Genomic DNA, 288,358 nt, shown 5'->3' with positions numbered 1-288,358 from the left:
AGACCAAAGAAACTTCAAGAGATAAAACTCTTTTCAAGAGAAAAGACACATGGGAGGGTGATCTCCTTTTTCTTCAATGAGTATCTTTTGCACACCTACCACAAGGAGGCAAAACAGACGAGATCCATTTCTAGTGGAATCTAGTGAGATACAGATTTTCAGTCCTACCCCTTAACATTTGTAGTACTCAGGGCAAGAGTACATATGCAAGCATACATACTGTATGCCTAAATAATTAAAAATCATAATTCAAGCAAGTTATAACAATTGACAAATTGTTAGATGAAATATTTTCTATGCTCCTACCTTGATAAATATTCCTTCATAACAACTTAGCTGTCTATATTCAAATTTAGAATTTTTTGATTCCTCAGTTTGTAGGAATCCAGCCCTTAGCTCATATCCCCTGTCTCTTCTATCCCCAACTCTGACCATGTTACGGGGGACCTTGAGCACACATGTTTGGACTCCCTAGATAGTATGTGAAGTTTTATGCACATTTGCTGCTCACACACCTTGGCTGGCCATACCTCAGGCCTTAAATGTATACACAGGCAATACAGTTCATTCTTAGGAAAAGGTGTCCAGGAATAAGATCTATGCAGGTCTCAAAATCTGACACAAAGCAGTTTACACGGAGAATTCTAGAGTGCCAGTTACCCCTAGTATGGTCTTATAACTGGGGAAAAGGTGGTATAGACTCCAAGAGAACATGTATTTTTGTCTTCATGGATCTCTGGGTATATGGGATGGGGTACAGCTCTAGGAGGGCCAGAGTGGGATCCTTATAGCAAAGAGCTCAAGACAAGGGCACCTCCTGCCCAGATTTAAAGCATTACTGCTAACAATAAACATAGAACAACCACTAAAGGTCAAAATCTCCAATAGTGCTAAGTGTTATGCAAAAATTGAAAACAGAGTGGTAGAAAAACCAGTGACTGGGTGGCTTTTTTGATAAAATAGTCAGGAAAGGCTTCTCTAAGGAAGGGACAGTTATGTAAGCCGATATCTGAATTAAAAAAAAAAGAAAAGAAAAGAAAGAAAGCTGGACATTTAAGTCAGAGGGAAGAACATTCCGAACAGAAGACTAATAGCTAAGACACATTCCCTAAGGCAGAAACAAGCTTGGTATGTTTCAGGAACTGAAAAGAGTCCCAAGCACAGCAGGGAAGGAGGAGAGTGGCAGATGAGTTCAGCAAGGTCAGTACAAGCCAGATCATGTAAAGTTTTGTAAGCAAAAATAAGGTGTTTGGATATTATTCTCCGTGGGAAAGGAAGTTATTAGAAAATTTTGAGCAGAGAACAATTCAATTTATATATTTTAAAGGTGACTCTCGCTGCTGGGTGACATGGGGGAAAGGCAAAAATGAAGAAAGACCAGTTAAGAGGCCACAGTGGTAGCCCCGGTGTGAGGTGATTATGACTTGGATAGAACAGTAGTGGTAAATGAAGTAGTAAAGGAAATGGACAGATTTGGGATATGTTTTTTATTTTTTTATTTTATTTTTTTATTATATTATGTTAGTCACCATACAGTACATCCCTGGTTTCTGATATAAAGTTCGATGATTCATTAGTTGCGTATAACACCCAATACACCATGCAATACGTGCCCTCCTTACTACCCATCACCAGCCTATCCCATTCCCCCACCCCCCTCCCCTCCGAAGCCCTCAGTTTGTTTCTCAGAGTCCATAGTCTCTCATGCTTCATTCCCTCTTCTGATTACCCCCCCTTTCTTTATCTCTTTCTTCCCCTACCGATCTTCCTAGTTCTTATGTTCCATAGATGAGAGAAATTATATAACTGTCTTTCTCTGCTTGACTTATTTCACTTAGCATTATCTCCTCCAGTACCGTCCATGTTGCAGCAAATGTTGAGAAATTGTTCTTTCTGATAGCTAAGTAATATTCCATTGTATATATGGACCACAACTTTTTTTTTTTTTAAAGATTTTATTTATTTATTCGACAGAGATAGAGACAGCCCCTGAGAGAGGGAACACAAGCAGGGGGAGCGGGAGAGGAAGAAGCAGGCTCATAGCGGAGGAGCCTGATGTGGGGCTCGATCCCATAACGCCGGGATCACGCCCTGAGCCGAAGGCAGACGCTTAACCGCTGTGCCACCCAGGCGCCCCCTGGACCACAACTTCTTAATCTAGACATCTGTTGAAGGGCATCTCGGTTCCTTCACGATTTAGCTATTGTGGACAATGCTGCTATGAACATTGGGGTGAATATGGCCCTTCTCTTCACTACGTCTGTATCTTTGGGGTAAATACCCAGTAGTGCAATGGCTAGGTCATAGGGTAGCTCAATTTTGAACTTTTTAAGGGACCTCCATGCTGTTTTCCAGAGTGGCTGTACCAACTTGCATTCCCACCAACAATGTAGGAGGGATCCCCTTTCTCCACATCCTCTCCAGCAATTGTTGTTTCTTGCCTTGTCAATTTTTGCCATTCTAACTGGCATAAGGTGGTATCTTAGTGTGGTTTTGATTTGAATTTCCCTGATGGCTAATGATTTTGAACATTTTTTCATGTGTCTGTTAGCCATTTGTATATACTCATTGGAAAAGTGTCTGTTCATATCTTCTGCCCATTTTATGATTTGTTTATTTGTTTCTCGTGTATTGAGTTTGAAAAGTTCTTTGTAGATCTTGGATACCAGTCTTTTATCTGTAGCATCATTTGCAAATATATTCTCCCATTCCGTGGGCTGCCTCTTAGTTTTTTTGACTGTTTCCTTGGCTGTGCAGAAGCTTTTTATCTTGATGAAGTCCCACAGGTTCATTTTATCTCTTGTTTCTCTTGCCTTTGGGGATGTGTCATGAAAAAGGTTGCTGTGGCCGATGTCATAGAGGTTGCTGCCTATGTTCTCCTCTAGGATTTTGATGGATTCCTGTCTCACATTGAGATCTTTCGTCCATTTGGAGTTTATCTTTGTGTATGGTGTGAGAGAGTGGTCAAGTTTCATTCTTTTGAATGTAGCTGTCCAATTTTCCCAGCACCATTTATTGAAGAGACTTTTTTCCACCAGATGTTTTTTCCTGCTTTATCAAAGATTAGTTGCCCAAAAAGCTGAGGGTCCATTTCTGGGTTCTCTATTCTATTCCATTGGTCTATGTGTCTGTTTTTGTGTCAGTACCATGCTGTCTTTGTGATCACAGCTTTGTAGTACAGCTTGAAATCCGGCATTGTGATGCCCCCAGCTTTGTTTTTCCTTTTCAACAGTTCCTTGGCGATTCAGGGCCTTTTCTGGTTCCATACAAATTTAAGGGCTGTTTGTTCCAGTTCTTTGAAAAATGTCATCGGTATTTTGATCGGATAGCATTGAAAGTGTAGATTGCTCTGGGTAGCATGGACATTTTAACTATGTTAATTCTTCTGATCCATGAGCATAGAATATTTTTCCATCTTTTTGTGTCTTTCTCAATGTCTTTCAAGAGTGATTTATAGTTTCTAGAATACAGATCCTTTACGTCTCTGGTTAAGTTAATTCCAAGGTAACGTATGGGTTTTGGTGCTATTGTAAATGGGATGGATTCCCTAATTTCTCTTTCTTCAGTCTCATTATTTGTGTATAGAAATGCAACTGATTTCTAAGCATTGATTTTGTATCCCGCCACATTACTGAATTGCTCTATAACTTCTAATAGTTTGGGAGTGGATTCTTTTGGGATATGATTTTTAAGTGAAGTTAGTATAGACTGAGAATGAATTGGACAAGGGCAGGGGGAAGAAGATGAGAGAAAAGAGCAAAATCAAGGAAACTCCTGACCACCTGGATGGTGCTGCCATCTACTGTGATAGAGGAGCCAAGAAGGAGACCAGATTGCAGGGGAAAAGTCAAGAGTTCTGATTAGGTATAGAAATATAAGCAGGGGCGCCTGGGTGGCTCAGTCATTAAGCGTCTGCCTTCGGCTCAGGGCGTGATCCCAGGGTCCTGGGATCGAGCCCCACATCAGGCTCCTCCACTATGAGCCTGCTTCTTCCTCTCCCACTCCCCCTGCCTGTGTTCCCTCTCTCGCTGGCTGTCTCTCTCTCCATCAAATAAATAAATAAATAAAATCTTTTTTAAAAAATTAGAAATATAAGCAGATTCCTGCTTTGCTTAGGATGTAGGAAGTTGAAAAAAAAAATGTCACTCCTACTCTAAGAAGTAGAAATGGCCAGGAAATCAAAATCATAGCTTTCTTGAGTTCATCACAAGCCAAGATCACAAAGTAACCAAGTAAACAAAATGCTAAGGAGAGACAAGACCCTCCAAGGAAAGACAGTATACGTGAACTGTCTCACCACTGGCAAAGCGTAAGAGAAAGAGGTAGCCACCCCACAAGTAGGTAAGAAAAATCGGCTAAACTTTTAATGAAATGTTACAGGTGAAATGTGGGCTAGTGTGGCAGTTTGGAATAGATGGGGCCCAAGACACAATGGGAATTTGAACTTACTCCCAAACTTTTCTCCATGAACCTCTACTGGGGGCTCACAAGAATGATTAAGGGCAGGGCAAGAGATCAGAGGGAGTCCTCCTGCAGGTGTAAGAGGGTGATCTGCAGCTGCAGGGAGGTCAGAGACAAACCTCAAACAAATATGCACCTGCATCTTTACAAGTCACAGTCAACTGCTGACAACAAAAGGTAAAGAGTAAATCTTGAAGCCAGCCAGAGAAGAGAAACAACACTAATAGAGGAACCAAGACAAAAAAATACAGCAGACCTCTCATCAGAAATGATGCAAGCCAGAAGGCAATAAAGTGACAGCCTAAAAGAAAAACTGTTAACTCAGAATTCTATACCCAGAAAGAATAGTGTTTGGGGAAGAAGAAGAAAAAGAAGAAGGAGAAGAAGGAGAAGAAGGAGAAGGAGAAGAAGAAGAAAAGAAAAGAAAAGAAAAGAAGAAGAAGGAGGAGGGGGAGGGGGAGAAAACATAAAGCAAGGAAGATATTTTTGCATAAGAACACATAATGTCAGAAATTTGTTTTAAAACAAAATTTACAGAATTTTCCCTCCCAAAATTAGGGAATAACTGAAAAAAAAAAAAAAAAAAAGCAAAATGTTGCTAATTGTGGAAGCCAGAGGAGAGGTGCATGAGGATTTACTATATTGGTTCTTCTCTTCAGTATGTAAAACTGTAATAAAAAATCTTTTTTAAGCATTAAGTAGGGGAGAAAAAAGTAAGACTACATCATAGAAAATTTGGAAACCAGAGAAAATACTGTTAGCAAGTTGGAATATATCCTTTAAGATACAGATGTACCCAGTTTTTCCCCCCAAACTAATATACAGTTTGTACCAATAATCTAAAATTTTCATTTAGTAATATAAGAAGTTTATTATCTTCATTAAAAGTTCTCCAGAACATAGTTTTTAATGGCTACGTTGTATCTTATGGTTATGGTGAACTATAATTTAAATAATGCAGTTTCAGGAATTAATCAATCATCAGTATTAATGGATTAATCACCAAATAATTGCTTTTAGACATTTTTAGAATTGCATCATTTCATCAAGCAATATATACAAGGCAATACTACATGCTGTGATGTAAATCAAGAAAAATCAGTTAATAATTTACTTGCCATGCTTAAGAGAGCAAATCTTTCATGTGGTAAGAAACTGTTTTTTTTACAGCATGAAGATAGATTTGCAGATGAAAAAGAAAAAAAAAAAAACAAGCTATAATGACATACCCAGAGAGGTTTCTAATTCCTCTGGAGACAGGATCCCACAGAATAACATTATTTTGTTGAGTTCTGAGATCTTGAGGTATACCCCATACATGATCCGTGTAGACACAAAACAAAGTCTTATAAAAAGTTTTTAATTGTTTTACTTTTTTTTTTTTACTTCTCTGAATTTCTGGTAACTTCTAATGGTACACAATAGACAATGGACTGTCAATTTGCACACAAATCATTCAACTAAAAACTCTTCAAAAATTGTATTTACTGGGGCGCCTGGGTGGCTTAGTCAGTTTAGGGTCCCCCTTCAGCCTGGGTCATGATCCCAGAGTTCTGAGATCCAGCTCCCTGCTCAGCAGGGAGTCTGCTTCTCCCTCTGCCCCTCCCCCAGCTTGTGCTCGCTCTCTCTCTAAAATAAAAAAAAAATAAATTGCATTTATTGCTATAAAAAAATAGTCTACTAAAGGAACAGAAATATTTCACCAGTTTTAGCACCTACAAAGCAATATCTTATTCAGAATCCTGATTCCCCTTTTACACTAAAGAGCCTGAAGGATCTTTTCCCAGTTCAGACACACAAGCATTATTTCATAAATGCCAGGAGGTAATTGACCCAAAATAATTTTTATTGTTATCTATAAATATAATGTCAAGTATTTAGAAGTTCTAGATTCTTTGGTGGCGAATTTACCTCAACGATAAATGTGTCATTCTTTACCTGTTAAAAATCAATCAGAAGCCTTCAGAGATTTAAATTTTGGTTTCTTAATTACCTACATGCTCAGATATTAAATATTTGGTATCTAAATTGTTGGAAAGCTGCAGTACACTCAAGAACATTTCCTTTAATTCCAGTAACGAAATAAAATTTCCTTTCCTAGAGACTTTGGTTTTACAGCGTACGTTCCAGTAAACATTGTAATTATTGGAGAGAAGTGCGGTAAAGTAGTCTTTAACAAGTCCTACTACAAACTCTCTGTAGAACTTTTTAGCTGCTCATTCCACAAACCCTTATAGACATCTGGAATCATTCAAGAAGCTTAAAAAATATTTAATTATTTTCATTATCTGGAAACTATAAATGACAGTAAGATTCCTTTGTTCATTCTTCCCCAAAAGTCTCACAATTTCCATTAAGTTTTCTTTTCATCCTGAAAAGACCCTTAGACTAGACATGTAAACACCTTGATGTAAAACTAAGTTTTTATTTAGTTATAGCTATATGTAGCACGATAGAGCTCCAAATATAATCCTTGAAACAATTTAAAAGTTTAAAAATCTATAACTAGATAATGAGTTGATACAGTAACTAAAATTGCCTTTCTAGTCAATAAAATAAAAATAAAAATTTTGCAATGGGGAGAATGACAATGTTGAATTCTGTTGTTCCCTTTGATTGGGATAACCATCTTTTAGTTCAAGATGATGATTCTTTTCTTTCCCTCTCTATCTTATGACTAAGTATTCATGGCATCCCTAGCGGTTTTGTAAGACATGAGAAGAGAGGGACGGAATCTGTGTAGATTTCTTTGCACAGCACCTATTAAGGGCATTTGTAATTTCAGGCTTACTAAATATTTCTGGATGATGCTTAAAGTAACTAACACATGTGTGATCACTATCCCATTTATAATGTATATTTGGTCACTATCACTATCTCATTTAGTTTTCAAAACAGAAATTCTGATTTATGTTTCTAGTGGATTTTTTAACTTTTAAATTAGCCTCTTGCTTTAAACATAAAATGGTGGTCATTGCATTGACTTTTTTTTTTTTAAAGATTTTATTTATTTGAGACAGAGGAAGAGAGAGCACAAGTGGGGTGAAGGGCAGAGGGCAAAGCAGACTCCCTGCTGAGCAGGGAGCCCAATGCAGGACTCGATCTGAGACTCCGGGATCATGACCTGAGCCGAAGGTAGATGCTTAACTGCCTGAGCCAGGCACCCTGCATTGACATTTTTAAGAACAATACCCAAGTCTGGACAAGCTTAGTGCAGCTAAGAACCTTTGCATATTACAGCCATACCATTCTCTAGAGGGGGAAGGGATAAAATGAAGGTTGAGGGGCAAAGTAATTCATTCTCCACCTCTTTCTTATTGACAGACTGTATTATCAACACCCAGCTCTCCAGACACTCAACTCCAATTCCAAAAAAATTGAAACTCTGTGTAATGGTTGAATATCATCTGCATTTTCTCAGAATGCTTGGTGAAGGAAATTCAGATTCTGGGGCACTGGTCAAAGTTTCCTTCACACTTCCTTTACAAACTTGATCTTCATCTTCTCTTCTGGTAACCTGGTGTTCTGTGTGTTCCCTAGGGTCAGTTATCTCATTCCACAGTCTACTTATCCAGGCACGGAGCTGTCTTTGAAATCAATCAAAGGCACACTATGCTCAGACCTACTCTAAATGCTGCATGAGTTTCTGAGCCAAACTTTTGATCTGCCATTTGTTCCCTATTCCCTTGTCTCCTGGGATCCTGGCCCAGATGGCACTTTTCATTGGTGCTGTGCCCTGCTCCAGTCATAGAACAACAAAAGGTTTAATTGCCAAATATGGGAGCGATGTTTCAGAACTGATGATATTCTATGTGAGGTAATATATTTCTCAAGATGTTTCAAAGATTTGGGTATCTGTTACCACAACTGATCATTCTTCAAGTTTGTGTACGTTGACTAATCTATAAATATTTTAGCAATGGGTTCATTCATGTTTTAAAGACATTATGCACTAACAAAACACAAGGCTCCTATCCACAGAATATTTCACGTAGCTTAGGCAAGATACTCTTACATGTAGTAAGGGAATACAAAAAGGTTAACAGATGGGATATATTTGCATTAGTATCTTACTCATAGAAATGAGGAGGTGAAAACTTTTTTCTTAGAAAGTTATGTGGCAAAGAACCTAAATAGATTAGCAATTTTAACGATGAAAATCCAATAGCAGAATAGAAACCAATTCTCATTTAAGTGCCCCCATGTAGTCTCATTTACTTGGGGGAAAGGGAGGAAGGAGAAGCGGGAGGAAGGGAGACACCTAAACAAGTATGTGAAATTTATTGAAGAGGATGCCTGGTCTAAGAAAACATTTTAGTTTGCTGGTAATGAGATAGAGGCCTGATAGAAACATGTTGTGAACTTACTGTAATAAAGAACACAATATGTAACTTGAACCACATTTCCAATTAAAATTCAAACCAAAACAATTTGTATGATCAATTATTATAAGGGACTGTGCAAGGCACCAGAAGAGAAACAAATAGTCCATTTCTATAAAGGGATAACTCCTCTGCTTAAAAGAATTAAGTAACTTCCCTTGCTGGGTTCAGGGGGCCCCCATGACCAAGTCCCTGAGCATATCTCCTTATACCCCACAATTCAGTAATGCCAAACCATATTAGCATTTCTATTATTTCACTTTTGCATATCTTTACACATGAAGTATTATCCTTCAAAACTTGACTCAGTTATCTCCTCTTCCAGCTGTTATCTCCAGGTGGGTGCCACAGATGAGCCTTCAACAGACCATACTCTCTTTTGCCAACAATGATGCTCCATTTGAAACGTAGCTTCTGGCTCATTCCCAAGCCCTGGGAGAGAGAGTGCCAGACCACGGGGCATCAAGTGGCATTGCAATTTGAACTATCATGAACTGGGTGTTTATCTGATGCGCCAAATCACAGAACTGACTGTGCAGAGCAATGTTCCGTTATACATTAGAAATGGTACACTACAGAGCAGCCTCGGCGTGTTTGGAAGGCACAGCTCTCCCTCAGTCCACCTATGGTGTCACTGGGAGTTCCCTGTGATCAGGTAAGAGAGGAGAAAAATGCTTGAGCTTGGTAACAGAGAAATCTGCACAGTCTGCCTCTCAGGCCATCCCTGAACGATTATGGTTAATGTATGTCCACACCTTGGGCAGAACTTTGGGAGACACATCTGGTTGTCTGCTTTAGGACAAGGGAAAAACTGTGGAAGTCTAGATCTACACTAACTCATGGGCAGGGGCTAACATAGTTGGTTAGCTGGTCAATGACTTGAGAAGAACAAAATTGAAAAGAATAAAATTGGGAAATTGGTGACAAAGGTAAGAGGGGAGAGATACGTGGACGGACACTTAGAATATATAGGAAGTCATATGAAAAGTGTTCACCAGAAGGATCACTTTGGAGGAGGCTCGCAATAATCGGGTAGACAGAAATGACCTATTCCTTCCGTTTCTGCCAAGCAGCCTCTTTCCTTAGCTTCCTCAGTGTTTGCTCAACGGGCCCACATAAAAAGTCACCGGGTAGCAGGGATGAAGACTATGCATGGGCTACGACACCTGCTGAGTGCCCAACTTGCCAACAGGAGAGGCCAACACCAAACCCCTGATAACACACTGTGAGGTCAGGACGCTATCCTACAGGATACAGCGTATGCCTAAAATGCAGTTTCTTCCTCCAGAGGTAAAATGCATGGGTCCAGGAACCAGAAGGACTCTCTCTCCCCCTGTAATATCTAGTGAGCTTTTTCCTCTTGTCCCCACAACTCAAGGAAATTATGTGTCTTGTCAACCTGACTGTGAGCTTTTTGGACTTAGATGTCTTAGTGCCCAGGGGAAGCATGCTTCTCCCAAGAAGCACAATCACATTATGATGAATTCTGGGGCTGTCCTCTGGCCTTTTTAAAATTCTCATGCCTCTGAGTCAACAAACAGAAGGTCACTCTATTGGCTAGGATGATTGATCCCATTTACCGCGAGGAAATTGGACTGCTGCTACCTAATGGAGGCATGAAGAATAATGTTCGAAATGCAGAGATCCACTAGGGCATCTCTTGGTACTCTCTTGCCCAATAGCTCTGGCCACTAGGAAATTGCAGCAACTCAAGACAAACATCTAAGGATTTAGATCCCATAGGAATGAAAGTTTGAGCCACCTCATTAAGTAAAGTGCTTTATCCAGGTGAGATGTTAACAGGAAACATGGAATGGCTACTGAACAAAGGCAACTATGATTATCCATTAAGTCTTGTGATGAGCTACAGAAGTACAAAATGTAGCAGCTGTATTTTGCATTAAATTTTCCCCCTTCCTCCCTCATATGCTCATGACTTCAAATGAAGAACACTGGTAATTACTAATATTTTCATTTTCAGCTTGGAGTATGACCAGATTGATGACATCAATATCAGTGAGTAACTGATGGGATTGTGCTCCCTGTGTTAGGACACAAAAATTTACTGGAGGGGAGGACAGGAGTGGATATAGAGGGATAGAAGGAATGGACTGTATTGGATATCTTCTTTTCCCCTTCCAGATCTATTCTCTACTTCCTTCCACCCCATTCTCTGCTCCCAGAAGGCTGACCTCTAAGGACCTCAGCAGTAAACTCCCTTGCCACCTAACCTCTGGTTGAGAAAAATCAGGAGATCAGAGGACAGAATTAGAGCAAGTAGACTTCCTGCTTGTATACCCCCCCCCACCATCTAGATTTCAGCTCCAGCCAGTAACAGTTTCCTCCTGCCAACTTCTCTGAAGCTCTACATAACCTGCCCCTAGATCCTGAACTATCTCTTGTGAGATCCCTACACCCTGACCTGTGAATAGTCTCTTTACCCTACTGACACACCATCTGTTTGCTGCTGTGACACTGACTGCCACAAGCATCTTTCTTATGCACTAAACTAGGAGTTTCTTGGGGGCAGGTCTATGTCTTATTCATTGTCGTATTCTCCGGAGCATAACCAGTGCCTGGTTCATAACAGGTGCTTATTAAACATTTGTTGATTAAATGAATGATAAAACAAATATCAGTAATATAGTACAGACTATACATAAGAACAGGGCATCACACACAAGGAAAGACAAGTGGGGTTGAGATCCAGTCTACACAGAGCTGCCTTAGCCCAACCCAGAGGAAGGGGTACCTTTTCGTAATTAGTCCAGCCAAAGGGGTTCATTTTGGCAATATGCACAAGGAAAGGGTATATTCTAGCAGGTGATCTTACATAAGAAAAATATATTTGGGCAGTAAGAGAAAAGGTTTATATCAGACAGTAGAGAAAAATTTTAGCTAGGACATGTCTCATGATTACATATATCATGAGATAAATGCACTGTTATTCAGTTAATGGATCTTTACAATTTTTTAATATACTACAAGGATGAGACACAGCTATTTTTAGCCAAGCCTACATAACCTCAATCATAATAGGGTTTTTTTTCAACTCTGATCCAATTAATTGAAGGCTAACTTAGTAGTGGAAGTTGCTTCCAAATACTTAACACACCACTTGGCTCTATAAATAAATGGCAGTAAATGGAGTTCTGATTTGGCCACAGGTGTACAGACAAGGATTTACATAAAGCTTGGTTTCTCTCTGTAAAAAAGAAAAAAAATTCCAAAACCAATAAATATTTTTTCAGGTTGCTAAACTAGTATCTAAATAACTATGAGATAAATAATTAAATATGTAAATAGCCATGCTATGCTTCAACCCCATCTGATAACCTTAAATAGTAATAGAAATAATGTCAAAGGCTCAACAAAATTGATATCAACAAGATCAGGGATTAACTCCAGTAAAGTACTTTTATTTGGTAAATGTAGATTCGCTTCAGTTACTTGCAGGAAATACTGAATCTGATATTGCAATGATAATGTAAACAATATTTGTAACAGACTAAAATGCTCTGGTATTAGCATCTGTGAGACTCAGGTACTTAGTAGAAATTATAGGGCTTGAGGTTTAGTGAAGGGAGAATTAGTGAGCTTTCACATTCATAAAGAAGAGTTTATTTTAAGATTTCCATGGCAAAAGTGGATTACTCAATAGAGAACTCAAGTATTTTAATGGTTATACCTGACCAGTCCTTTTGGCAAATAGGCACCTTTTGTTGTTCTGATACCCTGGGTTAATTTAAACCACGCCTGTTTAGAAAGGTGTCTAGGAATTTCTGCAAAGCTTTGATCTGCATCTCCTCATGCAGAGTTATTGAGAATTATGTTTCCATATCATGTTTATGTTTCACGTTTCAGAACCCAATGAAGAGCAGAACACGTTAGCCATTTTGTAGGTCACCTCCTAGAGAAAATGTCTCCTCTTACCTTCTCTTTTTTTCCCCTTGTATAATAAAAACAACATTAAGTCAGGCTGACTGAGATTCAAATTCTATTATTTCCATTTTGTAACGGTGTGGATTCTAAGGTGTTCAGTTTCCCCATTTCTAATATTGGGCTAATAATAACTATTTTTACAGGATTGTTATCAGGTATATTAAAAAATGCAAATAAAGCATCTATTTCAGTACCAGGTATTTAATAAGTGGTAGCAGCAGAGTAGTCCTCACTTTTTGTGTTGCTATTATTCCAATTACCCCATCAGGACCTCTAAGATACCAATTCGATTTCAAGAAACTGCAGTGGTTAAGAAAATTACTCAAAATTATTCAGTAAGGCAGAGTGAGTCACTAGTAGTAAGGCAGTGTATTTTATTTAATGATATGTACCTAGTGATAGTAAGATAGGCTTTTCTAAGCCTTTCTACTATATAAAACATATATATAATGAAACAGAATTTTGTCCTGACTGGAATCAGAGAACTAACACAGGTGAAAATTTTGTTGAGGAATCCAAAATCTAAATCAGTGCCAGAGCTTTGCGGAAATTAGTTTTTCATTTGTCAATGTTGGTCCAGATTTCAGCATCCTCTGTGAGCAACTGACCACTCTGGCTATTGCCTAAAATATAAGATCTGTTAAATGATTTTTGCCATTTTTGTTGCTATAATTTTTGCAGTTGTTCATTTAGACACCATCTATATCTTTTCTGTGAGATAAATGAACAAATGTCCAAATCATTTGAAACACCTACCCACGCCTGTCTTGTCCAAACAGTAGGATAACAAAGATGGTTTAAGGGGCCTACCCAGTGAAACCGTAAATCCCAAAATTCCAGCCATATTGTAAAATCAGTGTTGAAAGAAATTTATATAAGGAATTAGAAAAACTTTCACAATGTAATTAGTACATCATATTATCCAACCTCTACTATCTTTCTTCTTCCCCTGACCCTGAGACTATATATGACAACAAATAATTTGCTCCATTCTTTCAAGATGTGAAATGTCTTTTTTATTTGAATGATTTGATCTAAGAGAAGTGGCTTGAAAAAAGCATTAGGAATGTCAGGTTTTGTAACAAACCATATGGGTGGAGGGTTTTGTTGAGTTGGGTTTTGGGGTTTTTTGTTGTGTGGGATTTTTTTGTTTTGGGGGCTTGGGGGTGGCTTTTTGTGGTGTGTTTTTTGTTTTTTTTTTTTTTTTTGGCTGACAGCAAACAAGTCTATCTGAAAACACACTAAGCTCCAGCAGGTGCCCAGAGCTAATTTGGTTTGGAACTATTTTTAAAAAGCACTAGCTATGTTTTATAACAAGTCATACCAAATGGCTATATTGTTTTTCTGTCTTCCTGCAATCCAGGGGCCAGTTTTAAAATGTGACTCTAACATAAGGCCACAAACTGGCCATGCGCTAAACACATCTATAATACTCAGATTTTTAAACCTTCTCATAGATCCCTAGAAACAAAAAAAATGGAGATTTACACTTTAGTTTCCACTTAACACACTCCTTCAAAAATTCTTTGCATTTCCTGTCAGTAGTTTTCGTTTAAATCTAGTGACTTTTAGTTCTGGCCAGCAAGGATGATGTGAAATGCTTCCCAGCAGGCAGATTCAGCCGGATTTGTCAATCCAACCACCTGCTGATGTCATGTGTTCTGGCTTGAGGATATCATGATGGCTATCTACTCTCCCTGTGGAATCTCATGGCAGTCTCGTCAACTGGCATTCTTCTAATACTCCTAGATTAAACACCCACTTAGGTATGGTGTTTGAAGAACCCTCAGCTTTGAATCGCTCTGATACATGCATTTAGCCTGGCCTTTCCTTTCCCAAATACAAAAATCCTATTTGGATTAAGATACAAAGATTAGATCTTTTGGGTTTTTTGGTTTTTTAATTTTGTTTTGTTTTGTCTCTGTATATTCCAGCACAGAAATCACTAACATACTACCTAGAGCACATCGTTCTACTATTGAGGCAGCAGGTGTCATGGGAAGAGCAAGAGTTTTGGAGGCAGCCTAACTTGGATTTGAGTTTCTGTAAGTCCACCTGGCAGTGTGTCATCTTGGGCAATTTACTTAACCTCTCTGACCGAAGTGGAGATAATACCTACCTCACAGGATTGTTGTGAAGATTAAATGTGATCATACACACATACACACACACACATACACACACACACACATACACACGTATATATATATACGTGTGTGTGTATACATAGGTATATATATATATATATATATATATATATATATATATATATATATATATATAATGCCTAACATTAAGTCGGCTTCTTAATAAATGCTCAATAAATTTTCATTTCCTTTCAATTGCCTTTAATAGTGATTACAATCCAAACCTTTGTGTTTTGTGTTCATTGTGCCCTAGTGAATAGGGAAAGAATGGGACTTTAGGTAGGGATAGAATAGGGGCCCCAACTGAGCTCTGAGGGTATTTCAGGGATGCAGACACTGAGACGGAACAAAAATAAAGATAAGGAAGACAAATCAGACTCCGCTGTCCCAACTGCTAGGGTTAAAATGTTTTTTCTAATAATTACACTGTAACCACAGAAAATAGAAAATAGCCATGAGAAATGATCAGGCCTCAAAGGAGAACTAAACTATAAAGACAGTTTATAAACTATAAAGATAGATCCAGACCACTGACCTAACCACTGGGAGGATCCTGGTAAAGTCGTAATGAGAGGCCAGAGATGAAAAGCCCTCATTGGCAACCTGGTCAGGCCCCTCTCAGTGCTGAGAGCTTTTTCTGTATCCTTGCTTAATAAAACTCTATCGCTCTGCTGACTCTCCTTCATCCGCAAGATTCATCTTCTACTCCATGTGACAAGAACCTTGCTCTCCTGCTTCACTAGGGAGTAGTCTAGCCAATGGCATTCCAAATACCCCTTCCATGGAACTCTCACAGTAGCTCTGTAACATGGCCATAGCAGGTCTCAGTAGTCTCCTTTCACAGACTGGGGAGCCAAGGTGCAAAAAGGTGTAGTAATTTTCCCAAGCCTCAAAAATGTGGGTAGAGAGCCCAGACCAGAACCTGGATCTAAATCCAGCTTTTTTCCCTCAGCTTTATCATTGCCATGTGATTTTGTTCAAAACAATCTCAATTATTTCGTGAAAACCTCTAGGTAGTCTCCGCCCTTGGCAGACGCAGGAAAGAGTCATGAGCGTACAGTGGGGAGAACCACACACTGTCAGAGACGCGTCCACTCTGGCCCATCTCTGTCCCTCTGCCAGTGTAGCCAAGGATCCTACTGGGGGAGGACATGGCTGCCTTCCATGCCATCAACTTCAAAAGGCTGGGGCTTTAGGGCCAGAAAGGACTGCAAAGGACAAGTCGTGGCCTAAAGCCAAGGTTAAGATGTGATGAGTTCAATGTTGACATTTTGAGGTTGAGGAGACAATAGGACGGCTGGCTTGTTCTCTTGCCCACTCTGCCCTCATTCAAAGGGTTTGCTCTGTAACACACAGTCTCTCAGCTGCCCTGGGAGGCACAGGGCAGAGCTATCTGGTTGGTGGTCAGACTTACACCCCAGACTCCCAAAACTTAATTCTCATCTATGTGGTCCCAAAAAAGCTGCTTTGTGTTTTAGTATAAAAAAAAATTTTTATTTTAGGGGCGCCTGGGTGGCACATCGGTTAAGCTTCTGCCTTCAGCTCAGGGCGTGATCCCGGCGTTCTGGGATCGAGTCCCACATCAGGCTCCTCCGCTATGAGCCTGCTTCTTCCTCTCCCACTCCCCCTGCTTGTGTTCCCTCTCTCACTGGCTGTCTCTATCTCTGTCAAATAAATAAATAAATTCTTTAAAAAAATTTTTTTTTAAATCATTCTTCGGATTTTCTTATTTCACTTGACCCTCATGACCACACTGGATTGTAGACAAAACGGGCATTCTTTTTTGAAGGAGTCTAAGGTTCAGACAATGTTAGCTGGTAAGAGGTGGGACCAGAAGGGGAACCCAGGCCATCAAGCTCCTCGTCCTGAATTCTTTAAACCAGCTCACCGTAGCGTAGCCATGGGAACCCAGTCTCTCTTCCTTATATTCTCCTACTACGAAGCGTACAGAGACGTCTGCAAACATTTGCTGAAAGGACGAACAACAAAGGGAAAACGAGGAGCTACATGTTCCAGTTTTCTACTCATTCTACCTCTCTCGTGCTGTGAATGAAATTCCCAGAAAATTCAGCTGAAATAATCAACTTGTGCCGGTCTGTTGTGTTGCCACAAGCCAAAGCAGTAACTGTTCAAAGTCAAAGCACCTAGAACACTCCTGAGAAGAAGTTGATCAGGGGAGATTGCATGAAACAACCCAAAAGAACAACAACAAAACAAAACAAAACAACCCCACACACCCACAAAGTTAAAAAACACAAAATTAATGCACCCCCTTGTTGCTGAGTTGGCTCTTCCAGTTTATCTCTGTTGCTGACCCATGAAAATTGTAAATGTGATTTTAGGGCATGAATGCAGTAAAACCATGTGGTCAGCTCAGAAGTCAGACTCATCAGGTCTGAAAAGTTGGAACACGAAAGCATTAAAGAAGGCGAATTAGAGGAGGCCTGAGAAAGCAAATGTGAAAGTGAAAGAGACAGAGAAAATTGATTCGGGGAAACTCCAACAATGACAAATAGTGAAACAATGTTTTCGTTAACATGTCTGCGCAAACTCAGTCAACAAAAACTCCTCAGATCAAGTAGACTCCTTCTTGACTCCTTCAACTAATTCCTTTCAATTTATCATTGTTCATAACAGATTAATTATTCAGGTGGCCAGGGTACCTGGGTAGCTCAGTCAGTTAAGCATCTGCCTTTGGCTCAGGTCACGATCTCAGGGTTCTAGGATTAAGTCCCTCATCGGGCTCCTTGCTCATCAGGGAGCCTGCTTCTCTCCCTGCCTGCTGCTCGTCCTGCTTGTGCTCTGACAAATAAATAAATAAAATCTTTAATTATTCAGGTAATCAAGGCACTCCCATGTCAAAACATTCTTGATTACTTAGAAGATTCTCGACAGGCTGGGTCTCCACAAGTGGAATGCTGGCCACTCAAGTACTAGTTATGATGCTTCCTATTCCAATGTGGCAAGACAGCCCTTCAAAACTAGACCTATCTGTTATCTGATCACATTTCTGTTGCAGAGTTAATCTCAATTCAGGAACACTGAGGGGCAAAATCTTTTATAGCGAAGGTAAGGACATCTACAAGGGGAAGAAGTATGCAGAATGTTTAGAACCTTGGTTTGAGTTCTAGGAAATGTCTCTATATTTCTGGTCTTAACTGAAGGAGATCTTAATCGTTGTATTCATCCCCATGGTGTGGTAAGTACGGTGGATCACACTATTTGACATTCTTCTCCTAAACCTCAAATCAATACACTATACATCTCTGGAAACAGAAAAGTCTTGCAATGGGGAAGCCTTAAACAAACAGGTAAGGGACAACAGAATTTACTTAAGAATGACAAGACACATACACACACACACGATGCCAAGAGAAAATATATGTTTTGGTTGGTTGATTGGTGGGAGAATGGGTAGGAATCTATGCTTATGAGAAATCTTAAAACAGTGCCTCTCAACCAATGATACCACCTCCAGGGGCCATTTTAGACATTTGTGGAGTTTATTTTATTGTCTAAATGGTTAGAAGATGGGGTTCTTGGATGGCACGGTCGATAAGCATTGGACTCTTGGTTTTGGCTCAGGTCATGATCTCAGGCTCGTGGGATCGAGCCCCATGTCAGGCTCATGTTCAGGGCAGAGTCTGCTTGGAATTCTCTCTCCCTCTCCCTCTGCCCCTCCCCCTCTGTGCAGGCTCTAAAATAAATAAATTTTATAAAAAATAAATGGTCAAAAGATGCTAAAGACATTTAGTGGACGTGGGTGAGAGATAGCAGATGTCCTGAAAGAAGCAGCTTGGTGCCACAGTGCAAAGAAATAGTCTACATTCTGTATAATTTGTATAGTGTCTTCCCCTAAATCCATGGAGGTGAAAAACCTATTTATAACTGTCTAAATCTTATGCATAGGCTTTAGATTTAATTTCTGCACTACTGTAATGCATTTGGGAGATTTGCAGGGTGGGAGCGGTGCTGCGCAGATCGCCACTATGGGGGAAATTGAGGGAACATTTTGCACTATCTTTTTCCAAACTTTACCGAGAGTTGTTCATTGTTTTCAAAAATCATGTTACTAACACAGTGCCACTGACTGAGCCACCAAGAAGCCACCTCTGCATGTGTAGCTATATCCATCACCAGGATTTCTCAAATCCGACCCCTTCAATGTGTCCTCTTGTGTAGAAATGTCAAAGCACTTACTTACTGAAATACAGATTTTCCTATAAATCACCATTCTTTCATTTGTCCCTTACAACTGAAGTTGTGTAGTTATATCATCTATAAAGCACACTGCAGAATAGTAAAGGGAGTGTTGCAGATGATTGTTCGTAAAAACCATGTTGATTTTATATCTCCATTTCTTCCATATTTATTACTTAGCATGATGGAGTTAGGAAATTGTATGGATGCTAACATTAATTAGTGGGTGAAAATTTAGTAAGAAACAGCATATTTGCATAGTCAGAGAGCGTCTTTTTACTAATTGTTCACTAATTGCAAAGAGGAAAAATAGTCCTTTATGGAGGAGAAACTTGGTAAACACCACTTTAATCAAGTGATCAAGGTTTCAAAAAAGATTCTATATAATATTTATGTGTGTGTATGTATATGTATATATATGTACACATGTATATGTACATATATATGTGTGTGTGTATATATATATATATTTGGAAAGAGAAAGCGAGAGAGGTTTAGGGAAGGAGAGAGGAAGGGAGTAAGCAAAACAAAACTGAAATGAAAGCTTGAAAAATCTGGAGTAGCAATTCTTAAATTATCTGACAGCTTCATATGTAAGTCTTTGGGAGATTTGTGTTATATACATAATTACTGTTAATTTTCCATTTCATAGGTGTAGACAGACCCGTGAACATCTATGAATAATAACAAGGGGAGGAAATGATATTGATAAAAAAAAAACAGAACAGTACAAATTGAATCGGAGTCATGATTTTTTAAAACAATGGTGATCGTGGACATATAACAAATACATCTTTATCCCGGTTTAAAAACTTTTATGAAGTCAGTGCGATGTGAGTATAAGAGAAACTGACAGACTTTTTATGTCAAACAAAACCAAACTCAACACCTCACTCTAACCCTATCCCAGTGTATGGATTCTCCCAGCACTCGCAGATGGAAGCTTCTACACAACACTCCCAAATTCCAATCCATAGTTTTCCGAGAAGCCAGGCGTCAGACCATGTTCCGTCCCCATAATCATGCTCCCAAGTACAAAATGTTAAGTAAATGATTAACCTACCAAAGAGTTTTTTAGAAAGATAGGTGGACTAAGGACTTCAGTGTTCAAAATCTCTCATGAAACCCTGAACCTGCCCACATTGTGCGAAGAGGAATATGAGACGGGGCACGTGCCCTTCCAAGAGCACAGAAACCATTGTGCAGGCAGGCTTTCCATCCCAGGAGTGCAGGGTCCCAGTGCAGCCCCGAAAGCAGGAAAGGGTTTTCTCCTTTGCAAGCAGTTGTCTTTTTCCTGGCAAACAAACCAGGTGCCAGAAACTTTACCCAGTTGGGGAGGGAAAGAGAAGCGAGGAAACAGAAGGGGGAGGAGGACGAAGGAAGAAAATAATATCATTAGAAAAAGAGAAAGATGGTGTCAAAATGATTACGATAGGAAATAATTTCAGAAAAGTTACACATTTTCTCAAACATTTAAAGCCTCCCAAGGCTCATAAAAGGCATAAACCTGCTTGGAGGTATTTTCCGGCACTGAGGTTTCTCATCCAGACATAGAAAAACAGAAAAGAGATCTCGCAGGCAGAAGTCACAAAAGTACGCACGCTTGTGTGAGCCCCCTTGCTGGGTGGGTTTAATTTCTTTGTGCTAAACAGAAACTGTTCTCACGGGTTTACGAGTTTGCGCCAACCCCAGGGACTCCTTGCCGGCGTGCTTCCCAGGGCTTCCATCATTTTGTGCTTTTGTTCCACCTGTTTCTTTCTATTGTGTGTCACACACTCCTCTCCCTTTCACCTGAACAATGGATATACCTCTCCCAAGGCCCTTAGTTAAATCGTATTTTATCTTGCAGCTACCAGGAAAAAACCAAAGTCATTTGGGGTCATCTCTTCAAGGTTGAGAAGCCTGAGCCACCCACCTGCTCCTGCTCATCAAAATTAAATCTGCCAAGTGCTGAGTCGCTTGAAACTATCCTGTTAAGTCATTTAAAGATGTAGCTCTTCCTATAGATAGCAAAGCATAACCTTCACCGGAGACGTACACCTCGCCACGATCACAGAACCTCGCCACAGAATGTTTTCCTTACTAAAAAATAAAATAAGCTCCCATCTGAAAATAGTATCCACATTTCATATTCGTCTTTCTTATTTCATGACCACACAGAACATTCTTTCATGTAATCAACCATGTAATCTTGCTCATAGTATTTCTTTTTTTAAAGGATAGCGGACAGGGGCGCCTGGGTGGCTCAGTCGTTAAGCGTCTGCCTTGGGCTCAGGGTGTGATCCCGGTGTTATGGGATCGAGCCCCACATCAGGCTCCTCCGCTATGAGCCTGCTTCTTCCTCTCCCACTCCCCCTGCTTGTGTTCCCTCTCTCGCTGGCTGTCTCTGTCTCTGTCGAATAAATAAATAAAAAATCTTCAAAAAAAAAAAAAAAAAGGATAGCGGACAACACTGTATTAGTTTCGTAAGTACGATGCAGTGATGCAATACTTGTATATATTGCAAAATGATCACCACAGTAACTCCAAATAACACCCATCATCATACATACAAGTTTTTTTTCTTGTAATGAAAACTTTCAAGATCCACTCCCCCAGCTACGTCCAAATATGCAATACAGTATTATTAACTATCGTCACCATGCTGAACATGACATCCCCTGTGACCTTCATTTTATAACTGAAAGCGAGTATCTTTTGGCCCCACCCACCCATTTTCCCCACCTCCCACCCCAGTCTCAGGCAACCACCAATCTGCTCTCTATATCCATGAGTTCAGTTTCTTATCGTACATTTGTTTAGATTCCACACATGAGATCATACAGTATCTTTTTCGTCTGACAGGTTTCACTTAGCTTAATGCCCTCCAGGTCCATCCAGGTCATCAAAAATGGCCACATTTCATTCTTTTTTACGGATGAATATTCCACTGTATATATTCAAATTCCATATTTTCTTTAACCATTCATCCGTTAATGGACACTTAGGTTATTTCCATGTCTCAGCTATTATAATTAATGCAGCAATGAACAAGGGAGTGCATATATCTTTTTGAATTATTGCTTTCATTTCCTTTGGATAAATACCCAGGAGTGGAATTGCTAAATCATAAAGTAGTTCTAGATTTACCTTTTTGAGGAACCTCCATACTCTTTTCTTCAGTGGCTGCACCTGTTTACATTCCCACCAACACTTGCACAAGGGTGCCCTTTTCTCCACATCCTCACCAATACTTGTTATTTTTTGTCTTTTTGGAAATAGTCATTCTAACAGGTGTGAGGTGATATCTAACTGTAATTTTGATTTGTATTTCCCAGATGATGAGCGAGGTTGAGAATCTTTTCATGTGCCTGTAGCCCATCTGTTAGTCTTCTCTGGAAAAATGTCTATTCAGATCCTCTGCCCATTTTTTAAATCAGATTGGGGGGTTGCCATTGAGTTATGAGTTCTTTATATATTTTATATTTGTGTTAATCCCTTACCAGATATAGTCATTTGCAAATATTTTCTCCACTTCCATAGGTTGCCTGTTTTGTTGATGGTTTCCTTTACTGTGCAGCAGTTTTTTAGTTTGAAGGGAGTCCTAGTTGTTTTTGCTTTTGTGTCAAATCCAAAAAACCATTGCTAAGGCCAATGTCAAGGAAGTTACTATCCATGTTTTCTTCTAGGAGTTTTATGGTTTCAGGCCATACATTCATGAGTCTTTCATCCATTTGGAGTTAATTTTTTGTGTATGGAGTAAGGTAGGGTCCAGTTTCATTCTCTTGCATGTGGTTATTCAGTTTTCCCAATACCATTTGTCGAAGAAACTGTTCTTTCTCCATTGTATATTCTTAGCTCCTTTGTCATTGATTGATCATAAATGCATGGGTTTATTTCCAGGCTCTCAATTCTGTTCCATTGATTTATATGTCTGTTTTTATGCCAATACCATGCTGTTTTGATTACCATAGCTTTGTAATATAGTTTGAAATTAGGGATCGCGATGCTTCCAGCCTTGTTCTTTCTCAAGATGGTTTTGGCTATTTGTGACTTTTTACATTTCCATACAAATTTTAGGTTTTTTTTTTAATTTAATTTTATTTAAACTCAATTAACATAGTGTATTATTAGTTTCAGAGGTAGAACTCGGTGATTCATCATGTTTTAGCTCTATGAAAAATGCCTTTGGAATTTTGATAGATTACATGACTCTGTAGATTGCTTTGGGCAGTATGGACATTTAAACAATATAAGTTCCTCCAATCCATGAGCATAAAATATCTTTCCATTTTTTTGTGTGTCATCTTCAATTTTTTTCATCAATGTCTTCTATTTTTCCGTTTATAGGTCTTTACGTCCTTGGTTAAGTTTGTTCCTAGGTATTTTGTTCTTCTTGATGCAGTTGTAATGAGATTATTAATTTCTCTAATTGTTTTTAGTGTATAGAAACAGGTTTTTATATGTTGATTTTGTATCCTGCATCTTTATGGAATTCATTTATTGGTTCTAACAATTTTTTGATGGAGAATTAAGATTTTTTGTATAAAATGTTATCTGCAGTTTGTGACACTTTTACTTCTTCTTTTCCTATTTGGATGCCTTTTTCTTTCTTTTTCTTGCCTAATTGTCCTGGCCAGGACTTCTAACACTATGTTGACTATAATTGACAAGAATGTGCATCCTTGTCTTATTCCTGATATTAGAGGGAAAGCTTTCAGCTTTTCACCATTGAGTATGATATTCGCTGTGGGCTTGTTGTATATGACCTTTATTATGCTGGGGTATATCTCTCTACACCCACATCATTGGATTTTCATCATAAATGGATGAGTTTCTGTCCAGTGCTTTTTCTGTAGCTATTAAGATGATTATATGAAATTTATCCATTTTGTGTTGAATCATCTTTGCATCCCTGGAATAAATCCCACTTGATCATGGTATATGATTCTTTTAATGGACTGTTGAGTTCAGTTTGCTAATATTACACTGAGGATTTTTGCATCTATGTTCATCAGAGAGACTGGCCTGTAATTTCCTCTTCTTGTGGTGTCCTGGATTTTGGTATCACAGTAATGCTAACCCCATAAAATGAGTTTAGAGATGTTCCTTTCTCTTCTGTTTTTTGGGAGAGTTTGAGAAGGATTAGTATTAATTCTTCTTTGAATGTTTGGTTGAGTTCACCAGTTTTTGTTGAAAGATTTTTGATTACTGATTCAATCTCTTTACTAGTAATCAGTCTATTAGACTTTCTACTTCTTCATAATTCACTCTAGGTACATCGTATGTTTTCAGGGATTTATCAGTTTCTTCCAGGCTGTCAGATGTGTTGATGCATAATTGTTCATAGTATAGTCTCTTACGACATTTGGTGTGGTATTGTGGCCTCGCTTTCATTTGTGATTTGAGTCCTCTCCTTTTCCTTGTGAGTCTAGCTAGAGCTTTGTCAGTTTTGTTTACCTTTTCAAAGACCCAGCTCTTAGTTTCATTAATCTTTTCTATTGTCTTTTTAGTCTCTATTTATTTCTGCTCTGACCTTTGTTATTTCCTTCCCATAGTAAAGGATATTTTAAAATTAACAGGTCACTTGCACCTACAATATAGTATGTTTCTATCTTTCCTCCCTCAGAAAGCAGCTGAGATTACCAGAATTTGCATTTTAATAGTCTCAAATCCAAGAACTAGGCTACCAATCTCCACATCATATTATTGACACAACGTTCATTTTACTCTTCCATTGAGAACAGCTGACTTGCCAGTGTCTTCTCTGGGCCTCTACATCTAGTCCACTTGCCTTAAAAATCCATACCCCTCTCTGTCAAATAATCTAGGTCATAATATTATACTGTAACCTAAATCCTGAACAAATGCCATTCTAAAGTGTGCCATACCAGACAGTGGCTGCTAAAGCTTTTATCGCATTTTTCAGAATGAATTCCAAAAAATCATTTCCTAAAATGAATTATATATATTACATAATTACATAACATTATTTAGAGAGTTTCTTAAACTTTGCAAGTTTCCTGCTCACTGTGGCCCTTTGTTATGTACACACAGAATCTCAGCTCAGTGAGGAGGGACACAGACTCCCACCATGCATCCCCTTGATTCAAACTAGATTGATCAAGACAAGATACAATTTCTTGTGGCATCAGTTTCCTCATGTGAGATTAGGGAACTCACTACATGATCCTTTAATTCCCTTGTAGAGCTAAATCCTGTGTCTCCCTGACTCCATGAGGCCATCTAGATAATGGTCAACCCAGCTCACATTCTTATAGGCTCTGCAGCTTCTAGAACCCTCTCTCATAACCTACCTCACAGAAGTTTCATAACAGCCCCACAAGGCAGGGAGCATTGGCATTTTTATTCTCACTTTGCTAATATTAACACTGAGCCTAAGTGATTTGCCCAAGGTATCACAGCCAGGAATAAGCAGGACCTTGACTGAAACCCCAACGCAGAGTTTTCAATTTCCACCTTGGTTCCTTTCTACTACACAACATTCTTCACAGGGGTGCCTGGCTGGCTTAGTCGGTGGAGCATGCATTCTTCATCTTGGGGTTGTGAGTTTGAGCACCACATTGGGTGTAGAGATTACTTAAAATATTAAAAATTAAAAATATTGCTGACAAACTTTCAATAAACCACCACTAAATCAATTGTACAGGAAAGTCTTGTTCTCTACCACATGCTTCCATGTAAATTAATCTGGATAGTATCACATGCAGGTGTCATCACTCTGAGATTTTTAATCTCAGGAAGTTAATATTATTTTCCTTAGGAAATTTGACAGTCCTACACTAACATTTTTGTGTAGACAAACACTGTGACATCCAAGACTCTGTAATGAGCCCTTTACTGTCCCAAAGATTATCCTCTCCAGGGGCCAGTCTTGATGAGACAATGGAATGCACTTAAACACGCTATATCAGAAGGTAGAAAGTTCAGGGAAGAGGTAGAGGGTCCCTGAGAACGTCTCTCTGGGAGGAGCAGAGAAAGTATATTAGTTTCCTGGAGCTAACCAATCACCACAAACCTGGTGGCTTAGAGTAGCAGGAATTTAATCTCTCACAGTTCTGGAGGCTAAGAGGCCAAAATTGGTGTCAGCAGGCCCATGTTCCTTCTGAACGCTCTAGAGAAGGATCTTCCTTGCCCATTCGAGCTCCTGGAATTCCTAGGTTTGTGGCAACGTAACTGCAACCTCCACCTCCATCTTCACATTGTCTTTTCCCTTGGGTCCCTATGTCCTGCCCTCTTTTTAGGTGGGCACTAGTTGTTGGATTTAGGGTCCACTCTACATAGAGGATGATTTCATTTCATATCCTTAACTGATGACACCTGCCAAGGGCCTACTAAGATTTTGAAATCAACAATGGAGAGGAAAGCCATCCAAAGAGGATTCAGGAGCAAAGACATGAAGCAGGCAAGTCCTGGGCACCTGGGAGGTGAGAAGCGCCCCAGGGGATCTATACGAAAGTTAGAAGGATGATGTACTGGGTCTGTTCAGGCTGCCATAACAAAAAGTCACAGACGACTGGCTGAAACACTTATTTTCTCAGAGTTCTGATGGCTAGAATTCCAAGATTAAGGTGCTATTGAGGTTGGGTTCTGGTGAGACCTCTCTTCCTAGCTTGCAGATGACCACCTTCTCACTGTGTCCTCACATGACCTTTCTTCAGTGTGTACACACAGCAAGAGAGCAAGCTCTCTGGTGTTTCTTCCTCTTCTCATAAGGACACGAATCCTATAGGTTTCAGGTCCCACCCTTAATGACCTCATTCAACTTTAGTTATCTCCCTAAAGGCTCCAAAACCATTGCATTAAACCCCTAACTGGGTTAAGGCTTTAATATATGAAACTGGGGGGACAATTCAATCCATAACAAATGGTTTGGGGCCAAATCAAGAGATGTCAAGGTTACTAACTAGGCCAAGGAGTTTGACCTCTGTTCTGTCAATGGTAGGAAGATATTAGAAATCTTGAAAGTGGTTATGAAAATGTTTTCAAGGGAAGCACCATCCTTTTCATTTTCCTGGTCTATAAAACAAGAGCTGTTTTCCAGAAGCCCTTCCAGGCTGATATGCTGTGATTACTGACTACATTTTAGAAGATTAGTCACTTTGAATTTTTTGCTCTGATATACAGCCTATGAAGCAATTATGTCACCAAAAGATAAATAATTCTTAAGGACTCTTGTTCTTTATTCTAAAAGGATTAATGATCATGGACAGCAGCTTCTACCAAGAGCACCAGGATTCTGCTAGTTCTTAGTTCCAAGAAACAGACATTAAGACAAAATAGGATGGACCTGTGAGATTTAAAAAATAATAATTCTGGTGGGGTTAGCTTGCACCACACGGAATATCTGTAACCATTTTTCCAAAGCCTTACTCATCCAGTTCCCAAAACACCAGTTTCTGGTCTTTTAAAATTCCCTGCTCAGTAAAATGTGAAACGATAAGCAGCAGTGGAACCCTGAGAAAGAGGGCTAGTAGGATATTTCTGAAATTATTCATTTCTGACTCTTTCATAACACAGATAAGGAAACTGAAGCTCAGAGATGTGCAGTGGTTGGGCTGAGATCCCACAGCTACTTAGTAGAAAATCTTGCCTGACACAGATAAGAAATAAGTTTCAGAGGTCTTGACTGGTGAAAAATTGCAACTACTTTAAAACTGAATCAACGTTACGTAGTATTTGATATGTCCCAGCCACTGTGTGAAGTCAATGTTTCTCAGACCTTACCGTGCATGGGAAGCACCTGGAAGCTTGTCAGAATGAAGATTCTAAGTCTTTACGCCTGGGGCGGGGCCTGAGAGTCTGCATTTCTAACCAGCCTTCAGGTATTGCTGATCATGCTGGTCTGAAGATTACAATTTGAGTAGCAGGGTTCTAAGTGCTTTGCAATATTAACTCTTTTATTCTCCAAAAAGTAACCCTGTTACTATTACAGATCCAGATACTGTATAAGTACGGTTACTATCACAATTTTTAGAGCGGAGGAAACTAAGGCACAATTAAAATGAATTGTCTAAGGTCACACAGTTAGAAATGGCCAGAGCCAGGATCTGCACCCAGATAGCCGAACTCTAGCCTATGCTCTTAACTATTACCTTACTCTTAGGTTTCTAAAAGCAATTCAAGATAATCTCTCTGCTTACACATGTCAGTTTTCAAGCTGAGTTATTAGGACTATATTTTAAATATTTTAAACACGTACTATCTAACATACCAGGTGCTGGAATGCTTTCATGAAGATTACATTCTAAAGGGAGAAGCAGACAATGAAAAAGAGAGAATAAATATGTATAGTACACAGTCTCTTACTGAATAAGTGTTATGGAAAAACAGTGGCATATTGCACTTTGCTTTATTGTATTTCCCAGATTTGCCTTTTTATTTTCTTACAAATTGAAGGTTTGTGGTAACCCTGTGTCAAGCAAGTCTATTGGTACCATTTTTCCAACAGCATTTGCTCACTTTGTGTCCCTGTGTCATTTTAGTAATTCTCACAATATTTCAAACTTTTTCATTATTATATTTGTTACGGTGACCTATGAAGAGCTACAAGTTACTGAAAGCTTCATCTGATGGTTACCATTTTATAAAATACTTTTTAATTAAGGTATGTACATTTGTTTTTACACTTAATGCTATTGCACACTTAACAGAATACCACGAAATATAAACAGAACTTTTACACTCATGGGAAACCAAAAAATTCATTTGACTTTCTGTATTGCAATATTCGTTTTATCGCAGTGGTCTGGAACCAAACCCTCAATTTCTCCAGGGTAAACCTGTCATAGAGCAGAGGGGTCAGGAGTGCTGGGGGCAGACAGTATGACTGCAATGGTAATTGGGGTCATCTGGAAGAAAGCAACTTAAAATGAGAGGTACACATATATCTACGGAAGAACATTCTAGGCAGATGGAGTACCAGGTGCAAAGGCCTGAAAATGGAAACACATCTGTAATGTTTCAGGGAAAGCAGGAGCCGCTGCACCTGCAGTGAAAGAGTAACAAGAGACCAAGTCAGGGAGGGGAAAGGGGCGGATCTTGCAGAGCCCTACAGGCCTTGATAAGGACTTTGGCTTTTACCCGGAGGGAAAGACGGAGTCGCTAAGGGTTGGGGCAGAGAAGTGACAGGATCTCACTGTTGTGCTGAAGAACACAGCTGACTGCTGCAGAAGACCAGGATAGAAGTCTGGAGATGGGTTAAAAGGCAATTACAAGCTTCATGCAAGGGATGTTGGTGGTTTCAACTAAAGTAGTAACAGTGAGGTGGTGAGAAGTGGTAGTGAGATTCTGGATATCATGATTTCTTGAAGGGTTAGATGTAGACTGCGAGGGAAAGAGAGGAGTCGGGGTGCTTCCTGCACTTAGAAGAATGAAGTTGTGCTTAACTGATATGCAAAAGACACCAAGGGAAGTTAACCTGAAGATACAGAGTTGGGTTTCGGACATGCAAAGGCAGAAATGCAGAGACATAGAATAGACGGTTAGCTGCAGGAGTCTGAAATCAGGGACAGATGTGGACTGGAGATGTACATATGACAGCTGTTAGCATATAAACCATGAAACCAGATGAGATTTCCAAGGGAGTAAGTCAAGAAAAACAAGAGATCTAAGATCCAGGATCTGAGCTCTGGATGTGTCCATGAAAAGAGAGGAAGCAGCAAGGATCCCAAAAGTGTCCAGTAAGGTAGGAGGAAAACCAGGAAACTGGACATCATGGAAGTCAAGAGAAGCATTTGCTAAAAGGGGGGGGGGGGCGGTTAACCGTGTCAAGTCTGCTGAAAGGTCAAGCAAGGCAAAGACAGGACGGAGCTTTGGCTTTAGGAAGGGAGAGGCCATGGGCAACCTTCACAAGCAGTTTCAGGGGAGTAAGGAGAGGAACTGTTTTATCCTCAAAAAGGACAGAAAACCTCAATGATTAAAAAAAAAAAAAAAAAAGGACAGGAAAGGAGCACAGTGCCTGGCACTAAAGCTTTAGGGAGGGGAGGAGAAAGAAGTGACAGTGCCTTGGCATTTAAGGGACAGACTTGTGTGTAAGCCAAGAAGAGATGTTCTGTGTGTGTATAAACCTTCATTTTCTCATGACTCAATAGATTAGGCTGCTAATTTACTGACTCTTTGTTCTCTCTTCAATTCTGTCCTGAATAAGCTTAATCTTTTAAGTGGAAGAAAAAAAATAAATAAAGGTCACCTACCAGCAATTAAGCCATCACTCATATGAAACCTGGACTTACTTCATTACATAAAAGGGATGCGTGCAACATTCTTCTTCGACTGGAGATGCACTGCTCCAACAATAGATTTTTGCTTTTGATATTGTTGCCACACCTCTGGAACAACAATATTGGGAAACGCATGCCGTTCTCTCTCAGTATTCCATCCAAAGAGGCCAGACTTCTACGTTCAAGGCCAAGCTTGCTCTTTCCATCATCACACACCCCGTCTCCCGTAAAATCATCTCCTGTCACCAGTATTCCTGCCAAGTTACCCATTTAGAACTGTCTCTTTCTTTTTCACACAAAGCCATATGTGGAATGCAGAAGAGATGATATACTTAAACCCATCAGAATTTCTTTACTTCAAATATGGAAGATCTGCCTCAAAAATTCCTGAACAGTACCTTCTACCTCATTAGCAATTTACCAACTGCTTATTTCCCCAGTTATACCAGAAGATAAATATATTCCTAAGAAGTCCCTAAGACATTACACTGCTTACCTTCTGCTTGGTCTCACTCGATGGAAAGAGCTATCATTAACTTCTATGGCTAAAAAAGGGGGAAATTTCAGTAAAAATCTCATTATTTTAGATCCCACTATGAAAATAACAGTAATTCAACCTTGACTGAAGATTCCTTTTGTAGCATGACTGAAAAGAGGGCACTGCAAAGAAAATTAACTAACACATCAATAGTGTTCACAAAAGATATTTAACCCACTTAAAACACTAAGTGTTTCAAATATTATGCATTTTTTAAAACAAGGTTATCTGTATACTATTCGTACAGAAAGGCAGTACATATGTTTACGTATGATGGACAGACAGTCAAGAATTCACTAGGTCATTCCCACTGCTTTTGTTGTAATTACTGATCTACACACACACACACACACACACACGCACACACTCACTCACCAACATTCATGCAAGTATTATACAACTTACCAACCCACACGTTTTATTGCCAGCGCCCACACCCCACCAGCAAGTAGGTTTCCCAGATTAAAAAAAATAAAATCACTGGGCCTTTTTGTCCATAATAACAACACTCTCTATACTTGAGTCGTAAGTGGACTACTCCCCAAACTGCATTTTCATAATTATATAATTACAATTTTAGCAGTGTAAGATTAAAAGAAAAAATGTTGTTATTCCTTGTTTGACTAAGAAGTAACCTATAAAAGATTTGCCTCTTCTCCATGCCTGTAGAACTCATCACAGAGTAAAAATAATCAGAATCTGTGCTTAATAATTATACCAAGACTCATTTACTAAACTCAAAATAAATAATATGCTTTCTTAAAATACTTTTAGATGGGTGGTATAAGTAACCTGCAGAAGATGAAAACTGAAGGCAGCTCCTCACAAGATGTAAGTTTGAGAGGCATATATTAAGAATCTTCCCAGCCCAAGACCAGCAGATGATGAAATCTGACAGATTGGCTGGCATTATCTCCCCCATTCTGGGTGCTTGTCTCATGCAATCTGCTCCCACGGGGCTGAGCCATTGCCTTGTTCTAAAAACATCAACCACACATACACCACCTCCGATCCTGGAAACTGAAGAACTCTACACTGCAGTAAACATTTGTTCTCTGAAGTTTTCTTAACTAAACTTTTAGGATTCAGATCTACCACATGTTAAGAATGTACCAAACATACAGCATTCAGAAAATTTCCTCCATTGATATCCACAATAGTTCAAAAATATTTGTTCAACAATCATCTATTAAGCACCTGCTATGTGCCAGGCACTTTAGCAGCTATTAAAAACGTAAAGCTAAGTCTGAGACTGGTTCTCTCTTAAAGGGGATGGATGTGTATGTGGGAAAAAAAAAAAAGTCTCAAATACTACAGTAACAGTGCAACAGGGAAAAAAGGCAGCATGATTCATTATGCCTGGGAGATTGAGGAAAGCCACACTGACGAGATCATATTTGAGCTTGGTTCATAAGGATGAGCGCGAGTTCACTGAGGGAGGACTGAAGGAGAGTTCCAGAGAGTTCCAGACACAGCAAAGCTCTAAGACCTATTTGGGAACGGGAAAACCTAGAATGACAAGGGGAAAGGCACAGAGGAGATAAAGCTGGTATGACAGGTTGGACAGGATGGGTTTTGAATGTCATGCTTTTATTTTATTCTGAAATACTAAGGAAACATGAATGCATTTTAACCAAGGAAGAACAATTCACTCAAATTATGTGAAGATTATTGTTGCAGTTTGAAGGATGAACTGAAGCAGGATGAGGAAATAGGGACTAGAAGAGGAATTACGCCAGAGCAAAGGAAGAGAAGGAGGCAAGAACTCTTCCAGAGGTGAGATGAACAGGACTCAGGGATCCGTAGATTCAGGTAAAGCAGCAGGAACATAGGGTGGACCCAGTGGTCCTAATGACAATGACAGAGGATACAGACTGTCATGATCCAAAAGCAGAAATGCAGGAGGAGCAAGTCTGGGCGAAGAAACGAGTTCAGCACTGGCTATTAGGTAGATTGTCTAAAAGTGCAGGAGGAGAGGGGTGGGGGCCAAGCAACTCTGAGGCCAAGAGTCATTCATGCTGAAGTTAAAGTCAGCCAGTATGAAAACAAGAGACAAAAGCAGGAGAGAAATGGATTCCCCAAAGTGAACGGATCTGATGGAATGACCTGGATGTTGAGAGGTCATGGCAACACGTACGGAAGAGCACAACGAACGGCATGGAGTGGATACCATGAGTGCGTGTTTTCAGCTGCTGAACTCAGAAGCCATTCCCAAACCTCTCCTTCTTAAAGCTAGACACTCATTTTCCCCGATGTTTGGTTGTTTACTTAGAGGTGACAACGCTAGGATACAGGAACTGGGCTGGGAGCCAGTGGGAAACCCTCGCTTCCCTGATACAAGGAACAGACGCAGTTGGTCTGCCTTGAATGAGGAAATGATGCTTAGAGGTTCTTGGAGCTAGCTGGTCACCATAAGATGACAAAAAGCCAATACATTAATGATGGTGAGGTGAAAATTAGGGAGCCCCACAGTCCAGCTCTGGGATATAGGGAAATTTTAGGCAAAGACCAAAGAAAGGCAGTATCATCAGGGGAAAATCAGGCTTCAAATGGGTCAAAGAAGAAAGAATAGGGAGATGTATTCTAAGGAAAGGATGAGGATAGGAATTGTATCCTGTTGCTTCCCCAGCACCCAGCATTTACCACACATTTGCTGAATCAACAAATATTGGGTGGATAGCTTAGTGGAAGGGCTTGAAGGAAGGCCAGCAAAGCAAGGTGGCCTCCATGAAAGGAAAGAGATGAGCAGGCTGGGGATATGGTAGGCTGGTCAATCAGAGAAGTTTGTTCCTTGGACAGAGGTCTCTGATTACAGCGAGGAGAGAAGAAGGTACCAGCGGAAGGTGAGGAGGGGAGAGCAGGCTCATTGTGCCCTCTGTGGTTTCAGGTCCCAGATTCCAGAGAAAGAGACAGGAGTACAGCTTGGAGAGAAAGCCATCTGAGCCAAAATATTGGCCTGGGCACTTTTTTGCAGGTCCACTGGCAGGGCAGTTCTTAAAGGCCTTATGTTTGGGGGCTCTACATCCTTAAGACTGTGAAAGAACAGGCTTGTCTTCTGAAGCTCACAGCAAAACTCCATGCAGGGACTTTTTAGGGGACAAAAGTCATCTTGTAAAGCAATGTTTATTCAGTCTGACCCAGGGGAAAACCATGCACCCCCAGAATCTTTGCTCATCGGATTTTCCAGCATTGGCTATTTGACAGTACAGGAGTCTGAGTGCCTGACTATGGCTGCATTTCATCTGCAAGGACCAATTCCAAGGGTAGGAAGGTGGGCATTGGACAAGACAGAACTAGCCTCCTGCCGGCTTCCAGGTGAAGTAGTCCTGCAAGGTGATGCTGCTTCAGCGAGCTCTCTGGGTAGAGAAAGATGCTCCAGCAGCCAGAGGAAACTCGCCTTCCAAGAAGTGTTCATAGAACTTCCCACAAAACCACACAGCCGCCTAAGCTTTACTGCAGCCTCATTTCCCCTTTGACTATCCCCCTTCCGACACCACTCCTTCCTGTACTTCTACCTCCCTGTACAGATTCAATAAGGAAAATAAATCTAATGATACCTATGTGGTCTTTTTACAAATAGCAGCCAAAGGGACACCTGGGTGGCTCAGTTGGTTAAGGGGCTCACTCTTGATTTTGGCTCAGGTCATGATCTCAGGGTCATGAGATCAAGCCCTGTGCCAGGCTCTGCACTGAGTGTGGAACCTGCTTGGGATTCTCCCTCTCCCTCTTCCTCTGCCCCTCCCCCTTGCTCTCTCTCTCAAGTCTTTTTTTAAAAAATAGCAGCCAAAATGTATGTGTGCACGTGTACACACGTAGAAAATACATATACCAGAATCACATGGAGAAGGGAATAAAATTTTCATCAAGCACTGAAAGCATCTGTAGCATGTGGGCACTGCTTTGTTTCCAACATTAAGATGTATTTTCTAGCATTTAAATAATATCTAAATGTTCCACTTACGGAAGACTGACATTTCCAAATGTTAGTTTCCTACATGTAATTCCAAATTACTGGAGAAGGTAATCTAATTTTTAATAGCCCAAGTATAGACTCCAGTTACAACTGCATTTAACATTTTTGATCCCCGTTAGGCCTCCACACTCATGACCTAGTGGAGATGACACCCTAACAAAGTACAGCGCCACCTATTGGCCACATGCTGAGACTAGTCTTATGGTCCAATACAGTCTGTTCAGGCTGACAGGCTATACGGCTTTGAGTCACATAATTTATTTCATATGAACTGACCTTTACCATTTTTATGGATTTAATAAAGCAAAGTAGGGGTAAAAACTATAAAAAGCCTGCCAGGTATTCGGCCTCACTTCATTCTTTTAATGTTATTACTTACATCTCCATTACAGGACAACTTGTTGAATATTTGTATTCCCTTCACTGGTTAAGTACATAATTTATTGGGTACCTGCACGTGTCAGACCATGTATCTGGCAAGAGGATTACAGTGGTAAACAAGGCCGACCTGGCCCCTTGTCCTTTTGAAGACTGTAATATAGCAGACCTTTGAAAATCATGGGGGTCAGGGGCATGGAAACCCCCACTCCATACAGTAAAAAACCCATGTATAACTTTTGACTCCCCAAAAACTTAACTACTAACAGCCTACTGTTGACCAGAAGGTTTACTGGTAACAAATAGTCAGTTAACACATATTTCATATGTTATATGTATTATGTACCATATTTTTTAAGATAGCAAAAAGAAAACCCGAAGAGAAAATAAATTTGTACTGTATTTATCCAAAAAAAAAAAAAATTGCATGTAAGTGGACCAACTTTGTTGTGCAAGGGCCAACTATATCTCTGGAGTCTGACCACTTCTCATCACCTCCACCATGAACACCCTGTGCAAAGCCTTCTCACTGGTTCTGTCTCTAAAAGCACTTCTCAACAGAGTAGCAAGGGAACCCTTCAAAATCTAAGCCAGATGACAAGCCTGCTCTGCTCTGAACCTTCCAAAGTTTCCATCTCATCCAGAGTAGAATCCAGAGTCCTCACTGCCAGAGATGTAGCCTCCCCCTCCACGTCTATCCCCTCGCAATCCCCATCAGCTCCGCTCCTCCTCAAACCTGACAAGCCTCACGGCCTCTGTACCTGCTAGTCCCTTTGCCTGAATGCTTATCCCTCAGATACTTGCATGACTCACTCCCTTACTCTCTCCAAGTCTGTGCTCAAATAGCCCATCTTGGGGCACCTGAGTGGCTTAGTCGGTTAAGTGACTGCCTTTGGCTCAGGTCATGGTCCCAGGGTCCTGGGATCGAGCCCTGCATGAGGTTCCTTGTTCAGCAGGGAGCCTGCTTCTCCCCTGCCTGCCACTCCCCCTGCTTGTGCTAGCTCTCGCCCTCTCTCTCTGTCAAATAAATAAAATCTTAAAAAAAACAAAAACAAAAAAAACACACAAATAGCCCATCTTGACCACCTGGCATAAAATCAAAGGCCCCCACCCCTCCATGTCAGCACTCCTATCCTCCTTGCCCTGCTCTACCATTCTCCATAATACCTATCACCATCTGACCTCCTATGTGCCAGTCCCTGCCTTTTAATTTATTGTTGTCTGTCCTAAGTAGATTGTAAACTCCACAAGGACAAAAACATTTTTTTCCTGGCCTCTCCAGAACCTAAAACAGTGTTATGGCGTATATCTGTTAAATGAAACATCACTCACTTTCCCTGTGTATCTTTCTCTCATTCTCCAGGACCATGGTTCCCGAGGACAAGGAAGAAGCCCAATATGGAAAGCCCTCACATTAATCCCCTGGTCCAGGACAAAGAAGAGCTTGTCCTACATGTTTTGGGGCAGGGCCAGCTTCATGGGTGTTATCACTCATGCAGTCACAGAGCTCCATGCTCAGAGGGGCCTGACACTTGGTTTAAGGCTCTGTAGTCACCAACTGGAAATTCTTAAGAGCTTTTGAATAAGGGGACCTGTGATTTCATCTTGCACTGGACCTCACAAATTATGTAGCTGGTCCTGTTTTGAGGGTTCAGGGTAAGAGATGTGTGAATAAAATAGCTCACTGAAAACATCCACTGAAAGATGAACAGTCCTCACAGCGCCTGACCCTTTTGGTAAGTCGGAGCCACTAATTCAAGGAAGGGAGCATGGCTCCCGAGGCATATGGGATTTTCACTCTTTTTAGTCTAGGACAGCTAAACCCTTAATGAGTCATGGGAATGTTCCCGGCAATTCTCTCCCCGCACCTTTCCCACCCCCATCCCCCTCTCACCAGTCACAAGCTGGAATTCCCCACCACCAGGGTCAGTGTCGAGGAGAGGCAAGAGAGGCAACAGCATCTTAACATAGACAAAATTGTAAAATTTACTGTGGAGCTTAATTTTAAAATAAACAGGAGATTTCCAATCCAGTAAAGAGATGGTTAGTGGTTTTCACTTAGATGCTGATAGGAGGGAAGAAAGGGTACTGAGTCGGGGAAAGAGTGCTTAGGGGCGTGTGGGGCAAAGAAGGGACTAGTGCAGAAAGGTAAGGAAGGGACATAAAACATCTTTTTTTTTTTTTAAAGATTTTATTTATTTATTCGACAGAGATAGACACAGCCAGCGAGAGAGGGAACACAAGCAGGGGGAGTGGGAGAGGAAGAAGCAGGCTCATAGCGGAGGAGCCTGATGTGGGGCTCGATCCCATAACGCCGGGATCACACCCTGAGCCGAAAGCAGACGCTTAACCGCTGTGCCACCCAGGCGCCCCAACATCTTTGAAGAGTTAGCAACTGCTTTGTCTCAGCTCAGGGAACTAAAAAAAAAAAAAAGAAAGAAAAAGGCTCCTGGTGCTGTCCTAGTCTTGGCAAGAGAAGTGAACAGGACAAGCCAGAGCCGCGGGTGTTCCAACTGACCCCTGCTGGCTCTCCAAGGAAGTGTCCGAGTACGTGGGACTGGCAAGCCCTCGCAGGGTTTTTCCAGAAGGGTGGATCACACAAAACAAGCAAGATTCCTGGGAGTGAGGGAAGCAGTCAGATGTGCTAAAGAACTCTTTCACACCTGTTTCACTTAACAGAGTGAGGACTTGGTGATCCATATAGAAACATAAAGAGGAACATAAAGCCCCGATGTTTAGACAGGGGCTAGAACGAGATCATAGGCAGTTATCATCTTTTTGAGATCCTTAGGTACTGGCTAGAAGGCTGCTGTCTGCAGTCACAGAACAGTAAAACATGAAACTTTGAAGATGTTTGCTTTGCCTCTCAGTTTGCTTCTCTCCTCCCCCCCGATGAAGGCAGTCACGAGAAGCTGGCAGACAAAGGCACTTTTTACATTCAGAGTAGTTACCAGTAAAATCTCTAGTCATCCCTCAAAATATTAAATGTAGGATGAAAATTAGATTTCCTTTTCATTCAATCCAAAGAAATTTATCTGGACAGAATCTTGTAGAAAACTGCTTAACATTCCGTAATATGGAACAAGAAAATTTATAGAACCTTATGTATAACATAGGAATTCATTTTCATTTCCTTTCTACGGTTTTCTACAATGTTTTGCCTCCTTCAGGTCTAAAAAATAGTTTCATAAATATAAACGGATATTGCCTCGCTGTGAAACTTGAGGATATAAAGGCATAAAGAGTTATGCTTCTGGACCAAGACCTGCTTTTAAATATATTGGGAAGAGTAAAAAGTCTACAACTGCCAAAAATCCATTGTCCATCAATAGTATAAACATATGCTAGAAACTTTTGAACTTCCCTCCTTCGTGAGCTTTAGTGATTGTAATTAACCCAGCCTCATCCATCCCAGTTCTTCTGGGACGGTCACCTAATACCCAGTCAACCCACCTGAACATATTAGGTGCCTACCAGGTACTTAACAGAAGTATCATTGAGGCTCTTGGTCTTGCACATTTATACCACAGTGAGAACACAACTAAGAACAATATGGTACAACTACTTTGAGAATTCAAAGAAGGAAAAAGGATAAGAGTTTAGTTGATGAAGACAGACTTGAATTTGTTCTTGAAGCACAGGGTAGATTCAGACGAGTAGCAGGGAGAAGAGAAAAAGAAAAAAGAAAATTAGTGGCAGGAAGAAAAGCATTCAGAGAAAGACCTACCGAGACCAGAACAGAGGAGAGAGACGTTTGTGGCCAACTAATGCTATTAAGCACAGCTTACAACAGGGTGAAGCCAAACTATGCCTTCCTTCCAGTAAAAGAACTAACTAAAGGGAACATCTAAAGGAGCAAAGCAAGTTCTTGTGACGAGAGGCATCTTTTGTTGGACTGTTAGGAAGTCTCACTTTTCACAACCCTGTACAATAGAGAGTTGGCCGGCCAGAAGCAACCCTCCCCCGACGCCCGAGTGAAAACGTGATGGGATTCAGGCCTTTGTAGAGCAATAGTTAACCCTGGCCACCCATAAGTTTGTAAAATTCCCTATGTCTAGACCACAGCAAGATGGACGACATCAGAATCTCTGGGGTGGGACCCAGGGGATACCAACGCCGATGACACAGGAGTCCTGACCACGTTATTTGGGGCAACTTACCTCAGGCTCCTTAGGATAACTAGGTTGTGATAAAGTACAAACCCATTTCTTAATGACAGTGGTTCTAAAATTTTAGGGAGCATAACATACAGCTGGGCACTTGTCAAAACGTGGACCAGCAGGCCCCATCCCCCCAAGATGTTGATTCAGCAGATCTGACTGTGGTTTGGTCACTCGGGCATTTTAAATAATGCCCCCCCCCCAAGGTGATTCTAGGACTGTATTTTGTCCTGCCCTATGAATGGTCTCCCAAGTAAACCCATAAGCTTCAGATTTAGTTTTCTAGGATGTTGGCAGCTTTTGCCGTCCAACTTTGGAAGAATATCTGAGATGCTTCCATTTCCGTCACGATTGTCTTTCCCCTAGAAGCATTCAACGTTCACACCACAAAGGGAAAATCTGAGAGATGCTATTATACACTGAATGTTTATTTCCCCCCAAATTTCATATGTTGACATCCTAATCCCTGAGGTGATAATATTTGGAAGTGAGGCCTTTGAGAGGTAATTGGGTTTAGATGAGGTCATGCGTCTGGGAGTCACGTGACAACATTGGACCCACATGGACAATCCAGGTTAATTTCCCCTATTTTACAGTCTGACCCCTTGATTATACCTTCAAAGACCCTCTTGCCATGTAATGTAACTTACTCATCGCGTCCAATGATTGGGGTGTGAACATCTTTGGGGGAGTCATCTGCCTACCACATATGGTATGTTTTAGACTCATGCAACACACTGTCCTGGGTGCTTTACATACATCGACTGATTTAATTTTCACAAAAATCTGATGATTTGGTACCTTGAATATCATACCTTTTTTACAGGTGGGGACCAAAGCAAAGAAGGTGAAATAAGCTTCCCAAAGTTACAGTTTGTAAGTGGCACCGGTGGGCTTCAAAACCAGGGGCTCTGGCTCCCACATCTGTGCTCTTTACTGGCACACCACACTTCTTCTATAGGACTGCTTTGTAGCCAAGAGTATGTGTCATCAAAAATGTCAGAAGGCCACATGGATGGTTCAGATTGCCAAAATTATCCCAGTCTCAGTCAATATAAATGCTTAACTGTTTTTATATCTTATATTCAACAAAGCTACATCTTTCCTAAAATTCTTCCTAATAGTTAACTAAACCTACATCAACCTTACATTTGCAAATAACCAACCTGCCCAGGAAGGCATCTATTAAAAATTAAAGTCAATCATTTACTTAAATAAAAAAACAATTTCCTAAGAAATATATTTCAATGTGTTGATTTTAAAGAGATTATAAAATTTGGCATATATATATATATATATATATATATATCCCCAAAAGTTAAGGAATCTGGTTCTAGTATCCAAGACTTACCTTATATGAAAAGGAAGAGAGCCCAGAGTGCTTCTTCTCTCTCTGCCGCATGAGGACACAGCAAGGAGGCGGCCAATTGCAAGCCAAGAGGACAGCTCACACCAACAACCGAATCTGCCAGAACCTTGACCTTAGACTTCCCAGCCTCCAGAACTGTGAGAAATAAACGTCTGTTATTTCAACCAGCAGCCTGTGGTACTTTGCTATAGTGGCCCAAGCTAAGATGCCCACAGTACAACACTGAGGAGTGTGGATCTGCTCTGAGAAGTAGCCTCAAAATACATCCTCACCTTTCCTTTTTCCAGAACCATCCATCTTACGTCTGGGGAAACAGACTCGGCTGGAGCACACAGGTTCTAGTTAAAATATTAACCATCTTGGACCTCAGCCTATTTCTTCACTAGAACTAAATCTGACCATTTAAAGATTTGGTTTATAAATACAAAAGGCAGGGATCTTTGACTTGAATAGATGGAAGAGCAGACTGTAGCAGCGGCTCTAATTAACTGGACCAGCTGTGATAGGTTTGGGCTGGTCAGGCAGGCCCCCCACGTAGGATGCAATGACAAAGGATGCCTAAACTCATTGATTCAACAAATCCTTTCTGAGTGTTTGCGGCATGCTAGGCTTCTAGCACGAACAAAATGGCCATGTTCTCCCTATATTTTGTAGGGAAGGATGATAATGGACACTGAGAAATTGGGAAAGAGATTTGGAGGAAGGAAGTAGCTATTTTAGACAGCTGGTCAGGGGAAAGGCCTCTGGGGAGGCAGACATTTAAGCTAAGACCTGAATGTCAAGGAGCCACCGAGCATGTAAAGATCCAGGGGAAGAACAGTAGATGCAAACCCCTGAGACCGAAAAGAGCTTGGCAGATTTGAGGGACAAGGAAAGATTCCAGTGTAGCTGGAATCTGAACAAGAGGGAGGAGGAACTGGAAAAGTCAACAGGAGGCAGAGGAGACACTGTTGCTCTGGGGGTAGAGAACAGTTCCGCCATTAACAGTTCTGGTGACAGATGTTTGGTTTTGTGGGTGACTGCCAAGTTCTGCCTCTCACACTGATGCAATGAGTGACTTCCGTCTGCCAGGTAGAGGATTTCAAGCTTGGGAACCATCCCCTTTTCCACACCCTCTTCTCCTTGCTCAAGACGCCTGAAATCTGATCAAAAAGGCAGACTCAATGCTCTGGCCTTGAAGGCAGACAACCCAGGTGTTAGTTTCACCTTTGCCACTTTTTAGCTGGCAAGTTAAACAGCCTGAGCCTTGTTTTCCACATCTGTAAAGTGGGGAAACAAATACCTTACTCATAAGGTTGTGGGCATTCTAGGAGATACTGTATGGAAATCATTGACTACAGCAGCTGGCACATAATAGTAAGTGCATATAAATGCTATTCTTATCCAAGAAGCTTCATTTCAGTTTCTCTAATTTAAGACATTGATACAAATTGAACAGAAAATCTCCCTGGGGTAGCCACACTGTAAGTTGGTATTAGTCATTTGCACTTTAGTGTGAATGAGTCTGCAATTCTTTCTCCAAAGCCCCACAAAGTTGGATTTGAGTGGAGAGGTTTGGAGGTGTGGGGTGGTGGGAGACAACTTCTAGATTTCAGAGGAACCAAAGGAAAAGCAGAGAAGACTAGACGAGGGAGGAGTGCTATAGCCTCTGAAATCTTCATAGTGTTCAATTCTCTAAAAACTATTAATCTAGGGAAAGAAGAAAGCTGTCATTCTGCTTTTCCTGTACACACTGCATTTCAGGGTAATCAAACATTAATGGGAGAAGTTTCTTTTTATAAAAAGCATTCTAGGGGCACCTGGGTGGTGCAGTCAATTAAGCATCCAACTCTTGATTTCAGCTCAGGTCATGATCTCAGGGTGGTGAGATTGAGCCCCATGTCAGGCCCCATGCTGGGTGTGGGGCCTGCTTAAGATCTCTCTCTCTCTCCCCCCTCCCTCCCTCTCCTTCTCCTCACTCTAAAAAAAATTTTTAATTTTAAAAAGCATTCTAGCTAAGCCATAAGAAGCAATGATAGGGGGGCACCTGGGTGACTCAGTCACTTAAGCCTCTGCCTTTGGCTCAGGTCATGATCCTGGAGTTTTGGAATCAAGCCCCACATACAGCTCCCTGCTCAGCAGGGAGTCTGCTTCTCCCTGTCCCTCTGCTCCTTCCCCACTTGTGCTCTCACTCTCTTGCTCTCTCTCTCACAAATAAAATCTTTTAAAAATAAAAAAGCAATGATAGAATTAAAATATTACCATTCAGCAATATAATGAACAGATGGAGGTAATGATTGGGGGTGCTTACACCACAAAGCGAGAAAACCAAGCGTTTCACATCTCCTGACAGAAGTGTAGCACCACCACCACCTGTGTAGCATTTCAGCCTGAAACTCAAGCCTAAATCTTCGATCAAACTATCAGCTTTATGGAACTACAGAGAACAGAGGAACATGCTAAACATCACGGGGAAGCAATCAGCAAAATCCAGACTATTAGGAAATCTCTTGGATAAATCACTCTGTTTCTTCAACAAATACATTGCAAGGAAACATAAAGAGTGTGAGGGGAAGCCTATAGATTAAAAAAATATTTAAGAAGTACCCCAACTAATTGCAAAATATGAACCTATCAAAAGATTGACTCAAATCAATTACAAAATTAAAAGCTTATGATAAACAGTGAAATTTGGATATTTGATAATATTAAGGAATTACTACTTAACGTTTAGATGTGATGATTGTATTGTGGTTACTTTTTAAAGAGTCCTTAATCCTTTAGAAATATATACTGAAATACATATTTATATATATATTTATATATATATTTATATATATCTGTTTACATGTAATATATATGTATATATATATATGTATATTACATGTAAAGTATATATAATGCCTGGAATTTGCTTCAAACTAATCTAGTAGGGAGATGGAGGGTGTTTTTAATAAGAACTAAAAAAAAAATCAGAAATATCTTAAAATAACTTTATAGTTTTCCTTAAGATTAGTGCTTCTAAACACATTTCACTGGTTACCAAGGGCTCCCTGAGTTGGAGACATTGAAAGCCTTTGACATGAGACATGATAATAACAATAATGAGTAACATTTACTGATAACCTATATGTTGGACTAAAGCCAGTCCAGAAATATGGTCAGCCAAAAAGCTAGTGCAATCACACTGAAAAAGCCAGGGAAAGAGTCACTGACCGAGAGTTCCGGGCATTACTCTCTGCCCCCAGTTCACGGTGAGCTGCTGAATTCAGGGAACCAGGTTGTATTCACCTTCCTATTCCTGGTTTTAGCATGAAGCCTGGTACCCGGAAGCATCCCAGATAAGGAGTGAGGAAGGAGGGAGGGAGGGACTCTGACATCTAGAGTAGGGAGAAGGAAGTGGAGGTCAATCTGCTTGGACTTGGCTGGACGCTGTGAAAGGTACAAGCCTCCACTCAATCTTCCGGAAGCCAAAATGATAACCAACACAAGAAAACTAGAACAGTAAGAAAGTCAATAACCAGGTATGTGGTTTGTGACTTTAAACTGCTTTAGTCTCTCCTCTGCTCAGAGTCTGACACCCCAAGGTAAGTCTGAAAACTAAAGCGCCAGTGAAAGAAACCTCACCTTCACCCACAGGGGCCAGCAGAGAGCTGAAGTCCTAAGAGAAGCTAAAACCACATCCGCAAGGTGGGGCCTACATGCTTCCTGCTGAGAACTTCCACGCTTTGTATCAAGGTTTAGCTCTCTCCCTGGGCAAGAAATGTATAAGGAGCTTTTTGGAGGAAAGTTGGGAAGCAGGAAATTGGTCAGCGGTATGGGAGAAATAAAAATTACTGGAACAAAGTGATAGCAGAGAAGGTATGGTGAAAAGTTTTTCATATGAACATCCTGAAAACCTGCACTTATCTAAACCTCATTTCCAGATCTTTCTGCAAATTTCCCCCTCTCAGTGTAGGTACACAGCCGCGTAAGTACATTTCAAAGCCTGGTTGCCAGCACCTCCACAACTCAGTTAAGCAAAATCACCTGAAAGTATTTTATTTTAATTTTATTTTAGGAGTTTATTTTATAGAGTTTATTCATTCATTCGAGAGAAAGATCACGAGCAGCAGGCGAGAGACGGAGGGAGAAGCAGACTCCCCGCTGAGCAGGGAGCCTGATGCAGGACTGGATCTCAGGACCCCGGGGATCATGATCCGAGACGAAGGCAGATGTCCCACCGACCAAACCACCCAGGCATCCCCACCTGAAAGCATTTTAAGATTCAGTGTATCTCACTGCCATCCTCCTCCCTGGATTCCTTAGTAGTTTTCTCCAACCAAGGCCATGAGCAGCAAAAAGAGCTTTTGATGAGACACCAAGATCTTGGGAAGAAATCAAAGTTGATTGGGCTAAACGCAGAGGTGTTTAAGCATAGATTTTCCTGCAGCTTGCTTCTAAGCCCTGTTTAATGCACCCGGACTGACAGACAGCTGGCTCTACTACTCAGGGAAGGTCTTGCTGGCCTTCCAAAGATCTTGAACAACACCGCTAAACACCATCTGCAGAGATGTCCTTTCCCTCCCGCCCAGGTACACAGCCTCCATCCCTTCCCATCACAATGATATTCAATGGGAACTTGAGGAAGAGATTCGCCTTCCCTGATTTTTCTGTTTCCTTTTGCCTTCATTGCATATCCGCAGCCTGACAGAGGGATAAGGATCAGCTCCTCCTCTTTCCCCACGACACACACGGTTTTTAGGCTCTGTCTTTCAGAATTCACTATCTCACCACAGAAGTCTCCCATGACCCTCTCCCAAAGTTGTTACACAATCTTTACTGGAGACCAAAGTATATTGGTTTCAGAAAGCCAACAAATTATAAAGGGCATTACCTGAAGATGGACAGATGAAGGAAAAGCAGAAAAAGTCCCCAAGGAAGAGGGAAATCTCACAACCTCTAATTAAGGTGTAGAACAGTATCTTTGCCCTAGTTTTTCTTAGTTTCAGGAAATAAGGCAGGAGTCTCATGATTAGAAAGGGTGATGCCAGGACTTGGAAGGTCTGGGCATGTACATGGTAGCCAAGAGAGGACCTGCCTTTCTTGCATTTTCCAGGAGAGAGAATGTGCTGTCCCAGATTGCCCCCAAATTGCTGCCAGATGCCCCAGGAGCCAGAGAAGTGACCAGCTCTGAACTCCCATGGCCCAGTGCACGGGCCTAGGAACCAGACACCACCTGACAGAATCCCAACTCCAACACTTGGAGTTGTGTGCCACATTTCTGAGTCTTACTATCCCAATCTGCAAAATGGGAATCCTATTCTAGAAAATCTAGAATAATAGAATGGGTGGTTGTAAGGATGAAATAAGATGATATAAAGCAGCATCCAGTTCTGTGGCTGATAGCTCTCAAAAATTAGTAGCTTTCGTCCTTCCCTGCCTTGTTCCCATTCTGTTCTTCTAGCCCCACCTTTCCCAGTTATTCATTTGGCCCTACTCAACAGGAAAATCCTCAAGCTCCTCTGAGAGCTATGAGCTGACATTATAGGACGCTTTGTTTCCTGAACAGAGGAGACAGTCTTGATATTCAAATAGCAGTTTTTTCTGGATTTACATGCTGAGCTCAAGGATATAAGAAACACCCAGTAATATAGGCCTACCCTTTCAACAAGAGAAAAGTAATTATTCTTAAATGATCTTTGGTGGGATTTTTAAAAACTTGTTATTGTGTTTAAAATTGCAGATACATGGAAAGGATGGTATAAACCTGCGTGAGCCCATCTCTAGCTGCAATGGTTATCAACAATTCAGCATTCTTGTTTGTGCTGTCACCCTTCTGCTTTTGTCTGTTTCACTACTTCAAGATATATCACCAACAGATAAGGACATTTTCCAATACAACCACAAGATCAATTCCAGTTGTCTCAAAAGTGTCTTATTGTGGTTGCTTGCTGGAATCAGGAATCCTTCACATTTGGCTGCTATTCCTTAAGTCTGTTAGTCTAGAACAGTTCCTGTGGGAACCAGAAAGTCACACCACCCAGAGCCCCCTTCAAGGAGAAACTGTAGCCCAGCTGCAGGGCAGGAGGTCAATAGACAGCCTCCAACTCCAGCTCCTTGGAGATCAGAGTCAGCTGTACAAAGCCACGTCTCTTGGATCACACCATTCTCCAAGCAGCCCGCCTTCAGTGGCTAAGTAAGGCAGGGGTATATAGACCCAGCTTTGTGGTCTGACGAGCACAGACAACTCTGATGTACAAGGTTTGCTCCAGAGAGCCCCACTGCATTGGCGAAGGCTTTGCTAGGCCTGCATCTCAGTGGGTCCTTTCCCTCTGCTTCCCAGCTCCTTCCATTCACAGGTGCTGATCCTTAGTCAAGTAGTTTACACCAAATTGTGTCTCCTCGTTTGCTTCCAGATGATATAATTTACAACAGTTCTCTTCCATTTCTTATACATTTTACTAACTGAAAAACTCTAGGACTGACCTAGGTTTTAAAATACTCATTTCAGCATCCCCGATTCACTTCTCAAAAGCAGAAATTATAAGCCAAACATTCCCATTGCCACTAAAAGATTTCTGATCAACTAAAATCAAAAGAAATCAAAGAAATACAACATACCTTAACATTCCCACTTTATTTTCTAAAAAGCTGAACTGTTTCATCTACATTAACATTAAATTGCTGACATCCCCAAAATCAGCCATGAAAGAAGTCTAAATTCCTATCCAAAGACTATTGTCATCTTTAAGTTATAGGAAACTCACCAATCTCTTTCTTTCCTAATATAGCAAGGGCCAACCTAAGTAACCACACATTGTGGAAAAACTACGTGAGTTAGAACTCAAAACCTGTCCTGCAGTACTTGGTCATAGAAATGAAAGATTGGCTGGCCCAAAGCAGTCTCAACTCCAGCTCCCTGAATAAAGGAGTTGAGCAAGCCACTTTCCCTCCAGAATCTCATTTTACTCACCGATAAAGGAGAAAAGATTACACTTCCAACTTCACAGGGCTGCTGTGAGGCCCGACAAAGATAATATGGAGAAAGCAACTGCGACGCTGCTACGTGCCCACAGCTGCAAACCCACTCCTGCTCTCATGCTAAGTGCTAAGTTGCTGAGTCAGCTTGTTGGTGGGAAGCCACAGCTGCACTACAACCACTCCAGCCCCCCCTTCCCTCCTCCAGCGCCTCTGACTCCTGAGCCAGGTGTGTGTGTTTAGGTCCTTGACAAAAACTCTGGGCTCCCATAAAATGCCCACATCAAGTCAGAGACAACAAGAACCAACACAGGTTTCAACACTGTCCTGTGGGCTCTAGCTCTTGCCTATGGGGTCCAGGCTGCCCTTGCTCTCTGCAACTTTCCATCTATCTTTCATTCCTGACTGCCCCCTGGACTTCAAGCTCCAGCATCAGATGGACCCTGGGATCACAGCCTGAGGGCAACGATCATTTAACCAGTTCCCCTGACTGCATAAGGCCAAATCCCTTTGTATACATGTGCTAGTGGTTCTGCTTCTCTGGCCTTGACTGACACACCCACACACTCACGCCAAACTCACACATGCTTCCCACCTTCCTCAGAAGAGCATGGCCTCATCTCCTTCCAGCAACTCTCAGGACCTCCCTAGATCTTTGAGCTTTTCCTCTTTGATGACAACTTTGTTAAAGGCCCTAAAACTGCTTAGATTGTCCACAGGTTTGAAAAAAAAAAAAAAAAAAAGCCCCTCCATTTAGATTGGCATCATTTCATGAGGTAATTTGTCAGTGCGTACTAAAATTTTCCAAAATGAGCTTATCTGCCCCCTCAGCCTACTCTACTTTTAAGATTTGAAAGAAATGATCCTGGATATACACAAAGGATTATCAGGTCAGTTTAATTTATAATAGCAAAATATTGGGAAAATATTAGAGGGTTGATTATATTTTAGCCATGCGGAGACGATTATGTATCCATTAGAAGAGGTAAAGGAACAAACAAGGGTGCCTGGGTGGCTCAGTTAGTTAAGTGTCCAGCTCTGGGTTTTGGCTCAGGTTCACAATCTTCCTGGCGGTAGGACTGAGTGCTACGTAGGGCTCTGTGCTCAGCACTGAGTCTGCTACAGATTCTCTCTCCCTTTTCCTCCCCCTCTGCCCCTTCCCCCCACTCCTACTTGCTCACACTTTCTCTCTCAAATAAATAAATAAAATCTTTTTTAAAAAGAGTTAATGGAACAAATAAATTGCAAGGAACAGGTATTTTACAGAAGAAACATATACAGCCCATAAAAATATGAAAAATGCTAACTTCGTTAAGATTTAAGAAATGCAAACCAGGATTGCAAGATACAATTTTATACCCATTAGTTTGGCAAAATTTAGAAGTTTGACCTGTTAGAGATAACGTGAATCAATGGCTGGTAGAGTATAAACTGGTACAACCACTTTGGGAAATTGTTTACCATTTTTCTGGCAAAGTTGAACATTCACATACCTCCCAACTCAGTAATCCCATTCCTGACTGTATATCCCAAAGAAATGTCTGCATTTGACACTTGTGTATGGGAGATATATGTAAGACCACTGGCAATGTCTGCAATACCAAAAAACTAACACCTCAAGTGGCCACCAACAGGTAAATAGTTGAGTAAACTGTGGCATATCCACACAATGCAACATACGATTGTGAGAAAATTAACTTCCGCTACACGTACCATGAATAAATATTAGAAACAATGTTGAGGGACACCTGGGTGGCTCAGTCTGTTAGGTGCCTGCCTTCAGCTCAGGTCATGATCCCAAGGTCCTGGGATCGAGTCCCTCATTGGGCTTCCGCACTGGGCTCAGTGGGGAGTCTGCTTCTCCCCTCTCCCTCTGCTGTGTTCTCTCTCTTTCTCTCTGTCAAATAAATAAATAAAATCTTTAAAAAAAAAAAGAAAGAAAGAAGCAATGTTGAGGGAAAGGCAAGAGACAGAGACTACATATCATTTGTACAGTACTCAAAGAAAAAAGCAAAGCTGAACAATACAGTACTTAAGCAGACATAGATTAGAGCTAAAACCATACTTTCACTTGAAAAGGTGGGCCTGAGGGTGAGAGGTAGGAGACTGCAATAGGAAAAGGTAGATACCAGTTTTTGGTAATATTCTAGTTCTTGGATTGAGTAGTAGATACACGGTATGCATTATATTATTAAGCTTGATAACTAATAGTGATGTTACATGCAATCTTTTGTATATATCATTTTTTTATTTCTAAAAGATGTTTTAATTACAAAAGTCAAGTGAAGTCAATTTTGAGGATGGCCAGAGGAGGACTGGTTGGAGTGTCACACACTGAAGGGTTAACTCTGTTGGCAATATAAAATACTGGACTACTTTTTGTTTCCACAAAAACAGATTTCTATCTGTTTCTTCTAACCCTGTTTCTGCATACTTCATAAGCTTTGCTTCTCAAAAAAAAGTCCTTACAAGGCAATTGATGCCATGTAAGTTACTTCCTGCCAAGTCTCTGAGTAATGTTTCTGAGAGCTGAATAGCATCATAGTATAGTGGTAATGAGCTCATTTCCAGAGTTCAACTGCCTGGCTCCAAAGCTGCCATACCAATTGCTGGCTGTGTGACCTAAGGCAAGTTACTTAGTCTCTCAGTCTCACTTTTGTAATCTTTACAATGAGGATGATAATAAGAGACCTACCATATTTCACTGATGTGAGAATTAAATTATTTAATTGTGGAGTAAAATGCTTGACACTGGATAGTCAGTAACAAAATTTTCATTTCTGGCAATATGGTATACTAGGTACCCACAACAACGCTTTTCCACAAAAAAACAAAAAACAAAAAAACTCAAAAATACACCATATAAAATATTTTAAATTTTTAAAAAATGCATCCTACATTGGCAAGAAAATAAAAACTGCTTATATCCTGATCTTGGTCTCTAGTACTATTTCCCACAAAAAGAAACCAGGGATCTCTGGAGAAAGAGCTAATTCCAGAGGTAGGACAGGAAAAATACAAAGGGGAGCCTGGAACATTTTGATAGTGCTTAAAAACAAGGAAACTTTCAGAGATAATTGGATTCATGACAAAATGACCCAAGACTCAGTTGAAGGATATCTAAGTGGCCTAATAGTGATAAATAAGCATCAGAAAGAATAATGATTATAGCTGAATGATATACATTGAATATATAAAAATGCAAAATTCCACTATACTGAAAAAGATACATAGTTAGTGGAGAGGGGAAACTCATTTGTCACCATCCAAAAGAGGCTATTAAACCAAATTCTTATTTTGAAAATTGGTAAAGGGAAAGAATTAGGCATTTATCTTGTCTTTCTAGTGTAAAATGTAATTCAAGAGAACCAAATGGCTCTACTATACAGAAGAATACTAGCTAACAAATAGAGAAGGAATGATAGAATTAATTAGAACTCTTCACTTCACAGCTCTTAATGAAATTATTGGTCTGTTTTTTAACAAGTGAATGAATGGATTGTTGTTTGATGAAAGCTAAAAGCATTAGGTGAATGGTTGATGGGAACTGGACATTCATATGATACTGAAGGAGCATGTGGATTCTTCTTGGTCAGAAGTAAGGAATGTCACTGTTCGTCCAAGAGATCGGGATGCCATCCCCAGTGTCTCCTGATGATATGTATACGAGGGACACAACACTTCTCATGTGCAAGCCACAAAATGTCCACTTCACACCTTTAATTTGAAATAAATTCCAGACCAAAACCTAAAATGATAAAACTTTCAGAAAACATTGGAGAACACTTCTGGGGGAAGACAAAAGCCAAAAACTACTTTAAAAAATAATAAATTGGACTTCATGAAATTTTAAAACTTCTGCTCTTCAGAGGACATCATTAAAAGAAAGAAAAGAGGGGCGCCTGGGTGGCTCAGTCGTTAAGCGTCTGCCTTCGGCTCAGGGCGTGATCCCAGCGTTATGGGATCGAGCCCCACATCAGGCTTCTCTGCTATGAGCCTGCTTCTTCCTCTCCCACTCCCCCTGCTTGTGTTCCCTCTCTCGCTGGCTGTCTCTATCCTGTCAAATAAATAAATAAATAAAATCTTAAAAAAAAGAAAGAAAGAAAAGAAATCACATGGAGAAAATATTCACAATACACTTATATGACAAAGGACTTGGATCCAGAATAGCTAAAGAATCCGTAAAACTCAGTAACAAGAAAATAACCCAATTTTTTAAATGGGCAAAAGATATGAACAGAGACTTCATAAAAGAAGATACACGAATGATCAACAAGCACCAATGAAAAAATGCTCAATATCACTGTAAATTAAAACCACAGTGATGGGACGCCTGAGTGGCTCAGTCAGTTAAATGTCTGCCTTAGGCTCAGGTCGTGATCCCAGGGTCCTGGGATTGAGTCCCACATCGGGCTCCCTGCTCAGTGGGGAGCCTGCTTCTCCCTCTGCCTGCCGCTTCTCCCTCTGCCTGCCGCTTCTCCCTCTGCCTGCCGCTCCTGCTTGTGCGTACTCTATCTCTCTCCGACAAATAAATAAAAATCTTAAAAAAAAAAAAACCCACAATGAGGTACCACTGCATACCCACTGATGGCTAACGACTGGCAATATGCAGTGTTGGAGAGGATGCAGAGTAACTAGACCTCTCAAACACTGCAGGTTAGAATGTAAGACATAACTATTTAGAAAACATTTTGGCAGTTTTTTAGAAAGTTGGACATATACTCACCCTATGACCTAGTAACTCTACTCCTAGGTATTTACCCAAGATAAATGATTTGTTCACATAGAGATATGTACATAAATATTCATAGTAGCTTTATTTTTAGTAGCTAAAAGCTAAAACAAACCAAGTGTCTGTCCTAAGATAAGTCATGTAGGGGAGGGAAATCACTTTTGCTCTATCTTCTTTGATTCAATGCCTGGGGCCCGCAAATTAAACTGAAAAAAGGCAGATTAACAGGAGGGGGAAAAACAGTTTATTTACATGTGTATTGTAGATAAACACAGGAAAACTCAGTGATATGTAAGTCAAAGGGGTGGTTAGAATTTGAGGCTTATATACCATCTTAACAAAGGTAATAAATTGCAGAGAAGTGGCAAGACGAAGAGGGGGTTGAAATTCTAGGGGTGATAAATTATGGAAAGGTGAACATGTGGGGGGAAGAATGGAAGATAAAGATTATTTTAGTAAGATTTGTTATGCAGACCCATGTTGATTTTTTCTGTCTTCAATGATAAGACACTGAAGGGAGAGTTCTCCCCCTCTTGGTACAGAAGAGGGCAGGGGGAGCACCTTCACGAAGGGAAATTTATGCCCTGCTTTTAGGCAGATGAGGGAGAGGGGAGGCAAAAGTTCTTTTTGCACCTGCTATTTCTCTGTTGCTGTTTCTCAATTGTATTGAAATAATTCTCGTGCCACAGTGGCATAATTTGAGGTGGCATATTCTGATCCCCTTCAATGTATAAACAAATTGTACTGAATCTTTAAAATGGCATATCACTCATGTAAAAAGAAACAAACTCGATACATTCAACATGGCTGGATCTCAAAAGAGTAGATTCTACTTGACTTCATGTATATGAATCTAGAAAGGAAAACATCATTTATAATGGCAGAAAACAGACCACTGGATTCTCAGACCTAGGGATGGAGAACACTGACTGGAAGGAAAACAAGGAAACTTTTTGGGAGGTAATGGAAATGTTTTATATCTTAATTGTGGTGTCAATTATACAGATGTACATATCAGTCAAAAGTCCTCAAACTATATACTTAAAACAACTGCATTTTATGTAAACTATTTCTCATAAAGTTGGTATAAATTTTAAAAATATTAGCAAACTGAATCCAGCCTTGAAAAAAAAAAAACGAAACAAACTCATCCCCCACCAAAAAAACAAAAAAAAACCCAAATATCTCTCATAACCAAGTTAGTTTTATTCCGTGACTACAGATTAGTTAAGTATTAGATGAACAAATCTTTTTTTAGATTTTTTATTTATTTGACAGAGAGGGAGAGTACAAGCAGGGGCAGCTGCAGGGAGAGGAAGAAGCAGGCTCCCACTGAGCAGAGAGCCCAACATATTGAGCCAAAGGCAGACTCTTAACCGACTGAGCCAACCAGGTGCCCCCGTATTAGATGAACAATTAATAGCATTCACCACATTAACAAATTAGAGGAGAAAAATAAATAATCATCTATAGAAAAATCATAAGATAATATCAAGGATTCCTTACTTCGGCAATCTACGAACAAAAGGGAGCATCCTTATTCTGATAAAGTGGATCCACAAAAAAACTTGCAGGAAGTGTTTAGTTAGTATTAGCTATAAATACACTTGGAGATGCTACCATTGAATGGCTAATGTGATCTCCTTTACAATTCAAGAAACATTGCTGAACCTACTAAACTCCAGATCTGAGCTGCAAGGGGTAATAGTTTATAAATCCTGACCTTGAGGATACAAAAAATCTATTGTAGAGTTTTAAACATAGTCATTTAAGAAACAAAGTGAGATGTAAGCATATTATATTAAATGTAACCTAACATGTGATTAAAACCTAGTGGGTGATGTCTTTAATTCATTGACAAAAATTTATTGGTGCAAGTCACTATAACTGGATGTGAGATACAACAATGAACCGGAGTTGGGAGACTTTTTTTTTTTTTTTTAATGAAATCATGTCATTTTCTAGGGATTTCTTTTGTGATACAGGAGAGGTAAAATTGTCTCCTCAGTTACGTTTTATTCTCTATATTTTGTGTTCCTCATTCAAGAATTGTTTTATTGAATAGGCTTCCCAATGCACAGTCTCATGAAAAATTCAACAGTTTATTAAGGACTGGGAGTTTTCACAGCAAAACTAAGAAATGTCATATTTCTGGTTTAGGGTATAAAATAAATTATTAATAAAGACTCATAAAAATTTTTTTCAAGAGAACAGTGGCAAGGTAAAAGGAAAGATTGATTGATTTTGCAACAAGGGGGGGGGTAGATGGGGGAACTGGCTATATACAAGTCAGCATCTCATACCAGAACAGAACTTAAAACAAATTGAAGAAAGTTGCAAGCTTTGGTGTGTCGTGAGTAACCATATTATTAATCTGCTCCAGTGTCTGTCCTTTGAGTTCCCTTCTCTGTTTGGAAGAACATAATTACTGGGCTCCAATCATTTTGCATCTACCTTTCCTTCTGGCTTCTTCCCTCCTGCACTCTGTAAGGTCACCAGCACCCTAACTGCCCAGTGGCCTCTTTTCTGCCTAACCACTCAGCTAATGTCAGCTGGCATTCTTTTTGTAAACCCTGCTCCTCACTTAGCTTCTGTGCTACTTGTCTTCCCCAGTTCTCCCTCTGCCTCCTCAAAGTTCATCCCAATCTTCTCTCTCCCAGAAAGATTCTCAAGTACAACATGGCTGCAACCTCCATTGAACAATGATGGTTCCCACACCTGAACCCAAACTTTCTCCTGCACTCCAGGCTCCTGCCTCTGCTCCTGGAAAATATCACCTCAGAATGTTCAATACTGAGCACACAGTCTCTCTCTTACCAAACCTCTTCCTTCACCTGAGCCTTACCATTAATAACATCCCTGCTCACCTGAATGCAAGGCACGGACCTCAGAATCAGTGCCTCCATCACCCTCACCACCACCATATCCAAGGGTCTCTGGTTTCGCCACATCTGCTCCTGAGCGTCAACTGCATCTGGGCATTCCTCATCCCCAGCTGTTTTGGTTAAGCCTTCATCCTCTCTTATCTAGTCCACCTGCCTCCATTCTCATGCCTTCACCCCATTCTGCCTCCAGGGTGATATGTTAAAACACAATCTGCTTACGTTACTTCCCTGCCTGCTCAAATCTCTCAGTGTTTCTCCAATGCCAACAGGTTAAAGTACTATTTCTTAGGATAAGATGTAAGGCTTAAAAAACCTGGACTCTACCTATTTTTTCAACTTCATTTCATACTTTTCCCCACATGGCACCCCCACGCAAAATACATATGCACACCTGCTTCTCCCACACTCACGTTATGCTCAGCCTTACTGAACTGATACTTCTCGAAGATACCCTACTCTTTCATGCTTTCTTGCCTTTGCACACGTGAGTCTTCTGCTTGGAGTGCCCTTCCCTCACATCAAGGGTTGCCAGATTTAGCAAATAAAAACATAGGATGCCCAGATAGATTTGAATTCTCCTATACAGTCTGAAGTATATCCCGTATACCATGTTAACATTTTCACCATTCACACACGAATAAAATTCAGGCGTTGGCATTCAACTCTAAAAACATTCCTCCCTCACCAGGGCGTGGAAGAAAGTGGCCTCTCGCTTTAAATGTTGCAGAAATGCATGTCTGTCTCAGCTGTGGATGTTGTTTTAATAGCTACTGGTATTCAGTACTAAAACCAGGCTAAGGGATTCATATACATTATGCCTTCTTTATCATCTCAATTGTCCTATAAGATAGGTAATATTACTAATTTTCATATTATAGATGAGGAAACCAAAGCATGGAGAAGATAGATACAGAACTTGGCCAAAGTTATATAATAAGTGGGGAAGCACCAGAATTTAAACCCAAATAGTCTCACTGCAGAGCCCACATGATTCATCTTTGCACTTTGATAACAACTTATGTTTGCATAGTACTTTGCAATTTATGAAGCTCTTTTTTCCTTTTCCTCATGTGCTGTCTTAGAAAAAAGTACAATCCAACCAAGACTCATGTATCACCATCCACAAGAAATACAACACAAATAAAGCCAAAGCCTCCAGTAACATTCCCTTCCCCAATACACACCATTTTCAATTGGTGCTTATCCTTCTAATTCATGTATATGTAGTATACAATGTATAATATTATTTTATATTTTTTTATTTAAATTCAACTAGCCAATATACAGTACCTCATTAGTTTCAGATATAGAGTTCAACAGTTCATCAGTTGCATATAATACCTAGTGGTCATCACATCATGTGCCCTCCTTAATGCCCACCACCCAATTACCCTGTCCCCCCACCCAACTCCCCTATTGTTCTAATTCCTGTATATGTACTATCAACGTATAATATTTTATATATTTAACATACTATTACCATACTGTATGAATCTGTCAGCAGCCTGCACTTTTTTTTCCTATTGTTTTTTTAGACTTAATGTTGGTACATGTCATCCTAATCATTCATTTTCACTGCTGTATAAATTCTTCATTGAGTGACTATATCACAATTTATCCATTCATTCTCTTGTTAATGGATATTGCTGCCATTTCTGGATTGTTTTTCTTTTTTTTTTTTTAAGATTTTATTTATTTATTTGATAGAGATAGAGACAGCCAGCGAGAGAGGGAACACAAGCAGGGGGAGTGGGAGAGGAAGAAGCAGGCTCCTAGCGGAGAAGCCTGATGTGGGGCTCAATCCCAGAACGCGGGATCACGCCCTGAGTGGAAGGCAGAGGCTTAACAACTGTGCCACCCAGGCGCCCCTGGATTGTTTTTCTTGCTTTAACTTTCATTTTATCTTGGTTTTTTGCTTGGTTGATTTTTGGGTTTTTTTATTGGCTAGAAATAAGGGCTACTATAAAATTCTTGTACATGGCTCCTCAGGCACACATGCAAGAACTTCTCTTTAGTAAGTACATAAGAGAGGGATTTCTCTTATATGTACATTATTGTATTGGAGGTCCCAGACAACAGAGTAAGACAAGAAAAAAGTAAAGTCACAAGAATTAGAAAGAAACTAAATTGCCAGGACTTAGTTTTATTGACTATATAAAAAATCCAAAATTTAATAAGCCAAAAGTTTTATGAGAACTCAACAAAAGTGGCTATACACTTAATGTTCAAAAATCTGTTACATTTTTGTGCTATAACAAAATAATTAGAAAATATAAAATTTAAGAATAATTAGGAATAAATTTTACAAAAGATGTATAGGGCCTTTATGAAGAAAATGATTAAAAATTATAAAATGCGTTATATGATGTTGACCTTATGTCCTTATCTGCCATCTGTATACTTTCTGATATACATCTGCTCAAATATTTTGTCCTTTTATTGTTTGTTTTCTTATTATTGAATTGTGATCATTTTTAAAGTATATTCTGGGTACAGGTTCTTTGTCAGACGTGTGTTTTGAAAATGTTTTCTCCCAGTCTGTGTTTCTAAAATTTTCTTGACGTGTCTTTCAAACAGTAGGTTTTTTTAGATTTTGATAGAGTCCAATTTATCATTTTTTTCTTTTATGGTTTGTGCTTCATATGTCCTATACATTTTTTGCCTAACTCAAGGTCACAAAGGTTTCTTTATCTTTTCTCTTACAGGTTTTATATTTTACATTATATATTTAAGGCTATGATTCATTTCAAATAAATGTTTGCATATAGTGAAAAAAAAAATAAGATGCATTATAGACCTAAATAGATATGCTGGATTCATGAATAGAAAGACTCAATATCATAAGAATGTCAGTTTGCCTTAAAGTACTCTGTAAATTCATTGCAATTCCAATCATAATCCCTACAAGATCACCACGGACTTGGAGAAAATATGTGTAATGCATATATTGAACAAAGAATGTGTATCTTAGATATTTTAAAAAATCATACAAGCTAAGTGAAATAAGTCAGAGAAAGACAAATGCCATATGATTTCACTTATATGTGGAATTTAAGAAACAAAACAAAGGGGAAAAAATAACAGAGAGAGAGAGACAGCAAGAAACAGACTCTTAATTATAGAGAAAAATCTGATGGCTACCAGAGGGGAGGAGGATGGGTTAAATAGGTGATGGGGATTATGGACTACACTTGTTGAGATGAGCACGGCGTGATGTATGGAACTGCTGAATTACCATACTGTATACCTGCAACTAATATAACACTGTATGTTAACTAACTGGAATTAAAATAAAAAATTTTTAAAAATACAAGACAAAGTAAAAATAAACAAAATAATAGGAATATAGGTAGTATAAATGTGGTGGTTTAAAATATGTCACAAATTCTGTCCACACTCCCTTTGAAAGGTAGAGTTAATTCCCCTCTCCTTGAGAGTGAGCTGGGTTGGGTAACTCATGTCCAAAAAATAGAATAAGATGGAAATGATAGCATGTATGTGACTTTTAGACTAAGTCATAAAAGGCATCCTGACTTCGTCTTTGCTCAATCTTGGATTACTTGCTCTGGAAAACACTAACTGCCATGTCATGAGGACACTCAAGCAGTCCTATGGAATGGTCCAAATGTCAAGGAACTGAGGTCTTGTGGCAAGGAATTGAGGACTCCAGTGAATAACCATATGAGTGACTATATTGGGAGCAGATTCTCCAGCCCCAGTCAAGTCTTCAGATGACCACAATCCCAGCTGACATCTTGAGACGTTACAAAAGATCCTGATACAGAATAATACAGCTAAGCCACTCCCAAATTTTCTAACACTCAGAAATCATGAGATAATAAAATTTTGCTCTTGTAAGTTGCTAGTATAGGATTTATGTGTTATAATAGATAACTAAATAATAGATAATAAATACAGGCAGTTGTACCTTAATAGCATACTGACTGGGAGCACAAATGCTGAGCCAAACTGTCCAGATTCAAATTCTGGCTTCACTGCTGACTAATCGTGTGACATGGGAAGTGACTAACCACGTGACTACCTCAGTTTACTCATCCATGAAGTGGAGATGACATACCATATAGGAGCACTATGAGGAGTAAATGTGAGTTGATACAAGTAAAGCATGAAGGAGAATATCTGGTCCACCAGACACATTCAAGAAGTGTTAGCCACTGTTATTAATTCACAAAAGACTAAATGTGAATGGAAAATTAGATGCTTAGATGCTCAACCTCATTAGAAATCAGAGAAACAGGGTGTGGGTGGCTCAGTCAGTTAAGCGTCTGCCTTTGGCTCATCATGATCTCAGGGTCCTGGGATCAAGTCCCACATCAGGCTTCCTGCTCAGTGGGAAATCTGCTTCTCCCCCTGCCCCTACTCCTCACCTGTGTGTGCACGCTCTTGCTCTCTCTCTCACAAAAATAAATATTTTTTTTAAAAAATTAGGGCAACAAAACCACAATAAGATACCATTTGTTCTCCATAAAATTGGCAAAAAGTGTAGCTCATTTGAGTGATGGTAATGTGGGCTTGCTCACCATGTGATTCTTTACCATGATGTACATGTGTGATATGAGTACTTTTTTGTGTGTAGGTTACACTTCAATTTGAAATTTCAAAAAAAATAAATAACACAATATACACAAAAATCCAATCCTCTCCCTCATTCTACCCTTATCTCAGAAGGTGCTCTGTCAATATCAAATATTAGCAAAGATGGGGAACAGAAGAACTCATATCTTACTGGTGGGAGTACAAATTGATACAGCTATTTTGGAGAACAGCTTGGAAATATTATCAAAGTTGAAAAGGCACAAGTAACATTTTACCTGAACAATAATATATAAACTTCCACTACCCATTTTTCTGTATCTTCTTTAAACTTTCATTTCTGTTAAGATGTTGAGGTGGGAGAGAGGGAAAGCTTTCAACAACTGCCCTAAAATTCTGTGACCCTTGACACATTTAAGCTCTTAAAAAGTCTACCATAACAGAGAGAAATAATCATTCTGCTTACAGACTCAGAGACAGCATGTAAAACATGCCTGGCATGCTGAGCGCTCTCTATGTGCCTCTGAAAAGAAGAATTCCTAGATAAAACAGTAATCAGGACTTAAAAAAAAAAAAAAAGCAGAAGGACTCAAATCCTAAAAAGGAATTAGCAATGAGTTATATTAGCGGTTAGCAAAGAGAGTGGGAGAGGGGATTGCCTTACAATTAATCTGGTACTTTCTTTTGTACTTTTGTGTGTGTGTGTGTATAGATATATATAGATAGATATATCTGTATATATCTATCTATATATATCTCACATAAAATTTGCCACTTTAGCCATTTTTAAGTGTACAGCTCACTGACATTAATTACGTTCACGATGTTGTGCAACCATCACCACTATCTATTCCCAAACACTTTCATCACCCCAAACAGAAACTCTTAACTCTTAAACAATAGCTGTTAAACAATAACTCTCCCTGCCCACCTGCCCTAGCCTCTAGAAGGTAATCCATGTTCTACCTTCTGTCTCTATGAATTTGACCACTCAAGGTACCTCAAATAAGTGCAGTTATATAATATTTGTCCTTTTGTGTCTGGCTTATTTCGCTTAGCTTAATATTGTCAAAGTTCATCCATGTTGTAGCATATATCAAAATTTCATTCCTGTTGATGGTTGAAAAATATTTCATTGTATGTATATACCACATTTTGTTTCTCCACTCATCTGTGGATGAACACTTGGGTTGCTTCCATCTTTGGGCTATCACGAATAATGCTACAATACCTGGTATTTTAGTATCAGTTTGAGTCCCTGTTTTCAGTTCTCTGGGGTATATATCTCAGAATGAAATTGCTGGGTCATTTAGTAATTTATATTTAGCTTTGTGAGGAACCACCAAACTGTTTTTCCATGGTGACTACACCATTTTTCTCCACCAACAATGTACCAGCGTTTTAATGTTTATACATCCTTGCTGACACTTGTTACTTTCCTTTTCTTAAAATAGCCATTCTAGTAGGTGTTAAGTGGTATCTTATTGTGGTTTTTGATTTGCATTTCTCTAATAATCAGTGATGCTGACCATCTTCTCAAGTACTTATTGGCAATTTGTATACCTTCTTTGGAGAAATGTCTATTCAAGTCCTTTGCCCACTTTTTAATTGGATTGTCTTTTTGTTGTTTACTTTTAGAAGGTCTTTATATACTCTTGATATTAAACCCTTATCATATATATGATTTGTGAATATTTTCTCACTCTTTGTAGGTTGTCATTTCTTTCTTGATAATGTCTTTTGATCCATAGAAGTTTTTTTTAATTTTAATGAGGTCCAATTAATCTATTTTTTTATTTTGCTGTTTATGCTTTGATGTTTAAGATTCCATTGTCAAGTCCAAAGTCATAAAGACTTACCCCTATATTTTCTTCTAAGACTTTTATCATTTTAACTCTTATATTTAGGTCACTGATCCATCCATTACTTTTGATGGATAAAAATAAGATCTCCCTTAGAAAGTCACAGGGAAATCATATAGACTATCTAAAATCATTTGAAAGAAAAATTTTAAAACAGAGTGGAATAGTTGGGAATCTTCTAGTCTCCATAGTCCCCTCTCCTGACTGAATATTTGCCTTATGTCAGCAGAGGTGACCACATGCAATCTAATGAGAGACACACCCTAAGGGAAGAATCAGTGGGGAAAGTCATTTATAAAAACTATAGAAAGATTTGGGCACTGCTGGCTGATAACTGGTCCATATGTCAGCCAAAATCTTGTGGCTTTGGTACCATTTGAAAGAGCACTTAATTTAAATAGGCTCCATTTGGAATAGGTAGTTAATTTTATTTCAAGAATCCGATGACCCAGGAGTTAAGATGGCAGAGGAGTAGGGGACCCCTTTTTCAGCCGGTCCCCCGAGTCGAGCTGGATAGGTACCAGACCAGCCTGAACATCCATGGAATCAGCCTGAAACGCAGGAAGATACATCTGGATCTCTACAAATGAACATCTCCAGCGCTGAGTATTGAGGTACGAAGCAGGGAGCCGTGAAACCTCGCACAGATATCGGAAGATAAACGGAAGGGGGAGGGAGCCGCCGCGTTCGGGCGCCGGGAAGCGGTAGCCACCTGCAGGGGGAGCAGGCGGACTCACTGACGGCACCGCGAGAGAGCGGACTGAGACCGGTGAGCCGGGAGCTCGCGCCACCAGGCATCTCGCGGAACACCGGAATCCCGGTGTGCTCACTGGATCCAGACTGAGACCGGGAGCTCCCGGAGCGTGCGCGGGGCGGCTGGCGGCTGGCGGCATTAGAAACACAAAGGACAGAGACGCGCCGGCCCTGGAAGTGAGGGCTGGGACGCCGGGTGTGGGGCGCACATCCCGGGACGCTGCAGGGTTGAGCAGCACCAACAGTAACAGAGTTAAAGTGGCCAGAACATTAGTAGAGAACGGGCCGCAAGCCCTCTGTTCTGAGACAGAGGCTGAAATTCGCCACTGCTGCTCTGACTCTCAGAAGAGGCACTGCAAACCGCCAGGGAAAGCCGCCAGAGAACAAAAGCCTGGAATTACCGGCTCAGAGAGTGCCCATCCCCATCCCCCCTCGCAGGGGACGCCGAGACTCTACCCAAACAGGGTTGCCTGAGTATCGGCGCGGCAGGCCCCTGCCCCAGAAGGCAGGCTGAAAAATCAAGAAGCCCACATCCCTAAGGTCCTATAAAACAAGTGCACACTGCCTGGGTCCTGGTCAATAATTTGGGCTCTGGACAACCCCACAACCTCTCCTCATCAGAACGATGAGAAGGTAAAACCCCCCCTAGCAAAAAAAAGACAATGAGTCTGTGGCCTCTGCCACAGAACCAATGCATATGGATATAACCAAATTATCAGAAATGGAGTTCAGAGTAACAATGGCCAAGATGATATATAGACTTGAAAAAAATACTAACGAAAATATTAACGAGAATATACAATCTCTAAGGGCGGAAATGAGAGCGAATCTGGCAGAAATTAAAAATTCTATGAATCAAATGCAGTTAAAACTAGATTCTCTGATGGCCAGAGTGAATGAGGCAGAAGAACGTATTGGCGAATTGGAGGATGGGTTAGTAGAAGAGAAAGCTAAAATAGAAACTTGGCTCAAAAAAATCCAATCTCAAGAATGTAGGTTACAGGAGATTACTGACTCAATGAAATGTTCCAGTGTCAGAATCATCGTCATCCCCGAGGGGGTGGAGAAAAACAGAGGTCTAGAAGAGATATATGAACAAATTGTAGCTGAAAACTTCCCTAATCTAGCAAAGGAAATAAGCATTCGTGTCCAAGAGGCAGAGAGGACCCCTCCGAAGCTCAACCACAATAAACCTACGCCATGTCACATCATAGTGCAATTCGCAAATATTAGATCCAAGGATACAGTACTGAAAGCAGCCAGGGCAAAGAAATTTCTCACGTACCAAGGCAAACGTATCAGAATTACGTCAGACCTGTCTACACAGACCTGGAATGAGAGAAAGGGTTGGGGGGGGGCATTTTTAAGGCTCTTTCAGAGAAAAACGTGCAGCCAAGGATCCTTTATCCAGCAAAGCTGTCATTCAGAATTGATGGAGAGATAAAGACCTTCCAGAATCGCCAGTCACTGACCAATTTCGTAACCATGAAACCAGCCCTACAGGAGATATTAAGGGGGGTTGTATAAAAGTAAAAAGGCCCCAAGAGTGATACAGAACAGAAAGTCACAATCTATAGAAACAAAGACTTTAAAGGCAACATGGCATTAAAATCATATCTCTCAATAATCAGTCTCAATGTAAATGGCCTAAATGCTCCCATAAAAAGCCACAGGGTTGCAGATTGGATAAAAAGACATGACCCATCCATTTGCTGTCTACAAGAGACTCATTTTGAACATAAAGATACATCCATACTGAAAGTAAAGGGATGGAATACCATCTTTCACGCCAATAGACCTCAAAAGAAAGCTGGGGTAGCAATTCTCACATCAGACAGATTGGATTTTAAATTATAGACTATAGTTAGAGATACAGAAGGGCACTATATTATTCTTAAAGGATGTATCCAACAAGCAGATTTGACAATTATAAATATATATGCCCCCAACAGGGGAGCAGCAAGATACACAAGCAGTTGGCTGTGTATAACCAGAATAAAGAGACATATAGATAAAAATACGTTAATAGTAGGGGACCTCAACACTCCACTATCAGCAATAGATAGATCACCTAAGCAGAAAATCAACAAAGAAACAAGAGCTTTGAATGCCATACTAGACGAGTTGGACCTCATAGATATATATAGAACACTACACCCCAGAACCAAAGAATACTCATTCTATTCTAATGCCCATGGAACATTCTCAAGAATAGACCATGTTCTGGGTCACAAAACAGGTCTCAACTGATACCAAAAGACTGAAATTATTCCCTGCATATTCTCAGACCACAATGCTTTGAAATTGGAACTCAACCACAAGGAAAAATTTGGAAGAAACTCAAAAACTTGGAGACTAAGAACCATCCTGCTCAAGAATGATTTGATAAACCAGGAAATCAAAAATCAATTTAAACAATTTATGGAGACCAACAAGAATGAAAACACAATGGTCCAAAACCTATGGGACACTGCAAAAGCAGTCCTAAGGGGAAAATACATAGCCATCCAAGCCTCACTCAAAAGAACAGAAAAATCTAAAATGCAGTTTTTATATTCTCACCTCAAGAAGTTGGAACAGCAACAGAGGAACAGGCCTAATCCACGCATGAGAAAGCAGTTGATCAAGATTAGAGCAGAGATCAATGAATTAGAAACCAGGAGCACAGTAGAGCAGATCAACACAACTAGAAGCTGGTTCTTTGAAAGAATAAATAAAATTGACAAACCACTGGCAAGACTTATCCAAAAGAATAGAGGAAGGACCCAAACTAATAAAATTATGAATGAAAAGGGAGCGGTCACAACCAACACCAATGAAATTGGAAGGATGAGTAGAAACTTTTATCAACAGCTTTATGCCAATAAATTAAGCAATCTGGAAGAGATGGAGGCCTTCCTGGAAACCTATAAACTACCAAGACTGAAACAGGAATAAATCGATTTTTTAAACAGACCAACTAATTATGAAGAGATTGAAAGTGATTAAAAACCTTCCAGAAAACAAAACGCCAGGGCCTGACGGATTTCCCAGGGCTTCCAAACATTCAAAGAAGAAATAATACCTATTCTCCTAAAGCTATTTCAAAAAATAGAAACAGAAGGAAAGCTACCAAACTCATTCTATGAGGCCAATATTACCTTGATCCCCAAACCAGGCAAAGACCCCAGCAAAAAGGAGAATTATAGACCAATTTCCCTGATGAATATGGACGCCAAAATTCTCAACAAGATCCTTGCTAATAGAATCCAACAGTACATTAAAAGGATTATCCATCATGACCAAGTGGGATTCATCCCTGGGATGCAAGGGTGGTTCAACATTCGCAAATCGGTCAGTGTGATATATTTTATCAACAAGAAAAAAGCCAAAAATCATATGATCCTCTCAATGCATGCAGAAAAAGCATTTGACAAAATACAGTATCCTTTCCTGATTAAAACTCTTCAGAGTGTAAGGATAGAGGGTACATTCCTCAATCTCTTAAAAACCATCTATGAAAAGCCTACAGCAAATATCATTCTCAATGGGGGAAAGCTGGAAGCCTTTCCCTTAAGATCAGGAACACGACAAGGATGCCCACTCTCGCCATTATTATTCAACATAGTACTAGAAGTCCTTGCAACAGCAATCAGACAACAAAAAGGGATAAAATGTATCCAAATCGGCAAAGAAGAAGTCAAACTGTCTCTCTTCGCAGATGACATGATACTCGATATGGGAAACCCAAAAGAATCCACCCCCAAACTACTAGAAGTTATAGAGCAATTCAGTAATGTGGCGGGATACAAAATCAATGCTCAGAAATCAGTTGCATTTCTATACATGAACAATAAGACTGAAGAAAGAGAAATTAGGGAATCCATCCCATTTACAATAGCACCAAAAATCATACATTATCTTGGAATTAACTTAACCAGAGACATAAAGGACCTATATTCTAGAAACTACAAATCACTCTTGAAAGACATTGAAGAAGACACAAAAAGATGGAAAAATATTCCATGCTCATGGATCAGAAGAATAAACATAGTTAAAATGTCCACGCTACACAGAGCAATCTACACTTTCAATGCTATCCCAATCAAAATACCAATGACATTTTTCAAAGAACTGGAACAAACAGCCCTTAAATTTGTGTGGAACCAGAAAAGGCCCCAAATAGCCAAGGAATTGTTGAAAAGGAAAAACAAAGCTGGGGGCATCACAATGCCAGATTTCGAGCTGTACTACAGAGCTGTGATCACAAAGACAGCACGGTACTGGCACAAAAACAGACACATAGACCAATGGAACAGAAGAGAGAACCCAGAAATGGACCCTCGGCTCTTTGGGCAACTAATTTTTGACAAAGCAGGAAAAAACATCCAGTGGAAAAAAGACCGTCTCTTCAATAAATGGTGCTGGGAAAATTGGACAGCTACATATAAAAGAATGAAACTTGACCACTCTCTCACACCATACACAAAGAAAAACTCTAAATGGATGAAAGACTTCGATGTGAGACAGGAATCCATCAAAATCCTAGAGGAGAGCATAGGCAGCAACCTCTATGACATCGGCCACAGCAACCTTTTTCATGACACATCTCCAAAGGCAAGAGAAACAAAAGATAAAATGAGCTTGTGGGACTTCATCAAGATAAAAAGCTTTTGCACAGCCAAGGAAACAGTCAAAAAAACTAAGAGGCAGCCCACAGAATGGGAGAAGATATTTGCAAATGACACTACAGATAAAAGACTGGTATCCAAGATCTACAAAGAACTTCTCAAACTCAATACACGAGAAACAAATAAACAAATTATAAAATGGGCAAAAGATATGAACAGACACTTTTCCAATAAAGATATACAAATGGCTAACAGACACATGAAAAAATGTTCAAAATCAGCCATCAGGGAAATTCAAATCAAAACCACACTAAGATACCACCTTACACCAGTTAGAATGGCAAAAATTGACAAGGCAAGAAACAACAATTGCTGGAGAGGATGTGGAGAAAGGGGATCCCTCCTACATTGTTGGTGGGAATGCAAGTTGGTACAGCCACTCTGGAAAACAGCATGGAGGTCCCTTAAAAAGTTAAAAATTGAGCTACCCTATGACCCAGCCATTGCACTACTGGGTATTTACCCCAAAGATACAGACGTAGTGAAGAGAAGGGCCATATGCACCCCAATGTTCATAGCAGCATTGTCCACAATAGCTAAATCATGGAAGGAACTGAGATGCCCTTCAACAGATGACTGGATTAAGAAGTTGTGGTCCATATATACAATGGAATATTACTCAGCTATCAAAAAGAACAATTTCTCAGTATTGGCTGCAACATGGACGGCACTGGAGAAGATAATGCTAAGTGAAATAAGTCAAGCAGAGAAAGACAATTATCATATGGTTTCTCTCATCTATGGAACATAAGAACTAGGAAGATCGGTAGGAGAAGAAAGGGATAAAGAAAGGGGGTAATCAGGGGCGCCTGGGTGGCACAGCAGTTAAGCGTCTGCCTTGGGCTCAGGGCATGATCCTGGCGTTATGGGATCGAGCCCCACATCAGGCTCCTCCGCTCTGAGCCTGCTTCTTCCTCTCCCACTCCCCCTGCTTGTGTTCCCTCTCTCGCTGGCTGTCTCTATCCTGTCAAATGAATAAATAAAATCTTAAAAAAAAAAAAAAGAAAGGGGGTAATCAGAAGGGGGAATGAAGCATGAGAGACTATGGACTCTGAGAAACAAACTGAGGGCTTCAGAGGGGAGGGGGGTGGGGGAATGGGATAGACTGGTGATGGGTAGTAAGGAGGGCACGTATTGCATGGTGCACTGGGTGTTATATGCAACTAATGAATCATCGAACTTTCCATCAGAAACCAGGGATGTACTGTATGGTGACTAACATAATATAATAAAAAAAATATTATTGTTAAAAAAAAAAAAGAAGAATCTGATGACCCAACCAGAGTCTTACTATAATTTCTAAAAAGTAGTGAAGAAATGTGTTTAGATAAAACTTCCCAACCGCAAGAGTTAAGACAAACGTTGTGAGGGGGGTGGCAGTAGAAATCAGAAGATGCAACTTTTTTGGGGGGAAAGGGGATCCTAAAACTCCATAAGTCTCAGTTTCATCATTTGTTAGAAAAAATTGAGAAGATACATAAAAATATTGCTCTGTCTTTACTTACACACACATCTCATTGTCAGGAACTAAGATATTGGTAGTGTTTAGATGATACCATCTAAAGCTTTTAAACAACTGAAATTTATTTCTCACAGTTCCAGAGGCTGGGAAGTCCAAGATCAAGGGTCCCAAGGGATTTGAACATATTCATTTAGTTGGTCAGTCTCGGTACAACAATTTATTAAGTACCTCATTGCAAGAAACACCCTAGATGTGTTCCCTCTTTCTCAAAGAGCTTATTGTCTAGTTGTTCAACAAGCAAAGATTGTTTAAGAGTGAATTGTTGTGATGTAACAGCCCGAATTGGGCTTCAGTGTTCCCATAGGTAGTGAAGTTTAAGCCAAGACGTGAAAATTGAGAAAGGACATAGAGAGGCAAAGGGGGGGGAGGGTAGAGGGTGTTTTGAACAATAGAATGTCATATGAACTAGAGATTTAAGAGAGAATAGTTCTTCAAAAGAACATTCAAAAGCTTACCACGGGAGAGATCTCAGAGGAAGATGGCAGAGTAGGAGGGTCCTGAGCTCCCGTCCTCCCATGGACACACTGAGGAAATAACTACATGTATTGTAACTTACTCTGAAAATGATCTGAGACTGTCAGAGAAGATACTCCACAGCTGGTCCTAGAGAGAAGCCCACATCAAAAAGGGTGGGAGGGGCAGAGATGAAATCAGGAATCAGACCCCCAGCATGACTAACCAACCACAAATGGGAAGGACATCACAAGCACAGAGGAGAGAGGAGATCAGACCCCACACAAGGCCCCCCTGGCCCTAAGAACCCACACTGGGAAGGCAAGTCCACATAATGTCCAGCTTTGAAAAGTCCACAAAGGGGTTGCCTGGGTGGCTCAGTCAGTTAAGCATCTGTCTTTGGCTCAGGTCATGATCCCAGGTCCTAGGATGAAGCCCCACATTGGACTCTCTGCTCAGTGGAGGGCCTGCTTTTCCCCCTCCCTCTGCTGCTCCCCCTGCTTGTTCTCTCTCCCTCTCCGTTTCTCTCTCTCTCTCTCTCTCTCTCTGTGTCAGATAAATAAATAAAATCTTTAAAAAAAAGAGAGCTAGAGAAAAGAAAAGTCCACTATGGCTCAGGAAACTGAGTCTCTGTCCTTAAGGACCGGCACACTAAATAAATTGGCCAGAGACACAGCACAAAACAGTTTGAAAAGATGATTTACTAATTTTGTTAGTGTGCCAGAGAAGCAGGGATCCACACATTTCTCTGGGAACAAAAGAGCTGGCCAGCACTACTTTTTTTTTTTTTTTTTTTTTGCCGTCTCCCAGCTTACATGGCTAGAGGTTTTGGGGAGCCAGTTCTAACATTCTTCATCTACCTTACTAGGACTCCAGCCCCACCCTGACACTCTCCTACAGACACATTCCATCCAATCCACCCACTACCACATCCATGCCCCTCCAAAGAAGATCCCACATCACCATACCCTGTGGGCAGCAACAGCCAGGACAAGATCCCATCCAAAGTGACTCCTGCAGGGTGCCTGGGTGACTCAGTTGGTTAAGCGACTGCCTTCGACTCAGGTCATAATCCCAGGGTCCTGGGATCGAGCCCCTGCTCAGCAGGGAGCATGCTTCTCCCTCTCCCTCTGCCTGCTTCTCCCTCTCCCTTTGCCTGTCACTCCCTCCTCCTCTCCCTCTGCCTGCCGCTCCCCCTGCTTGTGCTCTCTCTCTCTGACAAATAAATAAATAAATAAAATCTTTTAAAAAAAAGAAAAGAAAAATAGAGCACTCAAATAAAAAAATAAAAAATGAAAAAGAAGTTACAATTGAAAACATAGAAATATAAAGGATTATAAAAGACTACCATGAAAAATATGCCAGAAAAAATGGAAAACCTATAAGAAAATGATTATTTCAAAGAAACATACAATCTTCCAACACTGAATCAGAAAAAAAATAGAAAATCTGAACAGACCAAATAATTAGTGATAAAATTATATCAGGAAACAAAACTCCAAACAAACAAAGGTCCAGGACCAGAGGGATTCACAGGTGAATCCTACCAAATATTTAAAGAATAGTTAATTCCTGTCCTCAAACTATTCCAAAAAACTAGAAGAGGAAGGAATGCTTTCAAGTTCATTCTATGAACCCAGCATTACCCTGAAACCCAAACCAGACAAACACTGCAAAAAAAAAGGGAAAATTATAGACCAGTATCCCTGATGAACATAGATGCAAAAAAACACAACAAAATATTAGCAAACCAAATCAAAAATACATTAAAAAGGTAGTTCACCAAGATCAAGTGAAATTTATTCCAGGGATACAAGGATGGTTTAAAATATACAAATCAATCAATGTGATACATCACATTAACAAAATGAAAGATAAAAATTATATGACTGTCTCAAACATGCAGAAAAAGATTTGACAAAATTCAATATTGATTCATGATAAAAACTCTCAACAAAGTAGATATAGAGGGAACATGCTTCAACATAATAAAGGCCATATATGACAAACCCACAGCTAATATCATATTCAATGGTGAGAAACTAAAAGTATTTTCCCTACGATCAGGAAAAAGACAAGGATACCTAGTCTCACCACTTTTATTCAACATAGTACTGGTAGTCCTAGCCATAGCAAATAGACAAGAAAAAGAAATAAAAGGCATCCAAATTGCTAAGGAAGAAGTAAAACTGTCACTATTTGCAGATGACATGCTACTATATATAGAAAACCCTAAAGACTCTATAAAAAAAAAAGGATTAGAACCAATAAATTAATTCAGTAAAGTTGCAGGATACAAAAATCAACTTACAGAAATCTGTTGTATTTCTATACAGTACTAATGAAATAGCAGAAAAAGAAATTAAGAAAACAATCCCATTGGGGCGCCTGGGTGGCACAGCGGTTGAGCGTCTGCCTTCGGCTCAGGGCGTGATCCTGGTATTATGGGATTGAGCCCCACATCAGGCTCTTCCGCTATGAGCCTGCTTCTTCCTCTCCCACTCCCCCTGCTTGTGTTCCCTCTCTCACTGGCTGTGTCTAACTCTGTCGAATAAATAAATAAAATCTTAAAGAAAAAAAAAGAAAACAATCCCATTTACAATTACATCAAAAAGAATAAATACCTAGGAATAAATTTAACCAAAGTTTTAAAAATGTGGTGAAAGAGGTAAAAGACCTATACTCTGAAAAGTATAAGAGATTAATGAAAGAAATTGAAGACAACACAAATGAAAAGATATACCATGCTATGGATTGGAAGAATTAATGTTATTAAAATATCCATACTATCCAAAGCAATCTACAGATACAATTCAATCCCTATCAAAATAACAATAATACTTTTCGAAGAACTAGCACAAAAAATTCTGAAATACGTATGAAAATACCGAAGACCCTGAATAGCCGAAACAATCTTGATAAAAAGAACAAAGTAGGGGGTATCACAGTCCCAGATTTTGAACCATCCTACAAAGCTATAGTAATCAAAATAGTATGCCTAGCACAAAAATAGATGCATAAATCAATGGAATAGAATTATGAGCCCAGAAATAAACCCACATTCATATGGTCAGTTAATTTATGATAGAGGAGACAAAATATACAATGGGAAAAAGACAGGCTCCTCAATAAATGGTGCTGGGAAAACTGGACAGCTCCATGCAAAAGAATGAAACTGGACCACTATCTTACACCATACACAAAAATAAACTCAAAATGAATTAAAGACCTAAATGTTAGACCTGAAACCATAACACTTGCAAAAGAAAACATAGGCAGTAATCTCTTAGATATCAACCTTAACAATATTTTTCTGGGGGCGCCTGGGTGGCACAGTCGTTAAGCATCTGCCTTCGGCTCAGGGCGTGATCCCAGCATTCTGGGATCGAGCCCCACATCAGGCTTCTCCACTAGGAGCCTGCTTCTTCCTCTCCCACTCCCCCTGCTTGTGTTCCCTCTCTCGCTGCCTGTCTCTGTCAAATAAATAAATTTTAAAAAATCTTTAAAAAAACAAAACAATATTTTTCTGGATATGTCTTCCCAGGGAAGAGAGAAAAAGCAAAAATTAACAATTAAGACTACATTAAACTGAAAAGCTTTTGCACAGTGAAGGAAACCATCAACAAAATGAAAACACAACCCACTAAATGGGAGAAGATACTCGCAAATGGCATATCAAGTAAGAGGTTAATATCCAAAATATATAAAGAACTCATGCAACCATGAGTTCAACACCAAAAAAACAATCTGATTTTGAAATGGACAGAAGACCTTAATATATATTTTTCCAAAGAAGACATGCAGATGGCCAGACACATGAAAAGATGTTCAATGTCACTAATTATCAGAAAAAGGCAAATCAAAACCACAAGAGATATGAGATATCACCTCATACCAGTTAGAATATCTAGGATGGAAAAGACAAGAAATAATGTCAATAATGTCACTAATTATCAGAAAAAGGCAAATCAAAACCACAAGAAATATGAGATATCACCTCATACCAGTTAGAATATCTAGGATGGAAAAGACAAGAAATAATGCATGTTGACAAGGATGTAGAGAAAAGAGAACCTTTGTGCACTGTTGGGAACATAAACTGGTGTCGCCACTATGGAAAGTAGTATGGATGTTTCTAGCCATAGCAAATAGATGGCCAGACACATGAAAAGATGTTCAATGTCACTAATTATCAGAAAAAGGCAAATCAAAACCACAAGAGATATGAGATATCACCTCATACCAGTTAGAATATCTAGGATGGAAAAGACAAGAAATAATGTCACTAATTCTCAGAAAAAGGCAAATCAAAACCACAAGAGATATGAGATATCACCTCATACCAGTTAGAATATCTAGGATGGAAAAGACAAGAAATAATGCATGTTGACAAGGATGTAGAGAAAAGAGAACCTCTGTGCACTGTTGGGAACATAAATTGGTGTCGCCACTATGGAAAGTAGTATGGATGTTTCTCAAAAACTAAAGATGCAATACAATCCAGTAATTCTACTTCTGGGTATTTACCCAGGGAAAAGAACACACTTTGAAAAGATATATGCACTCAAGTTTACTGCAGCATTATCTACAATAGCCAAGATATGGAAGCAAACTCTGCACACACCCCCCACACACACACGCACGTACACACATGTAGAGGAATATTACTCAGTCATAGAAAAGAATGAAATCTTGTCATTCATGACAACATGGACGGACCTAGAAGGTATTATGCTAAGTGAAATAAGTAAGACAGAGAAAGACAAATACCATATGATTTCATTTATATGTGGAATCTAAAAAACCAAATGAACAAACAAAATACAACAGCAACAAAAAGAGAAATAGACCCATAAATACAAAGAACTAGTAATTGCCAGAGGAGAAATAGATGGAAAGACAGGCAAAATACGTGAAGGGGATTAAGAGGTACAAAGTCCCAGTTATATAGAGAGAACGAGCTGATGGTTACCAGAGGGGAGGTAGGTGGGGGGATGGGTTAAATAGGTGATGGGGTTAAGTGGTGTACTTGTGATGAGCACCGGGTGTTGTATGGAAGTGTTGAATCACTAAATTGTACACCTGAAACTAATATTACACTGTATGTTAACTAACTGGAATATGAATAAAAACTTTTTTAAATTTCTAGTTATGAAATAAGCAAGTCACAAGGATGAATAGTACAGCATAGGGAATAGAGTCAATAATATTATAATAACTTTGGTGGTGACAGATGGCACATTTATTGTGGTGAGCATTTTGTAATGTATATAATTGCTGAATCACTATGTTGTACACCTGAAACTAATATGTCAACTATACTTCAATTAAAGATAAGAGAAAATAAAGAAAATACACCAATACCAAAAAAAGAAAGAAAAGAGTTACATCAAAAGTTTAAAAAAAGAAGAGAAAAAAAGCTCACAATGACTAGAACATTGAGTATGAAGAATAGCGACAGAAAAGATTTCAGTAACACAGATGTCAGACCAAAACTTTTGGCTTTGCAAATGGGGAAAGCATTGAAGGGCTTTAAGGTGCGGGAATGAGAATCTGACTTATAATGCAGAGAGGACCCCAAGCACAAGATGAAGAAGGTGTAACCACACATTTGGTTTGGCAAGCAGTCATGGTGATCTCATTCCGCTTTGCCAGGACTGGTCTGGCAGTGGATGTGTGACTAAGTTCTGGCCAAGGGGACATAAGGCGAGTCTCATGGGGAGCTTCTGAGGAAAATTTCCTTTCACTGGGGGGAAAGGGTTGGGGGGATACATTCCTACCAAAATTCATTACCTGAATTCAATCATGAACAACATCAGAAAAGTCCAAATTGAGGGACAGGAAACTGACCTATACCCAGGAACCATCTGGAACAAGCATGAAGATGAAAGCTGATATGAAGGCAGAATGTAAAGATGGAGATCATCTGGGTTCCTGACAACTGTGTTTTGCTACTGAATTAATCGATCTTAGATCTAAATTCAACCAGAATTTACATGGCTTATTGTTCAAGCCAAGTGAACTTTTTCATTTTATAGCACATCGTAAAAAACTGGTATTTACGTGACACACTGGGGTAAGCAGTTGAGGATGTTCATGGGTAGCTCCCAGGGGCTCCAGGGCACCCCAGGCTCTTATCTGGTTGCCCCAGGGTCTAAGGAGATCAATATCTCAAAGCAGCTGCAACCAACCTGCTGTACAATATTGTCTCTAGGCACACTGGCTGGGAAATGGCTTAAGCCACTCTTAACTGGGCTTTTTGTTCCTTGTAGCTCAAAGCATCCAACTATCTGGCTGATAACTAAGTTAACACACTGCCCACTCAGCCACATCCCCTAAAAACCTAGGAGTCATCCTGCACTCACTCCCATCCTTCACTTCCTCAGGTCTACCCTTGTACCTCTTTGAAATCTCCATATTCTACCCCTCACTTCACCCCCACTGCCATCGCCTTCACCTGGATGACCAAAAGTATCCTCAGATTGCCCTACCTCCAACTTGCTGATGTTTTGTGTGTTTTTTCTTTTAGATTTTATTTATTTATGAGAGAGAGAGAGAGAAGAGCAGGGGCAGAGGGACAAGCAGACTCAGGGCTCAATCCCACAACTCTGAGATCATGACTTGAGCCAAAACCAAGAGGTGGATGCCTAACTGACTGAGCCACTTAGGCGCCCCTCCAACTTACTGATCTTTAATCCATCCTAACATGGCCAGCAACTGCTCTAAAATACAGGTCTCCTCAGACTATCACTCTCCTCTAAATCACTGCTGGAGGCCACCAATCTCAATCTCGTGTCACAATCACTTGTGATGAGCACTACAGATAATTTGTTAAGATAACAGTGAGAATACTAAAGTGGGCTGATGATTTGCTATTTAAATAAATTAGAACATATCCAAATTTGTCCCAATAATGATATCTGCTTTACATTCCGGCATACTTGAGTGTTAGGATTTACTGGAAGAACACTGAAAATTTCTGCAGCAACTATTTACCTTCCCATCTCCCATACAATGTAAGAAGTAGTACAGGTGAGAGAAATGGAATTATTTTAGCTTTGGAAAAAAAGACACTTCCTGCAAGATAAGAATGAAAGAGAAAAGGATGGACAAATATCCAAAGAATTGAAGAAAGAACTTGAAACATCCAAACTTAGGAAGTCTTAATCTTTTCAGAATAGTATCTTTGTATCAAGAGAAGTTATACTGGATATCTTGTTTGACCTCCAACATTTATCCTTCTCTGAGCTTGGGAGGCTGAGTTGATGAACAAAGTTAATAAGACCCTTGCTTCCAAATCAGGTTGGGATTCACCAGGGGGAGACCTTGACAGATCAGGGCATGGGGGAGGTCGAGGTTGGGTGTTTTTCCCACAGCTCCTTCCCTATCAGATACCACCGGTTGGCTACGTACTTGTACCAGAGACCACAGAGGCTGCCAGGTCAGGTCTCCATGTAACTACCTTCTCGGTGTTCTGGTGACCATCCCTTCCTGTTGTGTCTTCAGGATAAAGGTGGTAATAGCCTCCCTGCTGTCACTAGCTCCGGGGTACCCTATCCTCCATTGGCTTCCTTAAATCTTGCACTTATCTTTGTAAATAATCCTATTAAACTCTCCACAAATTAGTCAGTTTCAGAGTGCCATTTGTTTCCTACTGGGACCTCCAGTGACTTTGAGTCATATATGAGATTTGGGTCAGGCTCGAGGAGAACAGAAAGTTCTGACATGGTCAAATGAAGAATGTTATGGGTGTTTACTAGGCAAGCCCATGAATGCATGACATACATGCCTTCATCCTCCCTCACAACTTTTGGGACAGAAAATACTTAAAAACTGATGATTTATTGGACTGAAACCACCAATCAACAATACATTTTTTATAATTATTAATCAATAAATACATTATTAGTATTAATTATATTATCACTTTTTTTTTAAGTAGGCTCCATGCCCAGCATAGAGTCCAATGCAGGGCTTGAACTCACAACCTTGAGATCAAGACCTGAGCTGAGATCAAGAGTCGGATGTTGTTTAACCAACTGAGCTACCCAGGTACCCCTATATTATCACATTATTGACCACCAAATGATGGATATTTTTCACTATGTGCCTACTGAAGTTAGCTATAATTATACACTTACTGTTTCCTTATCTGTAACTAGATAATCTCAAAGTTCCTTTATGACTTTATAATTCTGTGATGATATGAATATTAAACCCAGAAATGAAAACAGAGAAGAGAGAGAAGTAGAAACAGCAAGGAGGAGCCAAGAGCACATTCGTTATGTATATACCTCTGTATTTTCTCCATGAATCTTTGCAACACCACCAGCCCTGAACAGTTTCTCTTGTCTGAATACTGATAGAGCAAGTGATTGGCATCACAAAATCCAGCGCTCCGTTACGGGTTTGATGCCACTGTCATTTCTACATAGCCCAGATATCAGTTTACTCTTGCCTTTAAACCTCCCCATCAGCCACAAGCTCATCAAGAGTAGGGACTACATGAGGCACCTGGGTTGCCCAGTCAGCTAAGTGTCCATCTCTTGATTTCAGATCAGGTCATGACCTCACACTCCAGGCTCAGCCAGGAGTGTACTTGAGATTCTTTCTCTCCTTCTCCCTCTGCGCTTCCCCCTCCATGCACTCTGTCTCTCTCTCTTTCTCTCTCTCAAGTAAATAAATCTTTAAAAAAAAAAAAAAAAGAGTAGGGTCTACTCAATGTCTTTCTCTATCCAGTGCTGCCCAACTCATTTTTTTCAGATATTCAGTATATGTTTAAAGAATTGAAATAATGGACACATACTGACTGATTTCCATCTATTTCTGCCAAGGACCTTTCCCACACACTTTCATTTTCATTTGTTTTTGTTTTCATGGGTATGTTTTCATAGGAAGAAAAAAGTAGATGGCTTTTGGGGGCATGCATTATTTTTCTCCCAATTCATAACTATTTATATTTACAGAACTGCTCTATTAGTTATAGTAAGCTAGGATGTGGTTACAAACAATCCCCAAATCTCAGTTGTTTAATATAAAGAAGTCCATTGCTCATATAGCACAAATTTATCCCCTCTCAGTTCTGGAAGTCAGAAGTCTGGTGAGCTCAACTGTTCCCTTCCTCTAGTCTCACAAGGTTAAAATCAAGCTGTCAACCTGTGCTCTCATCTGTAAATTCTGGGGGCAAATCTGCTTCCAAGCTTATTCAGGTTCCTGTTTCCTTTCTAGCTGTCAGCCAGTGTTGTCTTTTAGCTTCTAGAGGCCTCTCTCCAGCTCTTGTACATGGTCACCTGGCCCTTACCTCTCAGGATCAACAATCCAGGAGCACTAGTCCTTCTCGTGCCTGGGAATGCTCTGACCTCTCATTCTCTGCATGTCCTCTGCCTCCAGCCAGAGAAAGTCCTTTGCTTTTAAGGGCTCATGTAATTAGTTTGGACCCACATGGACAATCCAGGTTAATTTCCCCTATTTTACAGTCTGACCCCTTGATTATACCTTCAAAGACCCTCTTGCCATGTAATGTAACTTACTCATCGCGTCCAATGATTGGGGTGTGAACATCTTTGGGGGAGTCATCTGCCTACCACATATGGTATGTTTTAGACTCATGCAACACACTGTCCTGGGTGCTTTACATACATCGACTGATTTAATTTTCACAAAAATCTGATGATTTGGTACCTTGAATATCATACCTTTTTTACAGGTGGGGACCAAAGCAAAGAAGGTGAAATAAGCTTCCCAAAGTTACAGTTTGTAAGTGGCACTGGTGGGCTTCAAAACCAGGGGCTCTGGCTCCCACATCTGTGCTCTTTACTGGCACACCACACTCCTTCTATAGGACTGCTTTGTAGCCAAGAGTATGTGTCATCAAAAATGTCAGAAGGCCACATGGATGGTTCAGATTGCCAAAATTATCCCAGTCTCAGTCAATATAAATGCTTAACTGTTTTTATATCTTATATTCAACAAAGCTACATCTTTCCTAAAATTCTTCCTAATAGTTAACTAAACCTACATCAACCTTACATTTGCAAATAACCAACTTGCCCAGGCAGGCATCTATTAAAAATTAAAGTCAATCATTTACTTAAATAAAAAAAAATTTCCTAAGAAATATATTTCAATGTGTTGATTTTAAAGAGATTATAAAATTTGGTATATATATATATATATCACCCCAAAAGTTAAGGAATCTAGTTCTAGTGTCCAAGACTTTAAAGATTTTAAAGAGATTATAAAATTTGGTGTATATATATATATATATATATATATATATATATATATATATATATCACCCCAAAAGTTAAGGAATCTAGTTCTAGTGTCCAAGACTTATATATGGTCAAAAGAGATTACTAGATATCTTTTCAGTGCAATATCAGTCTAGCTGTTTTAGTTACCTATTACTGAGTAATAAATGACCCCAAAACTTAGCAGCTTTAAAATACATTGTATATATTAATTTCTTCTATGGGTCATGAATCCAGGAGAAGCTTAGCTGGGAGGTTCTGGCTCAATTTCTCATGAGGTTGGGGTCAAGAGGACAGCCTGGGCTTCAGTTATCTGAAGGCTTGACCAGAGCTGAAGGAGCATTTTCCAAGATGGTTCATTCACAAGGCTGTTGTAGGATGCCTCTGTTCCTCACCATGTAAGCCTCTCCACAGAGCTGCTAGGGTGTCCTTACAACATAGTAACTGGCCTTTATGTGTGTGATTAAAATTGGTCTAAAAGTTGCTATCATTGTAAACTGACAGAAAGTTGAAAGGAGACATAGAACCATTACTACCATTAATTTTTTAGAAGCTACTGCTATTTATCAAAAAGAACCTAACTGACCTAGGTGAGTTCACATCTACAAGTAGCAAAAACAAATCAACATCTTACCCATCTGACTGACATCAAAGACTATGTTCATTCCTCTACCTTACACTGACTCACGGAATTATTGTTTTTAGCTGTTTTCATCATTGCTAATAACTTTTATCAGCTATTATTAGTGAATATTTCTGGATCATGTGAGTCATATTTTATATAAGCTCAATATATGAAAATCTGAGTTTTTTCAAAGAAATAAATGGTATAATAAGGTTTTGAGATTCTTCATTTTGCAAAAGGTCTAACAGGATTTGATTCCTTTCAAAAGAAAGCTCTTTTGGTTCCTTTAAAATGTGATTTAACTTAGAAAAATTAATATACAGAGAACATGAGCAAAGACAAAGTGGAAAGGATAGGATGTTCAAGGAAGAATGAGTAATCCAATTTGGCTGGAATGTAGTATATGTCGGGAAGTGCTAGAGATAAACCTGGAAAGGTAATTTTATTATAATTATGTATAAAACACACATGTGACTCTGCCTTATTAGGCTTCATCTGCTTAGTCTCAGAAGTATGTAATCAAAAGCACAGACACAAATTTAATTAAGAAGGTATTGATGTGCAAAGTAGAATTTTTTAGAATGAATTACTGTTATGACTTAGATATTTCAAAGGGCACATATCTTAATTGTGTGGCTCAAAAGATTTTATATGTTTACTCCCTTAGGAACACTATGCAGTTCACAATACAGAACAATTTCAACACCCCAAAAGGCTTCTTCATACATCCTAGTTTCTCATTTCCCCCCTCAAAAAAGAAACCCAATATTCTGGGGTGCCTGGGTGGCACAGAATTGGGCGTCTGCCTTCGGCTCAGGGCGTGATCCCGGCATTGTGGGATCGAGCCCCACATCAGGCTCCTCTGCTATGAGCCTGCTTCTTCCTCTCCCACTCCCCCTGCTTGTGTTCCCTCTCTTGCTGGCTGTCTCTATCTCTGTCGAATAAATAAATAAAATCTTTTAAAAAAAAGAAACCCAATATTCTGACTTCTATCACCACAGATTAGATTTCTTGTTTATTCCTGAAGTTCATTTAACTTGTGTGTCTTCTTTCACTCATGTTTATGTCTGTGAGATTCACCTATGTTGTTACAAGTAGTTTTTTTATTACTGTGGGGTACTCCAGTGTATGAATATGTATTTGTAATATTAATGTTATAATTAATTTTTCCATTCAGCTGTTGATGAGTATTTGGATTCTTTGCAGTTTGGGACTATTGTAAGTTTGCAATGAACATTCTTTCACATGTCTTTTGGTGCACACTGTTTATTCTCGTTGGGTTAAATACCCAGGAGTAGAATTGCTGGGCTATAATGATACAGGGTAGGCTTTAAACGTGTTCTACCAATATACACTCCCACCAGCAATACAGGCACAATTCCGATTGCTCCACGTCTCCCCCCACCCCCGCCCCGGTCTTTTCATTTGACCCATTCTGGTAGAGGTATTGCAGTGCCTCATTCTGGTTTTAATTTCCATTTTCCTGACGATATAGAGCACTTTTTTGTGTTTCATGTTGCCATTAAGTTATACTCTTTGGTGAAGTGCCTGTTCATGGAATGTAGATTTTACCCAGGGTTTTTGAAAGAAATAAAGGTAGGGTTGCCTGAGTGGTTCAGTCGGTGAAGCATCTGACTCTTGGCTTCAGCTCAGGTCATGATCTCATGGTTGTGAGATCAAACCCCGTGTCTGGCTGCATGCTCAGCACAGAGTCTGACTGTGATTCTTTCTCTCCCTCTCCACCTGCCCCTCCCCCTGTTCACACTCTCTCTCTAAAATAAATAAATAAAATCTTTAAAAAGAAAGAAATAAAATATAAAGAAATAAAGGTGTAGGCTCTACTATGTAACATAAAGTAAACCCTCCCCCTAAAAAAAAAATGCTTCTTAAATATCTTTTTTTTCCTTCTCGTAACAGTCACTTCATTTTTTCTTCTTTTCTGTCTTCACATAAAGATAAAACTAAATATAAAATCTTCTCAGCTTCACCCCCACAGTTTCACTAAAAAATCCCTTCATTCCTGCTCTACAAGATAATAGCTAATCAAACCTTACTCAGCAAAACGAACACTTTGTTCACACTTACTGAGTCATAAACCTGCTGCCTAGGGAACCTCAATACATCTCACTCATTACAGGTCCTAAATCTACTAGTCTATAAACTCCTCCTTTCAAACTCATGTTATCTTGCTTATAAATTAATTTACTTGTTTAATTTCTACCTGTTCTCAGTGAAAGCAAGTTCTTTGTTGTGTTCAATGTTGAATTTCAAGTGCCTAGAAAGAGTGCCTGACACATAGTAAGTGCTCAATAAACACTTGTAAAATAAAGGAAGATTAAAAAGAAATACCGATTACATGAAAAGATACTCAGCATCACTCATCATCAAGAAAATGCAAATCAAAGCCATAACAAGATACCACCTCACACCTCTTAGAATGGTTGCCATTGAAAAGACTAGAAATAAGAAGTGTTCACAAGGATGTGGAGAAATGGGAAATTCGTGCATTGTGAGTGGGAATATCAACTGGCACAGCTACTATGGAAAACAGTAGGGAGTTTCCTCCAAAAATTAAGAATAGAACTACATTTGACCCAGCAATTCCACTTCCGGGTATTCATCTGAAGAAAATGAAAACATATGGGGCACCTGGGTGGCTCAATCGTTAAGCGCCTGCATTCGGCTCAGGGCATGATCCCAGGGTCCTGGGATCAAGCCCCGCATCAGGCTCCCTGCTCTGCTGGGAAGCCTGCTTCTTCCTCTCCTACTCCCCCTGCTTGTGTTCCTTCTCTCGCTGGCTGTCTCTCTGTCAAATAAATAAATAAAATCTTAAAAAAGGGGCGCCTGGGTGGCTCAGTCATTAAGCATCTGCCTTCAGCTCAGGGCGTGATCCCGGCATTCTGGGATCGAGCCCCATATCAGGCTCCTCTGCTGGGAGCCTGCTTCTTCCTCTCCCACTCCCTCTGCTTGTCTCTCTCTCACTGGCTGTCTCTCTCACTGGCTGTGTCTGTGTCAAATAAATAAAATCTTTTAAAAATAAAATCTTAAAAAAAAAGAAAAGAAAAAAAATGAAAACACAGAGGCATCTGGGTGGCTCAGTCAGTGAAGCATCTGCCTTCAGCTCAGGTCATGATCCCAGGGTCCTGGGATCAAGCCCCACCATGGCTCCCTGCTTGGTGTGGAGCCTGCTTCTCCCTCTGCTCTTCCCCCTAGCCCACTCATGCTCGTTTGCGCTCTCTCTCGTGCTCACTCTCTCTCAAATAAATAAATAAAATCTTAGGAAAAAAAAAGAAAATGAAAACACTAATTTGAAAAGATAAGAACACCCCATGTTCAATGCATCATTATTTACAATAGCCAAGATATGAAAACAACCTAAGGGTACATCAATGGGTAAAGAAGATGTGGTAGGTATATATGGTTTACATATATAAAATTTTTTTGGTCAGCCATTAAAAGAAGGAAATCCTGCCATTTGTAACAGAATGGCTGGTACTTCAGGGTATTATGCTAAGAAATAAGCCAGATAGAGAAACACAAATAGCATACTATCTCACTTAAATGTGGACTCTAGAAAAAGTCAAGCTCATAGATACAGAGAACGAATTGATAGTTATCAGAGGTGAGAGGTAGGGGTGGCCAAAATTAGTGAAAGGAGTCAAAAGGTATAAACTTCCAGTTATAAAATAAGTCCTGGGGATGTAATGTACAGTATGTTGACTATAGTCAATAATACTACATTATACCATCAACTTATGAATGAATAAAAATGTGGTGTTTATACATATACAATGGAATACTATTCAGCCATGAAAAAGAATGAAATCTTGCCATTTACAATGATGTAGATGGAACTAGAGTGTATTATACTAAGTGAGATAAGTCAGAGAAAGACAAATGTCATATAATTTCACTCCTATGTAGAATTTAAGAAACAAAACAGATGAACGAACATAGGGAAAGAGAAGGGAAAAAAATAAAATAAAAACAGAGAGGGAGGCAAACCATAAGAGACTCTTAACTATAGAGAATAAACTGAGGGTTGCTGGAGGGGAGGTGCGTGGGAGGATGGGCTAAATGGGTGATGGGCATTAAGGAGGGCACTTGTTGGGATGAGCACTGGGTATTATATGTAAGTGATGAATCACTAAATTCTACTCCAGCAACCAATACTACACGATATGTTAACTAACTTGAAATTAAATTTAATAAAATAAATATAAATTAAGTAAAGTACCTAGTATAATGCCTGGAATATAGCACATGTTCAATAAATGTCAGCTTTTATTATTTGGGGGAAAAAAATACTACTACTACCTTACATATTTGGAAGTTGCTAAGAGTAAGTCTTTAAAGTTCTCATCACAAGGAAAAGAATTCTAACTATGATGATAGATGCTAACCAGACTTACTGTGATCATTTTGCAATATATGCAGATATGAATTATTATATCATACACCTAAAATAATATAATTCAATTATAGTTCAATAAAAACATAATCCTAAAACTTCAAGCCTTAAAAAAAAAAGTACTGAGAATATTATAATTTCCTTCCTCGCATCTAATCCCATTTCAGACACCATCCCAATTTCAGACTGAGTATCCACATGTACCCAGTGAAGCCCATGTACTTCTGAAGACCCCAGTTCCACCCCTCTTAAGATGACACACCCCTCTGAAGGTGAGGCACTCTTCTAAGGTGAGGTCAGGCTACCTAATCTGAACCATATAATCTCTCTTCCAGCCATAGCTACTTTAACCCAGTGTCAGCTAATGAGATTGAGGGAAACACTAATTGAAGGATTCTAGAAAAGAGGTTTTCTTGCACTTTTGAGAGACTCTGGAAACCATGTGCTCCTCTCCCCGCCGTCAGGAAGCAGCAGCTATCTTGTAATGTCAGCCTTGGAACAAAGATGACATAATAGAACATGGAAAAGGAGAAACATGGGTTCTTTGTGACATCACTGGGCCACTGAACCAGACCAACCCTGAGGCCTGCCCTACTATTTACGTAAGGCAATAAATCTTATCATTTAAGCCAGTTCGAGTCGGGTTTTGTGTTTCTTAGAACAGAATACACCCTGGTACAAAAAGGCAAGGCAAGCTCTTCACTGTAGGTAAGAGGAGCAAAAGAGCAAAAGTAGAGAGGAATAGAACAGCATGACCCTTAGGGAACTACAGGCATTTACCATCTGAGCATAGAATAGGAGGAAGGCATAGAAAGAAGGAGGCTGAAGGCGTAGACGGGAGTCAGAATAGGAGACTAAATGTGTGCCATGCCAAAACACATTGATTTTATCCTACAGGAAGTGAGGCAAAATGAAATTTGAGGGGACAAGGCAATTGTTTCAGTTTTTATTTAGACAGGTCACTGGTATATTTGAAATGTGGAAAGAAATTGTGAAAACCTAAACAAAGAGTAAGGACATAGACTGGGGTAACTAGTAAAAGAGTTCAGAAGGTTGAACCCACATAGATAGGTCACCTAATGGATACGGAGAGTAAGGGAAAGGGAGGAATCAGGGCTCATGCCTACCTTTCTAGCTTGAGTTTCCCGGCAGTCGGTGGCATCATTCCATTTTTTTTTCTTTTTTTTTTTAATTTTTTTTAACTTTTTTTTTTTTTTTTTTTAAACAAACCCTTGTGTCAAGGGCTGGCTTTCAATAGACCACAGCGAGGGAGCTTCTCTGCTATGTACGAAACCCCGACCCAGAAGCAGGTCTGCGAACGGTTTAGCGCCAGGTTCGCCACGAACGTGCGAACGTGCGCTGCGTGACGGGCGAGGGAGTGGCCCCCTTTCCGGCCACGCCCCGTTCCCCGGGATAAGGGGCTCTCCGCACCCGACCCCGGTCCTGACGCACGGTACATCATTCCATTTCTTGACAGATTGAGTTTCAGGGGTTGTGAGATAGGCAAGTGTTGTTTGACAGGTATAATAATGACCCGCATGGTGCTTTTAGGCTTTTAAAATCAATTGCCAACATTTTGTGATTACATTTTTAACATAAAATCCAAATTTATGCCTTCTCTTGAAAAATCAGAAGATCTGACCACATTGGGCCAGTATTCCCATGCAGTAAATTCAAATCATGCGTGTGCCCTTCCATTCACCGTAATAGCGCGCTTCCCCCGTTGTCTTACACCCAGCCTGCTCTATCAGGCCCCCGTAGGAATCTGAATTTGCAGCCCCTCATACTGATGCAATTGATGTCATGGGAGTGAGTATCACCCCCTGAATCAAGTTCCCATCACTCCCATGGACCCCACATTCTAGGCGCATTTCTAGTAGCACCTGAAGCCTTCTAGCAACGAACTCTCTGGTTACCACACTCCACCACCTTCTTCTATACTTGGGTTTGCTGCTATAGCTCTGTCCCCAAAAGAGTGTCTGGTTCCCAGGTGCCATGGGCCATAAACTCTAAGCTCTCATCTAGCGTTTTCCCCTTCCTTTGTCTTTTTAGCTCTTCTTCCTTCCAATACCAGAGGGGTAGACCTCTGTCAGAACGGAAAAGGAAGGATCAGAAAGCATCAGTCTGGTCAGGACGCACTGGGCTAAAATGGAGGAAGCTAAAGGTTACAGCCTTCCAGGTCCACATGATTACCCAGGGCTGCCACTTTAACTGAAATTGCAATGGAGGCAGTTACGTCACACTTTTTTCTTAGCCCCTGTTCTCTGCACCCCCATACACACTCACATGAACACGCTCACATGGTACCTTCCTGTGGCTAAAACTACCCACCCACCAAAATCTCCATTTCTCCAAAATAACCTCTTCTCTCCTCAACTGTATTACCAAGTACTTTTTCTTTTTCCTTTCCTTTTCCTTTTTTGCACACTCAACACCTCTAAACATCTAGATGAGTAAACTTAGACAAGAGTTGAACTTGAAATCTCAGTAATTTGAATTGAGAAGTGAGTAAAATTGAACCCGGTTGAGGATTCTGGCATTAGGCAAGAGAAGCCCCTCACCGAGATGGTTCACAGAAAGTTACGGACATCGATGGGGCGCCTGGGTGGCTCAGTCGTTAAGCGTCTGCCTTCGGCTCAGGGCGTGATCCCGGCGTTCCGAGGTCGAGCCCCACATCAGGCTCCTCTGCTAGGAGCCTGCTTCTTCCTCTCCCACTCCTCCTGCTTGTGTTCCCTCTCTTGCTGGCTGTCTCTGTCTCTGTCAAATAAATAAATAAAATCTTTAAAAAAAAAAAAAGAAAGAAAGAAAGTTACGGACATCGGAGGATCTATAGTCAAGAGGATACGGAGGCTACTCGCAGCCATGCCCAACTATACCAAGAGGAAAACAGCTGAGCTCCCCCTTGCTAGTGGTCTGCTGATCCTGGGTTATCTGCACATGGAAACCTGGCATGAGCTCTTTGTCTGAAAGCATGCTGTTCTCATTAGCAGTAATGTCCATATCAGGCCTGCTCATGAACACTAAGGAAATAGAAGCTCTTTACTTCCTTTGCCTTGAATTATTGCTTCCTTTCTTGGCTTTCAGAATTGTAAATTGAATCTTATCCAGGAAAATGCGTCTTCCGCACACCGGCCACATGCTTGCTTATATTTAAAACAGCCCCCGCTACTTTTCTCTATTACCAATTATATCTTATAGGTCTTATGTATTTTTAAAAGGGCATTGCTAACAGAATTATTGGTGGTGGTTATGTTTTGGTGATGGTACAGGTGCTGTGAATTAGCTTCCTTAGCAACAGTATTAAAGAAAAATGTTCAAATAGTGATAAAATCTAAATGCCACCACCCTCACATATTTCCATTTTTTCATAAAGCTTCATTCAGTGTGTCCATATGAAATATATTATTTTATGCTTTTTATATTCTTATTATAGCAAGAGGTGCCAAATGCAGGAGCTTCTGTCCCCGTGGAGGTTGGGACCTGATATGTAGATGTGTTCTGGTTTACCAACCTAGAAGCTCCTGGAACCCTGTCCTTTTGGGTTTTTATAGAGGCTTCGTTACACAGGTATGATTGGTTTAATTATTAGCCATTGGCAAATGATTTGACCTCAAGACACTTTCCCCTCCCCAGAGGTCAGGGGGTGGGACTGAACCAATCACAACTTTGGTTCCCCTGCAACCAGCCCCATCCTTAAGTGCTTCCCAAAGTCATTTTATTATCATAATCTCAGATGTGGTTAAATGGAAATTTATTAGGAAATTAAGAAACTTTGCTGTTCTTATCACTAAGGAAATTTCAAAGGTTTTAGGAGTTCTGCACCAGAAATAGGGACAGACCAAAAATATATTTCTTATTATAAATCACAATATCACACCATCCCTGTAGATTCTAAAGAGAGCATATAACCTTTAACTCTTTGCTTCCCAAGCCTTATGGAAAGTTCAAGTCTGAGAAACAGCATGGACATAAAATTGCATGAATGCTCTCATTCCAGCATTGTTTTATATTCTTCTCCTCCATCAAGCAAGTCCCTGAGTGTGCTGCTTAATTTGGACTTTGACTGAAATCTACTGTGTTAGGTTCTTAGTGTACCTCAAGGGATGTTGATAGAATTGGTCACACTAAATCTCAAAACAAGAAATATAAATGAAATATGTGAAAATTTGTGTAGTCTCAAAAGTCATCATAAATTTAAACAGTATATTTTTGCTTATCAGATTAGCAAAGATTTTCTTTAATGGATAATAAATACATTACTAGGTAACCACAAGTAATTTGGTCTAGGTGGAGTGTCAAGCATGAGATGGGATAACAGGAGATAGAGACCCAATGTATTCATTCATGCAGTCAACAAGTATTCATGCATTCATACTATGTACCAGGTACTAGAATAGATGATGAAGACATAATGGTGAGTGAAAACAGATGTGGAGATTACAGTCTAGTGGGGTAGATAAATATCAGTCAAATAATCATACTAATTAATGTACCATTGCAATCTGGGTTGGATTTACTGCTACAGAGACCACTAGGTGTCCCCATACCCATTCACTCCATCTATAAGGAACAGATGAGTTTCAAAGCTAGGCATATGGCAGCCAGAATAAAGACTACTCTTCCCAGCCTCCTTTGCAGTAAGTTGCAGCCACGTGACCAAGTTCTGATCAGTGAGAGGTGAATAAAAGTAATAAGCGCAATTCCCGAGTCATGCCATTAGCAGGAGTGGTTACGCCCTCCCTTTCCTCTTTCTCCCTCCCGCTGACTGGAATGGGAATACAGTGGCGAATTGTCTTAGGGCATGCTGATGAGGGCAACAACCTAGAGATGTCCACATAACAAGGTAGAGGATTCAGGGCTCCCAACATCAAGAGAGACTCCAGACTAGTCCCGGGCTGCTTAGGGCAACATTGCATTGTAAGCAAAAAATAAATTTCTATCTTATTAAAGTCACCAGGGTCTCTGTTTCAGCAGCAGACCTATATTCTAAAAAGAAGAGCATTCTTTGAGAAGACACAGCCAAGGGTTATGACCTATGCCTGCAAGAAGGTGGGTTTATCTGAGGAGTTGAGGCTAGAGCTTGGATTGATGGATGGATGGATTTAACCAGGCTAGAGGTTGAGGTGGGTGGATATGAGTACTGGAGGGAAGTTTATTTAAAGAATTGAAAAGAAAGCCACTGTGGCTATTCAGCCTAGAGAAGGAATGTGTAAAAGCTGATGACTGGGGGGCCCCTAGGTGGCGCAGCCGTTAAGTGTCTGCCTTCACCTCAGGGCGTGATCCCAGCGTTCTGGGATGGAGCCCCACATCAGGATCCTCCGCTGGGAGCCTGCTTCTCCCTCTCCCACTCCCCCTGCTGTGTTCCCTCTCTCGCTGGCTGTCTCTGTCAAATAAATAAATAAATCTTAAAAAAAAAAAGCTGATGACTGGGTTTGAAGGGCTCAAAGTCTGTATCAGAGATGCGTATCTTCATTCTTTTTTTGGAGGGGGGGTATAGGTAGAGATGTGTAATTGTGGGGAAACTAAATGACATCATCCTTACGTCAAAAAAAATTATACTGTATGTGCTCTGTCTCACCATTTATTTACCAGTCCCCTATCATTAGACTCAAGTAGCAGAGTAGCTTGTGTCATGTGCATAAAGATTGTGTTACTGGGCACCAAGCTTTACCCAACTTTCAAAGTGAAGCAAGCAACTTGATCCTGAGATCTTCTATCCTTCAGTCGCTCTACCCTGAGTCTCTCTACCTATTTCTAGCAGAGAGATGTTCCTGAACGGTCAGCCCCTGTGCCTGCCCATAAGTCATGGGGCCAAAAGCAGTTTGAGGGGCAGGTCCACCTTATCTCCTTGTTTACATAAAGAAGCCAAATGGTGTTGAACTCTCTGATTCTGTGCTATTGTTCCAGGAGGCTCATTAGGAAGAGAATGCTTTGAGGAACTGGTTCTTCCATGAGATGAGAACCCAATCTTTCCTGTACAAAATCCATATAGGATAAGTCAATCAGGAAACATGCTCATCTCCCCCAAAAAGGCCTTAAGGATAAATTCTAATAAATAGCAAACAAAAACACATATGTAAGAAGGAGAAAGGGGATTGCTGGAAGAAAAGGTGAAGGGTTATGAAGACAAATTCATAATTTACCGTTTTCAATTTGGCAGAGCTTACTTTAAGAATAGCCTGACTTTCTTGGTAAAGCTTTCTTTGTCTTTATTATTGACAATATACTACCAAAAAATACATGTCAGGCCACTTTCTGTTTATTGTTAGTAAGGAAGTGTTTTTTCCCATATGCCGAACCTCCTTCTTCTTCACATTACACTGCCTTACCAACTTGGAAAACGTGTCCCTGATAAATTGCAAACGTTTCTGTGGATGTGCTATCAAGTTTTGTCATCTATAGTGTCACTACTAAGTGACCAGTTATAGGATGCTTGTTAAACATTGGCTGGGAAGATGATACCAACATCATTGTGAACACTGACTTTCAGGTTCTTGGTTAAGTAGTTTTTCTGGACATCTTCCATTCAGCCTTGTCTTCTCTACCCTGCTTTGTGCCCTGGGAGGTTGAACGGTAAAGACTAGGACAGTTAGCTCCCCCCACTTCTGGTTCATTGGATTCAGCCAGCAAGGAGCCAGCAGGAGCTCTGAGGGAGGTGGCAGAGTGCGATTCTCTTCCTACCCCCCATGAGGTTACTTCCAGCTGGTCTAGTTGCACGAAGGAGGTAGGGGTCTCAGTATATCTCAGATCCTCTCTGTCTCCAGTTTCTGTACGTGTCCCTTACGCTTGATCTAGAGCAATAATGGAGCCCACTCATACTAGCCCCGAGTACTGCACTATTCTGCATGGTTACCCTACATTTGGTCCTCTGTAAAGAGGTCTCTATTAAACTCTCCTGAAATTACCCTACTTTAAATGTGTCATCTGTTTTCTGCTGAGACCCTCACTGACACAGTAATAATGCCTTACAGCTAAAGGCTTTTACAGTTTCTCATTAATTTATTTGTACTTTGATAGCGCTTTTTCAAGGTTTTTTTTCAAGTTTTTTTAAACAACAGACCTAGAAAGGCAAGTGTCCATGTTTGATTCTTAGTCACTGTGCCGTAAGTAGAACTGAACGATCTCTTTGTTCTTGTCACAGGCATTTATAGCCTTTGTGTTTTATTTCCATCTGTTGCTCCCTGAGAAGTCTTTATACTTATATAACGTCAAGGCATGAAACTGCTCCCTCCCATTTGATCGTTGCTTGATTTGCTTTTTATACTCTAACCTCTGGACTCAGAAGCCTGTGAAAGCTTCAAAGACAGGGAAGTATTTTTCTATTTGTATCCTCTGCATCAATCACAGAGCCTGGCATGGAACGGAACTCAGGACAGACATTTTGAATGAATGGAGAATGATGTCTATTCTGGATCTGTTATTAGGGAACAGAAATCATCAGACAGTAGTCTCCTGAGAGAGCAAACATGAGAAAAGTAAACAACACTTGGTAATCAAGTCAGAGAGGTGTGTCTGCAGTGAGGGCAAAGCCTATGGAGAATTTAGGGGCAGGCAATCAGATGCTGAGGTGGTTCACAAACTTACATTGTCTTATAATTCTCTTCTTCAGAAATTCGGAGATGACCAATTCTTCTTCTCTGAGCAAATCATCCCATTTAAACATTCATGAATTAACCACAGTAACTTACTTCTAGCAAAAAGAAGAAGTAATGCTTTCTGTCTCATACATTTCAGTTATCTTGTTCTCAGGGGGTTGTCAAGTTGAAAGATTTCTTTTTACATTCCTTATAATCCACTATTCTCTATGAACAAAAATTTTCTTCAAAATGGAAAGTGAGGGTTTGGGTTCATCCCTAATTTTTGATTCACATTATACAACCTAGTTCTGAGCTGTAAGGGCGTAAAACACTCAAGGCAAAATTAGAAAATAATAGAATTCTTTGACAGAGTAAATTATGTGTAGGTTTTCCTGTTTTGTCAAGCCACAGCCATTAGAGATGATCCAGTCCAACCTCTTCTCTTGGCAGACGAGGACAGTAAAGCCTGAGGCCAGATCGGTGGTAGATGAAGGTCTGGAACCAACGTTCCCTGACTTCCCACTGAAAAAACTACTGGACTAGTCCAGTGATATAGAATTCAGCCCACTAGGCACTATCTAGTCATCTTCTAAAGCTCACCTGCTGGCTGACAGGAACTGACCAGACTCTGGAGAATGACAGGTAAAGCTGTCACAAAAGAAGCAGCTGTAATTGGTGACAGCCAAAGTCCACCGAGACAAAGAAGAGGCCTGGAGGTCCAGACCCTGATATTTGTTCAAAAACATTGGCAATTTCCATCTTTGAAAAGTTTAGTATGAAAGGAAAACATGAAAAGGCAAGGTCCGGGGAGATAAATATCATCGATGGCAAACCTACCACATTCCAAGTTCCCTCATCTTACCCTGCACCACTTTTGTGAGGTAAGTAGTTCTACCCCAAATTTACTTTGTATGCTGCGGATTTTTTTTTTTTTTTACTTTGTGCAAGTATTACATTAAATTATTTAAAATAATGGGGTGCCTGGGTGGCTCAGTCAGTTGAGCATCCAGCTCTTGATTTTGGCTCTGATCATGATCTCAGGGTCGTGAGGTCAATCCCCACATCAGGCTCTGTGCTTGGCAAGGAGTCTTATTGAGATTCTCTCTCTTCCTCTGCCCTTCCCCCCCCTTGCACATGTGTGCGCTCTCAAGCTCTCTCTCTTTAATAAATAAATAAATAAATAATTTTAAATAACTATAAACTAGTCACCTTTTTTATATTAAGGAGCATATCTGAGGTCATAAAGCTAGTTAATGGCAGAGCAAGTATTTGACTAAGATCTGTTTAATGCCAAAGTCAATGTCTCCAGACAGGTAAGTACCTATAATGAATTTCACCTCCTAAAATCCTGATAAGTTGAATCTTCAGAACATTTTTATTCATATATATTATATTCTTATTATTTGGTTTCTACTAAGCTATACCTGGCACTTGGTCATTGTTTTAACCTTTAGAATGCTAAAACTTTAGTTTTTAATCTTACATGCCTAATCATCCTCTTCTAATTAGAATCATAATTAGGAATTCACTCAATTTTATCATCTCAATTAAATTTTGCTCATGACAGTTTAGGATGTGGAATGTGTAAAAGTGTTTTCAAGTACCCCAGAGTTGGCTGGACTGCAAGAAAGCAGGTATATTTCTATGTTACGACAAACAATGTGAATTAGTTCATCTTTCTGGAAAGAAATCTGGTAGTATTTTTTTAAAAACAACTATTAAACTATGGATGTCCTTTGTCCATTTTGGAAGAATACACACAAAGAAAGTAAACCACACCAAAAACAAAACAAAACAAAAATAACATCTCAAAATCTTCATAATGTTGTTTATAATTGTAAGCATTATAAGTAATCCATCTTCCCAACAATAAGAAGCAGAGAAGCAAAATGAAGCACATTGGGCCAATTAGAAATGACAAATATGTGTGTGTCACCCAGTGACAACCAACAAGAGCAAATTCCAGTCGACCTCAACTGGAAAAATGTTGCTGACAATGGCAGTGCCCTGCTACACCAACATACCCTCTTCCTAGCCACCCTCATTGAGTATTTCATTTCATTATTTTGGGTCTAAGTTTGCATCTTACTTCTTCAAAGCCCTGTGTAAAACCCTCCTTAACTCTGACAGCCAGAATCCAACATGGACACAATTGTGGTACGCAAGATGTGGTCGTTAGCTTCATTGACAATCACCTTGTTTATTGGCAGTAACTTCGTTCAGCATCTTTCCCCAACTCACCACTTCCCATCACACTCCCCTCATGGCAACCTTATCTCTGAATTCCCTTGTAGTCTTTTTTTGTTAGCGATCCTAATCAGCAACTATCAATATTCACTGGCGCACCTACAGTATGCCAGACTTTAGGCACTGATGAATGAGACTATTTTGATTTCTGTATTAACCTTTCCAATCAGCCTTTTCCTCTTTAAGAGGAAATAAGACAAAAGTTCTCCAGATCCTAAAGGCTGAATTTTCAACATCAACTGTTAAGGACTGCAAAAGACTAGAACCTAGACTTTCTCTACAACCAACTTATTTTTAATTAAGAAATTGCCCTGCAAGATTCTAGCACTCATTCATTCCTAATGTAACCTCCTACCTAAGTGCTATACTCTTGTTGGAATATATCAGTGCTCTTGTGTAATGGAACAGAATTTTGAGGGTGCCTGGGTGGCTCATTTGGTTAAGCGTCTGCCTTCAGCTCAGGTCATGATCCCAGAGTCCTGGGATTGCGCCCCGGGTTGTCGTTGGGCTCCCTGCTCAGCAGAGAACCTGCTTCTTCCTCTCCTTCTACCCCTCCCCCTTGCTGTGCTCTCTCTCTCCCTCTCTTTCAAATAAATAAATAAAATCTTTTAAAAAACTTTTTTTGAGTGAGTCCACATCTCAAATTCTGTTAGCATGACTAGAAAGGTACAATGTAAATGCCTCTTTCTTTTTTTAAGTTAATTTTTAGGGATGCCTGGTTGGCTCAGTTGGTTAAGTGCCCAACTTTTGATTTTGACTCAGGTCATAATCTCAGGGTTTTTAGAGGGAGCCCCATGTTGGGATCCACACTGAGCATGGAGTCTGCTTAAGATTCTCTCTCCCTTGGGGCGCCTGGCTGGCACAGTCGTTAAGCGTCTGCCTTCAGCTCAGGGCATGATCCCGGCGTTATGGGATCGAGCCCCACATCAGGCTCCTCTGCTATGAGCCTGCTTCTTCCTCTCCCACTCCCCCTGCTTGTGTTCCCTCTCTCGCTGGCTGTCTCTATCTCTGTTAAATAAATAAATAAAATCTTTAAAAAAAAAAAAAAAGATTCTCTCTCCCTCTTCCTCTGCTCCTCCTCCCAGCCCCCGGCTCATGTGCAGGCACTCTCACTCTCTCTAAAAAAAAAGTAATAAAAATAAAAGATAAATTAATTTTTAGTTTTTAGTTTTAGATATAATTTTAAATAAATATTTAAATAAGTTCAGTTTTAAAATAGTTTCAAAGTTAAAGAAAAGTTGTAAGAATAAAACTCTCATATACCTAGGTTAACCAATTTTTAACATTTGTACTTTTGTTTTATAACTATCTCTGCGTATATGTGTATATATACATATTTATATAAAATGTGTACTCTTTTCCTTCTAAACCATTCAAGAGTAGATTGAACACACCATGTCCCTTTAACCCTTATAAATAAGGATATGCTCTTACATCACTACAGAACAGTTATTAAATTTAGAAAATTTAATAAGGAATTTGAATTTAATCTGTATTCCACTTTTCAGTCTCATTAATGGTCCTAATAATTTTTTATAAGCAATTTTTGTTTGGGCCAGGATCACTTATTTCATTTAACTGCCATGCCTCAGCCTTTCTTTGCTTTTCATGACATGGATGTTTTTGAAGAACACAGGCCAGTTGTTTTGTATAATGATCTTCATTTCTGTTTCTTTAATGCATCCTCCTGATAAGTTTGGTGCGTTTTGGCTGCAGTGCTACCTAAATGGTATTGCATCCTTTTCAAGGAGTCCTATCTGGAGGCACATGAGGACGTCCCTTTACACTTCAACTTTCCTTCTTAGATTTAGCATCTAGTTATGATTCTTATCCAAATAAAATTTGACTGTGATGGTTAAAAAAGGTGGTTTTGTAACTCCATTATTCTTCTAACTCCATTATTAGTTGGCATATAAGAAAGAACCCTCTGAAAAACTCTACCAAAAATTTGCCAGAACTGATTCAGCAGTCCCAGGATATAAAATCAATGTGCAGAAATCTGTTGCATTTCTGTACACCAATAATGAAGCAGCAGAAAGAGAAATAAAGGAATCGATCCCATTTACAATTGCACCAAAAACCATACGATAGCTAGAAATAAACCTAACCAAAGAGCACTATATGTTAACTCACTTGAATTAAAAAAAAAAAAACAAAAAAAAACAAAAAACAAACACCTCTCCCTTTTCTATTTACTTATTCATTTATTTACTTACTTTTCTGTGTATTATCAGCAAACACTCCTGGATCTTCTCTTTTTTTTTCCAATGGCTAATAATATATTACTGTTCATATATATTTTGATGCACTAATTGACCAGATTCTGGCCAGTGCACAAGATTTCAAGCTGGCTTCTGAGTGTTCTTAGCATGCTGCCATCAACAGGGGTTGGGGGAAGATGCTTCCTCACTTTTTATGACCAGCTTATTTAACATAGCATGTCCTCAAGTTTCATCAATGTAGTGTTTGGCAGAATTTCTTTCATTATTAAGGCTGAATAATATGCCACTGTATGTACATATCACATTATGTTTATCCATTCGTCTGTTGATGGACATTTGGGTTGCTTCCACCTCTTGACTATTCTGAATAATGTTGCTATAAATATAGTATGCAAATGTCTCTTTGAAACCTTGCTCTCAATTCTTTTGGATAGATATCCAGAAGTAGGATTACTAGATTATACAGTAGTTTTATTTAAAAAGTTTTAAAGGAAACTCCTGTTTTCCATAGCAGTTGCACCATTTTACAATCCCACCAATAGTGTACAAGGGTTCCAATTTCTCCTCATCCCCAAATAACACTTATTATTTTTTTGATAGCAGCCATCCTAATGGGTATGAGATGATATCATCTGCATTTCTCTAATGATTAGTGATGTTGAGAATCTTTTCATATGCTTATTGACCATTTATATATCATCATTGGAGAAATGTCTATTCAAATACTTTGCCCATTTTTTTTGAAGATTTTATTTATTTATTTGACAGAGGGAGAGTGCGAGAGAACACAAGCAGAGGGAACGGCATGGGGGAGGGAGAAGCAGGATCCCCACTGAGCAGGGAATCTGATGCAGGGCTTGATCCCCAGGACCCTGGGATCAGAACTCTAGCCTAAAGCAGATGCTTAACTGACTGAGCCACCCAGGCACCCCTCCTTTGCCCATTTTTTAATTAGATTATTGAATATTTTTGTTATTACAATGTAAGAGTTCTTTATACATTCTGGATATTAACCTTTTATCTGATAAGTGATTCACGAATAGTTTCTGACATTCCTTAGGTTGCTTTTTCTCTCTATGCATTGTATCCTTTGATGGAAAAAGGTTTTTAAGTTTGATATAGTTTCATTTGTCTATTTTTGCTTTTGTTGCCTGCTTTTTTGGCATCATTCCAAATAAATCATTGCCAAGTCCAATGTCGTGAAGCTTTTCTTATGTGTTTTCTTCTAGGAGCTTTATAGTTATAGGTCTTACATTTAAGTCTTGAATATATTTTGAATGGTATAAGTGTCTGATTTAATTCTTTTGCACGTGGACATCCAGTTTCCCCAGCACCATTTGTTGAAAATACTGTCCTTTCCCCTTTGAGTGGTCTCAGCACCCTGTTGCAGATCATTTGACCATATACACAAAGATTCATTCCTAGGTTCTCTATTTTATTCCATTGGTTTGTTTGTCTTTATGCCAATACCACACTGCTTTGATTACTGTAGCTTTGTAATATGTTTTGAAATCAGGAACTGATTCTTCCAACTTTGTTCTTTCTCAAAATTGTTTTGGCAATTCAAGGTCCATTGAGATGCCATATTAATTTTAGGATGAATTTTGCAGCTCAAGTTTTTAACTCAGCAATATTGCTTAATTTACCCGTATTAACACAAATACATCTACATTTACCTCATTCTTTTAAACTGTTGTATAATGTGTATTAACAGTACTACAATTTCCTTTGAACATTATCCAAAACGATTATCACTTACAATATTCCTAATTTTTGTTGATCTTGATTGGGATTGCTTAAGCGTTCCATTCATTTTAAACAAGTCAGTGGGTTTAAGTGATTAATAATGAAAGCAGTCCTTTTAATGTAATTTTAGCTGAATATAAAAATCAATACATACTCATTGTAAAAAAGTCAATGCAGTGTACCTCGGTGGCTCAGTCGTTAAGTGTCTGCTTTGGGTTCTGGTCATGATCCCAGGGTCGCAGGATCAAGCCCCACATGGCATCAGGCTCCCTGCTCAGTGGGAAGCCTGCTTCTCCATTTCCCACTCCTTCTGCTTGTGTTCCCTCTCTTGCAGCCTCTCTCTGTGTCAAATAAATACATAAAATCTTTAAAAAAAAATCAATGCAGAAAAATACAAGGACAAAATCTAAAACACTTATAATCCTACCAAAAGGATAGGTAACACATACAGATTGGGAGGGTTTATAGTACAGAAATTAAATCCTAATCCTCCACTAACTGTGTGACCCTAGGCAAGTTACTTAATTTCATTAACCTTAGTTTTCTCACATATAAAATGAAGACGATAATATCTACCTCTTGGTGGTTGTGTGAGAATTAAATGAGATAATACTTAGCATAGTGCGGGGGTAGCTCATTTGGTTAAGTGTCTGCCTTCAGCCCTGGTCATGATCCCAGAGTTCTGGGATTAAGCCCCTCATCAGGCTTCCTTGCTCAGTGGGGAGTCGGCCTCATCCTCTCCCTCTGCCCCTTCCCCCTGCTTGTGCTCTCTCTCACTCTCTCTCAAATAAATGAATAAAATCTTAAAAAAAAATACTTAGGATAGTGTGTAACACTATATATCTATGCTGCAGATCCTATAGGAAAATGGGTAACTAATTATAGTATAGCCAAACAATAAAAATTTCTATAGCCATTAAAAATAACGAGGTCGATCTATATGTACTCACTTGGAAATATTTCTCAGATTTAAATTAAAAAGTAATACAAGTATTTTATACTTCAAAATGTGCATGTTCACCTGCATATACATGTGCATAAAAATAGCATGGGTAGTATGACATACATATGAAACAAAAGTCTGAACAGTCACATACCAAACAGCTAAAATGGTTTTGAGGAAGCAAGGTAGAAAGAGAAATGAAAAGAATTTCATTTGCTTTTTGCACAAAATCATTGTGTGAAATTATTAAAATGAAATGCATTATTTTGTAATTAAGAGGCTAGCAAAGATTTTTTTAATCTAAAGAGAAGTTCTAATTTTAAAAGGAAAAATAACTTTAAATTACAGAACTACTTTACAGAACCTTCCACCTGTTGTTTTTTTCAAACTTAACACCTTGTGAAGAACAATTTCAAATTAAAAATAGAAAAAGCAAATAGGTCACCTAAAACTTTCCAACTATGTTCATCTTGAAATCGTATCAGGAAAGGTTTACATCAGCACAGGTCCGCAGGAGGACTTGCAAGATCGAGCTGAACCTTCTGGCCTCCAAGGATCACTCTTGGATAAAATAAACAGCTCCTAGGTCTCCCCTGGCTTTTATTAATCTAGGCCTCCTAGCTCATTTGAAAATTGGCCACACCAGCTTTCTTTACACAGAATAGCAACCCATATAAATCTTTAAGCCTCAGCTACCCAGGGCTGTACAAGTAAACCGTTACAACCATGGTCTTTTCTTAATTCCTAAAGGAAATCAACAATGAGCTAAAAAGCTATTTCCACAAACTGTGGGGGTTTCCATTTTATGCTTATGATGGTGCCATAAACTAATCAAAATACAAGATATGTTATTTTCAGGATATCCTTGAATTATGTTCGTAGATCAAGGAGAACTTTCTGAAAACATATTTACTATAATAACTTCCATAAACATATTTAGAAAAGAGATGAGAACCAAGAAGAACAAAGGATGTAATTTTAAAATAGCTTCAGAAACCTAGCATAATATGATAGCCACAAATTACTTTATACCTCCACAAATGAAATTTCCTCTTCATGGGCAATGCAGAAATCCCTAGGAATAATTTTCATAAAGCTCAGTTGAGGAATTCACTGAACAGTGAAACCAATTATTTGAGGGGTGGGGGCAGGGAAGGAGATTGATGAAACAGATACAAGATCATAAAATAGCTCAGGCAGAAGAAAAGTCCAGCTCCATAGATTTTTTTTGTTGTTGTTAATAATGGGACATTATGGAGTGAATTGATATCTAGGATGACCTAAGCCAGTTAGGATATTATAAAATACAGTGAAGATATTCACTGTGCAATTATGCTGGAAAATCCTAAAATGATTCCAAGAGAAAGAATACAAGATCAACATCTAAGCAATACTTTTACAAATCATTAACTCTTTATGATCAATGAAAGACAGTAATAAACAGGAAAAGAAGAGTGGTATCTGATAATTTTATAAAATTATCTATTAAGTGGTGTTATTAATGGAAAGGTGCTATCTGGGTCACAGATACAGTGAAGATCCATTTTGGACCATTCAGACCAAGGCCAGATAAAAGATTCCTGGGTCCTCAAAGTACCACATCAGTCCCAGATGAGAAAGAAATAAGCTTCTGTTTTATTTAAGTCACTGCTATATAGGGTCTTTGTCCCAGGAGCCAAATTTGTATCCTGACAAATATTGATGAAGTCTGATTGAAATTTTAAAAATTGAGTTTTCGGTTTTTTGCTTGTTTGTTTTGGTTTATTTTGTGTTTTACTTTGTTTTGTTTTTTTATCTACTTAATGAAAGATCATAGCCCTAGAAAGTGGTGATCTCATCAAGAGATTAGATCTCTTGTCAGGTGGCCTTCCGCTTGGATATTTCTCTCCAAAGTCATTTCCCAGTGTAAGAAATGCTTGTAAGTATGCTGTCAAATGAAATCAGAATGGATCCCAGCATTCAAAAACCAAACTAAAATACAGCTAATGAGAAATAGATCATTTATATGTATATATATGCATAATGTATGATAGTACATTACATGTATATATGTATATTACTTATACAAAGCCTGAAGCAAAGTAGAAGTGCTAATGCTTTATTGAGTGTTATAATCCCCGGGCATAGAACAATAAACAAAGCAAAGCCCCTGCTCTAAGGGAATACATTTTAATGAGGGAATTAGAAAATAAAGGATGACTGCAAAAGTCTGAGATAAGAATATACTAAACAAGGGCACCTGGATGGCTCAGCCAGTTAAGCATCTGCCTTTGGCTCAAGTCATGATCTCAGGGCCCTGGGATCAAGCCCCGCATTGGCTCCCTGCTCAGCAAAGAGCTTGCTTCTCCTTCTCCCTCTGCCTCTGCCCCCAACTCATGCTTGTTCTCTCTCTCTCTCTCTGTCTCTCAAATAAATAAATAAAATCTTAAAAAAAAAAAAAAGAAGAATGTACTAAACATATTGACCAAAGAGAAAGGAGATCATATTGTTGGAACTAAATGAAAGATGCCGAGAGAAATAGATCATGAAGTTGAAAGGTTGTCTTTTGGGACTGGATGGTGTCAGGTCCTATGGGCCAGATTGAGAGATTTCATTTTAAGGATGATTACCTAGGTCAATGAAGGATTTGGAGAATGAGAAGTAAAAGTAGAAGAATAGATGCCACTAAGAGAGCCACTGCAGTGGTCCGGGAAGTGAGGGTATGATAGATGTGGTGAGATGAATATGGAGGTCAAGAAGCCGGGCTCACACACAAAGGCTGGATTTCAGGAGTAAGACTACACAGCAATGTAGCGCTGTTCCCTGCCTTACCTCCAACAACTCTCTCACCTCTGCCTTCCAACTGTACCAGCAAAGAAGATGAGACATCTAAGCCTGGAGCCTGGCTGTCAAGATCCAACCCCAGCTCTGCCACTTGCTGCATATATGAACTTGAATAAGTTAATTTAATTTTCTGTGTTTCATCTTCTCTATCTTCCTCATCTATAAAATGGGATTAATAATAGTATCTCTCACTTAGATTCATGACATGTAAAGTGCCTAGGAAAGTGTCCACCACCTGACATGATAAGCCTCAATAACTGATACCTAATAATATCATTACTAGACATTTTCAACATCTTAAATATGCTCTCTCTCACCTCCAAATTTGGCACCTGCTCTTCCCAACACCTGGAATACACTTTGTTTAATTCCAAACCCATCCTCCAACTCCCGACCTTAACGTCACTGCCTCTAGGGGCCTTTTCTGATCCCATAGATGAAATTCAATTCTCTTCTCATCTCTTGCCTCACCACTCCATACTTAACCTCCAATAGTTACCCCCATCACATTTTCCAATAATCGCTAGTTTTGTTTGATTTTCCTACTAGATCAAGAACACTGTGAAGGAAAGAACTATTGTTGTTTGTTTTGCTCACCCCTGTATCCTCAAGGCCTAGCACAGTGCCTGGAAAACAGTAGACATTAAGTAGACATTGAAGAAATCAATTCGCCTAGCAAACTTGTAATACTGGCGAAAGTCAGAGAACGTAGTAACCAAGCACCCAAGGTCACATTATGATTTTCATGGGCCTCAACCTGCATAAATAGATATTTATAAATATAAGCACTGTGCCCACTGTGCCTAATAGATCAGTTGGCCCCACAAGCAACAGCCGCAGAAGAGTTAAAAGCAATGGAAAAAGTCGGAAGGGAATAGAGGGAGGGCCAGAATTGGAAATTAGCCTGACTTCGGAGATCTGGCAGACAGTGTAACTGTGAATCAACTACAATGCTTTTATTTGCAAGTAAAAAGGTCCTGATTCCAAATCAGTAAACCAATAACAGGAAAGCACAGAGGTATGGCAAGGTCTGGGCTTAGTCAATTCAATGACTCTACGGTGTCTGCAAAATTTCAGGTTCTTTCTAAATCTCCATTCTTCTGTCCACAGCATCAGATTCATCCCAAGTCCAGTTCCCCTTATGGTCATCAGAAGACTGTCAGCAGAAATGAAGGCAACATCCCTCTTTGTTTACATCCAGTGAGACAGCCAAGAAATTTCTGTCCTTCACTGTAGTCTGATTAAGCCAACACTAGTCATGCATCCAATCTGGACCAATAACAGTCCCCTAGGGAATGCCTCACACTGGCTGATGTAGCAAGTAAGGATCTTTTCCTAGAGCTCGGGATGTGGCATACACCAGAACGAAATGAGGAAATAGGAAATAGGAACCCCCTCAAGAATTCCAGAGATGTGGAATGCATCATAAGACATCAAGTGCATAAAAAGCATTTACATCAGGCTTATAACGTGTTTACAACAAGTAGTAAAAAGTATCTGCATCAAGTAAATAAAAAGGTCAAGAGACCACTTAATTCAAGGGAAGATCTTAAAGGAGAAAATTTGTGGAGGATGCTTTTGGAGAAAGCTGTGCTGTAAGCTGCCTCCCTAAACCCCTCCCTTAAAGCGTGAAATGGAGCTGGGTAAGGACCTGCCCTCCTACTTCAAACCTTAGTGAGGAGGGATGCCACAGGACCACTCAAGGAGCTTGATATGTCACCTCTACATTTGGGAGGCCTGCAGGTGGAACTGATGTTTACAATATTTAGAAGGCTCTTTATTTGTAACATTATCAAATCACAAATGACTTCCACTCATCAAACATCAACACTCAGTCTTCATCTTATTTAACATATCAGCAGATCAAAAGAGTTGAAACAGTTTCTTCATCTGGCTTCTCATAGATGACCATTCCAAGTTTCCCCCTACCCTCATGGTCACTCCTCTTTCCCTGGCTTCTCCTCACCTCCAACCCCTTGACGACAGAGAACTCCAGGCTCCATCCTTGAACCTGTTATTTCTTATTTTTTCTGCCTACATTTATTTTCCCTATATGTTAACAACTTCCAAATATTCACCTCCAGCCCAGAACTCTCTTCAGATTCATACATCCACTGCCTTTTCAAAGTCTCCACTTGGATATCTAACAGATATCTCAATGTATGCAAATACAAGTTTCTGATTTTTCTCTATAAACCTGCTCCTCTCTGACTTTCCCACCTTAAGCAATGGCAACTCCGTCCTTTCATGTGCTCAAGCAAAAAAGTTGGAATCATCCCTGGCTCATCTCTCTGTCTCATATTTTACATGCATAATAAAATGTTCATTTATCCACTCAACAAATATGGATTCAGAGCAAGCCCAGGCACTATGCTAGGTGCTGAGTCAAGAGTGGTGAGCATAACTGGGCTGACTATACTACTTGGGCTCATGGAGCTTAGTCTAGTGATAGACAATCGAAATAATAACAAAATGAGTGTTAAATACTGGAAGGAAGGGACACAAATCTACAAAACCATACCACAAAGAAAGCTAGCCCTGCCTAGACCAGATAAAGGGGTGGAGCAGAAGGACCTGGGAGAAGGAGAAAATCAAAGGAGACTGGCAACTAGGCTCCATGTTCCATGATTTCTCTATGGTTTTGCTGAGGACTGCCTCTGTTTAGCATCAAAAGTGTAAAGAGTTGCATCCGTACTACCCCCTGATGATTCCCTGAGGAAGTAGCCCCTGAGCCAAGAAAGAGCCGCACCCATTACAGAGGTGAAGGGGTAAGGGCAGGGCAGAGTGGAGGAGCGGAACAGAGGCAGAGGAAACTGTGGCTGAAGATTCTAGAGGGGAAGGACTGTGGCACATTCTGCAACACGGAAAACAAGGGGAGGGTAGCGGTAGAAGAGATTGGAGAGGAAAAGGGTTGCCAGGGCCTGGCGGACTCCCCAAAAGATTCCAACTTTATCGTAAAAGGAATCAGAAGCCACAGGAAGGACTTTGTTTGGTTTCACTTCATTTTGTTCCATTTGCATTGTGGTGACATAACTGGCCATGTATTTTGAAAGTTTTATGGAAACTGTCTTTGTGGAGAATACTTTACCAGAGGCACCTGACCAGGTGCAGAAAGACGAGTCAGGAGGCAGTGGAGTAGATCGGGAGAGCAATGCTGGTAACTTGCCCCAGAGTAGAGAGGCAGGAAATGGGGAGAAGTCAACCAGTGAAGAGATTTCACGACGTGCGTGTTATGGGCTGAATTTTGTCCCTCCACAATTCATACGCTTAAGCCCTCACCCCCAGAGCCTCAGAATGTGACTGGATTTGTAGGTAGCACCTTTAAAGAGGTAATTAAGGTAAAATGAAGTCATTAGGATGGGCTCTAAACCAATGTGACTGGTGTCCTTACAACAAGAGATCAGGACACACACACAGGGAAAACCATGTGAAGACACAGAGAAGGCAGCCATCTACAAGCCGAAGGGAGAGGCCCTAAAAGGAACCAAACCCACCCCTACTTCTATTTCCCATTTCTAGCCTCCACAACTGTGAGAAAACAAATTTCTAATTGTTCAGGCCACCTGGTCTGTGCTATTTGTTATGGCAGACACTAATACACTGTGAAAAAAAAATTAAGTGAACAATAAGACCCCTGAAAAATAAAAATATACTTTATTTATTCTAATTGAAATCAGGGTGGTGTATGATGGTAAAATTCAGACAAAAAAGCATTTCTTCAGGATCTCCAGAGACGGCTTCTGCAACACATCTGTATCGTCCCTAAAACGAGGAATAAGAAATACAAGCAAATAAAATGTTAGCTGCTTCTATTTTGTATGACTTTTATAAGAACTCTTGTCTTAGTAAGAGGAAGCCGTTTAAATTAAATTGGTTATCATTATCTCAGTTTTCTAATGAGATGAAATTTTATATGCTTTTGAATTCAGCGAGCATAAACCTATTTATTTCCCAATTATAAGAGGGACAATTGACAATTTTTTTACAATTTTTTGAAAGTAGCCTGTGAGATTTTCAAACATTCAATATCCATTAGAACAAAATAGGTAAGGAATATCCAATGTTGAAGTTTATTTTAAAAATAATCACCCAAAGTGAAACATGTACAAAATTTCATTGCCAGGGATCTAATGCAAATATCTAAAATTGCATCATGACTATTCATGGAGGCAGTTACTGAGTCACACAGCGGTCTTACAGTGCTTTCACCCAAAGATCATTCCCCATATTAATAACGAGCATTCGTATTCCTTTTAGCCATGTATGTTAGAGGAAAAACATGAAGTAAAAGAGCTTTCTTTTGTGCTATGTTTCCATATTTCTATATCCTACAGAAAGAAGAAATAGCAAAATACCCAAAACTAAATAAAAGTGAAAAACACGGTCTTAAAACACGTTAATGTTGAATAGCTGGTTTTGAAGTTGTGAATGGCTTGTTTGAAATTCTTAGCACATTGTTATTGGAAAAGATTCTTAAGAAAGTACAAATGACTCGAACAATACCTTAGAAAATCGTATTCCCTTGTAGGAGAAGGATACTGCTGTATTCACAGTCTCTACAAACAAAATACAAAATACAAAAAATTATATGGGTCATCATCAGGGGATTTTTTATGTAGTATGGAGTGTACCTTTTACACTGCAGCTGGCAGAGGCAATCCCAAGCAAATTGTAGAAGTGATGAATTTTATATCCTGGCTCATTCTCTGATGGCATCTTCTGCCACCCCAAGCGTCTCTCAGTGTCAGCCCAGATTTCATCCCTCAGGGGATGCAAAATTTTAAGGCCCACTAGTCTCAATAGTGAATGAATGAACAAGCTAATGCTCATAGGCTTCATCCCCAATTCCATATGTGCATATTTAATACGGTTGCTCCTTCAGCAGAGTATCATAGATCTTCCTAGAAGTGGAGAAGAGAGTTGGGAGGCAGCCAGGATACCAAATCTCCTTCCAATCCCACCACTGAGAAGCCTAAGTCGTCACTGTTGAAATGCACGGCCACAGGCCTGGGCCTGCAGAAGCTGTGGGAGACAGTCAGAAGTGCAGGAAAAACCACACTCCACCTACCTAATCAGAAACACCAAAGGAGTGAACTTACAGGATAAGGATAGAAAAGTAGAAATGTTCTGAATCTCTAACAAAAGCAATAGTGGCCAAAAATCTCTTTTAAAGTAATATAAATAGGCAAATGCAAACTATAATGGTTATTGTTCTAACTAGCTAAAGACAATCCTTAATAGCAAATGAATGGATTATGTTTGCTATATATACTTCTATTTTCATATCCTTATTAGAGGTGTTAATACAGTGACATCTTAGTTCTTGAGCTTAGTAATGTGATCATGTCTTCAGGATGTTACGATTTTTCATTCAAGGCCAATCCAATCCAAATTTAATAGTTCAACAAGTATTTATTGAAAGCTACTATTACCAGGGACTGAGGTGACAAGGGCTAGTATACACTGTTCCTTCCTTCAAAGAGTTAACGTCTATTGGAGATACAGGCATGCAAAGAAACCATTCCAAATACAATGCAATGGAAAGATGTAGCAAGGGATAAAAGCAGTACATAGCATTTTTGGTAAGAGTAATAGTTCTGGATCTGAATCTCAGCTCCTCTCCTTACATAGAGTGTGGCGTTGGGCAAGTCACTTAACTTCTCTGTGCTTCGGGAAAATGACAATGGATAATAACACCTATCTCATAGGACTAACATGAAGGCTATATGAGCTAAGACATGTGTGTGCTCAGAACAATGTCTGGCATGTAGCACTCATTAAATGTTATTAACATTTAGGGCACCTGGGTGGTTCAGTCAGGTGGGCAGCTGCAATCAGCTCAGGTCATGATCTGAGGGTCCTGGGATCCCTGCTCAGTGGGGAGTCTGCTTCTCTCTCTGCCCCTCCCCTGGGCTTGTGCTCTCTCTCTCTCTCTCAAATAAATAAATAAAATATTTTTTAAATGTTATTAACATTAAAATGTTATTTATTAGAACATTAAATATTATTCCTTCTCCTTTCTAGACCTTCTTCCCATGGCATCTAGTGAATAATAATGATGTCATTAATATTATCATTGATATTATAATTACTGTTATTCACAAGATGCCATGGAAAGGGAATCTAGAAAAGAGAAGGAAGTGAGTTGAATTGTCATAAAGGATAGGAAGGAAGGAAAAGGACATTCCAGGTGGCAGGAAAAAGAGAAGCAAAGGCAGGAAAGTGAAAATCAGTATGACTAATGCATACACCTGCAAGCGACTCAGCATTATTAAAGCAAAGAAGAAGCAAGAGCGCTAAGAAGGAAACCTGAAGAAGTAAACATAAATGTGCTCAGATTCCACATTTGAGAGAATGGAGGCAATGAAAGAACATCCAAAGGTGTGACATGGTCAGAGTGCGTTTAGAAAGATGGGTCACATGACCATATTGCGAACAGATTTAAGGGGGCACTAAGAGTCAGGGAGACCAGTTAGAGGCCAGGAGGCAGGGACGGCGGTGAAGAGAAGAGGAGGTACACGCCTTCCATGCCCACCAACTCAGGTGCCCTCCCACACAGGCAGATAAAGTTTGTCTCATAAGTCTGCTGCTTTCCTTGAGAGTACTTTTCATAAACTGAATCTTATTTGATTTTCATGACTTAGTTATGATATTGTTTACTAGCTTATAAGCTCCATGAGGACAGGGGCTTTGCTTTGGTCACTTCTCAATCTCCAGCTCCTAGTACCTGGTCCCTGGCTCCCTGGCTCAGCTACATAATTTACAAGGCCCAGTGCAAAATGAAAATGGGGGCCCCTTGGTCAAAAAGCAGGAGAGAGGGGCGCCTGGATGGCTCAGCCATTAAGCGTCTGCCTTCGGCTCAGGTCATGATCCCAGGGTCCTGGGATCAAGCCCCACGTTGGGCTCCCTGCTCAGCAGGAAGCCTGCTTCTCCTCTTATACTCCCCCTGCTTGTGTTCCCTCTCTCACGGTCTCTCTCTGTCAAATAAATAAATAAAATCTTTAAAAAAAAAAAAAAAAGCAGGGAGACATCCTATTAAAGGTACGGAAATATAAAGCTTTTTCCTTTCCTCCGATGTCTCTCTCTAGACTTGCCATATTCTTTATTTGCTACGTAATATCATTTGAAATCAAACAAAATTTTAAATTGCCATTCATCTTTATATTGTGCAATGACAGCTTTAAACCCAAATATTAGAGCTTTTAACTCTGAGGCAGAATCACTGAAATGACACAATTTGTATTTGGTGGCTCATCCCCAGAAGGTATCTCAAGCTGACCGGAGAAAACTAACAAGCTTGGCTCAGGAAATTTGAAAGAAGGAAGAGAAGGTACACCCAGGCATGGAATGATCCAAGGGAATGTTTTCTCGGCACAGAGTGCAAGGTGAGTACAGCCCGAGAGGCTGCTCCATGATGGGGACACCTGCGCAAAGCATGGCCCTCACAGCTGCCTGAGGCTCTCCCTCCTCCATCCTGCCACATGTCTCATGCCTCACATCAGGGAAGAGAAGACAAATCGGGCTTCTTTCCTTCCCATAGGCCTGCTGTCCCACAAGTGACCCTCAAGGGTTTTGCAACCTCCAGGTAACACCTCCATGAGCTACCTGTTGGTGAGGAGGCAGTCCTGCCGCCACCTAGTCACCTACTGAACAAGCCAGTGCTGCCAGCCCAGGTGAGCTGAACATGGCCACATCCCACTTCAGACACTGCAGGGCAGCTTCGCCTAATCCTGACCCTCCCTGCATCCAGGCTCCCCCCAGGTGGCAGGGGTCACTGGCTGTAACTTGGGTGGGGGGTACCATCAGGGCCCAGGATGCCAGCAGAGGACTGGGCAGCAGGGAGCCAGAACCCATGTAGGGGAGCTGCGTGCATGCCCCATGGTCCCATCAGACTTCACTTACAAAACACGCACTCAAAGATACAATTATTAAGAATCTCAAGACTATGATCATGGAATATTAAATTCTAAATGTGAAGCCTTTTCTGAATCCAAGGCCCTGGTTGTGAAGGCAATCCTGAAAACTTTGTGTGAGAGAGGAAAGAAAGGAGATGGATGAGACTTGAGGATTTGAGAAAGAAATCAAGAGTAACTTCGAGATTTCTATCTGGGGAGGCTGCCCAAGCGTTTACCAGTTCAGGTGGGAAGAAGGGGTACTAACCTCTTCTGTAAGATAGTCTTCTTTTCCATTATTTTGTCTCTCTTAGAAAGCTCATATGTTGCTCATATATTCCATTCTATTCTTATGGGAAGTTAGCTTGAAGCTTCTGCCCACACTCAAGAAGCCAGGAGAGAACCAAGGCAGGGGCAGAGGAAAAGAAGATAGAGCCCCTGCTTAGGCCCCTCTCTATTCTTCCCACGCAGCTCACTTGTGGCCCAGCACACTTTTCCTGGCAACCATGTAGAATGCAGAACCTAAGTCTCAGGTGGTGTTATGAGTTGAATTGTGTCCCCCAGAAAGATGTCGAAGTCGTAACCCCCAGTGCCTGTGAACATGGCCTTATTTGGAAATAGCACCTTTGCTAGATGGTCAAGATGAGGTCATTAAGGTGGGCCCTAATCTCATATGACTGTGTCCTTATAAAAAGGGGAAATTTAGACACAGACAGACATGCATAGAGAGAAGATTGTGAAGGGACACGGGGAGAAGATGGCCATCTACAAGGCAAGAATCACCTGGGCCTTTAGAAGCTAGGAGAGCGGCCCAGAACAGATCTTTCCCTCACCCCATCAGAGGGAGCACAGCCTTGCCAATACTTTGATTTGGACTTCTAGCTTCCAGACTGTCAGACAATCATTGTCTGCTGTTCTGAGCCAGCTAGCTTGTCGTGGTACTTTGCTACAGCAACCTTAGCAAGATTCTGGAAACAGGGCTGACAGATAATTAAGTTTAAAATGCCTTTGAAATATCCATTTATTTATATTCAAATGTGTTTTTTTTTTAAGATTTTATTTTATTTATTTATTTGCGAGAGATAGAGAGAGCACGAGCAGGGGGAAGGGGCAGAGGGAAAGGAACAAGGAAACTCCCTGCTGAGCAAAGAGCCTGACACGGGAATTGATCCAAACCCTGAGATCATGACCTGAGCTGAAGGCAGACACTTAACCAACTGAGCCACCTAGGCGCCCCTCAAATGTGTTTTTAAAAGAAACAAACAGGGACGCCTGGGTGGCGCAGTCATTAAGCGTCTGCCTTCGGCTCAGGGCGTGATCCCAGCGTTCTGGGATTGAGCCCCATATCAGGCTTCCCCTCTAGGAGCCTGCTTCTTCCTCTCCCACTCCCCCTGCTTGTGTTCCCTCTCTCACTGGCTGTATCTCTCTGTCAAATAAATAAATAAATAAATAAATAAATAAATAAATAAATAATTAAAGAAACAAAGATATGTGAGTGTGTGTGTGTGTAAGAAGTGGTAATATTATGCATAATTTTTATTTTATTTTTGCTTGCCTATATTTTCTAAATATCATATCCTAAAAATATATGACTTTTGTAACAAATACAAAAAGGAAAATTATTTTAAAAGTAGATATGTATGGTACTTACTAATTTGATTCTCAAATTTTCAAGGGTCTCTTGATAGCATCAGTGCTTCTTAAATCAGAATGCCCTGAGCTCTGAGCCCATATACTCAGCTACCAGATGGACATGTTTATTTGAATGTTCCAAAATTACCTTGAGCTCAATATGTCCAAACCAGAACCCATTGCTTTCTCTTTAAAAATCTGCCCCTTCTTCTGTACTCATCATTTCAGATAATGGCACTTCTGCTAATCCCAGTCACTGGCCCTCTACCAGCCCTTGATTTTACCTGATCTTTGCCTGCCACCTCAAATCAATCAGCATATCCTGCCAATTGTGTCTCCAAATACGCCCTCTCTCTTCTCCTCCCCTCTGCTCCCAGGCTGCCATCTTTGTTCAGTCTTCATTGTGTCTCACACAGCCTCCTGGCTCCTCTTCCTTCCATCCCAGTTTCCTGCCTCGGCCAACCCCCGCCTCCTTCCATATGGACACTAGTTATCTGCAAAACTGAAAATCTCGGTGGGTCATCCCTACCCACTGATGACAAGATGCAGGCCAATATTTTGTGCATGACTTACATGCTTGCTCCTGCCCCCTTTCCTAGGCTCATCTCCAGCAATTCCCCACAGCACATTCTGCTCCAGCTACAAAAAAACTACTCTCCAAATGAACCATATTCTTTCATGGCTAGATGTGTTTGCATATGCTGTTTCCTCTCCAAGGAATGTCCTTCCTCCTCCTCTCTGATGTTCTCAGATTCAAGACTTTAATAACATACTTTCTGTAACCTTATCTGAGTTCTGTCACAGCAAATTGATAACTATATAGTTAAAACTAGGAGCATTTAATTCTATTGGCATTTATGACATTTCATTATAATTTTTGTTCCCATGACTGTCTTTCCCAGAACAGAGGGACCTTCTGATGAGGGAGACCCTATCATTCAACTTTGGATCACTAGAGCCTAAATCATGATTTGCTCAAATTAGGTTCAACAGATGTTTGTAGAAGAAAATGAGGGAGGGAGGGAAAAGCCAGCAGACTGGGTTGAGTCTGACACACCTTAGGTCTCAAGAAAGTGAAATTTTAAAAATTCAGATAAAATGTCAACATAATCTCACAGAAATTAGGTGGGATTGTGAAACAGTTATTTAAAAAACAATGACAACAACATTAATCTTCCAAGAGGGTTTGTTTGTTTGTTTGTTTGTTTGTTTTCAAAGAGAAAGCATGGTATAGTGGAAGAGTGAGTCTTAAGAGTCATGAGGCTACTATTACTAGTTCTCCAAATGACCAATGACACATCACTGAATCACTCTAGGCATCCGTCTCCTCACTTGTAAAAATGACAGGACTGTTAAATCAGGAACAAAAGGACTCCTATTACCCACCTGAGTATTTATTATTCGATAACCATACTTCCTGAATTCTCATTCTGAGCACTGTACTAACCTTTTTTATATGCATTTTCTAATTATATCCTTAAAATCATATACAATAGGTTTCACTGTCCCCATTTTATAGATGAGGAAAATGAGGCCGATAGAGGTTAAATAACACACCCAAGGCCACATTGTTGGTAGGTGGAAAGGTTGGGACAGAGACTTAGGTCTTTTCAACTCTGAGCCCAGACTTCGAAACAATGCCAGTTCCATTATTTGCATATGGTTTGGGGGTGGCAGACAAGTCAGAGCTGTGGAGAGATGGTTGGCTAGGAGATTTATCTCGAAACTTCACTGGCAAAAAACCCCTGATGTACATAGGAACAATTTTCTTAATGACTGCTAGAAAATGTATAATCAAACTGATAAAAATGTCAAAGCCAGTATAAGCCTGATATGAATTTTTATACTACTCTCATTCCATTAATTCCCAGCCCTTATTTTCCATTTTTTTGTCCCATCCATATCTAATCTATGCTATGTTGCTAAATTTAATGTATTCATGTAAACTACCTAATTTCTTTTTTTTTTTAAGAGAGAGAGAGAGCTGGGGGTGGGGGGCGGTTCAGAGGAAGAGAGAGAGAGAGAATCCCAAGCAGACTTCCCCTGAGCAGGGAGCCTAACGCAGGGCTTGATCTCACCACCCTGAGATCATGACTTGAACCTAAATCAAGAGTCAGATGCTTAACTGACTGAGACAGCCAGGCACCCCTACCTAAAACCCTTTTTTTAAACAAAAGAGGGCACAGGTTAATGGTAACTAATTGTATAGGAAAATATTCAACAGCAATAGTAACTTTAAAATGTTAATAAAATAATTGGTTTTTTTTTAACCTAATAGTTTTTTTTGAAACTTCTTCTTCTTTTTTTTTAGATGATAATGTCCCCTGTTAACAAGACAGAGATTAAACTACTGTACATACACATTGCTGGTGATATAATGTATAAATTGATACATTGCTTTAGAAAAGGGATTTGGCCTATGTAAACAAAACCACAAATACAGTCAACCCAGTTAAGCTCAGATATTTCCCTAGCAGTTAAATGTAACTCCTTGCAAACATATTCAGATATAAAATATGAAAAAAATTATATACAGATAAATATTTATTATAATATTATTTATAATAGTAAAAATATCAGAAGGAAACTAATGTCCAACAGGAGAATGGTTCAATAAACCAGAGCATACCCAATAAGGGAGATGTTTCATTATGTAATGTTTATACTTTGGTTTTTGAACCACATGGCTCATCTAGTCAAACAATTGAATACAATAATTTTTAAAAAGAAAATTATTGGGTCACCTGGCTGGCTTAGTTGGTAGAGCATATGACTCTTGATCTTGGGGTTGTAAGTTCAAGTCCCATGTTGGGCGTAGAGATTACTTAAAAATAAAATCTTAAAAAAAAAAAAAACTGTTATAGCTAGTATACTTATAAGTACATAAGCAATGTACATACATTGAAAAATCAGAAAGAGACATTCCAAAATGTTTTTAGAAATATGACTCTGTGATATTTTTATTGTTTATACTTTCCAATTTTTGGTAATGTGATAGTAAAATATTTATAAACATTTAAACTATTTAAAATACTAGTTTAAAATTATTAAGGAAAAATTTATGAGTTTGCAATAAGTAACCTTTAAGGTCCTAAGTTCTGAAATTTTATTATTCTCTGAATAACATCAATGTGGAAAAAAGTGAGGGAAGACATTGAGGAAAACACTGTAGAAAAATCTAGTGAGGTTTTTTTTTTAATAAATTTTTTTTTAATTCCTTTTTTTTCTTTCCCCTCTGATTCCACCAATCCTGTTCCCTTGGTTATGGTTCAGTGAGTTTCTATAAAAAATAATAAGTGTAGTGTTTAGAAAAAGGGATCATAACCAATGGTAAATGTATAATATTAATCTGAACAAGGTAAAAATTTTAATATACCTTCAAACACACTTAAATAAGTACCATCTTCATATAACTCAATGACATAATTGTAAAATGTTGTTTAAACTGCTAAAAGTAAAAATTTTGGATGAAAAAAATTATTAGAAAAGGAATTGCACATTTTCAGAGCATTTCATATTCAGAACATTCTCATAAACTATTATGTTCCATTCTGAAAATAATATGAATTGAATGCTTACCTCCCTTCAGAGCTCTGCAGAAAGAATAAACATCATCAGATCCTCGGCAAATAACTTCTTTGCGCATTGGAAAATGCATGGAGTTAAAAGATAAATAGAGTTTGAAATATAATTTTTTAATATCTCTTCCTTAAAAAGAAAAAAAAATCCCATTAGTCCTTCAAATAATAGATTCTTTTATAAATAATAATTAACCTTTACTGTACACTTAAAACGTGCCCAGCACTTTTCCTATATTATTTCATTTAATCATCACAACAACTTACCATGTGGGCATTGCTATCCCTGTGTAACAGTTGAGAAAACTGAAGTTCTAAGAGGATAATTAGTAAAATGTAACCAAACAGGATATTCCACAGTAAGAATTACGTATGCTGTGCCTGAAAAGAGAGGAGCCTATATTTTTGAGAAAACTATCAAATGGAAATGTAAAATTTTCAGTTCTAATTATAGTTCTGCTAGGAAGTTCAAAAAAAAAGAAATGAAAAGGAAAGGAAATGAGGATAATCAACTCATGCCCATTTTTTTAAGAGTTTTGATGAAAGAGTTCTTGGAGACTAAAACAACCTTTTGATTAAAAATTACATGAGTTAAAAAAAATTACATGAGTTATCTTTTTAATTTCTTATGGTCTCCCTAGTACCATTTAACATGGAAAATTCCAGTAAATACTGCATTTTGCTCCACAATTCCAATTTATTCAGTTGGTCCAACTGGAAAATATGTATAATCTTTTTTATAATAAAAATAACTATTGTGAGGCTCTAGGCTGGCTCAGTGGGTAGAGCATGTGACTCTTGAAGGCAGGGTCATGAGTTTGAGCCCTATATTGTGAGTGTAAAGATTACTTTTTAAAAAAATATTGCAACTACTATGTCGCTGAAAATATTTTCCTGATAAAGTCACCATGACTCATTGTAGTCATAATCAAAAGAAAAATTTTCCACCTTTAACCTGAACTTGGTATGCTTAACAGAAATGCCATCTCCTTCCTCAATACTCCTTCCTTTGGTATTGGTGCTACCATTCTCTTCTGGTTGTCCTCCAACGTCTCTGACTCCTTCTCCTCATTGGCTTCTCTTTCTTGGGGTTGTATCCTCAGTTCTCAAGTTTTACTGTGCACATACTCCCTGGCTCTAGGTACCACATAGGGTGATAATTCCTAAATCATCATCTTTAGTCTCAACCTTTCTCCTGAGCACCTGTCCCACATATGCATTCAATATCTCTACTCAAATGTTGCTCATTGTCTCACCCAACAGATCCAAAATTGACTACCTCATCTTCATCACCATATAGGCATTAGAATTTGCGATCCCAATAAATCTTACTAGGCTCCTTTTCATCCCCATCATCACTCTCCTAATGCAGGCCCTCATTACCCTGAGCCTAAAGTACCACCAAAATTCCTCATTTGTTTCCACTTCTCCACTTTCAGGGTAACGTGTGGAAAAGAACATCATAGGGTGTGTTTCAAACAGTGGTTCCATGGTCCACTCCATGAACTTTGGCCTACACCACTCCCAAAGTAGGGATAGGTGTAGAAGTTGAAGAACTGTTTTCACGGGGAATTCCTTGAGACATGGGCATATGGCAGTACTGCTGTGGTACCAGTGATGATTCAGGACAATGAAACTTCTTTCATTTTTCCATGAAACACAGTGTGATTCCAGTCTTCAATGACTCCAAGAAAGGAAGTGCTGCTTTGACATCTCAGTAGTTTACACCTTGAGAAGCTTCTTGCCCTTGGACATCACTATGGTCATTTTAGGCACATGAACAATAGACAAAGTGAGATACCACTTGTATGGCTCAGTAAGCCAGGGATACCAATGTGGGTATCAGAGTGAGAGACAAGAAACACGGTAGCTACATGCAGTAACAAGACTGTTTTTGAGCTCAGCTAACACAACTCCAAGAACTTTCAGATATAACTTTGAAGGAGGCTTAAAGTCCAGCTTTATTTGTTTTTTTATTAATCAGTTAATAGTATACAAATAATTTACTAGCAAAGCTATAAATCTCAAAATAAATAATTTCCATCCGCAACCTATTTTTGATTCAAGTTCTTATAGCTCTTATTGAATTTAAGTAGCTATAGTCCCATAAAAATAATGTTGATTTCTATGGATATGGCCCCACACTTATACAGACATTCCAATACATTCTAGGGAAACTCGGGTCATAATTATAAAGCAGTACAAAAATATGACTAAATAATCGATGAAAGCAGGAGCTGATTCTTCGAAAAGTTCAACAAAATTGATAAACCTTTAGTCAGACTCATCAAAAAAAAAAAAAAAAAGAGAGAGAGAGAGAGAGAAGGGACTCAAACCCAGAAATGAAAGAGGAGAAATAACAAGCAACACCACAGAAATACAAATGATTATAAGAGAACATTATGAAAAATTATATGCCAACAAACTGGACAACCTAGAGGGATGGATAAATTCCTAGAAACATATAACCTTCCAAAACTGAATCAGAGAGAAACAGAAAATTTGAAAAGACCAATTACCAGCAATGAAAATGAATCAATCAAAAAACTCCCAACAAACGAAAGTCTAGGGCCAGATGATTTCACAGGTGAATATAAGCAAACATTTTTTTAAGAAGTTACCTATTCTTCTCAAACTATTCCAAAAAATACCAGCCATAAAAAAAAATCAAAATCTTCCCATTTGCAACTACGTGGATGGAACTAGAGGGTATTATGCTAAGTGAAATAAGTCAATCAAAGACAATTATCATATGATCTCATGGATATGCAGAATTTAAGAGACAAGGCAGAGGATCATAGGGGAAGAGAGGAAAAATGAAACAAGATGAAACCAAAGAGGGAGACAAACCATAAGAGACTCTTAATCTTAGGAAATAAACTGAGGGCTGCTGGAGGGGAGGGGGGTAGGGAGATGGGGTTACTGGTAAACATTGGGGAGGGTATATGTTGTAATGAGCACTGGGTATTATATAAGACTGATGAAACAAATAACACATTATATCTTAATTTAAAAAAAAATTCCAAAAAATAGAAGAGGAAGGAAAGCTTCCAGATTCATTTTATGAGGCCAGCACTACTCTGACACCAAAACCAGATAAAGACAGTACAAAAAAAGGGATCTATGAGTCAGTATCTCTGATGAACATAGATGTAAACATCCTTAACAAAATATTAGCAAACCAAATCCAGCAACACATTAACAAATCATTCATCATGATCAGGTAGGACTTATTCCAGGGATACAAGAGTGGTTCAGTATTCACAAATCAATCAACATGATACATCACATTAACAAGAGAAAGAATAAAAACTATATGATCATTTCGATAGATTCAGAAAAAGCATTTGACAAAGTACAACATCCATTCATGGTAAAAACTCTCAACAAAGTAAGGTTTAGAGGGAACATACCTCAACATAATAAAGGCCATATATGAAAAACCTATAGCTAACATCATACTCAATGGGGAAAAACTGAGAGCTTTTCCTCTAAGATCAGGAACAAGATAAGGATGTTTACTCTCACCACTTTTATACAACATAGTACTAGAAGTCCCAGCCACAGCAATCAGACAACAAAAAGAAATAAAGGGCATCCAAATTGGTAAGGAAGAACTAAAGCTTTCACTCTTTGCAGATGACATGATATTATATAAAGAAAACCCTAAAGACTCCACCAAAAAACTACTGGAATTGATAAATGAGTTCAGTAGAGTTACAGAATAAAAAATTAATATACAGAAATCTATTGTATTTCTATACACTAATAATAAAGTAGCAAAAAGAGAAATTAAGAAAACAATCCCATTTACAATTGTACCAAAGAATAAAATACCTAGGAATAAACTTTTCCAAAGAGGTGAAAGACCTATACTCTGAAAACTATAAAACACTGATGAAAGAAATTGAAGGTGACACAAACAAATGGAAAAATATTCCATGCTCATGGATTGGGAGAACGAATATTGCTAAAATATCTATACTATCCAAAGCAATCAACAGATTTAATGCAATCCCTATGAAAATACTAAAACCTTTCTCACAGAAATAGAACACATAATCCTAAAATTTGTATGGAACCACAAAAGACCCCAAATAGGCAAAGCGATCTTGAAAAAGAACAAAGCTGGACATATCACAATTGCAGATTTCAAGATATACCACAAAGCTGTAGTAATTGAAAGAGTATAGCCCTGGCACAAAAATAGACACATAGATCAATGGAACAAAACAGAGAGCCCAGAAACAAAGCCACAGTTGCCTGGTCCATTACTCTATGACAAAGGAGGCAAGAATATACAACGGGAAAAAGACAGTCTCTTCAACAAATAGTATTGAGGAAACTGGATAGCCACATGCAAAAGAATGAAACTAGAACACTTTCTTATAACACACACAAAAATAAACTCAAAGTGGATAAATACCTAAATGTAAGACCCGAAACCTTAAGATTCCTGGAGGAAAACAGGCAGTAATCTCTTTGACATCAGCCGTAAAACATTTTTTCTAAATATGTCTACTTTGACAAGGGAAACAGAAGCAAAATTAAACTATTGGGACTACACCAAAATATAAAGCTTTTGCACAGCAAAGGAACCCATCAACAAAACAAAATGGCAACCTGAATGGGAGAAGATATTTGCAAATGATAGATTCAATAAGGGATTAACATCCAAAATATATAAAGAACTTATACAACACCACCAAAAAAACACAAATAATCCAATTTTCAAAATTTGACTAAATAATTCTTTTGTACCGAATTAATATAATGTTATAAAAATGTCATATTTAGTGAATGGTGAGGTACTCAAATCTCCCTTTCAAAGAACCTGCTGGGAGAAGGAGGGTAGTTGGCAGACAGCCTTTAGCTGCCGCACCTTCAGATCTCTCTCCAAAATCATCCAGAAGCCAAACTCCTATATTGCTCCTATTATGACCAAGGCTGCCCCTGTAATAACCAAACACCACAAGGACACTATTAACCAAACCACCTCCGCCTGTCATGAGACACTTGTGATGTGACAAGCAATCTTTGCTCTAAGGCTCTCCACGGACCTGGCACAGAGTACCCCAGGGATGCGTTTTGGTCTGATGACCACCTTACCAAATAGTTCTTCCTTTCCTCTCTCATTTCAAAGATATCAGACTTGCACGTTAATCTGAATTCTCTCCTTGCTTACTCTGGCTTCCTCTTCACTTTATTTTTCCCAGCACTTCCCCCAATAAATCTCTTGTATGTCTAATTCCTTTTTAGTATCTTCTTTTCAGAGAAACCCAAGTACACAGTATTGTAGTATTACTTCAGCCTAGAGGAATACATTCTGTCTGGGGGGGGGGGGGGGGCGGTGGGTAAGGGCAAGAGGTTCACTTGAAAATGAGGTCATTTGTTATGTAAATAATCACTTCTGCCAAACATGGGGGGTGGGGGTGGATAAAGCACATCACATAAAGCAGAAAACAAAACCTGAGAAAAGGAAAAAATTGTAGAACTTTGGCCAGGCAAAAACTTATATTATTTCTTTCACCTTTGACCAAGAAAGTGGAGTGAACAGAGTTGATTATCCTTTCTTCTGTGCTACCACTGAGCCTTAATGCTATCATTTCACTTATCATACCATATTATCTACAGATCTCTCTCTCCTATTGCACTGATTCTTGAAGGTCAAGAAAACATCTTATTTATCAATGAATTCCAAAGACCTATCACAATACTTGAAATATACTATGCATTTCTAAGTTTTTTTTTTTTTTAAAGATTTTATTCATTTGACAGAGAGAGAGACAGCCAGCGAGAGAGGGAACACAAGCAGGGGGAGTGGGAGAGGAAGAAGCAGGCTCCTAGTAGAGGAGCCCAATGTGGGGCCCGATCCCAGAATGCCGGGATCACGCCCTGAGCCGAAGGCAGACGCCCAACGACTGAGCCACCCAGGCGCCCCATTTCTAAGTATTTTTAATGAATACGTGAATACAGAGACAAAGTTTCAAAATACTGTTTAAACAATTAGGTTCAGGGAAATTAAAACACAAGTTTATTGTCTATATTTCTGGGTTTTCAGCTGTCTTTTGTCTTGTAAACTGAAGAACTAAAATTGGGGGAAATGTTTAAGTTTATTTATGTGAAAGCACTTTGTAAAGTATAAGCTCCAAATATAAGTTAGTAGTAAATGATGCCGGTGGTGATGAAAACAACAATGATAATGATGATGGTTAGAGCTGAAGTTTCCTAGGACTTATAGGCAACAGAGCTGACTAGGAGGAGAGGAAGAACATTTTGTATGTTTTCACAGACACTCATCCATCCTGGTGCTATCACCATTACCCAACTTCATTTTTACTAAGCTGATGATTACAAGTGAAATCATAGAGAGGAAAAACAAGAAACAGCACAAAACAAGCCAAAAAGCTGCCTTCTTTCATCCCATAATCATCATGGTTTTTTTTTAGAAAGGTCATCTTTAAAAAAAAAAAAAGTTGTGGCTCGCTCATATACAGATCTTTGATTAGTGGAAACCCAGCTTTACTTATGAGCTGAATAGTTAATGGTTGACAAAGGATACACCTATTAGATTTTTAGAAGTCTCGAGTTATTTCCATTTTTACCCCCACGCCATACGTAATCCCCTCTCCCATGAGTGTGAGCTAGCCTAGTGGCTTGCTTCTAACAAACAGCATACAGCAAAGGTGATAGAGTGACACTTCCATGATTAGCCTACATTAGATTGTGACTTGGATCTTGTTAGCTTGCCCCTTCTGCTGGCTTTGATGAAGCAAGAAGCCATGTTGAAAAGGCCCTTATGGCAAGGAACTGAGTGCTGTCCAACAGCCAGACAGGAAATGAATACTGTCAACAACCACGTGAGCTTAGAAGTGGACCCTTCCCTACCTGAACATTCAGAAGAGACTCCAGTCCTGGCTGACACCTTAATGGAAACCTTGTGGGAGAGCCTGAACCAGACAAACTAAGCCATATCTAGGCTACTGACACACAAAGACTGAAAGATAATAGATGTGTAGTGTTTTAAGCCAGTAAAATTGTGGTATTTTTCACATAGAAATAGAAAACCAATACATGTACATTTAGAACACAATCATTTATCATTAATACTTCTTGAACCCTTTTCACTGAATTACAAAAAGAAAACATTGAACTTACGTGGAACGTAGGAAAGATGCAAATATCCCCTGCTTCCCTTCAATGTTATACAGGGTTTAGGATCTATCGAAATAGGAACTTTCATGTTATCTAAATGGAAGAACAAAGATAATGTCAATAAATTATTACAAATCATTTCCAGTAAGTAGAGTATTCTGAATATCATTCCCCAAAAGATGCCATTGAAATCATGTAATGAGAAAAACTGAGGATGGTTAAAACCATCCCCCTCCCTGGAGGGGTGACATCAACAAAATGGCAGAGTAAGAAGTCCAAGACCCCTCTTCCCCTCACAAACATACCAATTCAGTAACAACTCATGGACAAATTCCCTTTGCAAGAAATCAGAAACTAATTGAAAGTTTCCTGTATCCCAGGAGAACGTGAAATCAGACTCACCAAAGTCAGTAGAGGACAGCCTTTTACCAGAAACCCTCATCTGGCACAGCACAATCAGGAAAAGATCCCCTAGCTCCCAGCTTCACTCGGGAAGCAAGAGGTTGGCTCATGTATCCATTGCCCCAAGTTTCCCATGGGGAATACCCAAAGGAATGACAAATTAGAAAGTCTCAAGAGACTTATAAGTAATAAAGAGATTGAATAAGTAATAAAAAATTTCCCAACAAAGAAAAGCTTAGGACCAGATGGCCTCACAGGTAAATTCTACCCCCCAACATTTAAATGAGAATTAATACTGATCCTCAAACTCTTTCAAAATATTGAAAGGGACCATTTCCAAACTTATTTTATGAGCCCAGCATTACCCTGATACTAAAACCAGACAAAGGGGTGCCTGGGTGGTTCAGTCGGTTAAAGCATCTGCCTTCAGCTCAGGTTGTGATCTCGGGGTCCTGGGACGGAGCCCCCCATCGGGCTCTCCTTTCAGCAATGAGTCTGCTTCTCCCTCTCCCTCTTTGCTCTCTCTCACTTTCACTCTCTCTTAAATAAATAAATAAATAAAATCTTCAATTTTAAAAACCAGACAAAGACGCCACAAGAAAACTACAGGCCAATATCTCTAATGAATGTAGATGCAAAATTCTATAGGATGAAGGATAAAAATCATATGATTATCTCAATAGATACAGAAAATGCATTTGACAAAATTTAACACCCTTTTGTGATAAAAACTCTCAAAAATTAGGATTACAGGAAATGGCCTCAACATAATAAAAACCATATATGAAAAGTCCATAGCTAACATTACACTCAACGGTAAAAAACTGAAAGGTTTTCCTCTAAGATTAGAAAGAAAGCAAGGATAACCACTCTTTACATAGCACCAGAAGACCTAGTCAGATCAATTAGGCAAGAAAAATAAATAAAAAGCATCCAAATCGGAAAGGAAGAAGTAAAATTTTCCTTGCCCATGATTTCCTTTTTTTTTTTTAAGATTTTATTTTAGGACACCTGGGTGGCTCAGTCAGTTAAGCTACCAGTGTCCTGGGATCGAGCCCCGTGTTGGGCTCCCTGCTCCGTGGGAAGCCTGCTTATCCCTCTCCCTCTACCTGCCGCTCCCCCTGCTTGTGCACGTGCACTTTGTCAAGTAAATAAATAAAATCTTTAAATAAATAAATAAATGAATAAGTAAATAAAAATGTGGCCTATACATACAGTGGAATACTATTCAGCCTTAAGAAAAAGAAGGAAATTTTGCAATATGCTACAACACGGATGAATCCTATGAACATTATGCTAAGGGAAATAAGCTGGTCATATAAGGACAAATACTGCATCATTCCACTTACATGCAGTATCTCAAATAGTCAAATTCATAGAACCAAAGAGTAGAATAGTGGTTGCTAGAGGCTCAGGGAGCGGAGGAGATAGGGAATTACTAAGCAACGGGCATAAAGTTTCAATCAAGCAAGATGAGTAAGTTCTAGAGCTCTGCTGTATGACACTGTGCCTACAGTCAACAATATTGTGTTCTACACTTAACCACTGAAGAGGGTAGATCTCATGTAAAGTGTCCCTACCACAGTAAAATAGGTTTTAAAATACTGCATAAGTACAGAAAAGAAACCTCCCATAATAGATTCGTGTTTTAACACCCTAATATTGTTAAGGTGGAGGTTGAAGATACTGAATTAGTTTAAATGGTGTGAAGGAAAAAAACTCCCCCCAAAATATTTTCATAACATTACTTGTTCTATTTTGGAACTTTTTAACCGTTTCCCGTCGACACTGCTCTCCTTTTATCCACTCTCTTCACGCTGTGTATGTTCCATTGGTTCAAAATAGAAAATATACATCAAGTACTTAGAGATCTGGTAAATGTTAAGTGAGTGAATAAACGAATGAATAAGCTAATGAACAGTCTTCCTGCAGTAGGAGTTTCAAGAACGGTATAGAAGAAGAGTTCATAGGGGCGCCTCAGTTGCGCAGTCATTAAGCGTCTGTTTTCGGCTCAGGGCGTGATCCTGGCGTTCTGGGATCAAGCCCCACATCAGGCTCCTCCGCTGGGAGCCTGCTTCTTCCTCTCCCACTCCCCCTGCTTGTGTTCCCTCTCTCGCTGGCTGTCTCTCTCTCTCTCTGTGTCAAATAAATAAATAAAATCTTTAAAAAAAAAAGAAGAAGAAAAAGAAGAAGAGTTCATAAAAGCACTGAGAAGGAGGGGAGAGAGATGATACCAGGCTTGTGTGGATTTGTCCCTGAATGCAACCATTAAAATTAATGTTAGGGACTCCTGGGTTGCTCAGTCAGTTAAGTGTCAGACTCTAATGGTTTTGGTTCAGGTCATGAATCTCAGGGCTATGCAATCCAGCCCACAAGGGGCTCTGTGTTCAGCGCAGAATCTGCTTGAGAGTCTCTCTCTCTCTCCCTCTCCCTTTGCCCCTGTGCTGCTCATGCTCTCTAAATAAATAAATAAATAAATAAATAAATAATCTTTTTAAAAAATTAATGTTAACATCTCTCATTCAATTAATTGAGTTTACTTGCAACAAAATTCCCATAGAATGAATTATATTAACAGTCATTTCACCTAATCATGGATGTTCACAAACATTTGACCAACAGATGTTCATCCCTTAATGGTTTATGACCAAAGAAAAAATGCCCAATTCGCAACACAGATGGGTTCTGAGGGCATTATGCTAATTCAGACAGAGAAAGACAAACACTGTATGATCTCTCTAATATGAGGAATCTACAAAACAAAACACTAAATTTATAGATACAGAGAAGAGATTGGTGGTTGCCAGAGGTGGGGGATGGGCATGGACAAAAATGGGTGAAGGTGGTCCGAAGGTATAACCTTCCAGTTACAAAATAAGTAAATCCTGAGATGTAATATACAGCATGATGACTATAGTTAACAAAACTGTATTGTACATTTAAAAGTTGCTAATAGAATATATCATCAAAGTTCTCATCATAAAAGAAAATTTGTAACTATGTGTGGTGATGGATGTTAACCAGATTTACTGTTGCAATATACACATATATCTGTCTTTTTGTACACCTGAAACTAATAAAATGTTATATGTCAAGTTTATCTCAATTAAAAATGTACAGAAGTGGTTGAGTAAGTAAATTTGTATACCTATATATTAAATTAATATGCAGTCATTAAAATGAATTTTTAGAATATTTAATGACATAGATGTATTATTAAGTTTTAAAAACATGGTTACCCAATAGTATATACAGTATGATTCTGGTTTTATGGTTTTTAATATACGCCTTTATATATCTAAAAGAGTATTCACCAAAATTAGAATATTGACAGTGGTCAACTCCATCGTGACAGGCTTAGGTTACCTTATGTCTTCATTTTCACCTGTATTTTCAAAGATTTGCATAATTAATACCCATCATTACCTTTCTTAGGAATAAAAAGGTTGTTATGGTATTGAAATGTGGGCATTTTCATATGCATTACCAAGCATAGTGTAATGTGTATCTTCTTTCCCAGCCATATCCTTGTAGAAAATCCTCAGAGCAAGCCAACCAAAGACTCTGGAGAAGAAGCTAAGAATAAGTTAAAAGCAGTGAATCACCAGAGTCGTGTTACTAAGGGCAATTTTCTATTTCCAATTAAGGATTCTGCATGTCTGAAGTTGTCTGATTATGATGACAACATCAACAACTCAATTCAACCAGATAAATGTTTAGAGAGCCCCTGTGGGTGCTCAGTGTTGGGCCAGGAATCAGAGCAGGGTGGCCAGGGGGCAGGGGTGTTAGAGCGTGGAGAACAGAGATATGAGACTTAGTTTTCACATCAGGAAGTCTATGATTTTTCTGGGAAGATAAGATCAACATCCAAACAATAATTAGATGTAAGAATCAAAAGATCATATAGCACTGTATGGAATGTGATTTTATTATTTACAAGGAACTACTGGAAGACAGCTTCATTACTTTAAAGTCACCATGTATGTGATAAAATCCTCTATTTGGTTTGTTACAGAAAGTGGTGACCTGTTTTAACAAACGCACAGCGCAAGAAGCTCCTATTTCCCCTGCAACCATAAAAATCAGCATTGCTAATCCAACATAGCGCTTTCCCACTGAGCTCTGCCTCAGAATCCTTCTTAATCCAACATTCCAGGCAACTGCAGTTGGCAGTGGAAATGAAACCAGTGCCCGTCTGAGTGTTGGCATTAAGTATTCTCGGAGGTCTAGGGAGGAAATGTTGGCTGGAGTTGAACCATCATAGCACTTCATTTTACCTCTTTGGTGGAATTCTGATACATAAATATGTGGTCCCTTTTGACAGGAATGCCCTTGTCATCCTCAGTCTAGACATTCCTTCTCCTCCTTCAAAATGTATTCAAATATCATCAACACTGTTAAGCCTTCCTGGACTCCTCCACACCTCCCCACGCCCACAAGTCACAAACACACTATCATTCATAGCCCTTGACCGTCTTTCAGCGGTCATTTGTAAATCTTTATTACAACTATTCATTTACATATCTGTCTTCTTCATAAAGATAGCACCAGCCTTCAGGGCAGGAAGGATGTCTCATTTGTTTTTCATATCTCTGGTAGGTAGCACAGTGCTGGGCACACGGCAGATAACAAATGTGTGGCACCTATTTGCTTGGCACCTATTTTGTGATGAACATCTCTTTACGCACTAAAGAAACAACAATCAGCAAGAAGTCATGGGCCCTGCTCTTGAGAAATGTACATGCTAATAAGAAAATCAAAGAGAGTCATGGGACAAAGAGCGAGTGCATGGTGGAGACAGAGGAGTGGGGCGCGGAGCTGGTGGAGACACTTCAACTGCATTACTCAGGGAGTGATGGGAAGGAACCAGGCCTGTGGAAACTGGAGAAGAGTGTTTTAACCAGAAGGATTTCTAGTAAGTGCAGACTCGGAGGTGAGATGACTTTGATATGTTCGAGCAACAACAAAAACACGCACATACAGACAGGCACAAACATGTGCAAAGACTATTATGTGAGATACCTGCAGTAAGCAAATTCACAGGGACAGAAGGTAGGGTGGAAGTTACCAGGAACTAGAGGGACGGAGAAATGGGGTATTAGTGTTTAATGGGTACAGAATTTCTGCTCAGGATTATGAAAATTCTGGAAAGGGATAGTGGTAATGATCACACAACACTGTGAATATCCTTAATGCCGTTGAACTGTACACTTAAAGATGGTTAAAAGGGTAACTTTGATGTGTGTTACATTGGTAATATAAACAATGATAATAATAAAGGCCAGTGTGGACGGCAAATAATGAGAGAGGGTGGGCGGGAATCACAGGGAGCAGACAAGTAGGCAGGGGCCATCTGGAGGGGTCTGGGAGGTCTTGGTATAAAGTTGGGACTTCACTCTAATTGTGAAGTGTGAAGTGTGAAAAGCCACTGGAAAGTTTTAAGCAAGAAGAGTGACATTGTCTGACTTATTTACATTTTCAAAAGACCTCCCTGGTCTCTGGGTCAAGAGCAGATTTTACGGGGTAAAGAATCGAAGTGGAGAGAGGACAATCTGAGAGACTGCTGCAGAGGCCAGAGGAGAAATGAGGGGTATGAGTGGTGAGCAGAGGACAGTGAGAAGTAGTTGGCTTGAGAACATATTCTGGAGATAGTGAAAATGGGAATCACCAACACACTGAGTGTGGGGGATAAGGAAAAGAGATAATTAAAGGATACCCCTGGTCGGGGGCCTAAAGAATTAGGTGGATGATGAGATGGGAAAGACAGGAAAAAGGTGGCTCAGCTTGGCATAAGTCAAGCTCCAAATAGTTATTGGGCTTCCCAGTGGCCATGCTGAGCTCATAGAATAAATGAATAAATCCTCGTGTTACAGTTACTCCCCCTACTACACACGAGACAAAAGCCAGAAGTTCCTTGAGGTTCCGGCTATATCTCACATAACCTTTGCATTCTAAGTGTTCTTAGCATAATAACTAAACTCAATGCCTATTAAATAAAACTTGTTAAACTGAATTAAATTCAGCTGACTTGACAACATGCTCTGTAGGACATTTGATAGACCACAAAAGCTTTATTTATTTATTTGGGAGAGAAAAAGAGAGAGCATGTGCATGGGAAGGGCAGAGGGAGAGAATCCTCAAGCAGACTCCCTGCTGAGCACAGAACCCAGATGTGGGGCTCGATCCCATGACCCGTGAGATCATGACCTGAGCTGATATTAAGAGTCAGACACTCAACTGACTGAACCACCCAGGTGCCCCAGCATGTGACTCTTGATCTTGAGATTGTAAGTTCAAGCCCCCTGTTGGGTATAAATATTACTTAAGAATAAAAATAAAAATAAAAAATTTTAAATAGAGGGTGACAGAATCAACATGTGGTACATAGAAGCCAAAGGAAAGAGGAGACTTGGCAGCAGAGAAGACTCGGGAGGCTTCCTGGTGGCGGAGAGGTGTACTGACATTATAGGATAGAAAAATTCCAGAGATAAGTTGCAAGGGAATTCAGTACAATCCACACATAGGGAAAAAGCCACGAGTGTAAGATTGGTTACACAGCTAAATCTTGTTCTCATACCTGGCAATTACGCTAATTCCCTGGAAGTAACTTTATATTAGCATTTGCCAGAGTGTGTTTTTCAAGATGGTCAACACACATTTTAAAAATAAAATAAAATAAAATTGAAAATCTGGGGATTAAATAGGTTTCTTTCTTATAGAACTTCTCAGAACTCAAAGTACATTTGTAAATCTCCCCCAGGGATTAAACAAACCATCAATTGTTTTTCCCAAATATCAAGGAGCTAGCATTTGCGGAAGCATCAAACCTGATATCACTAATGGGTAGAAAAGACCAGTCGACCCACGATGAGCAAACCAGTGGAAAATACCAAACCAAAACCTCAGTCTAGCCCTGCTGCTGTGCTTTCAGACTGTAGACATTTGTAGAGAAATAGGGAAGAAAAACAAAAAATAGTGATCCAGCTAGTTCATAGCATTAGGGTATGGCTGATTTTTTAAGTTAATCAATACTGTTGTTTCTATGTGGCTACGTGCTAAAAACTTCACCTACAACAATCCTTGTAAAGTATCTTTAAAATCGCTTTCGGGGGCACCTGGGTGGTTCAGTTAAGCTGACTCTTGATTTCGGCTCATGCCATGATCTCAGGGTAGTGAGATCGAGGCCTGCTTTGGCTCCACACTGGGCGTGGAAACTGCTTGAGATTCTCTCTCACTCTCTTCCTCTGTCCCTCCCCCCACGCTCTTTCTTTAAATAAATAAATAAATAAATAAATAAATAAATAAATAAAGCTTATAAAATCACTCTCATTTTACAGACAAAAAAGCTGGGACACAGAGAGGCTAAGTACTTTTCGCTCGAGATCACACAGCTAGTAACTGACAGAACCAGGCTAACATCCAATTAGGGAGGTGATTCCAAGACTCCTCAAAAGTCACAGCCTCAAACATGTATAAAGCACCTGCCATATGCCCACTGCCGTGCTAAAGAAAAAAAAAGAAAATCACATACTGGAGCAATAATCAATTCCAAAGGCAGCCAGGACTAGTCTACCTTCTCAAGAAGAAAAGTTCAGAGGAAAAGAGTTCTGCCAAAACTGGGAAGAATGAGAAACTGGGCTCAAGGCGGAGGGAAGTGACCACAGGGAACAACAGAAGCCCTTAGAGGTCAAGTACAACACTGTTTAGAGACTTGTGAGGTCTGTGAAGGATCGAGAAAACCCACACAGGACAGTAACCAGCCATCACCTTTGCTGCCCGCAGCAGTGGCTGGAACGCACTGTCATGTCCTGTGTCCCCGAGACGGCAGCGCGAAGCTCTCATGAAAACTTACCCCTGAACCACTTGTTGCTGTTTTACTCACCACAATAGGAATACCAAACACTGGAGTCAGAGGAGTTGCAGATCCAGTGTTGCTCCCCAGGTGCCGTGAATATGGAAGAAAACAGAGTGGAAAAAAGCATAAACGTGAACATGATTCAGTAACTCCAAAACTTTAAAAATACAAGGAGAATCAGTAACTAATCATCAGACTCTTCCCTTTCAGTAAGCAGAAAAGATTTAACTTAGTCATTGGTCACATGATTTCTGCGTTCCTGAGTTTCCTCTTTTGAGTGTATGTATTTAGTATTTGAGCACTTCCGGCAAGAGGAGAGAGGAAAATGATTTAGAATACACTCTTCTAGAACACGTAACGCAAATGAGAACACAAAACTTTAAAAACAAAACAAGGTACTTCCTGGTCAATAGTAACAAAACCAGTATGTCGGTCTCCTTTAGAATCCTGGTAGACTGCCACCCCTTTTCCATCTGCGTTGCTATTTTCTCTCTCTCTCTCTCTCTCTTTTTTTTTTTTTTACAATTTTTTTATAAAACAATTTTTTATGCAACAATTTCTCATGGCCCAGGGAGCTGGACCTATAGGTCTGAACTGAATAGTCTGATGCAAATTATTTCTGCTCTGCAACAGGTGCAGCCACAGGGCAGAGCCAGACTAGATGAGACCGTGGACATGGGATATTAGCTATAGCTCTGCATTGTGGGTGGGTCCACACCAGGCTTGAAAATGCACTTACTTAGGCAAAGTACAGCTCCAGGGAATATTTTGAGCCCTCATAATGAAATGGTCATTATTTTGCATGTGGCATACATTTCAAAATTCTCACTCTGTTCTAGAAAAATAGCTCATCTTTTAGATACTTTGCTACTTAAAATTCTCTGTAGGGCATAGTTTGGGATTAGTAGCCAAAAACAAAAATAGCATGGAGTCAGGGCCTAAAACTCTGTAAGTTTAGAGGAAAATAATCATATGTTGGTAAAAGATTCTACTAAAGAACTATGCTACTTTCCCATTTTTTAGAAAGGCAAAAATCTGTGGGAGGATGGGGAAATGGGAGTTGTTAATGGATATTGAGTTTCAGGTTTGGAAGATAAGAGGTTCTAGGGATCTGTTGCACAGCAATGTAAATATAGTTAACACTACTGAACTTGTGCTTAAAATTGGTTAAGATGGTAAACTTTATATTATATATATATATTTTTTACTGCATTTGAAAAGTGAAAAAAGAAGAAGAAAAACCTGCAAATGCCCCTAGTGGTCTCAAAAATACCATTTCCCGGGGCGCCTGGGTGGCACAGCGGTTAAGCGTCTGCCTTCGGCTCAGGGCGTGATCCCGGCGTTCTGGGATCGAGCCCCACGTCAGGCTCCTCCGCCATGAGCCTGCTTCTTCTTCTCCCACTCCCCCTGCTTGTGCTCCCTCTCTCGCTGGCTGTCTCTATCTCTGTCAAATAAATAAATAAAATCTTTAAAAAAAAAAAAATACCATTTCCCACTAAAAGGAACAAAGACTCTGGAGAAATTGCTGGTTCCGGGTCTGGGGCAGAAAATGTACAAGAGGGAGCCTAGAACACCTTAGCATATTAGATAACCAATATGAAGACTTTCCCCACTGACCAAAGATGGGTTTCCTATTGCTGCTGTAACCACTAATTTAGTGGCTTAAAACAATACAAATCTATTCTCTTACAGTTCTGAAGGTCAGAAGTCTGAAATCCGTTTCACGGGGCCAAAGTCAAGGTGTCAGCAGAGCTGGTTCCTTCTGGAGACTCTGGGGAAAGAACCCGTTTCCTTCCATTTTCATCTTACAGAGCTGCAACCCATGTATTCCTCCATCTTCAAAGTTCAGCATTCCCATCTCTGCTTCCATCATCACATCACCTCTTCTGACCTCCTGCTCCTTCTTGTAAGAACCCTGTAATTACACTAGAACCATTTGGATAATCCAGGATAATCTCCCCAAGATCTATCTATAAAATCCCTTTTGCCATATAATGTGACATTCACAGTTTCCAGACATGAATATCTTGGGGGACCATTGTTCAACCTACCTGTAGACTATACAAACATTAAGATAATGAACTGAAATACACCAAATATATTTTAAACTATGAGCTCATAATTTTTTTAAAGATTTTATTTATTTAAGAGAGGGGGAGAAAGCAAGCACGAGCGGGGGAAGGGACAGAGGGAGAGGAGAGACACAATCTCCAGCAGACTCTGCACTTAGCACAGAGCTCAACGCAGGGCTTGATCTCACAACGATGAGATCACAACCTGAGCTGAAAACCAAGAGTCATATGTTCAACCAACTGAGCCACCCAGGCACCCTGAGCTCATAATTTTTTAAAAGTCTAATTAATCATTAGATGATGCTAGGAAGTCAACTCTTTTGAAAACTGATAAAGGGAAAGAATCAAGCATGTAACCTGACTTTTCTATAGAAACTGAACTACTTACTGATAACCAGATAGTAGATGGGGACAAGGTTCCCTTGCCTCCTTATACTCTTTTCTCTACCTTTAGAAGTATTCAGCTAATATATGAAAAAAGGAAAAATAGAATATAACCATTTTGCAACACCTAATGAATTACTGAGCTTAGGCACCAAGCATCAAGTGTTGCTAACTTCACAAAGAGAGACACAGAAAGACTTTGTGAACTTCTTGATGGATGAACACTGTGGTTGCCAGCCTCCAAAATGGCTCCTAATGATTCTTACTTCCTAGTATCCAAATCCTTGTGTAAGCCCCTCCACCAATGAAAAAGGCTGATTCTGTAACTAATAAAATATGGCTTAATGAGAGTGTGCAACTTCCAAGCTAGATCATATACATCATTGCGTCTTCCATGCTGTTCTTCTCGATCACTGGCTCTAGGGGAAGCAAGTAACCCTAAAGAGAGAACCATGTGATGAGAAACAGGCCTCCCACCAAAAAGCCAGCACCAGTTTGTCATTCCTGTGAGTGAGCCACCTTGGAAACAGTCCCTCCTGCCCCGGTTCTGCCTTCAGATGACAGCAGCACCAGCTGATAGCTTGACTGCCACTTCATGAGAGAACCTGAGCCAGAAGCATTCCCCTAAGCCACTCCAGATACTGGAGCAACAGGCCAGTTTATTATGTTTTAAACCTCTAATTTTTGAGACGCCTGGGTGGCTTAGACAGTTAAGCATCCAATTTTAGATTTCAGCTCAGGTTGTGATCTCAGGGTCCTAGGATCCAGCCCTGCGTCAGGCTACCTGCTCAGTGGGGAGTCTGCTTCTCTGCCTCTCCCTCTGCCCCTCCCCCTGCTCGCTTACACACTCTCTCTCAAATAAATAAGTCTTAAAAAAAAAAAACTAACTTTTGGTGGTGATTTGTTAATGCAGCAATAGATAATATAAGCATCATCATCTATGAATTAGTTTTGTCCAAAATAATCAAATCTCAATCTGATGAAGCCTTAAGTCCTACCAATTTATAGGAGATACAGAAGACAGAGAAACATGTTAGTCTACACCTTAGGAATACAATCAGAAAAGATGTTAAAAAAGATGTTAAGGGCAAAGAACTCTGTTTCTTCAACAGACAATTTACAAGAGAGAAAAAAACAAAGTGAAAGAAATAGAGGGGTCCATAGATTAGAAGAGTCTTAAAAGACATTTCATAAATTGGTGTGAATAAGGCATGAACTTACTTAGGTATTAATCCAAACAAAATGTGGGGAGGGAATTGGAATTTGAACAGACTGGATATTTGATAACTTTGGGGAGAGGGGAGTGGTTTGGGTATTATAATGGCATTATAGTTATATTTTTTAAGTCCTTATCTGGTAGAGTTACAAAATATTTAAGAAAGAGATGTTATGATATCTGGATTTGCTTCCAAATAAAAGTAGAGGGCAATTGGTTGGGGTCTAAATCAAACAATATTGACAACAAATTGGTAATTGTGGAATCTGAATGACAGTTACATTGATTCATCCAACTCTTCTACTTTTGAATGACTGACATGCTCAACAAAAAGGAAGCCAACAACAGAAGTATCTGAAAAAATCAGAATACAATTTCTAAAATTGTGTCCAAGCTATCATTCAGACCTAATGGCCTCTTTGTTACTTTTGCTTCTAAAATCTGGTCTTTCGGGATAATGAATTAGAAAAGGGATTATGAAACATTTTATTATCAGTGGGTATATTACTACTGTAACTCAGATGTTAAGCCAGGATCACCCTGCCTTTTAAGACTCAAAACTGACTCAACGCCCTTCCTGTATAGATAGTGGGAGACTCCTCACCTCCCCAACCTTTCCAAGATTTTACTACACCTGTGGTGAAGGTAGTAAAGTGGCATAGAGAGATGTGTGTAAATTTCTCCTCCTTACCTTGGCCTCAATTGTTTCTGCTGACTTATTTCAGTGATGAATCACATTCTACACATACTGTTCCTTTCCTACTTCTTGGTGTCTCTCCAGAGCATGCACTTGAGAAGTCATCTTTCTCAGTCTTAAAGCTTTTTTTTCTTTTCCCTAAACAACCAAGTTGTCTTCTGAATTATTCTGATGCTAATAAAAATAGGTTTTTCATTCCACTACACAGGTGACAGAATGGTTATATGGATACAGGACATTTGAAGAAAGAGATACGGTACACTCAGAACAAGTGATGAAGAAAGTGACTCTTGGAAGAAAATGTTAAAATTGTTAATACAATGCTGTTTTTTCTTCTAGGAATGGAACTAAGCGTGATTTTTTTTTCTTGCTTTTACTGATATTTGATCAACATTTGATCGTGGAAAAAAAATTTTTATGGAACAATACCACATTAACTGCCAAGATAGCAACAGGTATATATCTAGGGGACATAGGACAGAGGAGCAGGCAGGCAGAGGCCCAAACTGAAGATGGGGATGGTACCATCTTGTTCATCTTTCTGAGACCTAGAGCCTGCCTCCTGTGAGGATCACGAGCTGACTGATCCTAGCAGAGGGCAGGCTCTAGGTCTCAGAAAGAGGTGCACTTTTCCACCTTATGCTCTGTCCTATAAGCCTCTGGCAGCTTCAGACCTGATCTATGAACTCATGATGTTTCTGGGGCTTCCCCATCAACCTTTCTCATACACAGGTAAGCCATGAAGATTAGATTTACCATCATGGCAGATAATTGGAGACATTAGGCAGCTCCATAGAGACGGGGTGTTTCGTTCTATATATATTTTTTTATAGATTTTATTTAGGTGGGCCTGGGTGGCTCTGTCGTTAAGCATCTGCCTTTGGCTCAGGTCATGATCCCAGTCCTGGGATTGAGACCTCCATCGGGCTCCCTGCTCAGTGGGGGAGCCTGCTTCTCCCTCTCCCATTCTCTCTGCTTGTGTTCCCTCTCACTGTTTTTCTGCCAAATAAATAAAATCTTAAAAAAAAAAAAAGATTTTGAGATAGAACGAGAGAGAGAGCACGCACACGAGCAGGGGGTATGACAGAGGGAGAGGGAGAAGCTGGCTCCCTACTGTGCAGGGATCCTGACGCGGGGCTGGATCCCAATCAGGACCTGAGCTGAAGGCAGACACTTAACTGACTGAGCTACCCAGGCGCCCCTGGGTGTTTTGTTCTTAACTATGACTCTGACAACTAGCACAGTATCTGGCACACACCGGGCACTTAGTAAGTTTATCTACTGATCTAAATAGCATGACTTGAGGCCTTTTGTTCCTTGCCAAAAATCCTTCAGAAGAACCAATTTTCATTTTACAATTAGAGGTTAAAAATCTTAAAATGCCAATACTTCATAAAATTAGCATAGAGATTGCAATTCTATAAAAGCTACAGTCCCATCTATTTAGTACCTATGATTTTCCAACTCTGATAGGTTACACCAAGGGAGGAGTGCCACCAAAGATGTCACTACTTAGGTCACCATTTCTCCTGTAGCTACCACATTCAACTGGACATGGAGATCCTTATTATGGGCAACTTTGCCTGAAAAGATAAGCAAAAACCTGTGCTACAAACCAATGGAAGATTAACACTGCTTCCCATAATTTTAGAACTTTTGAAAGCAGTGTTTAATGTGGGCAAAGTTAGTATCTATACACCTAGAAAAATCCAAACGTAAAGGAAAAACAACTCTCCCATTTGCTTTTGACACCTGATCCCCAGCCTAGAGACAACCACAATTATTATACAAAATTATCCATGTGTATGCCAGCATGAACATGTATTTTCACATTTTAAAAACACAAATGGTAGAATATTACAAGATTTGTTTTTCAAACATAGCATATTTATTATATTGGAATATAATTCTCTGAAAATTAAAAGTTGTTTGATACAGTTTCAAATTATTTCCCATCAGTCACTAATAGAAAACAAAAGTAAAGGCAATTTTATTATTATACATTGGAACATCAATCACATTTAAGCACAAATCTAAAAAACAACAGACTCATTTCTCATCTTTAACCTGTTTCTTCTCACTGTCTTCTTCCATATCAAAAGTGAATGGTTTGTCATAACCCATTAGGTGGTTATAATCTTCAGGGTTTGGAAAGAGCCCTGGATTAACTAACAGTGATTTCGTTTTAGCATAAAATGTGGTAAACACATGTGTGCTGTCTGGAATCTTCACGTCATTCTGGTGAAACACTGTACTCGTTTCTAAAAGTACAACATTGTAAGTAATGGCTTTGTAAGTGTCTGTTGTAGCTTCATGGTACAACCGAACGACATAGCCTTTTGTAACAAAGTGAAGCAGTGCTGGAGTGATCACTGTGAAACTTCCTATGATGCCATAAAATAATATTTGCAAAGGCAGACTTCCAAACATAATATTGTTCTGTGCAAAAATGTATGGTAGTAATGCAAGGCTGATGACACTTGTAGAATAAGAGAAACATTTCACACCTAAACGGGGGGGGGAAAGGGATAGTATTAATATTTATAGATTTTATAAAAGCATCAATCTATCCAATTAATTCTTCCACCTTTCTTCTTATATCATCATCAAAACAACAAAATCAAAACACACATATAGTGATTATTTTCCAAGCTCTGTTTTAAGTACTTTACATACTTTATATATTTCATTCGTGACATTGTCAAAAAAACACTATGAAACAGATGTATAATTATCATCCTCACTCCCATTTAAGACATGAGAAAAATAAAGCACTTGCTCGATGTCACAAAGTTACCCAGAGGCAGGCAGTACTGGGATTCAAACCCAGGCAATTTGACTCTAGGGTCCAGGCCATTGGCCAGTACACTGTACTGCCTCTCCAGGTAGGAAATCTGCTTTAGGGTTAACTGGTCTCCACTTCAGTTCCCCAATAAAAGATTTAATATTACTCAAAGAGCCTTATGAATACTATAAATGTTAATTCAGTTACCAGATTATTAAATAAAACTCTATTAATAAGCACTTCCATATACCTAACATTAAATGTTCAAATATGAGACTAACATTATTAGACAAAGTGCCCAGGATTAAAACAGCAAATCATCAAAAAACACAACACCAGTGGTTAAGAAATATGTGGGAAATATATTCAACTTCTTTACCAAGAAAAGACATTCAAGTTAAAACAGTGAGATATTTTTTACCTGTCATAGTAAAAAGATTAAAAATCAATGACTTCTGAAATACATATTTAAAAATGCTTAAAATGGTAAATTTTAAGTTATGTATATTTTACCACAATAAATAAATGACTTAAAATGTAAATTTCTCTTAGTTTGACTGTATGATTTTAACATGATCCCAACAAAAATACCATCTGTTTAGAAAACAGACAAGTTGAGATCCTAGACAAGTTGATTATAAAGTTAATTTGGAAAAACAAAAGAAGAAAAGAAAGGTTGGGGGGAGGAATTAGATACTAAAACATAAGACTATAATTAAAATGGTGTAGTGCTGGTGCACAAATAAATAGATCAATAGAACAAAATGGGAAATCTAAAAATAAACCTAACTGCTTATGAAAATTTAGTATAAAGATACAATCTCAGGGCACCTGGGTGGCTCAGTTGGTTCAGTGTCTGACTCTTGATTCTGGCTCAGGTCACGATCTCAGGGTGGTGAGACTAAGCCCCGTGCAGGGCTCCGTACTCAGCATGGAGTCTGCCTGTCCCTCTCCTCCTGCTCCTCCGCACACATTCTAATAAATAAATAAAACCTCAAAAAAAAAAATCTCAAATATGTGGGCAAAAGTGGTGTTGGGACAACTGGATAGCTATACAGAAAAAAATAAAATTCAATCCATCCCTCATACCATCTACCAGGAAAATTCCAAAAAATCCTGAGATTTAAGTGTAAAAAATAAAGCCATAGAGATATAACAAAACATCCATGAGGTTCTTTATAATCTGAGAATGGGAAAATTTTTCTAATTATGACTCAAAACACAGAAGCAATCAAGGCGAAAGACAGGTAAATCTGATTACATTATAAATGTACATGGACATAAACAAAGTAGAGACAAATGAGAGAAAAATATCTGCAACCTCCCCAAAACTGCCAAAAACCAAAAAAGTTTGACAACACATTCTGTTGGTGAGACTATAACACACTCTCACACACTGCTATTGGTTGAAGGCTTAATTATCCTGCATCAATAATTTAAAAATAATTCCTTCCTTCCTCCTACAGCTATGACACCAGTACACATACAACATGGATACAATGGAGACAAAGATGCTTCCTATATAAAAGCCTCCTTAGTCCTTCCAACTACCTCTTTTTTCCCCATAACTTTGTCACACTATGGTGGGTTGAAGAGTGTACCCCAAAATTCATGTCCACCCAGAACCTTCAAATGTGACCTCATTTGGAAAAAGGGTCTTTGCAGATAATAAAAAATTGAGATAAGATCATCCTGGAATAGGGTGGGCCATAAATCCAATGAGAATATCCTTATAAGGACAGAACGGGACAGAGACACAGAGAGGGTCATCTGAATTAGGAAGCAAAAATTGGAGTTATGCAGTTATGTATCCATTAGCCAAGGAACACAAAGGATTGCTGGGAGCCACCAGAAGCTGGAAAAGGCAAGGAATTCTTCCCTAGAACCTTCGGAGAAAACATGGCCTTTATCAACACCCTGATTTCAGAATTCTAGCTTTCAGAGCTGTGAGAACAAATTTCTGTTGCTTTAAGTCACCAAGTTTGTGGAAATGTATTCAAAAGCCTGAGGAAACCAATACACATATATACTTTATTTTTCCTGGATTGAAGTAATTACTATCTTCTAAACATATTCTGGGATTTCCCATCTTTGTGTCTTCACTCATACTACTTCCATGCCTGAGATGCCCTTCTTTCACAACTCTTCATGTTCCAATTCTACTTATCCTACAATAAGACTACTATGACATCTGTAATTATTTATTGATGAATTAACAAGAACTATCAACTAAAAGACCCTTCAAATGTCTTTAAATGAGGCCCCATTTGGTAGTTTAAAGAATCTCCAAGAATGGTACCTCTATCCTAATGTCTCTCACTCAGTTTTACATAGAAAAAATATTTCTCTCTCAGTTTCCACATAGAAAACATAGTAATCCCTGAAAAGGATACAGAGTTGAGTACTGAAAAAGCTCAAACATTAAATTCCTAAACAAATTATAATTCTAGAACTTTGAATACCATGGATAGCTATGCTATTCTACAAACATAACATCCTACCCACACCAAAATCAATTCCTATTTACATTCTCTTCTTTATAGAATGGAGTCAAATGGAAGTAAGAAGTAAATTAATAAGCAAGAAATAAATTAATAAGCCTTTCCTGCATTTGAAGAAACGGTGTCTGTTCAGAAGGAAAGGTATCATGGGTATCACTGTTAACATCTCTCAATAGTATAAAAACAGGTATCCCAGGCCAGAGATGGGACACAGGCTCAATGGCCTATTCATGCACTGACTCCTGGAGAAATTTCTGATCACCCAAAATGGATTCTCCCAGTTAACTTCAGAGCTCCTCTTAATAGTGATTACAATCAGTCCTTATTGCCAAAGCTTTAAATACCTAAAACTGTATTCTAAACATTCTATTTTGATGCCATACATTTGAGAACATAGAGATTTCCAGAGTAAATGTTAGATGATCGATGACACTGGCATAATCAAATACAGGAATGCAAATGCAGGTGCTGAAATCTTATGGTTGACTTGGCTATACAGTAATCCTTCAGACATTTCAGATTATACTTTAAGATTATTGAGATGAAACACAACTTCAGACACATGAACAAAACACATACCTAAGTTCTTCTGACCTCCCTAATAAATTATTCATACTAAATACCAAATTAAGAGCTAAGGAAACAGCTTCAAACTTGTAGCTATTTAATACACTGTCTTGGGCACCTGGGTGGTTAAGCGTCTGCGTTCAGCTCAGGTCATGATCCTAGGGTTCTGGGATTGAGCCCTGCATTAGACTCCCTGCTTGATGGGGGGTCTGCTTCTCTCCTTCCCTCCATGCTCTCTCTCTCTCAAGCAAATAAGTAAAATCTTTAAAAATAATAATAATACACTGTCTTTGTCTTCTCCAGTACTCTCTACCACCCAGAAAAGACACCAAATAAACATGTTTCTTGAAAATGCTAAGGTGACCTCAAAAAATGTAAAAGAAATATATTTTTTCATTATAGAAGTATTATATGCTTACTTTAACTGCCAAATTTTAAAATATATTTTTTCCTCTCCATATTCAAACATTACACAAATATACACTTTTTGTCCTATTTTGTTGTTAAACATCTTGGGAAGTGACTAAAGGATGGAACCTTTAGTACCCAGACATAAGATCACAAAGTCTTAACAGTCTTCAAAAATCTTTTTCAAATCTCCTAAAAATGCAAAGCTCTCATACCTCTAAATCTTGATTCAACAGGCCACAAGAAAAAAAAACAATTATAACCTAATTTTTCCTCATATCTTGCAATTAAGAGATGTTAAAACAAGAGATAACATATCCGAAGTACATTTTTTACAACTAAAAGGGGCCGAGGGAGGAAATTACCCTCACTTCTTATTACCCACCAAATACTGTTCGGGCCAGATTCCCAGTATAAATCAGCCTTCCATCTTCTGATTTTTCAAGTTGTGTATGTAAGCACTGAATGCATCTTTCCCAACAAGGAGGTATCTATTGAAATAGAGACCGTTATAACGTGAGTGCATAATAAAGAGCATTTTAGACCAATCTTCAATTTTTTTAAGTTTTTAAAATTATAATGAAGAGTAAAAGAGAACCTGTCACATGAGGTGATTTAAGGAATTCTCCCAAATAATTCACAGAGCTGAAGAAATCAAACTAACAAAATCGCTGTCCTTAACTCCAGTCACAAGTAGTCACCTGCTGAGTTGGAGTTTGAAAACCTAGGTTTGCATCCCTGCTCAAGGCTTTTTAGATAAAGTGTGCCCTTGAACAAGTGAAAAACTTTAATGGAACAATTTCTTCACTCTGTGGTTAATGAAAACATCACTCTTGTTCCATTGTCAAAATTCAAATGCATTAGCTTTTCAAAAAATTAATGTTACTATAATCTAAGTAAAACATTGCAAATGCAAATTGTTTAAGTCCAGACCGTTAAGACTTCTAAAATGTTTATACTATAGATAGTATTTAAAAAAAGTAACTCTTTCCCTATTCATCCCGTTGTATCCCTTAGTTCCTCTTAAGAAAATATTTCACTTGAAATCTTCATCAAATTTCACAGAAACAAGAGGTCCCCGAAAGTCTAAAAATGAATTTCACAGCACACACCCTTCACAATGCAAAAGGTATGCCTAATCCCTTTATTCTGAAGTTTAATTCGATTCCAATTCCCATGTTAAACATTTCTTCCAAGTTTCAATCATTTTTGCGAATTCTGATATTTTACAGAGCAGGATTAGGAGACAATTTATTCAGATTAAAATGAGAGGATTAACGTCTCCATCCCCTTTTTCAGGGAGCAAAAGAATTCCTTAAAATAGCCTCATCTAATAGAAAATAAAACAAACTTAGAGTCAGGTTGAGTTCTTTCGGTTCGGTCACCAGGCGGTGCATCTAATTTCGTTGCAAATTACCCCTTCCGAGCTTCCGCTCAGAGATAGAAGAGAAAATGGTGAAAGTCATCACAAACCCGCTGGGTTTGCAACCACCTGTGAATTACTTGGAACCGCCCAGATGACCACCACTTTCGAACGGATACCCCTAGGCTCGTGGGTGCTGTAAACCCCGGGACCCCTGACCTGTTCCCGAGTCCGAGGCACGCTGCCTCTGCGCACCCCGCAGAGGGCTCCTGCCGCACCAGAGTCCCCAGGCCCGACGCTCCCTCCACCCCCAAACCCTCCCTCGGTCCTCAAGCTTTCAGAATGCCGACCTGCGTTCGCACCCGACGCCCGAGAAGCGGCGAGGCTCCCCGCAGCCCCACACTTCCGCAACCAACCAGCCCCGAGGAGCCGCTACAGGAGGCCACCCGCGAGGCCGCCACCCTATGGCCTCGAAGAGCGGCGGCCGCCCATGGAACCGTCCTCTTCCCGCCGAGCCGAAGTCCGGCCGCGCACGACCTGCCCAAGGTCAGAAGCAGCATCCCGCGCGTGAGAAGCGGCGGCAGACGGCGCTACGGCGACAGGGAGGAACGCTGAGACCCAGCTCCCCACCCGACCGCGGCTCGAACCTGCAGCGCACGCCCCGCCCCTAGAGGCCCGCGTGGGCCGGATTAGCCGCACGCGCGTGCGCAGAATACGTAGCCTGCGTGCAACCTTCCCTGCCACGCGCGTTCCCTACGGACGGAGCTGTGAACACCGCACGCCCGCCTCTAATTGCAAGAACACGCAAACGCTCAGCCTGCGTGCGGGTTCCCTTCCCAACTTGAACGCTTTGTAATGAGAATGTGGGAGGACAGAGAGGTGGCCATGCACAAAAGACAAAGCCTGGAACCCAGCATTATCTTTTATTCTCGTGGGCGTCATTTTCTAGGCCCCCAAATCTATTTTCTTTCCGGAAAATGATTGTAGCCTATTAGCACAGAGTAATAATACTTTATGCGACTTGGACAAAAATGAATGGTAATTTAATCCAACCTTTGGGTTGGTAAGAAATAAGTGAAGCTTGTTCATGTGATGCTGATACTTGACATGTGTCTTCTGGAATTCTTCACAACCGTATACACGTTTGTTCATTACTTGTTAAAGAGGTATTGAGTGCCTATTGCCAAGACTAAGGAGAGGATATAAAGATACTGCATAAAATTGGGAATCCACTGTACCAACACAGTGGAAGAAACACCTAAAAATAAGCTAAAGTATAATGCTGCAGTATCATTAAAATGTACCAATTTACAAAATTCAGAAGCCCAAAAAACAGCATGATTATTTTCAGGTTACCTGAGTCCTAAAGGATGAGCATCCAACCGGTTGACACTCCTCTGTTTACTATTTCAGAAGAATGTTTTTGACTCCAGACGGTTTTGGCATAGGAGAGGACCAAACTAAAAGTCTAAAATAATATCACCTTTACAACTCCTGTCTACTTTTTTCTGGGTATCCAAGGGATAAAACTAAAGGGACCAAACTAAAACTCTAAAATAATATCACCTTTACAACTCCTGTCTACTTTTTTCTGGGTATCCAAGGGATAAAACTATACTGCTTCTTTATGAATGACTTAATTTTCTTAAAGTTATCTTCCACTTACATTTTAAAAACTCTTTCTGTTTAGTGTGATCCTACAAACATCAATTATCCATTTTACTTATATGTTTAAAATTTTCTGTTAATATAGTGTTTTTATATTGTTACAAAGATAAATTGAGACATTAAAATTTTTTGGTTTATTTGAGCAAAAATTTATTCGAATTGGGCAGCACTAAACTGAAGGTGATTAAGAGTCCTCCACCGAGAGGAGCTAAGGGCAAGGTTTTTCAGAGAAGATGAAGAAGGAAAGCAAGTAAATTATTTGGCTATAGTTTAAGCAGTTGCATTATTTGGGAAAATCTACTTGGCCGTTTGTGATTGGTTATTCTTAGATATATACAGAAATTGACTCTGTCTTAGGTTTTGGTTTGTTTCCCATAGGCTACCAAGGTATTTGAGCCATCTCAGTCTAATGGCTTCCTTGATTGATTTCTTAAATAATATACTGAGAGAACCTGAATTTTAACTTCTGTTAAGCTTAGTTTTTTCCAACATATTCTGTAAACAAATGAAAATAATATTTGGTTTACTTCTCGGTGTTTCTAAATAGCTAAAATGAGATCATATTCTGAAAATTCTGTGCTATGGAATTATATTGAATTGTTATTTATGCTTAAATAGATTTCCCAATTCTAGTAATATAGAGACACTTGTTGAAAATAAAGTACTTGAATGGGATTTTAGAATGATACTAAGACTTTAAAAAATAAGCCTTGATACCCCATTCATATCATCTAAGAGTTTCCCTTTAAAAATGGACGCTGATGGACAATTGAAAACCAATTATCACTTGTAAAATGTATGGCCACCATTATTGTGTATCCTTTCTGTTTGTATTTTAACTATCTTTTCTCTCCATCCACCATCTCTCTTTCCTTTCTTTACGGTGAGCTTAAAGGCAGAATGGCATGATGGAAAAAAAGAAAAGAAAAATTTTGGTAAAGCTAGTATATTGATAAGAACCCTAAATATTTCTTTATACATTACTGGTTTAAAGCATATACTAGGAGAATCTTTCCTGAAAAGAATTTGTCAACAGATTATCAAAATCTTTTAAAACGTTCATATTCTAAAGAAATAATCAGAAACATGGTCAAAGATTATTGCAGAGATACTAAACACACCATTACTTAAAATGATTTTAAAAATGGAAATGAGGTAGAGGCACCTGGAAGGCTCAGTCTAAGTATCCGATTCTTGATTTTGGCTCAGGTCATGATCTCAGGGTCATAAGATCAAGCCCCACATCCAGTTCTGTGTACTGGGTGTGGAGCCTGCTTAAGAGGCCGTCTCTTCCCATCCTCCACCCTCTATCTCTCTTTAAAAAATTTAAAAATGGAAACAAGGTAAATGGGTAAATGGCTAACATTAAGTAAATACTTAAGTGAATCACAGCACATTTATATGATGTAGTTCTATACAGACATTAAAAATGATGCTTTTTGAGATTTTGGTTACAGAGAAGTTAAATTGGAAAGTTAAGAGTATACAAAACCATATACACGCAGTATGATGATGTAAAAGTGCATGGAAAAAACAAACATCTGCAATCTGTATTTTTTTTGTAATATTGACTACATAAATAAAATTTTAAAATACAGTAAAATTTTGCACAAAAGAAAAAAGTCCTAGACTAGATCTTAGCCCTAAATCTGGCATTAGCTAGTCTCAGTATTCTCACCTGGAAAATTCTATCATTCTCTAGGCAACTAATACAATGATCCTTTAGAGAGTGATGATGCAATGAGAAGAGGAAGAGAAGGGAAGAAACCAACACTTTTAAAGTAAAGGAGGAAAATTATGATTGAAAATGGGACCATGCCTCCTCCCCTCACCCCACTGCATCTCCTCCCAGCCAAACTCTATTCTGAGCTACCATTAAAACCAAAAACTTAAAAAACTTTTTTTTGCAAAGGCTTTTAAAAGTTAACCCAGAACACTCTGTCCGTTAAAAGCAATGACTTTTATCTGCCAAATCAACAAAACATGTCTTTCAAGCAAAAGTCATTAATTAGGTCAGTAAATTTTGTTTCGCCTGTATCTATTTTCCCTTTGTGGACATTGTTAACACAACAGCGCCTAGCTGAGCAACTCGAAATGGTGTCTTGGCCCTACTTTCCCTTCTTGCCACGGTCCCGTGAACAGAGTGCAAACTTTATTTAGTTGTTTCAGCTTTTCTGGAAGGGTGCCTGAATTTAACCACAGCAAAGCAAGTAAAAAGGATAGGCCGATCGACGAGCGAGACAGGCGCCAAGAGAGCGAGAGAGTTAAGAGTGCTGGGGCAGAGGGCGTGGAAGGTCAAAGACGTTCTCAGAATTCGGTATCCGCGGCAGACGCCTGGAATTTCAGTGAATCACCTCAGAATGAAGGAGAGCCGAGCAACCCGGAATAGGAAGGGATTGGTAGGGAGGGAGAAAGGCCCCAACCCTGTGGGTGGGGGCGTGGTTAGTTTTCAGTAATCGGTGTCGAGAAGAGAGGAAATGAGGCCAGCCGATTGAGCAAGCGATGATGCTTTTGCAACTTTTCACTAAAAGACAGATGGTGTTTCTTAAAGAGCACGATCTTGTTTAGCATAGAAACCGCACTCCCACTTTTCAATCTTTTCTCTGCAGATAATCTCTGACCCCCAGGAGTACCCCTGGACAACCTCTAAAATTACCAAAAAATCTTAACATTCAACGTGAGAAACTACAAGTCCCAAGGTGTAGTGCAGCCGTGGAGAAACAGTAGCAGCCAAGGAAACTACAAATCCCAGGATGCAGTGCTGCTTCGGAACCCCGAGCACGTCTTTCAGAATGATGTCCCTGCGGAAACCGATCAGAGTCGGCGCTGCATGCTGGGAATCAGAAGACCCAGATTTGGATTGGTTGGGATTTGCAAACGACCACGGTCCCCCGAGGTTGGCCAGTGGTACCGTAGGAGAAGGGAGGGGGGCGCTGCGCACTTCCTGTAGACGGAAGCGGGCGACAGACTGCGCCTGGCCTCACCAGGTACTAATCTCCCGCGCGTCGTAGAAAGCGTCCGTGACCCGGCGGAAGTGATTCCTCCAACTGCCCCGGAACCCACGGCGGCAGGCAGCTGGGGGTGGGGGGGCGGCCCTGGAGTAGGGGCTGTGGCGGTGCGCGGGGACCCGGCACGGTGGCTGCAGTGGCTGAAGGGCTGACGAGTGAGTCTCGGGCTGGGGTGGGAACGGAGCTCCGGATCCGCGTGGAGGACAAGGAAGGCTTGTACTGGGCGCGCTCGCAATCGCACTTCCCATCCCTTCCCATTTGGGCGGGGAAGAAACGGAAGCTCTCAACCTCCCCGGGCCTCCTCAGCTCCTGGTTTGGGGGAGGGGAGAAGAGGGCGGCGGGACCTTTCTAGGCGCCGTTTGGTGGGCTCGGAAGAGGGTGAAAGGAGGGGCGGCGGCCAGCGAGTCTGGGCCTTCGCCGGGCTGAGCGCGGGGAGGGTGGAGTTAGGAGCATGGCAGCCCTGTCGGTTTTCTTTCTGCTTTCTCCGTGTGCGCTCAGATACGTCCTTTTTTTGGAGTCGGTCCCCAGTCAGAGGAGTGACTCTCACAGTCACAGCCCTCTTTTTCCAGCTGCAGGACCCCGAAGAAGTTTACCTTCTGGGCAACTTGTCGGACGGTCTCTGCCCGACTTGATAGTTTGGGACTGTCGTGCTATCTGCCTTCCAGTTTTGTCCGAAAGATATCTAGTACAGTGGCCGTTGAGTTTATCTTATGGAACTAAAATCTCTTTCGTAACATATAGTTGTAACGTTCATGTCATTAGTGCGAGCATTTCTACTTTGCGTTGTACTTTTTCATGTTTGTGTAGAAAACAACCGAAATCCTTCATTTTGAGTTTTAAAATCTTTTTTTTCAAACTGCTAAATTTGCTTTTTGATCCCCAAATAGTTGTTTCTTTTTCTGTTTAGTAGACTAAGATGATAAATCTCTGATGTCACTTACATTATATTTGTAATTCATGATATTAAAACATCGCAGTTCACACATGTATTCATTCATTCTGGAGATACAATGGTAAAGAAACAGCTATGGTCCCTTTCATCGTGGATATTTATTTATTGCCAGTGGTGATTTGGGGTTCATGTTTAATTTTTAAATGTTCTTTTTTCCCCTAAGTATGAGATTTAACTAGTAACTACAATTTCAAAATATATATATATGTTTATTTCAACTTGTAGATGCCAGTTTCATTATCTTTATAGTAATTCTGTAATGTAATTAGGCAATAATAGTCAGAAGTTCTAGTCAGCTCTATGTATCAAGTTCTAAAGTAACACTTGAGTGTACCTTAAAAGTGTTTTTTTTTTCTTTAATATGGCTTTTCAGTACTATAAAATAATCTGGAAACTCTGCATTTATACTGATAAGTGTACATGCATTTTAGCTAACTTGTTATAAATGTTTACTGTTCCATTATTAGATAAGATCAGGAAAACCCCATCAAGTGATGCCTGAAATTTCAAGCCTTGGTGACTAAGAAAACAGTAGTACCATTCACTCAGGAAGTATTTATTGAGCATCTGCTATATGCCAGCTACTATACCAGGCCTGCTGTCATGGAGCTTGGGGAAAGAGGGGAGATGTAATAAATATATATATAAGCAAATATAGTTTCAAGTGGTGATAAATGTAAAGAAATTATGTCAAGATTAGAGTTAACATCAAGAGTCAAATTAGGTGACTAAGGTAGGGGTGTCTAATTTTGATAGGGGAGTGAGCAAGGAAGACCTACCTCTCTGAGGAGTCATGTTTTGCCTGGAGACCTAAATAATAGGGAAGAGCTTTTAAGATAGCAGTAACTGCAAATGTAAAGACCTTGAGAGGAATGAACTTGACCTATTCTGATACTAAAATGGCCAATATACAGTATAGCTGGAGCATAGTGAAGGAAAAATGATGGGAAATAAAATCAGAGTAGTTAGCAAAGTCTAATAAGATACAACTTTATAGTCCTTTTTCTGTTTGTAATAAGGGGCCATTAGAGGATTTTGTGCAGGGGAATGATATCTGATTTCTGTTTTTGATGACTAATTGCTGAGTGGCAAATAGACCAGTTGGAGGAAAGTGAGGAAACTAGTTCCTAAGGAGGCTTGTAGTAGTCCAGTTGAGAATTGGTAGCTTGAACTACTAGAGATGTAGGATGGAAGTTCGTGAGGAATGCTATGGTTTGGAATGTAATTTGAAGATGGAGCCAGGTAGGTCTTGCTTTAACCCCTAGGACAGAAAAAAATTTGAGGCATCAACTGTTTCACCTGAGCATCTGGGTGAACAGTAGTACCATTTACTGAAATAAGGAAGACAGGAGGGTACACTGGTTTCTGAGGAATAAATTACGAGTTTGGTATAGGAATAAATCAGGAGTTTGATAATTAATACACAGCTCAGAATGTGTGCAGGTAGGCAAGTTGGATATCCACAACTATTGCTCAGGGGCAAAGTCAAGCTAGGAAGATTATCTGGAGGTCATATTTTATTTTATTTTATTTTGTTTTGTTTTGTTTTATGATTTTATTTATTCATTTGAGAGAAAGAGAGCACAAGCAGAGGGAGAGGGAGAAGCAGACTCCCTGCTGAGCAGGGAGCCTGTCATGGGGCTCAATCCCAAGACATGGAGATCATGACCTGAGCTGAAGGCAGACGCTAAACCATCTGAGCCACCCAGGCACCCCTGGGGGTCATTTTTTATAGGTAATATTTAAACCTGTGGACTGGAGGACTTCAAGTGGAGAGTGTTAATGGAGAAGAGGGCAGATGACTGGAAGCACTCTGGTCCAAAGAAGAGCAGTGATGGAAGCAGAAAAGCCAGGAGGGTGTGGCATCTGTAATACTAAGTGAAGAAACTGTTTTGGGAAGGAGGGAGTAAACTGTAAAACCCTGCATAAGGATTAAAAATTCGCTATGTAGCCAGTAAGATAATAGAAATATGATGAGCCCCTTGAATGGACTAGTGGGCCAGACGTCCAATCAGAGCAGGTTAAGAAGTGAATAGTAGCGATGATGTTACAGCATTTTGATGTGCTGATGGGAATAATAGCAGGACAAAGTCCTTGAAGAGGTGTGCTTAAGTGGAAAGTTTGGCCTTGGATAGGAAGGATGGCTTTTATTCGACTTATGAGACTGGAGGGTGGACAGAGTATATGGTATGTAGATGCAGGTAGGATGAAGATGGAAAAACAAGGCAATTGAAGAGATATCTTCGTTTTCTTGATAAAATAAGTAAAATTGTCAGGGCAAGGAGGAGGAGAAGGTGTTGGAGGTTTAGGAGAAGCTAAGATTTTTTTCAGAGTAGAAAAGCCAGTTTACTAGGAGGATTTCTATAATGCCAAGTGCCTATTTAAAGTGTATGGTCACAAATTTAAAGTTGAGATCCATCAAAATGGTTGTGTCTTTTCTCCAGCCACATTCATCTCTTTGGTTGAGGTTTGAGCTAGGCAGAGAATTAGATTTGCCCAGGATTGGGATATGGTGGGTAGATAAACCAGAGGAGAGAGCAGGGAATTTAGGGTATAAGGACTGTGGGATGTGCATGGTGCTAATCCTGATGAACTCTTAACAGTGGGATGAAGCAAGGTCAGAAATTGTTTTATATTTGTTTCTTATATTTATTTTTAGCCCATCATTCTAAGCATTCTTTTAAATTATTTTATACTCTGTAGAATCTATAATTAGCTACTATATAGTGGGAGTATTTGTTCAAACCTTTTTAAACCAAAACAAAGGAGTTTGGAGATCTTTGTCTAAGAGGGAGGTTAGGTAGTTTACAGGGGTGAGGCAGACAGACTCCGTGGAAGCAGGTAGCACTCTGGAGCCCTGTGCTGTATGAAAGCAACAACTCTGTTTAATAAAGATGGGAAATTGGGAATTACAGGCATTTGTAGAGGGAGGGAGAATTTCAGATGGGTACAGTCATGAAATGGTGGCTCTGATAGGGACTTTTAGACACAATTTAGTCCATTGTGTTTAAGAGATAAACAGGAGGCTTATCACTCTAACCTGTCAGGGTCTCAAGACAGAAATTTGGAGAGTAGAAATTCAGATGTGGATTTGCAGTGACACTGTTACTTTGTGTACACGCCTTCCCCACCCCTCTCCTGATTTGGCTCATACTGTTTATTTTGTCTGGATCTCTCTCTCCTTCCAGTTCTGCTTGGTAAAAACCCCTCCATCCATTGAGACCCAGATCAAAAGCAACTTTCCTTTTGTGGCTGTTCACTTAACAAATTCATAGTTCCAAATTTACTTCTTTAGGACTCTCAAAATCCTACTCCCCATCTATTAGCATCTGCAAACCTAGAGAATTTGGATTAGTTTTATTATCAGCATAAGTATCTTTTGAAAGATTAATGAGACAAAACCATTTTGGATTGATAATATCTGTACAATGAAAGATACCTAAATTTAAGAAAAATAATTAGTAAATTAAAAAAAAATCTTACTCTAACCTTATTTTTTTGAGATATAATTAACATATCGTGGAATGCTCAGTGTACCATTTAATTTTCCAGAAAGTTGCCTCATGCTTCTTCCTAAGAATTCCTCCAGAAGCAGCCACTGATCTATCACCATAAGTTCATTTTGCCTATTCTAGAATTTCATATAAATGGAATAATACAGTATGTACTTTTTTGTTTTTCCATTCAGTGTAATATTTTTGGTATTCACCAACGTCTTGTGTTTCAGTAGATCATTCCTTTTTGTTGTGAATGGCATTCCTCTGCACAGAGAGATCACAGCTTGTGTGTCATCAGGCTAGCTTCTCATTTATTTTGCATAAAGCTTCTATGAACATTTTTGTAAAAGATCTTTTGTGGCCAAATTATTTCTTGGATAGATACTTAGGAATCCAGTGTAAGGATTTAGGAAAGTCTTGCTTATCGTTTTGCCACTTGTAAATTGGTATGAAACAGCTATAACTTACAAAACCATAAATAACTGAGAACCATCATTCACAGTGATCTGGAGACCACTTAACATCACTGTAATGATTGTTGTGGTCTGCACCACCCTGTGTAATATTTCTGATGGATCATTTATGGCCAATCTAAAATAGAGTTCTTAAATACAGAGAGCTCTCTTCTAATCAAGATTCCTAAAGCCCCACAATTGAGGACAGGCAGAACATAGGCCTGGCATTTGTGAGGGCTTGTTTCTAGAAACCAAGCCCTGCTGATGAAATATAGTTGATTACTGAGTATTATTAGATGAGTCATTATTCTAGTAGTAAAAACTTGATCATTTAGGACAATTAGGTCATAACTAATTGTTAAACATCAGAAATAGATTGGAAGTTGAAGTCAATGCTTTTACTTTAAATGACCTAATAGATTCCCTTAGTAAAAGCAAAGACCTGCACTCTTTGACCCACTGTAGACTGCCACTGAGAACAAAACTTGTTCTTAAACTCAGGGATGTTTGGGAACAAGTTTTAACCCTAGGTGATTTGAGGACATTATCAAACAAACATTTTCAGGTAACTGTTAGTTTTAGGAAACATAAAATTCCAGAAATCATGTACAGGAATACATGCTTCATACACTTGCATTTATAATTAGCAATTTATGGTAGTCGGTGCAAAATTGTGAGACTGGTGTTTTAGTTATCATAATGGCTATGTCCTCGAAGTCTTTAAAATAAAAATTGTTTTAAGAAAGAACAGTTTTCATTGTGGTTGTCCAAAAGTTCTAAGTTATTCAATGCCAACATCATGGGAAAACATGAAAATAATCAATCTTGGTCAAAAGCATTGTATCATTGAATAACTTTATTCTCTTAGAAAGCTCAGAATAGGGGCGCCTGGGTGGCTCAGACGTTGAGCGTCTGCCTTCGGCTCAGGGCATGATCCCGGTATTCTGGGATCGAGCCCCGCATCAGGCTCCTCTGCTGGGAGCCTGCTTCTTCCTCTCCCACCCCCCTGTCTGTGTTCCCTCTCTCACTGGCTGTCTCTCTGTCAAATAAATAAATAAAATCTTTAAAAAAAAAAAAAAAGCTTAGAATAGTACTATGTCTGTGGCAGATAACACTATTGTATGAAGCTTCACATTGTTAACATTACCACATAATTACCATTGTATTGAATACCTGGGTCACAGAGAGAGAACCTCTTTGCCTTGTGGAAACTTAAAGCTAGTAAGCAAGACAAAATACATCTAAAAAGACAGACTTATAAGCATTTGCATCTAATAGTGAAGAAAACTATAAATTCCACAGCTGAGGAAAAATGGGGGAGGGGTACCATTTGCTTTAAGTATTAAGACTGCCTACAGAAGAATTAAATATAGGAGCATTGTTACGTTAAGTAGGCCAGAATGGGAATTTTAACTCCTCTTGAGAGCCATAAATCCAGTGACACTATAAGCACATTCTGGGCAGGATAGTTTGATGTCTTATTACAAATTGGAATTACCTCCTAACTTCTGTCAATTGTATTTGTTTTCCAAATTAATCGTATTTTTTACATATTGTTAAGAACTAATCATCAGGCTGACCTTTTTGTTCCCTTATGAGCTGCTTGGTTCAATTACACTTACTTGTTTCTTTTTGTTTGTTGTGGTTTTGGTTTTTTTGTTTTGTTTTTAAGATTTTATTTATGGAGTGCCCGGGTGGCTCAGTTGGTTAAGCGTCTGCCTTCTACTCAGGTCACAATCCCACGGTTCTGGATAAAGCCCCATGTCATCAGGCTCTCTGCTCAGTAGGGATCCTGCTTCTCCCTCTCCCTCTCCTTGCCACTCTACCTGCTTGTGCTGTGTCTCCCTCTCTCTGTCAAATAAATAAAATCTTTAAAGAAAAAAAATTCATAATGGTCTTTAAAAAAAAAGATTTTATTTATTTAGAGAGAGAGAGCATGCCTGCTCACAAGTGCAAGTGGGGGGAGTGGTTGTCGGGGAGAGAGCATCCCAAGCTCAGAGCCCAATGCAGGGCTCGACCCAAGATCACACCCAACTGACTGAGCCACCCAGGTGCCTCCCCTTTTTAAATATTTATTTATATAAGTAATCTCTACACCAAACATGGGGTTCAAACTCACAACCCAGAGATCAAGAGTCACATGCTTTTCCAACTGAGCCAGTCAGGCGCCCCTATTTGTTTCTTTTTAAAAATCAAATCTAGGGGGACACCTGGGTGGCTCAGTCGGTTAAGCATCTGCCTTCAGCTCAGGTCCTGGGATCGAGTTCTGCATCGGGCCCCCTGCTCAGCGGAGAGCCTGCTTCTCTGCCTGCTGCTCCCCCTGCTTCTGCTCTGTTTCTCTGACAAGTCAATAAAATCTTTAAAAAATCAAATTTAAGGATACCTGGGCGACTGACTCATTTGGTTAAGTGCCTTTGGCTTAGATCATGATCTTGGGGTCCTAGGATTGAGCCTGGCTGTGGGGCTCCCTGCTCAGTGGGGTGTCTGCTTCTACTTCTTTCTCTGCCCCTCCCCCTCATTTGTGCTTGCTCACTTGCTCTCTCTCAAAATCTTTAAAAATAAATAAAAATTAATTTAAATCATAGTTTTCTTTTAATTTTTTATTATGTTATGTCACCATACAGTACCTCTTTAGTTTTTGAAGTAGTGTTCCATGTAAATCATAGTTTTCTAAAAAAAAAAAAAAAAAAAAAAAAAGTAGTTTTCTAGTTATTTACACTTTTAAACATGTATTTTGGTGTATTTTATTTATTCTGCAGAAAACATGATTAATAGGCAAGAAACCACTTACTTTACATAAATGGCACCAAACTATACCTATCATTCTAATCTGCTTTTTAAAAAATTAACAGTTTATCTTGGTTATTCCCATGTTGTTACACACATAGATTTAACTTTTCCCTTTTCACTGCCCGTAATAAGTATTAATAATTATAGATATATTATTTCTATTTAGCTTATTCCCTAACTGATGAACTTTTTTAGGGTATTTTCAGTTTTTCATTTGTATACCATTACAGTCAATATCCTTCTACTTGCCTTTGCACACAAGGCTACTGTTTCTCTAAAGTAGATGTCAAGAATTGCTAACCTTCTGATGATTCTGCACTGCCTTCCAAAAACTGTTGTGCTATTTATTTATATTACCCTTTTCCCCTCTCCTCCAACACTTGATTCTTAGCACATTTTAATGTTTTAGTTTGCATATTCCATGATTACTGTTGGAATCAAGCATTTTTGTACAGGTCTACAAGTTATTTGCATTTTTTCTTCTATTTTTCCAGAGCTCAGTGGATGTTTTATATTTGGTTCTTTAATCCGTAACATCCTTTTGTGAGTGATGTCAGTTACACATCTAACCTTATTACTTTTTTGAAGTAAGTAGCCAATGTAAAAAGACAGAAAGATAAAAAGAATAGATTTGCAGCTGTTGCTATCATTTACTTAATAAGCCAAGCAAATCAACTGAAAAACTATTAGTACTAATAAAGTTTTGCATAGATGATGGGATACAAAATCAACTTTTAATGGATTTAAAAGCTTTTCTTTAAAACACCAGCAATAATCTTTCAGAAAGTATAATAGGAAAATAGATGGCATTCATGATAAAAACTATAAAGTACCTACATGTCCACCTACCAGGAAATGTGTTATGATAAAAGGGGACTAGCCTGACTATTTAGCAAACATGTTTATCACACTATTATGAAAATAGTGGATATATTTGTCAGGTATAAACAGATTAGTGAGACAGAATATAGTCTAGAAATTCCTGTAATAATATAGTAAATGGTAATGGTAGCATTTCAAATCCAAAGGATACGCTGTTCAAGGATCTTTTCAGTGTTCAGTGATACTAGATTCAAAACTGATTTCAGTGTAGTCACTAGGCTCACGTAGAATTTCTGTTTGTTACTAAAAAATAAAAAACTATAAAAGAGTAATGTTCATATATAACACTGTAAAAGCACAATAACATCTGAGGACTTTTTGTTCATGCTGTATCTTCTGCCTAGAACTATTTTCAACCTACTGCTCAACCACTGCTTTTACCTACCTAATTCATATTTCCAGACCTCAGCTTAGTTATGGAGTAGATATTCAAATGTTTACACTGAGATTTTTCTAACGCCAAACTTAGACTTCTACAGGTAATTTGTGGGTTATATCCAGATTTAATCATATTTCAAGTATTTTTAACTTCTAAATAAGAATTAGGATTTACTTTTAACTGTTAATGTTAATCTACTGTTTTCTTGTTAGTGATGGGGAATCCCTTCCCCCACCTTTGTTGTATAAATGGTGAGATTGATTTACTATATTAAGAAGTCTATAGAGAAGCTGTTGCTACCCAAAGGGCTTCTAAGCATGGTTGCTTAGCTACTGCTAGTTAAATAAACATCCTTGATGTTTTGCTCTGGAGATTTTCCAGCTAGAAACTTGGCACTCAAAGTTCTTTTTCTAGTTCTTCTAGCACTTTTTTCCTTTTTCATTTTTTTAGAAGAATGATTACAAAATAGTGAACAGAATAAAATAATAATGACCAATGAATTTTTGTCTACTATTATTATAAAATGACACAGTACTGTTTAAATTTTAGGTAAGTATCGAATAATTTATATCAGCAGCTCTTAGCAGTAGTAGAAAAATTTTAATGGGAGCCAGAATTGTTTACCATGGTAGTATGGAATAATGGAAAGGGGTGTTTGCTCTAAAACAAACCTACCCAGCTTTAAATCCTCATGCTGCCACTTAAGCTATAGAAGCTTTAAGCAAGTAGCAACCTTTTAGTGTTTCTTCACCTCTAAAATGGGAATAATAATTCCCTTGTGAAAGTGTTGTTTTAAAATAATGTATGTAAGTCATGTAGTGCAATGTTTACCACTTACTAGCCCCTCAAATTGTTGGTAATGATGTGACATTGCCCCTGTTGCCCTTAGCTCATATTAGATATGGTACTTTAAATATTTCCATCCATGCTTTGTATTCTAGACTAATAGATAGATTTGATTCCTACTCTCACTCTGTCATTACCTGGAACAAATCATTCAACCCCTCTATACATCAGTGATGCTACCGTTTTTTAAGATGAGGGATTACATAGGTTATCTCCAAGTTTCTTTCCTGCTCTAAAGTGTCATGGTTCATTTTCTTGGCCCTTCCCTTAAGGCTAGAATAAAATACTGATTAGGAATTTCTTAGAGAACAGGATGTTTTCCCATTAATGGCATAAACATGTTGGTATAAATAAAATCCTCCTTGAAGAAATGACATGAAAATTAAAATTACTCAACATGAGCCCTTTTCCTTTAGTATTCATCTTATTTTGTAAAATTTAAGATTTCTCGGGGTACCTGGGTGGTTCACTAGGTTAAGTATCTGCCTTCAGCTCAGGTCATGATCTCAGGGTTCTGGTATCGAGCCCCACATCGGGCTCCCCACTCGGTGGGGAGTCTCCTACTCCCTCACTCTGATCCTCCTCCCTGCTTATGCTCTCTGTCTCAAATAAATAAAATCTTTTTAAAAAAATTTAAGATTTCTCACAATATTAAAGATTTTCTACCACTTCACTGTTAAATTCAGAACTTTGGTAGCCTTTTGCAACAAGGATGGCACAGTAAAATGTATTATAAATGTCACACTTACATAAGATGAGAGCAAGCCCTTTTATGAAGGCTACTTCATGTCCTTGGATTTATCATGTTGTCGTTCATTCAGCAAATAGGTGCTGTAGTGTCCACTAGTATCTAGTAGATACAAGTATACAAAGAGGTTATTAAGGCCAGCAATCTCCTTCAAGTTCAGTTCAACTCCTAAGGAACAACACCTGTATTTTTAAACTATTCTCAGGATAGTTACCTTAAAGGGGGGAAAAAAACAAATCTGTATTTAGACTACTATTCTGAAGGTGATCATCTTTTCTCAGATGTTCAGAAACTTGATACTGTTCCATGTTATGGTGGCTGGGAAACTCTTGCATAGCAGAGAGAGAGAGTCCTTAAACTTGTAATACCAAGGACATTAAATAGTAATGGGTGAAAACATATTATTCCAGCATTAATCTTAAAATAGCATTGTTATATTTTCAGGAAACTACTAAAGTTCCTGTGGAAGTAAAGTAGAATTTCATAAGAACATAATGGGTAAGTTATATAAAAGTGATTTTATATTTCAACTAGAAGCAGCTGGTTTTTCTTCTCAAAGATAGGCCTTTGACATTGGTGAGTGCAAGTAAAAAAATGATCAGAGTAGACTAAAATTAGTTGTTTAAATCCACAGCATCTGTTCACTACAGGCATACCTCAGAGATATTATGGGTTTTGTTCTAGACCACAGCAATAAAGCAAGTCAAATAATTTTTTGGTTTCCTCATGCTTATAAAAGTTGTGTTTACACTGTACTGTAGTCTATGAAGTATGCAGTAGCATTTTGTATATATAGTATATATATATATTTACACAAAAAAATATATATATATTTACACAAAATATATATATTATATATATAATATATATTAGTACCTTAACTTAAAAATACTTTATTGCTAAAAATGCTAATCATCTGAGCTTTTGGTGAGTCATCACAGATCACCATAACATCACCATAACAAAAACAATAATAATGGAAAAGTTTGAAGTATTGTGAGAATTACGAAAATGTGACATAGACACAAAATGAGCAAATGCTGTTGGAAAATGGCATCAGCAGACTTGCTCAATGCAGGGTTGCCACATACCTTCAATTTGTAAGAACTGCAAAGCACAATAAAACAAAGTATGCCTGTACATATTTTTGAAAGGCAGATAAGTAATGTTTTTGTGCCAAGTATAATTTGTGATTACTAATAAGTAATAGCAACTTTAGAAATTAGAAACTTGGGGCTCCTGGGTGGCACAGCGGTTAAGCGTCTGGCCTTCGGCTCAGGGTGTGATCCCGGCATTATGGGATCGGGCCCCACATCAGGCTCCTCCGCTATGAGCCTGCTTCTTCCTCTCCCACTCCCCCTGCTTGTGTTCCCTCTCTAGCTGGCTGTCTCTATCTCTGTCAAATAAAATAAATAAAATCTTTAAAAAATATATATAAAAAAAAATTAGAAACTTGCCCAACAAACATATAAAGTGCTTTAACTTGCAAAAAAAAAAATGCAAGAATTATAAATTTAATTGATAATTGTTTTTATTTTGTAAGGGATTGGCAAAACCTGCTAAGTATTTGTATGCTTGAGTAGTCTATAATTTACAAGTTACTTGCATCCTTATGAATCCCCCAGCTTTTTATTATGAAAAATTACAGGAATGATACACTATATAGCCTTCAGTGAGTGTTCAATTTTGCCACATTTGCTTTCCTTGTGTGTATATTGTTTATAAACCCTATACACCCATATACTCACCCATGTATTTTTCTGTACAATTTATTTACTTGTATGGTATCACTTCACACCTAAATACTGGAGTAGGCATCTTCTAGTTAGGTCCATATTCAGAATTTCCCAGTTGTTTCAGTAGTGTTCTTTATAGCAGGTATGTTGTAGACATACCTCGTTTTATTGTGCTTCATTTGCACTTCACAGATACTGCATTTTTTAACAAATTGAAGGTTTGTGTCCACCCTGTGTGGACAAAGTCTACTGGTGCCATTTTTCCAACAGCACTTGCTCTTTTCATGTCTCTCACATTTTGGACAATATTTCACTTTTTCATTATTATTATCTTTGTTATGGTGATCAGTGATCTCTGATGTTGCTATTGTAATTGTTGTGAGATGCCACGAACCATGCCCACATGAGACAGGGAACTTAATGTTTTGTGTGTTCTGACTGCCGCACCGACCAGCTCTTCCCTCATCTCTCTCTCTCTCCTCAGACCTCCCTATTCCCTGAGACACAAAAATTGAAATTAGGCTAATTAATAACCCTACAATGACCTCTGAGTATTCAAGTGAAAGGAAGAGTTGTACATCTCTCACTTTCAGTCAAAAGCAAGAGATGATTAAGCTTAGTGAGGAAAGCAAATCAAAAGCTGAGACAGGCTGAAAGCTATGCCTCTTGTGCCTAACAGTTGGCCAAGATGTGAATGCAAAAGAAAAGTTCTTCAAGAAAATTTAAAGTGCTACTCCAGTGAACACATGAATAATAAAAAAAAGTGAAACATACTTATCACTGATGGACAAAGTCTGAGTGGTCTGGATAGAAGATCAAAACCAGCTATAACAGTCCCTTAAACCAAAGCCTAATCCAGAGTGAGGCCCTGACTCTTCAATTCTGTGATGGCTAAGGGAGGTGAGGAAGCTGTAAAAGAAAAGTCTGAAGCTCACAGAAGCTGGCTCGTGAGGTTTACGGAAGGAAGTTGTCTCTCTAAGATAAAACTGAAAGGTAAAGCAGCACGAGCTGATGCAGAATCTACAGCAAGTTACCCAGATCCAGCTAAGGTAATTAATGAGGGTGGCTACACTAAACAACAGATGTTCAATGGAGATGGAACACCTCGTATTGGAAAAAGATGCCATCTAGCACTTTCATAGCTAGAGAGAAAATTCAGTGCCTGGCTTCAAAGGACAGGCTGACTCTTGTCAGGAACTAATGCAGCTGGTGATTTTCAGTAGAAGCCAGTGCTTACTGACTTCCAAAAATCCTAGAGCCCTTGAGAATTATGCTAAATCTACTCTGCCTGTGCTTTATAAATGGAACAACAAAGCCTGGATGACAGCACATCTATTTACAACATGGTGTACTGAATATTTTAAGCCTACTCTTATTACTTAAGAAATACATCTTATAAAGTATAGCTGCCACAGACAGTGATTCTTCTGATGCATCTGAGCAAAGTAAACCGAAAACCTGGAAAAGCTTTACCATTCTAGATGCCTTTCACAATACATGGGATTCATGAAAAGAGGTCAAAATATCAACATTAGCGGGAGTGTGGAAGAAGTTGATTCCAACCCTCATGGATGACTTTGAGGGGATCAGGACTTCAGTGGAGGAATTAAATGCAGACGTGGTAGAAATAGCAACAACTAGAATTAGGAGCGGAGCCTGAAGATGTGATTGAATTGCTATAATTTCATGAGAAAACTTGAATAGATGAGGCATTGCCTCTTATGGGTGAGCAAAGAAAGTAGTTTCTTGAGATGGAATCCACTCCTGGTAAAGATGCTGTGATGAGGGGGCGTTTGGGTGGCTCAGTCATTAAGCATCTGCCTTCGGCCCAGGACCTGATCCCAGGGACCTGGGATCGAGCCCCACATCGGGCTCCCCGCTCAGTGGGAAGCCTGCTTCTTCCTCTCCCAATCCCCCTGCTTGTGTTCCCTTTCTCGCTGGTGGTCTCTCTGTCAAATAAATAAAATCTTAAAAAAAAAAAAAAGATGCTGTGATGAATGTTGAAATGACAACAAAGGAATTAGAATATTATGTAGACTTAGTTGATAAAGCAGTGGCAGGGTTTGAGAGAATTGACTCCTATTTTGAAAGAAGTTCTACTGTGGGTCAGATGCTGTCAAACAGCATCACGTGCTACAGAGAAATTGTTCCTAAAAGGAAGAGTCAATCGATGCAGCAAACTTCACTGTTGTCTAATTTTAAGAAATTGCCACAGCCACCCCAGCCTTCAGCAACCACAACCCTGATCAGTCAGTGACCATCAACATCAAGGCAAGACCCTCCACCCTCAACTGACCTAGTGTCACTGAAAACTAGGACAGTGCTTAGCATTTTTTAGCAATAAAGTATTTTTAATTAAGGTATAAACATTTTTTTAGACATAATGATATTGCACACTTAATAGACTATGCTGTAAACATAACTTTTATATTCACTGGGACCAGAAAATTGATTTGACTCGTTTTTGCATTATTTGCTTTATTGTGGTGGTCTAGAACTGAATCCACAGTATCTCTGCGGTATCCCTGTGTTTTACATCCAGGATTCAATCAAGGATCACTTACTGTGTTAATTTGTGTTTTTAGTCTCCTTTAAATAGTTCCCTCCTTTTGGGGGCATGAGGAGTGAAGTCTTTCATGACACTTTAAAATTTATATATATCTGAGTGTTTACTCCTGATTAGATTCAGATTAGACATTTTGGGCAGCAGTAGTACATAAATGATTTTTATATTTATTAATCTTAATTTGAGGGATTTTTAAATTAGCTGTTAACAAATAAAATAGATGTTTGTAGCTTGAACTTCAGTTTTATCCTCCGTACTTACTCTTTTCGTAGGGCTTCCTGAGTTTTTAGAATAAGCTTTAAGATACTTTCTTTCAGATATTGGTAACCATAAAAATTAAAATTTTCTCAGTACAACACTGTGAAAGTTATAGATGTTAGAAAGCTCTTAAAGGGATATATAAAAAAATATATACTCCCCAAAAAGTTATGTTGAGCTAGCTTGTGTGGCTAAAGCCAGCATGGTGGCAATGAGGGTAGCTGGCAGTAGGGTAACCACCTCCTTACCTCTACTTTGAATTTCAAAGACTGGTATTTGTCTGTATTCATTACTTCAGTCATGCAATAATTTAAACACAGCAATAAAATGTTTTGATCATTACTTTTATGGATCAAGAGTAAAGATGCTGAGTAAAAGGAAGCCCTAACTTTTAGAATTAGGAGTTTGTCAGAGGAGTTGAAATCATATGATGTACATTCTTTTTTGATAAATTCACACAGTGCATCTTATGTTAAAAATGAGTATTTCCAATGATTTAATTTAAAGCTTTACTATTTGATAATTTTGTTTGAGGTTTCAAATTTGAGTGTGCTGCTGTGTTCACAAAAAACTTGTTAATATTTCCTTGAAAAATACTGGTAAATTTTCATCTACAGTAACATACTTGAATGTAGTTGATTCTGACATTGGAAAATGTTTAGAGAATAATAAAACGAGTTTAAAAACCTTAAAATCTTGATAGATGTTATCATCCAGAAATGTTTCTGTTCTGAGTTACTCAAATATTAACCTTGGTAAACCTGTTTATTTTTAATTTTGTGATTCAAAAATCATTTTACTACTTACTTTAGATGGAGAAGAGAAAACCTATGGTGGCTGTGAAGGCCCTGATGCCATGTATGTCAAATTGATATCTTCGGATGGTCATGAATTTATTGTAAAAAGAGAACATGCACTAACATCCGGAACAATAAAAGCCATGTTGAGTGGCCCAGGTAGGTACATTTCTTTATTTTCTGTTAATAAATCTTCACTTTTAATGTGTTTTTACTTGAATAAGTGACTTATAACATTAAATGAGATAGTAACTGTTCTAACGTTATTGCATGATTATGTTGCATTGGAAAAAGTGGTTTCTGCCAGTTCCTGTTTTCAGTTATTAACCCTAATAGGAAGGATCTTTTCCCTACATTAGTACCATGGTTAATTTCTTCACCACAGAAGGACTCTGATGGCGAATTGTGCTCTTAATGACATATAAAGTTTATTTTTAGAAGTTACCACTTCCCAAACATCTATTCTTAACATTTTCTTTTTCTTTCTTTCTTTTTTTGTTTGTTTGTTCCTTTGAAATAATTTTTTTTTTTTTTAACCTCAAGGAAATTTTTTTTGAGGATTGGAATTTTCTGGAGTATACAATAATACTATGTTTAACTTTTGGAGGAAACACCAAGCTGCACAGTAGCTGCACCATCTTACATTCCTACCACCACTGTATGAGTATTCTAGTTTCTCCACATTTTCACTGACGTTTATGTTCCCATTTTTTTTTATTTTAGCCATCCTAATAGGTGTGAAGTGGTTTCTCATTGTATTTTGTTTCAAGATTTATTTAAGAGAAAGAGAGAGTGCACAGGCAGGGGCAGGGGCAGAGGGAGAGGAGGAGAGAGAATCTCAAGCAGACTGCCCACTGAGCACAAAGCCCAGTGCTGGGCTCAGTCTCAAGACCCTGAGATCATGACCTGAGCAGAAACCAAGAGTCAGACGCCTAACTGACTGAACTATCCAGGGACTCTTCACTGTATTTTGGATTAGCATTTCACTAAGGACTGATGCTGAACATCACTTCTGGTGTTTGCTATACATTTGTATATCGTCTTTGGAGAAATGTCTATTCAAATCTGTTGCATATTTTTCAGTTTAGTTGTGTGTCTTTTTGTTACTGAGTTGTAAGAGTTCTTCATAAATTCTGGACACTAACCCCTTATCAGACATATCATTCGCAAATATTTTCTTATAACGGTTCTGTGATTTTGTTTATTAATTTTTAAAGATCGTACCTATTTATTTGACAGAGCGAGGGAGCACAGGCAGAGGGAGCAGCAGGCAGAGGGAGAGGGAGAAGCAGGCTCCCCACTAAGCAGGGAGCCCGGTGTGGGACTCAATCCCAGGACCCTGGGATCATGATGTGAGCTGAAGGCAGACACTAAACGGACTAAGCCACTCAGGAGTCCCCAGTTCTGTGATTTTAGCTTTTACATTAAGGTCTTTTATTTTAAGTTAATTTTTATATATGGTGCGAGGTAATGATTCAGGCTCATTCTTTCTTATGTGGACTTCCCAGTACCATTTGTTAAAGAGACTATTCTTTTCCCCATTTAATGGTCCTGGCACCTTTTTGAAAATAAGTTAACCATAGCTATATGGGTTTATTTATGGGTTCTCAACCCTCTTCCATTGAGAGTCCTTTTTTTTTCTTTTTTAATTTTTTTTTTCTTCTAAGTAATCTCTATACCCAGTGTGGGGCTTGAACTCAAGAGTTGCATGCTCTACCCACTGAGCCAACCAGGTGCCTCATTCCGTTGATCTATTCTTATGCCACAGTATTCAAATACCACAGGATTTTGATTACTTTAGCTTTGTAGTAAGCTGTGAAATGGGGAAGTGTGAGGACTCTAACTTTGTTTTACTTTTTCAAGATTGTTTTGGCTATTTGAGATTCCTTGTTTGTTTGGGGTTTTTTAATTTTGATTTAAATTCCAGTTAATATACAGTGTAATACTACTTTCAGGTGTACCATATAGTGATTCAGCACTTTCATACTCACACCCAGTGCTCATCACAAGTGCATTCCTTAGTTCCCATCACCTATTTAACCCATTCCCCCACCCACCTCCCTTCTAGTAACCATCAGTTTGTTTTCTGTAGTTAAGAGTCTGTTTCTTGCTTTGCCTCTCTACTTTTTTCCCCGTTTGCTCATTTATCTTGTTTCTTAAATTCCACATGAGTGAAATTGTATGGTATTTGTCTTTCTCTGACTGACTTATTCTGCTTAGCATAATACTCTAGCTTCATCCATGTTGTTGCAAATGGCAGGGTTTAATTCTTTTTTATGGCTGAGTAATAGTCCAGTGTGTGTGTGTGTACGTGTACACATGTACATATACACACCACATACCACATCATCTTTATGCATTCATCAGTTGATGGATACTTGGGCTCTTTCCATAATTTGGCTATGGTAGATAATGCTGCTATAAATATGAGGGTGCAGGTATCCCTTTGAATTAGTATTTTTGTATTCTTTGGGTAGAAACATAGTAGTGCAATTGCTGGATCATCAGGTAGTTCTTTTTTAACTTTTTGAGGAATCTCCATACTGTTTTCCAGGGAGGCTGCACCAGTTTGCATTCCCACCAAGTGTAAGAGGATTCCCCTTTCTCCACATCCTTGCCAACACCTGTTGTTTCTTGTGTTGTTGACTTTAGCCATTCTTTTTTTTCTTTTTAAAAGATTTTATTTATTTATTAGAGAGAGAGAGCACAAATAGGCAGAGCGGCAGGGAGAGGGAGAAGCAGTCTTCCTGTTGAGCAGAGAGCCTAATGTGGGGCTCGATCCCAGGACCCTAGGATGATGACCTGAGCCGAAGGCAGATGCTTAACTGACTGAACCACCCAGGTGCTCTGACTTTAGCCATTCTGACAGATGTGAGGTGATACCTCATTGTACTTTAGATTTGCATTTCCCTTATGATGAGGGATGTTGAGTATCTTTTCATGTGTCCATTGGCCATCTGTATGTCTCCTTTGGGAAAATGTCTATTCATGTCTTCTGCCCATTTTTTAATTAGATTATTCCATTTTTTGGGTGTTGAGTTTTATAAGTTCTTTATATATTTTGAATACTCACCCTCTATCAGGTATGTCATTTATAAATACCTTCTCCTATTCCATAGGTTGCCTTTTAGTTTCGTTAACTGTTTCTATTTGAGGTCACTTGTAATTCCTTTTCTTTATTTTTTATTATGGAGATTTTAAAATACACACAAAAATGGAAGAGTATAATACACTTCCATGTACCCATCAACCAGCTTCAATTTTATCAACATTTTGCTAATCTTACTTCATCTGTTATCATTTCTTTATGAGTATTTCAAGCAATTAAGTCCCTGCTAGTGTCATTTGACTTGCAAAATCTATGCTAGTTCCCCTGCACTCTCCCTTTTTTTCAGACCATGAATTTTATGAAGAAACATGGTTATTTGTAAAATGTCCACATCTGGATTATACTTAATGTTTCATGTTGTAAGCTTATAATTCGAACTCTAAAGGCTTGATTAGATTCCACTTCATTTTTCTAGGCAAGAATATTTTATAGATGGTACCACTGTATTCCTGTTGTCTCAGTCTTTCAGCAGTGTCGAGATTAGTGGTTTAGCAAGCTGATCCATCTATGAACAATTCTGCAGTCAGATTTTCATATAATGCTTTTAGTGTTCGTTGTAATTATTGCTGAGATTTATTTCATTTGGAATTACAAAACAGTGATTTTCTAATTTTTATAATTTCTTCTGCATTTATTAGTTGGAATTCTATAAAGAACTGTGTTTATCCTAAAATATATTCTGTATAGCAAAGAAAAGATAAATGCTCGATTTTTTTTCCCTTTACATATAATTTTTCAGTATAATGAAATGATTCTTCAGCATCCTCTAGTAGCGAAGAGTATTTTGGTTTTTGTTTGGGGTTTCTTGTGTATCAGTTTCAACTTGCGACTTTTTATTATTTGATGTCTTTTAATCTGGTGCAGTCCTTCTCACTGGTGTGCAAATTGCCCCATTTGCTCCCCTTTTATGCCAGAAGGAGCCATGTCAGGTTGGCTCCTGTGTCTTTTTGACATGGCTCTGGTAGTCTTGGATAGCTATACTACTTTCTGTAATAACAAGATTTCTCAGGCTCATTTGATAGATTATTCTCTAATCCTGAAAACAGACATTTTTCCAAAGAGCTGTTTTCTTGTAGTGGAATATGGTGCTTAGGAACCCCAGTCTGGTTGCTAGCACTACTTATTACTCATGGGTCGAATTACTTTTGGACTTTTCTACTGGATAGAGCTAGGATATACTTTAGAAAAACAACGTCATGGGTTTCAATAAATTTTATTTAATAATAAAATTAAAAGATGTTTGCTTTTTCTAAGCTTGATCTCCTTTAGTTTATCTGCAGCCCAAAACTAATGTTTGCATAAAAAGGAATGAAGTACTGATACATGCAACCTTCAAAATATGATGCTAAGTGAAAGGAGCCAGAGAAAAGGTCACATGTTGTATGATTCTATTTGTATAAAATATCCAGAATAGGTAAATCCATAGAGACAGAAAGATTGGTGTTTGCCAGAGGCTGGGGGTGGGAAAGTGGGCAGGAACTGCTTAAAGGGTATGGGGTTTTATTTTGGGATGGTGAGAATGTTTTGGAACTAGATAGCAGTGGTGGTTACACAATATCATGAGCGTACACTGAATTGTGTACTCTAAAATGGTTGATTTTATGTTATATGAATTTCACCTCAAAAAACCCTAATGTTTGTCTAATATCAAAAGCTTACTGGGCACCTGGGTGGCTTAGTCCATTAAGCATCTTCCTTTGGCTCAGGTCATAATCTCAGGGTCCTGGGATTGAGTCCCATATCAGATTCTCTGCTGAGTGGCAAGTCTGCTTCTCCTTCTCCCTCTGAGATCTCTCTCACTCTCTCTCAAATAAATAAAATCTTTTTTAAAAAAGCTTAGTTAGTGTTTATTGGTAATATTTCATGCATATATTCAAGAAATAGAGTTTTAGTCATTGACAAACCAAAATGTACCTCATTGCTATAAATTCTTCATTCAATACTTCTCTCCTTTCTTCCCACCCCACCCCCAACCTATAGACAATTATTGGAAAACTTTTAAAAAACTACATTCTCTGAAAGCACATTTATCTACCTCTTTTTTCAGTACACAGTGCTAGTGCTAGACTGCTAAGAAACTATTTTATCCCTGTAGTAAATGCTAAATGTTGTAATCTCTATATAACTAATTTTGAGAGATCATTAAAAAGTTTATAAAATGTTACTAAAACAAAGGGAAGTAGCTTATGAGGAGCTCTCATTAACATAAGCATAATTTTGAAAACTAAAGGGGGAAACAGTGGGTTTGCTTTCTTGAGAAAATGTTTTTAAATAGTATTACATTTATTATTTATTTTTACATGACAACTCAGTATAGCACAGGGCTCCTGATGATCCATAAATACTTGATTTCTTAAACTGAGTCTTCTAAAAGATTTGTCTTTTTGTATCCTATTCACCCTTACTTACTCATGCCACCATCATTCTTAGGAAAAGCTAGTGTCCAAAGTCCTAGAAGAAAATTAGAATTTTAAAATACAGTCTTGATTAATCTCAGTTGTGATCTTAATAAAGATTTTTTTGTATTTATACTCAGAAATCAGAGTTACATATTTCATTTGATGCTAGTGGGGTTCATTCTTTTCACATTGTATTAGTTTGCTAGGGCTGCTGTAACAAAGTACCATGGACTGAGTGATTTAAACAATAAAGATTTGCTTTCTCATAATTTTGAAGGGTAGGAATTTGAGATCAAGGTATTGGTAGCGTTTCTTCTGAGGCCTCTCTCCTTGCCTTGATGGCTGTCTTCTCCCTATATTCTTCACATTGTCTTCCCTCTATGTGGCTGTAATTTAACCTCCTGTTCTTATACAGATACCAGTCATATTAGATTAGGGTCTGTTCTAATAATCCTGTTTTGTCTTAATTATCTCTTCAAAGACCCCATCCATGGGTCATTAAGCAGTATCTATACTAAAACTAGAATGATACAGAGAAGATTAGCATGGCCCCTGTGCAAGGATGATCCGCAAATTTGTGAAGCGTTCCATGTTTTTCAAATGTTTCCTGAACAGAAAAAAAGAGAGGGGAAAAAAGATCCTATCCCCAAATGTGGTCACTTTTGGAAGAGCTGACAGTTAGGACTTGCCAACATAGGAATTCATACAGCCTGTAACAAACATACTCCTTTTCTTTTACAGGTCAGTTTGCTGAGAATGAAACTAATGAAGTCAATTTTAGAGAGATCCCTTCACATGTGCTATCAAAAGTATGCATGTATTTTACCTACAAGGTTCGCTACACTAACAGCTCCACAGAGATTCCTGAATTCCCAATTGCACCTGAAATTGCACTGGAACTGCTGATGGCTGCGAACTTCCTAGATTGTTAAATAAAATAAATTATAATAAACTGTTAACTTTTTTCAGTATTTAATACCTGTAGTTCAGTTAGTAATTTTTTCATATATAGCATGTTGCCTGTGTGCAGTTGAACTTCCAAGTTCATTGCAAAGCAGATTATCTTCTGTTCTTTTGCATAGCAATCAGAGTGAAATTTGTTTGCTACATCAACAAATTAAGGACATTTTCACAAATTGAGAAATAAACAAATATGCCAATTCGTAGGTGGTTTTGCCTTATCCTTTGGATGTGATTTTTAAAATTAGAACAGTGGTGATATAGTAAATACTGAAATTTAAGCATAAATGAACACATTTTACAGGTAAATAATGGGGCTACGTATTTTTGTGTTTTTAGTGTTTTTTTTTTAAACCTTTTCTGATCTTAGCCGTTGTTAGCATTACTAGAGTTATGCAAATAATTGCATTATAAACATGTTTATAACTTAGCCAAAACATTGATTTTTATAACTGTCAAAGACATAAGAGTTGACATTTCTTATGTGTCTTTTGATAAACTGCAATATTGTTTTAAGTGTATCTTGTCTTTTTGTTTATTGCTACAATTTAAGGACTTTATTTAAAAGCAATTTTGGAAGATTACTAGGAATAGCTTTTGGAGCAGTCACTTTTTGAACTGTAGCCACATGGTCAACAAGTAAACTACATGACTGATTTCATGTGCATTGTGCATTTTGGCCAATCCAAAGTACTGTATTTCATTGACTATAAAGCTTCCTTCGCAATATACATTTTCGTACATAGTCCCTTGTTGTGACTGCACTTCTGATTATTTAAATATGTTTTAAAGTATTCATTATGGACTTTATTCAGCTCTTAAAAGCTAGACTTTTCTGAACTATTCCAGTCTTCCTCCAACCAACTGAAATGTTATAAAAAATTTAAAAACATGGAGAGATGCAGTGCAAAGCTTATAATGCACTTTGGTATAGTTTATGAATTATCTTCTATTAATTAAAATATGTCCCAATAAGTATGATACCCATAATCTGTGGGTCTTCTACTGAAATCTGACTTAATATTAAGAGGTCATTCAGCTTTTATACCAAAAAAAAATTTTGAAAAACTATCACAGAGCATCTCTGCTGAGGCATGGGAAAAGGAGCACTGGAGTAGGGTTTATTACTATCTCTATCTTAGTAGTAAAACAAAGCTGTCATTATAGGAGACACATAGTTAAGCCTTCAGCTTAGTTCTTTAAGACTGGTTTAATATGGACCAGTTTTTCCAGAACCTGCAAAGAACATAAACAACCAAGATCTATAAAAGTAATTTTTCCTCATAGAAAGACCTAACATTGTACTTTGCAGCTTACTGAAAGCAATTAAATATGTTAATTGCATATATTTTAGTAACTTCTCAAGACATACTGGTACATATTTTAGTATAGAAGATTATCAAGTACACGAATTATATTCTGCTACTTGCTGACAAATAATGTTAAAAACCTAAATGATCTTAAAGGTCAAAGTGACAACTAGAATAAAGTTCAACTTTGACCAATTTTAGTAGGTTACTTTATGTGTTAGATCCAGAAGTAACCTTAAGTATAAAATATTGAAATAGAACTGAAAGATTAGGAAAAACTGTATATCTTGCGGCAAATGATACTTGCATGTTAATAAAGGCTCTTGACTGAAAGGTTTGATGAACACTTGGTGTTTGATCTTTTTAACTTTAATTTTCCCTTCCTCCTGAGGATTCATGAAACTACTTGCTTCAGGACATCTTGCCATATGATTTAATAGCAAGAATTTTTATTTGGTTGTATCAAAGAGATAATTTTATATAGCACTGAAAACAGTTTTCTGACACTTGGTAATTAGTTTACTTTCCAAATTCTGGGCAAATCTGCCCAGGTTTTTTTTTTTTTTTTCTGCACACAAACTATTACCATAAAATCCTGTTTTATTCAGTTAATATTTCATTTCTATACTAAGATTATCTTATGTTTTTTAGATTGCTTATCTTTCATGCAATTATTGACAAATGACAATCTCCTTACTTTTGAAGTCTTGTTGATACTAAGAAATACAATTTACTGTAAGCAGTAGATTCAGCTTGTGTTAAAAAAGAAATACATTTAGAGACCTCTTGCTAGGCATGGAATGGTCATCTTAGTGTGAGCCATATTGCTAAATTTATCAATTCTTTCAAAAATTCTGAGAAATAATATAAAACTGCTGTTAAAGATTGAAGAGTGTTTAACCCTAGTGATTCCTATCTATATAATTCTCTAAAAAGAAATTTCATACAACTTTAACAAAGTTTGGGTGTATCCAGACTTAGCAGTGCTAAGTTGAGCTTTTGATTGGTTATCTCTTAAGTCTGATAAAAATTTAAGATCTGGAAATCAGTAAATGCAATTGATTCTTTATATGTATGGTGTTTTATTTGCAATATATAAATCCATTTTAATTCCAGGCCAGTCATATTTGTGCCAAGATTTTACATTTCTATTAGGTTAAACTCTTAAATATTGTACCTAATGATCTCTTGGTTTAAGCAAATATTTATTAATCTAGAGGTATTTTTGGTATGTTAGAGCACAAAACTGGGAGTTAAAGTCTGAAATCTTGTGTTAACTAGCCATGTGATAAGTTACTGGGCCTTAATTTTACATTTAGAAAATTAGGAGAGTGCACATTAATAAGGTGATAATGTTTACCACATTAATTTTTTTAATGAACAAACAAGATTGTGTTTGTGGCTATTGCTTAAATCCAAGATTGCAAACATTACAGGCAATAAGATTAGGATTATAAATGAGAGAAAATGGCTTTGTTGTTGCATCTCTTAAATAATACTCTAAATTTTCAGTTTTGCTGCTTTTGATTAAGCATTAAATACCATACATCAGTACTACATATATTAATAGTTTAGAATTAATTTAGAATCCTTATAGTTGTTTCCTATTGCCTGCTACATAAAGAAAATCCAATTTTAGTTTTGGTTACCAACAATTGTTAATATAAAGGGAGTATTGACTGTTTTCACACCAGTATTATGTAATGCAAGCTCAACCCAAAACTCATTTTTCATTCATCCCTAAATTAGTAACTTATGCTGAAACAGATACATGTGTAAATTACTTACTTCATGTATTTCTAGCTGGAAACAAGCCTTTTTTTCCATTGCCCTGTTGGAATATTGTTTCCTTCTTCTATATTCCCTTAGTTGGTCCCTCCACCTCTATGCCCCCAGGTCATTTGCAAATATTTTCTTATAACAGTTCTCTGATTTTGGCTTTTACATTTAGATCTTTGATTCTAAGTTAAATTTTGTGTATGGTGTGAGGTAATCATTCAGCCTCATTCTTATGTGGCCTTCCCAGTACCATTTGTTAAATAGACTATTCTTTCCCGCATTTAATGATCTTGGCACCCGTGTTGAAAATTTTAAAGTTGCTTTGAGATAGAACTTATGTCTTAATCATTAAATTGTTCTATAAGTTTTGTGTTTGTTATTACTCTTATATAGGACCCAGGGGCATCAGAATTAGATTTTTCCCCCTGTGTAGTACTAGATGCTTAGAGTCATTTTTAATGTAAAAATGTCTTGTAATATTTTCCTAGATGTAAGTTTATATGTTAAGGCCTTTATTTGTGATAAGATCTCTTGCTTCATTATTTAGAGAAGCATGTATATGATGATAGCTTAGGATAAGAAAAATTCAAATTTCATGACTTTTTATTCTACCAGAATTGTCTAAAATCTTTTAGTTGGCCTTTTACATCATGAAGTAAGGCTTGTAATTAATTCTGTCTATGCATATCAACTGATCTAGTTCCACTGTTGGATTTTTTGTAATATATAACTAGGATTTTAATTATAAGGCATGTTAAATTTTGATGCAAATTTATCAAATATATTTTACTTTTGAGTCAGTGTAGTGTCATTTCTGTGAATCCCATCTCAAGTATAATTTTGAATTGGAAAGTACATTTTCTTTGGACTGTTCAAGACAATTTTTGCCTTTCCATAATTTCATTCAACCACTTTTGAAAATGCATGTTTCTTTAGTTTCTTACAGCCATCATTTGAATCAACCAGTATGTTGCCTTTTGCTATTTAGTTTTTATTTTAATGAAGATCCAAGACAAAATGTATAGTCCAAGAAAGGTCACAAGCTAATTTATGGTGAGATTCTAGATTCAGATTATAGTTCAAATTAGAACAAACATGGTGCTTAGATTCTAGAGATGACCTATATGAATGCTACATCCAGAAAAGGAAGTCATGTTTTGTTAGAGTATTGAAATAAACAATATACAGAATATTGAAATGGTCAAATTGAGATAGGGAGGAAATGCATGAGGTGTGCTTATGAAGTAATCAATGCTTAAGAAATATATAACATTTCCATCCAAGTGAACATTATCCTTCACTTAGTAGGGCTATTGTTGCTCAGAATGTTTCCAGACTTTAGAGTTTATAATAAATGTTCTTTTGAATAGCCTCATTAGTGGGAGGTGCTTTTCTTTAAATGTTTTGCAACAGCCAATAAATGTTTCTTATCTAAACCTACTGAATAAAGGTAAGTGGCCAGGCTGGTTAAGGAAGAAGGTATATAACTAGAAGAATTAGTTTTCTCATATAGCCAGTTATCCCGTTCAGGTATCATGGCATATCACAAAAATTAATGTAAGAATGTAGCATCAAAGTTGTAATTCAAAAGGATTTTATAAAATTGGTCTCTTACAATGCAGCACATCACCTTTACTTTGCTCAAAGTAGACAGTGTTTAAGCATTGTGCTTCCAATATTTTGTTGGGTTTTGTTTTTCAACATCACATTGAAAGACAACTTTCCTGTTCTGGGCAAGAATAGGTTCTATCTGGTAAAGTACCATACCATCCTTAAACACTGAAGGTACTTTGGTGAAAACGTATTCCTAAGGAATTGAGTCCAGGAAGTTACACTGACTATAGTGAAATGGCTATACTAAAGTTATAAAAGGCCAAAAGCTTGTGAAACTAATGAAACTACAATTTATGAGATTTGTTTTTGAATGCAACTGTATTCTTTTCCCAGTGGCAATTTTTACCTTATGTACATCTAAAAACTAGATTGTAAGACAGGAATGAAGAGGGAGAGCTATTTTATTTTTTTAGGTGGTTGATTTATTACCTTTCCTGGTGCCCAGCACAGCACGTTTACATTGCAAGCATTCAATAAGTGTTGAGTTGAAGGAAACTCACTGGTGTGTAAAGGTAGTGTTTCAGTCATATTCCACCGCAATCTTAAGTTTTATGCATTAGCTACTGATATGTAAATGTTGAAATAAAAGATTAATCTGAGGCTAACTGGAGATATCTGTACGTCATCTGGTCTGCCACTGGCAGGGAAGAGTACTGAACAGGAAGGCAGGAAAGCTCAGTTCAGGATCATTGTTAATGATCAGTTTGATGTTCTCCCATGAAAAATAATAGTAGTCTCTAAATAAACATTACTCCAAAGAAGATACACAAATGACCAGCAATACATGCAAACCTGCTCAAGTCCTAAGTCTTCAGGGAAATACTAAACCACAATAAGATACTTTACATCCACTATGATAGCTATACTATTTTTTAAAAGGACAATAATAAATATTGGCTCAGATGTGTAAAAATCACAACTTATAAATTTCAGGTGGGAGTGTAAAATGGAACAGCAGCTGTAGAAAACAGTCTGGCACTTCAAAAAATTAAACAGAGGTTCCAGTTCAAGATGGTGATGTAGAAGAACGACCTCACCTCCTCCAGGGAACATGCCAAATCACATCGATTAACAGAACAATTGCTCCTGAAGAACTGAGGACTGACTGAACAGCTACTGAACAATAAAGATAGAACAGCAAGAGAAATGGAGACATGCCACAGTTCAAAAGAATAACTAGTATATCCAGCTAGCCCGCAGAAGTCACTAAACACACATAATCTGCATAGGGGACACCATACACAAGACCACAACTTCAACTTTAGGGGAAGTAGCTATTTCACCTAATTCATAGAAACAAACAGAAAATCAAGTAAAATGGGGAGATAGGAATATATTCCAAAAGAAAGAACAAGAAGAAAAACTAAGAAAAAGAAAAATGAAACAGACAAGCAACATGCCTGATAAGGAATTTAGAGTAATGATCACAAAGATACTGAGTTGAAGAAAAGGACTAGAGAACTCAGTGAGACCTTCAATAAAGAGAAGATATTGAAAAGAATCCATCATAGTTGAAGAATAGAATAACTGAAGTAAAAAACACACTAGAGGGAATCAATACTAGATTAGAAGATGCAAAAGAACATAACAGGATCTAAAAGATAGGATAATAAAAAGCACACAAACCGAACAGCAAAAGAGGAAAAAATGAGAATAGATTAAGAGATCTCTTGGACAACATGAAGCAAACAAACATTTGCATTATAGGGGTCCCAGAAGAAGAAAAAGAGGTGTAGAAAATGTATTTGAACAAATAACTAAACTTCCCTAACCTAGGGTAGGAAATAGACATCCAAGTCCAAGAAGCACAGAAAGTTCCAAACAAGATATAGAGATTCTTAAAAGCAGAAAGAAAACAAAACGAATCTTAAAAGCTGCAAGAAAGAAAAAAGTTACCCACAAGGGAAAAGTTATAAGACTATCAGTAAATTTTTCAGCAGAAACTGTAAGCCATAAGGGACTGGCATGATATATTTGAAGAGATGGAAGGAAAAAATCAACAACCAAGAATACCCAATAAGGTTGTCATTCATATTTGAAGGAGAGATAGTTTCTCAGACAAACAAAAGAAAAAGGAGTTTATCACCATCAAATTAGCCTTACAAGAAATGTTAAAGGGACTTCTTTAAGTGGAAAAGAAATAGCCATAATAAGACGAGAAAAATATGAATTAAAATATGTAAAACATGACAAAATATACATAAAATGTGTGGAAGGAGGTAAAAAGGGAAGATAAAGGGGGAAAGAAGATCCCCCCCCTTTTTTTAAAGTATGTATTTGAACTTAAATGATCATTGAATTAATATGGACTGTTATTTACTTAGGATATTGTACATGAACCTCATGGTAACCACAAACCCAAAACCTATGATAGATACACAAAATATAAAAAGAAAGCCAAACAAAACACTACAGATACTCATCCATCACAAAGAGAACAGAACAAAGAACTACAAAAACAACCAGAAAACAAATTTTTAAAATGACAATAAATACATACTTAAATGTAAATGGCCTAAATGTAAATGACCTAAATGCTCCAATCAAAAGACATAGAGTAGCAGAAGGGCTAAAAAAACAAGACCCATCTACATGCTGCCTAGAAGAGACTCCCCTCAGACCTAAAAATGTGCACACACTAAAGGTGAAGGGATGGAAAACATTCACCATGGAAATGGAAAGGAGAAAAAGCCAGGGTAGCAATACTTGTGTCAGACAAAATAGACTTTAAAACAAAGACTGTAACGAGACAAAGAAGGGAATTACATAATGATAAAGGGATCAATCCAACAAGAGGATATAACAATTGTAAGTATCTACACACCCAAGACTGGGAGCACCTAAATACATAAGGCAAATATTAATAAACATAAACAGAGAAATTGATGGTAATACAATAATAGCAGGGGACTTTCCTAATCCACTCACATCAATGAATAAATCATCCAAACAGAAAATCAGTAAGGAAACAACGTCTTTAAATGACACATTGGACCAGATGGACATAACAGATACATAGAGAACATTACATCTAAAAGCAACAGAATACACATTCTTTTCAAGTGCACATGGAACATTCTCCAGAATAGATCACATATTAGGCCATAAAACAAGGTTCAATAAATTTAAGAAGATTGAATCATACCAGGCTTCTTTTCCAACCACAAGAGTATGAAACTAGAAATAATTCACAAGAAAAACATTGGAAAAAACACAAACATGTGGAGACTAAAAATGATACTAAACAACCAATGGGTCAATGAAGCAATCAAAGAAATTTTAAAAAATACATGGACACAAATGAAAATAAAACCAAAATGGTCCAAAATCTAAGGGACACAGTGAAAGCAGTTCTAAGAGGGAAGTATATAATAACACAGGTCTTCCTCAAGAAACAAGAAAAAAACTCAAATAGGTGCACCTGGCTGGCATGTCAGTGGAGTGTGCAACTCTTGATATCGAGTTTGTGGGTTCCAGGCCTGTGTTTTGTGCCTAAAAGAACTAGAAAAAGAATAAACAAAACATAGAAGAAAGGAAATAACAAAGGTCAGAACAGAAATAAATAACATAGAGACTAAAAAAAAAAAAAAAAAAAAAACCCAGAAAAATAAAGATAAAACAGAAAAAGATAAACAAAATTGACTAACCCCTAGCCAGACTCATCAAGAAAGTGAAAGGGGGCACCTGTGTGGCTCAGATGGTTAAGCATCTGCCTTCAGCTCAGGTCATGATCTTAGGGTCCTGGGAATAGCCCTATGTCAGGCTCCCTGCTCAGTGGGGATTCTGCTTCACTCTCCCTCTGCCTCTCCCCTTCTTTCATGTGTACGTGTTCTCACTCTCTCTCTCTCTCTCTCAAATAAATAAATAAAATCTTTTAAAAAAGAGAGAGGAAAGGATTTAAAGAAATAAAATCAGAAATGAGAGAGAAGTAACAACTAATACCACAAAAATACAAAAAATACTATAAAAAATTCAAAGAAATGGATAAATTCCTAGAACCATACAATCTTCCAAAACTGAACCAGGAAGAAATAGAAAATATTAACAACAAATTAAAACTAATGAAATTGAAAACTGTCAAAAAATAAAAGTCCAGGACCACAGAGATTCACAAGTGAGTTCTACCAGACATTTAAAGAAGAGTTAAAACCTATTTTCTTCAAACTATTCCAAAACAGAAGAGGAAGGAAAGCTTCCAATTGCATTCTATAAGACCAGAATTACCCTGATAACAAAACCAGACAAAGACACACACACAAAAAAACTATAGGCCAAAATCCTTGATGAACATACATGCAAAACTCCTCAACAAAATATTAGCAAACTGCATATAATAATACATTAAAAAGATTATTCACCATGATCAGTAGGACTTATTCCTGGGATATAAGGATGGTTGCAAATCAATCAATGTCATATACCACATCAACAAAAGAATAAAATCTTATGATAATCACAATAAATGCAAAAAAAAAACCATTTAACAAGATTCAACATCCATTCATGATAAAAACTCAACAAAATGAAGTTAGAAGGAACACAACTCAACATAATAAAGACCATATATGAAAAACCCACAGCGAACATCATACTCAATGGGCAAAAATTGAGAACTTTCCCTCTAAGGTCAGGAACAAGGCAAGGATATCTATTCTCACCATTTTTATTCAACATAGTACTAGAAATCCTAGCTGTAGTAATCAGATGAGAAAAAGAAATAAGAGGCATCTATATTGGTAAAGAAGACTGCATTTAGTGAGTTCAAAACTTTGGTTGAGAAGATCAAATTATGATGGAGATTTTTTTGGCTCAGACTATACCAGATTCTCTGGAGTATATTTTGAGGGGAGGGGTCAGGGAATGATTCTGGAAGAAGTGATGATGGGAAAGGATTGCCTGCTGAGGTTCACTGCTTGTCCCTCTCCCTCTGCTCCTCCCCCTGCTCACTCGCTCTTTCTCTCTCTCTCTCTCAAATAAATAAATAAAATCTTTTTTAAAAAAGAATTTATACAACTCTAAACAAGCCAAACAACACCAAAACAAGCAAACAATCCAATTAAAAACTGGTCAGGGGACCTGAATAGACATATAGACATACAGATGGGCAAAAGACATATGAAAAGATGCTCAACACCACTAATCATCAGGGAAATGCAAATCAAAACGAGAATGAGACACCACTTCACACCTGTTAGAATAACTAAAATCAAGAAGACAAGAAACAACAAGTGTGGTGAGGCTGTGGAGAAAAAGGAACCCTCGTGCACTGTTGGTGGGAAAGTAAATTGGTACAGCCACTGTGGGAAACAGCATGGAGTTTCCTCAAAAAATTAAAAATATTTAATTTAAAAATTAAAAATACCAGGGGTGCTTGGTTGGCACAGTCAGTTGAGTGTCCAACTCTTGGTTTTGGCTCAGGTTGTGATCTCAGGGTCTTGAGATGAAGCTCCACATCAGGCTCTGCACTCAGCATGGAGTGTGCTTGGGATTCTCTCTTCCTCTCCGTCTGCCCCTCCCCCTCAAAAATCTTTAAAAAATCTTTAAAAATAAAATAAATAAATCCTTAAAAAAAAATAGAAATACCAAATGATCCAATAATTGCACTATTGGTTATTTACCCAGGGAAAGCAAAAACACTAAATCAAAAAGTTATATGCACCCCAATGTTTATTTATAATAGCCAAGACATGGAAGCAACCTAAGTGTCTATTGATAGACAGATGGATAAGGAAAATATGGTACACACACACACGCGCACACGCGCGCGCAGGAATATTACTCAGCCATAAAAAAGGTTGAGATCGTGTCATTTGAGACAACATGGATGGACCTAGAGGGTATTATGCTAAGTGAAATAAGACTGAGAAAGACAAATACCTACCATATGACTCCACTCATAAATAGAATCTTAAAAAAAGGAATAAACAAACAAATCAGAACTATAAATACAGAGAACGAATTGATGGTTGCCAGAGGGGAGGCAGGTGGGAGGTTGGGCAAAATAGGCAAAGAGCAGAGAGAGATACAGGCTTCCACTTATGGAATATATAAGTCATGGGAATAAGAGGTACAGCATAAGGAGTACATCAATGATATTGTAATAGTGATACAATAGGACAGATGGTAGCTATATCTGTGGTGAACAGAGCATAATGTATAAACTTGTCAAATCACCAACTTGTATACCTGAAACTAATGTAACATTTTGTGCCAACTATACTTAAATTTTTAAAAATGTTTTTTAAAAAAGTTAAACAAAATTATCATATGACTCAGCATTTATACTCCTAGATAAATAATCAAAAATTCCTAATGAAATTTTAAACATCAAAATAGCTAGCTGAAGGAGAAAAAAAGTTATGATTACAAGATACTCTTTAAAGAAAGTAAAATTTTTTGAGGGGCAACTATCCATCTTCAGCAAATTGATACCCTTTATTATATATGACATAAGCAGAAAACAAATTAAGCATTAAATTTAAAATATTTGAAAAAAATGACAAGGAAAGTAGGATGAAAGAATTAACAAAACTAGAAACAGTTAGAAAATAGGAATTAGTAGATTATAAGGACATTTACAAATATAAGAGATGATTCAGAAGAGACAACTTTATGGGACATACCAAGAGAAAAATGGGAAAGCAAAAATGCACAGATAAAATGAAAAGAGAAAGCAATGCCCAACATTAGTTATGAGAAAAGTTATACACAAAAATGGAAAAATGTTTTTAAATTATATTAGATTATTATATACATGATTCCAATAAATTTTGAACTGTGATTGACTTACTAGGAAAATATGTTATGAAAATTAAACCAGATAAAACCTAAGTAGACCAATGAACCATGGAAGAAAATGAAGTAGTTGTCAAAGTATTTCTCCCAAAGAGACATAAGACTAGATTATTTTTACAGTTAAGTGTTTTGGTTTCTTAATATTCACAGAACACGATTCCCTTAGAAAATTATTCTAGCATATAGAAAAAGATGGCAAATTTCCAAGTCACTCTTACAACACTAGTATTATCTTTTTTTTTAGGAATTTATTTATTTTTTAATATTTTTTAAATTATATTATGTTAGTCACCATACAGTACATCCCTGGTTTTTGATGGAAAGTTCGATGATTCATTAGTTGCATATAACACCCAGTGCACCATGCAATATGTGCCCTCCTTACTACCCATCACCAGCCTATCCCATTCCCCCAACCCCCTCCCCTCTGAAGCCCTCAGTTTGTTTTTCAGAGTCCATAGTCTCTCATGCTTCATTCCCCCTTCTGATTACCCCCCCTTTCTTTATCCCTTTCTTCTCCTACCGATCTTCCTAGTTCTTATGTTCCATAGATGAGAGAAACCATATGATAATTGTCTTTCTCTGCTTGACTTATTTCACTTAGCATTATCTCCTCCAGTGCCGTCCATGTTGCAGCAAATGTTGAGAAATCATTCTTTTTGATAGCTGAATAATATTCCATTGTATATATGGACCACAACTTCTTAATCCAGTCATCTGTTGAAGGGCATCTCAGCTCCTTCCACGATTTAGCTATTGTGGACAATGCTGCTATGAACATTGGGGTGCATATGGCCCTTCTCTTTACTACGTCTGTATCTTTGGGGTAAATACCCAGTAGTGCAATGGCTGGATCATTGAACTCAAACTCTGACCAAACACCCCCTCCTCCTAGAAAGAAAGAAAGAAAGAAAGAAAGAAAGAAAGAAAGAAAGAAAGAGAGAGAGAAAGAAAGAAAGAAAGAAAGAGAAAGAAAGAAAAGAAAAGAAAGAGGGCACCTGGGTGGCTCAGCCATTAAGCGTCTGCCTTCAGCTCAGGTCATGATCCCAGGGTTCTGGGATTGAGCTGGCACTGGGCTCCCTGCTAGGTGGGAAGCCTACTTCTCCCTCTCACACTCCCCTTGCTTATATTGCCTCTTTTGCTGTCTCTCTCTGTCAAATAAATAAATAAAATCTTGAAAGAAAGAAAGAAAGAAAGAAAGAAAGAAAGAAAGAAAGAAAGAAAGAAAGAAAGAAAGGAAGAGAGAGAGAGAAAGAAAGAAAGAAAGAAAGAAAGAAAGAAAGAAAGAGAGAGAGAAAGAAAGAAAGAGAGAAAAGAAAAAGGGAAAGGAAAGGAAAGGAAAGGAAAGGAAAGAAAAAAAGAAAAGAAAAGAAAAGAAAAGAAAAGAAAAGAGAAAGAGATCCACAGAGGCCTCTTCCACAGGCATATAGAAGCAACAATTCTAAATGAAATAATAGCAAATCAAATCCAGACTACAGTAAAGAATACTACACCATAACTGAGATTTATTCTAAGAAAGCAAAGATAGGTGAAAGCAAGAAAATGTATTGATATAAATTTACCAAAGATAAAATGTAGGATCATCTCAACAGACATTTAAAAATCATTTGGTAGAATATTATTCCCACTCCTGATTTTAAACTAATACACTAGGAACAGAATATTTCATACATTATTTTATTTTATTTTATTTTATTTTATTTTATTTTATTTTATTTTATTTTATTTTATTTTTTTAAAGATTTAATTTATTTATTCAACAGAGATAGAGACAGCCAGCAAGAGAGGGAACACAAGCAGGGGGAGTGGGAGAGGAAGAAGCAGGCTCATAGCGGAGGAGCCTGACGTGGGGCTCGATCCCACAACGCCGGGATCACGCCCTGAGCCGAAGACAGTCGCTTAACTGCTGTGCCACCCAGGCGCCCCTTCACACATTATTTTAAAACAATACCAAGCCAATAGTTATCACACTCAACAAAAAATATTCATCAGAAGCATTTTCATTAAAAATGAGGACAAATTAACAAGTCTTGGTGAGGATTTGGAGAAAAGGAGCCCTTGTGCACTGTTGGTGGGAATGTAAATTGGTGTGGCTGCTATGGAGAACAGTATGGAGTTTCCTCACAAAATTAAAAATGAAACTACCATATGATCCGGCAATCGCACTTCTGGGTCTTTATCTGAAGAAAACAAAAGCACTAACTCGAAAAGATATATGCCACCCCCCACTCTGCCCATGGTCATCACAGCACTACAATAGCTAAGATATGGAACAATCTAAGTAGTCATCAGTGAATGAATGATGAAAATGTCATATATGTACATATATATACGTACATATATATGCACACACATAGAATGGAATACTATTCAGCCATAAAAAAGAATGAAATCTTGCCATTTGCAACAACATGATGGACCTTGAAAGCATTATGCTAAGTGTAATAAACCAGAAAGAGGAAGACAAGTACCATATAATCTCACTTATATATGGAACCTATGAACCAAACCAAAACAACACAAATCAAGCTCATAGATACAGAGAACAGATAGATTGGTGATTGCCAGAGGTGGAGGATAGCGGGGTGAAATGGGTAAGAGAGATAAAAAGGTACAAATTTCCCAATTAAATAAATCATGGGGATGTAATGTACAGCATGATGACTATAGTTAATAATCCTGTTTTGCATTTTCCTGAGAATTGATTTTTAAAGTTCCCATCGTAAGAAAGAAATTTTTTTTTCTAACTCTGTATGGTGACAGATGTTAACTAGACTTACTGTGATGATCATTTTGCAATATATACAAATATCAAGTCATATTGTACACCTGAAATTAACTAATATGGTGTTTTATGTTAATTACATTCCTAAAAAAATGAGAATCAACATAAGAATACACTACCAATACACTAGTATTTCTTGGAAATTTCTAGAAAGTTTTAATTTTTATAATTAGGTATAAATATTGGGGGGAAAACAGACAATAATATGTGCAAGCAATGTGATGTCTTACAAAAAAATCCTCAAAGTGTCAACTGAAAAATTCTGAAATCTAGAAGAAAGAAGTTGAAAACGCAGTGGACATTTTTGTGGGATGTTTTGTGTGCTTACTTTTGTTTTAGCTATATATCATTTAAGTTCCCACCCTGGATTTGGAAAATACCCATTATCTAAATATAAGTGAAGGTGGGGCCCCAACATCCTACTACAGAAGCCAAAAAGAGATTTCTTCCCAGCTTCCTGACTACGGTGCATTGGTACGTGGCCAAGGAACCCTCCATATCCTTCCAATAATTGCCTTTTCTTTTCTACCTAGGCTTCAGTTGAAGACAACGTGTCTTACAGAAACTGATGTTAAAGGTAGGTTAAGGGTAACAAACTCTCAGGAAAATGGGGAATCTGATTTTTTTTTTATTACCTTGGCTAGTTAGGGCCAAAAGTAGTGGCAATTCTATAGTATTCATAAATGGTAATCTGAAAGTCAAGAGCTCAGGAGGGTTAAATAGCTATTCGAGTTATTTCTTGCTCATTGAGGACAGGGCTTTGGATGCTTGCAAAGCACCTATCAAAGGACAAGATGGAAGATATGAAAAATTAACAGTGTGAAATTATAGCCTGAGAGGTGGAAGGATCGTTTTTAGCGGTAATGAATAACTGGAAGAGAGAGGACAACCTCAAATCTGTTTCATTTCAAGGCACAGTAAGAATTCTAGGAAATTTCTAGTATTCTGTTCTTCAGCTTTTTGAGCATTGTAAAACCAAATTTGAAGATTGATTCAAAAAACTGCTGAATTAAAATGTCAGTTGAGGGGCACCTGGGTGGCTCAGTTGGTTAAGACTCCAACTCTAGATTTCGGCTCAGGTGATCTCAGGGTCGTGAGATCAAGCACTCCATCTCTCTCTCTCCCTCTCCCTCTGTCCCCCACCCCAGCTTGCACACTTTCTGCCTCTAAAAAAATAATAAATTTAATTAATTAAATTAAATTAAAATGTCAGTTGACTTGGCCACTTGTGGTTACATGTCTACTATGTAAAATTTAAGATATTAAGAAAAGAGTAGGAACCCAAAAAGTTAAACAGGAATCATTTCTAATCCCACATGACCCTTCTCAACAGCTACATCTGCCACCATGTCCTAGGTGTAAAGAAGCAGGATCTCCTTTATACCTGGGAAATATACTCTGGGGAGAGCTAATTCTTGCCTCATGTACCATTGTTTCAAACTAGGAATATAAATTGATCCCTGGAGGTTCCCTAGATCCAGCATCAACATTAATGAAATATTACTGCAACTCCATGAAGACAGGATCACCAGGAGCTCAGATACTCCAAGAATAAAAGTTTAGGTCACCCCACTGGGTAAAGAATTCCAGCCAGGAGGTTTACTGACTGGAGGCAAAGCAAATACAGTGGAAGAGGAAAATCATAAAAACCTGCTTTAGCCTTACAACTGGTTGTAAACAACAAGTACATCCTCTACCTACATGTTGTTTCCTGCTATGTCCTGTGTATATCTACATGTGTCAACTACCTCCCCTTTTTTCCACTACCTCCTTTTTTCCTCCACACTATTTCATTTAGCACTTGTGAAAGCTTAACTTTATAATTAGTCCTTGAGGGGATCACAAGAGAACTGGAGTAGAAAGAAATACCATGTAGAGATCTCAGATTGGTTTTTAATTTCAACAATTGACAAGACATTGAGTTGCTCCTTTCCAGGGAAGGGGTAGTACTTTTATTTTTTTCTGTTTTATTGAGCTATAACTGACATACAGAACTACGTAAGCTCATTTATCCATTCTATTGTTGATGGACATTTGGGTTGTTTGCAGTTTTGAGCTCTTACAAATAATGCTGCTATGAACATTCTTTTGTACATGGCTTTTGGTGCTCATGTATACACATTTTATGTAAATACCCAGAAGTAAAATTGTAGTTTCATAGGCAATGCCTATGTTTGGCTTTACAAATTTCTGGCTAATGGTCTCCCAAAGTGGTGGTACCAGTTTACGCTTTCACCAGCAGTGTAGGAAAGTTCTGGGTACTCCACATCCTTACCAACCAACACTTAGTAATAACATTTTCATTTTAGCCATTCTAGAGGAGGTATTGTTGTATTGTATTTATTTAGATATTCTCTTTTGTGAAGTGCCTCTTTTGCCCTGTTTCTACTGAGTTGCAGGTCTCTTATTTACTTATGAGGCTTCTTTATATATTCTAGATATGCATCTTTTTTGCTATATGTATTGAAAATATCTTCAAGGGTGCCTGGCTGGCTCAGTCGTAAGAACATGCAACTCTTGATCTCAGGGCCGTGAGTTCAATCCCCATGTTGGGTGTGGAGCCGACTTAAAAAAGTAAAATAAAATAAAACCTTTAAGAAAAAAAGAAGAAAAAGAAAATACCTTCTATCAGTTGGTGGTTTGCCTTTCACCCTCTTAATGTTGGATTCTTGTGAACAAAAGTTCTTAATTTTAATATAATCAAATTATTTTTTCCTTTATGGTTAGTGTTAGTACTGTGTTAAAAAATTTTTGATTACCCCAAGGCCCTGAAGCTATTCTCTTATGTTCCCTTTTACATTTAGAATTATAGTCCATCTAGAACTGATATTTATGTATGGCATTAGGCAGAGTTCAAGATTTCTTTTTTTCCACATTAATGTCTAATGGACCCAGTATCATTGACTGAAAAGGCCATTCTTTCCGCTGCTGCACTGCATAGCTGCCTTTGTTGTAAATCAAGTTATTGTGTATGTGTGGGCCTGTTTCTAGACTTCTATTACTATGGACTAAGGAAAAAATGAAGCCATTTTCTATCATTTCTGGATGATTCTGAAAGATACTGTGATATCACTCCACGTACATATAAAACACATAGTTTTTAAGGCCATTCACAGTCTGAATCCAACCTATATTTCTAACATTATATCCCACCAGCAGCTGGCACAAGAATCTTTAGCTCTGGCTGAGTCATGCCGAGTCCCTGGTCCAATTATGGTTAAATAATGTATTTTAGAAACTTCATCCCCATTATTTCCTGGTGAATAGAATGAATTTTGTTGCTCTCAGGCTAATATCTAGTAAGTCTGGGACGTATTTATGGAATTACAGCCTGTCTCTTAATCCCTGACTCCATGCTTTATTGGACTGACTTTACATCTGCGACAAGGTTCTGATTCTAATTCAATTCCTTTACCAATTATGGCGTAAACCCGGACTTCCTGCTTGACTGGGGCCCAAACACCATGCCTAAATATTGCCAAAATGTTCTTAATGAGACTAAAAATGTTTCCATGGAAACTCAAACCACCAAGTGGGATCTATTTCAAACACTTCCTGAAACAGTAATGCACCTCCATTGTCGGCTACGCTTGAGAGTTTTGCCTAGAGATTCCAGCCACGGTGTCCATTCTCTAAAGCAAGCTCAACTGGTATTGATCTCAGTCCCAGGTCATGTGTCCTCCTGGAATTTGTGTCAACAGACCTCTACAATGAGGGCCAGCCCCAGAGCCAGGTCTTTCCTGTAGCCCCTGCCCCCCATTTCTTCTTTTGCCTCTTTCTCTCCCACCGGCAATCCACCACTCACATTCTGTCCTGCTTCATAATCAAAATAGTATGTATTACAACATCTAACCTATATCCCTACCCTCCTTCACAAGCAGCCATGCCAGCCTAATCAACACTCACAAACATTCTGACTCTCCTGTCTTCATGAAAAGATTCTTATTCTTATGTACTCCTGTGTTTATTGCAGTATTATTTATAATAGCCAAAATATGGAAGAAACTCAAGTGTCCATTGATAGAGGAATGAATAAAGAAAATTATACACACACACACACACACACACTGGAATATTACTCATCCATAAAAAATGAAATCTTGCCATTTTTAACAACATGGATACATCTAGGGGGTATAATGCTAAGTGAAATAAGTCAGTCAAAGAAAGACAAATACCATATGATTTCACTCATATGTGGAATTTAAGAAGCCAAACAAGGAAAAAGAGACAGACAAAAAGACCAGACTCTTAAATATAGAGAACTGGTGATTGCCTGTGGGGGGCAGGGGGAGTGGGTGAAAGAGGTGAAGGGGATTAAGAGTACACTCATGATGAGCACTGAGTAACGTATAGAATGTTGAATCACTATATTGTACACCTGAAACTAATATGACACTGTATGTTAATTATTTGGAATTAGAAAAATAAATTAATTTTTTTAAAGGTGCTTATGCTTTCCCTTCTTTTCCCACAGCTCTACCTCTCCTTTAAGACCCATTTCAAATCATCCCTTTCCCAATCTCTGCTCTCCATTTGCTTTTTTTTGTATGTCTATTCAGCATCTACCACGACTAGCCTTAGATCATAAGTAATTATATATGTCTATATAATTCTATAATTACATTTGTCTGTTTCCCTTACAGATTGTGGAACACTGGACTATATTTTTAATCCCCATAAATCTTGTATCGAGCCTAGTGCACAGCCGATTTGTAAATATTTACTGAGTTTACGTTGAACCCTGGAGTCTGGATATCCATGTGGCTGTGTGGTGTAGGGGAAAGAGGATTGAATACTGACTCTACCACTTATTTACCTGCTACCACACACACTTGTTGCGTGTCCTTGGCCAAGTCATTTAATTTCTCTGAGTTTTCAAAAGCAAAAATGGGAATAAATATCATGCTAGTTTATTAAATGACATAATATGTTTAAGTGTACTTAGCATATAGTATTCTCACGGTAGGTTTTTTTTTTTTTTTTAAGATTTTGTTTATTTATTTGTCAGAGAGAGAGAGAGCACAAGCAGGGGGAGCAGCAGGCAGGGGGAGAAGCAGGCTTCCCACTGAGCAAGGAGCCTGATGTGGGACTCAATCCCAGGACCCTGGGATCACGACCTGAGATGAAGGCAGACCGTTAACCGACTGAGCCACCCAGGAGTCCCTCACAGTAGGTCTTTCAAAATATAAAGTTTTCTAGCTACAAAAAGGAGAATAGAACTAACAGATGAAATGATAGGAATTTCCCAGAAATAAATGATGGGAAAGTTCTTATGTTAGAAATCCCATCATTTTATAAATTCTGATTTAAAATTATCAAATAGTATTACAGTGGGGAATTTTAAGATATTAACTTCTGGTCTCACTATTTACATGTCAACAGCAATAGTAAATTTATTTTTCATATAATTTAGCATACACCTGATAGGAAATTTGAAGAGACTACAAGTAAATAATTTCCACCAGGATATAATTGGATAGGCAAATTGTTTCTAACCAATAAAACATCTTCCATACTGCGATGGAAGCTGGATATTCTACCAGAAACAAGAGTGGGGTTGCTTTATAGCATTTACATTCTGGTACATACTCACACACTGCCAGGCTTTAGTTCTGTCTAGGCTGGCTGTACTCCCCACATAGAGGATTCTTTTTCCCTGGCTCTTGCTCGGGCTTCATGTCCCAACTTAATTATCAATCACAGTTATGTCCTCTGGCCACCCTATCTAAATGAGGTACCACTCCATGCCTAACTACTATTTTTTTTTAATACCAATCTCTTTGTTTCCTTCCTAGCAATTGGTAATGTTTAATTATGTATGTATGTGTTTAATCAGCCTGTCTCCCTCTATACACTATAAGCACCATGAAGGAAGAGACCATGTCCATCTGGGTTACAGTTGGATCACCAGAGCAGATGCATACTAGGTACTCAGTGAATAACTAATGGATGAATTAATTAAGCAATGTAGATAAACTCATTGCTCACCACTACTCTGTTTACCTCAGTAGCTTCTTCATTTAACTTTTAGTTGGTTGAAGAGCTCTCAAAACTAAATTCCATGAGCTTTTACTCAGACGGTTCTAAAATCTGGGGCCACATTTCCTCTTCCCCAAGGATTTTTTAACTGATCCATGCAGATGCCCCTTCCCCAAGGATATTTTAGATACTGATCTACTGTTTTCTAGTATCAAAATGGAGAACTCTGATACCAAACCGATCTGTTCTTAATTTTGTAAGGCAGTATCTATGGGAGTTTTTCTTTATGTTTAAATTCCAGTATTTTTACTAGGCTATGTCTCTGTGCTGACTGGTCTGTATTATCTTTCCAAAAAATTTCACTAGACTAAATTTTTAATCTTTTTTCCCAATTTTTTATGATAAAAATTTCAAACTTTGAGGAAAGTTAATAGTACGATGAATATCTGTATACTTCTTACCTAGATTTATCAGTTGCTAACATTGGCCACATAAGCTTTATCTCTCCATATATGTGTAAGAAGTTTGTTTTATGAAATTGGCTCATGCAGGGCACCTGGGTGGCTCAGTTGGTTAAGGGTCTGCCTTCATTCAGCTCAGCTCATGATCCTGGTATCCTGGAATGGAGTCCCACATCATGCTCCCCACTCAGTGGGGAGACTGCTTCTCCCTCTGCCTGCATCTCCCTCTGCCTGCTGTTCCCTCTGCTCATGCTCTCTTGCTCACTCTTGGTCGGTCTTAAATAAATAAAAATCTCAGAAAGAAAGAAAGAAAGAAAGAAAGAAAGAAAGAAAGAAAGAAAGAAAGAAAGAGAAAGAAAGAAAGAAAGAAAGAAAGAAAGAAAGAAAGAAAGAAAGAAAGAAAGAAAGAAAGAAAAAGAAAAAGAAAACGAAAGAAAGAAAGAAAGAGAAAAGAAAGAAAGAAATTGGCTCATGCAATATGGGGGCTGGCAATTCTGAAATCCATGGGGCAGATTGGCAGGCTAGATACTCAGGCAGAAACTGATGCTGCCTTGACAGAAGATTTCTTCTTCAGAAAGCCTCAGTTTTCGCTCTTAAAGGCCTTCAACTGATTAGATGGGGTCCTGCCCAAATTATCAAGGGTAATATCTTCTATATAAAGTTAACTGGAGGCGCGCATGGGTGGCTCAGTCAGTTAAGCATCTGCCTTCGGCTCAGGTCATGATCTCAGTATCCTGGGATGGAGCCCCACATCGGGCTCCTTGCTTGACAGAGAGTCTGCTTCTCTCTTTGCCCCTCCCCACTACTTGTGCTCTCTCTCTCCCCCTCTCTGTCTCAAATAAATAAATAAAATCTTTAAAAATAAATAAATAAATAAATAAATAAATAAATAAATAAATAAAGTCAACTGGATTGTAGATGCTCACCACATCTACAAAACACTGTTACAGCAACACTTAGATTAAATGACTGGGTACTATAGACTAGCTGAAGTGATACATGAAATTGCTCTCAAAATTGTCTCTACATTTCTCTATATAGCTATAGCTCTTTCATTATGTAGAATACGTACACATACGTGTGTGTGAAGTTTGTAATTTTGACTGACCATCTGAAAGTTGCAGAAATCTTGACACTTTTACCCATAAACACTACAATATGTTTGCCCTAAAGACTAGGATATTCTCCTATATAACCACAATACAGTGAGTGCAAAAAAGTAACTTCGATACAGTAACATTAAATTTTCCCTAATTGCCATAACTTTTTTAAATCTAGGATTTATTTATTTATTTATTTATTTATTTATTTATTTAAAGATTTTATTTATTTGACAGAGAGAGAGACAGCCAGCAAGAGAGGGAACACAAGCAGGGGGAGTGGGAGAGGAAGAAGCAGGCTCATAGCGGAGGAGCCTGATGTGGGGCTCGATCCCACAACACCAGGATCACGCCCTGAACCGAAGGCAGACGCTTAACCGCTGTGCCACCCAGGCGCCCCTAAATCTAGGATTTAAGATTACTTTTGCCTTTGTTTTGTCTTTTTATTCTTATTAATTAACTAATTAATTTTAAGTAAACTCTATATTTAATGCAGACTTCAAACTCATGACCCTGAGATCAAGTCACATACTCTACTAACTGAGCCAGCCAGGCACCCCATCTTTTTGCTTTTCTTTAATTCTAGCACAATTCTCTACCTTTTCCCCCCTTTTGTTACACTGATATTTTTCTTTTTTAAGCTGACATTTTAAAAAAATGAACCCAGGCCAATTGTGTTATAGAATGTCTCACAATCTGGATTTGACTGACTATTCCTTCAAGATTAGATTCAGGTTAAAATTTTAGTCAAAGAACACTAAATAAGTCACGCCGTATACTTACCATTAAATCCCACTAGGAGGCATATCAGTTTTTTTTTTTTTCATTGGTGATACTAAGTTCAGTTCATGTAATATCAGTCAGATATGTCTATTAACAAAGAAAGTGTTCTACCCTTTGAAATTTATAAGTAATCTGAGGGTTGGTAGTTTGTGACTATCCTGTTCCTCAACACTTTATCTAATGGTATTAGTGTCCCTGGATGAACTTTGCCTGAAGCATTATTACATTGGTAGTTACAAAATGGTGATTTTCTAACTCTAGCATTACGTCCTCATTTACTAGCAGGCATCCTTCTGTAAAAGAGGTTTCCCCTTTCCCTTTTCTTTTGGAGCTTTGCTATGATTCATGAATTTTTTTTCTAAATCAGTATTTTATAATTCATTACCATTATTATTATTTTTCATAACCAAAATATCCCAATATGACCAGTGGGAATCCTTTCAAGATGGATACTAGGTCCTTTTTATATGCCCCCATCATTCTATGAACACCTACTTTCTGGCACAATGATACGGTTTTTGGCTAACCTTGAGATTTTCCTGCCCCAAACCCGGAATCTGTCGTTTGCTAATGAGTCCTTCCTTTTAGTGAGGAATAATACTTGAAACCAAGTCTTGAGCTCATTGTTATCAGATGATCATTAATTCTATGCCTTTTCAGCGGGTAGAGCTAGAAAATGTAGGCGTGTTTGTGTGTGCTTGTCTTTCCCCCTTTTTTCCTATGCAAAGAATAGCATGCTGTATCCTCTTTCGTGCCTTGTTTTTTTTTTTTTAACTTAATCATTCCATGTACATTCACAGAGCTCTTTCTCATTCTTTTTATAGCACAGTATTCCATTGTGTAATTGCACCATAGTTTATGAACTGGTCTAGTATGCATAGGCTCTTAAGTTGTTCCAATAATTTGGTAGTACAAAGAATGCCACTACGAATAACCTTGTAGAAATTTTGTTCTGTATTTGTGGAGGGGTGAATCTTCAGTGTAAATTCTCTGAAGCAGGAATGCTGGGACAAAGGTTAAATGCATATTTACTTTTGTTAGACATTGCCAAATTCCCCTCCAGAGAGGTTGTACCATTTTGCGTTCCCAATAATAACGCATAAATGTGCCTGCTTTCCCACAGGTTTACAGCCTTATAATTTCTACCAATCTCAGAGCTGAGAAACGGTATCTCAGTACAGTTTTGTGTTTCTCTTCTTATGGGTAAATGCGAACACTTTTTCATGCTTTTAAGATCCTTTCTCTTTTTTTCTAAAAGTTGTTAGTTTGTGTCTTTTGACCATTGGCTTGTCAGGTCTTTGATCTTTTTCCCCCTTTATTTATAAGAGTTATTTCGATATTTGGGAGATTATCCCTTCATCTGGAATACATGTATTGCCATATTTTCTCCCACTTTGTCATTTGTCTTTTGATTTTGCTCAGAGTGCTTTACTTCTAGTCATTATGTAGTTTCATTTTTTACATTTAGATCTTTGATTCATTTGGAAATTATTATGACATATATTGTGAGGCATAGATCCAATTTTATGTTTTTTCAAATGGCTAACTAGTTATCTCAATATCATTTATTAAAATGTCTATCACTTCTCTAGTGGATTGAGATAACAAGTTTTTCACATATTAAATTTCCTTACATATTTTGTTCTCTTTCTGGATTTTCTATTCTATTACACTGATTTGTCTATTCATATACCAGTACCATAAGACAGAGAGAGAGAGAGAAAGAACATGAGCAGGGGAGAGGGGCAGAGGGAGAGGGAGAGGGAGAAGCAGGCTCTCCGCTGAGCAGGGAGCCTGATGCAGGGCCGAATCCCAGTGAGATCATGAGCTGAGCTGAAGGCAGACCCTTAACCGACTGAGCCACCCAGGTGCCCTACATTTTATTTTTTAGAGAAGTTTTGGGTTCACAGCAAAATTGAAGGGAAAGTACAGAGTTCCCAAACACACCTGTTTTCATATACGTACACCTTCCCCACTAGTGACATCCTGCACCACAACGGTACATTTATTACAATCAATGAGCCTATATTGACACATAAGTATCACACTAAGTCAATAATTTACATTAGGTTTCATTCTTGGTGTTAGATATTCTACGGCTGTTAGACAAATGTATAAGGATATGTAGTCAACATTGTAGTACACATACACAATAATTTCATCGCTCTAAAACAAGCTTCTGTGCTCTGCCTATTCATCCCTCCTTCCTCCTAACCCCTGGCAACCACTGATCTTTTAACTGTCTCTATAGTTTTGCCTTTTCCAGATGTCGTATAGTGGAACCATACAGTATCTAGCCTTTCCAGATTGGCTTCTTCCACTTAGTAATATGTGCTTGTTTCCTCTATGTCTTTTCGTGACTTGACAACTCATTTCCTTTTAGAGCTGAATAATATTCCAGTGTCTGGATGTACCACAGCTTATCCATTCACCCACTGAAGAACATCTTAGTTGCTTCCAAGTTGTGGCAATTATAAATAAAACTGCTATAAATATCTGTGTGCAGCTTTTTGTGTGGACATAAGTTTTCAGCTCTTTTGGGTAGATACGAAGAGGCACTATTGCCGGATTGTATAAAAATATGTTTAGTTTTGTAGAAACCTCAAACTGTCTTCCAAAGTAACTCTACCATTTTGTATTCCCACCATAAGTGAATGAGAATCCCTATTGCACCATATCCTCTCCAGCATTTGGAATGGTCAATGTTTCAGATTTTGGGTATTTTAATAGGCGTTTAGTGGTATGTCATTGCTTTAATTTGCAGATCTCCAATGACATGTGATATTGAACATCTTTTCATATGTTTACTCACCATGTGTATACCTTCTCTGACTAGGTATCTGTTCAGGTCTTCCACCCATTTTTTATCTGAGTTGTCATTTTCTTATTGTTATCTCATTTTCTTATTGTTGAATTCCTTGTATATTTGGGATAAGTGTTTATCAGATGTGTCTTTTGCAAACATTTGCTCCCAGGTTATGGCTTGTCTTATCATTCTCTTGAAAATTATATTTTGCAGACAGGAGTTTTAAATTTTAATGAAGTCCAGCTTATCAATTATTTATATCATAGATCATGGCTTTGGTGTTCTCTCTAAAATGTCATTGCATAGCCAATGGTACCTGGACTTTTCCTATATTATCTTCCAGGAACTTTATAGCTTTGTGTTTTGCATTTAGGTTCATGATCATTTTGAGTGAATTTTTGTAAAGGATATAAGATCTGTGTCTAGATTCTTTTTCCTGTACGGATGCCTAACTCCAGAACCATGTGTTGAAAAGACTATTTTTACTCCATTGCCTTGCCTTTCTCCTTTGTCAAAGATTTATTGACCATATTTATGTGGGTCTACTTCTGGGCTCTTTATTCTGTTCCATTTATCTGTCTATTATTTTGCCAATACTACACTGCCTTGATACTATAGCTTTATAGTAAGTCTTAAAGTTGAGTAGTATTCATTCTCTGATTTTGTTCTCCTTCAATAGTGAGATGGCTATTCTGGGTCTTTTGCCTCTCTATATAGACTTTAGAATCAGTTTGTCAATAACCACAAGATAACTTTCTGGGATTTTGATTGAGATTGCATTCAATCTATAAATCAAATTGGGATGAACTGACATCTTGACAATATTGAGTCTCCTATCCATGAACATGGACTATCTCTCCATTTATTATTTATTTGATATCTTTCATCAGTTTTGTAGTTTCCCTCACATAGGTCTTATATTTCATTAGATTTACACCTAATTATTTCCTTTGGGTGCATGTTAATGTAAATCATAATGTGTTTTTAATTTCAAATTCCACTTGTTCTTTGTAGTATATAGGCAATTGATATTTGCATATTAACTTTGTGTCCTACAACCTTGCTATAATCACTCATTAGTTCCAGGAGTTTTATCAATTATTTTGGATTTTCTGTATAGATGATCATTTCATCTGTGAACAAAGACAGTCTTGTTTCTTCCTTCCCAAACTATATACTTTTTTTTTAAGATTTTATTTATTTATTTGAGAGAAAGAGAGAGAGAGAAAGCGCAAGCCAGCTCGTGGGGAGAGGCAGAGGGAGAGGGAGAAGCAGACTCCCCGCTGAGCAAGAAGCCCAATGTGGGACTCGATCCCAGGACTCCAGGATCATGACCTGAGCTGAAGGCAGACGCTTAACCCACTGAGCCACCCAGGAGCCCCACAACCTATATACTTCTTGTCTTTTTGCATCAGTAGGACTTCCTGTATGAGGTTGAAAAGCAATGATGAGAGGGACATCCTTGCCTTGTTCCTACTCTTAGTGGGAAAAGTTATTTCTCACCATTAAGTATGATATTAGCCATGGGTTTTTTATGGATAATTTTTATCAAGTTGAGGAAGTTCCCCTCTATTTCTAGTTAACTGAGAGTTTTTTTCATGAATGGGTGTTGGATTTTGTCAAATTTTTTTCTGTATTTATTGATATGATATGATTTTTCTTTTCTAGTCTATTGATATGATGGATTACATTAATTGATTTTGATGTTAACAGCCTTGCATACCTGGGAAAATTCCTACTTAATCAATGTGTATAACTCTTTTTATATATTGTTGAATTAGATATGCTAATATATTGTTAAGGATTTTGAATCTATATTCATAAGAGATATTGGATTTCTTTTCTTGTGACGTCTTTGTTTGGTTTTGATATTAGGGTAATGCTGGCCTCATAGAATGAGTTAGGAAGTATTCCATCTGCTTCTATCTTCTAGAAAAGATTATAGGGAGTTTGTATAAATTCTTCCTTAAATCGTATAATTCACCAGTAATCTTATCTGGGTCTGGGGCTTTCTGTTTTGTGAGGTTATTAACTGTTGATTCAATTTCTTTAATAGATGTAGGACTATTTAGATGTCTATTACTTTTTGTGTGTGTTTGGCAGATTGTGTCTTTCAAAAAATTGGTCTCTTTCATCTTGATTACCAAATTTTTGGGCACATTGTTGTTCACAATAATATTCCTTTAGGGGCGCCTGGGTGGTTCAGTCGTTAAGCATCTGCCTTCAGCTCAGGGTGATCCCGGGGTCCTGGAATTGAGCCCTGCATCAGGCTCCTCCCCTGGGAGACTGCCTCTTCCTCTCCCACTCCCCCTGCTTGTGTTTCCTCTCTTGCTGGATGACTTTCTCTCTGTCAAATAAATAAATAAAATCTTCAAAATAGTAATAATAATAATAATATTCCTTTATTTTCCTTTTAAAGTGCATGGGATTTGTAGTGATGTCCCCTCTTTCATCTCTGATACTAGTAATATGTGTCTTTTTTCTTAGGTAGCCTGGTTTGAGGCTTATTGATTTTATTGATTTTATCAAAGAACCAGAATTGATTTTGTTGATTTTATTGATTCCTTATTTTCTATTTCATTGATTTCTGCTCTAATTTTTATTATTTCTTTTCTTCTATTTACCTTGGATTTAATTTGCTCCTCTTTTTCTAGTTTCCAAAGGTGGAAGGTTTTATTGATTTTAGATCTTTCTTCTTTTCTAATATGTGTATTTGATGCTGTAGATTTCTCCAAGTACTGCTTTCATTGCATCCCATAAATTTTAGTAAGTTGTATTTTCATTTAGTTCAAAATATTTTAAAAACTTATTTTGCATTTTCTTCTTCGACCCATGCATTATTCAGAATTGTGTTGATTAATCTTCAAGTATTTTGAAATTTTTCCAGCTATCTTTCTGTTGTTTCTAGTTTAATTCCATTGTGGTCTTAAATCAGACACTGTGTTACTTTTATTCTTTTAAATTTATTAAGGTGTGTTTTAAGGCCAAGAATGTGGTCTCTCTTGGTGAATGTTACATGTGAATTTGAGGAAAATGTGTATTTAGCTGTTGTTGGATGAGGCAGTCTATAGATGTTAATTACATCCAGTTGATTGATGGTTCTGTTAAATTCAAGTACATCCTTACTGATTTTTTGCCTGCTGTCCATTTCTGAGAGAGGGGTGTTGAAGTCTCAAACAGTGGCTTCATCTATTTCTCCTTGCAGTTCTATCAGTTTTGCCTCACATATTTTGACACTGTTTTAAAGAGCATACACATTAGGATTTTTATGTTCTCCTGAACTTCTGGTCCCTTTATCATAATATAATGCCCCTCTTTTATCCCTGATAACTTCCCTTGCTCTGAAGTCTGCTCTGTTTGAAATTAAACAACTACTCCAGCTTTCTTTTGATTCGTGTTAACATGATATATCTTTTTCCATTTCTTTCCCTTTAGTCTAAATGTGTCTTTATATTTTAAGTATGTTTCTTGTATATAACATATAATTCTATCGTTTTTTGATCCACCTTGATAATCTGCCTTTTTATTAGTGTATTTGGACCATTGATGTTTAAAAGTGATTATTGATAAGAGTTGGATTAATGTCCACCATATTTTTGCAGCTTTCTACTTGTTGTGCTTCTTTGTTCCCATTTTTGTCTCCCTGTCTTCTGCCTTTTGTGGTTTTATTTTTATTTGTTTATTTTTATTTACTGTGGATTTTTTTAAAAAGATTTTATTTATTTATTTGAGAGAGAGAGAGAGCACAAGCAGGGGGTGGCTGTGAGAGGGAGAAGCAGATGCCCTGCTGAACAGGGAGCCGGACATGGGGCTCAATCCCAGGACCCAGAGATCATGACCTGAACCGAAGGCGGAGGCTTAAACATCTGAGCCACCAGTGCCCACTTTTGTGGTTTTAACTGAACATTTTATAGGATTCCATTTTCTCTCCTTCCTTAGCAGTTTGTGTGTATGTGTGTGTGTATGTGTAGTTTTTCAGTGATTACCCTAGTTTGCACATTTACAACTAATCCAAGTCCATTTTCAGATAACACTATATTGATTCATGAGTAGTGCAAGTAATTTATAATAACAAAATAATCCTAATTCATCCCTTCCATCCCTTATATTATTGCTGTCATTCATTCCACTTATACATAAGTATATATAAATATATATGCACATACATAATTGAATACATTGTTGTCATTATTGAGAAAACTGTTATCTTTTAGATCAATTAGGAAAAACAAAAATGAAAGTTTTTATTTTACCTTCACCTATTCCTTTGATGCTCTTCTTTATGTAGATACAAGTTTCTGATCTGTATCATTTTCCTTCTGTCTGAAGAACTTTTTTTTTTTTTTAAGATTTTATTTATTTATTTGACAGGGAGAGAGACAGCGAGAGAGGGAACACAAGCAGGGGAGTGGGAGAGGGAGAAGCAGGCTTCCTGCTGAGCAGGGAGCCCGATGCAGGGTTTGATCTCAGAACTCTGGGATCATGACCTGAGCTGAAGGCAGACGCTTAACAACTGAGCCACCCAGGCGCCCCCTGAGGAACTTCTTTTAACATTTCTTGCCAGGCAGGTCTACTGGCAACAAATTCCCTTAATTTTCATTTGTCTGAGAAAGTCTTTATTTCTCTTTCCCTTTTGAAGGATAATTCCACAAGGCACAGAATTGTAGTTTGGTGTTTTTTTTCTTTCCTCTGAACACTTTAAATATCTCACCCCATTCTCTTCTTGCTTGCACAGTTTCTGAGAAGTTGAATATAATGCTTTTCTTTGTTCTTTTATAGGCTGTTTTCCCCCTGTGGCATCTTTTAAGATTTTTTTTTTCTTTATCTTTGATTTTCTGCAGTTTGAATATGATGTGCCTAGGCTTAAGTTTTTCATTTTTGTTTTTTGGCATTTACCCTGCTTGGTAACTCTGAGTTTCCTGGATCTGTGGTTTGGTGTCTGACATTAATTTGGAGAAATTCTTAGTCATTATTGCCTCCATACTGCTTCTGTTCCTTCCTTTCTTCTTCTTCTGGTATTCCTATTATGTATACATTACATCTTCTGTAGTTGTCCCACAGTTCTTGGATATTCTGTTCTGGGTCTTTTTCAGTCTTTTTTCTCTTTGCTTCTCAGTCTTGGAAGTTTCTTTTGTCATATCTTCAAGCTCAGAAGTTCTTTCCTCAGCCATGCTCAGTCTACTCATGAGCTCATCAAAGGCATTCTTCATTTGTTAGTGTTTTTGATCTTTAGCATTTCCTTTTAATTCTTTCTTAAAATTTTCATCTCTCTGCTTAAATACCCATCTGTTCTTTCATGTTGTAGACTTTTTTCATTAAAGTTCTTAGCATTTAATCATAGTTTTAAAAAATTCCTGTTTTGAGAATCCCAACATTCCTGCCATATCTAACTCTGATTATTCTACTTATTCAGTCTCTTTAAACTATTGCCCTCCTAGCATAGGAACATATTCACAAACCCAAAAAACTATCAGTGTTTGCAGGGGGGTAGGGCAGTTATGGAGATATCATCATGCAGGCATGTTCAATTACTAAGTCAATATCCAGTGCCTCTCACCTCCCTGGGCGTTTGGGAAGTTGGACTAAAAGTTTCAGGGTTCTTATCAAGGCTTGGCCTTTTTGGCAATCAGCTCCCATCCTGAGATATCTAGGGGTCTGCCAAGAGTTAACACATGATGTTCCTGTCACTGAGAAAATTCCAAGGGATTTAGGAGCTCTGTGTCAGGAACCAGAGACAAAAACCAAATATATGTTCCTTATACCACATATCTTTTAATACTTTTTGTTTCGTTTGTTGTTTTTCTTCAGAAGCCATCAACTGTGCCTATATATTAATATATTAAATAGTATTTTTATGTCTTCCATATCTATCATTTCTTCTCTGCTCTTAAAAAAAACCCACCAATATCCAGTCTGTGTTTTTCTGTTTTCTATTTTTCTCAAAAATGTCTTTTTATAGTTTGTTTGAATCAGGTTCTACATAAGGTTAATATATTACATTTGTTTAATAACTTCTTATCTTTTATTTTGAGAGTTTTCCTCCACCTCCCTTTTTGCCATTTATTGAAGAAACTGCATCATTTGTCCTTTAGAAGTTCCTATAATCTGACTTTAGCTGTTTGCAGCCTTGTGATGCAGTTTATTAAGTTCCTCTGTTTTGCATCTCTCTCATTCTTATTTCCTATAAACTGATCATGAGATATAGAGTCTTGATAAATTTTTGTTTGTTTTTGTTGTTGTTGTTATTGTTTTGGCAAGACCACTTCACATTACTTCCTATTGTATTGTCCTCAAGAGGCATATAATATCTGGTTGTCCCACTATTACTTATGTTAAAATTGATCAATTGATTGAGGTGTATCAGCATGATCCATCCATAATAAAGTTCCCTTTCAACTTTCTGTTCAAACTGATTGCTTTAGCACCCATTGATGGCAAGCTCCATTGTTTTACTAGGGCTAGAACAATTATTGTTCTTTTATTATTTCATAGTTCCCATGTACAATAGGTGAAATTCTTCTCTGAAGAATTACCTTCTATCAATCATTTGGTTACCCTGAAATACAGTTTATATAGGCAAGGCAGAAAAATGTTACTCTTTTCCCTTTCCCTTTTTTTCCCAATGAATTGGTGACCTAGCAAACTACAAAGGTGACCAATGAGGTTTCCTTTCAGTATTGTTATGAATTTATGATTTTATATGATTGTGTGTATGTATGTGTATCTATACATATACTTATATATTTCCAAGTATGTAATTAGGTGCTTCAGTTTATTACAGTTCTTACTTGTTTTGTTGCTCGAACCATCTTATCTTTGGCCAAAAGATCCCCTTCAAAGTTGGCTTCCCTGATAATTTTAAACTCTTTGTTCTTTTTTTTTTACTTCATTTGATAAAGCCAATTAAGCAAGTGGAGCCAGGAACAGAAAAAAGTTTAATATTTACCTATTGATTCTCTAAATTTTCACTTAAGTAATTCTAAGTGTGTACTTGAATCCCCAGGAGTCTGAAAAATACTCTATTTTAAATAATTTATCCAACAGTAAAATTCATGCTCTAGGAGGATATACTACATTTATCTTATGATTTTATATGCCCTATGTCATATCCCAAGATTATATTTCCCCCAGTATTATGATATTATGATTTAAGAAGCTATTAGGAGCCTTCCTCAACATCAACCAAATAATTACGACCAACATAGCCCTCCCTCTTCATATGGCTAACACTTTTCTTTTCTTTTCTTTTCTTTTCTTTTTTCTTTTTTTTCTTTTTTAGAGAGAGCGTAAGTGGGGAGGGGCAGAGGGAGATGGGAGAGAATTTTAAGCAGGCTCCACGCCCAGTGTGGAGTCTGACATGGGGCTCAATCTCACAACACTGAGATCATCACCGGAGGCGAAATCAAGAGTTGAATGCTTAACTGAGCCACTGAGGTACCCCAATATTGCTAACATTTTCAAATACTCCCTTTATTGACTTTTTTAGCCTATAAAATTGCTCAAATCTCTCTCTGAAAATAAACAAGAAATAAAACTTCCCCCAACTGTTGACCTTGCATTTATCTTGAGTGGTTTCATCTCCCTCTTTCTCTTCTCAGCTAAGTCTCTTGATGTCTCTATGTCTTCGCTTGCCCATTCACTCAACAATCCATTTCAACAAAAGTAATCTGATGACTATCACTGATACACTCCACATTGCCAGTACAGTTGAACTTTTTAAAAAATTTTTACAAGTCTTCTTGGATGAATTTACATTACCAATTACTTACTCCCTATTCAAGACCCTTTGGCTTTTAGGCCACTTTCCTCCTCCTAGCTTCTGACCTCAGCAACATGTTCTTCTCTTTCCTAAACTCTCATTTGGAGTGATCTCTTTATTTTCATGGTTTCAAATATAATCATTTTACTGAATGAGCTAGACTCCATGTGGTGCTATTTCCCACTGTACTTCCAAACCTGCCCCTGGGCTTTCTTTGCCCTGGATGAAATCTCAGGAAGGAGCAAGAACTTCTCCAGCCCCTCTGTCACAAGAACTATCTTGTAACAGTCATTAAAATTTTCAGGCCATCTAATGTTATATGAAAATCCAAAACTTCTCTTAAATGAAAGCATCTCCCTAGCCTCTTCCAGTTTAAGTCTGTGATGTAAGATTGCCTGCTGAATATATTCCCTTTAAGTGTGGTAGTGAACTCTGTCCTTTTTGTATTTCTGGCACTTCTTGTGTCATCTCCCCTCATTGTAGCATAAGCTTCTTCTTATAGGAGATATCACATGTGATTTGAGTGGGGCTGACCCTGCTGGCACCCATGAGACAAGAGTCAGCCCAGATCTAACCAACCAGAGTACCTCACCTCTCTCATCACTGATGGGTTGAGAGGTAGAGCTGATTAGAGCTAAGCCAATGGGAGCAGTTCCCAGATATTTGCTGCTAGAAGGAACTATCCACTAGGGATACTTAGCTGGTAGGATGGATAGGAGTCTAGAGACTAGTGGCCATTTTACTCACCACAAAGACTGACATAAAAAGAGCCCTCCATATCAGTTGAGCCTCTGTCAATTTATTTGAGATAGACTTTACAACTTTCACTTGAAAAAGGCATGACAGATGTCCTATAAGAAATTTAAAATGCTGAAACGTGTCCAAAATGAATTATTTTTTCTTCCCCTTCTACTTTCATTCCTTCTATCTCTACCAACTCTTGTATTTTCAAGTAAAAAAACCTGGAACTCAACTCTTTCCTTGTCTCCTGTGTACAACAAATCCCAGTCCTATCTGTTCCCCGTCCTAAATATCTCTAGAGTCCTTCCTTTTCTTTCTGTCATGCCCTAGTCCAAGCCCTCATTCACCAGTTGTCAGATCCTTACAATAGCCTCCTTTTCTGATTTTTCTTTTGTGATCTTACCTGATTAAATCTGTTCAGTCACCAGAGCAGTCATGACAAGACACAAATCTGGCCTTACTACTTCTCATCTGAAAATACCTCATATTTGGCAAATGGTTTCTAAGATAAAGTCCAACCACCTCACCAACCAACAAAGCCTTCCATGACCAGGCTTGCCTGCCTCTTGTCTCCCATTACCTTCCACCAATTTCTATTGGGCGATACCAAACTGTCATCCCCTGTTGATGCCAAGTACACAGTTCCTGCTCCCTCTGCCTGGAATGCCTCTCTCCTACCCCTTTCCACCTCTGCTAGGGCCTTAGTTCTTCCAGAAAGCTGTTTTTAGCTCCTAGGCAAGGTCTAGTGCCCCCCCCCCCACTTAGGATCCTAAGCCAGTAAGTAGCTTTTTCCCATATTCTTTCAAAATTCTTCTTTCATTTGTTTTCCTGATTGTAAGCAATGTGAGTATGGGGACTGTGTCTTACTCATCTTTATATCCCCCATGCCTGCCATTCAATATATGCTTTTTGATAAAACTGTCCCCCTTTTTTTTTTCTGTCAAACTGTCTGAAAATTCACCATAGATATATTTGGGGGCATCAAATATTCTTGGTAAAATGTAAAATCCACCTTACCTATTAAGTTTCACAGTTTAAAATGAATCAATTTGATTAGAGTTACTTTTATTTTAAAATTCCACTGATATGGGTCACTAAAAGAATAGATTTGGAAGGACAATACTGTGTAGTAGTTAAAGAATTCAATCTGTAGAGTCAGACAGTTGGAGTTCCCAAGATAGAATTCTGATTCTGCTATGGCTATGTACAAGCTGTGTGACTTTGTCAAATTACCTAGCCTCTCTTAAGACTGTTTTCTTACCTGTAAAATGAAAATTGTTTTATGTACTTCATAGTGCTGCTTTAAAGATTATATAATACAAGAAATACAAGTGTCTCTTACCCTGCCTATATGGCACATATGAATATTCAATCCCAAGTAGCTGGTATCATTATTGTTATTAATAAAGGCAGGTCTGGAAAGATGCCACATGTGGGGAAGGACACTGGGTGGGCAGGGAGAGGCAACATCTCAACCTTGAAATTTTGTCTATAGCAAGCTCAGCTCAAAGCAGGGTCTGGTTCATAGACTAAACTATTCTATATTCACAAGAAATTGGGGGATCTTGTCATAGATATTTCTCAGTCACTGCCACACACACCCCACTTTTTTTTTTTAATTATGTTATGTTAGTCACCATACGGTACCTCATCAGTTTTTGATGTAGTGTTCCACGATTCATTGTTTGCGTATAACACCGAGTGCTCCATGTAATACGTGCCCTCCTTAATACCCATCACCAGGCTAACCCATCCCCCCACTCCCCTCCCCTCTGAAACCCTCAGTTTGTTTCCCGGAGTCCATAGTCTCTCATGGTTCATCTCCCACTCTGATCCCCCCCCTTCATTTTTCCCTTCCTTCTCCTAATGTCCTCCACTCTATTCCTTATGTTCCACATGTAAGTGAAACCGTATAATAATTGTGTTTCTCTGCTTGACTTATTGCACTTAGCATAATCCCCTCCAGTTCCATCCATGTCCATGTAAATGGTGGGTATTCATCCTTTCTGATGGCTGAGTAATATTCCATTGTATATATGGACCACATATTCTTTATCCAGTCATCTGTTGAAGGGCATCTCAGCTCCTTCCACAGTTTGGCTATTGTGCACATTGCTGCTAGGAACATTGGGGTGCATGTGCCCCTTCTTTTCACTAATCGGTATCTTTGTACACCCTACTTCTTATCTCTAGGCAACATGTCATCTGCCCACTGGAGAGAGAACTTAGAGTAATTCAGAAGAAAAACCAGCTATTTCCTGTCACCTATACAGTCCTGTGCAGTTCATAAAACTCCTTCACATCCATTATTCACCTAGACTCCACCACAAACCACATGTTGGCATTTTGTCTCCATTTTACAGATGATAAAACCAAGATTCAGATAAGTTTAAATGACTGACTCCAGGTCATGAAACTAAGAAGTAGCTGAGTTAGGATTCAAATGGAGGCCTTTTGATTCTAAGTCTAGTGCCATTCCTAACACATGGTACGAGATCAGGCAAAAGGGAGCACAAAAATGGAATGGGGAAGCAAGGCAGAAAGTAGGATGAGAAAGAACTATCTGGCAAGGACAAATTGGTAGGGCTGCCATCCCTCCTAAGCAGTTGAAGAAGGATAAATATGTGTTGGGGCAATGAAGGCCTTATGAGCAGGTGAAAAGAGGGTAATATGAATTATGATGAAACAATTATGGAATTTTTTGACAAGGAAAATAACATATCTGGAAGGCTTTGAAGAAATCATTGACTCTCCATTTTACAGATGAAAAAATCCAGATGCAGGGAGATACCTGATCAGCCTTCAGTCTCATACCATTAATGGGAGAGCCAGTCCAAAGACTAGCCACAACTTACTCGTATGGGTGTGTTAAAATCTTGAAATGCCTTTCCCTTTTAAAAATAGCTTTACTGGGGAGGTGGGGGCTGGCTGGCTGGCTCAGCTATAGAGCATGTGACTCTTGATCTTGGGGTCATGAGTTTGAACCCCAAGTTGGGCATAGAGATCACTTAAAATTTTTTTTTAAAAAAATAGCTTTTTGGGTTATAATCCATATACCATAAACTTCACTCATAATAATTACTTAATAATTTTGAGTGAATTTATACAGTTGGGTAACCATCACCACAATCCAGTTTTAGAACATTTCTGTTCTAGAGGGAGTTAAGACGGCAGAGGAGTAGGAGACACCTTTTTCAGCTGGTCCCCCGAGTCGAGCAGGATAGGTACCAGACCAGCCTAAACAACCACGGAACCAGCCTGAGACGCAGGAAGATGCATCTGGATCTCTACAAATGAACATCTCCAGCGCTGAGTATTGAGGTATGAAGCGGGGAGCATGAAACCGTGCACAGATATCGGAAGATAAACGGAAGGGGGAGGGAGCCGCCGCGTTCGGGCGCCGGGAAGCGGTAGCCACTTGCCCGGGAGAGCGGGCGGGGCTCGCGGACGGCACCCGTAAAACAGCAGACTGAGACCGTGAGTGGGTGCGCGCGTCACCAGGCATCTCGCAGAACTCTGGAGTCCCAGTGTGCTCACAGGATCCAGACTGAGACCGGGAGATCCGGGAGCGCGCGCGGGGCGGCTGGCGGCATTAGAAACACAAAGGACAGAGACACGCCGGCCCTGGAAGTGAGGGCTGGGACGCCGGGTGTGGGGCGCACATCCCGGGACGCTGCAGGGTTGAGCAGCACCAACAGTAACAGAGTTAAAGTGGCCAGAACATCAGTGGAGAACGGGCCGCAATTCCTCTGTTCTGTGACAGAGGCTGAAATTCGCCACTGCTGCTCTGACTCTCAGAAGAGGCACAGCAAACCGCCAGGGAAAGCCGCCAGAGAACAAAAGCCTGGAAATACCGGCTCAGAGCATGCCCATCCCCATCCCCCCTCGCAGGGGACGCGGAGACTCTACCCAAACAGGGCTGCCTGAGTATCGGCGCGGCAGGCCCCTCCCCCAGAAGGCAGGCTGAAAAATCAAGAAGCCCACAACCCGGGCGCCTGGGTGGCGCAGTCATTGAGCGCCTGCCTTCGGCTTAGGGCGTGATCCCGGCGTTCCGGAAAGGAGTCCCTCATCGGGCTCCTCCGCTGGGAGCCTGCTTCTTCCTCTCCCACTCCCCTGCTTCTGTTCCCTCTCTCGCTGGTTGGCTGCCACATAAATAAATAAACAAAATCTTTAAAGAAGAAGCCCACATCCCTAAGATCCCTATAAAACAAGGGGCACGGCCTGGGACCCAGTCAATAATTTGGGCTCTGGACAACCCCGCAACCTCTCCTCATCAGAATGACAAGAAGGAGAAGCCCCCCCCAGCAAAGAAAAGACAGTGAGTCTGTGGCCTCTGCCACAGAAATAATGGATATGGATGTAACCAAAGTATCAGAAATGGAATTCAGAGTAACGATGGTCAAAATGATGAGTAGAATTGAAAAAACTATTAACGAAAAGGTTACTGAGAATATAGAATCCCTAAGGACAGAAATGAGAGCGAATCTGACAGAAATTAAAAATTCTATGAGCCAAATGAAGGCAAAACTAGAGGCTCTGACGGCCAGGGTCACAGAAGCAGAGGAACGGGTTAGTGAATTGGAGGATGGGTTAATAGAGGAAAAAACCAAAATAGAAGCTGCTCTTAAAAAAAATCCAAGCCCGCGAATGTAGGTTACGGGAGATTACTGACTCAATGAAACGATCCAATGTTAGAATCATCGGCATCCCCAAGGGGGTGGAGAAAAACAGAGGTCTAGAAGAGATATTTGAACAAATTGTAGCTGAAAACTTCCCTAATCTAGCGAGGGAAACAAACATTTGTGTCCAAGAAGCAGAGAGGACCCCTCCCAAGCTCAACCACGACAAACCTACGCCACGTCACGTCATAGTGCAATTCACAAATATTAGATCCAAGGATACAGTATTGAAAGCGGCCAGGGCAAAGAAATTTATCACATACCAAGGCAAAAGCATCAGAATTACGTCAGACCTGTCTACACAGACCTGGAATGAGAGAAAGGGTTGGGGGAGCATTTTTAAAGCTCTTTCAGAGAAAAACATGCAGCCAAGGATCCTTTATCCAGCAAGGCTGTCATTCAGAATTGATGGAGAAATAAAGACATTTCAGAATCGCCAGTCACTAACCAATTTTGTAACCATGAAACCAACCCTACAGGAGATATTACGGGGGGTTCTATAAAAGTAAAAAGGCCCCAAGAGTGATACAGAACAGAAAGTCACAGCCAATACAAACAAAGACTTTACTGGCAACATGGCATCATTAAAATCATATCTCTCAGTACTCAGTCTTAATGTTAATGGCTTAAATGCTCCCATACAACACCACAGGGTTGCAGATTGGATAAAAAGAAATGACCCATCCATTTGCTGTCTACAAGAGACTCATTTCGAACCCAAAGATGCATTCAGACTGAGAGTAAGGGGATGGAGTACTATCTTTCATGCAAATGGACCTCAAAAGAAAGCTGGGGTAGCAATTCTCATATCAGATAAATTGGACTTTAAACTACAGACTATAGTTAGAGACGCAGAAGGGCACTATATTATTCTTAAAGGAAGTATTCAACAAGTGGATATGACAATTATAAATATATATGCCCCCAACAGGGGAGCAGCAAGATACACAAGCCAACTCTAAACCACAATAAAGAGACATATAAATAAAAATACATTAATAGTAGGGAACCTCAACACTCCACTATCAGAAATAGACAGAACACCCTGGCAAAAACTAAGCAAAGAATCAAAGGCTTTGAATGCCATACTCGACGAGTTGGACCTCATAGATATATATAGAACACTACACCCCAGAACCAAAGAATACTCATTCTATTCTAATGCCCATGGAACATTCTCAAGAATAGACCATGTTCTGGGTCACAAAACAGGTCTCAACCGATACCAAAAGACTGAAATTATCCCCTGCATATTCTCAGACCACAACACGCTGAAATTGGAACTCAACCACAAGGAAAAATTTGGAAGAAACTCAAACACTTGGAGACTAAGAACCATCCTGCTCAGGAATGACTCGATAAACCAGGAAATCAAAAATCAAATTAAACAATTTATGGAGACCAATGAGAATGAAAATACAACAGTCCAAAACCTATGGGATACTGCAAAGGCAGTCCTAAGGGGGAAATACATAGCCATCCAAGCCTCACTCAAAAGAATAGAAAAATCTAAAATGCAGTTTTTATATTCTCACCTCAAGAAGCTGGAACAGCAACAGAGGGACAGGCCTAATCCACGCACGAGGAAGCAGTTGACCAAAATTAGAGCTGAAATCAATCAAGCAGAAACCAGAAGTACAGTAGAGCAGATCAACAGGACTAGAAGCTGGTTCTTTGAGAGAATCAATAAAATTGACAGACCACTGGCAAGACTTATCCAAAAGAAAAGAGAAAGGACCCAGATTATTAAAATTATGAATGAAAAAGGAGAGGTCATGACGAGCACCATTGAAATTGGAAGGATTATTAGAAATTTTTATCAACAGCTATATGCCAATAAACTAAGCAATCTGGAAGAGATGGAATCCTTCCTGGAAACCTATAAACTACCAAGATTGAAACCGGAAGAAATTGATTTCTTAAACAGGCCAATTAATTATGAAGAAATTGAGTCAGTGATAAACAACCTTCCAAATAACAAAACTCCAGGCCCGGACGGTTTTCCTGGGGAATTCTACCAAACATTCAAAGAAGAAATAATACCTATTCTCCTAAAGCTATTTCAAAAAATAGAAACAGAAGGAAAGCTACCAAACTCATTCTATGAGGCCAATATTACCTTGATCCCCAAACCAGGCAAAGACCCCCTCAAAAAGGAGAATTACAGACCAATCTCCCTAATGAATATGGATGCCAAAATCCTCAACAAGATACTTGCTAATAGAATCCAACAGTACATTAAAAGGATTATCCATCACGATCAAGTGGGATTCATACCTGGGATGCAAGCGTGGTTCAATATTTGCAAATCAATCAGCGTGATACATCATATCAACAAGAAAAGACTCAGGAACCATATGATCCTCTCAATCGATGCCGAAAAAGCATTTGACAAAATACAGCATCCTTTCCTGATTAAAACCCTTCAGAGTGTAGGAATAGAAGGTACATTTCTCAATCTCATAAAAGCCATCTATGAAAAGCCTCCTGAAAATATTATTCTCAATGGGAAAAAGCTGGAAGCCTTTCCCTTAAGATCAGGAACTCGACAAGGATGCCCACTCTCGCCACTATTATTCAACATAGTACTAGAAGTCCTTGCAACAGCAATCAGATGACAAAAAGGGATCAAAGGTATTCAAATCGGCAAAGAAGAAGTCAAAATGTCTCTCTTTGCAGATGACATGATACTCTATATGGAAAACCCAAAAGAAGCCACTCCCAAACTATTAGAAGTTATAGAGCAATTCAGTAACGTGGCGGGATACAAAATCAATGCTCAGAAATCAGTTGCATTTCTATAAATGAATAACGAGACTGAAGAAAGAGAAATTAGGGAATCTATCCCATTTACAATAGCACCAAAAACCATACGTCACCTTGGAATTAACTTAACCAGAGACGTAAAGGGCCTATATTCTAGAAACTATAAATCACTCTTGAACGACATTGAGGAAGACATAAAAAGATGGAAAGATATTCCATGCTCATGGATCGGAAGAATTAACATAGTTAAAATGTCCATGCTACCCAGAGCAATCTACACTTTCAATGCTATCCCGATCAAAATACCGAGGACATTTTTCAAAGAACTGGAACAAATAGTCCTTAAATTTGTATGGAAACAGAAAAGGCCCCGAATTTCCAAGGAACTGTTGAAAAGGAAAAACAAAGCTGGGGGCATCACAATGCCGGATTTCGAGCTGTACTACAAAGCTGTGATCACAAAGACAGACACACAGACCAATGGCACAAAAACAGACACACAGACCAATGGAACAGAATAGAGAGCCCAGAAATGGACCCTCAGCTCTTTGGGCAACTAATATTTGATAAAGCAGGAAAAAACATCTGGTGGGAAAAAGACAGTCTCTTCAATAAATGGTGCTGGGAAAATTGGACAGCTACATGCAAAAGAATGAAACTTGACCACTATCTCACACCATACACAAAAATAAACTCCAAATGGATGAAAGATCTCGATGTGAGACAGGAATCCATCAAAATTCTAGAGGAGAACATAGGCCAAAGAGCTCTACGACATCGGCCAAAGCAACCTTTTTCATGACACATCCCCAAAGGCAAGAGAAACAAAAGATAAAATGAATTTATGGGACTTCATCAAGATTAAAAGTTTCTGCACAGCCAAGGAAACAGTCAGAAAAACTAAGAGGCAGCCCACGGAATGGGAGAATATATTTGCAAATGACACTACAGATAAAGGACTGGTATCCAAGATCTACAAAGAACTTCTCAAACTCAATACACGAGAAACAAATAAACAAATAAAAAAATGGGCAGAAGATATGAACAGACACTTTTCCAATGAAGACATACAAATGGCTAACAGACACATGAAAAAATGTTCAAAATCATTAGCCATCAGGGAAATTCAAATCAAAACCACACTGAGATACCACCTTACGCCAGTTAGAATGGCAAAAATAGACAAGGCAAGAGACAACAATTGTTGGAGAGGATGTGGAGAAAGGGGATCCCTCCTACATTGTTGGTGGGAATGCAAGTTGGTACAGCCACTCTGGAAAACAGTGTGGAGGTACCTTAAAAAGTTAAAAATTGAGCTACCCTATGATCCAGCCATTGCACTACTTGGTGTTTACCCCAAAGATACAGACGTAGTGAAGAGAAGGGCCATATTCACCCCAATGTTCATAGCAGCAATGTCCACAATAGCTAAATCGTGGAAGGAGCCGAGATGCCCTTCAACAGATGGGTGGATTAAGAAGTTGTGGTTCATACATACAATGGAATATTACTCAGCTATCAGAAAGAACGAGTTCTCAACATTTGCTACAACATGGACGGCACTGGAGGAGATAACGCTAAGTGAAATAAGTCAAGCAGAGAAAGACAACTATCATAAGATTTCTCTCATCTATGGAACATAAGAACTAGGATGATCGGTAGGGGAAGAAAGGGATAAAGAAAGGGGGGGGTAATCAGAAGGGGGAATGAAACATGAGAGACTGTGGACTATGAGAAACAAACTGAGGGCCTCAGAGGGGAGGGGGGTGGGGGAATGGGATAGGCTGGTGATGGGTAGTAAGGAGGGCACGTATTGCATGGTGCACTGGGTGTTATACACAACTAATGAATCATCGAGCCTTACATCGGAAACCGGGGATGTACTGTATGGTGACTAACATAATATAATAAAAAATCATTAAAACAAAAAAAGAACATTTCTGTTCTAAAAAACACTGAAATACTTCAATAGTGGTTAGTAAATATCCACTTCCCTCAAATCCCCAAAAGAATCACCCTTCAATTCTCTGAATCACTCCAGACTTCCCTATGATCTAATTACAGTATCTGGTCCACAGGGCAAGGAGTATCCAGGCTCTTGACCCAACATTGAGCAGCTTCTGTTCTTCCTGGTTGGTAACTTTGCTACATCTGTGCCACATCTGTTGTTAAATAACGTTAGTGTCACCCCCAGAAGGATCAAGGCAAGCATTTAACTCCTCTGGCTCCTAATCTGAGCTTTTCACATAGCACCCTGCTTTTCAGAAAGACAGGAAAATAATTAAGTGAACAAAAGAAAAAAAGAGCTATGAAATTATGTCTACATAAAAGATAGACAGGTTTTGAAAGGTCAAGAGATTGAGTTGGTATTTATAGTGATGGTCACCTCTTCAGTAAAAGTATTCTTATCTTGAGGTTTATATACTTCTGCTGAGGGATGAACTTCTGAGGGTCAGGTACCTCCTTGAAATACAAAATTTCATGGTTATGCGTATTTTTCTGTGGAGTGGGTCCGTGGACAAAAAGAAAAAAAAGGATAACTTGCTAAGAACGTGTTTGGTAAGAGGTTTAGGGGAGAAGCAAACAAGGAATGTGCTCAAGGACTGCAGACCTGGAAAAAAGAATTTTAGCTAGAGGGATAGGGAAAGGGAGGAAAGGGAAGACAAAGTTCTCTTGATTCACAGTTCTATTTACAAGCCAGATACGTATGTGAATCAACTATTTTGACATGTAGAATAAGTCACATAGATTAGGTCACATATATAAACCCTTTGTTATTTTGCTAACTTTCTTTGTCCTTTATTAGGAGATTCACATGAAATAACTAAGTTTGGGTTATGCTTTTCTTAAAGTACCACTCTAAATTGTGAATCTGGAGTTTTGCTATTTCATTAAATCCCATCTATAGCTCAAATAGATTACATTAGCATTTTAAAATTGTTAACTAAGGCCCCCCAGTATGTCTACATAAATTACAATGAAGTCAAGTTCATTGCTAGTATATCTATAAATGTGATTTTTAAATTCAAAATAGTACATCACTCTCATTGCATTTTATCTTAGACGTCTTAAGATGGTATTTTGGACATGTTTAAATTTTTGATGATCTCCACTAGGCACATGGAATTTGAAATCTGGAAGAAAACTTGAAGATTATGCAATCTGATTTGCTCATTTTATTGATAAAGAAATAAACCCAGAGAGATTAAGATCCCTGACCAAGCTTGCTAATGACAGAGCTAGGACAAGACTACAAGCATTGGATTCTTAGCTTGGTGCCTTTTCCAACATCCAGTTAACAAGCTAATGGTTACTGAACTACCGACATTTCTGTGATGAGATCAGCCAGTAGGAGACAATGAACAAACCATCTGTGGAGACACACACTCAAGCAAAGACTTCTCAACTCTGCCTCTTCACCCTCTGACAAGAGGATTCTCACAGGACTGCTCCTAACTCTCCAGTCTAGTGAATCACTAGAACTCAAACATTCATAAATCACATTATATTATCAATATTGCAGCATTTGCCCAGGGATCACTTTGTGAGTTCTTCAAGTTACTAGACTCTGGTTTCCCATATTTCCTCCCCTTTCCTGCCAGAAAGTCCAGCTGCTTTTAGTCCTCTGTGTCACAGACTCTACCTTTGCCTTGGTCGGGACATCCTCAGGCACATACATAGCTTGTTGTATGCCCTCTTTTTTTTTGTCCTCCAGGGAGGTGGAGGTGGGGGTAGTTTTTGAAAGGAGGGAGAATCACCTTCTTGAACATGATGGTCATTTGTAATTGATGTGGAAATCAAAAAATTATTAAATCTAACAGAAATAATAATTATCCCCTAATATCATCTAATATGCACTTTATGTTTAAATTTCTCCAGTTGTCTCAAAAATATCTTCTTTACAGTTGGTTTGAATCAGGATCCAAACAAGGTTGACATGACTGGATTGGCTTAATATGTCTCTTAAGTATCTTTTATTGTAAATAGGCTATTAAAAAGATTCTTTAAGGGTAAGGGAAATTTTAATTCTACTATTGTTGAACTGTTTTCTAAAGTAATTGTCCGATTTTGCTGTTATAGAGAGCTCCACCCCACTTTTGGTATTGTCAGACATTTTGCCTTTTGCCTATGTGATAGTAAGCCCCACACTGTAAAGAAATATGTAAGCCTTGTCTCCAAACACTGTATAGTCAAATGTTTTACATAGAAAAATTTCATGCTCTCTGGAGATATTATACGTTCCACCCTATCTGAAAGCCATTGTTTTAGCTCCTGAGTACATCAGGATCTTTCCATTATATATTAATAAAAAAAAATGAAGAAGATAGTAAGCATATACTACTTAATATTTCTCAGGAAAGATTATGACTGGTACTCAATTTTCCCTCGCCTGAAGGTTGTTTTTAACACACATAAAACCTAGGGGAGCAGATGTTGACTTTACTGTGAGGAGTGTTAAGAATTCTGTTAACTCCCTTTTCTCATTAGTATGTCATGGCAGGTTGTTAGTTCTGATGATGTCATAATGCTTTTTTTGTGGGGTCATCTGACGTCACTTACACCTTAAGAAGAATCAGCTTTTCAATAAAATGAACTTTAGATGGTAAAACCTGATCTTCTGGAGCAATTTTCTGAGATCATAGGGATAAAGATCTCCGGAAGAAAATATATATGGAAAAGCTTTCCTCTTTCATTGGGATACATGGGTTTTACTCACAGTTGAAATGTTGACAACACAACTGAGCTGACACCAGTTATGCTTCTGGATGATTCCTCATTGCTAAGAGCCTCCAAACATTCCTCAAGGACACCGTCATTTTGCACAACAAAGGGAAAACCAGCCCATTTCTGGCAATAGAGTGGAATTCTAAGAGGAAAAAGCAAACCAATATAACTTTCTATCGATGAAGAGTAGTTGGTTTAATATTGTACTATAGGATAACTGGTGTATTTTAAAGATCTTTTTTCTTTTTGAACACATTTTACATTAGGGAATTTCCCAGAGAACATAATGATTTTTTTTTTAAGATTCTATTTATTTGAGAGAGAGCCAGCATGAGCAGGTGAGAGGCAGAGGGAAAGAGAAAGGGAGAAGCAGACTCTCCACTGAGCAGGGAGCCCCATGTGGGGCTCAATCCCAGGCCCCTGGGATCATGACCCGAGCTGAACGCAGACGCTTAACCAACTGAGCCACCCAGGCGCCCCCATAATAATCTATCTTTAGAATGGGAAGGATGATATCCTGCATTGCTCTTATCTTTAAATCTTACAGAAATTTCTAAAAAGAGCTCCAACTTAATAAAATGACAGATTTCAAGCTTTTGTTCTGCTAAAGTTAAAGCCTTCTACTCAATGTATCAGCCATTTAAATCTTTAAAAGATAGAACTAAGAACATGAGGTGCAAGCCTTTGGCTTCCATTTTCCTCTTAACCAATGAAATCTTCAGTTTGGGATAGCTTTTTAAAATGTAGCTTCTGATAAAGTTTGGTAGAACTGGTGCATTCCCAGAATAAATTATGAATGCTCAGCTTTCCCTATTCAAATACATCCCTAGGTCGGGAAGTCCAGACGTAATAGAAGGTGTAAGTGTATGCTATAAGGTGCACTGGTACATTAAAAAAAAAAAAAAAAATCACGTCTAGGGTTTAATCTCAAAACCAATGTGAATGCCATAACCACCATAACTATTATTGACACACGTGAAGTTTAAAACTGACGGGCTGGGGTAAAGGGGAGACAACAGCACAAGAACAAAAGAAAAACTTCAAAAATTTCTCTTCCCGGGGCGCCTGGGTAGCGCAGCGGTTAAGCGTCTGCCTTCGGCTCAGGGCGTGATCCTGGCGTTACCGGATCGAGCCCCACATCAGGCCCCACATCAGGCTCCTCCGCTATGAGCCTGCTTCTTCCTCTCCCACTCCCCCGGCTTGTGTTCCCTCTCTCGCTGGCTGTCTCTATCTCTGTCAAATAAATAAATAAATAAATAAAATCTTTTAAAAAAAATTTCTCTTCCCTTTCAGGCAAGTTTCAGCTCTACAAACCTACCCTTGCGTTTAAAATATCAATGTGTTGTTTTGCTCTCAATCCTCATCCGATTGTACAAAGAAATCCGTGTCTTTCTCCCCCAAATTAGGAATATGAGAAGGCTTCCAGACCGTAAAGACAAGAAAGCAGCCCCACGGTAAGTGGTATCCCGCCCCAAGGGTGTGAAAGTGGGTATGGTGGTGTGGAGAAGACATCCGAAAGGGGAAAAAAAAAATCTTCAAACCAGATACCTGTGGTTGGAAAAACAAAACAAAAAAACCCCACGGGACCGGAGATCATCAAGATCTTAGGGTACACAGAGAAAAAAACAACCGTGGCCAGGTCAGACGAGGAGCGGCGTTTCTTAGGCGACCGGAGTAGCGGGTGAGGTAGCCGCGGACGCCGGGGAGCTGATGTGACTGAGGGTACCAACAACGCCATTTACCGCGCTCCCGCCTGCCCCTCCCCCCCGGAGGCCCAGCGCGCCAGCCAATCCCCTCCCGCCGTCCCCTTCCCACCGGAGGCCCCGCCCCCGGCGCCCAGGATGCTGGGCCCCCGCGGCGTGACGCGAGCACGGCAGCTCCGCCCCCTGCGTCTCTGGCCTCGCCGGCCTTGGGGGGATGGTTCCATCATGGCGTCAATGCAGGTGAGTGGAGTTTGCAGCATCTGGGCGGGCGAGGGAGCCGCCGAGAGGACGCAAGCGTTTTGTCGGGGGCGGTGTCTGGGACTCTGGAGCACCCGGACGGGATCGGGAGCGGCCCTGGTGGCCAGCCCTTTCCCAGCTTCAGGACGTTGGGGAGGGGTGAGAGGTGGCGAGAAGAAGGGCGGGGGAGGGGGGTCCTCGGTCGGTCGAAGCGGACACCAGCTGGCCGGGAAGTTGGGAATAAAGGCTAGGGAGGAAAGGGCGAAGTTTGGCGCTGGCTCCGCGGCAGTGGTCTCGTAATCATCTCTTGCTCATACAGACGCTGTTCTGCCCGCCTGCCCCAGGGATGCCTTCTCCGCGGTCCCCGGCCAGGCGGAAACAGCTGCTCACGGCGTTGTAGCTGGGGCAAGGGCGGCCCTGAGAGGGGCTGAGTGCGGGGGAGCTGAAAAAGCGTTCCGAGAGAGGGCGGCTGGCTGCAAAAGCGCTTCGCGGCCTCTGCTCAGGCCTCCCACGCCCAGCTTCCCTGACTGCTCGGCCCTTCGGCTCTTCTCTCTTTGACTCTTAATCCTTTGCCCCGTGGGTACCTTTCTCTGTTAGTCTTCGCACTCTCAAAGAACATATTAGTCCGGCAGCTCACTTTGTCGCTCTTCCGAAGCTGCCTTTGGCCCATCAACGTCATTTGCCGCCTAATAGGCAATCTTCCCGAGATCTGAGTCACCGGCCCCCTTATACCTCCGGGATAGCTCGCCCTCGAAAAAAAAATTTTTTTTTCCTACGGTGCCCCACCCTTGTGGTCGCGGTAAGGCTACAGCCCTTTGCCCTTCTTCCCTAGATCTTTAGTGGAATCTTAGTTTGGTAGGAGGCGTTTATTAACCCGTGTCATATCTGCCTGACTTAGCAGTTCATGATTTTCTGGCTTTCCAAGTTAATATACTCCTTTTTTCCAAATCCAGGGAGTTTGATTTTTTTTTTCAAGCAAAGATGGCAACCATAACTGCAGTTTTGTAAAGATTGACTCTGCATTATCTAGAGCCTGCATTTAATTTTACAGATGAAGACTAGCTCTAATGAGAACATATAGGAAGAGAAGGTAGAACTGTTGTTTGGAGTGGCAGCTGAGTGCTTTTTAGAGTTTTAACAGCATCTTAAAGAGACCTACGTTTTTCTTGGAAGGATTTAGTGCTTTTGTTTCTGGAAGAATAGGCAAGTCTTCCTATACTCCCCACCCTCCTTTTTTTTTTTTTTTTTTTTTTTTTACTCATTTCTAGGAGAGAACAGTTTTTCTTCTCTTTTCTGCATCTTCCTCTTTTGCGCACGTATTTGCTTAACATTTACTTCTGTGCTTTGTGTTATCTGTCCCCTTTTTAACCTATTTTCCATGCAATATTCTTTTTACTTTTGCTTCTTTCTCTGGACTTTCCTGCAGAATAGAAGAATGTCTAACTTTCCTACTTGAAGGGATGTCACAAAACGGTGCAGGGAAAAAACAAGAACAATTTGAGGAAACATTATACTTTACACTGGTCTCCCCAGAGACGTTAGAGAAGTTTCGTCATTTGAGGCCAAAAAAGGAACTGTGGAACACTAGTTGAACAGTAGATGTATATGACTAAGATTATTTGTATTAAGATTAAAACTCTTTAAGACTAAAAATTATGGTTAAAATCCACAACACTTGTGATTGTATTTGACAAGAGAATTATAGGGATAACTAGCTGGTTAGATTCAAACTTCAAGGGTCTGAAAAAAGACAGATTTCTGTTTTTAAGAGAAAAAAGTGCAGAACTTGGTCAGTACAGAACTTAATGTCGGTAATCTTGAATTTTACGTGACAACTTAAGCAATGGAAAAAAAATACTTCCCAGTGCAATACTTCATTTTTCTGTGTCCCAAGTATTACATATTCTGTCTTAGCACCCTGTATTCCTTTGTGTCTTTTTATTAGAGGGATGGAAAACTGCTGTTTCTGATTTTAATTAAAACTAAATCTTTCCTTTTTTTGTTTTTTTGAAATATCTGATACAGGTTTCCTGGTAGTATCTTGAAAAATAATTTTAATATAGATAAAACAAGCTTTTTGAAACCCAATACTACTTTGTTTGTGGTTATTCTGTCTTTGGTGAACAAAATTTTTTCCTGACCATCTTAATAGCAAAATTTTATTTTAAAGATTTTTATTTTTTGAAGTAATCTCTACACCAAACGTGGGGCTTGAACTCACAACCCCAAGATCAAGAGTTGCATGCTCTACCAACTGAGCCAGCCAGGTTCCCCTTAATAGCAAAATTGAACTCTTCAAAACAGCTGAATTACATATGAAACTGCAACCAAATTACGAAATTTGTTTATTCACTCAAATTATTTTTCAAGGGCCCACTGCGTCTGGTACTGATCAGGGTGCTGGAGATAGAGCAGTGAACAAAAGCAGACAAGGATTTCTGCTCTTATGGATATAATAGTCCAGTTGGGGGAGACAGATAAGAACCAAATACTTAAGTTAATTGCATATTATATTAGAAGGTGATAATGCTATGAAGAGAAAGCAAGGAAGGGAGTTAGGAGATGGATATTTTGGGGATTTCAGTTAGAGTGCTTGGGAAAAAGTATACATAAATACTGCTCTGACCATGTCCTTACCTAAAAGTTTTCAGATTTCTTTATCTTACGCCAGGATATTATTGCTGCTAAGATTACTTAAGCTGTGAGAACTACTTTAAAAGCATACAAATTATAGAAATGTAATACAGGATGTGATTACTTGATAAAAGGGAAATAGTCTTCAGAATCAGCATCAAGTAAGGGTAGACTTTGGCTTTTTCATTGGAGAGTATTTTGAAGTTGAGGTTTTAACTCCTTTAATGTATTCTATCGGTGCCTCCCAACCTTTTCTCAGGCGGTACGCATAGAAAATTTTTGAATCACACATTAAGGTGGATGAAGTAAAACACTGGGGATGAGTATCAGTAGTGTGGCACATCTGTAATGCTGGGGATGCTCTACTCTGTAATATTGCTAAAGTTGTTCTTCAATATACAGTTCAAGGTTGTGGTTTTCAGACTTACTTGAGCCTTTGAGATACTCTTTCTTGTTTTTTCTTTCTACTGTTTCTTCCTAGAATGAAGTCGCAAATTACCAAGATTATGGTTAGATTATGTTTTAAGAAAGTGTTCTTTGAGAATGGTGGGCTTCTGGCAATACTTAAAAATGGCAGGAATTAGGGGCGCCTGAGTGGCTCAGTCATTCAGGTCGTGATCCCAGGACCCAGCCCCACATCGGGCTCCCTGCTCCACTGGGAGCTTGCTGCTTCCTCTCCCACTCCTTCCTCTGGTCTTCCCTATCTCGCTTGTGTTCCCTCTCTCGTTGGCTGTCTCCGTCAAATAGATAAATAAAAAAATGGCAGGAGTTAGAGTAAAGAAACATCTCCATTTAATTGTGATAGTCCTAGAAATGTTAAATTACTCTTGTAGATTTTCTGCATTTTTTTCCTCTCGTACCTAATGGGGATTTTACACTATTAACTGTTGATTTGAGTAGATGGAAGGAGATTAATACTTAGTAACAGATGGATTATAAATGCGTGCTTATTTTCATATGACTTCAAAATAATGTTGTATTATTCACAACTCCACACTGCTCTTTACTCAAGTGTCTGGCTGTAGCGATTGAGAGAGGTGGAATATGGGCTCTTATTGACATTTTTAGTAGTCACATTACCTTGACAGACTTCATATGATTATTGTTTGATGATGTTGTGAAGGATTACAGCATAATCAAAAGTTAGGAAATTGATTCGTCTTGGATCCTGAGGCTTATTGAATACTGGGAACTTGGGGAGTGTATATTCCTAGAATTATAATACCTGAGAAGGTTGACTGGGTACTCTGGCTAGGAATAGGGAGTTGTTGGGACAAGTCAAGGAAAAGGGGAACAGTATAGAATAGAATTGAAGGTATTTTGTTTGAATGATAAACCTAAACATAAGTGGAGTACACGTGAATAAAGGATAAAGCTAAGGTAATCATCTTAACTTTCAAAGCAGTCACTATGATACTTTCTTTTAGCTGTTAATCAATTACTGCGTAATGAGATGCCTTCTATTTTTATCCTAAAGTGTTCGGGTGTTTAATTTAACTTTTCAGATCTCTTCCACTCCCCTGGGCCATAGATCTCATGAGAATAGGAAAAATACCTTTTCTTTGTTTCTTAAATAAAGTCACCTAGTGATTACAATAAATGTTCATCAGTTAACACTTCAAAAACTGTTTCTAATTAGCAAGTTCTGCGTTAGTTCTATTTTAGAGAAATCTTTTAAGCAATTCTATAATAGTAGGTTGAGTCCCTATAAAGGAATAATTTAAAGTTCATATTTATATATATATATATATTCCCCCCAAAGTTGGCTTATTTTCTTGATTTATATGATTTATATGAGAATGACTTTAGGTAAGTCATCACTAATTTGGAAAGTGACTTGCCCAAAATTACATAGCAACTGAGTGCTGAAGCTGCCATTAGAAACCAAGCTCTGAAATCTGTTGATGCTGTGAAGTTGTATGTAATTAACATGTTAACAAATTTGGCATTGTAGATAAATCATTGGGATAATTACTTTTCAGTCAAGAAGTAAACGTTTACTGGGATAATATTTTATAGCTTCTATAGCTAAGATGAGAGAAAAATATTCCTTATATTTTATAATACTTTATGCATAGATTTTAAAAAGGATCTTTATGCGTGTACTTGTGCACTGAGTAAAATTATGGCAAATCTTTACTGTTCAAAGATTAGTTTTTATTATCAGGGAGAGTTTTAAAAGTAGAGGTGATCTGGCATCTTTCTGAAAATATAGTTCTGCATAGTGTTTATTTAAATTGAACATTTGTTACATGTTATTTCTTTGTATCATTGCTGTCTGCATTAGTTTTATCTACAAAATACTTTTTTGTGTTTGTAGAGTGTTTCTAATAATTCTTCATTTGATAGCCTTTATTTGTGAATGCAGGTTTTGGAACACCAACTAAGGGTGCATGCCTTTGAGTTATTTTATTCTGAGAAAAACTAATGTCATTCAGTAGGTCTTGTAAAACTTCATTAGGAAAAAAAGCACAGGATCTGGAATCAGAAGACCTGGATTTAGGTTCTGTTTCACTACTTAACATCTATGTTGCCCAGAAATCAGGGTGTCAAGTTGGTGGTTAAGACAAATTGAGAGGTAAACATGTATAAAACTACTTTTGTGACTCCTTCCCAAACCTGTTTTTTTTCTGTAGTTTTCCCCATATTGGTACATGGCAACTTTATTCATCCATATATTGGTACATGGCAACTTTATTCATCCATTTGTTTTACCAGAAACTTTGGTTTCATCCCATCCTCTAGTGAAAACATTAGCAAATTCTGTCGAGCTCTACCTTCAAAATATATCCAGAATTCAACTGTTTATCCTTTCTTCTGAATTACTCCGTGGTGTAAATCATCCTCATCTGGGTTATATCAACAGTTTCATAACTGGTTTTCCTGCTTCTGCCCTTGTTCCCTTACTGTCTTTTCTCAGCCCATTATTTAGATTCTCTCAAAACAAGAGTCAAATGTCACTTCACTTGTATCCCTTCTGAGGCTTCCCTGTTTTACACGGAATGCAGTTGACCCTTTAATAATGTAGGGTTAGTGGTGCTGACCCCTGCACAGTCCAGAATCCATGCATAGCTTTTGACTTCCAAAAACTTAACCACTGGCTGCCTGGGTGGCTCAGTTGGTTTAAGTGTCTGAGGTCATGATCCCAGGGTCCTGGGATCGAGTCCCGCATGAAGCTCGCTGCCCTGTGAAGAGTCTTCTCCCTCTGACCCTCCCCCCGTCTTGTGCTCTCTCTCTCTCTTTCTCAAATAAATAAATAAAATCTTAAAGAAAAAAACCACTTACTAATTTCCTACTGTTAGTTGGAAGCCTTACTGATAACATAGTTAACATAAAATTTGAATGTTATATGCAGTATATATTCTTATAATAAAGTGAGCTAGAGAAGAAAGTTAATATCATAAGGAAGAGAAAATGTATTTATAGTACTGTACTGTATCAAAAAAATTCACATGTAAGTGGATCTGTGCATTTCAATCCCATGTTCAAGGGTCACCTGTAATCCAGAGTCCCTGTTAAGGCGTAGAAGGCCTTATTACATTATCTCATTCTTTCTCCCCTCCCCCCGACTTGCTCACTTACCTATACACTCCTTGATATTTCTCCCTCTGGGCCCTTGCCCTTATTTCCTCTGCTTGGAGTCTTCACCAATCCGAATGGCTCATTTGCTTTATTCCCTCGGATCTTTGTTCAAATGTAGTTACTTAGAGAAGCCTTCCTTGACCGCCCAATGTAAAATAGCTCTTCCATCCCTGCCACTTGTAATTCCCCTTACCCTGCCAAATTTTTCACAGCCCTGACATTATTGATTAATTTATTTACTATTTCTCCTGAACATAACTCAGTACCTGGCATATAGTAGGCCCTCAGTAAATGTTGAAGGAATAAATGAATGCAGCTTCTGAATTCAGATAAACTTGGTTTGAATTCTAGCTTTGCCACTTAATAGCTGTGTAACCCTTTTTGCCCAGTATAAAATAGGGATAATAAAACAATCAAATGGGGTAAAATTGCAAATCACTTCATGTCATGGATCTTTATAGTTGTTAGTTATAATGCTTTAGGCCTCTTATTTTGAACTACCCCTATCAGATACTCACTTTAAAAAAAAAAAATTGTCAGGGCACCTGGGTAGTTCAGTTGGTTAAGCGGTTAAGCGTCTGCCTTTGACTCAGGTCATGATCCCAGGGTCCTGGGGTGGAGTCCCGTGTCTGGCTCCCTGCTCCACTAGGAATCTGATTCTCTCTCTCCCCCTCCTCCCACTCATTCTCTCAATTTCTTACCCTCTAATAAATAAAGATCTTTTAAAAGATTGTCTGATTCTTGTCCTGTGTTGGCTATCAATGGAAAAGAAGCAGATTTCATATATGATCCTGTGTCATGAGAGATCTCTCCTATTTGCACATTATAGGAATGAGAGAGGAAGTATGATGGTTTTTTATTTTTTAAGATTTTATTTGAGAGAGCTAGAGAGAGTATGAGAGGGGGAGTTGGGAGGGAAAGAGCAGGGAGCCTGATGTGGGGCTGGATCCCAGGACCGTGGGATCATGATCTGAGCTGAAGGCAGACTCTTAACTGACAGCCACCCAGTCACCTTGGAAGTATGGCTTCTAATTAGCAATGTATGCTAGACTAATTCTCAAATACTGAAGAGGATTAGTGAAGTAATATTTTGAACCTTCTTTATCAGTTTTAAATGGCACATTCAGTTTTTTTAATTGAAATATAATTCACATATCATAAAACTTACCATTTTTATCAAAGTGTACCATTCATTGGTTTTTAATATATTTACAACCATCATCACTATCAAATTCCAGAACATTTTCATCACCCCAAAAGAAACCCTTTACTTATTTGCAGTCACTCCCCATTCCTTGACCATACCCCACAGAAATCACTTATCTGTTCTCTGTTGGTCTGCCTATTCTGGGTATTTCATATAAATGGAATCATACAATATGTGGTCTTTTGTAACTGGCTTCTTACCATCATGTTTTTGAGGTTTATCCGTGTTGTAGCTTATTATCAATACTTAATTCCTTTTTATGGCTGTGAATTCATTTTATGGTTATACCACAGTTTATTCATCAATTGATTGACATTTGGGTGATTTCCTGTTTCCATTCATCAGTTAATTGGCAGTTCGTATCGTTTCTACTTTTTGAATAATGCCGCTGTGAGCATTGATGTACATGTTTTTATTTGGCCATGTTTTAATTTGTCTTAAGTGTATACCTAGTAGTGGAATTGCTGGGTCATTTGGTAACTCTGTGTTTAACTTTGTAAGGAACTGCCAGACATTTCCATGACAGCTGCACTATTTTACATTTTACATTCCCACCAGCAGTGTGGAAAGGTTCCAGTTTCTACACAGTTTGGCCGATATTTACTGTCCTTTTTTAAATTATAGCGCTCCTAGTGGATGTGAAGTGGTATCTCCTTGTGGTTTTGATTTGCATTTCCCTAATGACTAAGGATGTTGAACATCTTGCATTTATTGGTAAATTTCTTGGAGAAATGTCTATTCAAATCCTTTGCCCATTTAAAAATTAAAGTTGTCTTTTTTATTGAGTTGTAATGGAGCTTTTTGTGTATTCTGAATACAAGCCCCTTATCATAAGTGCTTTGCAAACATGTTCTCCTGTGAAGTGTTTGCACATTCTTGGTGTCCTTGAAAGCATGAAAAATTTTAATTTTGATGAAGTTCAGTTTATCTGTTTATCTGTCATTTATGCTTTTGGCGTCATATCTAAGAAATAATTACCTAATCCAGGGTTCATAAAGATTTACACCTTATTACACCTCTGTTTTTTTCTGAGATTGTTACAGTTTTAGCTCTTACATTTAGGTTTTTGATTCATTTTAATTAACTTTTGTATGTGGTGAGGCATAGTTTTATAGCATTAATATAGCAGCTTGTTTTTTGTTTCTTGTTTTCTTTTTGAAGTTGCATAGGCCCAAACCGAGAGCTCATCAGATTTGATAGTATCCTGCTGGATTCAAGATATTTTTCTAGATTGAGTGGAGCTGTTAAGGTGTTTTTCAGATGAGAATTTATATTGCAGCCCTACTATCGAGAAATGTGATTGTGGCCCTAATAAACTATTACTGAGAACTCTTATTCATATATTAGCTTTTATAGTAATTAAAATTGGCATACCAACTTCAATTTTTAGACTTAAAAAGTTTTGAGCCATAGGACATTTTTAGAGGTCATCTAGTTCAACCATTATACTTTAAGTCATTGCTGCATTTTGTGATTAGAGGTACTTGATAAAATACAATTTGTTTACTTGGTACTACATGAAGATATATTGAGCACATTGAGTATATAGGTTTTTTTAAAATATAGATTTGATAGGAGAAAAATTGTCACATTCTTAGGAAATCCAAATTAGGGATTCTAGTGGAGAAAATTACATAGGTGAGCATATTGGTGTCATCTTAGTTCTTGATGTTGCTTAGTGGAAACCCTCACTGAATTCAGTTCATTGTAACAATTAGTTTGAGCTACCTTGATTTGATACTTCTACCTGATTTGATACTTCAGTATTCATGGATTCTGTATCTGTACATCTGCCTACTTGTAAAATTTCTTTGTAAGCCTAAAATCAATCCTTGTGCTTTTGTGGTGATTTTCACACATGTGCAGATCTGTGAAAATATTGGGAGTAGCTAGATGTGCATGTTCCCAACTGCGGTCAAACAAGGCAACACTCTGCCTTGATTTAGCTGTCATGCTGTAAACAAGTGTCCTTTTCTCAGTCTATTAGTGCCATATTTTTTGCATTTCAGTGCTTTTGGGGATTTCATTGTTTAAAATGGCCTCCAAGCAAAGTATTGAAGTGCTGTCTAGTGTTCCTAATTGCAAGACTGTAATGTACCTTACGTAGAAAATATGTGTGTTAGGTAACCTTTGTTCAGGCATGTGCTATTGGCCTTGGGTTTGGTGTTAATGAATCAACAACATATATTAAAGAGTCTTTAAAAAGACACACAAAAACCTAGGTTGTTATTAATTGGTTGAATGTGGCCAGAGGATGCAGGAACCTAACTCTATTATTTCCCTTAGGAACAGTTGTTCAGTATTTGCTAATTTAGTATTTGCTGTGACTTAATAGTCTATAACATAACGACTGTGAATAATGAGAACTGGCTGTATTTTGATTTAAATTTCAGTCTGTCTCAGGGTGACTGGATGGTTCATTCCATTAAGCCTCCCACTCTTGATTTCAGCTTAGGTCATGGTCTCAAGGTTGTGAGGTGGAGCCCTGCATTGGGCTCTGCACTGGCCATGGAACCTGCTTAAGATTCTCTCTTTCCTTCTGCCTCCCTCCACCACCAGCCCCAAGAAAATAAGTAAAGTTCAGTCTGCCTTTGATTTAAAAAAAATTTTTTTTTAAAGATTTTATTTATTTATTTGACAGAGAGAGAGGCAGTGAGAGAGGGAACACAAGCAGGGGGCGTGGAAGAGGGAGAAGCAGGCTTCCTGCTGAGCAGGGAGCTTGATTCGGGGCTTGAGCCCACAACGCTGGGATCATGACCTGAGCCAAAGGCAGACGCTTAACAACTGAACCACCCAGGCGCCCCTGATTTAAAATGTATTGAAACCAAGTTAAAACTGGTAAAATGGAATGTCCTTGCTACATCCAGGTTTCTTGTTTGCTTTTTCCCCCCATTTTATACTGTAGATCAGTACCGTCTAGTTTTTTTGAGTTATCCACACACTTCAAGTTAGTGGTTTCCCACTTTGGCATTGTATTGAAATCACCTGGGGAGCTTTTAAAGGAAAAAAACTATCCGCAGAGATTGATTTAATTGGTCTTTATTGGAATTTTTCTCAGCTCATGGGTAATTCTTTTTGTTTTGTTTTAAAGATTTTATTATTTATTTTTGAGAGAGAAAGCGTGTACGTGCAAGCGAGCAGGGCAGGGGCGAGGAGCTGAGGGAGATGGGGACAAGCAGACTCTATGCTGAGCACAGAACCTGCTGGGGTTTTAATCCCTGGACCCTGAGATCATGACCTAAGCTGAAATCAAGAGTTGGACGATTAACCCTCTGAGCCACCCAGGTGCCCTGCTCCTGGGTAATTTCTAATGTACAGCCTAAGTGGAGAACTAATTCTCATTATAGTGGGGGAACTTAGGTGTGCAAATGATGTAAATTGGATACCAGGTAATACATCCCCATGGACCAGATTTAGAATTCAGGAGATACTAGACATTTCAAAGTTGATACCTCTGGAGAGAACTTTAAGAACCAAATTCAAACCTGAAAATGTTTATGTGTATTCCAAGCTGTCTTTATAATTACAGTACTATTAAAGAACATCCATTTCCTGTACATACCAAAACAAATATTGATGGCTTTACCATTTTTAGTGAATTCTCTTGTTTGGTGGCTATTTTATACACAGGAAGTTTCTGCCATGAGTTCTTTTGTGGAGGAGGATTAGTGAACAAAATACATTATGTGGCTGCTGTGTGGTCCTCTAGGCTCAGTTATGAGTTGAATGATTGTGCAATGCAAACTGTGTACCTAGACAAACTTAGAAATTTTATGTCTTGAATCTTTGGAGTTGAATTTGAATAGTTACAATCTCAAGTTGTATTGTTGTTGTTGTTTTAAATAATCTTAGGAGCCCTCTATTAAAATATGAGTAACGCTTGGAATATCAGTCTTGTTTTTGGTCTTGGTAGCCCTTGCATCTCCCATCCTAAGGCCTATACTGAACTTTTTATCATTCCATTAAAATCCCTGAGAGTCAAGGTTGTTTATGATTCTAGGAGCTGGGTCTATCTCCCCTCCCCTTTGGGTGAAGTGACATTACTGCAAACCTGTAGATTCTGTCGTGCCCTTACTTGCTAGGAATACTTAGCAATTCTTTTTAGTCGTGTTTTTTTTGAGAGGGTGGGAGGAGGGGGGAGGGAGAGAGAATCCAAGCAGACTCTCTGTCCAGGGCAGAGCCCAACTCGGGATCTCACAACCCTGAAATCAAGACTTGGACACTGAAAACCGCTGCCTCCCGGGCACCCCACTTTTCGGTCACCTTTATATCGAACTTCCATTTTGAATTCTGGGTAGTTTTGATAGCTACCCATCTTGTCTTATTGTTTCTGGGATTAAAAAGAAAAAAACTTACCTAGCAAATTATTTAGTTAGCCCTTTCCTTTTATACCTGACATGAATCCATCAACCTTGCCTCAGTCCGCACAGCTATACACACTTTTTCTTAACTCATAGCACGTTTTACCTCTTTCATTACATTTTTTGTTTCTGCCTTTTATATATGGTAAAGGTAATTTCATTAGATTTTAACTCAGAGCAGTACGCTAGAGGTGGTAAGTACTCAGTTGTTTTCTGAGTATTCTCTTTACTTAAATAGAACAGAAACTTAAATGCTTTTTTTTTCAAAATAGGTCAGAAGTGATATAAAAACATTGATTTCTTGCTGTCTTATTTTTTTGATGTCTGTCTTTTGCTTCTGCCCTGGCCCCGTTATAGAAACTAAAGAATTGAATTAAATGGGAAAAACTATATAGAATTTAAAATCAGTGTACATTTCCTGTTAGTTATATGCATCTCTTTCAGCTAGATTAATATTGCATTGGTAATTCTTTCACTGGAGAGACCTTTATGAACTCAGTGAAAATCTATTTTTTTTTTTATTAAACTTCCAGTCCACACCCTTGACAGCAGATAATCTTAGATCTTGCTTCTTTGATACTAAAATTATGTGATTGCTTTCTTCCTGAACCCAAATACGTTGTGTCTCAGGATACTTCTCATATTTGAAGTTGTATGATTTTTCCAGTTGTTTTATTCTTAGGGTGTGTCTGGGTGTGGTTCGGGTATAGCCTGTTTGTGTGTGTTTATAGAGGTGGAGGTATGAGGTTGTTTGGGTGGGGGTGTTTTAGTATAGGGAGTTTGCGATTAGTTCCTTCACATGTTGCAGAGGACAGAACATCTGTTGGTGTGTAAAATGCAGAGTTGTTTCTGATAAGCCTTTTTATCTTTAAACATAGTTAAAGCTTTTGCATAGTGACAGCTTTACTTCAGATTCTTCCAACTTAAAGTGTATTGAAGAAATTGGTCAGTTTAGGATACTACTACCAAAAACAAAACAAAAAGCCATCACAAAAAATCAACTCTGAAAGGATAAAGAAGTCTGGCTCAATCCTGGCAAGCCTGTAGTTTTTGGAAGTTTGTGTTGACCATGATTAGAAGTACCAGAGAAAGTTAAGAGAGTTAATGGTGATGGGTTGGAAAGGATTATCCATGATTCAAAGCAGCAAAAGTGATGTGAATAGGTATTGCTTCTCTCTTTTTTCAGCACCTATTCTAAAATTGCTTTTTTGTATCTGCTTCTGACTGAAAGCAGATTTTTTAATTTAAAATATGTTGTTAATGTTTTTTATTACTTTATTTTACATTCATAAAGTAGCAAAAAAATAAGATAAAATTCAGCTCTAGTTTTGTAATTGAAAAAAATTTAAAGGTAAATTGATAATTTCTTAAGCATAGATTGCTGGAATTGATTATATAAATCAATCATTTATACTTTTCCTATTTCTTATTTTTTATTAGGATGAAACAGTGTAAATACATTTTATATTTGTTTATTATCCAAATAGACTGTTTTGTGTTACTCTCTGGAAAAAACCCGAGTTGTTGTTTTATTTGTTTATTTTTTATTTTTATTTTTTTAGTAATATTTATACCCATTGTGGCCTTGAACTCAAGGACCCTGAGATCAAGAGTTGCATGCTCTTCCAGGCTGAGCCAGCCAGATGCCCCCAAGTTGATTTTGGTTAAAATCTCAATGGCCTTGTATTAAGTTTACATACTAATGGTAAAGACGTTGTTGACTTCTTTGTTTGCATGGAGTAAAAGAAACATGCTAAAGATATTCTTAGACTCTCAGAGTTACATTGTGGCTATTTTTGACAACTGAGGCCCAACAATGTATACATTTATAAGCAAAAATTGTTACTAAGACAGGGATTTGGGGAGCTTGGCTGGCTCAGTCAGTGGAGTGTGCAGCTCTTAATCTTGGGGTTGTGAGTACAAGCCCCACGTTGGGTGTAGAGATACTTAAAATTTTTTTCCCCAAGATTGATTTATTTAGTTTTTTGAAGAGAGACGCGTGGTGAGGGGAGAGGGGCAAAAGGAGAAGGAGAGAGAGAATCTCAAGCACGCTCCACACCCAGCACGGAGCTCGACTCGGGGCTCAATCTCACAACTCTGAGATTATGACCTGAGCTGATGTCAAGAATGGGACGCTTAACTGATTGAGCCACCCAGGTGCCCCTAAAATAAAATCTTTTTTTTTTTTAAAGAAGACTTAGAAATTTGAACTTGATCTTTGTTAAAATAGTAGCCTTTATAACATTAATGTCTTTTATAAAACATAAATGGAAACTTCTGAAAAAAATAACTACTTTTATTTTGGTCATTTCTATATATGTACACATATATAAGATACTCTGCCATCTACTTTAAGCAGCAGGTCTTAAGCACATTGCCATATTCTTTATGTTAAAAATCTTCCTATGAGCATTAAGTGTCATTTTTATTTTCTTTCCCCTTTTTTGATTTTTATTTGCTAAAGTTAATCTAATCTTATTAAAGTTTCTATCTGCTCTTGCCAAGAGAAATAATTGGAATAACTCCCTAAAATCACAGGATAGCATAACTGAGCATGGTGAGGAAGAAGGCAAACAATTGTGTACCTTCATTTTAATAAAAAAGTTGCACAGACTTGTCTTTTCATTAAATGGATATTTGGGTTTGACAAAGTAACTAACCCAGAATCTAAGGTTAGTAGTTCACTTTATGATTTTATTCCTGCTGACAGAAATCTTCGTACATAGGGCTTAGAAAGGCATCATATTTTGTGGACATTTAAATGGGTAAAGGGTAGGGGCGCCTGGGTGGCACAGCGGTTAGGCGTCTGCCTTCGGCTCAGGGTGTGATCCTGGCGATCTGGGATCGAGCCCCACATCAGGCTCTTCCGCTATGAGCCTGCTTCTTCCTCTCCCACTCCCCCTGCTTGTGTTCCCTCTCTCGCTGGCTGTCTCTATCTCTGTCAAATAAATAAATAAAATCTTTAAAAAAAAATAAATAAATGGGTAAAGGGTAACAAGGGGAGGGAGAAAAAATTGTTTATACTGAGTAGTTTTTTCCCCTCAATACTATTTTTAATTAAAAATGGGAATTTACTTGCTTTAGATAAGATGAAAGGTATGATAACATGAATTATGAACCTGTTTGGTTTCATAGTGGTGATTTGTTCATTTGGTTAACTAAAAAAAATTGTACTAAAAACAGTTCTTTATACAGTAGCTGCCTCTTTATCTGCATTTTTGCTTCTGTGGTCCAGAAGCAGACAGTCCTCCTTTTCACATATTGATCCTCCTTCTGACATATCTACATTAGAAATTAAAGAGTACCCTAATGCTGGATCACAGTGCTACATCATTCACCTCACTTCATCTCATCATGTAGGCATTTTATCATCTCACGTCATCACAAGGAGGGTGAGTTCAGTATAAGATTTTGAGAGAGAGATAGAGACAACATTCACGTAACTTTTATTGCAGTATATTGTTATAGTTGCTGTATTTTATTACTAGTTATTGTTTTTAATCTCTTACTGTGCTTAATTTATAAATTAAACTTTATCATAGGAGCGCCTGGGTGGCTCAGTCATTAAGCGTCTGCCTTTGGCCCAGGGCGTGATCCTGGTGTTCTGGGATCGAGCCCCACGTGGGGCTCCTCCACTGGGAGCCTGCTTCTTCCTCTCCTCCCCCTGCTCGTGTTCCCTCTCTCGCTGGCTGTCTCTCTCTCTCTGTTGAATGAATAAATAAAATCTTTAAAAAAAAAAACTTTATCATAGGTGTGTATGTATAGGAAAAAAAAATAGTATATATCAGTACTGTCTGTGGTTTCAGACATCACAAGGGGTCTTGTATCCTCCTCAGATAAGGGGGGACTGCTGTATTTAGTTTTGGGGAACATGTTTTAAACCATTGTGGTTATGTAGAGATACAGATATTTAGAAGTCACACTATGTTCACCTTAGATGAACATAATATCATACAGGATTTACAAGTAATACAGAGAAGTGCTTAAAACTTTAATGAGAATATATATCACTATAAAACTACAGAAAACTTGTAGGTAAATATGATTGAATCAGACTGAATAATGTCTAGAGGAAGCTGCATGTAGCTTTAATTTGTTAAAACAAGTAGAATAACCTGGGTTCTGGGATTTTTTAAATTAAAAGAGAATGTAGAGATCATTTAATCTAACTTTTTTTTTTTTAATGAAAAAAATGGGCCCAAAAGTGAGGTAACTTAACTTGGCTAGGTTTATGGTATTTAAGGTGCACCCGCAATTTGCGAAGTGTCCTCCCTAAGTATTTGAAATTCATACTTTCCAGATAACTGTACTTGGCAGAAAAGAAATGGTCTCAAAGAAATGGTCTATATTATCAATTTTATCTATCCAAAATGAGTTCCATTACAAAACTAGATTTTATGTTCCCTGGAAAATGTTGAACTCAGAATGGTAAAAATCGCAAGAAGAATGCAATACATCTTTGAAAATATATGTATTTGTTAGAAGAATTTCTAACAGTTATGCTCAGTAAATTACAAATCATTGGATGTGTGTTCCTTTGGGATTAAGTCTATAGGAAGGAAGGATCTATCCAACTAAGATCCATCAAGTTTGTGGCTTAAAAAGAATCTTATAGAATCTTATTAGTCATAAAACTTAAAAGGTAAAGGCCGTGAAAGACTGTCTTTTTGTATAGAGAATTGTGTCCGTGTTTGTTCTGACAGCATGTCATGCTCTCATTAGTCATGTTCCTGTTGTTTCCACTTTTTTCCCCATTATAAGATAAGCTTTCATGTACATTGCTCCCCCTCCACCTTCAATTTTAAATTATTCCTTAGTATAAGTTTTCAAGAATAGTGTTACTAAGTCTGATAGAATTCAGTGTTTTCTAGCTCTTGAAACAGTTGATGGCAGTGAATTTAAAGTCATAGGGATGAAGCTCACCAGAAGTGGTAGAAAATTACTTTGCTTTAGGGGTACCTACACAAAGAGGGACCAGTAAGTAAGACATAAGAAGTATAGCAGAAATAGGAATGGAGCCAAGTTTTGTATAACAGAATCGAAAGGGGTAAAGCTTTTCACATGGAAGATTATAAGTGATAAGTCACCAAAGTAAGAACCCCAGTAGATTAGTGATAAGTCACCAAAATAAGAACTCCATGCCCAACATGGGGCTTGAATTCATGACCCTCAGAGTCACATGCTCTACCGACTGAACCAGGCAGGTTCCTTGAGCCCCAGTAAATTTAATAAGCAAGTGGCATTGAACCTTGAGGCTTTGAGGGGTTGAAGCTTAAGTGAATATATTAGAGGGGAAATAGAGGCAGTGAATGTTGACTGAGTTCAAGGAGTTGGGACAGAGAAAGGAAAGGAGGAAATGGATAGAGATAGAAGATAAAGGGTAACTTTTTGCTTATTTTAGAGCTAGGAGAGATCCAGTTGGTGACTGAAGGGAAGGAATTATAGAATGGGAAAGAGTGAAGTTAATAGAAGTCAAAATACTAATTATGAGAACAAGATCCTAGATGACTTGGTAAGGTCCAGAGAGGGAAAGGGATGGGAAGATTTTGAGAAGGGAAGAGAATCTCCTTTGGGAATAAATGAGAGACCAGAGATTGACTATAGGGACAGTGTGATTTGTTTTTTGTTTTGTTTTGTTTTGTTTTTCCTTTTAGTTGTTGGCTAAAGATGGGGAAACAAGTTGGTAGTTTCCATTCTTTACATATTTAGTATTTTTTGCTAAGAGGAAGCTTTCAATTAATAAATTTTGGAGAACATTTGGGGCTAATTTTATAGATTGCAGCTGAGAGAAAAGCTGCTTTGTTATTTAAAAATACTTCCCCAAAGCGAAAGAAGCTGATGCATATTTTTATTTGCTCTCTAATAAAGTTGGTTAGGGAAAACTCATAACTTTAGGATAGTCATCTTTTATTTCTTTTTATTTACCATCTTATTTTTTTCTTTATTGCCATCTTTGAATTTTCATGCTACTTTATTTGAACTTTAAACTTTTCAAAATAATGTTTTATCTGTTGTAAGATCTCATTCTATCCTATTAACAGTCTGAGGTAGATATTTAATTATGCAGAAATTAAGATAAAGATGATTATTCAAAGTTGCATATATTATACACTCCTGGAAAGCAGGTACTGATTATTTTCAGTTAAATATATCCTTTACAGCATATTCTTTTTTTTTTTTTTTTTAAGATTTTATTTATTTAGTCGACAGGATAGAGACAGCCAGCGAGAGAGGGAACACAAGCAGGGGGAGTGGGAGAGGAAGAAGCAGGCTCATAGCAGAGGAGCCTGATGTGGGGCTCGATCCCATAACGCCAGGATCACGCCCTGAGCCGAAGGCAGACGCTTAACCGCTGTGCCACCCAGGCGCCCCTTTACAGCATATTCTAACTTATACTCTTAAGGTTTGTGCTTTGCTTACATTTTGAACAAATAAATGAAAGATCCTATTATCCTAAACCCTAATTCTTGTTTCTTGTGATAGATCAGTAGTTTGAGTTATAGGTCAAACCAAACTTTCCACTCGTTGAGGACAGTCTTATAGGTCATTTTATTCAGCATATTTACTTAAGGCTTGGTGTGTGCCAAACCCTGTCTATAATGTGCTTTTTCCACTACATAGCATGTTTTGTGCTTTATGACATTTTATTTTCTTGAGTAACTTCCTTATTAACACTTACCAAAGTCAATGAATGTAGCCCAGTCTGGCAAATCTGGAAAGTAAAAAATTTCAAACAGTACCTTTACAGGGAGGAAAAACCCCAAATTTAAATATTCTTCCAAGGTTAAAAAAAGGTCAGCTTAAATGAGACTTCATTTCAATCAGGCTTAATGCTGATGACAACTTTTCATCTACAGCAAGAAATGTAGTGATTGAAGAGGGAAAGTAGACTCAGAACTGTATTTTACTTCATTTGGAGTCAGTGTTTCTGGGTAACTTAAATATTTTATTTGGAGTGGTAATTTTCAGAACACCAGATAGGTAACTTCTGAACTCGCTTGAGAAATTCAGGTTTGATTCTGGGGTTGTAAACTCATTGCCTCCTGAATGAAGCCAAGGTGGATTAAAGTATAAAGTATGTGTGATGCATACATTGGGTTCATGGTTGAGATCATACCCAGCCTAAAGAACCTCATTTAAAAGGAACAGCTATGCTTCAGCTCTGGTTGATTAACTTATTTTCATCTATCACTCTGAATGTTCACAAGAAGCTTGAATTCTTCAAGTTCAAAACTGAATTTAATCTCAGCTGCCTCCAGCCCCACATAGAGATCGGGTACTCCTGCCTGTTTCTCTTACTGTATTTCTTTCAGATTAATAGCACCACCATCCATCCAAACTAACATCCTGTAGTCATTCTCATTTCTTCTCTTTCTTCCTCCTCCCATCCAGTTACCACTAAATCCAGTGCATTCTGCATCCTAATTTAGTCCCTTGATTGCTCTGATCGTTCACTAGTTATGTCCCAAATCTTATTTTTCTAGTAGTTTTCAGTCTGACTTCCTGGCCTTCATTCTTTCTTAACTTCTCCAGTACATCTGCCACACCATTGCTAGAGTTACTCTTTTTCATTAGAAAAAGAAAATTTATACACATTTATTGTTGAAATGTTAGAAAATTACAGATTAGCAAAAAAGAAAAATCACTGCCCTGGGAAAATCACTGGATGTTGAGATTAAGGAGTTATTTAAAAATTTTTAAAAAACATTTATTTATTTGAGAGAGAGGGCCTTGATGCTCTGTGGGGAAGAGTAGAGGGGGAGGGACAGGAAGAGGGAAAGAATCCCAAGCAGACACCATGCTGAGCACAGAGCAGAGCACAGAGCCTGTTGGAGCCCGTTGTGGGGCTCTGTCTCACAACTCATGAGATCATGACCTGAGCTGAAACCAAGCGTCGGGGGCTCAACCGACTGAGCCGCTTAGGTACCCTGGGGATATTTTAATTTTTATTGTATTTTATTAAGATTTTATTTATTTATTTGACAGAGAGAGCACAAACAGGGACCAGCAGGGAGAGGGAGAAACAGGCTCCCCGCTGAGCAGAGAGCTTGGTGTGGGGCTCGATCCCAGACCCTAGGATTAGGACCTGAGCTGAAAGCAGACGCTTAATTGACTGAGCCACCCGGGCACCCCTATTTTAATTTTTAAATATTTTGGTTTATAGCTTTCCTATGTGCACAACATTTGCCCTTAAAAAGACAGTGCCTTGACAGTTCCCTTCCCTAGCCGTTCTGAGTCTGTCCTTGATCCTAAACTCTAGATCCCATATTCTTCTCATAGGTGTTTTACATATCATATATTACCTTCTTCCTCTTTTCTTGATTTTTTTCCGTAAGTATTTACATATGCTTAAGTTAGTCCTTAAAAAATAAACACCTCCATCCACCACTTCTGCCAGCTGTCTCTCTATTGCTGTCCTTCCTTTCACAACCAAACTTTTGAGAGTGGCCTAGAAAAAAAGATTATGAAATACACATACAAAAAAGAAATCATAGGTGAATATTTTAAATAATAGAACACTTAGCTTAAGAAAAAACTTACCATGGGACTCATGGGTGGCTCATCAGTTAAACATCTGCCTTCGGCTCAGGTCATGATCCCAGGGCCCTGGAATTGAGTCCTGCATCGGGTTCCTTGTTCTGTGGGGAGCCTGCTTAACTCTGCCTGCGCCGCCACCTGCTTGTGCTCTCTCTCTCTCTCTGTCAAATAAATAAAATCTTTTTAAAAAAAAAATGGACGCCTGGGTGGCTCATTAGTTAAGCATCTGCCTTCAGCTCAGGTCATGATCCCAGGGTCCTCTGATCGAGCCCCACATCGGGCTCCCTGCTCAGCGGGAAGCTTGCTTCTCCCTCTCCCACACCCCTGCTTGTGTTCCCTCTCTCCGTGTCTCTCACTCTGTCAAATAAATAAAATCTTTAAAGAAAATTAAAAAAAAAAAAAAAGAAAAAAGTTACCATTACTTTTGAAGCCTTCGACCTGCCCCTTCTAGTTGTACCTCATTACTCCTCCCCTAGTAAATATCTTTTCTAGTTTTTATTGCTGATTTTTCTTTATGGATCGACTTTTTTTTTTTAAAAGTATGTACATATTTATTTATTTTAGAGAGAGTGAGGGGGGCGGAGGGAAAGGGAGAGAATCCCAAGCAGATTCCACAGGGAGTACAGAGTGGTGGCGGCTCAGTCTTCCGATCCATGAGATGATGACCCGAGCCCAAACCAAGAGTCAGTTGCTTAACTGACTGAACCCTCCAGGTGCCCCCCTTGTTGATTTACTTTAAACAGTGTATTATTTTGCTTTTTTGAAGATTAAGTAAATGAAATCATACTCTAAGCTTTTCTGACTTTTGTTTAACATTTTAAGATTAATCCATTTTGATGATGTGTGGTACATTTTTAAGGTTAAGTAGTATTCCATGTTACAAACTCTATCATTATTTATTTTACTGGTAACTTATTACGAACAGTGCTGCTTTAAATACACTGATACCTCTTTCCTGGTGCACATGTGCATGGTTTTCTTTAAGGTACATATCTAGGAGTGGACTTGGTGGGTTGTACCATGTCTTTGTTCAGTTTTACCAAATGTCAAAAGTGGTTAAATCAGTTTTTGTTTTTGCTGGTAGTATAGGAGTCCCAGGGACACCACATATTCTTGTCTAATTTTTGTAGATGGTATCTCATTGTGGTTCTATTTTACATTTCCTTGATTAATAGAGGGGTCAAATATTATTTGTTTTTGGATCATTTGTGTTTCCTTTTGTATGAAATGCCTGTTGATCGTTTTTGATTTATTTGTCCTTTATTGATTCACAGTTCTTTTGTATGGCTAAATTCTTTTCCCAGTTTCAGATTTGTATTTTCACCTTCATGGTCACGGTATCTTGATGAACCCCAAAGAAAATTTGTCAGTGTTTTCCTTTTGTTCGTACTTACTTTTTTTTTTTTTTTTTTAAGATTTATTTGTATGACAGAGAGAGACAGCCAGTGAGAGAGGGAACACAAGCAGGGGGAGTGGGAGAGGAAGAAGCAGGCTCCCAAGCGGGAAAAGCCTGACGTGGGCCTCGATCCCAGAACGCCAGGATCACGCCCTGAGCCGAATGAAGGCAGATGCTTAATGACTGAGCCACCCAGGCGCCCCTGTTTGTACTTTCTGCATTTTGTTTACACTTTCTTTTTTTTTTTTTTTTTAAAGATTTTATTTATTTATTCGACAGAGGTAGAGACAGCCAGCGAGAGAGGGAACACAAGCAGGGGGAGTGGGAGAGGAAGAAGCAGGCTCATAGCAGAGGAGCCTGACGTGGGGCTCGATCCCATAACGCCGGGATCACGCCCTGAGCCGAAGGCAGACGCTTAACCGCTGTGCCACCCAGGTGCCCCTGTTTACACTTTCTGCATTTTGTTTAAGAAATCATTTTCTATGCTGAGCTCATGAAATTTATCTCTAAAATTTTGTCCTAAAATGTTGTCTTAGCCTTTCACATGTAAGTTTTTTAATTCTTATGGTTTGAGGCAGGAATTTAATTTTTTTTTTTTTTTTTTTACGGTTTGTCTCAGTCCCATTTTCTTTTTTTTTTTTTTTAAAGATTTTATTTATTTATTCGACAGAGATAGAGACAGCCAGCGAGAGAGGGAACACAAGCAGGGGGAGTGGGAGAGGAAGAAGCAGGCTCATAGCAGAGGAGCCTGATGTGGGGCTCGATCCCATAACGCCAGGATCACGCCCTGAGCCGAAGGCAGACGCTTAACCGCTGTGCCACCCAGGCGTCCCTCAGTCCCATTTTCTAAGAGCTTTTCCTATTTGGTCATCAATCAAATTTCCAAATGGTATGGGTTGACATCTGGGCTCGCTCTTCTTTCCCATTTGGTCTATATGTGTCCATACTTCACAGTTTATGATGAAATCTTGGTACCTACCAGGGCTGGTCCTGCCGTCTTATCTTGCAAATCTAGATGTCTTTTCTTAAGCCAGCCATTAAAGGAATTTGCAAAAATGTAAAATAATGCCATTCTTACAGTTTTGTATCAGAAATTATCTTCATAAAATATTTGTATGTTATTAAGCAATGTTTATTTTTATTTTTAAGTGAATTAACAGACTTTAAAATTTCACAGTTAAAATTTCTAATACAATAAGTATCAATATGTATATTTGTCACATATTAGTAAAAGCTCTTTGGGGTACTAAAAAATTTGTTAAGTGTTCAAAAGGCTTCTAAGACCAAAAAGTTTAAGAGCCATTGCTCTAAAATAAACATTTAAAATTACAGTATAGTTTATGTAAGTACACTTTTAGCTATATCTCATAAGTTTTATAGGTAATGTTTTGGTGATAATTTCTGAATGTATTTGGTCTCTACTGTGATTTCTTCTTTGATCATTGAATTGTTTAAAAGTATGTTTTAAAATTTCCAAATGTATTTTCTCCTAGTTCTTTTTGCTATTTCTAATGTAACTGCCTTGTGGTCAGAGGATGTGATTTGTATCATACGGTTCTTTGAAACTAGCTGAAGTAGATTTTATGGTTTAATGGTGGTCATTTCTTATAAATGTTTTATAAATGCTTGAAAAACTTTTTTTCTCTTGTTATTAGTGGCAGTGTTTTAAATATGCTCTATTGATCAGTGAGCAGATAGGAAAATAATAACTACTCTAGATATTTTAAGGCACAGAGAGATTATATGCAGGTAATTGGTTACAAGGGTGTGGTGAGGACTAGAACCGCAAAAGGGAGCGGAGAGGGTTTGAGAGGAACAAAGGAGGTTTGTTTTTAAAAGATCTGGGAGTTGTACTATTTAATGACTGGAACCAAAGAGCTTGCACTTGTTCCTGAGCTGCTGGAGCTACTCTGAGAGTTAACTGCTATTGGTAGAAACCTGCTGCCTGCTCTTGACTTGGATAGAAGACACCTTCAGCTGGAGGCATTATCAGAACCAGGGGATGGGGAATGGCATTTTTCTTACGCTTTTTTTTTTATTCCACTGCCTCCTGTTGGCAGAACCTACAAGGGAGTCTGGCAAAAGTGGTTTGCAACTTTTTTGTCTGATTGATTTTTCCATTACTTTGAGATATGTTCATAAAAGTTCCTGTTATTAAGGTATATTAGTTTCCTTTGCTTATATATTTTTGAGACTAAGTTGGGTATATACATAGTTCTGTGCTTTTGGTGAATTGAACCTTTTATCACTATATAGATTTATCTCTTAGTATTTTTGGCCTTAGAGTTGGTTTTACTTGACACTAGTAAACTATGTCAGCTTTCTTGTGGCCTGGTATCTTTTTTTGTCCTTTGACTTTGAACCTTCCTGTGCTTTTATGTTTTAGTTATATATTTTAAGAACGTCATAACTATGTATTTACACCATTCTATTTAACTTTCTTTACCGTTTAAAGAACTTAATCTAATTTTTTTAATGAGTAACTGATATCGTGGAATTTATTTCATTTTGCGTGCTTTTCATTTGGCTTGCTTTTTTTCTGTACTTTAGTCTTTCCTTTAGTATGGATTGATTTATTTTTCCTTTTTCTCATTTTGTTTTTCCCACTTCTACTTGTTTTAAAGATATACCTCCTGTTCTTTTAGGAGTTGCCTTGCTATTTTTTGCTTTATTTTATCGTTGTTATTTCTGTTTCTATTCCAAATTTTTTGTTAACGAAAATGTCAAACATGACGAAAAGTAGAAAAGATAGTACATTTGTAGTTTCAACAGTTAACATTCTCCGTATTTATCTATCATTTATTTTTTACTGTTTAATAGATTGTTTAATTAACAGTTTTATTGAGAAATAATTCACGTAACTTGATCGTTTGTTTAAAGTATACAATCTAATGGCTTTTAGTATGTTCAGAGTTGGGTAACCGTCACCACAGTCAATTTTCAAAAAGTCTGATGAATGTTTTTACTGAGGTCTAACATACAGAAAGAGCAGAAATCTAAATGCAGAATGTACAGATTCACAAAGTGTATGCTATCACACATAAAGAAATAGAATAATACTTGTACCCCAGGAGCCTTTCTTATGCCCACTCCCAATCACTACCTTCTCCTGCTCTCCAAAGGTAATCACTATCTTGACTTCTTTTTTGTTGTTATTGTTTTACTATCTTGACTTCTAACACCATCGATTACTTTGTTGGTGAGGTTTATATAAGTGAAATTATATGATATGTATTCTTTCCTTTGTCTGACTTCATTTGCTCAACAGTAGTTTATAAGATGATACATGTTCTGTGTGGAACTGATTCATTTTTACTGAAATATATGAATAGACCATAGATTGTTTACCCATAGATAGATATATAGATAGACTGTTCCTAGTTTGGGCCTATGAGTAATGCTGCTATAAACATTCTTGTGCATGTGTTTTGTTGACATATATATGTTGGATAGATACCTTGGGATGGAAATGGTGGCTGAATCGTAGTTTATATGCAGGTTTACAAAATGCCAAATGGTTTGTCCACCAGCTGTTATGAGGGTTCCACTTCCTCCACATACTTGCCAACTTGGTCTCGTCAGTTGTTTTTAATGTTAGCCAATTTGGTACATACATGTTACTATTGTAATATGGCTTTAATTTTCATTTTCTGATGACCAATGAGGTTGAATCCTTTTTCATGTAAATTGGTCATTAGGTTGCTTTCTGTAAATTGTGTGTTCTGATCTTTTACCAATTTTTCTGTTTGGTTGTTTGTCTTATTGACTTCTAGTCATTATGATATCTAATTTAATATGCATAGTTATCAAAACCTAAAGCTTACCACTGTTAATTATACTGGAATTAAAATAATAAAATAACAATCATTGTCTTTCAAAAAAAATGAAGCTTATGCATATTGCATTATTTTATTCATGAGCTTAATATCAAGAGTTGTGTGTTCTGACTGAGCCAGCCAGGCACCCCTGTTTGCACTCGTCTTAAAAAAAAAAAAAAAAAGTGACCTTCGAATGTTTTTAACTCCCATCACATGTTTTCCAATTTATGTGTTGATTGCCCTGTATCTTAGTTTTGTCCTATTTTAATCTTACCAATTGATATTTTGGGCTCATGTCTTTCATTGAAATCCAAAATCTAAAAAAAGGTTTAGAAACCAAAACTTAATGTGTAAGTTGACCACAGATTTTTCTAGTGGTAAAACCTGACCTGAATGAACATGCAACTGCATAGTCTTGAAAAAAATCCCATGTACTGTAAATATTTATCTATCTAAGTTCTAAATCCTAATTTGTTTGATGGGGTTCTGCTTTATGACATCGTTATTTTTATAAAATCAAAAATTAATAGATTTTGAGACACATCTGGCCCCAGGAGTTTTTCTGTAAGGAATCATGGGCCTATATTGTTTTATATTCAATGTTTAGATTTACTTACATATTTATTTTTTCTCACCATTCCTTCTTCAATCTTAAACTTGTCATTTGGGATCGTTTTCCAGAAGGAAGTGAAGATTTATTGTATAGTTGGTTACTATTGGTGGTAAACTTGTTTTGTCTGAAAATATCTTTATTTTACCTGTATTCCTGAAACTTAGTTTTTGTTAGCTGTAGGAATTAAAATTGTCCATTGTTTTCACTTACACTAAAGATAAAATTCCACTGTTTTCTAAGTTCTAGTGTTACCTGTCTTCCATTGTTACTTTTATAAAATGATAGCCATCAGCCTAATTTCCATATCTTTGTGGGTAATATATCTTTTCTTTCTGGTTTGAGGATTAGCTCTTTTTAGTTGATGTTCGGTGCTTTTTTAAGCTCCAAATTCTTATTATTTATGCTGTTGAAATTCATTGGGTTTCTTGGACCTGAGGATTGATGTCTTCAGCAACTCTAGGAAACTCTCAGTCGTTATCTCTTTATAAATGTTGCCTCTTATTCCCTTTTGCGTTCTTGTCTCATACTTTTATCCCTATTTTACTGTTACATCCTGGATGAACTCTTCAGATTGTCTCGGTACTAATTCTGTCTTCACCTATTTTAACCTGCTATTTAATCTGTTCAGTGAGTTTTTTTTAAGTTTTATTTAGATATAATTTATATGCCATGAAATTTAACCATTTAAAGTGTACTGTGGTTTTTAGTATATTTGCCTGCCTGTGTTCCCTTCCCCGTAATCTAATATAGAATATTTTCATCATCCCCAAAAGAAAACTTGTACCCATAAGCACTCCCTCTCCATTGCTTCTCTCCTAATCCTTTGGGCAGACACCAATCTACTTTCTGTATCTGTAACTTGCCTGTTCTGGACATTTCATATAAATGGTATTATATATGTAGTCTTTTGTGACAGATTTGTTTGATTTAGCATAATGTTTTTGAGGTACATCCATGTTACAACATTTGTCAGTACTTCATTCTTTTTTATGGCCAAATAACATTCTGTTGTCTGGACACATTTACTTACCTGTTTCTTAGTTAATGGACATTGGGTTGCTTCCTCTTTCAGGGTATTGTGAATAATGCTGCTGTCAGTATTTGTGTGCAGGTTCTTATGTGGATATGTTTTCATCATCCATTGAGCCCTTAAATTTATTTTTTAATTATATAAGAAATTCGCTTCTACTTTCTTGCCGTAAAAGAGTCCTAGTATAAAAGTATATAGTGCAAACAGGGATGTTGTCTTTCTCCTGCATTTCCACTGCTTGGAGGGGACTACTATAAAATGTTGGATGTGCTTCCTTCTGACCTCCTTTGTATGCATTTATATAACATTTGTATAAATAAATCTTTTTTTTTTTAAGATTTTATTAACTTGTCAGAGAGAAAGAAAGGGAGGGAATAAGCAGAGGAAGAAGCAGGCTCCTCACCGAGCAAGGAGCCAGATGCGGGACTTGACCCCAGGGATCATGACCTGAGCCGAAGGCATAGGCTTAACCAACTGAGCCACCAAGGCATCCCAAATCTCTTGCTTTTGTTTTAACATAAAGGACTTATATGTATTTTGAGGCTTGCTTTTTTTTAATTAATTTTTTAAAATTTAAATTCCATTTAATTAACATATAGTGTATTATTAGTTTCAGATGTTATTTAGTGATTCTCAGTTGCATCTAACACTCAGTGCTCATTACATCAAGTGCCCTCCTTAATTCCCATTCCATCCTACCCATCTCCTCTCCGGCAACCCTCAGGCTGTTTCCTATAGTTGAGTCTGTTATGGTTTGTCTCCCTCTCTGCTTTCGTCTTATTTTTCCTTCCCTGCTCCTGTGTTCATCTGTTCTGTTTCTTAAATTCCACATGAGTGAAATCATATGATACTTGTCTTTCTGTGACTTCTTTCGCTTAGCGTAATATCCTCTAGTTCCATCCATTTCATTGCCAATGGCAAGATTTCATTCTTTTTGATGGCTGAGTGATTCCATTGTATACATATACCACGTTTTTGTTTTGGTTTTTTTTTTTTTTTAAGATTTTATTTATTAGAATGAGCTGGCAGGGGAGTGGAGAGAGCCCGCACAAGCCAGGGAGAGGGGCAGAGGGAAAAGCAGACTCCCCACTGAGCAGGGAGCCTGATGCAGGGCTTGATCCTAGGACCCTGAGATCGTGACCTGAGCTGAAGGCAGCGCTTAACCAACTGAGCCACCCAGGCATCCCTACACCACATCATATCCATTCATCTGTTAATGGACTTCTGGGCTCTTTCCATATTTTGGCTTTGTGGCTCTATTTTTAACTTTTCGAGGAACTTCCATACTCTTTTCCAGGGTGGCTGCACCAGTTTGTATTCCCACCAACAGTGTAAGAGTGTTCCCCTTTCTCCACATCCTTACCAACATCTGTTGTTCTCCGTTAATTTTAGCTATTCTGACCTGTGTGAGGTGATATCTCATTGTGGTTTTGATTTGTATTTCCCTGATTGGGGCTTGCTTTTTATTCATCAGTATATTTTGGGGTTCTTTTGTTAGTACACAAAATTCTTAATGGTTGCATAGTCTTATTTCCATATGCCATAATTTGTATAATTTAGCTATTGATAGACACATATATCGTTTCTGGATTTTGCCCTTTTAAATAGTGAATTAGTCAACACCCTTATTAATTTGTCTTTAAACATTTACCGAGGCAAAAAACATTATGTGCCAGGCAGTTTTGAATGCTTGGAACACAAAGATAAATATATATAATCTCTGCCTTAGAGTTGTTCACTCTATAAATTACATATAAATGCTACAAGGACATAAATTAATTGGAGGATCTGGTGCTATTCCAGCTAAGGAAGATAGATTTTTATCATGCTGGGTATTGAATGCTATTGCCTTCCGAATAAGTTCTCATTTGGTCATTATTAATTTTTTATGTATCTTTCTAGGTTCTGACAAGCAAAATTGTTGCCTCAAAGGGATAGAAAATTCTTTTCCTTCAGGACTTAGATTTGCTTCTGCCAGTTGCCTGGGCATTACTTCCACTTTTGATTAAATTCTTGCCTAAGGTTGCAGGAATTCATACTACAAACGCCCGTGGGTGTCCACTTGAAGTTAAGACATTTCATGGAAGACGTTTTTTCTTCCTCTGCCCATTGCTCAGTTCAAAATGGAAATTTCTATGCCCCGTTTCTTACCCTTACACTGAAGAGTCCTTAGTCTTCTGTTAGATTCCTCACTTTTTGGTCTTGCGCCTCCTTGGGTTTGGTAGAAGTCCCCAAGGCGAAATCCAGCCATGATCCTTTTATTTCAGGATTCCTACACACACTTTTTTTAATAGAATTTTTCAGAGGATCTGCTCTGCCATTCTGCTGAAAAAGAAATTGTTTAGTCTTTGGAACACATTCTTCCTTTGGTTTTCAGTTTACCATGGTCCTGGTTTCTTTCTTTGACCACTTCTCTCCTTTTAGGCACTGCTGTACCCTGAAAGCATGTAGAAACTATTACATATTTATCTCTCTTCAGGCTGTGGGCTGTTTTTAAGAAGAGGGATCTTTAAGTCTTGTTACATTTGCATTCCAATCTGATTTTTGAAAATGTTAGTTTAAAATAATGAATACCTTCTTTGTTGGAAGCTTTTCATTTCCAAAAAGGGGGAAGAGTTTCAACAAGTAACCTTTAGGAACTAAGGTCTGTATAAGTGTATTTAGAATTCAGTAGAAAAGAAAATCTTTCCTTAATGTGCATGAATCAAATTCTGCTTCATTTTAAAATAAGGTAAAATCATTTCATTGCCTGTCTCTCACCCTCAAAGAAGAGAGAGAGCTATTGTTACAATTGTTTAATGTTGGGGGAAAAACGTAGTAGCTGTTCAGTACTGTAGTGATGGTAATGTGTATAGTAATCTTGTTTTTATTCCATTATGTTCCCCTGTTGTTAACTTTCCACCTTGTGTTGGTTGTTAGAGGAAATGAGAGAAAAGCATTGTTGGCCATTTCATGTACAGTTGCATTGGCAACCATTGGCATTTATCTCTACATTTTTAATGTTTTTCTCTATTTCTCCCTACCCCAAGTAAGGATTTTTACCTTTTATTTATTTTTTTTAAAAAGATTTATTTATTTATTTTAGAGGGAGAAAAAGAGAGCATGCGTTGGGGTTGGGGGAGTTGCCGAGGGGCAGAGAATCTCAAGCAGATTATTTATGTAGTACTCTAAATCCTTTCTTATTTCAACAGTCGTCACAGCATCTTTACCAAGAGTAGATTCCATCTCAAGAATTCCCTTTCTGGGGCGCCTGGGTGGCACAGCGGTTGGGCGTCTGCCTTCGGCTCGGGGCGTGGTCCCAGCGTTGTGGGATCGAGCCCCACATCAGGCTCCTCCGCTATGAGCCTGCTTCTTCCTCTCCCACTCCCCCTGCTTGTGTTCCCTCTCTCGCTGGCTGTCTCTGTCTCTGTCGAATAGATGAATGAAATCTTTAAAAGAAAAAAAAAAAAAGAATTCCCTTTGCTCATCTGTAAGAAGCAACTCCTCATCTGTTCAAGTTTTATCATGAGATTGCAGCAATTCAGTCACATCTTCAGGCTCCACTTCTAATTCTTCTTGCTGTTTCCACCACATCTGCAGTTACTTCCTCCACTATAGTCTTGAACCCCTCAAAGTCATGCATGTGTGTTGGAATCAACTTCTACACTCCTGTTAGTGTTGATATTTTGACCTCTTCCCATGAATTATACATGTTCTTAATGGCATCTAGAATAGTAAATCCTTTCCAGGAGATTCTCAGTTTACTTTGGCCAGATGCATCAGAGGAATCAACTCCACTGGAACTGTATCTTATGAAATGTATTTAAATAATGAAACTTGAAATTCAGAATTACTCCATGATCTGTGGGCTGCAGATTGGATGTTATGTTAGCTGGCATGAAAACAATATTAATCTCCTTGTACATCTCCATCAGAGCTCTTGGGTGACCAGGTACATTGTCGATGAGTAGCAGTATTTTGAAAGGAATCTTTTCCCTGAGCAGTAGGTGTCAAGAGTAGACTTAAAATATTCAGTAAACTGTGTTATAAACAGATGTGCTGTCATCCAGGCTTTGTTGTTCCGTTTACAGAGCACAGGCAGAGTAGATTTAGCGTAATTCTGAAGGGCTCTCTAGGGTTTTTGGAATCGTCAGTGAGCATTGACTTCAACTTAGAGTCCGCAGCTGCATTAGTCCCTAACAAGAGTCAGCCTGTCCTTTGAAGCTTTTGAAGCCAGGCATTGACTTCTCCTCTCTAGCTATGAAAGTCTTAGATGGCATCTTCTTCCAATAGAAGACTGTTTCATCTCCATTGAAAATCTGTTGTTCAGTGTAGCCACCCTCATTAATTATCCTAGCGGGATCTTTTGGAGAACTTAACTACAGTTTGTGTATTAGCACTTGCTGCTTCACCTTGCACTTTCGTCACGGAAACAGCTTCTTTCCTTAAACCTTATGAACCAGTCTCTGCCAGCTTCAGACCTTTCTCCTGCAGCTTTGTCACCGTTCTCAGACTTCACAGATTTGAAGAGTTAGTACCTTGCTCTTCAGTAGGCTTTGTCTTAAGGGAATGTTGTGGCTGGTTTGATCTTCTATCCAGACCACTCAGACTTTGTCCATATCAGCAATAAGGCTGTTTCACTCTCTTACCACTTGTGTGTTCACTGAGGTAGCACTTTTAATTTCCTTTAAGAACTTTTATGTTGCATTTACAACTGGCTATTTGGTGCGTTTCGTTTGATGTGGTATTCTTCAGCTTATCAGTAATGTGCACTATAGAACAATCATAGTAGTACTTTCTTCTTACTTTTTTTTTTAATACTGTCATAATCCTCAGCTGTGTAAAAAAGCAAAAACTGGGACTAATACGTCACAGTGGGCATTGATGAAAATGACAGTAGCTGAAGAGGCAGAGGTCGCATCATTGGGATAATACATCATGGTTTAGCATGTGCTATACAAAGTGTGGTCTGTGGACCTGTTACTGGGCCATGCTTTTCATTTAATGAGTTGGGGAATTTATCCCTGATTTCTCCAGTTAGTTTCAGTGAGGCAGTATATTATAGTTTAAGAGCATGTGAAGCAGTAAATGTTTGCCAGTATTGGTGATGAATAGGGTTAAACAAAAATAATGTGATGTATCCACCGAAAATAAACTCTTTTGCCGGGTAATGTAGGGTGGGGTTGCAGAGGGGCAAACAGCAGATAAAGGAGAGAGAAAAGAGGAGAAAGAAAAAGATGTCAGTGACTAGAGGTGAGATATTGTGACAAGTTATTGACAATAAAAATTCAGATGACAGGAAAACAAGTGAAAAACAAGGATATCAAATTATCACAATTTGTAGTAGGGTCAAATTGGCTTATAGACTCATTGTTATTTAAGGCTGTCACAATAATGTCATTATTATTAGGTTAAATTATGTTCAGTACACATAATGTCAGGAATCTGTTAGGATAGAGTTTTACCATATTTATTTTAAAAAAAAATTTAGGATGTCTGCGATTTTATGTATGTATGTATTTAGACATCTATATAATTTAAGTTTTTATTTCAATTCCAGTTAACATAGTGTTACATTACTTTCAGGTGTACAATACAGTAATTCAGCACTCCCATACATACATCATACTGTGCTCAGCTCATCATAAGTGTACTCCTTAATCTCCATCACCTATTTAACCCATCCCCCCCAATCCCCACATTTATTTTAATAATTTTGATATTTAAGTATTAGTCTTTATATTTATCAATTATCTCATATCCTGATTTTGCCAGGGAGGCATATGGCATATTCAAGCTTGATTTAACATTATGAGTGTATATTTGGATAGCATTGGTATTTTGAGTTGGGGGAAATGGAATAGGACTGATTAGAATATAGTGATTACAGTTTTTAAAGTGATTACCTTTTAAATTGCTTTTACTCTTGTATATAAACTGCAGCTTATACCTTCCAAGGGCTTTACATCTCACAAGGTTAAGAGTAATAATACATGCGTCTGTTCTTTATTATTTTGACTGTTTTGTGTTCCTACAGGTCACCTTTGGTGTGAAGCAGCTACTGTAGTGATTCTTAGGTGCTGGTGGAAAGAAAATATATTAAGCTCCAGAGCAGCCTTTTCATACTACATAAATTCTCTCTTCAAGCCAGGCCTCTGGTAAACCCCAGTCATAGGGGAGAGTAAATCTCAAGAATAATCCCTCACATGGGTTGAGTTGGAAAAAAGTTTTAGGAAGTGAACTGGTGTCACTATCAGTGCAGGATGACAAGTCCTATGCTGTTGTAGTAATCTCACAGCAGGGATTCCCAACCCTGGTATTATAACATACTGGAGTGTCATTCAGTTTTGTGGTGGGTCCCAATGCCTTGTCATTGATAACTTGCAAAATTTGTCCGTGATTTTCTTAACCCCCGCCCCAAAAGGTAATAAATTAGAGTGGATTCATATCATTTTGAACAATTTGAGGAAGGAAAGGGAGGAAGGAAAGAAAGGGAGGTGCTGGCTGGACTACTGAAGCCAGAGCCACTGAAAAGCCAAACCAGTCCCCCCCCACTTTTTTTTAAGTAGGTTCCCCACCCAACGGGCTTAAATTTACGACCCTGAGATCAAGAGTTGCATGTTCTACTGCCTGAGCCAGCCATGTGTCCCAAACCAAACCAGTTCTGAAAGTGTTTTAAGCGTTTCTCTCTCAAGGTATCTAGATGTATCAGGATCTTTCTTATTGAGTATATAAATCCACTTGGATCTCTCAGAGCTCAAATTCCTGCAAGTCTTCTTCAAGACTTGAGCCAACATATGATGAGGGATTAGATGGAGTTTTCAGATTTACTCTATGTTTGAGGTGCTTCCAAACATTTAGGTTCTGGGCCTGGCCATTTTTGATGAATGAGATGAGAAAAAGAAATTCTTTTGCTGGTAACTTAAGGCCTTTACCTGGGAGGACAGGATGTCTGTGTACTGCTATTATGCAAATTCTGGAAATAAAATGCATATTTAAAGATTGAGAGCATGTATTTTTGGTTAGATGTTAAATATTGAGAAAATCACTTCAGACCTATTAAATTTACTCAGAAATTAAACTTTTCTTAATACAATATTCATGGATTTTTTAATGCACATTTTTTTCATATTTAAACATCTGGAATCAAGATGTCTTACCAATGGTGTGTTATTGTTTAATTGGCAGCAATTTTCCTTTTCTAGTGTTTCATAAAATAATGGTGCATCTTAGGATTGACGGTGTTTCTTAGATTCAGAGAATTATGGTACATCTGGAATATATGTAATCAGTTTTCCCATACCTCACCAATTTAGGTACAGACTGGTGTTATTTGGCCAAGAACCATTGGAACTCTAATTTCTTGGCTTCTTCCCCTCCCAGTGGTTTCTGGGTACTTCTGTTTCTTTGTTATAGTAGTTACCTTCTGCAGTTATTTCCCATTATCTCCAGTTACCTCAGTCTGTAGCTGGCCATTTTCAGCACTGTCTGGGAAAGCTGACCGTGTTGCCGTGCTGATTTTCACAGCGGGTGGTATCGTTGCTTTTGCTAGTGTTCCTCATCTGCTTTTTCTATACTTTGTCTTCAAACTTAGGAGCTGAATGCCTCCTGATGAGATATAGCTTTCTGTTGATTGATGCTACATATTGTGATCTCTAAATAGTTACACTAGTTCTTCACATCCTCAAGTGAGTAGGAACTTTTATTTATTTTTACATCAAATTTTTTAGATCCTCCTCTTTTAGCTTCTGTGTCCATATTCAGGAAACTTAGAACCTGTTTCTTTTTTTGTTTTTGTTTTGTTTTTGAGTATAGCTGATTAGAACCAGTTGCTTAGAAGATCCAGAGGACCCTTGAGGGGACTGATTGCTTATTTAAAGACATGTCTGGGTACCTGGGTGGCTGAGTCAGTTAAGTATCTGACTTTGGCTCAGGTCGTGATCTCAGGGTCCCGGGATAGGGCTCTGCACTCAGTGGGGGAGTCTGCTTCTTCCCCTCCCTCTGCCTCTTTCCCTGGGCGTGCATGCATGAATGTGTGCACACACTGTCTCTCTCTAATAAATAAAGTCTTTTTAAAAATAAATAAAGACATGTCCTGCCTTCTCCAAAGAATTATTGTTTTGAGGAGAACATACCCCAAAGAATAAATTCCCTGTTTTTGTGAATCTGCCAGATAGACACACCACTTGACCTTCCATTCTTTGTGTCTTTTTTTAAGTTGTGATTTTAAGTGCATGGATGAATTATTACTTTTGTTATTGAGCTTAATAAATACTCATTAGTCCCCAAACTGTTGGCCCTGCTTTATCTCTATTGGAGAGATGTGGATGTGCAAAGTAGTTTACTGCCTAGTAGCTAAGACAATAAGGAACTTGCATGCATTTTTTTTTTTTTTTAAGATTTTACTTATTTATTAGCACAAGATAGAGCATGAGCTGGGAGAGAGGCAGATGAATAGGGAGAGGCAGACTCCCCCTGAGGAGGAAGCCCGATGCGGGGCTTGATCCCAGGACCCTGGGATCATGACCTGAGCCGAAGGCAGACTCTTAACCAACTGAACCACCCAGGTGCCCCATGAATTGTCTTTTTAATGTAGCGACTCTACCCCCTCAATAAAAAAATGTGGTCCCGTGAATGTTTTGGATTCTGACCTGTGATACTGAAATGAAAAGTGGTTGATAGCCCCTTCTCACAAGGGGAGTTTGGAGCAGAGGTCCTGCATTATCTATTGCTATATAACAAATTCCTCCCAAATCTAGTAATTTGAAAGAAAAACATTTGGGTCTGGAATCAGAGGCTTAGCTGGATGGTTCTGACTTAGAATCTGTCTTGAGTTTGTAGGCAAGATGTTGGCCTTGGCTGCAGTCATCTGAAAGATTGGTTAGGGTTGGAGAATATGCTACAAATCACATGTGGTTATTAGCAGGAGGCCAGTAATCTATCTTAGCATGTGAGCTTCTGAACTGGGCTGTTCATAGTATGGCAAGTGATTCTACAGAGGGTGACCAAAATGTAAGCCATAGTCTTTTAGAACCTAATCTTGGGGATAAAATATCATTTCTGCTATATTCTATTGGTCACACTGACCAATTTTGGTACAGTATGGGAAGGAACTACAGAAAAATGTGAATATAAGGAAGGAGAGTTAATTGGAGATTCTCTTGGAATTTGGTCATCATAGGTCTCTTTCTTTGTGAACATGTAAGAAGTAGCGTCAGGGTGTGGAAAACATTTCTTTTTTCGTAGTACCCTTTATCATTATGTTCAGGAGACCTAGGGATAATTATACCAATAAAACTCTTCTTAGTTTACATTTCTATCCTTATGTTTCAGTTAGTAGCTATGCAAATGGACTTTGCTGTACATCCTTGATTTGATAATAAGGGCTTGCTTTCCCTGTTTTAGTGAATTTCTCAAGATCTGGAGAATTTCTACAGCAGTGTTACCCAAACTATGGTTATTGAAACAAGACTTTTCCAAGATGCTTTACATTTACAATAAGGGAGTTCTGTTACTTTTGGAAACCTCTCTGTTATCTTCTTCCCCTTGGAGAATCATTGTGCAAGGTGGTATATCAGAATTCTCTGAGAAGTCCTGCATTGAAGACATCAGTCTCTCCTTTTTGTACCCAGTGTTTTTAAAGATTTACTTGATCATTCAATCACTATATTGTATACCTGAAACTAATATATCACTGTATGTTAACTATACTGGAATTAAAATAAAAAACTTAATAACATTTACTTGATCATATAACCCACATTTGTTATCATAAGTGGAATAAATTAAAAATCTTGTTCTAATAAGACGCATTCTTTAAGGATGATGGAGAACTATGGTTTTTATCATTGGAAAGTAGTAACAGAAATACTGCTAAAACTTTTAAGCAGTTATGACCTAGGCTGAGATCTTATAACCTCAGTGGAGTAACAATGAAGTTTTGTAGGTACCTGTCTGCTCTTCATAACCACTTTACAGCATCAGTGTTTACAAATATATTTAGGAATGTTTTGAGTGTGACTTACAGGAAAAACAAAAGTTAAAGTCAGGCATATAAGATATATACAAGATGTAAAGGGCTTGCAAAGGAAAAGATGTGAGCATTTGGAGGAAATTTACTCAAGGATTTCTGTCTGTCAAACTAGGAGGATGTTTATATTGTCATTTTTTTAAAAGTACAAATTATTGTTGATACTCTTTTCTAGAAACGACTGCAGAAAGAACTGTTGGCTTTGCAAAATGACCCACCTCCCGGAATGACTTTAAATGAAAAGAGTGTTCAGAATTCAATTACACAGTAAGTATTCAATTTTTGAAGTACTTGTTTCTTTTATTATTAAAGTATGAATATATACTTATTTGTAAAAACGTAGAATTTTGGGGCGCCTGGGTGGCTCAGTTGGTTAAGCGTCCAACTCTTGATTTTGGTTAAGGGTCGTGAAATCAAGCTCGCATTGGGCTCTGCACTCAGTTGGGAGTCTGCTTGAGATTCTCTCTCTTCCTCCCTCTGCCCCTCTCCTCACTCTCTCCCTCTTTCTCAAATAAATAAATCTTTAAAAAAAATTAAAATTAAATGTGGAATATTCATATTTCATCCCACTCTCTTCCATCAAGAGGTAAATAAATAGATCTTATTCTTTGCATTTATATGCCATTTTGTTACATAATAGTATCATACACATTGTATATAATGTATAGATTTATTAACATTTTTTTTTAAACCATATGTTGATTAGTAATGTTTAAAAATGTTTCCTGCTGAAGAGGCAGCATATAAAAACTTTGGTCTGACTTTGTGAAATGATCTTCATCTAAAATAGAGCAGTTTGGCATGAGGTTGTTTATCAAAATTTTCAAAACCACATGTATAAAGGTTTGAAGAGGGTAGTAGTCAAGAGGTGTCTCCATTCCCTGAACACATTAATTGGCCTGAACAGAAGAGTAGCTAAATGGATGTTGAACTCTTCAGCAGCCTCTTTTAATAGATAAGAAAATTCTTCAAGATGATAAAAGAATGAAGCATAGAAGGAAGACACTGAAGTATTCTAATTGTGCTCCTTCCTTGGGCGCAAAGAAGTCTTTTCCCAGATAGGAAACCAAGAAGACTAGAGAGATACATATGTGTCCTCTCATAAAGATGAGCATTTGAATTAGTTTGAAATGTTTTCTAGAGTATTATCCTAAGATCTCACAACCCAGTATAGTCTGTTTATACCACTCCTTTGACTTAATAGTTTTGTTAGGCAAGGGTAAATGTTCTGAAATTGGGGGGGAAATTTTAAAATAATGGAACTTCTCCTTAAAATCTTCAAAAACATAAAAGCGATAAGAGGCAACAAGATAAAAAGTACACTATAGACCAAGTTGTAGGACAAGAGGATAATTCAAATACTTAGTGATATTCAGGTCCAGAGAGCAAAAGTGACCAAAATTTATGGACATATTTATCCTTTTAGAGAAATAATTTTAGTTACCTTTGACTTTGAGATTGGAGTCCATACTTCCAACAAAGGTCAAGCTTTTTAAAAACAGGGATATGAAGAATGGATCTATTGATGTTTGGATGGATATAGTGTTGTTTGAGAATGAGTACGGATCTCTAGCTCTATAACAATCTTTTTAAAACATTGCTGGGTTCTCGAGCATTTTTAGGTTCCCTACAAAATTGAGCAGAAGGTACAGAGATTTCCCACATACCCTCTGCTCTCACACGTGCACAGCCTCCCCCATTATCAACATCCCCCACCAGAGTGGGACATTTGTTACAGTTGATGAAGTATGATTGACACATCATAATCCCCCCAAGTCTGTAGTTTGCATTATAATTCATTCTTGGTGTTGTATGTTCTAAGGATTTGGGCAAATGTTCAATGACATGTATTATCATTATGGTATCATACAGAATATTTTCACTGCCCTAAAAATCCCCAGTGTTATTCATCACCTCCCCCAACCAGTGATCTTTTTACTGTCTCTTCCCTAGACCATCATATAGTTGGAATCATATAGTATGTAACCTTTCAGATTGGCCTTTTTTACTTAGTAATATGCATTTAAGGGTCTTCCATTTAGTTTTGTGACTCTCGATTGATTTTTCATTTCTGTCAAACAAAATTTGAAAATTAGAGTGTATGACATTTGTTCTATATAATTAAACGAGTTTTTTTTTGTTCTGTATAATGAAACAGATTATATTCAATTTTTATTGGAAATAATCAAGTGCTTCCTCTTTCACCCTTTCCTTTCTTGGTGGTGGGGGAACCACATAATGAAAATGATTTATAAAAAGTTAAAGGAATGTTTTACAATTGTACAACTGGAAACATTTGTATAGATTGTCAAGCAAGTATACCACAAATTGTTTAACTACCAAAACAGCATTATCTTTGTCGCAGAATAAACCTGTCATCTTTAGAGATGTTTGTCAGGCAGTTTTTCTTTTAAAATAATTTATTGTAAATGAATCACAAAAGTTTTATTATCTTTGGCTGTCTTCCAGGATATAAAAGTAGTCTCATAAAAATTAGATCTTAAAAGATATGTTTAAGTGGGATAAGAATGATGATGAAAAAAAAAGCACATTAAGCTTTCTGGAAGGCAGTTTGGTAGCATGTATTAAGACCTTTAAAAATAAGAGTATCATATCCTTTGAACTAATAAATAAACCCCTATGCTGACCTAAGGAAGGAACAGAGGCATAGAAAGAGTAACCCAGGGGTGGTGCCTGGTTGGCTCGTTCAGTAGAACATGCAACTCTTGATCTCGGGGTTGTAAGTTTAAGCCTCATGTTGGTGGACATAGAGCTTACCTTAAAAAAAAAAAAAAAAAAGATTAACTTAGAGCTAAGTGTACTCATTTCAACATTACTATTTCTAGAGACAATTTGGAACCGTCAGTAACAGGGAAATGGTTTCTCAAAGTTAGACCGTGGAATGGCATCCCCTGAGTTATAGCCTGTAGTCAGCATGAAATGCAGAAATTTTGTATAGACATAGTCCCTCTGAAAATCCCTTCGAGAGGCCATATTGGTGTGTATCCTGTCGCAATATATCCAAAAGAGCTAATTTTTCCTTTGGAGGGGAATAGTTGGCTGTTTCTTTGATTAGGAGCTATGAATGCATGAAAAATAACTGTTTTAAAATCCTAGAACAGTAGCTACTCATTGGAAGTTAAGAACTGAGACTTCTCCCATTTCATTCATCCTCAGGGACATGTGCCCTTAACTGGATGCATAAACACTGAGGATTTGGTTTTTTTGTTTTGTTTTATTATTTTTTTAATTTTTATTTATTTATTAGAGCGTGTGGGGAGTGGGGGTGGACAGAGGGAGAGAGAGATTAAGCAGACTCCATGCCCAGTACGGAGCCTGACATGGGACCCAATCTCATGACCCTGCGATCATGACCTGAACCAAAATCAAGAGTCGGACCCTTAACCAACTGAGCCAGGCATCCTGTAAACACTGATAATTTGAATTTATTTAATGTAAGTGTACATAATTTGATTATTGGACATCAGTTCCATCAATAAACTATGAAATGACTAGAATGAAATGTACCCAAAGTACTTCAGTGGTATTTGTATTTGAGTGATTTTTGTTTATTTATACCTTTCTGAATTTTCTATACGGAACATATATTGCTTTTTCAGTTAGCAAAAAGTTATTTAATAAAATTTTCCTGCACAATGCTGAAAATTATGCCACCTTTGACCTATCTCACCCAGATATTGGAAGGATTACTAAGATATTTGCTTAGCTATTATTTAAAAGCTGCGTTTGGATAGATCACATGTAAATTTACATTATGTCCTAAATTTTTTTTTTTTTTTTTTTTTAAGATTTTATTTGTCAGAGAGAGAAACAGCACAAAAGCAGGGGGAACGGCAGGCAGAGGGAGAAGCAGGTTCCCCATTGAGCAAGGAGCCTGACACGGGACTCGATCCCAGGACCCTAGGATCATGATGTGAGCCGAAGGCAAATGCTTAACCGACTGAACCACCCAGACGTCCCTGTCCTAAAATTTGCCTTATAAAGAGAATGAAAGGGCACCAGGAGGGGTGCCCAGGTGACTCAGTTGGTTAAACGCTGGACTCTTGGTTTTAGGCTCAAGTCATGATCTCCGGGTCCTGAGCTTGAGCCCCGCATTGGGGCTGAGCCCAGAGCCTCTTGAGACCCTCCCTCTCCCTTCCCCTCTGTTCTTTCCCAGACTCCCACTAGTGCATGGTCTCACACTTTCACATCAGTCAATCAAATCAAATCTTAAAGGGCACCAGAGGAAAGTCCTCTGATTTTTCCTTGGAATAATCACTGTGCATAGTGGATGTCAGGGGAGAATAATAAAGGGAGATTTTGATGGTTAGTAAGGACCCAGTTTGTAAAGAGAATAGGTTTTTGTTTTTAATGCAGCTTATGCATTATATTTAATTTACTGTGTACTGGTTCTAATGTCCGGAAAGCACTACGTGTTTTGCATAAGTAATGCCATTTATCTTTGCAACACTTTGATGAGTATCCTTTTTTAATGACTTTTAACTTTGTTTTAAATATGTTTTATAATTGAAATAGTTAAAACAAGAGAGGTAAAACAGCTTACTCATGGCCTCACAGCTAAGGGACAGACCTGTGTAATTTCACTGTATAATATTGCCTCTTGACTCTGTAGTCATATCCTTTATTGCCATGTATGGTATTCAACATGCATTCTGAAAATAAATGGCTGTGCTCTTAAGGGCCTATATGTGTTAGCTGATTGCTTTCAGAGAGTAGGCATGTTTATTATTTTATATACCCCTAAGTTCATAGTATGTGGGGTGATGACTAGAACCTCAACACTGTATTCTCAATAGTACTTCCTTTTGTTTCCCTGTACTTAAAGTAATAAGTTTTTATACCAAAAAAGTTTAAGATGAATTAGCCAGTGCTATAATTAGGATTCTTATGATTGGTCCACTTCTGCTTCTCAGTGTGGCCCTATCATCTTTGCCACAGTAGTCCTTATTCTACTCCCCTTTTTAAGTTTTTATTTATTTTTTAAAATTTATTTTTTTAGAGAGAGAACGTGTGCATGAGCAGCAGGGAGGGGCAGAGGGAGAGGGAGAGAGCGAATCCACACTGTGCGTGGAGCCTGCTCTGGGGCTCAGTCTCAGGACCCGGAGATCATGACCTGAGCTGAAGTAGAGTTGGTTGCCTAACTGACTGAGCCACCCAGGAGCCCCAGTTTCCCCTTTTCTAATTAATTAGTTAATTTAATTAATTTATTTTTAACATTATTTTTTTGAGAGACCATGAGCCAGGGGGAGGGGTAGAGGGAGAAACATACTCCCCCCCCCTTTTTTTTTAAAGAGCAAGAGATACAGGTCTCTGGCTGGCTCGGTTGGTAGAGCATGTGACTCTCGATCTCAGTGTTGTGAGTCAAGCCGTATGTTGGCGTAGAGCTTACTAATAAATATATAAGTGAGCAAGAGGTAAGTGTACAGATTATAATTATAAACAGACTTATATTTGTGATTATTTTATGTGGAAACAAAGTAAGCTCATAAAGAGGCCATAGAAATCTCTTCTGAGTTTTATTAAACAACTGAAACATGAGAGACAAAGGAAAGGCAGTGTAGAGCCTTGAATAGCTGTCAGAGTAGGTGGACTGATTTTAGCTTAGCCTCTTTTTCCCGTTTAGTCTCTAGAATACTGATGAGAAGATAGGTCTAACAGCCACGATTCTCTAGTCAGTGTGGATGCCTACTTTGACCATTGCTTCTAAAATGATATCAGAAAGGCAGTTCATTAATTAGTTTGATGTTACCTATAAAATCTTCACAGTCATTGCAAAATTAGTATTTTGGAAAAATAAGGTAGCATAAATTGAGTAGCAAGAGTACAGGCTTCGGTGTCAGCACACTTGAGTTTGGTTTTCATTTTGTGTTTTCAGACCTGGATTAAAATTTGGCTCTGTCCTTTGCCAGTTGTCTGACTTTGATGTAGTTACTTAACCTTTGAGCATCAGAGAAGGGTGTTAATACCTACTCTTAAAATTGTTGGGAGGATGAAGTACGCTGTTGCACATGAATGACTCTTATCCCCATGCCTGGTATAAAGGAAGTCTTCAGTGTTCCCTTTTCTTTCTCATCCCAATTCTTATCTGAAGTTTTTTAATTTGTTTTTTTCCCTATTCTAGGTGGATTGTAGACATGGAAGGTGCACCAGGTACCTTATATGAAGGGGAAAAATTTCAACTTCTATTTAAGTTTAGTAGTCGATATCCTTTTGACTCTCCTCAGGTAACTGCCTTATTTTTTTAACATTTTATTATATTTTTAGATTATAGCAAAATCCTAAATTAGTGACTTTTGACTAAATACAAACTTAAAAGAAATCCATTATCATTATGTGAATAGATTTGTTCATCTTATCTGTAAGATAATCAAGATCCTATGAACGTTTTACCTTAATGAGATATAGAGCTTTGCTGCTTTTGTACTTCAAGACCTTAACATTGTTTTTTTTATGAATAGATGTTAGCAGAAAAGGGAATGGAAATCTAACCAAGGCCCATGGGTTGTGGGAGAACATGGCATTTGGAATAACTGGAGGCAATTATTCCTAAACAAGATGATAGAATGATATCATGAGGGGGCAAGTGCTTTGTTGAAAGGAACACTCCTTTGATTTTGCATTGTCATGCTGTCCTTGCAGTCTTTTAGTACTATAAAGATAGAATATATTACGAGATGTTAAATATCTAAACATAAGCCCCAAGTCTGATTATTATAATTTGAAGCACCGTTAGTTTACGTAATGGGTTAATACTCAGACAAGGGATAATGGTGGTAGAGGAACTTTTTTGAGAGCTGTTTAACTGTGGTGAATGATTAATCTTTGAAAGTTAGAGAAAAGGAGGCTCTAGGATGACTTCCAGATTTCTGACTTGGTGAGATGCGTAAATGAGTTACTAGTGGCAAAATGGTAAGTCTTAAAGCCAACTGTATGTAGTACTGCTAGATAATGAGGTTCTGGATAGTGAAAATTCTCAAATATCTAAAACTCATGAAGTGCTAAAATACGTTATTTTTGAGGAAAATCATATTTCATTGCCACTTGAAATAGAATATACCAGTGTGGGAGTATAGATGGAAGTCAATTATTTTAATGTGCTACAAGAAATCATTGTTTTAATAAAGGCACAGAATTAAATGGAAATGGACTCCTTGAGTTCTGCAGTTTTTATGTGAGCAGAAAATAAGATTAGGAAGCTCATTTTTATCATTTTCATAAAAATAAAGCTAAGGGTTATATATTGTCATGACCTCTAGGGCTCTATAATAAGCATATGTAGACTATAAGAAACCGAAGCAAACATCTTCCTTCTCTCTAGAAAATGATCTTCACATTTTGTAGCCTTTTGACTTCTAGCATCATTTAAGATTGTTAATCCTTGAAGGCAATAGTATCTCTGTCACCTTCGGTCTGTTCTTCTACTTCTCTTCAACCAAGCTTGTTGAAGGTTTATGAAGGAAGAATGTGAATAACTCCAAACTGTTGACTAGGGGGATATTGGAGAAGGCTTACTCCAGGAGCCCACAGATTTTTCATCAGAGGAAAATAGTATTTCTATAAACATGAACCAAGTCAAAAGTGTCCTCTAAATTCTCTCCTTAGTATTTAAATCTAAATCAAATATCGAACTCTGAAGTATCATCTGAATTTGATCTTGTATATTTCTATAAGTTAGAGTGTAATGGATTTTATCATCTCATCACAGATTCTTTTCTCCTTCCCTGTTTTGACTTCTGTCTGTTCTGATTCTTCTGATTTTCGTGTTCTCTGGGTTCTTTATTCAGCACCCCCTTATTCTTCTCTCTCTTTTCTCTAACATTTTCAACCATCTTAAGCAGCTGACTCCCAGATCTACAGCTCTGTGTACAACCTCTTCTTTCTGAGGTTTAATTTCACACCCTTATTGGATATCGCTACTTGAATACCTCCCGATGTCTCAAATTTAACACGTCTAAACTCAATCTTTTCCAGTAACAAAATAAGGAAAAAAAAATTGGGGGGGGGTTATTGTCCACCTATCTGCTTGCATTGAAATTCTTCCCTTTTCCCTCACTGTTAAATGCAGCTTTTCACGTCCTTTTGCAGTGCTTAAGTCAGTCCACTCTTACCCTGCTGTCAGTGCTGTAGTCCAACTTGCTATCTTTCATGTGGACTAATACATAATAGCGTCTAGTTCTTTCTACTCCTAGTTGTCCGTTCACGGTGCAGTTAGATTTCTTTGAAGGTGCAGTTACCTCATTGGTTTGCACAGATACACAATGCCACCACCACCACCATAACTGTCCCTACATCCTCCTTAAAACCTCTAATGCTTTCCTTATTTTCTGAATAAGTCAAGTCTGAAAACTCTTTAGCTTAGCATTAAGTCCAAACTTAACTGTTTCAGCCACACATTACCTCCATGCCTTCTACTGTGTAGTAATATTTGTATCATACTTTCTAATGTAACTTCCATTCTGATTTTATCTTGTAACGGCTCTAATGAAGTGGTTAAGGAAGATGGATTCATCCTCATAAATGAAGAAATGAAGCTTTAGAAGTAAAGTGTCTTGTTTATGGTTTAAAAGCCAGCTAGTGGATAGTCAGGACTCAAACCCAAGTTACTCCTTTCCCTACTGTCAATTAGGTGTGAACACCAGATTGGGGAAAATGCTTATTTATCCAGCCAGCATTGTTATCTCTAAAAGTGAAAGATAATATGTAGAACGATAACTTTGAAAGCTCTGGGGCAGTTGTTCCCAATCTTTTGGAATAGATTTTATATCATTTTTTAACATCACTCTCATGTCACGGAAGTTGTATATTCTAGTATCCATGTTTGAGAAGATAACAGAGCCGCTCTAAGTCTACTAATACTTTATAACTGTTTTTAAATTTTTATTAATCACAGCATCTTTATGATTATAAAGAATGATAATGGTCTAGCAATGAGTTGCTTAATGTACATATAGATTTTGAGATTTTTCCAATAACTGAAACTTTGCAGAGCTCCATTGCTCTGGGGAAGTGATTAAAACCACTCAAAGGCAGTAAAATTCCTCATTCACCAAAGATTTTATTTGATGAGACCCAGCAGCATTGGCACTTGTTAGAAAATTGGTCTTTGATTTTCCTATGCAATAAGCAGTATTAAGTTTACCACTATTTACAAGAGTAGGATTTGGGGAAATAACCCTAAAATAAACCAGTCTCATGGTAAACTTACTACTTCTGTATCAGTAAATTAGATCTGTAAGACCATAATAAACTTTATAGTTTGCTGGGTTTTCTTTTCCTTCCTAGTTGTAATTAATTTCTCATGTATCTCACTTTACAGTGAAAAAACTGCATATCTAAAACAGGGTGTTTGGCCCAGTCATTTGCTTTAAAACAAACAATAATGACAGCAAAACCTTTTAATATTGGGAGCAGAGGTGAGGCACTTTTCCATCACTGTTTTCTACTAATGTGCACTTACCATCAGCCTATTTTGAGCAGAGAAATGACATGATCCTACCTAAAATTAAAAGGCTGTTGTGTGGCAGATTGACTGTTGGGTGTACCAGGGTAGAGGGAGACCAGACAACTCTTGCAGTAATCCAGGTGAGAGGTGATGGTGACTTGCAGCAAAAAACTAGTAGTGGAGGTTGTGTAAGATGACCATGTTTTAGACTTATTTTATTATTATTTTTTTAAGATTTATTCATTTGAGAGAGAAAGAGAGCTCAAGTGGGTGTAAAGGGCAGAGAGAGAGTCCTCAAGAAGACTCCCTACTGAGCAGGGATCCTAGGTCCCTGAGATCATGACTTGAGCCAGAATCAAGAGTTGGTCGCTTAACCAGCTGAGCCACCCAGGTGCCCCTGGACCTATTTTAAAGGTTGAGCCAACAGGATTTGCTAATGAATTGATAAGAAATATGAAGAAGAGAAAGGAGTCAGGGAAGACTTCACAACTTTTGGCCTGTGCAACTGGATGCACCGCAAGTTGAAGTATGAATTGTATGCTTTGGGAGCAAAAGAGAAAAGCAGTGACTGGTTTAGAATAGAATGAGGGTGCAAAGAGAAACCTGTTTGTACTGGGACTGAAAGCACAAGAAGAGTTTATGTCAAAAGTGGAGCAAATCATGAAAAGACTAAGCTTCTTCTGAGATTTATGAGCAAATGTAGTTTTATGTATAGATAAATGGAGGGCTATAGCAGGAGATGAAAAAGGAAGGATGTTTTGGGGCTTATCCGAGAGAGTCTTGCAGTGTAAAGGACTTGGAGATTTATCTCAAAGGGATTGGGAGGTATAGTCACCTCTCCTTCCAATCTGTGAAGTCCTTAAGTTTAGTGTCTTTACCATTTTGCTTCTTTTCCTTTCTGCTTCCTCCCTTAGTTAGCAGCTCTTCCCTTATGACCTTAATGACCTTTAAACCCCCTTCCTCTGTCAGAACATCCCATTTGAATGCAATAAAATTGAAACACATTATCTTGTAAATGTCCTGGTTATACTTTGTGTTTAAGCTTTTCAACTATAATTTTTGTTGAAGAAATTTTAGGCATTTTAGAAATAAATGGGAAAGTATTTTTTTTAGGGGGAAGAGGATACTATACTTAGTCCTGAAACCATATCGTTGCTAAAAGTGGTGCTGAAGAAACACTGGGCAAAAGAGTAGTCTTTTTCTCCTCATCCTTATTCCCCTTCCTACTCATGCCCCCTTCACCCAGACCCTTTGGTTCTGTTGCTCAGTACTACTTCACTGCCGAGGTCCAGAACCTATTTTCATATCCTTTTATTTGTGGTGTCATTTTCCTTGCTCTTTCATGTGATGGTGGTTAAGCTTTCCAAAGTCTTAAGTAACCATTTTTATTGCCTTAAATTGTCTAGCATCTAGGACACCTGACGAGGAGAAAGGGAACAGTGAACCCTGTTTCGTTGAAGCCTTGGGGGTAAAGCAGAGGGAAGATAAAGGAGAAGACTGGTAGGCTAGAAGAACACAGCTTACAAAGGAGAATGGTTACCATCCAGGGGAACCCCAAATTTAGTTTCATTGTATCCAGGCATTTTGACTTTGTAATACTTGTACAATTGCATGGTAAGGGTAATTATGGAAGACCAGAAAAACTATTAATATTGATGCTACTGATACATATTAAGTGACTAAAAGGGGAGAATTGAATATTAAAAACTATGCTAAAACCCCAGTCCCCACTTTTGTCAAATATTTACCACTTTACGCTAGATTGACTACATCGTATTTTATTAATTAGATCTCTGATTATAACAAATTCTGCTTGTACAGTTTCTGTAGTTGCCCATTAGGTATTGTCATCTACTTACAATTTTAATAAGAGAAAGCATTCCCTTATATTGTCCCTGGAGAAATCTTGGTATCCATTTTATATATTGGCTTTTATATTTTATAAAAGCTTGTTTCGTACTGCTTATTCTTGTAATAATGTGTTTTGACCTAGTTTGACACTATATTAGGTGTCTCACTTTCTAATTAGTTGCAGAACACTAGTCTGAACATAGTAGTGTGCCTTCCTTGTGGTCAGATCTCAGTATTGTGGGGTCATTCAGTATTGAGCTTGATTGGAAATCCTTATGTACTCATAAATATGAATTTCATATTAGAAACAGTTACCTAAGCTCCATCCTCTGTTTTGTCATAATTGGTGGCTTTCATTCTCAAATTAGTAGTTTTATGAGACATGCTACATTTGGTACCAAAAGTTACCCAGAGGTTGGCTTGCTTAAAACTTCAGGTTGGTTGTGGGATATGCTTATTTAAATCCAAAATTATGATACTGAGCATAGTTTTCTTAGATCTCACCTGCTCTTGAAAATATGCCATACTGATAGGGAGATGTTTGGAAATTTAGATTCATCTGAGTACTGCTTCTAATGCAAACTCTGAACCTCAGGTGTGATTCACATGCATTAGATCTAAGATCCCTTTCTAAAATTTTGGCTTTTTTTTTTTTCGTAAGCTTATTCTTTAAAATCTGTAGTTCTGTTTTATTGTTGGTTTATGAATATGTGCAGTTCTCTGGTTGTTAACTGTTTATATGACTAAGTTTGAATTTGAATAAATTATTTTAAAAATAAATAATTTTTAAAATTAAAGAAATTAGCAAAGTTCTTGTTTATTCCCTTTGGTTTCAGATTCATCATATTCAGTTGTCTTGTTAAATCTGTTTGAGTTTTATCGGCTGTTTGTGATTTCCCCAAAAAGTTTTTAATTCTGAAAACAGCTAATCATCATCTCTTAAGTTTTCAGAACCTGCTTGGCTGCATTAAAATAACTGAAATGTCCATTTCCTCCTTTGGATTGTACCGTGTGCTAAATAAATGAGGATGGTTAAGAGCATGATCTTGAAGTTCAGCCTTGGTTACTTTCCCCATCACATGCAAAGAACCAGAATCGCAGAGTTTATATCAAAACTGTCTGTGGAAACTGCTTACCAGTCTTTTTATATGAATAAACTGTTGAAAAAAGTTTTTTCTTTTATTTCAGGAATTCATCTCTGGCATGTAAACTCAGCCTTTCCATGTTTAGACAAACTTCTAAAATTCTGTATCTGGCAGGTTAGGCCCTAGGGGTTACCTATAATATGTGCAGCTAATTGATTCCCCTGTTTGGTTGCTGAAAGTTTCGGGCTGGCTGTATTTGCCCTGCATGCAGCATGTTAAAAAGCCCCAGCTTTTTTTTTTTTTTTTCTTTGCTTTTGTTTTTTTAAGGTTTACTGATATCTGATTTCTTTTTATTTCAGTCCTCTCAGCCTTCAAAGCTGTTTCTGTCTTGATTTCTGGCTCTCTTTGGTGCTTATCAGTGTCTCCTGCTCCTGCTGTAGGTGTCTTCTAGTGCTTTCCATCCCTTTTCCTCTCTCCTGATTTTCTTTTGGTTCGTGGGTACTTCTTGGCTCTCAGACCGAGTGATTTAGTTTATAATCCGTTCTCTCCAAGAGCACTATTGCTTTCCTTCTGCTTTGTGAATTGGCTAGTCGGAGCATGTTGTGATAACCTTTGTATTTTGCTGTCTGTGTATTTTCCTTGATGGTTGCTGATGCATTGATTAATTTTTGCCAAAGAAGATAACTTGGCAGTTCTTCATTTTTTGGCACTTTCAGAGCACTATTCCACGTGACTTTTTAAAAAGGAGACCTTACTGGAAAAGAAATATCCTTTAAAAAAATATTTGTGGCTAGGAGATAAGGTCTTGGGCATTGTTGGTATTCTTAATGAAAATATCCTACTGGTCAAATGGGATTTTGTGGTAGAATGAATACCCCAGAGCAGATGCATGTTCTGTGAGATTTGTGAACTCCCACTCTAGACATCTATAACACATTGCGGGAATATCAAATGTATATAATAAACTACATGGTTATAAAAAATAAAATTTAAAGTAATTGTGGATAGACTCAAAGTACAGAGCTGCAAGGCCTTTAAGCAGTCATTTCCTTTTGCAAAGCAGCCCTTTTTTAGCAGAAAGTGATGAAAAGAATACTAGCACTGATAGATAAAATTGAGATAAATGCTAGGCTTCAAACACAGCTGTGCTAAAGTTGGGGATTCGGTGGTCTCCTGCAATCAGGAAGGGCAAGTAACTGGATATCTCTTATTTTGAGACTTTATTTTTAGTTTTCAGCTTTATTTTAACTCTTTTTAGTGGGAATTGAGGGTGCATGACCAAAATTTAAAGAAACAAAAAATATGCAAGTGTGTAAAGTCAGTCGTTCCTTTGGGGGAAAAAAATTCCTTTTGTTTTCTTATATTAGCTTCAGCCAAGGAAACAAGTTCCATATGTTAGTAGTATATTTGAAATATTAGAGGAGTCCTACTTACATGAAAGAGTGCTTTGTTAAAATGTAAATATTTGTGAAATTATAATGAAGTCAGATTTGTAGCTAGATATTTGAAAGTAAAAGCAAAAACCCAGCTTATAGTACCTTTCCGTAACATGTCCCGTATTAAATGCTGACATACCTTACTCTAGTCACACTTATTTCACTGGCTCTCTTTTTTGCTCTTATATAAAGGGGAAAATAAGTTATGCCTAGAGCAATAAATACCTCATCAATTTCTGACGTAACTGAAGGTGGGGTTTCTTTTTAGTAAGATTTTGCTGTATTCAAGTGTGAGGCAGTTTTAGGGCTAAGAGATAGTGTAAGTCTTGTTTGAGAACTGGCTTATATTTGACGAGCTTTATAAAAATCCCATCATACCTACTGAATCAGTGTCTGTGAAAGTGGAGCTCTTGCATTTATATTTTTAGCCAGATCTTCAGGTGATTTTTTTTAAGGTGAGGAATTAGTAATTACTACTGAGCAACAGAGTAATAATGTTAGATCTTACCACAGTATAAAGGTCACATAAAAATTGGTGGGTTAATTTTTATATCAAAATAGTTTTTTATGAAGTGAAATATTAGACTTAAATATTAGACTTCTGTGTCTTTGTCCTACTTTGAGCTGTGCTTCCAGATTCTCTAGGATGTATGAGTTCACTCTTCTGCCTGTTCAGATGCTTAGGGTAGATATGTTTAAGAAACACTACTATTGGGATACTTAATGACTTATTAGGGCAAAGAAAGGAATAATAGATATATTTTTCAAACCAGTGCTGAGGCTAGGTGGAGAAAGGAAAACCTGTTAGAAGAATTGAGTAGAAGAAAAGGCAGAGAAAAGCTTGACTCATTCAACCTTTGTTTTTTTGTGTGTGTAGGCACATAGTTACTTGCTGATCAGTAAGTAGTAATTTGTACCCATCATAATGGATGAGCGAGTTTAGAGGAGATGGTATATATAACAGTTATTTCCTTTTTCACATAGTACCTTAGGTGATAGCCTTGTTACAGGTCGAAGGGCTGTTCCTGTCGCCTGTAGTTCATGTTGTCTCAAAATTGAATACTTCTGTATTACTGTATGCAATGAGAGAATTTGAAAAAGCATTATTATAGTTGTCTTTACTGGGCTAAAAATGCATGGTAATTTATAAATTTTTAAAGGGAATTTGTGAAAAATAGATGAAATAAAAAACAGATGACCTGGATTTTTTTCCCTATATGTTCCATTCCCTACGTGCTCATTCACACAGTGAAACCAGTACTTTGTGGATTGATGCGAATAAACAACAAGCAGTTGTTTATCTTGTTTCTGGCACTTATTTTGTTTTTAATTGGTTTTTAAAATAAGTTCTGTGGAGAATATTTTATTTCTTGGTGATACAGAATATTTGAGTGTTAATGGAATTTTATTCTTTCTTAGGTCATGTTTACTGGTGAAAATATTCCCGTTCATCCTCATGTTTATAGCAATGGTCATATCTGTTTATCCATTCTAACAGAAGACTGGTCCCCAGCGCTCTCAGTCCAATCAGTTTGTCTTAGCATTATTAGCATGCTTTCCAGCTGCAAAGAAAAGGTAGGACTTCTCAGAATTATTCCAGGTAATATCTCTTTTTTTAGTTTAGGTAGAGAAACTATTTTAATACATAATTTGTGTGAAGGAAGGATTTAATGCCTTTTATCAAGAAGATAGAGGTAATATCATGTTTAGTAATAGATTAGAAAATTATTTTGATAATCTTTCATTCCACATAGAAGTCAGACATTGTTTTGTATTTCTTAAATAGAAAATTTTTGCAGATGTTCTTAAATAATCTGAATTTTATTTCTGTAAGCGCGCATAAGGCAAAAGTGTACAAGAAATTCTCATTTCTAGAATTCACAGTGGAAAGTCCCAAGAACAAGTTTCATAGCTTCCCATCTCCCCTCTGCTGGCTCTCACCCTATCAACCTCTTTTAGAGAATTTCCCAGGAACCAGAGCTTTCCTATCATACTGATCACGATGATTAGGTTGAAAGAGGAAGGTTAGATTACCAGTAGAATTTTCAGGACTTTTCCTCTACTTCTCCTTTATTAATCCACAGATTCTATGCCTGATGGAAAGGTGAAAATACCAGAAGGAAAAATCACATGAGTTAAATTTAGGATACCCTTTTAAAGTATCTAAATCCTGTGTGCATTTCTGGCCCACTTGTCATTTCTGCCTGAGGGTCAGTGTGTAGCACAGTGTTCATCTATTTCTATATTTTAAAGCCTCTTTTCTTCATGAGGGTTTCCTTTTGTTTGGGTCTAAAGGAGAAACAGCTTTGTGGGGTTATATTAGCAGTTTTTTTCCCCGTTTTCTTGAAATTGAACTATCATTTTTACTAAAATAGTATTTAGAGAACTTTAAATTAGTATTTAGAGAACTTTAAGTAATTCATTTTTAAATGATAGGTTATCTAGACTCTGAAACACTCTAAGCCACTATTTGCAAAGTGAGTTTGTTGAAATGTTAGTTACATAAGAGGTTTCTTGGTGTTAGGTTTAAAAAAACAGTTTTTTATTCAAGGAAGCATGGGAAATAATGGTTTAAATTGTATTTTTTTTAATTATAGCATTAAGAGCATTAATATGCAATTTTATGTGCCATATAAGAAAGAAAAAACTTCTGTCAGTTAAACTATGACACCATTAGTTAAAAGGCATGTATCCCCATTCAGGAATATTAAAATATGCAGGAAAATACATCTTCGAATAGATGAAATAGGGTACACATTATCTAACTGTAGTATGACTTTTTAAGTTTCCTCTTTGACTGTGGGCTTTTCTAGGTTTGCATTTTAAGGCTGCACTTGAGCTTTTGTTAAGCCCAAGGGCTTTGGAAACAAGTTTTACTCATTTATTGTTTCCATATTTTCTGTACTCCCACACTTCCACCCTGAGCACACATATAAGTTTTAAATTTTTAGGTACAGAGTAGAGCAGTTTGCAGTTACAAGGACTTCTATATCCTCGTTAATGTTTAACGTCTTTAGAAAGGTGAAGCAGCAAGTATAGGATTTTAATAAGAAGAGTTGAGATGAACACACCAGTGATGTGTGCACATAACTTACATGTGCCTTGTAATGATTAGCACTTTGTTTACATTTAATGTAATGATTTATAATAAATAAACAAATGTAATGACTTACTGTTAAAAACTAGAAAATGACTATATTCTCCATCTCTTTTATCCTTTTCTAATCCTCACATTTCAGTTGTCTACTACTAGTTTTTCCTGCATAGTTACTATATGCCTAATTATTCCATTTAAATTATTGGTAAACTATATTATATAATATGAACTAAATTATATTTAACCAAGATAATAATTTGGAAGTAATTCAGCATTAGTTCTGTGAAATGCGATAAAAAATTCAGTAAACGTTTATTAGGAACCTACTAGATACTGTTTTTACTGTGCTAAGTACTACGTTACAGAGATGAAGAGGAAACTTGCTTTGGCACTGAGGGGATCTAGCTCCAAATAAGCTTTTAAAAGTCTTCTAACTACTCACCAAAAACTCTTCTTTTAAAACAGGTGAATTTTATTCTGTGGTCAGTGTGGTTCTATGAGTTTCACTTTAATATTTGATTTGAATACACATTTTAATTTTTACTATAAGCATTTGGGAACTTTGATTTAGTCATAATTCTTTCATTCCAATTTTCTTTTTCATAGTCAAGGATGGTTCCCTAAATTGAAGGCATTTAAATCCATCATGTCAGTAGATTTCAGTAGATTAAAGATAATTTCTGAGATTGAGAGGTCTTTCAGTAATCTACCATTTATTCGTAGTGCCCCTGTAATACAGATAGTCCAGACTTTCTAGCTTGTATTCAATTCCTAAAACGGTTTTGGTAATCCATCTTTTTGTATAGTTATTTTTCTAAGAACCAAATCTCCGTGATCACTTTTCAGTTTGGTTATATTCTTAAGCAGATAGAATGAGTTGTTTTTTTTTTTTCTTCCTTAATTTCTCTTTAGAAGATTGGGTTCTAATCAATATACAGAGAAAATGAATTTATGAAATTATTTGTTGCAGTGGTAGCAGTTTGTTCCACATGAACACAGATTATGACTTTGCAGGACAAACAGCAACAGATGATCTATTCTTTGAAGTTGTCAAGCATCTAATTTCATGATACTAATTTTTCAGATATTTTCTCAGACTTTATCAGCAGGATAATCTTGGGGTAGTTGTTTAACATCTTATGCTCTACTCTTCCCTTTTGTTAAGTTACTATTAATATTAACTTGTAAGGGAATTATTAGGTTCGGAGTTGTACATGAGCTGTAGAAGTGCCAAGTGGACTGCTTGTTCAGTCCTACTTATCATTGGTTTTGGTTGGACCTATCTACTAACTTACCTGCTAACCTGCGCTCAGTAGCTTTAATACAAATTTGACTTATTTCCAAATTTTTTAGAGAGTCACATATTTCTTTTCTTTTCTTTTCTTTTCTTTTTTCTTTTCTTTTCTTTTCTTTTCTTTTCTTTTCTTTTCTTTCCTTTCCTTTCCTTTTCTTTTCTTCTCTTTTCTTTTAATTTATGTATTTGACAGAGACAGCCAGCAAGAGAGGGAACACAAGCAGGGGGAGTGGGAGAGGAAGAAACAGGCTCCTAGCGGAGAAGCCTGATGTGGGGCTCGATCCCAGAACGCCGGGATCACGCCCTGAGCCAAAGGCAGACACTTAACGACTGCGCCACCCAGGCGCCCCCAGCACATATTTCTTGTGTCTGAACGATATCCAACAGTTTTCAGGGAAATTCCCTTCCAAAATCTGTGTTCAGTTTTGTTGGCATCACTGTTTCTGCTGTAGCTCCCTTGCAGAGCCGCCATCTGTTTCTGATATTGTGCTAGTCTGGGCATATATATGACAGAAATGCCAGTATAGCTTTTCCCCCTTTTTCCTCTTACATATTGTTTGGAAACTGAATCCTTTGGTCTGTCCTTGGTGATACTTACCTTATAGGAAACAGTAATTGTGGAGGTTTATAAGTTGCTGTTAGTTTCTCAGACAAACCTAGTTAGATAGACTTTTCTGTTTTTTAATTAGTTCACAAAAGTAATTACTAAATTATTTCTAGGGAGATAAAATAAATGAAACCAAAATTCTTTAAAACCTAATGCTGCCCCTTTGGGGTAATAGTCATTCTCTAGTAATCCCACTGGAACCTAATCCAAATCACACATGCATAACCCCCCCCCCTTTTTTTTAATTTCAGTGTCAAGGGTCTACTTTTCCTGAAATATATTATTTCGCTTGTACCACATCAGCATTTATATTGTTTTTAGACTTTCTGTAAAAATTCTGCTAAAGCTTTTATTAAAACTATCTTCTTAAATCTTCTTCCATTTTACAACTTCTCTTATCTATTTCAACTCTTTTTGGTTTCAGAGACGACCACCAGATAATTCTTTTTATGTTCGAACATGTAACAAGAATCCAAAGAAAACAAAATGGTGGTATCATGGTAAGCAGTTTTATTTTAGAATGATAACTTTTTGGCATTTTGGGTTGAAAGATTATATATCTGTTGCTTGGGGAAAAGAGGAGAATATATAACTGATGTATTTTTGTAATATGGAGAAGAGTCTTTAAAATATTAAGCCATTTAATGGATACATTGGACTAGGTTTTTAATGAGGCACATAAAATCATAGCTAACATACAAGTAAAATCTAAAATTGCTTTAACATTCTTAAACGCTACCATTTTATTACTAAAAAAAGGTCCTTAATAATTTTCAGATGAAATTGGAATTAGTTACTGGGAAACCTGTTACTTGTAATAGAAGTTCTGATGTCTTTTGAAATTACTTAGTTCTGGTACTGTGTTTAGTGGCGGGAGGGGATCACATTTTGAGAGATGATCCATTTAATTAAAGAAAGCTCTTCCTGTTCTAATAGTCCTCGAAAATGTATGGTTCTCCTGATCCTAGCTTTATGAGGACAGTACTTGCACTGATTTTGTTTTATTGTTTTTGTTGGGAGAGTGCTAATAGCTTTATAATTGAAGACTGCATCTTTTCTAAACTGACCTCACTGCTTCCCTGAAGAGGTGTATTTGAAATTCAAAACAGAATTTTATATTCCTCAATGTACTTTTTGAAGTGTGTGAACAAAAACCACCCCCTGTGATTTTTGTATCCATAAGAGTACATCCTTTATTTTCCTTTTTTAAAATGTTAGTCTAATAAGAAATTAGAACTGACAGAGCTAAATAATAGGAATATGGCCTTCCCTCCCTTACCTTTCTATCCATTGTGAAACTTGTTAACTGAGTTAATTTGAGTCATTTAAAAACTTTTTACATTATAAGAGTTCTGTCAGGTGTTGATAAGTGATGATTAGAATCAATATGATAGCACTACGCCAGCAGTTACAAGTTATAAAACACAGTGAAAGAAGAATGCCATTCTTGCGGGCCAACAGAAAGATAAATATTCCAGTTAATGTTAATGACAGCTATAGATGACCTAGAAGAAAAAATGACAAAACTTGTAAGAGCTATGAAAAAACAGAGGTATTTGATGACAAACCAGTATTATAGAAAAATGTATATTCTTTACAGGTTTAATATGACTTAGTAAAAATCCAGTGGAGTGATGGATGGGTGCTTGAAAGTTTTGGAAAAAATAATAGGCAAGAAGAGCAGTCTGGATTTTGAACTAAAGGATAATGAAGGAGAATCAGTCTACCAGATACCACAACATATCAATGCATTAATGAATAGACATCAAAATAGAATTACTCTTTCCAAGGCCGTCTTATATATAAGATTTGAATATAGTAAATCAGATGTCACAAAACCAATGAGGAGAAAAATTATTTAGTAAGTAATCCTGTTAGGAAGTTGGTAATCATTTTGGGAAAGAAAAATTTACATTTTTACTTCATATGTAAAATATTTCCTGTGGATTGAATTAAGTATTTTTTTAAGACAACAAGAGAAAAATGTATTTTTTTAAAGCTAAGTATCAACTCAGAGGAAGGAAGAATTTCTGAAGTTAAAAAGAATCGCAAAGAAATTAAATAGTTACATGAAAATTTAAACCTTTTAGAAAAACCTCAAAGCACAGTCAACATAAGGTTTAAAAATGTGAAAAACAATTATAGCTTATTAAAAATAAAGACCATTTATGAAAATTGCTTAACATAATAAATACAATTAATTAAAAGTGTAGGCCCAAAAGTTCGCAGTGAAGTAATTACAGATTTATTATTTTGAAACTATTATTGAATTGGCAGAGTTGAGTAAAATGAGTGCAGTGCCAGAAAAGAGTAAAGGGTAGAAAAAAATAGTACTTTCATATTTGCTGATGGTATAGCAAGTTTGGCAATATTTAACAAGCTTAACATTTAAGATCAAGCCTTTTGTCTCAGTTACCAAACTTCTGAGAATCCATTCTAAGAAAATCATCTTTAAAACAAGAAGTGTTTTATACATGGACTGTTCAGTGGAGCATTATAATATACTCTCTTTCTTATCCTCCATGCGCTGTTTTCCTAGAATGAATCTTGCACAGGCACACACAAAAGCACCCTGCCTCAAGGAATCCTTCCCCTACACACACCCTCTTGGGAACTCTTTCACCAAAGTCTTTTTGATTACTTTCTCTTTTAAGGAATCTATTAAACTTTATTACTGTGCCTAGAATGCTGGTTTTGTTTTAATTTTTAAGAGATCCCCAGATAATTCTGATGGAGTTTGTCACTTGAGAACTACTGTTTCAGAGATTCTGAGATATAAAAGGACAGGTTTCTACATAAAATGAATTAATAATCAGACTTAAAAGAATTCTTTCTGAGCACTGAAGGTCTACTAAAACATTTAACAAGACCCTACTTTAAGTAAATGGCCCTTTACTTCAATTTACATTGCTGGCTTCTCATTCTTTTTCATCTTCCTGCCTTTTAGGACCAAAAAAAAACCAAACTGCCTCTTCTCTCTGTGCTTTTACAAGGAGCGCTTCTGGGGTGGGGGTGGGGGGGAATCTTGAGTGTCACAGACCCTTTTGTCTTAGCATAGAAAGTTCCCAGATTCATAAAAAGTTAAGATTAGTCAATCAAGAATATTGACAAACAACTGAATGAAACATTTTTTAAGTGTCAAAGTTCTAGAGATAGTATAGTTGTTCTATTTCAAACTCAACTTCACTAATAATAGGAAAATCCCCCATTGTCCTTTCCATAGTGTTTTTAAACCACTTGAGTTTTCTAGTAAAACTTGAGAAGAAATTGTCTTAAATGAATTTTAAAAATACATATATTTTGAGAGTATAACCTTCTTTACCACTTTTTTTTGCCCCAAGGTTAGACAGTCTATTTCTTCCTTCCTGGTAGGGAAATTTCAGAAAGATTACAATCTTTCAAGCCCTCTAATGCTGCCTTATGTAGTTGAAAGGATTTATGAGAAGTCCTTTATCTAAGAATATTCCCAGAATTTCTCATTACGTGCTTTTGAATAAGAAATGGAGAAAGGTCACATAGTGAAACTAGAAATATAAAATAAACTCTTTAAAATAAAATACACTCATGTAAGTTACTTTTCATAGTAGCTTTTATCTGTTAACCAAGAAATTTATACTTTCATGACTAAAGTAAAAAAGTCTTTTAATAGTTTAAACTATTCTCCATCTTAGCTAAGAAATACCAAGAAAAGAGAGGCTTTTCAAACTAAATTAGCCTCTTAATGTATAATAGTCCAGGGTTTGTGTAGGAATTCATTTTATCAATAAACAGATTAAAAGTGTGTCCGTCCACCCTCCCCCCAAGTACAAATTAGGCACTTTTAAAGGACCAGATTCTATTTCAACTGAATTATGACTATTCTAGTTCAAGTTCCAGTCCCAAGTACAGATATATTTTTTTCATCTACAGATAATTCTGTTTAAAACATCCTCAGTTTATTGACTTACAGTGACTATTCTTATCTCAGTGTTTTCTACTCATGCTTGAACCCTGCATATCTGAATCATTCCCCTCCCAGAATTTATCTTTAAATCAATGGTTTTCCTCCATGAGTGACCCTCATATGAAATCAAGGACAGGTAATACTAGTTATACTTTGAGATGATAGAGCAACTGCTCTTTCGTAAAGGGGGGTGGGTGTAGACAATCTTCCTTGAACTTTTCTTTCACCTTTAAAAAACTAAAGCATTTCAGTTGTATAGCATATATTGTCTTCGCCTTTATACATTTCAGAGTGAGTTATAAGCGATGTGAAAAACAGCTCACCTTGGCCTTCCAGTTGAATTTGGAAAATCTTATCGGTCATGCTTACTCGTAAAGCAGAACTTGTCAGCTCTGTTTTTGAGCTTTCCAGATGTCAGCTTATGTTTTTCTGTTTAGGTGCTTTAGTTCCAGAAAGATCTTCATTGATTAATCATGTTCTCCTTATAATGCCAAATTACCAAGAAATGTGGACTCTTGATATTTCTTAGCATCATCTAATTCTGAAAGGATTATAAGGTCAAATCAGAGTCCTGATGTGACCTGCAGCCCTAAACAAAAAGATCAGAGGCTAAACAAGGACTTGCTTGGAATTGGATGAACTCACTGAAACACTTAACATTTCAGTTTTTAGAAGCCAAGCAGAATTATGGGCCTCGGGTACAAGCTCCATAGTCCTATGTGGTCCTAACCAACATAATTGGGTCAATGTGGGTCAGAGTGTTTGTCAGTATTTGTAATCAAAGAGGCAAGAGCAGTTTGGGTTTAGATTCATTATATCTGTGTGCTTCAGAGGGGGCTTCCTGGAAGCAGGATGGATGCATTATTAATGAAAAACAGTAATTTGGTAATTCAGTAGATCTCCTGGTTTTAGAAGAGTAGGATTCCGCTGATACACCAGAATTGAGCTCCCAAATACCAGTGTTGAGTTCTTGGAAAAAAGCCTCTTTCAACTTAAACTATCTTCCACATTGTTAGTATATCTTGAAAAATGTAGACCAGTCACTGCTACCCTACTGTTACTTGTGGTATCATACCTTATACATTTCTTTTGAGGTTCTTCTCTAGTTCCTATTAAAGTGTAGAAAGTTACTGATATGTGAATACATATTTTCTTATTGTTACTTACTTGAAGTTGGCTATCAACCTGTTTTCCAGAATTCTTTTATAGTTTCTATTTACTAAAGGAATAAGGTCATATCTGCATTGGAATGCGAATATTCTGTGTTGCAAATTTACGTAGGGGTCCATATGCTCTGAAAACTCAAACAGAATAGGGTTAAAAAAAAAATAAGGGGAACTGACCAAAATAGGTATTTGAATAGACAACTCATTTCATCATACAAAGGGGCTGAGGACTTTACCTATAATTCAGGGCTAGAATGGTCCTTAGAGAACAAATGTATACAGTTTAGTACACAAGTGAATGAATGATTGAGCCTCAAAATTCAAAATCATAAAATAGACATAAATGTTCTTAAAAAAGATAAAAAGTATCTTTCTATGGGATCATAAAAATATTTCAGTATGTTAATAGAATCCATTAATAATATGATCCATCTGTTTCCTGGGATCCAAATTGAACATATACAACTTAGTTTCATAAATGATTGCTTTCCACAGGGGCAGTACTGATCTGGTTCCTGAAGCATTTTCCTTAAGATGATAGGGAATTGAGCAGTATAGCTTAAGACTAATTGAGTAATTGGCTTCAGAAAACTCGCCTTACAGGAAATAGATTGGCGTGATGTTTAGATATTATGTCCAATAAACTGTTGAGTTTATAAATTTGGGAAGGAGTAGAGGAGTATCTCTTTTTTACAAAACTAGACTACATTCTGGTTGCATTCAGCTGGAACATTTCCTATAGAATTCTAAGGATCATAAGGTGATAGGAACACAAGATTGTCTCAGACTAACATTAACAGACTTTCTTCCCGCCTTATAGCTTCCATAGAACTACCTACGGTAGTTGTGAACCTTTTTATATTTCCACTACCTTCTAGGATTACAGAATCACTGTCTAAATTCCTAAGTCCAAGTTTTACTCAGTTAACAGTCTTTTCCTTTTATTTCCTGCTGGATTACAGTTCTGTTGTCTTCTGTGAAATCTTTCTTAAGTTGGTTCATCAAAAGAAAACTTTAATTTCCTAAACTGTTGAGAGACAAACCCGTGTGTAAAGATTTATTTTTGTCTTTCTTGAAGTGGGATCGCACTTCATTTATACGACTTATTACTGTGTTCCTTTTCTTCTAGTCTTTAGTCTCTGCGAATATCCAGGGGGGTAGTTTCCAATATAATGTAATGGTTGTGGTGTCCATTAAAATGTATGGTTCTTATACTCTGGGGAAAACTAAATGACCTTCTTCTAATATAGTTCTCTCTCACTCGTATTTCCTAGAAGTCCAGTGAAGTTAGCCATGGTGGATGTCATCTCTTTGGAACTGGTTATTTGTATATTGTATTTGAGGGTATACTTAAGGGCTTCTGCAGTTCCAGAAAAATATTTAAGTGGTTAATCTGAGATTTTTTTGCAGCCCTTCATCTTGCTACAAATACTTTAGCCATATTGAGCTCTTTGATCACGTTTTATAGACTTGTATTTGTCTTGATCCACGATGGGTTTACTCTTAAAAACTTTTTTTTTGTAAACCATCTTACTATTCAATAATCTTTTTTCATCTAGCTAAGAAACTGTGTTCCTTTTGCTAATAAATGAGTTTTTTGCTTCTTAGTGATGGCCTTTTTATTTTGGGAAAAGTTAGCCATGGCTTTAGCTCATACTTGTCTCCATACTTAAGTATTTGCACTTAGATTCTTTGATTACTTATAGCCATGACGAATTTGTAATGTTTAAGCCCGTGTGTCCTGTGGGTCCAGCTATCAGAGATAATAGAACTCCATTTTCAAAAACTTACTTAGTAAGTTTATTACTCTAAAGATAGAGTATTCAAGGCAGGGAGTATTAGTCCTTTTTTTTTTTTTAACATCTAATCCAAGGTAGGGATTGGACTAGGGACAATAGCTTTATGTGAATTTCTTAATCATTTTGGTGGATTGAGGCACATTCTACAACAGCCTACTATACTGAAAAACTTCCAGAATGAACAACCTGATGGAGATACATTTATGTTATCACCTAGCAAAGATGAAAGGTCTTTGGAGATAAAAGCTTATTATTGGTGGTTAATTAGGTACATGATGTTCATGTTGAATTTTGTCTCACTTTTCTTATTGTATACATTGTCATGTGGTAGAATACTTAAGGTTTGACCTATTAGTTAGAATTTAGTTCCATCTCTTAGCTTAGAGGTCTAAGTGTGATTAGTTTTAGTTTTTTCAAGGACCCTAGGGTTATAAATTCTCTGTTGGAAGAGTGATGTTTTAAGAAACTTCTTTACATTCTTAAGTTTGTTCTGCATCCATGACATCCATATATCCTCTTTATTCCAAGTTCCACAGTAATTTAAGAAACATACTTTCATATAACATGTAGAAGCTGTAGACTGCTTATTTTCTTCTTAAAGATATTCTTTCTTTAAAGGATTCTAATGATTTAGATAAGATTTATTTTAAAAATCTGGTATATTTCACTCTTTAGATTGCCATTAAAATATAGGGTGATGGAATGAATATTCTACAAGTTTTCCCAGCATAGAAATCAGATTTACTTGTTTTTAGCTCTCATTGAGTCATTGGAAATGGAGATTTTTTAATTAACAGTGTATCGATCTTATCTCTGGGATAGTTTGTAAAATATTTGGCCAGTTTTTCAGCAATGCTGTCCTTGAGAGCTTTCACAACTCTTGGGTAGTTGCCACTAGTCCTGCTTTCTGAAGAGTAATCAGTCCTCAAAATAAATCCTTCAGATATGTCTTGTGAAATAATTTTGTAAAATAAGTTATGAATTCCACAATTCTGTATCTTACATAATGTGTTGAGGCTACCAGAAGGCATTACTAAATCTGTGGGTTTTTTTTTAATGACCTCAGTTGTATATATATTTGCTGAAAAATGTATTTTTTAAATGTATTTTCTAAAAAAATTAATAATAATAACTATGTATTAATTGATTTGGTAATTGTACCTCATTTGTGAAGTTATTTCCTTTATAGACTAAAGACACAACTTGCATTATCCTGTGTTAAATACCATGACATTATTGGTCAGGGGTTTACTTCCTGTCTTGTTGCAACTTAAAATTGTTGCCCACAAAAGAACTCTTTAAGACTGATAAATCCTGAATATGTGCTAACATATATCAATTTATTATTTTAAATAGAACTAACATACTGATGCATCATTTAAGATTTGTGAGAACTATTTCCATGAAAGAATAGAACTTGATTTGTTTGTCCCTATGTAATTGAACACAAACTGGACTTTTTATTTGCAAGGACTGGGGGAGGCAAGTCAGACATGTAAACCATGTTCTTCTTGAAATTATTTCTGTGTTAGACTAACGTGTGGATTTTACTTATGCATGCTTGACTTTTTTAATTATCTTTTTTCTCCTTTTCTTAAAGATGATACTTGTTGATGCCACTGTTATCATCCTCCTAGCAGAAGATAGTCCTACTGAGAAAATGAGCACTTTGATCATTCAGTCTTTGAACTTTAACCTTTGACTGGAAGTGACCTATAGGCAATGAAGACTACTTCCTTTTACTGCATTTTTACTCGTGTGCATTCTGGGCGCATGTTGATCGCTGGTTCAGTCCAGGCAACTGACATGCTTTTATTAGTCATACAGTATTAATGCAGGTGTCAGGAAATGTCAATATAATTCCATTTTTTATTTTTATTTTTTTAAGCTTTTGGAAAAGTTCCAGGTCCTCATGTATTGTGCAATAACAGTGACTTCCTTGGCGGTTTTGGGACGTTCATTGCCGGCAATGGACGTTTAATAGGAAAAATTTTCATTAACTCCTGCCACCCAATAATTAATGCATGATAGGGCCTATGAAATGAACTTATTGGTTATAGTGGGATTATAAATAAAGTGAGGGATCCAACATTACTTTGAAAGTCACCCCAACTGTTTATATTTGGATTCTATGCACTGTGATCCTAAGGTTAACAGCATGAATTAACATGCGTCTTTAAAGGACTGTAATGAAAGATCATTGCGTATTTATTGAATTGTTTATATCTGCTGTCAAATTGTTTTGACATGGAAGGTTTTCAAGTAACATTGGCAGAGAGGTACAATATTGTTATCCCTATGGTGAAAATAAATTCATTTGTTGTATATAGTTCCTCAATCTCTGAAGTAAAGGTATGAGTAATCTAAGGTATGAATGGTTGAATCAAGGCTTGATTTTGGAAGTAAGAACAATGGCAGTGATGATGAAACTGCTGCAGTCCTTAATTGGGGCTTGTTTGTACAGTAACGATTTTTCCAAGTAGATTACACTCTGTTACTTCCTGCTAGCCATCAGCATGAGCCCTACTGCCTAAACACTATTTCATTTATTTATGTTTGAAAAATCCATAAAGAGTTTTCGTTTGCAGTTTTGTTTCTTTCGTTATGTTTTAAGTCAAGTTTGAATGTTACAGTACTTCAATTGAAAAGCTTTTGTCAAGTTTTTTCTTGTAATTTTTCTTTACTTGTAAGTATCATTTTTGTCCTTTAATCCTGTACCCTAAAATAAGAAATACATTTTTGACAGAGGCTTAATGTTTTAACAAAAGAGTGTGGACATTTTTATTTTAAAATTTAGGCAAAAGTACACTATAGAATGGTATGTTTGCTGATTTGTCTCACACAGCCGTACAGTTTTTCCTGGAGGGATTTGTTTTATTTTGTTTTCTTGTTGTTTAAAAGACTTTGCTTACAGCTAGATGAAATTTTTCTATAGAAAAAAATTGTTGAAACGTCCAATTCTCAGTACCATGTAAGTTAATGATACTGCAACTAGGTTCTCTTTTTAAAAAGCAATTATGTATTTTATAAATTACCTTTTCACATATGCAAAAATCTGTTTCTACTACAATGTTATTTTTACTAATGCCTGTTGCACTCTTTTTGACATATCCTGCAGTGAATAAATATATGAATCAATTTGGGCTTAAAAATAAAAGCCAGTTGGCTGGAAGGTTTGAAGTATGTACCCCAGCAAAACATCCACTCAATAATTGGCAAGGAATATTTTCAAAATTGTTTTTAATCTCTGTATGGATGACATTTTGTAGCTTTGTACATGTTGTTAATTAAGGACATATAATTTTACACTCTAAAAGTATAATTGCTGAACTCAGGGGTGGGTAGACTTCAAAAATATGTCTGCTGTAGAAATAACTTGAAAAAAAAAATTAAAACTATGGCCAGCCACCAAATTGTGGACACTGTTTATACTATAGGTAGGAACTACCACTTTTTAAAATTAAACACATTTTTGTTCTTGACTAGATACACATAAGTTCTCACGGTAGTCTCTGTCAGTCTTATCATTTGGCCTGTTTAAGACAGAAAATGTTTTTTGGAATGCTTTGAGCTACTCTTAGTTTTTAACTGCTTTTTAATATGAAAATTGCAGTGGCAAATTATATATTTTTCATAATTTTACACAACTGCTCTAAACTACTGATTGACTTGATCATTTTCAGGGGTGGGCGTGGGGGATCTTTCTCCGTACTGCTGTCCTCTTACTAAAATTCTTTTATAAAGAAATGACCTGTGGCATTTATTCACCAAAGGAATTGATATACCAGGTCAGAGATTAACAATGCTCTCCTATAGATTAATAGGTCTTATATAGCCTCAATTGAGTTTTTTAAAATAAAAGAAGCAGTATTTTAACATACCTCTTTCTCTACATAGAGATACCGTAAAATAAAACGAAGTAGAGGAAAGTAAAGGAAACCAAATAATTTCAGTACATTTTATGGTTGAAAGAGAAGATAAGATGAAATACCCTAAAATATAGAAATACCAACCATTCAGAATTTGCAATAAGATAACACCTTATTTATTACAGTACTCCCTTGAACTTAGGAATTATTGGAAACTCCTTTGCACTTAGATTTAATTAAGTTAATTTTAAATGTAAGTTACATTATTAAAAGACATAAGACGTTTACCTAAGTCATTGCTCTAGAGAGAGCATTTAATGGCTTTGTAATAAGAAAAAGAGTATTTCTCTGTAATGTGTTGTTGAACAACAACCAGAATACCAGGAAAATGTACATAGGATTATGCTACTTCCCTCTTCCCTTGCTCTATGGGGCACTATCTGCTGCATAGGCCTACAGAATTATACTTTGATATTTAGACAATATGTACTCTATTTATTTATTTATTTATTTATTTTAAGGCCATTCTTCTGGTTTGCCAAATTCTGTTAAGACAGTGATACATTAATTTCCTTATTTTGCATGCTTAGACCTTGAACTTGGTGCCCTTTCAAAAATATTATGTCAAGTAGGTATTAATGCCATAGATTTTAAAGAGAGAAATGGTTTTCAGTTTTTTTAAGATAAATTTTTTAAAATTTTATGGCCGTTCTCTTAAGGAATTTAATATTCACCTCTAAAGGACTTAACTTGTAGTGGATGAATTCCTCCTTTTAGCTAGCAGGGAAATAAAGCTTTTTTTAATCCCCAAAAGAAAATGCTAACAATTAGCTTTTATATACATTTCATCTGGAGAAAGATCTTAATCCTTATTGTTTTGACTAGGTATATAAATATTTGGTATAAAATAAGTAGGATAGTTGATTAGTTTTTCCCTTCTGAAATTTTAAATATATGCAAATATATATCATTAGATTCCTGTGGTGAATAATAATTTCTTCAGATTCTAAAACAGGTATCTAGTGACTGCTTAATTATTTCCAGATTGCATCAAAGATGAGTTGACAAATAATGGAAATGAGTAGTGATATGCAAATGGTATGTAACCACATATTACTTGTTTCTGGTAATCAAGTCTTATTTTTTAAAAAGCCTATTGTTTTTGAGAATTGAGATATTTAAAACTTGTTAAAGCTTCTTCCTAAAAATAGAAGAGAAGAGGAGGTACTGTGTGTTCAGAATTTTTTTAAATAAAGAATTCAGTGTCACTAGTTCTAAGCCTTTATGGTTACTGCTGCTTATATTTCTCGATCTCACTTTTATTTAGTTTTTTGTACATATTTTAGCTGAATGCTTAGAATTTATTAGTGTATATAAATTGGTTTTCAAAAAGAACTGAGGCTTTCACATTATCTTTCCTGAGGATTCACTGTTACCAAAATCAGCTACTGCACGATTCTGTGTTATGCTAATGCCTTTGCATGATTAAGATCTGTGAAGGTGTCTCTTAATCTGCACCTCTTAGCCCTAATCCTCTTTGCAGTCTTTTTTTGTTTTTAATCTCTTTCATTTTTTTTCTTTCTTCCTTTTTCAAAGTTGTCCAGTATGTCAGTCTTCAGCAGTTTCCCTAAGTTTTCCACTCTCCTTCCTTTCCTCCCTTCCTGCCTTCCTCCCTTTCTTCCCCTTTCCTTTTCTTGAGGTTAGGGAATTTAGAGAAGGAAGATTAGTGAAATTACATCAGAATTTTTTCTTAAGGAAAAAGACTCCTTCCCACAAATAAAATACATAGAATTTCTGATACCTTATTTCACTTCATCAGTATGTGACTAAATTTGTTGAATAGTTGACTACTTGATAAATGAGCTGTTAACTAATTTAAAATGTTCTTAAATACTATAGCGAGGGAATTTTGTTTACTTTTTGGATGGTGACTCTCCCAAAGCCTAATTATTGCCCAAAAGAATGAAATTATTTGTTTTGGTAAAAGTATTTTTCCATTTAAGTTTCTAAACCATTTTGAGATTAGGAACTTTTTTTTTTTTTAATACTAATTCGTGGGAGACTTTTGTTTTCTCAGCATAAACTGTGCATTAAAGATAGGCTTGTATGCATCATTATCATTAGAAGCCCGTGGAGTCTAAGCATGTACTTCAAACTTAGATCTTTATCCTTGAAGTTCTGCTTCTGACTTATGGTCCTGTAATTGAGGTGTTTATTGTGATTTTAATTCGCAGATGTTATTGGGACTTATATTTAGAGATGAATTTCCAGAACGGTTACATGAATGTCTTTTTATGAAAATTTTTTAAATAAAACAATATAATATCTGAAGACATTTTGAAGATGTGGAAGGAATGCCTGAATAGAAGCTGGTATATTTTAACATGCCTAAAGAACTGTAATTGTGCAAGTTGAGTGCAGTTGACAGGGAAAAAGAGAAACAGTTTCTTGATGCATACATTGTCAGGGTTTTGTGAAAAGTTTGCTTCTGCAATCATTCTAAGCTGCTTTCTCAAAGGCAAAGCATTGTTCTGGGCTTTGGCTTCTTAGGTGTGACATCACTTGTCAAATTTCATGGTAAATGGAAAGATCGAATAATCCCACCTCTCTAATTTTAAAGCCTAAAACAAGTCGAGTAAGGCAGGTGGTAGATTGAGATAACATGAAAATAAATGCAAGTCTCTTCATAGTTAACCACAGATTATTTACATAAATGCAAATTGATTATCAGGCTCCGGGTAAAATAATTATTTGAAAAGATTATTATGTCAGTTATCTAGTAGCCAAGAATTAAGTTCATGTTCAAGTTAAAATGGGTTTGTTGTTTTTAGTTGGTACCATTTTTCTCTCAATATTCAGAAATACAGATTGTGCATTTTATTAATAGGAATGGAAGCTCATGCTTGAGGATTTGAATAGGGTGGATGTATATATATTTTATAAATTCAAGTTGTAAAATATGTAAAGCTACTGCTTTTTGAATAGAATATAAATGTTAAGACATAAATCTATTATATATTTTTAAATACATGTATCAAACTTTTGTTAGTTGAATATAAATTACATTGTGTGCTTTATGGAATTCAGTAACTTTTAATAATAAAGCAGTTGTCATTGATTTATTTTATGTAGATTTGAATATTAAATTGGGTAGATACTAAATCTCTTTGTAGTTTATAATAATGTAAAAATTTACTTATGTACTAGTTTCTCTTTACAAAAGACTGTGATCTTCAAAGGTTTGTGGAAACAGTAAAATGCCCATTTCCAAAAATAAGTGCAACAGAATGAAGATAGTCACTAAAGCGCTTATTTATTTAACAGATCGTGTTTACTTAGTAGTGTAGCCTAGTGTATTTTAGTGGGTCTTCATGCTTTAATTAAAGAAGTCCTGATTAAAAGATGGGTGTTTTCGGAAGAAGTGGAAATTGAGACCCAGGCACTTGCTTAGAGTCACCATGAGTCTGGTGTTGCTGAACTTTAAGTTGTATGATATAAGGATATACTGTAGAGAACTTTGGGATCCTTTCCTGAATATACACACAGATCAACTAACTTACTTAGATGAGTGACTCCTGAAGCTTTGAGAAGAGAAAAGGAGATAAGCAGAAAAAGGGATATCTCTCTGCATCTCTGTTATTCATAGCAGGAAGAAATTTAATATGCTCTGCTGATATTCTAGGTTTTCTATTCATGAGGGATCGGCTTGCCCCAGGAGCACCTTACTCCTCATTGGGGCAGCTGTACTACCATAAAACTGCCTTATCTCAACATGCTTTTTCTGCAGCCCTCAACAATAGATGAGTAGCTGGTTAGATAAATGCAAGATCCATCTTGCTTTGTACTTTGATGACACTCTTTCCCTTTATTATAATCCTTAAAATAAATTCTACCTCTCATAGAAGGTTTAAGCCACTGTGGATAAGTGATTCTGTTGAGATCCCTATATTCCTTAGTACTTTTCTCTCTAACAAATGGCAAAATTAAAC

The 288,358-nt window shown here is 38.1% G+C and overlaps 4 protein-coding genes, 1 long non-coding RNA gene and 1 other non-coding gene across 7 annotated transcripts; 3 read left to right on the top strand and 3 right to left on the bottom strand.

Annotated features, from left to right (window-relative positions):
• Positions 1–103,507: 103,507 nt before the first annotated feature.
• On the bottom strand, positions 103,508–141,606 carry LY96 (lymphocyte antigen 96). The gene is made up of 7 exons (XM_026495869.4): positions 141,519–141,606; positions 132,194–132,274; positions 130,531–131,947; positions 122,250–122,339; positions 115,093–115,221; positions 106,493–106,545; positions 103,508–105,751 (listed from the first exon to the last, which is right to left on the bottom strand). Exons 3-7 carry the CDS (start codon positions 130,640–130,642, stop codon positions 105,653–105,655), a joined length of 483 nt encoding a protein of 160 aa, XP_026351654.1. The 5' UTR covers positions 130,643–131,947; positions 132,194–132,274; positions 141,519–141,606; the 3' UTR covers positions 103,508–105,652.
• Positions 136,738–143,177, bottom strand: TMEM70 (transmembrane protein 70). The gene is made up of 3 exons (XM_026495870.4): positions 142,847–143,177; positions 141,519–141,624; positions 136,738–137,379 (listed from the first exon to the last, which is right to left on the bottom strand). The coding sequence occupies exons 1-3, from the start codon at positions 143,054–143,056 to the stop codon at positions 136,922–136,924; spliced, it is 774 nt and encodes a 257-aa protein (XP_026351655.2). The 5' UTR covers positions 143,057–143,177; the 3' UTR covers positions 136,738–136,921.
• A 3,187-nt stretch (positions 143,178–146,364) lies between these two features.
• Positions 146,365–173,435, top strand: ELOC (elongin C). Of its 2 annotated transcripts, none has more exons than XM_026495873.4 (4): positions 146,365–147,151; positions 158,166–158,219; positions 163,094–163,237; positions 169,328–173,435. In XM_026495873.4, the coding sequence occupies exons 2-4, from the start codon at positions 158,216–158,218 to the stop codon at positions 169,516–169,518; spliced, it is 339 nt and encodes a 112-aa protein (XP_026351658.1). In that variant the 5' UTR covers positions 146,365–147,151; positions 158,166–158,215; the 3' UTR covers positions 169,519–173,435. The 2 variants fall into 2 exon arrangements, with proteins under 2 accessions (XP_026351658.1, XP_026351657.1); XM_026495872.4 differs by lacking the exon at positions 146,365–147,151 and adding an exon at positions 147,206–147,327.
• On the bottom strand, positions 154,684–217,390 carry LOC113253045 (uncharacterized). Its single transcript, XR_003315213.4, has 4 exons — positions 217,180–217,390; positions 215,624–215,773; positions 157,723–157,823; positions 154,684–154,746 (listed from the first exon to the last, which is right to left on the bottom strand). It is a non-coding gene; the product is annotated as an uncharacterized LOC113253045 (long non-coding RNA).
• On the top strand, positions 169,081–169,183 carry LOC113253089 (U6 spliceosomal RNA). Its single transcript, XR_003315230.1, has one exon. It is a non-coding gene; the product is annotated as a U6 spliceosomal RNA (small nuclear RNA).
• An 82-nt stretch (positions 217,391–217,472) lies between the features above and the next one.
• Positions 217,473–287,489, top strand: UBE2W (ubiquitin conjugating enzyme E2 W). The gene is made up of 6 exons (XM_026495874.4): positions 217,473–217,574; positions 254,935–255,026; positions 260,902–261,004; positions 270,014–270,169; positions 274,017–274,092; positions 282,101–287,489. The coding sequence occupies exons 1-6, from the start codon at positions 217,473–217,475 to the stop codon at positions 282,112–282,114; spliced, it is 543 nt and encodes a 180-aa protein (XP_026351659.1). The 3' UTR covers positions 282,115–287,489.
• The last annotated feature ends 869 nt before the right edge of the window (positions 287,490–288,358 follow it).

This window comes from Ursus arctos, unplaced genomic scaffold (genome assembly GCF_023065955.2).
Source record: "Ursus arctos isolate Adak ecotype North America unplaced genomic scaffold, UrsArc2.0 scaffold_6, whole genome shotgun sequence".
Lineage (NCBI taxonomy): Eukaryota > Metazoa > Chordata > Mammalia > Carnivora > Ursidae > Ursus > Ursus arctos.
The sequence above is the reverse complement of the archived record's forward strand: the minus strand, read 5'-3'. Positions and strand labels throughout refer to the sequence as shown.

Excerpts from the sequence above, each read along its gene's own strand:
- LY96 (XM_026495869.4), bottom strand. The coding sequence starts at position 130,642 with ATGTTCACGTTTATGCTTTTTTCCACTCTGTTTTCTTCCATATTCACG. Across the intron at positions 106,546-115,092 it reads CTGCAGAGCTCTGAAGGGAG|AGACTGTGAATACAGCAGTA; the intron begins GTAAGCATTCAA and ends TTTTGTTTGTAG. Across the intron at positions 105,752-106,492 it reads AGGGAATACGATTTTCTAAG|GGACGATACAGATGTGTTGC; the intron begins GTATTGTTCGAG and ends TCCTCGTTTTAG.
- TMEM70 (XM_026495870.4), bottom strand. The coding sequence starts at position 143,056 with ATGCTGCTTCTGACCTTGGGCAGGTCGTGCGCGGCCGGACTTCGGCTC. Across the intron at positions 141,625-142,846 it reads GGCGTCGGGTGCGAACGCAG|ATACCTCCTTGTTGGGAAAG; the intron begins GTCGGCATTCTG and ends CTATTTCAATAG. Across the intron at positions 137,380-141,518 it reads TCTGGCCCGAACAGTATTTG|GTGTGAAATGTTTCTCTTAT; the intron begins GTGGGTAATAAG and ends CCCCCCGTTTAG.
- ELOC (XM_026495873.4), top strand. Across the intron at positions 163,238-169,327 it reads AGCCATGTTGAGTGGCCCAG|GTCAGTTTGCTGAGAATGAA; the intron begins GTAGGTACATTT and ends TTTCTTTTACAG.
- UBE2W (XM_026495874.4), top strand. The coding sequence starts at position 217,473 with ATGCTGGGCCCCCGCGGCGTGACGCGAGCACGGCAGCTCCGCCCCCTG. Across the intron at positions 217,575-254,934 it reads CCATCATGGCGTCAATGCAG|AAACGACTGCAGAAAGAACT; the intron begins GTGAGTGGAGTT and ends ACTCTTTTCTAG. Across the intron at positions 255,027-260,901 it reads GTTCAGAATTCAATTACACA|GTGGATTGTAGACATGGAAG; the intron begins GTAAGTATTCAA and ends TCCCTATTCTAG.